The sequence below is a fragment of the Ochotona curzoniae genome, unplaced genomic scaffold (assembly GCF_017591425.1).
Source record: "Ochotona curzoniae isolate NIBS_2020 unplaced genomic scaffold, NIBS_Ocur_1.0 contig_883, whole genome shotgun sequence".
Lineage (NCBI taxonomy): Eukaryota > Metazoa > Chordata > Mammalia > Lagomorpha > Ochotonidae > Ochotona > Ochotona curzoniae.
Window position 1 is genome coordinate 21,392,855 of NW_024466599.1, and position 288,358 is coordinate 21,681,212.

Here is a 288,358-nt window from a genome sequence, read left to right on the forward strand (position 1 = left end):
GAACATGTGGATTGGAAGAGAGCCTGGTGTCTGTGAAGAAGGATCCAGAACATTGCAGCCTGTGTATCCAGATGTCTTTTAGTCCTTCTCCAAACTGATTTAGGATTATTTCTTTGGCTGGCTAGAAACTGGCCAAAGAGGAACATACTGATGTTTTGAGGGATGCTGAATACAATTTTAGGTCAGTGGGGATATCCAGGTGTCCTAAGGACCTTGTTGCTTTCCTTTCCGCCTTATGGTAGGAGCATGGAATAAGTGGGGTGCTTGCTTAGGTCTGTCTCAGTGGATCCTGACCTGCCTCTCTGAGTGACAGAACCTTCACAAGAATCCTTAACCTATGGAGTCACAGCCATTGTATCAGAAAAGGTCAAGTAGAGGTCCCTGGATCTACCTTCCCCTGTCTCCCGGCCAGCCAAATGGAAAACAGAAGCAGTATCCCATCCAGAGGAAAGTGGAGTCTGCATGGCACAGACAGCACTCTGCATCTCTAGTCTCGTTCCAGGGCTACATTCACGTCATAACAGATTCCAACGGGACCTGCACCATCTGGCATTGTGTTGGCCTGCTGTATTGAAATCTCTTGTTAGTTGGATCTAATGGACAAGCAGTGCAAGTGCTTTGGATGGCCCATGGGACATGCACATCCCAGAGAGCAGAGGGACTTCACAGAAGCTCGGCAGCTTTCCAAGCGGGATAAAACTTAAGTGATCATTTTTAGAGATATGCCGAGGTATTTGTTCATTTAAATAATACTTTTTTTTTGTGCCAAGGTTAGTTAGTTATTTAACTGACACACAATAATTGTTCATTGTGGGATATGTGCTGCTTCAATGCATGCATACATTATCATTCCTTGACCAAATTGGAGTGATTTGGAGCATATCCAGCACTTCAAGCAATCAGTTCTTTGTGGTGAGATCTTTTGAGATTTCCTGTGGCCACTTTGAAATACACATGAAATCATTATTAACTGTAGTCACTCTTTTATGTAACTGAATGTCAGAAGTTATTTCTCCTAGCTAATTGCAATATCATACTTCTTTGACTAAACTCTCTTGTCCCACGCTGCCCTTGCCTTTCCCAGTAGATGATGAATATTATTTAGATCTTTGGGACATCATTTCAGATGCAGGAAAGATACTGCAAAAAAGCATACAGCCTTTTCTGTATACCCTCCACTCACCTTCACTCTATGTGAATCTTGTGTAGGCACGGAGCACACAAGAAAGGAAGATGAATAATACTAGCACAATATTATATTACCTAAAGTATAAACTTTATGTGGGAGGTGGGTAGGTCAATGGTCTAGGCAAGCCAGACATTGTCTCCAGGTGTTTGTGGCATCCTGTAACATCAAGAAAGAAGCAGAACTTTGTAAGTGAGGTTTTCTGCAAGCGGACTTATGCTCTCGATTGGTACCAGAACCAGTACCTTGGGGAAAAAGTGCAATTTCTTCAGCAGTGCTTGGAATGGACCAGGATAATGGACTTTGTGGGCTTCTGTCCCTTGAGGTTGGGGGAGCCTCTAGCTTGCGTCTGGGCATTGTGCTGTTTCTAACTGAACCTGATGGTTTTTGCAAAAGACCATTTTGGCTTCAAGAGAGGTCTCAATTAAGTACAAAGGTTTTCTCCTGCTACTTAGTCCCTAAAACTATTAGATATTATGGAAATTTCAACTTTCCACTAGAATTTTGCGATCCATGTAACAGAGAGGAAGTGCTGACCATCCATGACCAGAAAATAACGTTTCACGTGAGAGAGAGAGAGAAGCAGAACGCATAGGTAATGTCATTTGGTTCAGAAATCAGCAGGCTCTTGCATGGGAGTGTTGTTCCTGAGCCCACTTAGGAGCAGGGGTGGACAGTGCTGATGTAGGATTGGGGCTTGCGCAGACTGTGGTACAAGCAGCCCTGCCTGTGGGGCCGCTGCACCTGACAGCACGCATCGCCTGACGGTAAGGGTGTGTGTGCAGCGGAGCGGGTAGGGGAGCCTCTGGCAAGTTCTGAAAGAAGAGTCATGGTGCAGCCCTTAAGGCTTTCTGGAACGTGGCCATGCTAACTGTGTTAGTAAAAGAAAAAAAAAAAAAAAAAAGAGAGACACTGTTTTATTTCATCACAGAGAAAAATGAAGACTATAGGGTGAATATGCAGACTGGGCTGAATGTAAGGATAACGCGTCTTAAATTATCGAACAGTGTTTGCATACCAGGAAAGCTGCGAAGCTGCTAGGCGGACAGGAATCCTGGCCTGGCAGGGAACCTGCAGCTCTGCCTTCTTTGCTTTGTGGAAGCCACTCGGCTGGAATCTGCAGGATTAGGACACCTGGCATCACTTTCACAGTCACACCTCTCTTGCACCCCCTTGGATGAAGGCATCCAAGAGGTGAGCACACACAAAGCACGGATGAGGGGCTCCTTGCGTGGTGTGTGGCTTTATGAAGATTCCTATTTAAGGAGCAGGGAAAAGACAAAGGTCTTAGCAAGCGATGGAGATCTCTGAAAGGCAATGAGCTGGAAACGCGCGGCACGTGCGGGGGTGGGTTGGAGGAAACTCGCGCGCTGAGAACTGCTTAGATTTAGCCCCCAGAGCTCGCGCACGCACTCTAGGTCTGTTTTCCCAGCTGCAGTGTGAAGGGCGGGCTGCCTATTTCTTGCCACCTCACTCCACTGCTCTCCCCGGCCTCCTCTCCAGCGCGGCCCCTTTAAAGGAGCCCTTCACGCTCGGGGTCTCCCCGGGCTGCGCCACAGGGGCGGGGCGCAGGGGACCCGGGCTTCCCACGCAGCCGGGGACGCCGCTGCGTCACAGCGTCCGCAGCCAATCCGGTTCGCGCCTGCTGGGACGCATTACTAGGGCGACGGGCCGGACGCCTTCTGGCTTCGGGATGAATTAGCGGCGGGTTCTTCCCGGAGGAAGTGACCCCTTTGGAGTCCCCCAGCTCGCCCCCGCGCCCCCCTCGACGTCCCGCCGCATCCCCTATCAGTCACAGGTGGGAGGCTGGAACTGTCAGGTGGGGCTTACGGCGTGGGGAAAATGGCGCCGGCGGCCGGGGGATTCTCCAGGTTGGCGGAGGGGGTGGTTGCAACCCCGGCTCGTTTCCCCCGACCCGCTAACGGTCACTTGGCCTGGGACTTGGGGTCCTGGCGCAGGTGGCCAGGTCGCCTGCTCAGCGGAGGAGTGGGCCGCCGAGGGCCGCGCAAGCAGGGTCTGCGAGGGCCAGGGTCGTGGTCTCGGGCCGCGGAGGGCCGGCTGCCCCGGTCCAGGTTTACCTGAGGGGCGTTGGCATGGAGACCTCTTTTCCTACCTGGGCGAGTCGGGGAACCCTGCAGTCCCTCACACTGCCCGAACCCTGCCCCTGTTCCAGTCCCATGTGCAAAACCGTCCCAAGTGGCCGACACGTGCCAGGCGTGGATGCGAGGTGTTGCGGGCAGGAGCGGACGCAGCTTTGTGTGTGTGTGTGTGTCCTCCAGGTGCCAGCGTGGCTGGGGTTTGAGGTCCAACTCTTAGGCTGTGGCATAGCTTCGAAACGTGAGGCGCTTAGCTGTGGGTTTAGGAACTGCTTTCCTCCAGGTCCTCACCTGCCTCAGGTGGGTGCTTCCCCTGAAACATTCCACCTGCCCTTGAAATTCTGCTTACTGGGTCTTGATTGGAGCTCAAGAAGAATGCTGACAATAAAGCTAGTGAAGGTATTACCCGGACGAACTGTCTGCCCTTTCCCTTCAGTGCCAAAACTTGGGTAGAGAAACATCAGGTTATGAACTGTGAGGGCACTTCACGAAGTTCGTGGAACACGGAATCCAGGGTTTACCTATCTTGCAGAACGTTTAGCATTGTGTGTTTTTCGTAATACACATTTCTCATGAATTTTAAGAGTCCTTGGATGCCTGGATGGCACATTTCGTTTGTACTAGAGTGGACTTTCAAGTCCATTTCCATGAAGTTTTTGAAGTTCCCTTGTATAATTAGTTGAGTTTTTCTTTTTCTATACTGCCTTGATGAAAGTTTTTTTCCCCGCACCCCAAAACTTGTATTTCTGGAGAGTCAGTAAAAGCCAGTTCTTTGCTGTGTAAGACTTTCTTTTTAGCTCCTGCAGTCCTTGTACGTTGGTGTGAGAGCCAAGCATGCTGTTGGTGATTTTTAGTGGTGTGTCATTCCGTACCTGAGGAAGCCCCACAGCGCTTTCTGTTGTGGTGGTGAAGCCAGTGTCTGTGGAGTGCCCACCGTGCCACTCTCCTGCTTTTAAGCCTACTAAATGCTGTGGTTCCACCTGGTCTTTAGGCTGCTGTTGCCTGCATCTGGAGCCAATCTGAGGACAACCCAAAGCGGTCTGTTGCAGACTAGATCTGTGGAAGTTTGGTTGGTTTAACCTGGCTTTGAGCTTTTGTGTGGTTTGTAAGAGGCAGCAGTCTTGTCCAGACAACCTCACTGCCCTGTTGTGAGGGGCACATGGACAGGATATGGAAAGAGGTTTTAACAAGTTGAAGGTGCTGTGACAGTGGTTAGTGTTTATCACTGCAGATTGTGCAGTGCGCGGGTACCAATGGCTGACCTCTGTGTGATAACTCAGTCACCCGGCAGCACTGTCAGGTGCATGCTTTTCATCCTCCTGTTGTAGATGATGAAATTGATGCAGCATTGGTGTTTGTCCGAAGTCACACTGCTTGCATTGTAACTCTAGCCTGTGGTCGTTAGCATCCTGTGTGCCAACTTCCTGTACTGCACAGATGTGTTTGTGTTAGATTTTTTAAGGGAGTAGTTTGGTTTGTGATTTTGAAGTTGTACGCACAGTGACTGTGACTCACGTGTTGTGCCTGATTAGTGATTGGTGTGATGGCTGGAATCACCCTGAGTGGGGGGCTCACCCTCCTTTGGTGTTGGTTACTTACAGATGTGACAGTTGTGTGACTCACTTCTGCCAGGAAGCTTAAGTCTCGAATTAGGATTTTAGTTCTTATTAAATCCTTTAAAACGGCGGTCTACTTTTAAAAGAAAACTTGTTTTAGCTAGGTTCTTTGCTTTAGTGTGCTTGCACTGCTTTTTTTTTTTTTTTTCCCAGTCTTTAGAGAAACATAGCACAAGTTAGGTGGCTGGGACATTCACTGGACCTTTCTGGAATAACACTGCCAAGTCCTTGGGATATAAAAATTAATGTCTGATTTTGTCCTGGAGTAAGTCAAGGAGAAGCCCAAGTTCAGAAGTTTGTAGATGAGTGAATGAGACAAATAAATGATTACTACTATGGGATAAAGATTCAAATCCAGCTCTGGGCACAGAGGGCTGTGCTTCTGCTCAGGGGGCCTGGCGGGGAGCGGGGGAAGCGGTGGAAAGCCTGCGGGAGTCGGGTCACAGGTGTCCGGGAGCCAGGCCAGCCTGTGGGAGGAGCGGCTGGGAGAGAAGCCAGCCAAGCAGGGCCCACGCTGTGGGCTTCATCCTGAGAGTACTGGACGTTCAACAGGTGTCAGTGAGCTGAATAACGTGATCGACTCCTGTTCAGGAGAGGTGGCTTTGGTGACGGGGTAAAAGGCAAGAAGTGTAAGGAGGAGACCGGTTAAGGAGAGTTTTCGTATTCCACATCAGAGATGGCATAAGACCTGGATCAGATTTCTGGAGCAGAGCGGAGTTCAGATTTCCCAACACATTGTGAAAGCAGAGTGTGAGGGCAGTTGGGTGTGAAGAATGGCAGGGCTGGGGAGGGAAGCATGGGCCCAGTGGAGAAGAGGTTTGCTTGTTAACTGTATGGTTGGAAGTTGGGAAGATACTGTGAAATAACTTGGGCAGGCAGTTAATTTGTGACGTTTTAAATAAGGTGAGAAGAATTATCTAAGTTACGTTGGGGGAAAATGCCAGGATAATAGAGATTAGACGTTTTAATGCTAGATTTTTAATGTTTAGAAGTTATTGTAGTGCATAAAAATAGCCACTGATAAATTCTCTAGCTGTAAAACTGATCACTAGGATATGCATAACTTCTGCTTGCCCAGCACCTGCCACTGTAACATGAAAGAGTGTGAAATGACTGCAAGGTCAAGGTGCAAGTCTTGCACAAAAGTTGCAAGATTTTTGAATCAGAATGCGGTGGAGAATCAGTCAAGCCAAAAACAGAGATGAAAGAACTCATGTGTGGAGTAGCAGACATTTGTTATAAAGACTTGGAAAGCACTGACCATAAAAATCGTAGTTTTTTTTCGGACTTCATTAAAATTGAGAGCTTTTCTCCATATAGAGTTGCCATTATGATAATGAAATGCCAAGCACAGACTGGAAGAAGATATTTTCAATTCGTATGTCTGATCAAGAAACCAGAATGTGTGTATAAAATCAGTAAAAAAAAAAATAATTCAATTAGAAAATACATGAAGTCTTGAACAGGCGCTTTCTCATGGAGGATCTTAGATGGGTCAGTATGCTTCTCAGTAGTCAACAGGGAGATAGGAACTAAGATGATAGATACTACTGTTACTACTGTATCTTTTTTTAAAGATTTATGTATTTTATTATTGGAAAGTCAGATTTACAGAGAGAAGGAGATACAGAGAGAAAGACTTCCTATCTGCTGGTTCACTCCCCAAGTGGCCACAATGGCCGGAGATGAGCTGATCCAAAGCCAGGAGTCAGGAGCCTCTCCCACGTGGGTGCAGGGTCCCAAGGCTTTGAGCAGTCCTCTGCTGCTTTCCCAAGCCACAGGCAGGGAGCTGGATGGGAAGTGGAGCTGCCGGGATTAGAACCGGCACCGATAAGGGATTCCAGTGCATGCATGGCGAGGACTGTAGCCACTAGGCTACCGCACCATTTCCAGTTTCTATCTTTTTAACTGTGATGGCTTCATGCCTGTTTTAATCTAGTTTATACTGTTCTTAACATGGCTTTAGTATAAGGGGATGAGTATTTAAAGTATGCTTTGCATTACAGTGATGTCCAGAGTGTATTAACATCAGTGTTGAATATTAACTTCTGGAAACTGTTTAGGGTGAGTCTGTCAGTGATGTGGGAGTTTGAAATGGGATGTCTGACATTTTCCCCTTTTATGTGTTACCATGATTGGATTGTTACTCTTAATTTTTTTCCTTCTGGAATTCACTAAAAATGTGTAACAGGTTTATTGCTTATATGTTCAGCACACTGAAACTGGTATCTTGTGATGTGGTGTTCCAACTGGAGTTTGAGGATTCCTGGGATAAGGTCCTTATTAATGTGAATGACTGCAGATTTGAACTGAGGTGAATTTCAACATGGCTTTTCATTAATAATGACTGATTAAAGGTAGAATTGCCCTTTGATCTCTAAGGATGGGAGCAGTCATCTAGAGTAGTCCAGGTATTTGCAAACAGACCTTATTTGCCAGCTTTATTTGTGGTAGTCATAAAGCCAGTAAAATTCAGTTTCTCTCACTTACTAGGAAGAAATAAATTAGGAGTCAGAGTTAGTCAAGATAGATGGAGCCTTGCCTTTCTGGAGCTGGTGTGACAGACTTCTTGCTTTTGGGTGAGCTGATCTTAAGCAACCAGAGTTATGCTGAATGTATATGAACACAGCTACGTTCATTTCCCTTTTGATTTTTGGCGTCAAGAAAATTGAAGGGTTCTACTATTTTCAGTTGTGAACTCTAAGAGCTTATGTATTTTTGTCTTAGGCAGCTGTGCTTCAAACTTCTCAAGGACCTTTTCCATATGTATTTTCATTAGCTTTTTTACAACATTTCTGGAAGATGGATAGGTAGTGATGTTAGCTTCCAGGGCTCCCATAAGAAATCACCACAAGTGGGGCAGGAGTGTGCGAGGCCATAGCCTAGGTATAGTCCCACGGCGCGTCCCTGCGTCTGCAGGACTCTTCCCTAGCCTGGGTGTGTCTTTGGGCATTGTAATGAGCTGGAAGGCACCTGTCCGCTTGATTTGGGCTGTGCACGTGCCAGTCCTAATGTTGGATGTAGCTGGTTCTAATAGGACCCTCTTAAAAATGCAGTTTAGCGGGTTTTAGTAAAGACAGATATTATGGAATAGCAGGTTATTGTACAATTGACTAATAAATGGCTGTTTTGGAGTGGTGTTTGTTAGCTAAGGGAAGCTGACAGTTGACAGGGATCCATAACTGTCCAACATTTCAATAAGTTTTCTGGGATTTGTCACATAGCAGTATAAAGCGATTTCTTAGACTTTTTGTTTTGAGATAATTGTGGAATCACAAGAATTTATAAGGAATAATACACATTTTTCTCAATGATGACATCCTACAAAACTAGTAGGATGCCACAATCTGGATTAATCTTGATGTAACCAAGTTACAGAACAATTTTGTCGCTAGGATTCCTTTTTTTGGCCTTCAACTCCACATAACTGATTTCTACTCTACACAGTTTGTTGCCCACTTCTTGGGTAGCAGGCCCCAAGTCCTTGGATCATTTCCTTCTGAATGTTTGCATACAAGGTTTTATGTGGATACTCAGGCATGTGGCTTTTGGGCTGTGTGACAGTTGCAGAAAAGCCTGTATTTGTGAAATCTCTATCCATTGATCTACATATCTGTCCTCATGTTAGCACCATGCTGTCTCGATTACTATTGCTCTAATAAATTCTGAAAACAGGACGTATAAGTCTTACTTTGTTCTTTTCCAGCTTTGGTTTGTCTGTTGTGAGTTTCTTGAAAGTCCATATGGATTTTTAAATCAGTTTCTACAAAAAATGTGTCAGCTGGAGGGCTGATAGACAGTATTTTTTTTTAAATATAGTCATTGAGTTTTTCAACCTTCTCTGCAGTTAGTTTTAGGACATATTCACCACATCTAAAAAAACCCCAACATCCATTACCAGTGTCACTTAATTCTCTCCAGCTCATTCTTTTACCAGACTACCACTAATCCACTTTTCCCTGTAGATTTGTCTACTCTTACTCTCAACATTATGTATCAACAGTCAACCAATATGTGGTTTTTGTGACTGGATTCTTTCATGTAGCATCTTTTCAAGGTTTATTCAGTGTTGTCATAGTCAAGTAATACTCTGTTTGACAGAAATGCCAGATTTTATGTATTCATCAGTTGGTGAGCATGCAAGTTCCTTCTATTTCTTGGCTGTTAGCAATGCTATGAACATTCTTGTTTCTTTTTTAGATTTACTTATTTTTATTACAAAGTCAGATATATAGAGAGGAGGAGAGATGGAGAGGAAGATTTTCTGTCTGATGATTCACTCCCCAAGTGAGCACAACGGCCGGTGCTGTGCCAGTCTGGAGCCAGGAGCCAGGAACTTGCTCCAGATCTCCCACATGGGTGCAGGATCCCAGGGCTTTGGGCTATCCTCGACTGCTTTCCCAGGCCACAGGCAGGGAACTGGATGGGAAGTGGAGTTGCCGGGATTAGAACCGGCACCCATATGGGATTCCGGCACGTTTAAGGTGAGGACCTTAGCCGCTAGGCCACGCTGCCGGGTCCTGCTATGAACATTCTAATAGAAGTTTTATGTAGATGTTTCTGTTTGTTTTTCTGGAATGTCAGGAGTGGAATCGCTGGACCAGAGAGTAACCATGTTTAAGAATTTCAGGAATTGCCAGAGTTCTGTGACGTAGCTGTTTTACATTTCCACTAGCAGTGTGTACAGGTTTCCATTTCTCCTTACAAATCCTTGTTATTCCCTGTCTTTAAAAAATTCAGGTACTTGGGCATGGTGCTGTAGCGTAGCGGATGAAGTTAGCACCTGTGATGCCAGCATTCTGTGTGAGTGCTGGTTAGTTTTCTGGCTGGTCACTTCCTATCCGGCTCTACTTCCATCCAGCGCTCTGCTAATAGCTTGGGAAAAACAGTAGAATGTGGTCTTTGTGTTTGGTCCCTACAGTTCACGTAGGAGACTTGGAGGAAGCTCCTGACTCCTGACCTCGGCCTGGCCCTCTGAGGAGTGAACCAGTAGATCGTTCTTTCTGTCTCTTACCCTCTCTGAAACTCTTTCAAATGAATGAAGAAACATTTTTAGCTATTTATTTGCTTATTTCTCTCTCTCTTTCTCTCTCTCTCTCTCTCACACACACACACACACACACACACACACAACGTGACATGGGTGGGAAGACCTCCCATCCAGTGGTTCACAGTCCAAATGTCTGGGGGCTGAGAACCCAGTTCAGGTCTCCTCCTTGAGTGGCAGGGACCCAGTGACTGAGCCATCACCTGTCTTTGGCTTCCCAGGCTATGTCAGCTGGAAGCTGGAACTGGGAGTAAAGCCGGGACTCAAACATAGACACCCTGGCCTGACTTTGTGTCCTAACAGGAGACTTGGCCACTGCTCTGAATGCCCACTCCTGTTATCTTTTTAGTTATATTGGAAAAATTCTGCCTTCCTACTAAGTGAGAAGTATTTTTTATAATGATTTTGATTTTCCCTGGCAAATGCTGATTCTTTCTTGTACTTGTTGGGCATTTGTATGTTTTCTTTATTTTAGAAAGATGCTTATTCATCTCCCTTTCCTGATTTTAAATTGGGTTATCTTTTGATTATTGGGTTATAGGAATTACCTATACACAATATTCTAAGTAAAGGTTCTTCATGATAGATACAACTTAGAAAACTTTTCTCCCATTCGGTTGGTTCTTTTGAGATAGTTTATTTTTACATGTTTGTCTTGTGTCTGCAGCCTTGCTGGGCTCAGTGGTTCTGTGAGGTTCAGAGGCTCAACCTGAGCACTCTGAGCACTCTGTAAACCTCAGCTCATCTGCAAACAGGACCGTTTTTATTTGCTCTCTTCTTTGGTTTCCTTTTCTTGTTTGCTTACATTGGCTAGGATTTGAAATCCCAGGTTGAATGCAAGTGTGGACATCCTTGCTTTCTCCTTAGTAAAAGGGAGAAAGTGTTCTGCATTTGGCCTTTTTTTGGCGTGTAATATGTTTGCTGTGTGTTGTTTTTGTAGATGCTCGTTATCTTGTTGAAGAAGTTCCATTTTCTCTCTTTTTTTTTCTGATAGGCTCACGGAATAAGCCATTTTCACAAACCATTTTTCTCTCTTTACATATTCCTGGGATTGTTTTTCTTTAGACTGTAAATAATGTGGATTATATTGACAGATTCTCAAATATTAGACCAGAGTTGCCTTCCTGAATTAAATTCAATTAGTAAAATATATTGTTGAATTCATTTTTCTGGCACTTTAAGAATTGTGTGTTTATATTCTGACATTAGCCTACAACTTTCTTTTATTATACTGTCATTTTCTTTAAAGATTTATTTATTTGAAAAGCAGAGAAAGAGGCACAGAGAGATCTTCTGTCTGCTGGTTCACTTCCCAAGTGGGTGCAACAATCAGAGCTGGGCTGATCTGTAGTCAGGAGCCAGGAGCTTCTTCTGGTTCTCCCATACATGGGTGCAGGTCTTAAGGGCCTGGGCTGCCATCCTCTGCCTTCCCAGGCACATTATCAGGCAGCTGGGGCGGAAATGAAGCAACTGGGAATTGAACTGGCACCCGAATGAGATGTGGGTATGGCAAGCAGAGGCTTAACATACATGCCTTGGTGGTGGCCTCCTGTACTATCATATTGTGTGGTGGTTTTTTTTTTTTTTTTTGCTTGAAGGTAATGTGAGCTTCATGAATTGGGAAGTGCTCACTTCTGTTTACTGAGATTGTGTGGAATTGGTGTTAATTCTCTGTAAACATTTGGTAACATTGCCAATGAAATAGCCCAGATCAGGAGATATCTTTACTGGAAGGTTTTCAATTGTGAGTTTTCTTAAAATATCCCTACCAAACTAGTCTGACATGTGTTTTAATTATACTTTGAAGGAAAGTGACCATGGACATGCAAAGCCAAGCTCCCACGTTGCTGGCCTCGGGTGGCAATTTCTAGTCCTCTCTAGGCTTCACTGGCACTGGCCTACCCCTTTAGTGTTACCTGCTAGCTTTTGCTGACTCTACAGGGAGTTCCTCCTGCTCCCACTCCATGGAAGCAAGAAGAGGTGTCTCATGGCCAGGTGGGACAGAAGCCTTTGCTTTCCCTGTGGTCTGCAGACATTGCTAATGGGGAGAGCCGGGGCGGGATAGGCACTCTCAGATACCCCCTGCGGGAGGAGGAAGGGTTTGGGACTGCTGGAAGCAGCTGGGGGTCCTCTGGCTCCTCACACGCCTGCGCTCCGGGGGAGGGCTGGGCCACAGTTTCTTCTGTAGTTTTTGGCTGTTGTGTAGGTGAAGGGCTCTCTGTCCCCTTGTGCTGCTGTTATCAGTTCTTTGTCTTGAGAGAACTTTTGTCAGCAATATCGTCTGCTTGATCTTGTTGGAAGTGCAAGTTGGGTTGGGCTACATTTTTGTGAAAATGTTGTGCCGGATTTTTGAAATTCCCAGATAATCATCAAGTCTGAAGTCAGTGCTAAGGCATAAAGGTGGTTTATTCAGGTTAGCTTAGGTATCCCAGCCACCTGCCCCAGCCCAGCATGGCTGGGCAGGGGAGGGGCAGCCGCAGCCAAGGCTGCTAGGATCTGCAGGGAGGACAAAAAGAAGCACGAGCCAGAAAAAAGTGAGAGCCCAAGCCCCCCAGTTCTTATACATTTTAGGCTATTAATTATACAGTCATGATTTAGCAGGCTTCTATTGGTGGGTTTAAAACAAGCAACTTTCAAAAAGTACAAATTGATGAGCTATTGGGCTGTGAATCTTATCAAATACCAGGTACCTCCTTCCTGAGGAGTGGTCTGCCTACGTGACCTGCCAGGTGTCACGTAGACTGCCTGGAGTTCACACAGCCCCCAGCCAAGCCATTAAGGCAGAATCACAAAAGGCAGAAAATGCCTAGGTTCTTCAAAAGAAATCATAGGCTAGAAATTCAGATGCCTAAGTTGACCCGTAAGACACTAGATAAGTTAACCTTTGGGTCCCTTACTTGCAAGTAACTTTGTAACTATTACTTAATATCTCCATAGAGGACTTAAATCATTTAGTAGAACCACTCGCTCTTTAGTTTTAGCTCTCTTAAGAGGTCTGACAATCCAGTGAATTAACTTATGTTTTTTTTTAAATGAAGTCATAATCTAAATATCTAAATTCAGTTCTCTTTTGTGGCAGAGAAAATTTATCTTAATGATTACTTAATTTTGGGATCAGCACGATGGCTCAACTGGCTTATCTTTTGCCTGCAAGCATAGGGATCCCATATGGGCACTGGTTCCTGGCTGCTCCCCTCCTCATCCAGCTCCCTGTTTGTGGCCTGAGAAAGCAGTGGAGGATAATCCAAAGCCTTAGGGCCCTGCATCGGTGTGCAAGACCTGTAAGAAGCTCCTGGCTTCTGAGCAGCGCAGCTTTGGCCGTTGCAGCCATTTGGAGAATGAACCAGCATAAGGAAGATCTTTCTTTCTCATCATCTTCTGTAAATCTAGCTCTCCAATTAGAAAAAAAAAATTTTTTTAAAGCGTAAGAAAAAAAAAAGAATCACTAGATTTGAGGCAAAAAAAAAAAGGTTAATTTTATGGAGAAAGATAGCTCAATTTTTTCCCCTGTTGTTGTTAGAGATCTTAGAGCTGTGGATTCCTATCTGAGAGCAGAAGAAGAAAAAGCATGCACACAGTGGTGAGAATATCTGCAAGGGAAAATTGTGATGTTCTGAAATTTACTGAACGGATCTGGGGGCCTTCGGTAAAAAGTGGTGTTGCGGGAGCCCTTCTGAGCATCTGTGGGGTCTGCAGCAGCCAGTGCTCTGTTCTCCGTAAGGGTGTACATGATTGATGGCAAGGCAGAGTGATTGTGTGCTGAGACATGCAGAGGATTCTTTTGGATGGAGTGCAGCAGATTTCTCTTATTCAGTGGAAGAAGCTAGTTTTCTGTCTGTTCAGCAAATTCATTTCAGTACTCTGCAGTGCCTAATGTGTGTCTGCTCTGGAACATTTTATTTGTTCCCTAATTAATCAATTAATTAAAGTCAGAAACATATTTTGTGTTTGCATGGGAGATAGTTACCTTCTCATTTGTTGGTTGGTATTTCCGCTTCAGCAGCCTGAGCTCCATGGTGGTGGCCTGGCTGGGCTGACGTCCAGCTGTAGCAGTTACTACCACTGTGATTTGGGAACAAGTCTGTTTACTCATTGTAAATAGTGAATGAAGTGCTATTTTTTAATTCCTCATAGTCATCCTGAGGAGTGAAAGAAATGATTCAAGTAACACTTCTCACAGCACCTCATTCTAACAAATCTATTTTGTTGTGTAATTATTATTAGAATATTGTGGGCAATTATTTTCCCTTGCTGAGACTTAATTTCTTAATCTGTAAGAATAATAAGAAAATGAGGTAATTTTTTTCAATTAAATCCTAAGTTTAACTGGCAGTGTTTGGAAAGAATGGAATGAAGTAATTGATAGTAGTTACTCTTGGAGGGAAAGATGTTTTAGTATGCCATAGCCTTGCTGCTCTGAGAAAGGAAATGGAGTTTTTGTTTTGGGAAGCCTTTTGTTAGCACTGCAGCCTGGTAACTCAGCCAGGAAAAGGCGCTCTGCCTGCCTGGCTTTGTGCTGGGAAGAGGCATGGGGCAGCTAGGGAGGGAGGGGGCACTTACCTCTACTGCGAGCACATTTGGAGAGCAGATCTGTGCACGTTGTTTGGCAGGCAGGAACCAGAAAGGGCTGGGTTTTGCTTAATTTATAAAGGATTCTTCTTCTTCTTTTTTTTTTTTTTTATTAATTGCATTGCATTATGTGACACAGTGTTATAGGCACTGGGATTCCCCCCACCCCTCCCTGAACCCTCTCCCCATGGTGGATTTCTCCACCGTGTTGCATTACCACAGTTCAAATTCATTTGAGGTTCTTTCATTGGAAGTATTTACCAAGCATAAAGTCCAGCATCTTATTATCCTAGTGAGTTCAACGATTTCTTGGTGAGACCATCTCTGGTCTGAAGGTAAAGCCAGCAAAGTATCATCCCAATCAATTAAAAGCCCCAACATAACATCAACAACAATTTACAACATTATAGCATTAATTGACATGGTATTGATTAACCAATATGTTAATAGGAAAATGCAGGTTCTTAGCTACATCCTGTGACTTCTTCATAGACATTTCAATTTTGGTTTATATTCAACCAGGTTCTATACACCTCAAAATGGCTATAGATTACTATTCAGCTGTCTCGTGTCTATTTTCATTTTAGTATTTAGCTGTTTATAGTGTTGAAGCATGATATAAAGGATTCTTTTTGAATTTCAGGGGCAGTTTTTGGGTGAGCATAGTAGAGTGAATGAGGAAGGGGAGGAACTGTGTTTAAACTGACCTGTCTTTCTGAACCTTAATGCAGACAGGTGTTTTACTAGGGATTTTTGTGGGGGTAGGCAGTGAGTCATATTTTGACGAATTGGTTTAGATAGAAGAGGCTGAGTTAGACGATCCTCAGAGGCTGAGGGAATTTATGTTTCCCAGAAATCAGCAGTAGAGGCAAGGACAGACCTTGACCTAGTGTGGGTTGTGTCCTTGGAAAGCGTGTGTGGTGGTTCAAGTCAATGTCACAACCTCCCTCCCTCCTGGGAGCCTGCAGAGGTGCACACAGTAGGCTGTCCCCTCAGGCTGACATGCCTGGCCTAAGCACAGTGACAGGCACAGTTCCCTGGTTTCCTGGGTTACTTGGGCATTAATTTAGTCAGTGCTTAAATAAGGTTCATTACATGTGATGAAGTATCTGATGAGCCTTGTACAGTGTCCCAAAGTCGGCTTTCTCTTCTTCTCTTTCTCCTATCCCCAGGCTGGACGACGGAGTTGGTACTCCTTCCTGGGAAGGTGGCAACAAAGGATGAGGTGATATGAGTATTACAGGGAAAAATAAGTTGTGATGCTTCTGAATCAGGTGGCTTCTAGCTACTGAATGAACTTTCTGAAAGCGGGATAATAAACGACTTGGGTAAGTCTGTATCATGGTTCCTGGGTGTGAGGTCCTCATGTATCTGGACACAAAGCCTTTTTAGTCAATCATAGTTGCTCCCAGTAATGTAGTATTGTTGACATGTTCTGTGCTTGTTCTGTAACCCTTAGTTGAAAATTATGCATTTGTTTCTGTTAGAAGTTTTGAGGACACTTCGAAAAGTTCATGGAAAATGGAGTTAAAGGACTAGTTTATTTCAATGCAAAGTATTTTGGAATTCATGCATTTAATAAAAGTCATGGGAAATGTGTGCAATGAAAAATGCTGCATGAATTTTATTTATTTATTTTTTTGGCATCCAAGCATGTTATCTTTTAGTTCTATTTTTCATGATATTTTTGAAGTACCCTTAACTTAATACTTTTTATTTTCTAAAATGTTTTTATTTTATCCAACATTCCTGCTTGCCATTTGATCTAATAATTCTTTCAGAAACCTTGTTATAAATTAGGTACCATTTTGTTCAGAGTCCAGCATACTAAGTGGATTGTTATAGAGCTCAGCTCTCACACCTGCTGCCACATGTAGTAATTTGCTTCCATTTGACTGGCGGGGCACAGAGTGGCACTAGTGGATACCCACCCTTTGAGGCAGCAAGGACGTTTTAGGGAAACTTGATCATTAATTCTAACGATGTTCCCATAAAACTCTAGGCACTTAATCTCCATCTGTCCCCTGCTTATCTGAAATCCTTTCCTATTGCCATTAACTTTAGTTAGGGTAAAACTAAATTAATTCTCATTACACATTCAGTTTCTTACCAGTATGTTTATTTCTGCTTAATTGTTCAGGCTTGAGTCTTCATGGGCTGCTTTGATACCTTCCCTTACCTTTTAAAAGAATTACTTGCATTTTTCTCAAACTTTTGATTTCTCGTTTTAATGTTTCCATTGTTTCAGTAGTATGAATTGGGTTCTAAACTAGTAACTTCCATTTATTGTGTCTTTGACACAATAAGTAAATAATAACAGAAGATTTTTCGAATTCCCTGATAGTAGTGCATTTTGTCATTTATGATAAGCTCTTTTTGACAACTGCTGAGGTTTTGCTCATGAGGTGACTGATGGGTCTTTAGATACCTTCAGGGGAGGAACTGTGCACGTGAGAAGGATCGAGGTCAAAGGGAATGAGAACTCCTGGCCCTCTTCCTGGGTCTCTGGGAGAAGGGAGAGACTGGACATTGTGTCCAGAGATGCCCAGGGATTTGCTGCGGTCCGCCTCACTGGTGAAGCTCCTTAGGCAGAGCCTGCAGCAGTGGTGGTGAACTTGAGGATGTGCCAGCCCCTGGCACCTGGACTTTCTGAGTGACAGTAGGAGGCTGTGTGTCTCCTGCCCTCTCCCCCAGGCCATGGCCGGGTGGCTCTTCTGTTTGCTTGTTCCTGGGTCATCTCCTTTGTGATAATACTTTAACTGTGTAAGTTTAGTGCTTCCACTGAATTTTGTGACTTGCAGAGATTAGTGGCTCTGCAGAGAGATTTGGTGAGTTTCTGAATTTGTATTCAAGTCAGACAGTTGAGGGTAGGTGGGTTGTCCTGAAGTTAAAAGCAATTTGGCTGGGACCTAGCTCTTTAAAACTTGTAGGTTCTGATGCTGATTTCAGGTTGTGAGGATTACAATTGAATTGAATTGAAGCACACGTCATTGCTTGGTGTCAGAACTGGTTTTGTGTGTGTGTGTGAGGCCTGTCTTTGTGTCATATGTTGTGGTATGTGTGCTGTGTGTTATTTCATGTATTATTACTGTGGGATGAGATGTGTTTTTATTATCCCTTATTTACAGATAAGGGAAGTGAATCCTTACTTTTCCAGGGTTACACAGCTAGGAATTATTGGGGAACTCGATGCTTTCTGACCTTTCAAACCCTGTAGGCTGAACTAATAATGTTCCCTGCTCTCAATGTTACTACATTCCCTAATCTGGCAGCCCTACACCTAGGACTGATGTTCTACATTAACCTTTCTCACATAATTTTTGAGCCTAGTGATTTTCAGTTGCTCTCCATATTGCAGTATAAAACTCCTGCTTCTTAGGCAGTCATTCAAGTCTCAGCAGAATTCAACAGGCCCAGGATAGTGATACTGCACAGCAGAGAACGGATCCCTATTTCTTAGCAGCACCACTCAATCTGTATCTCCAAAGAATTTCATTAAGAGATGCAGCACACCTCTTCTGGCTCCTTGTAAAGTACAGTTGTAGCTGGAATGTAAGGAGTATCAGAACTGTAAACATACCTATGCCACCTAGGTGAGCAGTTCAGGTGATTGCATGTTTCTATAGTTCAGAAGGCAAACAGCTTCATGTAGCAGATTAAGATTGAGCTTGACGTTGAAATGGTGGTGATACTTTTGAGAATTTGCTGAGGTGAAGCCCCTTCATCAGGGGAACCCTGAGTGAAAAGGAAAGGAGGGGATTCCTGGGCAAGTGTTGAAAGGGAGCCTTTCCTGACTTCAGGGCCTGTTCCTTTCCTTAAACCTTGGAAAGCTGTGGCTATTCGTTACTAAGCAAACTTGTGCAAAGTCTTTGTTTGTGAAGCTAAAGTTGTTTGGAATGAATCTAAAGCTAGTACAAGGACCACCATGGATGCCAAGATTAAATGAACATATTGTTGAATAGCAATTTAACTTAAAAATAAGGTGCAAATATTATCGAGAATTCTCTTTTCATGTATGTTACCTGTGCTGATCCCAGAAAATTAAACTGTAAAATTTAAAGATGTTCTTAGTGATAGGAACACTGGAATAAATATTGAAAGTAACCCACCTAGAGAAGTAGCATTCTTTAGTATTGGGTAAGTTTTAGTTCAGTTTTATAAATTCGCTGTGTTGGCACTCACGTCATGATTGTAGACCCCCATCTGCTCTTGGGTTTTGGATCTCCAGGACTCGCAAAAGCACATTAATAATTGGTCTTCTGGGCATCATTTTTTTTTTTTTTTAAGATTTGCTTATTTCTAATTGAAATAGAGTTATAGTTGGAGAAGTAGAGACACAGAGAGCTCTCCCATCCACTGGTTCACTCCTCAAATGGCTGCAGTGGCTGGAGTTGGGTCAATATGAAGCCAGGAGCAAGGCATTTCATCAATATATTGGGTAAAAATGTATACACAATTAAAAACTGAACAGCTATGGCAAATTATCTTCTAAAGGGCTGTCTATTTCTATTCTGTTATGGTATGTTGACCAGAACTCATTGCCCTGTACATACAGGTATTATCACAGATGACTATAAAAAAGTAATAGTTGGAAACATGGTCACATTGCCTTAATACAAATTCTTTGTGCATTACTTTTAAGTGACCTTTTTTCATACGTGATTGTTTTGGTTCTTTGTCTGTTTTTCCTATTGTTATGTTTTGTTTCTGTTTCTTTAAAGCTCTTATATTTAGCATGTAATTCTTTAATTCATCTGGAATTTATTGTTTTTATGGAATAAAAACCTCTTGGCTCTGGAGTAGATTCAAGGGCTAGTGGGTCTTAAGATTGTGTGTCTGGAAAAATTCAGAGGATAAAAATAAGTTGGTGTCTTTGGAAAGTACTTTGTCTCAAATTTTTTAAAACAATTAATTATTATCGAACTTCGTAAAGTATGTTGGGGTAGTAGGTAGATCCTGCCCACAAAAATATCTCACTACCAGTTTAGAAGAGAACGAAAAAATTTAGTTTTTACTATGTGTATATATCAAATAAAACATGTAGATAATTCTAAAGAAGCTATAAACATTTGAGCAGATTTGTATTCATTTCACACAGTAAACAAAACTTTTCCTCTAATGTTGAGAGACAAGTGGATGTTGTGCAGTGATGGATTGCTGAGTTCTTTTCAGCAGTATGTGTTCACAGTGCCTAGGGTCGGAAGGCCTGCGGGCTAGGACGATGGGATTCCTCACCAAGTTAATTTTGACTAATGTGGATTTAGGAAGACACTCAGTGATAGGCTTAGCAGTGCTCTCCGCCCCCCCCCCCTTCCTCCCCAAGAAATCCAAGTCTAGTCTGATTTGCTGAGAAAGATTCAGGATCTTGTGGTAGGATGTTTATTTTGGGTCGTGTGATAGCACAATCAAAGGTACCTTAGAAAGGGAAGAAGTGGGAGATTACACACTGGCAGTGGAGTTGAAGGCTATGCGAGCAGGATGCAGGAATTCAGTGTTGGGGCAGCAAGCCAAGGAATTCCAGCAGCCACACAAGGCAGTGGTCAGAGCTGGATTCCCAGTGGGGCCTTTGGAGGGAGTACAGATGGCAGGGATGGGGCGGTATGTTTATCTCATACCCGAAATGTTTCCTTTAATCATATTTACCATTGAATTAATTATTACTGATAATACTTCATTCTTGGCAACTCTGCTAATGACAGTTATTTGATTCGCATTGATAAATAGCAGGTTAAACACTTTCGCAAATTACTTAAAAAATAAACAAGAGAAGTGGTATTTGAAATTGGAAACTATTTTGACTTTTTAAAATATGGAATGTGAATGATTTAGAATCATTTATATTCTTTAGAAATATACTTTGTTTTAAAAATTTTTTTAAGGATTTATTTTATTTTATTGGAAAGTTGGATTTACAGAGAGAAGGAGAGACAGAAAGATCTTCCATCTGCTGATTCACTCCCTGAGTGATCGCAATGGCTAGAGCTGAGCCTATCTGAAGCCTGGGATAGCCTTTTCTCGATCTCTCACATGGGTACAGGGTCCCAGGCTTTGGGCTGTCCTCCACTGCTTTCCCAGGCCACAAGCAGGGAGCTGGCTGGGAGGTGGGGCAGCCAGGACATGAACTGGCTCCTGGCTTCGGATCAGCACAGCTCCGGCTGCTGTGGCCGCTTGAAGGGTGAATCAATGGACAGAAGATCTTCCTCTCTGTCTCTCCTCCTCTCTATATATCTGACTTTGTAATAAAAATAAGTAAATCTTTTAAAAGAGTCTTTTTTTTTTTTGCATTGAGATAGGAAGTGATTGCTTTTCACACTCATTTCAGAATTTTTTTTTTCTCAAAATACTTTCAGGAGAAAAACTCAAGAATTCTGTATAATGATTTTGTCCCAGTGAATCTTTTGTTCCTATACTTTAAGTCTTGTGATAGAATCTCTTTCTTTCATTTTTTTTTTAGGATTCCTTTTATGTATGTATGTATTGGAAAGCTAGATACACAAAGAGAAGGAGATACAGAGGGAAAGACCATCCATCCGCTGGTTCACTCCCCAAATGGCTGTGATGGCCGGGGCTTAGCTGATCTGAAGGCAGGAGCCGGGAGTTTCCTCCAGGTCTCCCACAGGGGAGCAGAGTCCGAAGGCTTTGGGCCATTCTCAGCTGTTTTCCCAGGCCACAGGCAGGGAACTGGATGAGAAGTGGAGCTACTGGGACATGAACTGGAATCCATATGAGATCTGGAGGATGCAAGGTGAGGATTTAGCTGCTAGGGCACTGCTCTTTGATGAGATCTCTTGTGGCATGTTTAGCTAACACACACACAGACCTTCACAGCACAGAGATGAGGAAGAGAAAAGATTGGCCATGGACCAATGGGTTTCTTGAAACTCTCATTGCATTAATTAAATAGTAATTACACCTTTCTCTCTATTCTGTCTGGAATTTAAAAGTAATGAAATGATTTCTTATAATGATACCTGCTGTTTGTATACAGTATATCTATGGCTTCACTGGTTAAAAGGGAGCACAGATTTTTGTCTTGGGAAGATATTTTGGAAAACTAGAGTTTTCCTGAAGTATTTCTGGCTCATTATGCAGTGAGATAAAAATCAGTCAGTCATACTTATACATGAGGGTCTGCCTAAACCCAGAGGAATATGTACAGTGAAAAAAATTAAATATATTTCAAAAAACTTTTTGGACCAAAGTAAATATCTTTGAGCTTCATTTTTCTAGACATTTTTTTGGTTCCCTGTAAATAGTGACACAGCCCTGAGCAAGGAAGACACCAAATGTATTATTTGTGTATTTTTTTAAAGTTCTGTTTTATTTATTTGAAAGAATTAGAGAGATCGAGATCTTCCATCTTCTGATTCATTCCCCAGATGACCAGGGCTATGCTCTTCCTTATCCAGGATGCTGGAGCTGCTTCTGTGTCTCCCATGTGGGTATGAGAACCACACTCTTGGGCCATCATCCACTGCTTTCTTAGGCCATGAGCAGAGAACTGAATTGAGGTGAAGCAGGCAGGACTTGAACCAGTGCTCATATGTGGATGCAGTTCTACAGGCAATGATCTTTCCCTCTATGCCATCCTGTGATTTTCTTCATTAAAAAAAAATTTTGTGTGCATGTCAGATAAAGAGCTGAGACTAGAACAGGTGGCCATATAGGATGCCAGCACCACAGGCAAAGGATTAGTCTGGTATGCTGCCACACTGACTAGTCATTTAATTCTGTGTAACACACAGCTTCTAAGTATCGGTAACATATATCTAGATTTTGGCACAAAGGTACTGCAAACAGCAAATGAAAATCAGAATAGAAAGGTCCATTTTCTAATTTTATAAATTAGCCATTGGCTTTTGAAATTGTCTCCCCTTCCCCCACTCACGCACAAAATAAGGTACATTATGTCACTAAAGAGGAAATCAACTGAAAAGCCTTTTCTGAATTTCATAAATTGTGAGTCATAATTATGGAGAAATATAAAAAGAGGGAGAGAGAAACATGTTGACAATAGAGACAACAAGGGTATTTCCAGAGGAAACAAATTCCATTCTCTCTGTGGGAGACCTGGATTGAATTCCATGCCTACTCAACCCCTGCCATTGCTGAACTTTGATTAGTGAACCAGTGGGTTGAAGATCTCTCCTCCTCCCACTTCCATCCCTTCTCCTGCTCCCTTGGTCTTTCAAATAAATAAGTTAATGAAAACTTTATGGAAAAATGTGTATTACTAGGAGAATTTGTATGTTAGCTGCTTATGGCCTCCAGAGTTATAAAATAGTTTCTGTAGAATGGAATCTGGTGAAGAGGGGCGTGCTGTAAATGGGGCCATGTTTTCTTTGGCATGTTGCTGTGCCTTGGACTGAATCTAGACCATCTTGAAGTGTGATGGGCCCTTCATTTGTCCTGTGACCTTGTTAATGAATGAAGTTTTAGAAGTAATTTGGCTTTAGTTTAATAATTGGTTATATGCAGAGCTAGGATTGGATTTTGCTTTTCTAGTCTTACTGAGAATTTTCTGTTTGGCATTATATCTTGTTTTGGGGGTAGCTGGTGGTGACTTGCAGTCTGGCTTCAAGGAGCAATATTATTTGGCTTTTGTGTTTTTCTTTTATAAACATGTAATTATTAAAATTGCATGGAATTCCTGGGAGGCTATACGGTGGGTTTGGAAAGGATCCAGGCTTTAGGGAAGTCTGGATTATACACCAGAACATAGAAGTCTAGTGTTAGGATTTTATGACCTAACCTGGTAGAATCTTCATTTTGTGTTTCAATGCATATCTAAACAGAGTAAGTTTTAAATTATCGTGCATGTTTATGCAACTGGATGCAGTATTTCTCTATTAGCCACATAAATGTTGAATGATTCTTTCCTTTTAACTGTTTTTTCTTATGCAATTTCTGCTAATATTTTCTGCTAGTATTTACATGTCCTGTAATGACTGCAGCCCTTTAGAAATATTTTTGAGAGATGAAAAAATCCATATACACAGTCTTTAAAATTAACACTCTATGAATTAGAACTATTCCTAAATACTCTGTTGAGGTGGCATGCAGAGGAAAGGTTTTGAGTTCTTTTATGTCTTATAGCCTGATTAAATGAAACTTTCAAGGGACTGATAATTCTTAAGCTTTAATGTTCTAGATTTCATGTAAATGATTAGTTCTCAACCATTTAAATGCTGAGCACTGATTGAGTGAGTAGCAGTCAAGGGGTTGTATAGTGTCAGTTATGAACATGACTTTAAGAAACTTATGCATCAGAATGGAGAAAATAATATAGCTGTAGCTGACCTTTGTTGAACACTTGCTAAGTTCCTGGAGCTGCCGAAAAATAATTTATTTTGGATACCAGTGCAAATGTTCAGCGGCTAAATCCTTGCCTTGAATGCACCAGGATCCCGTATGGTTGCTGGCTCACGTCCTGACTGCTCCACTTCCCATCAGCTCCCTGCTTGTTGCCTGGGAAAGCAGTAGAGGATGGAATCCTGCACCCACATGGGACACTTCGAAGAAGCTCCTGGCTTCGAATGGGCTCATCTCTGGCCATTGTGGCTACTTGGGATGTCAACCAATGGGCATAAAGTCTTTCTCTTTGTATCTTCTTCTCTCTGAACATTTGCCTTTCCTATAAAAATAAATAAATCATTACAAAAATAGCTTGAAGTAGGTTCCATTTCTAGTTTTATGTTATTAGTGTGGGTCTTAAGACCCAGAGAGGCTCAATAATTTGCTCAGAGTCACCCGTGGTGAAATCTTTTGTAAATAGTAGTTGAGTAAAGTAATTTGTAGCTGCTTATAGGTTGATAGCTCTCTGGTAAAAGAGTACTTGGTTGGTATTGAATTACCGTGAATTACCTTTTGTACATTATTGCTGCAGTATTACACTTAAAAGTGTGTGTGGTTTGGTATCTAATAATTTGTGCCTAAATTTTGTAGTTTGTTTGGATTTGGGGTACTTTTTGGAAGACTTAGTGACAGGATGATACAATCCTTTTTTCATACTTTGTTTAAAACACTTTATTCTGTGAGCTAGGGAGAATCTGCTGCTTGTTCCTGTACCTAGGAATTTGCTGATGGTGTTTGTAAATTCACATTTCTGACGGCCTTCAGTTGTTTACCATTCTTTTCATTGGATTTAAAGGCCAGGATAGCACTTGCCCTTTCAACTTTCACGATTGAGACTAAATGAAATTTGATCTCTCCAATTCTAGGCAAGTGGGGATTAATTAATGGAATTACCATTAAATTAGAGCTGGCTGTTTGATAGCTTAGATTTAACACCATTTATGAAATATTCAGGTTAGTGTTTGATGTGTGTACAGAATACAGGCTACATCTTTGGTCTAAGTTGAAAAGATAAGGTGAGCCTTGATAAACAAGGGGATGTTATATTGTATATAAGGTAGATTTTTCTGTTTTCTGGAAACTTGTGTGGTATGTATTTATGAAATTAATTCTTTGCTGTGTATAGTTCATAACTTGTATATAGATCAGTGGTGATTTTGGTAGCCTAACAAACTTTAGTTTCTGTCTCTTAGTTTGAGACTTGATACTATCAATGTGTCACCTTATTTTTTTAATTTATGGTACTGGTGAGAAGGAATGTGAGAAAGACACAAAATAGGAAGCTTTCCTAATGGAAGGAAAGATACTCAGAAGTGCCTGGGTTTGGATTTTAAAAAGTCTTGCAAGGATTGACCAAGGCTCCAGAAGAATGTACCATTGAAAGTAGGAGCTTAGAAAGATCTTATCTGACCCTGTATAGCTTTTGCTGAAAACAGAATAACTTCTTTAAGTTTTTTGGAACTTTATTAATTTTTTTCTCTTTCCTCTTTCCCCAGTTTTTCTAATAGTGAAAAATCTCAGTGTGTTATTTAAGGAATAGAGATGAAGGACTATGTTGTGGTCTGAATTTTGTGGCCTAGCATTTGGAAACATCAAATGAAGTGCTGGTGTGGGATAAAGAACTGCTAGTCAAAAGCCTGTCACAGAGGCATTTGGGAGAAAAGAGAGATAGGAGTGGCATTGGCAGTTGTGTTAATGCCAAGAATTGAAGCTTTAGGAGTATTTTATAACTAATTATTCCAGTTTAGGTTTTTTTTTTTATAGTGGTTGAAAGACTGTTGTTAATTCTATATTTTCAGGTACATGTGGGTGAAGTTGACTTCTGTGGACTGATCAGAAAACCCAATTGATCATCCTGGTCAGAAATAGTTCCTAGGGCCCAGTGCGGTAGCACAGTGGCTAAGGTCACCTTGAATGTGCTGGGATCCCATATGGGGGCTGGTTCTAATCATGGTGGCCCCACTTCCCATCCAGCTCCTTGCTTGTGGCCTGAGAAAACAGTTGAGGACAGCCCAAAACTTTGGGACCCTGCAACTGCGTGGGAGACCTGGAAGAGGCTCCAGGATCCTGGCTTCGGATTGGCTCAACTCCGAATCAGTGGATGGAAGATCTTTATGTCTGTCCTCCTCTCTGTTATCTGACAGATAATAAAAGTAATCTTTAAAAAAGTTCCTAAAAGTTTACTTTTTAAAAGAGTTTAATACCTTTTTATTCCAAATAAAGAGCATCTTGCTACTTGCTGATAGCATTTACTGAGATGGAGAAACATTGGTAGCAGTGGAATAGGGGAGGGTGGATGTTTTATGTCTACTTAGGTGTATTAAGTTTGATGAAACTATTAAGCATGCAAGGATCAGGTGATGGGTCAGTGAGTCTGGAGAGCCTAGGAGAGGATAGCTTGTCAATGTCAACAGATAAATGACCTGGAGGGAGGGAGGAAAGAAAGGGTAGAGAGGCTGGGAGACAACTAGTGTCTGTCTGGGTGGTAGAAGTCCCACCTTCTGGAAGGTCAGTGGAGAAGCCTCCTTCTCCATGCCAGCGGGAGAGGGGGATTCAAGGAGTGGCGTCTCAAAGCCAAGGGAGGTGCGCAAGCGTGTGTGTGTGTGTGTGTGTGTGTGTGTGTGTGTGTGTGTGTGTGTGTCCATGCCCTATGGATGCTGCCAGGAGGAGAATAAAGTGAAGACAGAAATGGCCACTGGATGTGAGAACATTGAAGTGGACTCTGTCGTGAGAATAGTTTCCATAGAATGGTAGGGGCAAACGGCCGACTGTAGCTGATTGAAGAGGGAATGGGAAGTGAGGAAGCTGAGATTGTGTATTCTGATGCATTTCTCTGCCATTTCAGATGTATGCTTCGCTGCCCCTGCCTACGTGTTCAGGGAGTCTTAAAAGCCCATCCAGTTAGCTCAGGGGTTGTATCATCCTTGTGTGTCTGCAGGAAGTTAACATTGGCCTTTCACTCCCATTTATTATTTTTCTTTGACTAATATTTAATTATTAATTTAACATTATGAATTTCAAAGTAGCTTCCATTTTGGAGTGAAATGTTCAGTCTGTATTAACTCTTCATGTTAGTATTATAGTAATCTAAAAGTTAAAGTATTTACCTTTTCAGGAAAGTAATTATAAGCCTAGAAAATTGTGCAAAGACCATTGCATCTTGAAACACTTAAAAATTCATTTTGGTTTTTTGTAATTACAGTGTTTGAGTAAGATAGACATCTAAGTAGGGATTGAATTTGGCAGTTACATACATGTTCTTGTTCTAAACTGAGCACTGTTTCTGTGGTTTAGATTTTTTTTTTCTTTTATAAATAGAAGTTTAATCAGTGTAGGTTAGATTTTTTTCAAGGCATGTTATAATTAGCACTGGCAACAACTTAATCCTAAAATCTGTATAATAAATCTAATAATATTTTATAAACACTCCTACCACTAAATCAAAGCTGGTATGAGTTATTTAAATAGTTTTAAAAATATGTAGTTCATGTTTTTCCATAACAGTGTGCAGAGGGTGTATACCTGTTTAAAAATAAGGCACTGTGTAGCCTGCTTGGTGCTTTTGTTGGGATTGTTGTTACCTGTATTTTGGGTTCACATTGTATTTTGGAGTTACATGGTCTTACACTGTAGAACATGATAGTTCATTCACATATCCTTGTGAATATATTGTGTAATCATGTGGTTATTGGAGAAAGTTACTACTGTATGTGATGTACTTCCCACTGTGATTCGTCTGCCAGTTGAGACCCACTGCATTGGAAGCACATACATCTTTAAGATACAAGCACAGTTCGCAGGATAGACTGTTACTAGGGAATGAGGTGAAAGCCTATGCTGCTTGGAGTCAGATGTGTGGAAGGCCCAGCCTCCGCTTTTCAGCTTTTGAGGCCGTCAAAAACAAGCAAAGTCTGAGACCCTGTCCTAGCTTGGAGGACTCTGGAAGGCTGGGTGACTCCTTGAGTATGGTAGCATAATGATAAGACCCTGGTACAGAGGCAGGATGTCAGGTAAAAGCCGTTGCCCACACTGAAGTGAATAGCATCGCCGTAAGAATGGTTCATGTGTTGTGATAAATGGATCGCACTAATGCAAGATGTTATTGTGACGCCATGCTGTGTGTGGGGTATAGGAAATGAGAAACTGCACTAGATCATGCATTTTTTTTCCTGAAGAACTGTTCCAAGAAGTTTTGAGAGTCTTATTTTAAATTATTTAGCGTTTTAAATTTTTTTTGGGGGGGGGGTCATAGAAAGTGTGGCTTTGCCATTAACCTTTTTCTTCTTCTTCTTCTTTTTTTTTTTTTTTTTTGTAATTTAGGAGAATAGCCCTAAAAGAGTGTTATAGGTGAGAGCTGTGTTGTCCACAAGCAAGTCCTTGATGCAAATCTAGTTTCTCTTTCTTTGCAGGAGCCATACAATTGTAATGACTCAGTGATCAGAGTCATGTTAATATGACTATGATCAGTGTGTGTGAGAGCAGAAGATGTAACATATTTATTGGGCATTCTTTTTAAGAAGTGACATCACCCTTTGTTTAAATCAGACTATTTAACAAGTGTGATTTTATTTTTCCAAAATGTGTGGTAGATTGAATTTCAGTGACTTGAAATTTGTTCTGTTTCTTAATAAGCTTAATAATTAATTTAAAAAAAAAACAGTAACTTTGACTGAAGCAGAAAGTTCTTTAGAACCTGGCTAATTAAATTACCTGAATATTAACAGATTGCTTTGTGGTAGTAGTGACTTTTTTGAAGTAATAATTTCACTTATCTCACTTCAAGTTTTCATTAGAGAATTCTTGAATCTTTTCCATGGAAAGCATTCTGATAAGAGATGTATACTACTATTGGAAATCATTGACTTAGAAATTACCAACAGATGTTTTCCATGAGGGGTTGACTTCTTTTGGTTTGTCCCCCTTAACCGAATAATTCTAAAGTAGCTGGAAAGATGTATAGCTAACATGTACATGTGTGTTTGGAACCCATCGCAGCGGTATACCAGGTTTCCAGTAAATGGGATTTGCACCATTGTGATGTTTCTGACAGCTTTTTTTCCCTTCTACATTTCTAACGAGGCATACGGTACAGTATCTTCTTTTTCGGTCTTTGGCATAAATGGCATGCAGAGGGGAAAATGAAATAAGTAATTTTATGGAACCATGGTTTCATTAGGCTAGGAATTAGCTTTCTGCTTTTAATAAGCTCCTATTTCCATTTGCCAGAAACAGTTTCTAAGTGTTTGCTGTGTCTAGTGTTTAAATTTAAAACTATTCCAAATAAAATCCTTATCTCATAGTTGAATGATTATACTGGAATTTCTCAAAAAAGAACATTTTATTTTCTGGCTATTTTAATGGTAACTGAATATTTTTCCCTTTAGCTTATAATAACTAATTGTAAGAATGATATATTTGGCAGTTGTTTAATGCTTTGGCAGATTTATTTTTAGTTTGCCAGTTAACTGCTTTCTTCATAAATTCCCTTTTGCAGTGTAATACTTGTTGTATATGTTTTGTGTTTATATACGAACTTAGTATTGCGTTCAGATAAGTTGTTTTTTTTTCCCATTTTTGAACATTTATACATATTTTAAATATTTATTTGTTTTATTGGAAAGGCAGGTAGGTATACAGGGAGAAAGAGAAACAGAGAGAAAGATCTTCCATTCACTAGTTCACTTCCCAAGTCGCCGCAACAGCTGAAGCTAAGCTGATCCGAAGCCAGGAGCCAGGAGCTTCTTCCAGATCTCTGACATGGGTGCAGGGTCCCATTTTGGATCATCTTCTATTGGTTTCCCAGGTCATAAACAGGGTGCTGGATGGGAAATGGAGCAGCCAGGACACAAACCAGCATCCATATAGAATCCTGGTGCATGCAAGGCGAGAATTTAGCCGCTAGGGCCATTTGCCAGGCAATTTTTAAATAAACATTGTTTTTTTTATTTGAAAGGCAGAGTTAGAGGAGGAGGAGGTGGAGGGGGAGGGAGGGAAGGAGTAGGATGCGGGGGGAGAGAGAATGAGAATGAATATGAATCTTCCATCCACTCCCCAGATGCCTGCAATATCCAGGACTAATCCAGGAGGGAACCAGGAGCCTGAAGTTTCATCTGGTTCTGTCACATGGGTGCAGGGGCTCAAGCACTTGAGCCATCTTTTGCTGCTTTTCCTGGTGCATTAGTAAGGAGCTGGATTGGAAATGGGACTTGAACTGGCATTGTTATGGGATGTTGGTGCCACAGGTGGAGGCCTAACTCACCAAGCCACAGTGTGCTTCCCCCATCCCCTTGTTTTTAAGATTTCTTTTTAAAAATTTATTTGAAAGGCAGAATTAGGAGAGGCAGAGCTAGACAGACAGAACTGTCTAAATGGAGTAACAGCCAGAAAACAAATCTTCAAAGCAAAGATATTGGAGTATACAGTGGCATTACATTTGATAATCTCATTTATTGTAATATTTGCATTAGGAGAGAATGTTGCAGAAAACCTGCAATTGAGTAAATGAGAGAGAGCATCAGATAGTGAACTCTGTGGAGAAGCTACTCTTTTGCTCTCCCTCCCTTTAACCCTTTTTAAAACATTAAACTTATGCAGCAGGCCATGTTTTAGGCCTTGGGGGAGGAGGCACAATTTAAGTAAAGCATACAACTTCCTTGTCCTCTTGGAGCTTGCAGCAAATAAACTCAACATGTGGGATGTGAAATGTCATCATGCACAAGTAAGATGGGGGTGTGGGATGGAAGGACAGCAGGAATATGGGTGGCTACTTGAGTGTGTTGTATGAGGTTGATGCAACAGTTCTCGATTTTGTGGTCAGGAGAGGTCTCCTAAGAAAGTGAGCCTTGGGCTGATTCGGACTGGGTGAATAGAAACCAGGGGGCTCTATGGAGAAGGAGTGTGAGAAGAGGGGACCAGGGTGTCCTCTGCCGGTGTGCTAATAAAGTGCATGTGATGATTGGCTCCTGCTGGAAATGAACTGAAAACCACAGAGTGGTATGCCTTAATGGAGTGGGTTTTACGGTATGCAGATTATACCGTATCATTTTATGGCATGTGAATAAAGCCGTTACTGAGAAAGCCATCAGGGCTTTATGGGTCTTCAGCATTCAGCCAGGGAAGACCCTGTTCTCTCTAGAAATGCTTGCCTGGGTGGAACAGTTACTCTAAGTCTCATGAATTATGCTGCAGTTAGGGCCAGACACTCTGGAACTTAGTAATGGTTATGATTATTAGTAAATTTGGCTGTAAGTTTTAAAGTTCTAACATTAACATTTGATTGTTTAGGTGAGATCCTCCTAGCTTGCTGCTAAAGTAACAATGCATGATTGTCTGTTCATAACTAAGTGGGAGAAGTCATGTTGGGTGCACACTCTGAAGTGAATAATCTGAGATAGCTTACTTTGTAGCCGCATTCCAACATGACAGTTATCAGACAGGGTTGACCTTGGGATTTCTTTTTGTTTCCCTGTTGTTTTATATTCAAATCAGCTTGGCTACTTGAGCCTAGCTCCTTTCCCTCCATCTTGTTTTTTGTTTTATTTTAGATTCTGACTCCTTGATATTTTTAGTTTTTCCTTCTGGAAATGATTATTAGCACTCAGTCACTGTTTCATTCATCTAGTTCCACCCCAATTAGGCTGCAGGATTTAGATCCTTTTTTCTAAATACTGAGAATTGTGCAGCTGGCAGGAGTTGTAGAGTTCCATTATGTAACAAGTCAGAGCAAGGTGTGCTTTAGTGTCTGAGCGGTTATGAGTTCTCTCAACAAATGCTACTCATTAGAGGCTTTTTATCATCAACCCTAAGGAGGTTCTTTAGAATCTGTTCCAGTGTTTATAGTTACTGACTTCAAACTTACATGAAGGAGAACATTTCCTTTCAGCTTGTAGTCTCTCTTTGCCATCTGACCAGTGCATCACTGTCCACTTATCAGGAGCTCCTCTGGGTCTGGAGTTGAAGACACTTATCTCTAGATCTAGGCCTGGCTCTGCCACTTTATATATAAGAACTTAGTAAATATCTTAATCTGATTAGAGATGAGTTTTGTGTTTCAGAGGTAAATCTGATAACAGGATTTTCTCTCTCCCCATGAGTGGTTTTTCAGCAGAATATAGTTCACAAAAATAAGAGTAAATTTGATGTTATCTTCTTGACCTGCCTACACTCAAAGGGGATCCACTCCAGGAAGCAGTAGATTCTTCACAGTCCCTCTCCATTGAGGCAAGGTGCAGGGTAGAATATCTGTTGTGTCCTCTGGTCCAAAGGGAAAGGGTAGCTGCTAAGAGGAGAGGGCTGTGGAAGGCAGGGCTTGGAAGACTTTGGCCTCAGCCTTACCCAACAGAATAAGTCAGGGCTCTAGTTTGTGTTCTAGCAACTTGTCATTATGCCTAAGACACTGCCAAAAGCCAGTCATACACTTAGATTCCAGATGGAGCATTTGTATTTAAATCCAAACAGATATATCTTAATCTGACTGTATCAGCCTACTTTGAGTAACTAATAATAAGCAATATTTACTGTCTACCAGTTGTTCCTTTAAGCACTTTGCAAGGTGTTAACTCATCTGATTTTCACATCTTCTTCCTGGACTGGTAGGTACTGCTCTTTTCACCCCCCTTCTTAAATCTCATGAAATAATACTCAAAAGTTGCACAGTTTTGAAGTAGGCAAAGTGGGCCTCAAACCTGTGTGACCTGAATATAGGCTTCAGCTAATTTAGGGGCTAGCTTGGCACCGAAGAAGAAGAAGTTTCATTGTAGGAGGGCCTAGGACTCATTGAGGAGGTTTTCACACAATCCTGTACTGATAACATTTAGTTATTTTATTCCACATGTTTCAAGAAACTGTGTTCTTAGGCCACCGTTATGGTTCTGCAGATGAAGTCCCTGCCTGTGACACTGGCATTGGATGTGAGCACTTGCTACCCTGCCAGCTGCTCTACCTCCAGTCCATCTCTCTTCTAATGCAATTGGGGACAGCAGAATATGACTGAAGTCCTTGAACCCCTGCACTTACATGGGAGATCTGGGTGGAGTTCAGGCTCCACTCATTACAGTCACCAGCAAATGGGAGATCTCTGTCTTTCTCTCCTTCCCTCCCTCTCTATAATTAGGCTTTTCAATAAATAGATTTTGGAAGATTGATGAAGAAACTAGACCCTTAAGGTGCTTCCTGCTGGAGAGGTCCAAAGTTTTTTTTAACTCAAAAATTTAAATATTATACCTGTTATGCTTGTTACTTCTTTTCAGCAAGCTGAAAACATCTATTGCTTCAATTAATTTCTCAAACATATATTTCTTTTCCCAGTTTCATTTGAAAGGCAAAGATTCTCTCTCTGAGAAAGATCTCCCACCTGTTTACTCCCCAGTTGCTCACCACAGTTAGGTGAGGGCCAGGCCAAAGGTTGGAGGCAGGAATTCAGAACAAGTCCCCCTCACGGGTGGCAGGAAACCAAGTACTTGAGCCATTGCTGCTGCATCCTAAGGTGCACACTGGTGGGAAGTTTGGTTGGAATTGTAGCTAGAACTCAGACTCAACCTGTATGCAATGAAATGTGTGTGTGCCAAGCCATGTCTTAACTGCTGTGACAGATGCCTGCCCTTCAACGCTTAATAATACAGCGTATGAATTTTATAGGTTCAGTCTAATAGTCCTCAGTATGCAAACTCCTGTATATAGAAGTGCATTGAGCTGTGCTGAAGTAAAATAACAAGAGTCCCCTTGGCTCTGATAGCAATAAGTTATTTTTGCTGTGCTAGTGTGGATCGAAATGTGTGTAAAATATGAAACTCCATCCATATATTGAAATTATAAAATTTCAAATATATAGGCTAAGTCTTTTCTTTTAAAATTATAACAGGAAGATTTAAAATTAACACTTTTGGCTCATATTTGTATTAGTGCTGTTGTTGGGCGTCCTTGAATGAGGAAAAGAACATGTGGCTTCTATGGATAGGAAAGTAGTAAAATAAGTAGAACAAATCTGGTAAGCCTAAGTGTGCCTGTAGATTCAGTGTGTCCAGTTTTGCCATAGGTGAAATGTATGATTGGTAAGTTAATTGAAGCAGCAGATGTGCTTGTGCCATGTGTACTAGGGTATTAAATACTCTCCTAAGCACTTTATGTGTATTAACTAACTTACTACTATCAGTAACACTATGACATAGGTACTTTTATTACTGATGAGTCAGTTAGGTTACTGGTTTTTAAGGCTCCATAGTTAGCATGGTGAGTCATGGAATTGGTTTGTATAGTTTGGTTCCAGAGACAGTGTTGTATTACCTTGCTGAACTAGAAGACTTCATGATTCACTGTACTTTTTGGTTTTTGACTCTTCTAATTGAATATAGTTTTATGTGCTACTGCTTTTTTGGTTTGTTTTTGTTTTTTTAAGCTTAGCATATAGCTTTAGTGCCAGCTTGTAATTACATTTCATTTGTAGATCTTCCAATTTCCTTTGAGTGAAAACTTTTTGATTCTAGTCAATGCATGTAAGATTGGTTATTTCGTATTTTCAGTTTGTAAGTTGAGGCATTTGTAGTGGTGTGCTGAAGTATTGTTATGTTATGAAAGATCTACATGGCCTTTCAGGGAGAAATATATATGACGGAATAGTAACTAATAAACTTCAAATGAAGTATAAAATTTTCTTGGCTTAGAAGTCATCATTTTGGTTTTAATAGAAAAACGATGAATGCATATTTTCAGTGTTGTTAGTTTGGAAAGGAAATTACAATACTGTGTCTAGGTTGAGTATGCATGACTTTTAAAATTTTTTTTGTTTATTTTTATATTTGGCTTCTCCAAGGTGTGAGATGCTGTTCTTGATATACCCTATCTGGTAGAAAAAAAGACACCTAAAAAATCATAAAATAAAATTTAGTTAAATATGGTAACATTGTGTAATTATGATTAGACAGATTTTTTAGGAATTCTGGGGTAAAAAGGAAACTTGAACTAGTAATTTGCAAAGGATCTCTGTAGGAGGAGAGAACTGAGCTGATGAGATAATGAATTTTCTAAGCAGAGCAAAGGTGATAGAGGAGCAAATGCTTAGATAGGAGGAAGTTTAGACTGATTTGGGCAGTGAAGAGACTTTGCTGTGGTTAGAGGGAATATTAGAAAATGAAGTAAGGGAAATTTCAGAAATTGAATCTGGACTGTAGAGGACCTGCAATTCTTGCTGCAGGAATTTGGACTCCTTAAGAAGTTGAGTTGGGTGGGAAAAATGCTTTGAGGATAAGACCCTTTATGTTTGAGTTACTGCTTATATGTTGGATATTACTAGTAAGCCATGTTTTTGACATAAAATATTAGATATTTTAGATATATAAATATAGGATATCTAACTACAAGATATCTAAAATATTAGGTATGTTTGGTTAGATGATAACTAGTGATGTGCTTGCTCTCTGTGTTGCTAATTAAATCCAGTGTATGAATTATTAGGATCATCTCAGAGTGAATCAAGGGATTTTATGTCATAAAGCAGATACTTGACAGTTGTCCATCTTTAGAGATGACAAATTAGTGTTTTGAACTGACTCAGTTTATAACTTTTTATTGTGAATTTATTTTGCTTTGCTTTGTTCCACTCTTATTGGCCCTGTGTGCTACATAATTTAATTTGCTGAACCTTTTATTTCTTTTTGTACAGTTGAAAAGCAGCTTCCCTCTAGGAGAGGGTAAGATTGTCCCATGAAAACAAGGCAATTAAAAGAATGCAGTCATTATCTGGCTACTCAGTAAATTGTTTTTATGTCTTTCCTGAGATGAAATGGTTGCTGGATAGAGATTTAATGTAGACTTTATTACTTAATGTAGACTTTGAATGTAATGAAACTCAAAAAGAAATCTAGAATGTAATAACTTAAATGAAGTATGATTTTGTTATAATGATTTGAATTTTTAACTATTGATACATCAAGAGAACTAACTGATGTTTTCAGAAAGACAGTTTTGTGTTTTGTTTTCATTGGAGTCTATATTTAAACATGAACTGTCAAAGGATTATGGTATTTTTACAAAATCTGTTTCATGGGTTAATTATGCTCTGCCACTGGCATTGGAAAGAATAGAATGCAGGAGACATAATTCTATACCAGTGTTAACATGGGATCCTGATCATGGGTCCTTAACATCGTACTGTTAAGGAAAGGATGTTAATTTTTTTTATTAACTGACTTCTTTTTGTTTGCCTATGTTGATGTTAATATATGCATACATTTCTTTAGCTCCTTCCACAATCTGGATATAGAATAGTTTCATTGCTCCAGAACTCAGCCTTACATGATCTCTTATGGGCACATCCTCTCTCTGACCCTTGACAGACACTGGTCTGTTTTACATTTCTTTCTTTATGGAGTGGTTGAATGGGCACTGTCAGATAACTATCTCAAGTATGCTGTCAAATAAGCTAAAATCTGGGACAATCAGCCAGATAATGTCTGTGAAGGTATTTATAACAGAGATACCAAGTACTTAAAAAGTAATTTTACTCATGTTGTTAAATAAGTAGGTGGGTCTTAGCTGGGCTCTTCTCCATAGTCAGGTGTGTGTAGTGTTTGATAATTTCTGTTCACTCAGAGGCTTCTTTGTTGTGTATGGTTCTCTGTGGTTCTGACTGATGGGGATCCCTGTATTATTTAATGTGTTTTAACTTCATGTTCCTTTTATGTAAAATGATAGCTATTGTGATGGATGATTATGATAATTAAAAGTTAATATAATAATTGGACATACCCATGAATGTTCAGTAGAAATAGACACATACTTATGTATATGTATTTGAGAACACTTTAAGGAAGTCTGTTTTGGTACAAAAATTAAAATCTGTGCATAGGTTTTTTTCATATTTTTTTCTGTGAGCTTTTTGAGGAGTTATTGTGTGTGGAACCTGCCTATGTGGGAATTCAGTCAATTTTTAAAAAGTGTGTCTTGTAAATAATATGGTCTACAGTTATTTTGAAATAGCTTAGTAGTGGAATATCATGTCCTTTTGATGCCTGGATCTCCCCCACAGCCAATGGGAAAGTGATCCTCACAGAATCACTGTTTTCAATTGTTTTTAGATTTTTTGGGGGAGAGGGAAAATATACCACACATTTCTGTTGGGGAGTGGGAAAAGGTGCATGCAATTGTTATGTTAATGATTCCTAAGGTATGATTTCAAAATCAATGATTGTGTCATGCAGGTTAAATCTTTGCTTCCTTTTAAACTCATAAATTTATGTTGTAAAATTGATTTTCTTCTCAAAATTCTTAGTTTCTTCTTAAAAGCAAACTACATAATGTTCTGACATAATACAGCATATAGGATATAGTTGCTTTCCTATGAATTTAACTATTTAAGGAACTGCAGAAGCAGACTTAGAGTGTCTTGTTTCACTCTTTTTTCAGTGTTATCTGTCTCATTATTAATGTTTAAAATAGTTATATAGAATCACTAAATAATAGAATTGGAAAGAATATTTGTGTTTGTCTCATCTATTAATTCTCTCCAGCTTAAAGTTCCCCCTTCACAAAAATATTTCCAGTACTCTTCAATGTCCTGAAATAAGATTCTTGGTTAATTAATTTTTTGTCTCCGTAACCTAAATGAATTGATACACTTTAGCTGTAATAAAATGAATAAATAGTTGACAATAGAATGCAAAATATATTGTGCTAAAGAACTGAAAGGAAAGACAACCTCCAACAGATATCCACGATCCCGCGGTTAGACGTAGTGCATATCCCATGGAGAAACACTAATCTAAAGCAATTTTTATCATTTTGTGGATGAAGAAGGTAGGAGTGGGCATGAGAAGACAGAGCAGGGGGTGCTGGATGCAGTTTGGAATGTTATAATTATATAGGTCTGTTATTATTAGCACTTAGGAACAAAACTGCTTTGTGGTTTTTTCAAAAGCTTACATAAAAGTTTTTAGTTTTTATGAGAGGAGGTTAGCTATGTCTTATTCTCATCTTGTCACTGTGTATTATTCCCACATAGAGGCCACTCTTGCCAGTTTGTTGGCTGAGCAAGCCTGGGTGTATTGCAGCACTTTTTTACTGTTAACCTCTAATTGTGTCCATGTAGAGTTGTCTCTCAGTTCATGGACTTCCTTGGGACCCTTCTTCTGGGTTGAATGTAGGTATTGGATTGTGCACACATGTGTAATAACTCTGGAATACATAGTGGTGGCTAGATATATTTCCAGAACTCCTGTTTTTTTTTTTTTTTCTGGCTTTGTGACTTTGGATAATATTTTTTATCTGTAAAATTCTCAAGTTTCCTTTCTTCCTTGTTATCACAAGGCTGAAATAAATGAGTGTGTAAAGGAAAGTGATTTGTGACCTGTGTGATGTGATGTGCGCATACAGTGATTTAGTGTTGCCTAAGACCTAGCATCCTCCTTTTCTAAGGTGTAAGGAGAATGTGATCATACAAAAACTCTAAATTGAATCATAATTTTACTTCCTTGGACCTAAGAAATTACTACCCACCTTTAGGTACATCGAATATCTTTTTAGCTTCTGTTTGTGTTTACTCAGTCCCCAGTAGTTGCACAAAAAACAAATCCAAATCACAACTTTTCAGTTTTTAGCTCCACTATTATGTAGCAAAGGAAGTGTCCAAGAGAAGCATGCAGCCTTGGCTACACAGTCATAGCCTGTGTTTCTGCATCATGACTTACACATTTAGAATTGTCCCAGGAGCATCCTCTCAAGAACACAAGCAAGTTACCTGTACCTTATTCTCTACCCAAGTTCACCTTTTGCCGTATCCGTGTGTGTGTGTGTGTGTGTGTGTGTGTGTGTGTGTGTGTGTGTGTGTGTGTGAGAGAGAGAGAGAGAGGGAGGGAGGGAGGGAGAGAGAGAGAGAGAAAGAGAGAGGTGAAGTAGAGATTATATGAGAACAAAGAATAATTCTAGATAAGAACTTTCTTTGTAGTAAGAAAAGAGACTATGAAAAGTGAAGCTGGAGCCCTATTGTCTCAGCTGGAATAGAGGCCTTGCCCTGAGTCCCTGGAGTCAAATAATGTATGTCCTTTAATGCCCCGTAGGGCAAGTGGGCCAGCAGAGGTAAGGAGTAGGATGCAGGACCAACTCTGATGTAGGGCTGCTGTTTTTGTTTGCTTTATATATCCAACTTCTTGGTAGGGATCCACAGTAAAGGGTTTCATGAGCAGAAAATGTTTGCAGATCACTGGGCTAAATTTTCTGTAAAACATTATGAACTCTGAATTTCCACAATATATGATTTTTATAGGCAGTGCGGTTTTTAAATTAATTGACTTTTCAGAGATGCCTATCATAATGATTGCATTATGCTGTTCTGAAAACTATTTCCTGTCTGTAAACTAACATGGTTGCATTCGGAGATTTTATGATTTTCAAGAATTCTATAAATGTTGTTACCATTCTTAGGCTTCATGAGCTTTTGTTTCAAATGTTTTTATTGGTGCTTATGCTAACTCCCCTTGCTGTGTTCTTTGTGTTAATTAAAAAAATATATTTATTGGTTGGAAAGTCATTTACAAGGGAAGAAGAGACAGAGATTTTCATTTGCTGATTCACTTCTCAGATGGTTGCAATGGCTGAGGTTGGGCGAGGCATAAGGCTGAAGCCAAGAGCTTTGGCCATCTTTGCTGCTTTTCTCAGGCTATTAGTAAGTAGGGAGCTGGACCAAAAGTGGAACTGCTATGACTTAAACCAATGCTGATACGGGATGCTGGAAGTACAGGTGTCCACTTAACCTGATAATGCTACAGCATCGGCCTATTTGTTAATTTTAAGAATATGCTACATGAAACAGTTTAAAATAGATGGAGAATTTCAGGGTCATCCTCCATCTGTTATTTATTTTGATTTCTGCTAGTCTAGGGAAAAAAGGAGCCATAGAAGTAATGTTTTAATAGCAAAGCAGATGTTCCAGATATTAACCCTGTTATTATTTGCACAAATATACTTTTAAACATGAACCCAAATGTAGTCATTATCTTTCAGAATAAGTCAGAAAAAGTGTTTTGTGACACTTATATTCCTACCAAATCCATGGTTGATGAAATTCAATCTGAAATGCTTGAAAAAAATTGTTTTCACATAGGTTATAAGGTGTTGAACAATAAGACACCTCTTCAATTTTAGAACCTAGTCTATGAATACAGTTAGTAAGATCTATAATTTATGTGTAACTAATATATTTATTTGTGTTTTCTTTACTTTTTTAATTGTGCAATTTATTTTTTAACTTCCCAACTTATTTCTTAGAATAGCAAAATACAGTTTGTCCTGATTTGGCTCCATTGCTTAGATATCTGATTTATTTCATCAGTGAAAATTGCATTGCTGATTTTGCAAACGTTAAGAACGTTCCTCAAGTTTATTTCCAGTGGAAGACAATGTTAGGCTGCAGTTTTATTTTGTTTTTTTGTTTTGTTTTTCTTAAAGCAGTATTGTCTTAACTGCTTGAGAGTTACAAATCCTGGTGCTAAAGATGAGGAGCATCTCTACAGAACAAGTTACATTTAACATACAATTTTAAGGAGCCAAAATTTTGAATTCTTTGCATAACTTACGGGTTAAGCTCTTTGCTAATTGAAGAATAGATTGCAAGAGGGAAGGATATTTAAAGGTTGTCTTCCTTTTCCTTGTATCTGTTAAAAAAAACCCCACAATGATATTTGTTTTAGTTGACAAGATAGTAGTGTTTAGGGGCCTGGCACAGTAGTCTAGTGGCTAAAATTCTTGCCTTGCATTCACTGGGCTCCCATATTGGCACCAGTTCCAATTTTGACTGCTCCACTCCCTTCCAGCTCCTTGCTTGTGCCCTGGGAAAGCAGCGGAGGACAGCCCAAAGCCTTGGGACCCTGCACCCACATGGGAGACCAGGAAGAAGTTTCTGGCTCCTGGCTTCGGATGGGCTCAGGTCTGGCCATTGTGACCACTTAGGGAGTGAATCAGCAGATGGAAGATCGATCTTCTGTGTCTCCTCCTTTCTGTATATTTGACTTTCCAATAAAATTGATAAACAATTAAAAACGAATGTCTTTATTCAGTTTATATTTCTCTGTGGTGTAAGCTTTCTAGAAGATAATGACAGCTGTAGTTTTTTGTATAAATAATGTGATCAGTTTGTGTTTTTTGATTTGTGATTAATTGTGATTTTGTGGTGGAATGCCTTTTGTTGCAGTTTACTTGTTAAATCTTTCCAGATACACTGGGATTTTATGCCTTGCAGTGACTAACAGTATCTTAAGAAAAGATTGCTGTCAGAATATCAACTCTATGTGATAGACCCTAGGCAAGTGTCTTTGCTGTTACATAGTTCAAAGTTTATGCTGCTGCTTCTTATTGGCCAACTGTGCCTTCACTGATAACCTAGTGGTGGATCTTGTCCAGCCTCCTGATACAAGCAGTCTTGGCTTCTGACTTTGGCCTTTGACATAAATGTTAAGACTCTTTTCCTTTTTTGTTAGAATGTAAAAATAAAACTCTTTACACTTGGAAAGTACAGGTTGAAGGAGAGAGACAACAGTCCTGCAGTTTTGTTTTGCAGGAACTACCCGTAAACAAGTGTTCTTCTCACTCGTCGTCATTCCCCATTGCCCTGCCCCCAGCCCCAGGGAATGTTACTCCATACTCTGTCTCTACAGCCCTGCCTATTCTAGACATTTCATGTGAATGAAATCATGTAATGTATGGATTGTTATAGTGTATAGTATGTTCAAAGTCTGTCTTATAGCATGTGTCAGTACTTCCTTTTTTGTTATGTAATGTTGACTAGTATTTTCTTTCGTAAATGAAGACATTCGGTTTGTTTCTACTTCTAAAGTATTTTTAATAATGCATAATACACACACAATACATTTAATGTATATTTTTGTGTGGTCATATATTTTCATTTCACTTTGATATATATGTATCTGTTTCTAAGAATGGAGTTGCTGGGTCATAGAACCTTGTTTAATATGAAGGAGTATATTTACTTGTATCACATCTCATAGGTAGGGGCTAGGAGACATACTACAGTTAGTGTAATTTTTTTTCTGAAATGTTTTCATATAGTGGTGTTCCACTTAATGTGGGTGTATGCGGTTTTAACTTTTGTATCTTATAAGGAAATCTTGTGTAATAACAGGAAATGTTGAAATGTTGTGTACTTGCCATTTTACACAGAAAAAAAACCTGGGTGACATTTCATTAAAAAAATCTCCCTGTTAATAATTCATGATATCTGAAGTGAGTTGAAAGAAACAAAAACCCCACAGAGTTCCTGAAAAATTGGAAAACCTGTTCAGCACTAACAGTCTCTGTACAGTGTGTACCGAAGAATAACTTCAGGGGTCTTTGCTTTCTGTCTTAGCTTGCTTGAACACTCTCGTTCCTGCAGATGCAGGCCTAGCTTGTACTTTAGCCCTTTTCAGTGCCAGAACCTTCTCTGATGCCTTTCTAGTGGAAAGTGCACCCACTGGTCACAGGACAGAACCTAGCTTTGTCCCAACTATCTGTGTCCCTCAGCCTTCCTCATTCTCGCATTCTCCATCTTGGAACCAAACAGTGTCTAAAGCTCCAGTTCTATTTGTAATGCTGTACAACTGTCATGCTTAATGATTTTTCATGAGTTTGACATTTAGTATATGCTTGTTTTCTTGTCTTCCTCTTTGCATCTTTTTCTCCCTGTCCTCCTGGTGTCTGTACGTTCACTCTTCTCTTCCTAACCTTGCTGCCCGCCCTGGGCAGGTGCAGACTTGTTTTTCTCTGTAGTGTCTTGCGTCTGCACGACTGCTGCTTTGTCTTTTCCCCTTTTTGTTACTGCGGCAGTAAGAAATGGACATGTTATCTTAAACAGCAGAGAATGGTTCAGTTCCTTTTGCCAGCCTTCCCCAGTCACAGCCTGTTCCTTCCCAGTCCCATAGAGGTGCCATAGATGTCATTGTCCAGCATCCTTCTCGATAACTTGCTGTTTGTGGATAGAAACCTCATGGCAGCAGAGTTTTGGAGAGGGTATTGTCCCCGCTTGCCAAAATGAGATTTTTCTTTCTTCTTTTTTTGAGATTTTTCTTTTAACAGTATATCTTGGAGTGCTGTTCATTTTAGAAATTGTAGTTTGACCTCATTCTGCCCAGCTGCTTCGTAGTGCTTCATGGTGGTAGATATGCCACCTTTTATTTAGCTCTTCTGTCAGTGGACGTTTATATTGGTTCTTATCCTGTTGCCAACGGTGCTACAATGAAACATCTTTGTACATGTAGTTGAGTGTTTGTCTTTGGTGGGTGCCAGGCGGAAATCTGTGAGAGTAGGCATGTTCAGCTTTGCAGTAGCCACTCTGCCGCTGGCATTTCAGAGTGACCAGACCTCTTTGCTTTATCCTTCCTCCAGCTGTGAAGGCACCACACCTACAGTGACTGTTAGAACATCAAAGGCAAAACAGACATTCTGCTAGTAGGCTGGGGGTCTTGGTGGTGATACTTTGTTGTTTCAGTATGCATTTTTCTTGAAAATAAATTGACTGGAACATTTCTTTTTTGACCATTTATGGTCCCTCCTCCCCTGTAAGTCCCATGTATCCAGTTGGATTCTTTATATACATAACATTTTTATAAATATTATTGAAATGTACATACAGAGAAGTACATACATAAATTCCAAGTGCACAGTTCATGGACTTTAATAACCTGCAGCAGTCCAACCAAGACGCGAGCATTCTAATTCTCAGAAGCCCCCTGGTGTACCTTCTGGTTACTACACCTGCACCTAACATCCTGTAAATCTTCATTCCTACTTCCAGCATTACAAAGCAATTGTAGATAAAGTTTTAGAGAACTGTGGACATTTATAATATTGAGATGTCTATCGATAATTTCTTCTCTCAATGTCATTTGACCTAATCCTGTCTTAATCTTGTAGTGGACTCTTCCCATAGGATTCAGTAGGGCTATGTTACTAAAATTCATTTCTTATTGAAAGTCCTCTTCCTTGCCTCATTTTGAGCAGATGTTACTGTGATTTGGCCCCATTCTGATCCTTAACTTTTTGGTTAGGTGTCTTTTTAAATCGGAATTCATGAACTCTGGTTTTATTTCTTTGAGATCCTTTCTGAAGTGTCTGTTTATTTTGTATCTTCTTTCTGAATCTGGGGAAGTGTTCTCCTGCTGCTTCAGAAAATAGTAGAATGATACCATTTGTCCATTCTTGCTCTTTTCTGTATGTTTTCTCCAAACCTGTAAAGGTGCCAGGATAAACTACATTTTCCTTTCGGCTTCGTTTGCCAGCTTTGTGAGTGTGTGATTAATATGGAAATATGTCATGTTCTTTTGTTTTATCCATTGTCTCTTCTGATTGGTTGCTTGCTAAAGGAACATGTTTTATGTGTTCATAATATTTTTAATATAAGTTGCTTAATGAAAGTTTCTGATGGTTTTCTGATCCCTTTTGTAGAGGCTTGAAGTTTTAAAATGAATAAAATCAGCAAATATGAATAAGATCACCATGATGATTTTCTATTTAATTGACTTTAAATTAATGGTCTGCCTATTAAAAGAATTTAAAATTATTTCTAATAAAAATTACTATGTGATGATGCCATTGAAAATAAAAATAAGAGTGTAGGAGGAGAAAGCAGTAATAAGAACCATAATCATTTTTTCTAGTATTGAATGTTAAATTTAGCTGCAAGCCTTCCATCCCCAGAGATTCCAAAGGAAAACAAATGCAGTTCTTGCTGGGGAAATAAAGCAGCATACCATTTCATCAGGCAGGATGGGATGTTTATGCCACTAGGTTCTGAAAAATATGTCCAGAGGCCCCTGAAGGATCTGCTGAAAGATAGCTGTGACCTCCCTGACAGCAGTTCTGGAGAAAACACAGGCTTGTCATCAGAGGGGCTGTGTAAATGGGCACAGATTCGTGGATTGGAAAGGAATTAACCAGCTCATAAATAATTTACTTATGTTTGTCAAAAAGCTTAAATCTGTGTGATTTTTCCTGGATGTGACGTTTCCAAGAAGAGTAGTGCATACCAGAGTATCTGTCTTCAACTGTTTGAACAGTAGACATTGTTCAGTTCCTTCATGTTGTAGAGAGATCTCACTCAGGTTCTAGCTGTCTGCTGAAACATTTTGTTTTCATTGCTAAGTGGTCATTTTCTATTAATGACTATTCTGTCTGCACATTTATCTGCAGTGATTGATGTTAGTGTTTGTAATTTCATTTTATATGTCATTTAAAGCAAGTTCAACATACTGCTTTTTATTTGGAAGTGTGGAAAAATTATGATTGCTCTGGTTACAATTTGTCTCAAATACATTTGTATTTAATTAGAGATTGTAAAAAGGATGATCCTGTTCCAGATTAGTGTTTATGAAGTTTTGTTACTAAATCATTTTTATGTATAAAATAATACATCTGTATTTTTAAAATAGAGATGTAAAAATTCTTCAAAAAGCAAAAACTTTGTGCCTTCCATTTTCCACCATGGGTGATGACCCCCAAAACATTTTTGTTGTTGCTAATGCCCCTTACAATTACAATACGTGTTTTATATGCTAATGCCCCATACAATTACAATAGGTGTTTTATATGTGCACAGATTGGCTATTGATATTCTGAAAATTATTGGTGGTGAAAATACGTTTGACTACAATACTTGATAGGACACTACTTGAGAAGTGCCTTGTGCGTTCCTCATATATGATAAACTTATGTCAGTCATTTTATTGCTTTTCTTTAAAACATTGCCACCTGAAAGAGTACGTAGTTTTGTTAATTTTCTTTTGAAAATTCAGAAGTAAGCTTTAGATGAAAGTTCTGGAGCCACCAGCCTCTGGAAGGTAGTCTGATCTGTTTCCAGAGTGAATCATATCCTCCTCTGGAGAAGATAGTGGGCGAGTTCATACATGAATGAGCCATGCTCACCATCAGGAAATCTGTTAGTTGTCCAAATTCCCCAGGCCCTCCTACTTCTCATGGGTGGGTCAGAGCCGAGCCCATACAACAGATACAATGAGTTGACCTGAAAGGCTGGTGAGCCAAGGAAAAGCAGAATTGAAATTAACATGTGGTCTAGAAGCCAAATGAAGATTGGAATTTGTGTGCCAAGTTTACTTGAGCGTTCTGTTTTTGGGTCAACAAGGTTTAGTGACACAACTTTAGTCATCCTCACTTAATCTAGTTGGAATGCTTTCTCTGCTTCATGTGTGTGCCCATCATCCTGAAATTTCGCTTCATAAAGTCATCTTTGTGATTCCCCTGGATTCTTTGTTTCCTGTATCACTCTTGTTTGAGTGGAGCCCAGGCTAGCTTTGACACCTGGCAGATATGATAGTGTTGTTATGCTGTCTTAATGACTGATAGGGTGACTGGTTGGAAATGATGTCCTTCAGAATTTTGTAAGCATTCTTGTGCTTCCGGTTTTGCAACAAAGATGGCCAAAGCCAGTCCTTTCTAGAAACTGTATAGACTCTTCAATGTTTTGAAAGTTAATGATGAATATTGGTGGGTTTCAGTTTTTATCCCCTGCCCTGGCTTTCAGTAATTTTCTGCAGTTCTGAAGAATCATGGACTATTCGTTGCTGATTTCCTCACCTTCAGCTTCCCTCTGCTTTGTGGACCTTGTCAGAATATTGTTAATTAATGGGACCTCCTCTTTTGGCCTTTGGCCTCTGGAAACTCTACTTTCCAACTGTTTACCTTGTGCCTGTCTTATGGAGTGATATTAATTCTGCTTTCACCTTGTTGAGTTTTTAGTTTTTGCTAAAGATTATTATTGTTTTAAACTTCCTCAGTAGTTCTTTTATTTGCTGAGTATTTCTATTTTTCATCTTATTTTCCCACAAAAGCAATTTTTTTCTTGTTTCCTGGATATAGTATTTTTTTGTCTTTATGTAAATGCTAAAGATGATTTTCTTCTTTGAAGTTTTTTTCCCTTGAATTGTTTGTTTCCTTCAAGTATGCTTCCCTCCCCTCTCCCTCCCACTTATTTTAGTTTGTAATGTCATATTAGGAGTTTTCTCAGATTTCCCATGATTTACTCATAGTAAAGATACATAATTTAAGAAGTCACTAAGAACCTTCCACGTAGGTGAGGCTTAGGAGCTTTGGGTTTCCCTATGGGGTTAGGTGGACTCTTTATTAGGGAATCCCCCAGTGTTTCTATTTCTATCTTTTCTCATGACCTGGTCAGGTTGCCCAGAGAAGTGTACATCAGTTTTCTGTCTATAGCTGTCCTTACTCAGTACAGTAGCCACTAGCCATATATAACTAAATTTAAATAACATAAATAAAAAAATTGAGTTCATCAGCAGCGATAGCCACATTTCAAGTGCTCAGTGGGTATATGGACAGCACAGCTAATGAACGGTTGGATTATTTCAGATGATTTCATGAGCCAGCATTGATCTAGTACTGCAGATTATGTTGACGGCCTCTGAAAGCCAGATGGGGAGACAGTTTGAGGTTTCTGCATTTATGATTTACTCTGTAAATGGTTATCTTAGTAGCCCACTTTCTGTTGTTGTAACAAAATGTCTCAGACTGGGTACTTGGAAAAAAGGTTGATATACCCTTCAGTTTTGTCAACTGAAAACCTGAACAGCTTAGCACCAGCTCTAGAGAAGTCCTCCTGGCCTATAGTGGCATGTGGCAACATGGTGGGGGTGGGGGTGTGGAAGCAGAGCCACCTGGCAGTGCAGGAAGCCAGAGGATAAGGAAAAATAGGCCAACTCTTCTGTATCAACTCATTCTTTTTTTTTTTTTCCCCCTTAAAGATTTATCTATTTTCATTGGAAAGATTTACAGAGAGAAGGAGAGACAGATCTTCCATCTGCTGTTTCAGTCCCCAGATGGCCACAGTGGGAAGAGTTGAGATGATCTGAAGCTTCTTCCAGGTCTCCTGTGTGGATTTCAGGATCCCAAGGCACCCTTTGCTGCTTTACCAGGCCGTAAGCAGAGAGCTGCATGAAAAGTGGAGCAGCTAGGGCATGAACTGGTGCTCATATGGAATGCTGCTGCTTAAAGAGAAAGGATTAGCCTGTTGAGCCATGGTGCTGGCCCTGAATCGACTCATTCTTGCAGGATCTGTGTTTATCCCTTCTGTGGATAGTGCCCACAGTGAGTTATAAACCTCTCCCCCAGGGCTCAGAACCTGCTGTGAGGCCTAAGCGTCCATCCAGTGACCCCTTGAGGGAACGCAGACCATAGCTGTCAGTATATCCCGCTGTTGGTATAGCAGTAACTAGGCCCTCATTTGTGCCTTCCTCAATCAAGAGATACTGTTTTGTCATCTCTGGAAAAGACTTTCAGGCTTATGCTGAGATAACAGTAAGACAGTTTCAAAGAAATGTGGGAGAAACAGGGATCTGGACTTCACTTGTTTTTCTGTTTTCCCCTAATCCTCACTTGGTACCCTTCATTCCTCACCTCATCCCCACTTGCACCCCATTGTACCAGATGTTGCCTATTCATAGCCCTTTTGAGGATTCTACAGGTTTCTTCCCGTGTTTCCCTCTGCTTGGCTTGGATTTTGCCTTTTCTGGTCTGCCAAGAAGGTCAGCACTTGGCCTCCTGCTTTCCAGCTTTTAAATATAGTCTTTTTATTTTTTAGTTATTCCTACATTAATTGCTTTGTAGGTATAGGATTATAAGGAAATTCTTCCGTTGCACTTTTAGTAGCATTTTTGGAAAGAGCAAAATTAAGTTATTTAATTTTATTGAACTTTTATAAATCTTTTTTTTTCTGTTCTTAGTTTTGGAAGGATTTGTTATTTTTGAAAATTTTTGATAAAAATACATACAAGAAGAAAAATATGAGTATATATAATTAATCCAGATGTATCACTTTTTAATATGCATGTAACTAAGAATGGCAGTGATGTTGCAAATAAGGTTTTGTAACCTCCTTGTGTTCCAGATGTTTCTGTTACCTTCTAGGTCTGCTCTCTGTTGTATGTCCCAGGAGACTGGCCTGTGCTGTTCTCTGACTTCCAATTGGGTTTGGTCAAGGAGAAGCGTTTGAAAGCAGAAAAAGCATGGAAGGAGATTGAGGAGACAGTTTATCTGTGGGGAGCCTCCTTGTAGTCTTTTTTGGGATTACTGTATCTATTGAAATCAGAGCTTTGTTATACACCCAGAAGTCCAAGTATTCACACATACCCACAGAGGTACACTTTTAACATCTGGCTTTGGGAGCAAAACTGAGATCATGCTATGTATGCTTCACAATTGGTTTTATTTATTTAATGAATAACTTAGCACAAGTATCCTTTCATATCAGCTATACCTTTATCCTTTGAGTGGCTGCTTAGTATATTATCATATGAAATGTCCTTTCCATCTATCATTGGTAGGCATTCTCTCATTGCTCCTACTGGAATTGGATACTTAAGTTGATGACCTTATATTTTTACCTTTGTGCACTTCTTTGAGTATATTTACATGACAGAGTTCATGAAATAATTATTAATTAACTGCTCATTTTCTGTTTATTCAAATACTGTTTTAGCATGTATCTAAAATGTACTAATTTATGGTAGAGAACAGATTCAAAGTATTCATTTACAGTTGAAAACAGAGAAGCAGCTAATGTTAAATATTCTAAATATTTTTATTTTCCTTCTGAAATAGAAGGAATTGGTATCATTTTAATTATCTTGCTGATCATTAATAATTATATTTCACAATAAGCATGTCAGGGTTTTTATTGAAAATTTACCTACTTTATTTAAAAAACTTACCAAATTTTTAAAACCTTTTATTTAATGTGATTTATTTATTTAATTTGAAAGGAACTAGCTGATCTTCCATCCAGTGGTTCACATACTCAAATGGCCACAATGGCCAGTGCTGGCCTGGTCAAAAACCAGGGCCAGGAGCTGCTTCTGAGTTTCCCATGTGGGTGCAGGGCCTGAGGACCTTGGCCGTTCTTCACTGCCTTCCCAGGTGCATCAGCTTGTAGTAAGTGGAGCATCCAGGACTCCAAGCAGATGCCTGTGTGGGGTGCGAGCACTATAGACACTTAACCCACTGGAAACTTGACAAATTGAAACTTTGGATGCAGATTAATATTTAAGATATGGTTATAAATATATGAATAAATAATTTAAAGCTGTACTCAGGTTGAAATTTATAGACATAAATATATAAACACACATATAAATCAACTCACATTAATTTTCATTTTCTTGCTTTTTTAAAAAAAAATCGGGAATTTTCTTAGTTTCCTAATTGGTAGAGTGGAATGTAAGAAGTGTAACTTTAGTATAATGTCATTGGTTAGTTTTGTGGGTACTTTATTGACTCATAGTCTTCTGAATACATGAATTCTTAATCGTTTAAACCAATATGCCTAGTTTATTGTATGCCTTTTATTATCCATTTTTTTGCTCTTTGGTTTTTTTAAAATCTTTCGCTTTCCTCAATTCTGAATTCTTTCTACAGCATTTTCTGGGAACATTCTTGATTCTGGATTGTTTATGTCACCTCTTTGTAAGCATGGTGTCAGAGATCTGCTTAAGAAGCCAAATTGTTCATGTCTTCACCTGTGGATGCCACTGGTGCAATCAATACTTGCTTTTGATGCTTTTGTTTAGATTATATGACTGTTTAAAACAATGCCTATTTTAGAACACACTTGACATTATAGAAGAATATAAAAATATAAAAATATCCTTTTTGAACTTCAAACTTACTAATCTTCTGTAGCATATTTCTTTTTCCAAGCAGTGAAACTGGTAGAATGAAAACCCTTATTGATTAGAATACTGAACACATGCCCCAAGTAGTTACTATCTAAGTGGGTTTGTCATTGCTTTTACAGTGTTCACGATTGAACTTTGGATTTCAACAAAAATCGCTGATGGCATTCATGGGTTGTTCATGAATATCAGTAGATATTAAGAATGAAAATACCAGGAGCCTTTTGGAAGTACCTGGCAAATATTAGGTGCTTGGAAGGCTGGCTCATTCAGTCTGTGCAAATAGAGGCCTCAGGGAGAATTTCTCAGCCGTTTCACTCTGCAGCTGAGGTGTATGGGTTGAGAGCTAGGCTTGTGATCATCTGCCAGTTGAGTGGAAGAACTGCTGTTGAGTGTCGTGTGGCCTCTTGGCTTACAAACCACTCTGATACCAGCACCTCTCCGTTCCAGGATTTTTGCCAACAAGTCCCATGTGTTTTCTCACTTAAAGACCAAAGAGGACTTTCAGAAAAAAAAAAAAATCCTTATACTGATTGAATTCTTATTATATATATATATATAATATATATATGCTTATATATATATATATATATATATATATATATATCATACCACTTTCAACATTTATATCAAAGCATGAGCCTGGGGGATTTTTCCCATGTATTTACTTGCTGAAGGTGATATTCTTGGCGAGCTTGGTCTTTGTGTGAACGCTTAGTTCCTAGGGCCTAAGCCCTGTTATTTTCCATTGGCTCGTCTGTGTGTGTGTTCCCCATACTCCATTGAATTTGAGTTGCCTTCACTTATTTTATGGTACTGCCTGAGATATTCTGGATATTCTGCCCACTCCTCCTCAACCACTCGTGCTTCCAAGTCTAATGCTTTCATTAGCCCCTCTTCGCAGAGTTTGTCTTCCCTCTGCCCTACACCTGTCAGATACTTCATTTTACCTCCATTCTGTTCTATGTTACAGTGAGTTGCATTTTTTAAAAAATTTGGTTTGCATACTTTCCCTGGTAGTTATAAAAGCAGCACTAATTATTAACATTTGGTTTATTAGGTGAATAAAGAACTGAAGATTCTGTGAAGTAGAATATATTTTCTACTTGAGCAAGGTATCCCTGGTAGATTCCATTAGTCTTTGTCAGGAAGTTTTCTTCCACATGTTCATTCTCCAGGAACAACATATGAATAAGAAGTCTAGGTGGGCCATGTTTATATGCTGCACTTTACTTTTGGCTTGAGTTTGTAATCATGTGAACTATGGGCCAGCATCAGAAACAGACCTAACATTATGAACTAAAGAGTTAGTAGGGAGTTAGTAGACTCCGTGAATATTCTGTTGTTTGGGAAAAGGTTGTAAGGTTGTATTTGAAGTAGGCACGATTTTTCAAGGTTATCCATGGCTCACTTTTGTTCCTCTGTATTTGAAAGTAAAATGGGTATACAGCTTTTAAAACTATGCTTCTTTTCCAAATGGCTTCTTTTTGAATGAGAAATATCAGTATTATTAAAAAATACCCAAAATGATCATTGTATTGCTATTCAAAGATGTTACATATATATACTTTTTAATTTTAAAAGTTTGACTATTTAGTTTACCAATTATTTAACCAATGTTTTCTTCCTGCAGAAGTTAGACACCCCATTTCTTGTCCTTCCCCACATGTTGGTATGTAGTACAATCTGATAGGTACTAAGGATGATTAAGAAAAACGTTAGGGGCCCGGCGCGGTGGCACAAGTGGTTAAGGGCCTTGCCTTGCACGCCCGGGATCCCATATGAGCGCCGGTTCTAATCCCGGCAGCTCCACTTCCCATCCAGCTCCCTGCCTGTGGCCCGGGAAAGCAGTCAAGGACGGCCCAAAGCTTTGGGACCCTGCACCTGCGTGGGAGACCCGAAAGAGTCTCCTGGCTTCGGATTGGCATAGCACCGGCCGTTGTGCTCACTTGGGGAATGAATCATCGGACGGAAGATCTTCCTCTCTGTCTCTCCTCTCTGTATATCCACCTTTCCAATAAAAAAATAATAAAAATAAATCTCTTTTTTCTAATACTTTCTTTTTTAAAATTTTTATTTATTTATTTTATTATTGTTATTAACATTGTATTATGTGATACAATTTTATAGGCACTGGGGATTCCCCCCACCCCTCCCACGCCCCTCCCCCCATAGTGGATTCCTCCACCTTGCTGCATAACCACAGTTCAAGTTCAGTTGAGATTCCTTCATTGCAAGCATATATATCTGTATATCTGCCTTTCCAATAAAAAAATAATAAAAATAAATCTTAAAAAAAAAACGTTAGGAGGCTGGCATTTTGCTGATCAGGTGAAGCTACTGCTTGACATACCAGCACCTCCTATGGTTGCTGGTTTGTTTCTGGAATGCTCCATTTCTGTTCCAGTTTCCTGCTGATGGCCTAAGAAAGCAGAAGATGACCCAGGTATTTGGGTCCCTCCCCTGTGGGAGACTAGGAGAAAGCTCCTGGCATCAACCTGGCCCAATGCTGGCTCTTGTGCTTCTTTGGCAAGCGAACTATCAAGATCAGTCTCTTGCTCTCCTTCCTTCTCTTTTGTCTTCCCCCTCCCTTACTCCTCTTCTCTCTAATTCTGCCTTTCAGATAAATAACCTTTGGAAAAGAAAATAAAGTGTCATTGTGTGAGTTTCTGACAATTGCATTATTTTGTAATCAACACTGCAATCAGGAAACAAGGATTTCCTCAACTCCTTACACTTCCCTGTGCTTTTTTTGATAGACTGTCTCCCCACTCTTGATCTTTGCCAGCCACTATTCTGTTTTCTGCCCCTGTGCCTTATCCATGTCCAGAATGTCATATACCCGAATCAGCAGTAAAAAAAAAGATCCTGTCTTTTGAAGCTGGCTTCTTTCTCTCGGCACAATGAGTTTTAGGCAGCTTCCAGACCTTTCATAGAGCTGCCACCTTGTCATGCATTCCCAGCACAAGTATAATGTGACTTCTTGTTCTGCATCCTTGTCAGCACTTGTTTTCGTCAATAGTCTGCCCCTATTAGTGAATAGTGTTCCACTGGATGGTTGCTTATTTGTTCACTCCCTGACCAAAATTTGCATTGTTTGTGGCAGTTAGAGGGAATACTATCTTGAAAACTTAATGTGTGGGCTTTTGTATGAGCATGTCTTTGTCCTGGGTAGGATATATTTTAAGCGTAGACTCAACATTTTCTTTGGTTAAATTTGAGAGGCAGCATGCACATAGGTTGCTTTTTTGTGGTTCACTCCCAGAATGATCACAAGGGCTAGAGGCTAGGAGCTAGGAGCTAGGAGCCAGTACTGCCATCCAGGCCTCCCTTGTAGGGAATTGGCTTGCTTGAGCTGTCACCTGCTGCCACCCAGGGTCTGCATGAGCAGGAAGCAGGAGTTAGGAACCAGAGCCAGGAATTGAACCCAGGTACTTGGCTGTGGATTGTGGGCCTTGTAACTACTAGAATGCTCCAAGGTTTAACATTTCACGAGACTGCCAGACTATTCCTGTAATCTGTGTATTTCAGATAGTTGCCATACTGTCTTGCATTTCCTACCACTAATGTTCTGTAAATTCTGGTCACTTAGTATCCTTTCCAGCAGTTGGTGTTGTCAGCTGTTTTTTTCCTCCACCTAACTTGCCCATCAAACCATTGGTACTTGATTCACAAAGGTGAAGAATAGGATGAGATTCAAAGCGAAACCACCAAGACGCTTATAAAGAAGAGTTTGGCAGACCCTTGTGTGTTTGAGAACTTTGCAGTATCTGCTGCATTTGTTGTTGAGTTTCCAGACAGGTGGCGCAGAGCCTGGCACACATTAGGGATGCCTTTATATGAGTATTGAATTGTTGGAAATAGGTGATTGAAAGTTTAACAAAGATGTAAGAAGAGTATAGAAAATAATTTTAGCTTAAATTTCATCTCAGTGATTCTGGTGTGTTCCTGTGACACAACCCTTTGTATCTATCTAAATTTCTGATTTAAAAGTTAAGTAGTGGATAGAAAACATTTAAATTTTTTTAAGAATTTATTTATTTGAAAGGCAGAACGTTGGGGACAGAGACCTTTAGAGAATTTATTTCTGATGATTCACTCCCCAAATGCCTGCAGTAGCCAAAACTAAGCCAGACCAAAGATAGGAGCTTGGAATTTGATCTGGATTTCCTACGTAGGTGACAGAGACCCAGTTCCATGAGCCATCTATACTGCTTCCCAGTGTGCACACTAACAGGGATCTGGCATATGAATCTGAGCCCGAACTCAAACCCTGGTTCTCTGAGGGGGTCTGGGGATCTCGAGTATTGACTCAGTTGTGTTAAATTAACTCTGTCCTGGTAGAAGCGACTTAATGTTACAGCTTATTACGTAGAACGCTGCTGGGCCTAAATTCCATCACCATTAAATGACAAAATTTTATTAGATGATCATTAAGCCCTTTTAACCTTCATTTGTATTTTTAATCACATTAAATAAAAAATTGAGAAAGTAGCATGCCATAACCATTGGTGGGGGCGAGCCACGTAATAATGAGTACAGTGTAAAGTAGAGCTTCACAGGGAGTTTAGGGCTGAGTGTCTAAAGCTAGAGCTAGCTGATGTCTACAGACAGGAAGAGTAAATGGAAAACAGAAAGAAGTAGTTGCAGCATTTTCAAATACAGTATTAGCATTGCAGGATTGGGGGTGGGAGCAGGTATAAAGGGAAGTAGGAGTTGAAAAGTCTTAATTTAAAAGTGTATTTTTTTCTTATCCTGTTAAGAAAAGCTTTAAGTTAAAGACTGCGGAGATGCTGTCAGCATTGTCTGTTATTGCAAAGAAGAGGCCATGTGAGGAAGTGTGGGGCTGCCATGGGTGTGAACTCCTGGCATGATCGGCCTGTTGCTTTTCAGTGTCCTTTGCCTCTATGTTTAGTTCCTCATCCACTTCTCCCACTTCTCACAAGTTCTGATCTAGAGGTTAGCAAAAAAAAAAAAAACAACAAAAAAAAAACAGTTCTTAGCAAATATCTATCCTGTTTTTGTTTTGAAAGATTTCATAGACACACTGTCAAATAAAGGAGAATGTTTAAAAATATACCAGTACACAAATTTGATTCTGTAAGGGTAAGGAATTCAACCTGTTTTATTATTTGTCTGACATTTTAAAAAAGTACCATGACATTTGAAATTTTGTTTCCTGTTGTGAGATTCTTAAAACATTTCAGAGGTCTTGATCTTGGTGTACCCGCTTTATTGTGTGAGAGAGGGAGAGTGAGCGCCACAATTGCTGGCTCATTTCTCAGATGGCTGCAGTAATTGGAATTGAGCTGTGGCTGAGGCTGGGTTAGGATCATAGCCAAGAGCTGGGCACCCAGTCCAGGTTTCTAACCTGTGTAACAAGTCGCCAGTCATTTGAGCCATCACTGCTGTGTCCTGTGATCAGCATTACCAGAAGACTGGAGGGAAGATGCAGAGCGTGACCTCAAACCTACAAACTCTAGCATTGGGTGGCTGCCTCGGAACTCTATGCCGCTTGTTATCTTATGTACGTTCTGAGGCCATTATTGTTTTCATAGTTTACAGGAATTTTCCCATCCTGAAGCAAAATATGTTTTTGCTCTAATAAAGTTTAGGTTATAGAATGAAAGGTTTAATGACTCATTTTCAATTGTATAACTATTTATTTTAGACTATCAGCACTGTCTTTGGATATGAGAACTCTCACTATAATTCTGTGGCAGAAAGCTCAGGAAGTCAGGATTCTGACTTCTCCAAGCCCTTCAGCTGACAAAGTGCCCAGAGTTGTTATGTTTGGGTTCAAATGTAAAGAATTAACAGTTATTATTTTATGTGTTAGATTAGTGCACTGTAGTATAGTGTATTGCTGTTACTTTTACATGTACTCTTAGGAAGCTGTTATATTGTCCTTTGTCCATTGTATTTACTGGGTAGGCAGAATCTGGAATATTTTAAGAATTAGTGTTAGATAACATCCTGGGAAAGAAAATACATGGTTTTATGTTACTAACAACCGAACTCAAAAAAGACTTCTTAAAATAGACTTTTTTTTTCTCTTTCTGGAGGTCAGGCATCTGCTCTGTTCGGCTGTCCATTCCTAATGCATTGTGTTAGGCCTGCTGCTGTGTGTGTGTGTGTGTGTGTGTGTGTGTGTGTGTGTGTGTGTGAGAGAACGAGAGGCCTGTCACCTGTGGATTCCAGTTCTTAAAACCTTTAGCAGAGCCTTTGCTCTAGTTCCTCAATTATGCATCATTCTGCAGTTGAATTTGAAATGTTAAATGTATAATAATAAAATATCTTTTTTTAAAATATCTTTCAGAATCATGGTGTCATGGAAAGGGATATACTTCATACTCACTCTATTTTGGGGAAGCTTTTTTGGAAGCATTTTCATGCTGGGTCCCTTTTTACCTTTGATGTTTGTAAACCCGTCTTGGTATCGCTGGATCAACAACCGCCTCGTGGCAACTTGGCTCACGTTACCTGTGGTAAGTTACACTTTAGAGAAGGGGACAGTCAGCCTGTGCCCAAAGGTCTCCTACCCCATCCTGCTGATTTTATTTTGTTAGTGTCAGATTTGAGTGTGGAAGAACAGAAACATTCTTGTTATTTAAGAGAAACACTAGACTTTAAAGGGAGAAATTTAAAAACTAGGGACTTTGGAAATTAAAAAAAGATTGTGACTTGAAGTAAAGGCTCACTTAGGATCATATTCAAGTTTAAAAGTTTCTCCTATGTGCTTCAAGAATTTTGTGTTTCACCTTCCATCACTGTGAGGAAATTTTACATCATTAATGTTATTTTGAAATTCTTTCCCTTTTCTTTTTAAGATTTCTGCATTTGAAAGAGTTACCAGAGAGAGAGGAAGAAACACACATGCATACACTCTCTCAGAGAATGAGAGAATCTTTCTGCTGGTTAACTCCCCACCTGGCTTAGGAGCTTCATCTTTGTCTCCCAGTCAATGGCCAGGACCCATGTATGGGCCATCTTCTGCTGGTTTTCCTAGTTGTGTTAAATGGGGGCTGGATCTGAAGCGGAGCTTCTGAGACAAAAGGTCACACCTGTATGAGATACTGGAGGCTCAGGCAGTGGCCCAACCAACTGATATAAGACTGGCTCCTGCTTTCCTTTCCTCTGCTTTCATCTCTCTCTCTCTCTCTGCCTTCCTTCCTTCCTTCCTTTCTTAAACAGAACAATGACAAAAACAATTTAATTGTAAGCTTTTGAAATGTGTGATATGATGTTATTGATTCAATTCTTCCCAGTATTAAAAATATTTATAAGTGGGGCCCATTGCGGTGGCCTAGTGGCTAAAGTCCTTGCCTTGAATGTGCCAGGATCCTATATGGGTGTCTGTTCTAATCCTGGCAGCTCCACTTCCCATCCAGCTTCCTGCTTGTGGCCTGGGAAAGCAGTTGAGGGCAACCCAAAGTCTTAGAACTTGCATCTGTATTGGAGACCTGGAGGAAGTTCCTGGCTCCTGGTCTGATTTTGCAATAAAAATAAATAAATCTTTAAGAAAAGTTATAATTGATTTCCTATCTGTTAGACTAGGTTGACAATATCTGTAAGGTCTGACTTAAGGCCTGTTCACTAGAATGTTGTTATCATTAAGGCCATGCACGTTGAGTGCATGCCGCTCTGACCCAGGGCTGGTGACTTCTTAGGGGGCTGTAGTCCTCTCTCCAGAAGCCAAGAGCTTCCTCTGTGTCTCCCACAGGGATGCAGGGCCCGAGCTCTTTAGTTGTCCTCCACTGCTTTCCCTGGGACATTGGCAGGGTGCTGGATCAGAAGTGAGAAGCTGGGACTCGGACCAGCATCCACATTACAGACAGACTCAACTGCTACACAACAGCACATGTCTCAGGGTTACGTTTTTATCCAGTCTGACAATTTGATTGATTATGCTAATACTTTTCTGTAATTATTTTATTATTTCTATGTGTGCTTTCTGTTTTTTATCTTTCTGCTTCTCTTATTTTGTGTTTATTGATGGCTTTTAGTAATTTTTGGGACTAGTTAGCTGTATTATGTATATGTTTGTGCATACATACATATATGATATAATTTATATTCACGTAATGGATCCTTGCAGAATCATAGCCCATTTATAGTTAATACTTACCTCATCCTTCGTGCAGTTTTCATTTGCTTACATAACAAATTAATGTAGTAATAATACTTTTTTTGCCTTAGTTTTTTTAAGAAGTGAAGGCAAAATATATTCTCTTATACATATGTTTATCTACCTATTTTTCCATTTCTGGTGCTCTTCCTATACAGTGGAGTTTTTATTTCCCTTCAGCTTGTAGAACTTCCTTTAGTTTTTCTTGGTGTAGAATCTCTTGTAGATGAATCCTGTTGTTATTAATTGAAATTCTATTTTACCTTTACTTACATTGCTTCCCTTTATATAACATGTAATTTTTTTCTCCAGCTGCTTTTATGATTTCCCTATAACTATTCTTTTCAGCACTATAATTTCTGATAAGCCTACAGATAATTTAAAATTTATTTTCTTTGTTTAATGGGATTCTTAACTCTGAAGTTTGGGTGATTTGTGGTTTCTAAATTGGGAAATTTGGTGCCATTATTTCTTCATTTTGATACCAGTTTTCCCTTAATTATTTTTCTCGCCTTTTTGTAACTGCTTTACTGCTTTTACATATTTTACATATATTTTTACTCATGTCACAAAGTTTGTGTTCCTTTGTTTTTTTTATATTGGATGATTTTTTCTTTTACCTATTCTGGAGTCCAGTGACACTTTATTCTGTCATCTAAATAATTTTGTTGACCCATTGAATATTTAAAATAATGTACTTTTATGATGTGGAATTTGTGTTGTGTTCTTTGTTGGGTCCATCACTTTTTGAAGATCACTCATCTGTTTATTCACATGCAGTATTTTCCTTTGAATCAGTAGTTAAGTCTATGTTACCTTTTACGGTGATTTTTTTTTTCTTAACAGCAAGATTTTCCCTAACTTTTGTGGATTATTTAAAGTACTCAGCAGGATTCCTGGACATCCAGTGTTGTTAAGTGTCTACCATGTGGCAAACATTTTGCTCAGGTGAAATGCGAGTGGGACAGGGAGCGTCTGTGTGAACACAGTAGTCCTCCACCTAAAATGCTTTCCCTGATTACAAACTTGCAAGACTTCGTTAATTTCGTTTCTGGCTTTCACTTGATGGAAAAACTTGTTTTATTAGAGAACAAAAGTTGAATTGCAGACTGTGTAACTTTTAGAACTTTTTTTAAAACTTTTTTTTTTTTAACTTTGTAGAGTTAGTTTAAAATGCGCTTTAAGGATATGAAGTCCAGGGTTTTGCAGCCCTCAAACATAATGTAAAATAATATAATATACTCATTTTATAGCTTTACTATTTTTGTGTTCTTTCTTGCAAGATATTGCTCCATGTGATATTTGTATTGGGTAAAAGAGGTATAATACTCATTTCACATAAGATTCTCTGATGATTAATCTTATCTGACACTTTTTAAAATGATTTATTTGTTTTTATTAGAAAGTCAGATATACAGAGAGGAGGAAAGAGATCTTCCATCCGCTGATTCACTCCCCATGCGGTCTCAACAGCCGAGTTGAGCACATCAGAAGCCAGGATCATCATCTGTGTCTCCATGTGGGTGGGTCGCAAGGCTTTGGGTCATCCTGTGCTGCTTTCCCAGGCCACAAGTAGGGAGCTGGAAGAAAGTGGAGCCGCTAGAACATGAATCAGTGATCATATGGGCTCTCGATGCATGTAGGCAGACGATTAGCCAATTAAACAATCATGCCAGGCCCAGAAAGAAACTTCTAAAAAGTCATTTATGTACTGTCTCTGTTCAGTGACCCCAATTACTAAAAAGTCGAAGGCATTTTGTATTGGAAACATTTAGCTCTTTTCATGTCATTTATGTAACATGGCTTTTGTTTCGTTATCTGCAAAAATACGGAGATTAGTGTTAAGGATCTCAGAGTCATTCAGATTCACTGTATCTAATTTTAAAGCAAACGTTTAGAGATGGGTTTTTTCTTTTGCTAACAATCGTATGTTGTACCACACTTGATTTCTGAATGTCATCGATTTTCTACAATGTATGATCTTTCCCTTTCAAATCATGTCTCATTTCCCTTAAAAGTCACAGCTTGGCTGAACCTTTTGCCAAAGTCATGAGTTTTAAGAAGCTTCTTGCAATTAGCACATTTTAGTAGAAATCATTACAATTGTAATGTATTATGGAGTTTAGTCAATCTGATTTAGTTGAAGAATGAGTGCTTATTTTATAGATGTTAGACCCAAGAATTTGGTTTCGCTGTTGTGCTTGTAATTTTGTAGTGGTTTGAATTTGAGTACGGTACTTAACTTCTCTAAGCTTCTGATGTTTCATCTCTATGAAAAGGAGTAAAATGCTACATACATATCTCAGTGAATTATTGTGATGACTAAATGAGATCCTGAATACATAGCTTTTTCAACAAAATGCTTAGCATTTGGGAGTACACAGTGAATATTTGCAGTATTAGTTTTAAGAGATAGGTTTAACCCACTGTTTTGAAAATTATTCAGAATTTAGAGACTTGAATAAGGTAGGACTGTGTTCACTCCTGGGTCCAGATTGACAAGGTAGTTCTGCAGTCTGAGGCTGTGCAGACTTAGATCTTTTCTATCCACTGGCTCGCCCAGCCTGCCCTCAGCCTGGGTTATGTACTCTCCCATTTGGTCAGACTTAGGTCATGCCATATTGTGCTTCTGCAGGAAGTGGCGGGGAGGGGGAAAGAATCCAACAAGGTGCTTTCTCCTAGACCCTGCCTCCCATATCTAGTCCATAGCAAGTTTTATGTATCATTTTGTGTATTTCATTTACAAGAGGAGATAAAAGCTGTAATAGAACCTGGGAAACAACTTTTTTCAAGCAGTCATGTAGATGATCCAAACATTTTTTACTGGACAAGTTATCAGAAAAATTCCACAATAATTGTCTGATCACCTCTGTTGATGTTATTACTACTAGTGTTAATATTGTAGCACAGTTACACCATACATCAGTTTACACAACTTCAGTTACATGCATGAAGATGGGTGAGGAAGGAGTTGACAGAGAAGCAAAGGAATTTTCCCTGTTTCATGTGAGATGAAATAAGAAATATGAATTGTGCTCTGGTGAGTGTCCTAAAGAGAGATCTCTGCTAGTGTTTAAAGAGAGATCTGCTTTTTAACAGCACACAAACTGCTTTTTAACAGCACACAAACTTTGTCTGATGATTGTTTGCAGAAATAGCATTCTGGGGGGGCCCAACACATAGCCTATTGGCTTACATCCTCACCAGGATCCTACATGGGCACCCGTCTGTATCCCTGCTGCTCCATTTCCTTCCAGCTTTCTATTTGTGGCCTGGGGAAGCATTAGAGGATAGCCCAAGGCCTTGGGACCCTGCACCTGCATGGGAGATCTGGAAGAAACTCCTGGCTTCTGGCTTTGGATTGGCTCCGCTACAACCATTGCTGCCACTTGAGGAGTAAATCAGCAGAGAGAAGGTCTTTCCATCTCTCTTTCTCTCTGTAAATCTGCCTTTCCAATTAAAAAATATCTTAAAAGAAAGGAAGAAAAAAAAGAATATTTGACAGATTAGCTAAAAGTCATGAGAACTGTTATTCTTCAGTTTAAGAAGTAAATCATTATAAAATGTTACATGGTTTACTAGTTTCTTACTGAAACTATTTTCTGTGCTAGAGGTAGAGAATAGTGTCTGTAGTTTTTTCATCTGGAGTTCTTTATTTTTGTTACAACTTCCTTTCTGTGTGGTGTATTTGTTATTCTACCTTTGCAGGAGCTGTAAACAATGTTGACTTGATATGTCTTGTGTGGTGTTTAAGATTATTGTGAGCTAGCGGTCTGGGCTGCCCAAGAAGTTCTGTGTGACTTTCAGACATACTCTGGTGGAGTACTGTATGTCGAGGAAGAGGATACTGCCGAACCAACAGTCTTGGAGTTTTTATTTTGACATTTTCCATAATAAAAAGCAAAAGGTTGTGATTAAAAACAGGACACTAGAAAAAGTACTTCATAAAGGGTTAGAATTAATGATTAGAGTTTTTACTATCTTTAGCTCTTCTCTACTTGTAGTAAAACACAGTTAATAAGGAATCAATTTTCCCCACCAATATGTGAGAGGAATTCTTTATTTCATTTCTTAGAAAAAACTGAAAACACTGTATCATAATAGGAAAGTAGAATAGAGGAAATCCAAATTAGCAATGTGAAGTGATTTCACATGGATCTTTAGGGCCAAGGCTTAGAATATATTTTAGTACTTTGTGGCTTTTTATATTTATAAGTAGAAAAGGGATATTTTTGTTCTAAGCCTGAAACTGGAACACTGTGCAATGTTAATCTCTACTATAAAGTCTTCCATATAGATTCTTGACTTCCCAGCCTTTTGGAGTTGGGATTATAATTATTTGAGCAGTTAAAAGACTGGAAAAATTTGATGAAAAGTACAGGTGTCTGTCTCTTTCAAGGTACCTGTTTCTTTGTACAGTTTCAAGAGGGGGACACACATTGATGTCTTGGAAATTATTTGTTGTGGAAGTGCTGAGTGCACATGCCAGGCTTAGTTAACATCTAGGAAATAACTTACTGGGAACCTGTGGGGTCTTTATTGATACTTTTGCCCAAATGGACTTGTTTTCTTCTGCTAGAATGTTAATACTGTAACTCTGTAACAATTTGAGCATATAATATTTCTAACTTCTGACTTTTCTAATGCTTTAAAAATTGAGATTTAACCTGTCTTGATCTTATTTATTATGTTTCTGAAAACTTATTCTGCATATTGATTTTGTTCCTGACCTACTTATTGTGAAATGTAACAGAGAATGAAAAGTTAATAAAATGCAAATGAGTATTTTAATGAGTAATTTTTGAGTATAGCTATCACACAGGTCAAGAGGAGACAACGTTCCCTGTGCTCAAAGCCAGCTACCATCTTCCTAATCAAAATGTTTTCCTTTTGGTAGAAGTAGCCAATAATCTTTTTTTAAAGATGGTTATGTCTTTGTTTCTCTTTGTAATTTTATTGCTCTTATATTTGCTACATTTTGATCAAGTTTAGTATGATATTTGCCTGAGAAAACTTCAGATTTTCTTACCTTAATAATATATGTTGACGATCTCAAGGACAGCTGATATTTAAAAACAGAAGAATCCAGAAACGTTCAAAAACTTCATTGAATAGGAATGCTGAAATTAAAAATATTGCTTAATAGTCTCATTGTTACAGATTTTCCCCCCTCTTACATATTATGGAAGCAAGAATCAAAAGATACACTATAATTTCATGTGTTGAAAGTCACAGAAATTATTTACAGGCCATGATAAATTTTATCTGGGGAAATCTGAACTTCAAGTTGCTGTATTTCCATATCTCTTTTTTTAGGCATTATTGGAGACCATGTTTGGTGTAAGAGTGATTATAACAGGTGATGCATTTGTTCCTGGGGAAAGAAGTGTTATCATCATGAACCATCGTACAAGAATGGACTGGATGTTCCTGTGGAATTGTCTGATGAGATACAGCTATCTCCGACTGGAGAAAATTTGCCTCAAAGCCAGCCTCAAAAGTGTTCCTGGATTTGGTAGGTTATTATGCATTATTTCAAATGTAGTTCAATCACCTAAAAGTATATGGTAAATATATAAAAGCGCATAAGAACTGCAACGCTCCTTAAATAGTAAGAACAGTTCCCATGTTTTCCTTAGTCTCAGTTTCTGTTTTCCCATAGAGAATCTGCCATAACATGTGACTTTGTTGTAATTTCTTTTTGAAATATATCAACAATGAAAGAGAAAATCTTTTTTTAAAGGAACTAGGTATGATTTCTGATAACCATCACTTTGAAGGATATGAACTAAATAGTTCTCTAAATGTACTGTATGTAGTACTTGTGATTTAGATCAGAAACTAGTCTGCTGGTTGCTTGGGCTTCAAGTTGCTTGAAATTGATTCTTCACATTCATTTAATAAATATTAAATAAGCACTTCTGATTCTAAGCTTTATACTTGATGCTATTATTTTTTGCATTTCTCTAATCCATTTCTTTTTTCTATTTTTTAAACTTTAAAATTATTTATTTATTTTGAAAATCAGAATTAAAAAGAGAGAGAGGTGGAGGGAGGCAAGGAAGGAGGGAGAAAGAGAAAGGTCTTCCATGTGCTGGTCACCCCCCAGATGGTCACAAAGGCCACTGCTGGGCAAAGCCAGGAACTAGGAACTTCATCTGAGTGTTCCATGTGAGCGACAGGAGCCCACACACTTAGGCCTTCTGCTTTTCCCAAGGTATTAGCAGGGAGCTGGATTGGAAGTGGAACAGCTAGGATATGACCAGGCACCTATGTTGAATGCTGGCATCACAGGAAATGGTTTTACTGGCTGTGCCACAGTGCTGCTCATATTCTTAGTCTTTCTGTTGTGCTTGTCTAGTATTTTAAAGTTCCTTAAAATGCTTGGTTTAAATGATTAAGCATACAGTATTGGTTTCATTAGTGTGTTTTGAGAAGTAGGGATGCTTGAACATTGTATGTTAAAAATAATTACCCCCATTGATGTGAAGGTAGTGGTGAGGAATACCCTGTAATTACATTGAGACCAGTTATTCACATAAGGGTGTGTACTCCCTGGTGGACTTACCTATGATATCTGCTTCTGTGGTTGGCCTTTGAATTCTGCCTGTCTCAGCGGACTAAGGTGATTTATGATTTGTGAGGGCAAAGGGCTTGCTTTATTCTCAAAACTGACCAGTAAAGGGATGGTGGTTGACTTATCAAGTGTATTTAAGTTTTATTGCCTTCATGCTCATAGATCTGTTTTTCTTTGCACTGTTTCAATATACTTGTCTTAATGACAACTGGCTTCCCCCAGAGCAAACACCCCAGAGAACCAGTAAGCAACTGCAAGGCATTTTCTGACTGAGCCTTCAAATTCATATGTCATAGCATCATATCTGCCATGTGTTATTGGGGGAAGTCATCAATACCCTCAAAGATTCTAGGGGAAGGAGCTTTTTGAAATACTGAGATCTCTAACACCTCACCTTGAGAAATCTCAGTATTTAAAAAAAACTCTGTAAAAAATGGCTAGGAAGGCAAAAAATTATTTTATTGTTACTGATTTTATGTGAAGTATGGCAGCAGAATGTTAGCAATACTGTTATGCCATGAGTTTGAAAGTATATATGAAACTTTAAAAAATCATGTAGAAAAATGTAACTGTCAAATCTTGACAGCACTGGAGCCTGTGCTTTTGTGCGGTGGTTGAGCCACTGTGATCCAGACATTCAGACTGCTGCCTGGAGGCTCTGTTGTTCGACTTTTGATCCGTCTTCCTGATAGTGTACCTGGGCAAACAGCATATGATGCTCCGGGGTGCTTGTGAGACCCTGTTGGAGTTCCAGGCTCCTGTTTTCAGCTTGCCCAGTCCCCATCATTGTGACCTTCTTAGTAGTGAAGCAGCAGATAGAGGGTGTCTGTCTCTCACTCTTCCTTCTCTTTGTCCCATCTGTCACTCTGCCTTTCATACAAATCTTTAAAAAAGTCTGACATTGACAAATGATGAAAACCTAAATGAAAAAGTCAAAGTTGTGTGTTTGATAAAGAGGTCAAACCCACATTTAAAAGCCCTTTCACTCAGGTTTTTGGAAGACAGTAATACAACATGATTTTCTTCAGCCTTCCAAAAAAAGTTGTCCAATCAACAGAGATAGTTAAGCCATGTGTTATTTATTTCCTCATCAGAAGGCATAGAGTATCATGGAGGCTCATTAGAATGGCGTTTCTGCTGCTCTTTCATCTTTGATACCTATGGGAGAAGGCTTCGAGTAGAAGAGCACACCCCAGATCATCCCCAGAAAGACAAAGACTACCACCAGATGTAAAAAGTCCAGAAATGGTAGTCAGTAGCACAACGTATAGGAAGGTGGTTTGAACGGCAGCATGACCAATCGTGATGGCCTCAGTAAGGCAGTCCTTCTTGGAGAACATCCTGTCTATTACAAGAGAGGCAGCTTCTCTTACCTGTGTGGCAGGGATGGAAATTAAGGACCTGCAGGAAAAAAAGGAGAACCAAGAAACTATAATTTCCCTTCAACATCCCTGCCCCCAAAATCAGTAATCATAAAAGAACTGGATTGTGTATATCCAAAAAAAGAATTCTCTAAGAGAAAAGTAAATGATTGTACAATGCCCCATGCTGAACTAATTATCGTTAAGCAATTAAACAGCTAACACCTAAAATGTAAGTCAGAAAAGATTTTCACACATAGAACAAGAGCACTGAGAAATTTATCTTGGCTAACTCCATTGTCTTGTTCCTCAGTGTGCAAATGGTGAAATTCATAAAATATAAAACACTTAAAACCTCTGGAGGGGCCAGTGTGGTGGCTAGCACGTAAAAGCTGATGCCTGCAATACAGGTAACTCATGGGCACTTGTTCGAGTCCTGGCTGCTCTGCTTTCACTCCAGCTCCCTGCTAATGATCTGATTAAAACAATGGAAAATGACCAAAGTGTTTTGGGCCTCTACATCCATGTGGGAAAAACATTGAATCTTAATGTTACATCTATGATTATATTTCATTTAATTTTCACTGTGAGCCAAGGGTTGAGGTTTACTTTTGCTTGAACAGATACCCAGTTTTTGAGCAGCATTTATTCAAAGGTCTTTCTGTCACCCAATGAGCTACCCAGCTGTCAGTAGCCCATGAGTGTTGCTTCATTGTTGTGTGTTTGTCCTCATACCAAGCAGCTTCATATTCTTATGATACTGTAACTTGCATTGTTAGTTCATCGTTAGTTCTAAATTGTTCTTATTAAATCCTTTTCTTGCCCGTTAAATTTGAAGGTAAACTTGTTAACCTCTTCACTAAAGCCCATAAGTTTGTAAGAAATTATATTGTAATAAATATATAAGTCAGGTTGCCGTCATAACACTGAATCTTCAGATTCATGAACATGGATCTTTCTCTGTCCATATTTTTTTTTTTAATGTCCGTTTGCAGTAATTTTAGCTTTCTACAAAAGGATCATTCATGCATTAGGACAAGCTTAAATAGTTTTGGGATACAGTTTTGGAGGTGTGTGAAAAATTTGTTCTTAATGCATTTCTAGTGTATAGATATGCAGTTGCTTTCTTAGATCTTGCGACCCTATTAAAATTAATGTGTTGGGGTTTCCTTACCCTTTTCCACATATATACTCACATTGCATTTTTTTTTAAGATTTATTTTTATTTATTTTTTTTATTGGAAAGGCGGATATACAGAGAGGAGAGACAGAGAGGAAGATCTTCCGTCCGATGATCCACTCCCCAAGTGAGCACAACGGCCAATGCTATGCCGATCCAAAGCCAGGAGCCTCTTCCGGGTCTCCCACGCGGGTGCAGGGTCCCAAAGCTTTGGGCTGTCCTCGACTGCTTTCCCGGGCCACAGGCAGGGAGCTGGAAGGGAAGCAGGGCTTGCCGGGATAGAACCGGCGCCCATATGGGATCCCAGGCGTGCAAGGCGAGGACCTTAACCACTTGTGCCACCGTGCCGGGCCCATCACGTTGCATTTTATAGCTTTACTTTTAATTTCCCCATGTGTGTTTTCTTTTATGCCCATTACACTGACTGTCCTTCAGTATGGTGCTAACTCCAAGTGTTGAGCAGGTGGCTTTGCCTTGCTTGTTCTTTCATTTAGTTGGAAAGATTGAAACCTTCCACTGCAGAGAATGATGTGAGCTGTCATTTTGTCGTAGAGATCCTGCATTAGGTTGAGGAATTTCCTTTCAGTTTCTATTTTGCTGAGTTTTTATCATGACATGATATTGAATTTTGTCAAGTGTTTTTTTCTATATTTGTGAAATTGACATGGTTTTTGTCATTAACATTAAGATGCATTGATTGGTTTGATGTTAATTAGCTTTTTAATGTAAATTATTGGATGCAATTGCCAGTTGTTTTAAAGGATTTTTGTATCCAAGAAGGATTTTATTCTTTAGTTTCTCTTTTTGACATTCTTGGCTTTTGCTGTGTAAATGAGACCGTCTTTGTCCCCTCTTTGTGTGTTTTCCATAGGAGTTTGTGTAGGATTGGTGTTAGTTTTTTGCTAAATGAAGGAATTCATCAGTGGAGTCATCTGAGCCTAGAGAATATTTGATGGGTGTATTAATTTTGAACTCCATTCTTTTTGTTGATACAGAGCTTTTAAATTTTGTTTCTTGTTTGTAATTTGTCTTACAAGAAATTGCGCAATCCAAGTTGTCAAACTGAAATGTCAAAATTAACCTATAAGTCATTCATCATATTCTTTTTTCATTCTCTTCACTTCCTGCTCTTTGTTGATTGATCTGGCTGGAGTTTTATCAGTTGTATTGATTTCCCCCTCTCCTGAAAGAAACAGCTTTTAGTTTTATTGATTCCACAGCCTTTTCCCAACCCCACTGCTGTCATGGTTTTGTTTTGTTTCCTGTTTCACTGATTTTTGTTCTTATATCCTTCTGTTTCCTTTGGGTTTCAGTTGCCTTTTGTTCTTATTTTTGTTTCTTAAGGTAGAAGCATGTGTCTTTGCTCTGTTAGTTTTTTCTGACACATCAAGGGCTGCCCCTTCATTTCAGCACCCTTTAGTTCTATTGCCCATGCTTTACTATGGCCTGCGCAAAGCCAAGGCCGGACGCCTTGGGAAGGGGAGCACACTCCGACAGCCTGTATCTGCCTTCCTGCAGGTGAGCACAGGTTCCTGCTGGTGTCTGCTCTGCCTGCTTCTGCTCCTGCTTCAGCACCTTCTTGTTGTTACTTTCTCTGATACCCAGATTTTGTTGTTTTCTTCAGGTATGATTTGTCTAGTTAGATCTATCCAGTAAGATTCTGTTTTGTACGTCAAAACCAATTGCCTATATGTCTGTCTGTCTGTTTTTTTTAAGGCTTCATTGTTAAGTGTTAAACAAGTGATTTCCAGAAGCATAGGACTTCAGAATGGCACAGGCTTTAAAGATGCTTGACTTTCTCTCTATGCAATGCAGGAATCACTTTTGTCTTTCTGTTTAAGCTAGTTATTAAATTCTATTTTTCTCAAACTGAGAAGCTATTTTGTTTTCTTCTCAGCCCCTAGTTTTAGACTGAGCTCCTGATTCTTGAATTTGTCAGCCTTTGTCTTCAGTCTCACCTCACCCTGTTGTTCTTTGGAGGGCTAATCCTTCTCCACCTCCATTCTGTGTATTGTTTGTACAAACTTTGAATATTTGATCTGTACTGTGTACTCTAGGGATCATTCTGGTCTGCCCTGCAAGCCCTTGTGAATATTGCTTTGTGGCAGGTGGATACCCTTTGGTGGACCATCTTTGTTGCTGTGACAGCCTGAGGCTTCACCTGACCTCTCCCCTGGCAGGCCTCAGCGACTAACTCTGGCACTTGTTAGATCACATCATTGAATTCAGCTCTCAGTTTCTCTCTCTTTTTCTTAGTCTCTTTTTATTTATTTGAAAAGGCACAGTTACAGATAGAGATCTTCCATCCTCTGTCCCTCTCTTCAGATGGCCTCAACAGCCAAAAGTGAGCGAGGCTGAAACCAGGAGCCAGGTGCTTTCAGATCCTCCACGTGGGTGCAGAGGCCCAAGCACCTGAGCCATCGTCCACTGCTTTCTCAGGTGCATTTTCAATGAGCTGGATGAGAAGTGGCGCCTCTGGGCAACTAACCCCTACCCATATGGGATGCTGCGATGGAGGCAGTTGGCTTTACCCACATGCCAAACACCGGCCCCCTCAGTTTCTTTAAAGTGTAAATAAATATGGTATTGGCTTATCGGTTTGTGTGAGGATTAAACTAAATGCCAGTAGGGCAAGATTCACTGCTGCCTGTTACTTTTGCAATTTACATTTGTATATCCACCCTCCAACCCGGTGCCTTGCAGAGATCCATGTTCAATTTCTGGGTTTCTCTCTCAACTTGCCCAGTCTTTAATCTGCCTTCTGATGATAGCCATTCTAGTACTCTGTGCTGCTGTGATCATTTTTAGCAATGCAAATCTTTTCTGTAACAATAAAAGGGAAAGCTGATCTTAAGTTGGTATATATTTTCAAAACATTTTTAGAAAGGTCAAGGAAAATGTGTATTTTGGAAAACCTATGTGTGGATCGGGCTTTGTTGTTGCAGTTAGTATTTCTTAATTTGATAGATACGTACAAATACACATGGATGGCTAGAATTTAGTTGCTTGCCTCCCTGGGGTCTGCCTTGGCTGGAAGCTGGAGTCGGGAGCTGGAGCTGGGTATCAGCCACATGTGGTCTGCTAGGAGGTGTGGGCATCCTCTCCAAAGTTTAAACCAGGAAGATCAACTCCTGCCTCCTAAATTTGCCTTCTAATTCCTTGTTTCATAAATATTTTGAAGTACCCCTGTGTTGTTTACTTCTCCATTTGTATTCTCTTTGCCCACAGTCAGATACTTTTTACTGGAGTGTTACATGTTACAGACTCGTGACTGTTTTTGGACATGATAGGTTTTATGAACATGCAAATGCTAATAAGAAAGAAAAGTTCAAAGCCTGTTAACAAATGGGAATTAGGAAGGGGGAGTTAAAGTTGAAGTTTGCAGAAGGAAAATGAGAGAATGGGAAAGGAATGGGTGCATCTTAATGGCCAGCTTTATTCTGCTTCACTGAGTCAGATTTAGCTTATTTACAATTTGGTGTGATTTTAGGGAGTGTTTAAGATTGCCATTTGTGGTAGTTCTAAGTAAGTGTTTGTCTTCTTTATATTTGGAATAAAATTAATCTGTTGCATTTTTTAAATCTTCAAATAACTGAAGGAAAATAACCTATCTGTAGCACTAGGCTGGATGATGGACAGTAGTCTGGAATTCAGAAGTCCCTGTTCTAATTTTATAAAAAACAAAACCAATGTTTAAAATTTCATTTTATTTGAAAGACAGATAGCTCATCCATTGGTTCACTTTGCAGATGTCTGCAGCATCTGGGGCTGGGCTGGGCCAGAGCCAGCAATGTAGCACAAACTGAGTCAGCACCTAGGTGGTGCAGTCCAACGTCGTAGAGCCAGCACCTGCTGCCTGAGAGGTGCCCGTTAGTGCAAGTTGAAGCAGAAAGCTAGACCAGGACAGCCTGAAACCGAATGCAGGAGTCCAAATCTTTAGCTGTTGGACCAAATAACTACCTCTGAGTAGTCTGTTTTCTGTTTTTAAAGGATTTATTTATTTATTTATTTTAATTTGAAAGGTAGATTCACAGAGAGAAAGACAGAGGCAGAGAGATCTTATTATTTTTCTAGTGCCTCTTTCTCCACTTCAGAGCCAGCAGGCCATCCTCAAACTCTTTTTACATTGTATCGTTTTGACAAGGAATCTTTCTCTGCATTGTTTTAATTTCAAGGAACCTTGTGATTGTATGGAGCCCACCAAAATAATCTGGGATAATCTTCTGATTATAAATATATGAGCAACTTTAGTTCCCCTTTGCTATATAACCTAACATAGTCACAATCCAGGATTTAAGATGTGGATATCTTGAGGTGGGGATGTGGCTCTTCTGCCTACCACATTTGTTAATGGTGCTGCTATGATGTCTCTGAGTGTTAGTTTAGGAGTTGGATTTGCAAGAACAGTTGGTATCTCAAATGGCCAATTATCTAGAAAATTGATCAAACGCCGAATCACATCTAATATTGAAAGGCAAGTTTTGATCTTTAAATAGCACGGACTCTAAAATTATAATCACAACCTAGAATCCCTTTCTTTTGCCCCTAAAAGCCATTGGGTCTGACACTGTGGCTCAGTGGTTAAAATTCTCACCTTCCACATGCCAGGATCCCATATGGGCACCGATTCATGTCCCGGCTGTTCCACTTCCAATTCAGCTCCCTACTTGTGGCCCAGGAAAGCAATAGAGAATGGCTGAAAGCCTTGAGACTGCACTGTGTGGGAGATCCAGAAGTTCAGGCAGCCACTTGGGGAGTAATTTAGAAGATCGTTCTCTCTGTCTCTCCTTCTCACTGTGCTGTCTTTCCAATTAAAAAAATAGACAAATCTTTAAAGAAAAAATAGAAATCCATCAATAAGCATGTATGTCCTTAATATCAAGTGGAGGCATCTGTGGTGGATGAAATCTATGTTTGTGGAGTACAGCAAAATTTGCAGTAGGGTGGTTTTTTCTATTATTCCATTTTTTGGTAATTTTCAAGTTTAAAATTAGTTTAGGGGTAAGCTTTCTTTAAAATATCATTTAATTGCTTGCTCATACTTTATACTTTGATTTTGTGTGATATTTTAAACACAAACCCATTGAAACTTAATGACATGGAAAATAGTACCACAGGATTATTGCAGGAAAAATAACAGAAAAATAATTGCCCTCCCTATACTCAGTTTATTTTTTAAGTCAGAGCCTTTCTTAAAGTTAATTATCTTAGAATAAGACTGAAGAAACTTGCAATATGAGTTTGAGTGATTTATCTTCTCTTTGTATATTTGAAATTTTCTTCTGATAATTTAATATATTTGAAAGAGTTATAGAGAAAGGGAGTGAAAAACAGATTTTTCTGGTTCACTTCCCAGATAGCCACAACAGCTAGAGCTGGGCCTGGCCCAGGCCAGAAGCCATGGGCCTTCATCTATATATTCCACATGGATGCAGGGGCCCAAAGACTTGTGCTTTCCTCTGCTGCCTTCCGGATGTCTTAGCAGGAAGCTAGATTGGAAGTGGAACACCAGGGACTTGTACTGGATGCCCATACTGGATGCCTGCATTGCCAGCAGTGACTTAACCCATTATGCCACAGCATCAGCTTCAGTCCCTTCAGATTTTGCACCTAAGAGAAATTGAACTTAAAAGAAGTATAACTAATTGTTTATTATCTGATTTCTGAATTTATTTATATAATCACACTGTTTTTCACATTTAAGTATAGTATTTTCTCCAGTTTGCATCTGTTCATATTTTTGCTCATTCTGATTTAAAATAAAACTTTTGGGTAGCATTTCTTTGATTGCATCTACAGTTGCTGTTCAGAATTGAGCACAGTGTTGAAGGAGACCGTTTTCTGTCTCTTCCATGTTGCTTCATGCTTCTAGTGTCACATTCATAGTGCTGCAGTAGATACCATGTTGAATTAGTGACTATGTGGGCAACAGTGATAAATTTTAACCACCTCTGTGGTTCAGATATCAAGCATTACAGAGGTGCACGATGTTTTTATGATTCCCTTATCAATCTGTACTAAATGAAAAATGAGGAATTTGAATAGACTTTTTTATTGAGAAAGGATGCTTAGTGTTAGACATACAGTGAATTAAACAGTGATTTCCAGCCCAACTCATAAAACTTAATAAAAGGAAATGTAAGTCTAAGACAGTGATTCTGAAATAAATTAAGGACTAGATTTGAACAGTCACTTATGCTCAGGGATTACTCACATGTGTGTGGGGAGCGGGGTGCTGAAGCCACTCCTGGATTGATAGGGGCTGTTGCAAGATGGTGGCTGGCCCAGGGCCAGGAGGCAGGGTTGGTCTCGCCAGCAGGTAAACGGGGAGTCACAGGGATAGGCTAATGCCCCCCCCCCGCGATTATGTCATTGCTACTGGCCTATCACATAGGGCCAAGTGAACCCACGGGGAGAAAGTGATTGGTGGAGAACGATATAAAAGTAGCCAGTAAAAGCTAGATGAGAGACGGATGGACGAACAACAGGACGACTGCGACAGACAACGGACAGACAGACAGAGACACGAAGACGGACCAGAAAGATTGGGAGTGTGGGAAGAAGGGTGGTGAAAAGGAGACGGGGAAAGTACGGGAAGAAGAACGGGAGGAAGGGTGGTGGAAAGCTGGCCAAAGAAGTGGGGAGGAAAGCTAAGGCCAGGGGGGACAGGAGCAGCGGAGATAAGGATTTAAATACAGCTGCTTTTGGCAGTGAGGGGTCCGGTTCCAGCTTTTCCCGGACCCTCAAGAGCGTGCCTCGTCGTTTTTAGTGTCACTGCTGCTGGGTGATGGCGGTGGCACATGTGCTTGAAGAAGGCAATGCTGATGGGATAAATGGGATGTTAGGAAAAAGCTTGTGGAAGTAGAGCTATTCTGCACCTTCGAGATTCGATCTAGAAACCTGCCAGAATTCCAGCCCTCGTTTGAGAAATGCAGGTTCAAGACAGAATGTCATGGATAGAAGACTGTGAAAACTCAAGACCTATTTTAGGTGATTTTAGTTGCAGCATCATTAATCAACTCATACAAGCATGAAATGTCATAGAAATGTGTTTTGAGGATCTAAAGAATATTAAGAAAAATCTGAATATTGTTTTAAACATGGGAAATATACTCTGATGCCAGTGAAATTCTATTAAAAATTTGCAAGATTTTCCTGTGTTTTTTTTTTTTTTTAATGAGGCAACAAGAGAGTTAAGGAAAAGTTTTAAAAGTTCAGTAATACTGGTGTTATATGAAAGCAACATGAGAAGGCAAAGGCTTCTAGTTACACAAGGATCTGAGAGACTGAATCACTCAGCTATTTGTCTTCCCTTCTGGAATTTCTGGTAGTGATGCAAGTATTAGGGCCGTTTATGACAAACCTCCCGCTTCTCTTCCCGCAGGAGCAGTAGGTAGTTTGCTTGGAATGAAGACCTTCTGCTTGTCAGTTTTATTCAGTTTAGAACGAAACTTAAAAGGAGAGAGAGAGTGCAGAATTAATAAACATTTGAGAAAATGGGCAGCTTAAAAAAAGAGGCTACTGTTAAAAGATGGAAAGTCTAATCTCCAAGAAATAAGTAATTCTTAGGGACTGTTAGGCTGTATAAATTAATGTCCTGGGAGCTATTCAGGTTCACATGCAGAGAGACTGTTGGATGCAGTGATTGATTTATTTAGTTTTTTTTTTTTAAGTGTTTATTTTATTTATTTGAAAGAACCACAGAGGATCTGGCACAATGGCTCAGTAGCTAAATCCTCACCTTGCCAGCACCAGGATCCCATATAGGTGCCCGTTCGTGTCCAGGCTGCTCCACTTCCCATCCAGCTCCCTGCTTGTGGCCTGGGAAAGCAGTAGGACGGCTCAGAGCCTTGGGGCCCTGCACGTATATAGGAGACCCACAAGAAGCTCCTGACTTCGGTTCAGCTCAGCTGTGGCTTTTGTGGTCATTTGGGGGTTGAACCAGCAGACAGAAGATCTTTCTCTTTGTCGCTGCTTCTCTTTGTAAATCTTCCTTTCCAATTAAAGTAAATAAATCTTTTTTTTTTTTTTAAAGGATGGGGGTGGGGGAGATCACAGAGAGTAGGAAAGACAGAGAAGTTGCTCCCTAGGTGTGTGAAATGGCTATGGCTGGGCCAGGCCAAAGCCAGGAGCTTCTTCTAGGTCTTCCACATGGTTTCACTAAACTGCTTTCTAGGCACATTAACAGGGAGCTGGATCAAAAGTAAAGCAGCTGGGATTGGAAGTAATTCCCATGGAGAATGCCATCACTGCAGTCAGCAGCCTAACGTGCTACATCACAGTGACAGCCCCTAGTGTAGCGATTTAAAACATCAGGTTTGGGAAGGCCAACGTGCTTATGTTTGAAATCTAGTTTTACACGTTATTGGCTGTTCATGTGCCTCAGTTTCCTTATAAGGGTAATATTTTTACCCAATATTTATAGTTGTTTTAGAATGAATCAAATTAATCATGCTTAAAATAGCACCAGGCAATATAGATCTTTAGTAATTTTTCTTATAATTGTACTGTTTATTCATAAAATGGCTGTTATGAAAAGTGGAAGCCTTATAAATTAAAAATAGAATTATTGCAAAAAACTGTAACAGGACAGACACAGCTGAAGTTACACTTAATTGGCGAGTTGGATGGTGAAGCTAAGGAATTTCACTTGAACAGTGTCAAGTGACTGAAGAAAGGAATAGGATGACAGAGTGACAAGTTTTAGCATCTAACACAAGTTCCAGACAGTAAATAAGGGAAGGAAGAGGAGAAAAAAAATATTTTCTTAAATCCCAGAAGAAATGTTCCCAATATTAAAGACTCAAATATTCAAAGTGTTTGCCAACTATGAGCAGAATCGATGAGAAAAGTTCTATAACTTGGATTCATAGTGATGAAATTCTGTGAAGCTGAGGGAAAAAAGAAAAATTATAAAACTTTCAAAGGAAAATAATAGGTTATCTAAGTGAATCACAGTGAGAGTAGGCTTTGCTTACTAATCATGGAATTATGAAAATCTGTGGAAAATAGCTTTGAAATTATGAGGGGAAAATGATTTGAAACCTCAAGTTCTCTATTTAGCCAAAATAACCTTCAAAACTGAGAGCAAAACAAATCATTTCAAAAATGGCAAAAACTGAAAAAATTTTTCAAATGAAACCTTGAGGAAGATTAATGAGCCATAGTCTTTATTTAACAACAAATGAAGAAACCAGCAAACATAGGGTTAAAACTAAGTAATTAAAAATATTTCTGGAAAGTTTAATGAATATGTTAATTATGAGAATGCTTATAGCAAAATTGGAGACTATTAGATGATTTCTATAAATCTTGTGGGCTAAAGAGCATAGTTTTATGTTACTCTAATTTTCAAAATTTAAAGTTCTCCTGTAAGATAGTGGTGTAATTAAGGGCATGCCTTCTTGTTTGGGGAGATTATTATTTATAGCTTAATGTTGATAGAATTATTTGTTTAAATATGTTTGCCAAAAATGAAAAGGCGAGAACATCTTAAGGGTGACTACTCAAAGAATTAAATGGGGCATGTAGTTAGTACTGGAAAAGGGCTGAGCACACTGCTTCTGTATGGGTTAGGTAGATCTCCTGGTTGTGGCCATCACGTCTCCTCTTCTAGTCTGTCTTTGTAACACAAGCAGCTCTGGACAGTGCAGGTAACAAAGCAGAATGGCTGATTGCCAAGGAACCTTGTAATAAACCTTGAAGTTTTAATTTCATATCATTCTCTCATATTGCAAAATACTAATCTTGTGCACTAAACACACAGACAGTGGACTATATTTGATTTACGGATTGTAGTTTAAACAGAGGAATAATTTTAATTTTAAATTAAAATTTCAAATTTTAATTTGAATTATAGACGGAAAAGAGGAGCGTAATGGAGAAGGGGAGTCCACAAACCACCAAAGAGTGCAACAAACAGGAATCAACAGAATGTTAAGAAAATATAGAAATTCTCAGATTGGATATGTCCTCAATAATGAGCTGGTAGCTAACTGAAGGTATATTAATAGGATGGAGCAGGGCTAATAAGAGTTTGATTTGTCAGTCATCAAACTGCTATAGATCTGCAAAGAAAAATGTATGTAAGTGGGTTATTTAGAATTTTTTACATTGATATAACATCCATATGTGACATTTTTCTAATTTATTTCATAAACTCTTCATCTGTAATAGTTTGGAAATTAAAAGCAAATTGTTTTCAGAGCACTGTTAGTGAATACAATACATGTATTCAAAAATAAAATAAAACCATATATGTAGACAGGATAAATAGAAAAAAACAAGTTATAACATTACAGGAAAAAAATTAGTGCCAGCCATGTATATAATTCATTCTTTGGATGAATTTATGACTGACACTGTGGTGTGACAGGCTAGGTTTCCACCTGTGGTGTGGCATCCTGGCTGTCCCACTTCAGATCCAGCCTGGGGAAGCAGAGCAGGATGGCTGAAGTCACTGGACCTCTGAACCTGTGTGGGAAACCCAGAGGAGGCTCCTTGGCTCTTGGCTTCAGATTGGCTCAGCTCCTGCCATTGTGGCCATTTAGTGAGTGAATCAGTGAATGGAGGAGTTTCTGTGTAATTCTGCCTTTCAAATAAAAATAAATCTTTTAAAATGACAAAGTGGAAAAATTCAGATCAAATGTAACCTGTAAGTACCAGAAGGATTTTATTTGTGAGAACAAAAAGAGTGATTTTTTTTAGTCTATAATTTTGAATTGGTTAATATCTTTATTGCAACATAAATTAGTATATTATTATTTAAATGAAACAGCAAAGTATTTAGAGAACATGTATAATAGATATCCCGCTGCCTAATTTGAATATGAAAAGATGCTTAGCTTTATTAATTATAAGAGAAATACAAATCAAAAGAACTTAATGTGAATCATGATTAAAATCAAACAGGCTTATAAGACCAAGTGTTGGTGAGATTGTGACTACAGCAGTAGTAATTCTCATATATTATTGGTGGGTATATGGTGCAATTGTTTTGAAAGACTGGTAGTTACTGAATTGGAACATGCATAATTCCATATGAAACATTTCCATTCAGCTATTTTCTTAACAGAATTGAGTGCTTATGCTCAATAAAAGATAGGTGAAGGGCCTGGTGTGATGGCTAAGTGGCTAAATCTTTGCCTTGCAAGTGCTGGGATCCTATATCCCAGCACTGATTCGTGTCCCACCTGCTCCACTTCCCTACCAGCTCCCTGCTTATAGCCTGGGAAAGCAACAGAAGATGGGAGACCCAAAAGCTCCTGGTTCCTGGGTGTTGCGGCCTCTTGGGAAGTGAACCAGCAGACGGAAGATCTTTGTGTATCTCCTTCTCTTTGTAAATCTGACTTTCCAATAAAAATGAAATTTTAAAAATATAGATAAGACATTGTAATTTATTTTATTCCAAATATCTAAGAAACCTCTGTTGCAACTAGATTTATGTATTTTTAATTGGAAAGTTAGACTGAAAAAGAGGAGGAGATACAGAAAGATAGATCTTCCATCCACTGGTTCCCTCCCCAAGTGACTGCAATGGCTGAAGCTAACTGATTTGAGGCAGGAAGCTTCTTCCAGGTCTCCCAATGCTGAGTCCTAAGGCTTTGGGCTTCAACAGCTTTCCCAGGCCACAGGCAGGGAGCTGCATGGGCTCCCAATGGTTGCAAGGCAGAGATTTAGCCACTAGGGCTCTGCACCAGGCCCCACAGGTTACTTTTGAAGAGAAGATATTTCTTCAGTCCACAATTTCAGATTCCAAGTTGAAAAAATTGCTCCAGGCTCCTTGGTTGCATTACCTCATAGTTCTGATAGCAATGGCAGGAATACTTGGGGAGTATGCCAGGAAGCTGAGAGAGACTTGATTAAGGCCAGGCTTGGACTTTTATAGGGACCCTTTTGAGAGAACTCTTGAGAAGTCCCAGGAGAACAAAGTTACTGTCCCAGTGGCCTAAGGACTTCTCACTTGGCCTTACCCTTAAAGGTCCACACTCTTCCAGCAACACCAACATGGACCAAGCCTCCAGTCACAACCAGTCCTTGGGAGACATTCCAACCACGCCCTAGCCGTAGGCCATGCATTCTGTTCATCTCTTTTTGCAAACATACTATTCTGACTTAATATATTGCCTCATAATACATTTGTGTAATGTTTCATGTCTCCTCTTGCTTATTTTATTACAAGGTTAGTTATTTTTACCTCTTACTTGTTTTAACCTTTAGTTTTGTTTCAATAGCTTTTGGCTTTACCAAGCAACCAAAGTCTTAAAAACCCAGGTATGGGGCCGGCAAAATGGCTCAATTGGTTAATCCTCTACCTGCAAGCACCAGCGTCCCATATGGGCACTGGTTCATGTCCCAGGTCCTCCACTTCCCATGTAGCTGCTTGCTTGTGGCCTGGGAAAGCAGTCAAGGGTGGCCCAAAGCCTTGGGATTCTGTGTGGAAGACCTGGAAGAGGCTCTTGGCTTCAGATTGATTCAGCTCCAGCCATTGCAGCCATCGGAGGGGTGAACCAGCAGACAGAGGCTTTTTCTCTCTCGTTCTTCTCTGTGAATCTACCATTCCAATAAAAATAAATTTAAAATAGCAATTAATAAACAAGGACCTGTATGTGATTGGAATTTTGATTAGAGATTACTGGCATCACTGGTAGATTTCAGAAGCTTTTTATGCATGTCTTCCCATCTCTTTCCCATTACATGATTGTCCTCATGTGGCTTATGCAAGTTAATTTTTGTAGATTTTGTTCTATTGTGAGTGGAAATTTTTATGTAATTTTTATGATCCTTGGTATAACATAATGTTAATATTACAAATTAATAATAATACATTTTTAATATTCTGTGCTAAATCATCTATTTTATATCTCTTACCAACTTCCATGAGATAGTATTGTGAAAACATTCTGTTTATTTTATGTTTGGGGACAATATTTTCTGGAGTATGTTATTTATTTGACACAGATTAGTCCGCATTTATGTTATATCATTGGGTGCCTATTATGTATGGTAAGTAGTTCAAATAGAGCCCCAAATATGTTCAATAATGAGTGTATATTGGCTGTACAGGTGTACATAAATGCTTGTTAACTTGACTCCAGGTTGGGCAATGCAGGCTGCTGCCTATATCTTCATTCATAGGAAGTGGAAGGATGACAAGAGCCATTTTGAAGACATGATTGATTATTTTTGTGATATTCATGAACCACTTCAACTTCTCATATTCCCAGAAGGAACTGATCTAACAGGTAAGGTACCCAGAATTTTAAAACATGGAAGAACTTATAAAACATCAAGCCTAAATGACCCATTCCTCAGATGCGGTTACTGAATACCAAAAGATTAATGGCTGCCTCTAAGATAGTCAAGAGAGCCAGGAGCCCCTCAGGACCCAGAACTCCTGGATGCCAGGAAGCCCCCAAGAAGTCTTGTTATTCATACTTGCTCTCCTACAGCTTTGTGTTTTAAGACTCAGAATCTAGTTTAAAATACCAGCACTTTAAATGTAAGTGTAGTTTCTTTATTTTTAAAGATGTATTTATTTTAAGAGTTATAGAGGAAGAGGGGAAGATGTATCCTGCGTTCTCTGTTTCTCTCCCCAATGGTCACAGTGGCCATCCCTGCACCAAGCCAAAGCCAGGAGCTTCATCTGAGTCTGTGATGGGGGTGATGGTGACTGAACCACTTGGGCCATCTTCTGCTGCTTTTCCCATACCTTTAGCAAGAAGTGGAACAGCTGGGACATGAACCATTGCCCATATAGAATGCCAGCATCACAAGTGGCCATTTTACCTGCTAAGCCAGAACACCAACACCATAAAAGCATAGTTTCAAAATCATATTTTAGGTAAAGTTTGTTTTCTTTACCTGCTTATACAGTCTATTATCATCTTAAAAAGTCATTATTACTCAGTAAGTCCTTTTTCCTCTCGACTTCTTCCTTAAGAATCAGATATTACCAGATTACAGTATTGTTGATTTTATATTACTTTTCTCCTGATAATTAAACTTTATCCCCCTGTAACCAGGAAAGGCTTTATTCCTGCTTCTAGGGGATACAGTTGGACATATTTGTGATTTTTATACTTTCCCAGTATAAAATTATGTAGGCCAAGAGTGCCAGTTCATTAACATTAATACTTAAGTGACTTCAAAAGAGAATTTGAAGTGATTCAGTGTTTGACGGTTTGTTGTATGTGAGAAGACAGAATGAATCAGGGTAGATCGAGAATTAAAAAAGTTACATATGGTATGGGGAGGCGGAACGTGACTTCTAGATCATTGTTGCTCGAGTAGGAAACACAACTCTTAGAGAAAGTGGGTAAAAGAACATCCAGGTTTACATGGTAAACACAGAGTAATTCATGGGATGATTACCAATAAAGAGAGATTATGTTTGAATCTAGCTTTTTTTGTACATTTTTAAATTAGTGCATTTTGATGTAACTTTATGGGGCTAGTGCTGCAGCATAGCTGTTTAAACCTCTGCCTATGCTTCCAGCATCCCACATGGGTGCCACTTCGAGTGCTGGCTGCTCCACCTCCAACCCAGTTCCCTGTTAATGTGCCTGAGAAAGCAGTAGAAGAAGACTCAAGTGCTTTAGCCCATGCACCTATGTGGGAGACCTGGAAGAAACTTCTGGCTCCTAGTTTCATGCCAGCCCAAGTCTAGCCACTGTGACTATTTGGGGAGTGAGCTAGTGGATGGAAGATCTGTCTCTCCCTTTCTCTCTGTAACTTTACCTTTCAATTAAAAGTAAAATCTTAAGCAAAAAATGTAACTTCGCATACATATTCATATTTGGTGATTAATTGTAACTTTTCTGGATTGTGGGAGTAATCTACGTTTGGAAAGCAGAAATGTGCACAAACATTACTGTAGTCCCACAGCCCATAAATAGTGCTCTAGTTTTGGCCTGCTTCTTTTAGGTTATTTGGGTATCTCAAAAAGTTCATGAAAAAAATGGATTAAGTTTATTTTGGTGCAAATTTTTTTTTTTGAAATTCAGGTGTAATTTTTTGATAGTGTTCATTCTGTGGACTTTTTAGGTAAAATATTATGCATTTTATAAATTTAACAGTGTAATAAAGAGCTTTTAACCCCATTTTTTCTGTGAGCTTTTAAACATATTTTCATATTCATAGCTAGAATGATTAAAATTTATTTAAGGAATTGACTCTTGGGATTGTAGGGTTTTGTCAAGTCCACACTCTACAGGGTAGGCTTGCACGGTGGAGATTCAAAGGAGGGGTGCAATTTGAGACTGGAGGCATCTTTTCTTCTTTCTGTTGAGGCCTTCAATGTATTGAATAGTGCCACCCACTTTGTAATCTGCTTTACTCAATCTAGTGATTTAAACAGTCACGTTAAAGAAATACCTTCATAGAGACACTGAGAATGTCTGACCATGTACCTGGGTACTATGACCCCTTCCCATGGACATGTATAATTGGCATACTTTGATGCTGAGCTGCATTTCCTTGATTTGGAAAGAAAAGCTTTTTCTAGGTTTTAACTATACCAGCATTTCGTTTAATATTGGTACCTGCAGCTTTCTATGCTAAACAAAGCTTTAATTTCATGAAGTGTACATTCTATGAAGAAAGGCAGATAAAAACCAGGAAGATAACATTAGATAGTTCTAAGTGCTTTGCAGAGAAATAAGATGAGGTATGGAGCTAGAGGAAAAAAAGTAGGGGTAAGGTGCTATTTTATACAGGGTGGTTAGATGGCCTATGTAGTAAGTTTATTTTTACGTAGGGGCTAATAAAGCACAAGCTGTGAGGCTGTGTGTGTAAAAGGCACAGGTGAGGATGTGCTGTGAGGCGCATTGCAGAGCAGACTGAAGAGTAGGAAGTGACAACGCATCACTGTGGCGTCTCTTGGTTTCCCAACCCGTTGACAGCCCTGTGACACTAATCTGTACACGGTCTTGTGGTCTCAAACCCAGAATATTCCTCTAGGTGTGAGAGAAGTTTTGGAACTGTTCATGTTTAGGAGGCGCCTTTACTTTTCATTTACTGGGGGTCTCTGGGCTTTTTATTCAGTTCTTTATATATTAGAGGGATCGACTCTTCTCAGATTCATTTTCTCTATTACAGAAATGTTGTAACATTGACTAACAGGAATATTCCTTGAATATTTTGTTATGTGGACTGTATCAATGGTTTCTGGAGGATTTGAGGAACCCAGTCATCTTAAATTTACTCCTGGGAAAGTTGCTGTTATTCCAAATGTTTTTTTCAGAAAAGGAAAGTTTTGAGAATAATTTCATTAATTTACAAAGAGGAATTGAATCTTTCTTTAGAGTTGGAGTAATAATCTGTGAGTTTCAGGATGCAGCTGAGGATTGCAGATTCTAACATCTGCTGTCATCAGGAAGAATTTCATGATCTCTCCCAGCAGTGGAGGCCACATTTCTGAGCACTTTGCTTTTGCCAAATGTATTTGCTGAATAATGAGTTTGGTTCTTCTTGGAACTTGTAAAGTTACCTCATGGAATGGAAAAATAAGTTTTTGCCAATAACTGGAACATATACTTGACTCTGTATTCAGCCAAACCATGTTCAGATGTTTGTACATGATGTGCTAATCGTGTGCCCATCTGTTGTGGTGGGGTTTTGGTCAGTAACGTTAGCATGCCCTGTGCTTGAGCAGGACAAAAATTTCACTTTGCATTGGAGGCCTAAATTATTGGGTTAAAAATGTTGCTCTGATATGTTAGATTGCTAGTTATTTCTTCTTGATGTCTGCATTCTTATATTTTGTTAGTTTTTTGTTTTATTAGGATTTTATATTTTAGTATATGAGAAGTATATCATGGAAATTTTCATTGATTATTGTACTTCAGTTTTTATTGCATATTGACTTTTCTGTAAAACCATTTGAACAATTTTAAAGATTTGGATACAAATTCCAGAAAACGGCTATAAAATGTATTAAAAATACCTTATTGTAAAAATTTTTAAATTCCCATAAGTAGGTATAGGATTGTTGTAAGGGCATCTAAAGTATTTGTGTCTTCTCAATTCCGTATTCTTGTTCACAGAACAGTTTAGTGCTATCTTTATAGTTTTTTTTAAAAGAAAATATTCTGGGCTGGCATGATGGCTCAGTTGGCCCATCCTCTGTTTGCAAGCATCAGCATCCCATATGTCATTTTTATTTATAAACATAAGTAAATTTTTTTTTAAAAAAAGATTATTTTATTTATTGGAAAGGCAGTTACAGAGAGAAGGGGTCATACCTTCCCAGGTGACCACAGTGTCTGGGATGACCCAGGCCAGGAGCCAGGGACTTCTTCTGGGTTTTACACGTGGATATAGGGCCCAAGGACAAGGACCTTCCGCTTTCCTTTTTGTAGGGAGCTGGATTGAAAGCAAGGCATCCATGACTTGAACCGGTGCTCTTATGGGATGCCACCACTGCAGGCAATAGATTGACTTGCTAGGCTACAGTGCCAGCCACTTAATTGCCATCTTTATCAAAAACAGCCTGTACTAATTTTCTCCCCTCATGTCTCTATTTTGTGATATCTAAAGAGCTTTTGTTTTGTTCAGAAAATAGCAAGGCTCGAAGTAATGATTTTGCCGAAAAGAATGGACTTCAGAAGTATGAGTATGTCTTACATCCCAGAACTACGGGCTTTACTTTTGTGGTGGACCGTCTGAGAGAAGGTGAGCATTCATTTCAGAATGTGCATATTGATAAAGTAACAGCAATTACTAAACTTTACAGCCCTCTGAAATTCATAGTGAATGTTTTCATGCTTGATTACGATACTGTATTTTAAGTCAACCCACGTACTAAAAGGTGATACATATGCTATCATTGTTAAAGACAATTTATTTTCCCTTTTGAAAACCATAGACTATAACATATAATCAATGTAATTCCATTAAAAAGTATCTCAGTGGCAAAGCTGTCTAAATATCTTATCACTTATAATACCCATGTAGTTGGCTTTTAGAGTTTGAGAATAAATCATTTTATTCATTATTATAATTCTCTGCAGTTTAAAAAAAACTTTGCATTCATTATTTCACTGAAGTAACTCTTGTTGATCAAAAGGCAAGGTAGTGCTAGCTCCACGTTACAGCGGATAGAATAGACATCCAAAGTGCAGGAGAAGAGCTTCATTTGCATACTTTCCAGTTTGTATCTCATACTGCTGCCTCCACTTCTCTTTTGGGCTGTGTCCATTCACGGGTATATGGAGAACAAGGATATTCTGTTGATAATATCTCTCTCACTAAAATGTTTTAATTTTGGCATTTTGGTAATTTAAGAAAAACTGCTTGTACTTTTATTATAACTGCATTATGTACATGTTTCTGTCCATCACTGTCTCCACACCAGTAAAAAAAGGGAATTCTGCAAAAATAATGCCCAAGTGTTAATTTTACTGCACAATTTGAAAGCCAGTCATCTAGCAGAGGAATCTTGTTGATACTGTTTTTGCTCTCCACTGTGATTTCTAACACATGGTGACATCTGGGACAAATTGTCACTTTTTTCTGGTAATTATACCTTTTTCTAAAACTGCCTGTGCCTAGTGCTGAAAGATTTAGAAAAGGTTTTTAGTGGCCGTTCTTTCCCTATATGGGATAATAGTGTTCCTTTAGACTTTTAATGTACTTTCAAATATAACTACCACATTGAAGCATCCTTACTACTAAATATTCATGATTTTAAAGAAATGTACACAGTCCAAAATACCTTGATATGGTAAACTAAAATTAGTGTCTCAGTTAGTTTGTTTTGCTCTTGAAATTGTGTAGTTGTACTTAACATGACAGACTTGGAGGACTACAGAGAGCACCTGTCCACTCCTGTGAGTGTGTAGAGAGCCATTCTGTGTGCTGTGCAGTAGAGGCACCACGACCTTGGGATGGTGATGGTGCTTTTTTTCTCTTTTCTTTTTGTTAATGTTTTACAGTTTACTGTGACGTCTAGTTTGGATTCATCTGTCTTATCAATATTTTCCAATTTTAATAATGTCTTCAAAGGTATTCTTTGATATTATAGAATACATTCATTTAGTGAAATTCTTTGATAACAAAAATATGCCTTTAGAATACATCTTTCATTATGAAAAGTTTTTGAAGTGTAGGCAGGATAACAGATTATTGTGCGGTGGATAAGGATGTATCTTGAGCTCTCTCTTCTGAACTCAAGGAAATATTTTAGTTACGAAGTAAGTTGTAACTTTGAGGACTGTGTATTACTTAGTCTTTATGTTATGAGTCAGCAACAATAATAAGTGATTTTTCTTGCTGGGATGGGCAACTGGTTATCTCCTGCTTATCAGTAGAGACAGAAATACACACATACATACACATGCATGCACATGTGTGCACGCAAAGCAGAGGTGGGGTAGAGAGAGAAGGAGAGAGAGGGGTTCAGTTTTCTTTAGTTAGAAAAATGCAATTACATAATTCCATGTATTTCAGATAGAAACATACAATGTGACTTAAGTACTACAAGAATAAAAACAGGAAACAGAATGATAGCTGCATTAACGACAGCAGTTAACATTGAGTATTTGCTAAATACCTGAATTATGACCAATATTCTTAACAGTTGTTATTTACAGCTCTTCACTGTAGTTATTATTAATATTTAATTCATAATGCAAAACCAAAGCATAAATTGAGGTGAAAAACCTCATCACTTATTGGAGTTACTAAATAACCCATGGTCTTTCATGTGTACCTTGTTGTCTCTTGTATTTTAATAATACGATTTTAGATAATAAAGTCTGCAAATTGTAAGGCACCTTTATAACAATGGTGGACAGGATAATTTTCTCCAAGAAAGAATTTAAAAGAAAAAATTTTTTTCCAAGATGGCCAAATAAAGATATTTGCCTCCATAGAGAAACAACAAAGCCAAAACCCCAAAATGTTGAATTTTGAGGTAAGTGTTCAAGGAAGATACAAACTGAATGGATAAAACAAAGCCATAACACTGTGCTGCCTACAGAAAACTCACTTCACCTGTAAAGGTACACAGACTGCAAATGGAAACCAGAACCAGCAGGAGAGGTTGTACTTTTAGGAGCTGTACAAATGAAATTTTAAGACAAAAACTGTAAAAAAGTGACAATGAAGATGACTATGTAATTATGAAAAGAGCAATAAAGCAATAATATATGATAATTATAAATACAAGAGGCAATAAGTTACAGGATATCAAAGTATTTAGTGTTATAAAGCAAACATTATTAGCTATGAAGGGAGAAATAAACTCCAGAGGGAGCCTTCAGTGCCCCACTTTTGTCCATGGACAGATCACTGAGACCAAAAACTAAAAACAGTTTTGAAAGGAAAATATCAGTTAAGCCATACTATAGACTGAATAAGCCTAGCAGACAATTGCAGGACATTCCAACCAATACCTGTAGAGTATATGTTCTTTTCATCAGCACATGGAGCATTATCTAGGATAGAGCATATAAAAACCCACAAATCAAGTTCAACAAACTCAGAAAAAAACTGAAAGCGCGTATCTTTTTTAACACAACAAGTAAAGCTAGAAACAACAAAGGAATATTTGTAAGTTATCTAAGTTTATGGAGATCAGACAGCTGCTCCTAAATGAGTGAGTCATCGAAGTCAATAGGGAAGACAAAAACTTCCTTGAACTAATGAAAGTGGAAATGCAATGTACTGAAAGTTAGCAGATGCAACAACAGCAGTGCTAAGCAGAATGTTTATGGCATTCATCACAAGCATCCAGAAATTAGAAGATACCAAATAAGTAACCTAACAATGTGTTATAAGGACCTAGGAAATGAGACCAAACCAGACCCAATGTTAGGAGGAGGAAATAATGATTAGGGCAGAAATAACTAATGTGGAAACTTTCAAAAGTCATTTGAAAAGGCAAAACTAAGCATTCAGTGAGACTAAGAGAAGCCTCAAATAAAGTCAGTGGTGAAAAAAGGAGATATTGACATTGAAACTGAAGAAATAAATGGATCATTAGTGATTAGTATACCAACAAATTGGGAAACAAAGAATGTACACATTCCTGGACCCATATAATTAAGGCAAAATTGAATCATGAAGATATTGAACACTTGAATAACACCAGTAATGAGGGTATAGCATGGTAGTGTAATGGCTAAAGTCCTCACCTTGTATGTGCTGGGATCCATATGGGCCCTGGCTTGTATCCCAGCTGCTCCACTTTCCTTCTTGCTTCCTGCTTTTGGCCTGGAAAAGCAGTAGAGGTGAGCCCAAAGTGTTGGGACCCTGTACCCACGTGGGAGACCCAGAAGAAGCTCCCGGCTTCTGTTGGGCTCAACATCAGTCATTGCGGCCACTTGGGAAGTGATCCAGTGGATGGAAGATCTTTCTGTCTCTCCTCTCTGTATATCTGACTTTCCAATAAAAACGAATAAATTTTTCTTTAAAGGAATCAGCATTAGATTAACTCCTAGTGTGAATATTCCATGAAAACCTAGGATTCGATCCAGAAGGCTCCACTGCTGTATTTTGCTTGACTTTAAGGAGGAATAGCACCAGTTCTTTTCACGCTGTTCCAAAAAATTGAAATGGAAAGGATCTTTTCAGGCTTACTGTGCTGGGTTCAGCAGTACCTTGATTTTAAAGCCAGTTGGGCACAGCGGCCACAAAAGAACAGTCTAGACCAGTATCTCTGATGAACACTGATGCAAAATTTCTCATCCAGATTACTAGCAAATTCAGTCCCATAGCACATCCAAAAGATCCTTCGGCTTAACTGTGTGATTTAACATCAATACATCACATCAACATCATTTAATAAAATTTACCATCTATTGATGAAAATTGAACAGAGTTAGATGTAGAAGGAAAATATCAACCTATATGGTCTTCATTAAGACTGCAAATGACAACCCCACAACCAGCATCATTTTGAATGGGGAAGAGCTGAAAGCATTTTCTCTAAGATATGGAACCAGACAAGGATGTTGATTCCTAACATTCTTATTCAGTATAGCACTAGAATGTGCCAGAGCAGTTAGACAAGAGAAGGAAAGGCTTTTGATCACCACATCCTATTGATACTGCCAGGGAGACATCTCCAGACATCCCACTTTCTGTAGTGACCTTGTTCGTTTTCCTTGTCAATCTTTCTGGCTTTCTTACTGTTTCATTAGATAACCATCAATTATAGTAATGTAAACATATATATGTTGGTTTAGAAAATGTTTCTTGAAAACCTATTTCCTTGAGAATTGTAAGGTTTAGAAAACCCAGTTATAAAGCAGTGCTGTAAGAGATGTGAACAATAGGTCCCCTAAAGACATAAGAGGAGATCTTCATCTATAGTTACACGGAAGGGTTGATATGAGAATTCAAGAATAGACATTTTCCCAGAAGAAAAGATGTTTAAGCATTTTTTGTTACTTCCCAATTTCTTGATTAAGACCTTGTAATATGGTTCTCATCTTCTTTTTAAATTTCACTATTTAGAATCCCCTTCATGCAAGGTGAGCTAAAGTATTTGAATTAATTGATCATTTTTAACTATGTCTTAAGCTTTCTTAATTTTGCCCCTGGTTGTGTCTGTGCAGGCTGAAACCAGGAATGTGTTTTTCTCTCTTTCACCTCCAAGTACTATTTATTCTTCCACTAAGAGTCTGCTTCCCAGAGTTTCCAGTGACAGTTGACTGGACTAACTTCTCTAATAGCCCAATAGACCTTTTTAAATAGCTGCCTGAATACATTTTACCTCTTCCTAAAAGGGCAGTAAAAGCTATGTCACGTAGATCATTAGGGACAGAGATTTTATGTCTTAATCCAAGGGCCTCCTTTCTACCTTTATCTTATTTCTGCTTAGAGCAACATTTGACAGTGTTGATTCTTCTTCCTAGACAGTTTCTCTTCAGTTTTTGTTTCTCTTTGTTTCTTTGGCTACGTCTAAGATTCTGATCCAGGTTCTTCTCTGTCCATGGCTTGAGTGTCTGTGTTCCTCATAAGGCTCCCCAGAGGCTGTTGGCTTATTATCCACGTACTGATGCTTTCTAGGTGTCATTCCAGAAGGTCTCCCCCTGCCGCCCCATTCTTTTTATGGGAGGGCATACGATTTGTTTTCATTGGAAAGGCAGATGTATCAAGAGAAGGAGAGACTGAGAGAAAGATCTTTTGCCACTGATTCACTCCACAAATGGCCTCAATGGCTGGAACTGAGCCAGGAGCTTCTTCCAGATCTCCTGCATGGGTATCGGGTCCCAAGGACTTGGGCCATCCTCTGCTGCTTTCTCAGGCCACAGACAGAGAGCTAGTAGGGAGAAGTGTAGCAGCTGGGACATGAACCAGTGTCCTTATGGGATGCCGTGCTTGGAGATGGAAGATTAGATGGTTTAGCCATTGTACCCCTCTCAAGAAGTCTGTTCTGAGTTCAGGGCTTTATGTGTATCCTTTGCCACTTGGCGATCCTACAGGCACTTCTGCTTCAGTGTGTTCATATCCTGAATGGAACTTGTCAGTTCTTCCTCAACTGCTATCCTCCTCTATTCCCACATGTGATACTGATGATAATGCCTAAAGTTCATTGTGTCCTTATGTGCCAGGAGTATTCTAAGCAATTCACGTGAATTAGTTCATGTAATTCTGGTCATTCTATGGATAAGGACACTGAGGAATAGTGAAGTTGAACAACTAGTCCAAGATTACTTAGCTTTTAAATGGCAGATCTGGGAGTCTGGCTGCACAGCTTTTGCCTAAGGATTGTGTATCATTAATTCCATTGCCAAGCTAGAAGCCTGGGAGGCATTCTTGCCTTACCCCCTCTGCCTTTCTTATATACAGTGGAATCCCAAGGAAGCCTTATTATTCTGCTTGGATATCTCTTTCAAACCAATCCTTTCCTTGGTATTCACCCTGCCATCCTGATCTGGGCTTCTTTTTGTGTTTCCACTTAATTATCGAACACCTGTTCAACTGCCTCCATAACACTGATCCTTTCTTCATGCTATAATGGAGCATCAGGCCTTTTCCAAATTGAGGGTGGCAGCATGCCAAGTTAAGTACTCAGGCTCTGTAGTTGAAAGATGTGGTAGGAATCAGGGCTTTGTGAGGTTTAGCAACGTGATTGGAGAGGTCGCTTTTCTTCAGTGAGGCCCAGCTTCATCGCCTGGAAAATAAGAATTGTGATAGTACTTAGTGTACAGGCCCTTACAGAACCCTGATGGAGACTTTGTGAAGTCATGCTCAAAAAAGCTGTTAGCATAGAATCTAGAGTTTAGGAAGTGCAAATATGCCTTGGAAGTTTCTAGCAGAAATCTTTCCTAGGTTTTACAGTGCTCCAAGAACACACACACTCTTTAACATGATTTACTGCATTCCCTCTGGCCTTATCTTCCGTCTTCCCAGGGGTAGGGTTTGTTTGAGCTTCAGTGAAATGCTTGACACAGCTCCCTGAGCTTTCTGCACTGGAATGTAGCTCCTCCTCTGCCTGTAGCTCTTCCTTTAGACAGTCCGTTTAGGAAGCCTTCCCAGCTCTCCTGGGTTTGGTTAGTAGCATTCCCTGTATGAATGCTTTCCTGCTACACTGACTATATATAAAATCCTTTTATCACTTTGTAGGTTGTCTGCTTTACCCATTGACTCTGTTTCCAGACCATGAAAAGCTAACTCATTGTTTCTCCTCTAGGCTTTAGCACAGTTGCCTAGGATGTAAAGAATAACTCTTCAGGAAGGGGAGGGCTGAGGGCTAGGATGGGATGGGGTGGTGGTGTGTTTGTGTTGTTTTCCCTCTAGGCTTCAACAGTTGTCTAGGATGTAAGGAATAACTCTCTGGCAGGGGTGTGTGTGTGCATATGTGTGTGTGTGTGTGTCTGTCTGTCTGTGTCTTAGCCAGTCAGCCAATCAGTGAGATTTTGTATCCTGCTATGTTTAAATTCAAAGTGGCTAACATCAATATGTATGATTAAAATAATGACTCCAAAACAAGAATAAGAAAATAGCACAAGGCAAACTAAAGAAAAATACTAAAAATTATGCGTGAGGATAGTATGCAAACAGTATTATTCAGTTCTGTAGTTCTGCAATATGGATTCAGAAATTGTTTCTGAGCTTTCTTACAGGAAGATGAATGGTATCATTGATGAGATATCTGATTAGAGAAAATGGCATGCTCAGAAGACATATTTCTAAAGGTTTTGCAAGAAGTGTCTTCCTGGTTCTTTACAAAGAGGACAGTATGCATTGTTATGACTGAGGTGCTCAACAACATCTTTATTAGTAAAAATATAACAAAATGTGTAGTCTGCTCCACATAGCCCTATGGGATTCATCCATGCTGACTGATGGCATAATTAGGAAGAGCTGTCTCCTAAAAGGACCAAACACTGGGGCTGTCAGGATTTAGAGCATATGTCCTTCAGAGCATTCTCGGTAAATCAGGTCTCCCTCACTGAGACCTGTGTGTCAGCTCACTTGGAGTTGGATTGTTCTTTGTAAAGCATTTTGCATCATAAGTACATAGTCAGGGCTTCAGTAGTGAAGTGGAGTTGTGAGCAGGATTCTCCTGGGGAGTTAGAAGATGGGTGATATCTAAATTAAAAGGCCTCTCTGCCTCCGAATGGAGACTGGCCAATATGCTTCTTAGGAAATATTGGTACTTCTGGGTGTTTGTTTTTTGTTTTTTGTTTTTTTACAATTATTAGCAGATACTTAGGAAAAAATTGCCCTGTGTTCATAAACTATTTCTGTAGTTCTGTGAACCATCATAAATGTCTACTGCTTGTGAAAGTTCTGCCTGGGTTATGATAGCAGGTCTTATGATACCATTAATGAAAATTCCCAAAAGATAGTTTGTTATTAGCTTGAAGATTCTCATTTTCTTGGAAAAATTAAAAATATTTGTTGTATTTACTCATTGAAAAGTCTTGTCTGCACCTAAAGATTAGTGTCCTGTTATATTATTAAGAGTAACACATTGAAAAATGCTGACTGATGACTGACATTTACAAAATGTGTTTATCTTAAAAATAGGAATTGTGGAAGAAGCTTTTATAAGTAAATTTTGTGGAACCACCTTTGAGTGATAACTTTTTGTAGACTGTTTACTGGCCAGAAAGCATATTGTTACATACATTGGAGTTTTCTCTCAGGGGCAGAAGTGTGAGGGAAGCAGTGAGATCAGAGGAGGCAGGAAACAAGGCCGCCACCTGAGGCAGGTGAACAGTGAATGTTCGTGGCCTCAGAACGTTTTTGAAACAAGATGGGTGAGCATTTCAGGCGTGCATCCAAAATGTATATAACAATACACTTCAGCTTCCTGTTCATATGAAAATCAAAATTTATTTCCAATGAGTTGAAATTTTGACTGGAGTCTGAACACTGTGGACCCATGAATTCAGAAATTCATCTTAACAGGAGCTTATGCCTGCTTTTGGTTTTCATTGTGAAAGTATTGTATTTCTTTTTTGGGTTTGTCCAAAAAAGGTTTCCATTATTTCGCCTTTACTCTGGACGTGTATCCGTTTCATTATTTAACGGCTATACCTTCTCCCTTTTAGCTTTATAGCTTTTTTGTTTGTTTATTTAAAATATTTTTTTGGCATCTTTTCCAGTTAGGACCTTTTCTTACATTGAATAAAGAATGTTTATTTTGACTATTGCAGAATAATATAAAACATTACTAACCTTTCTGGTATACGTATACAAACCAAGTTCATGTGCCTTCATTTTAAAAAAAAGTCCTCATTGAAATAGGTGGGCAAGAGCCTCACAGTTAGGATGCTGGTGTTGAGTGTCAGAGCGCCTGGTTGAATACCTGGCTTTGCTTCTGACTCTGTCTTCCAACCAATGCATAGTCTGGGAGGGAGGCAGTGGGGATGGCTCAGGTAACTGGGTTCTTGAATCTCATGTGGAGACCTGGATTGAACTTCTGGCTGCTTGCAGGGGGGCACTGCAAACATTTGGGAATTGAATCCACAAATGGTGATACATGTGCTCTTTCTCTCAAGTAATTTTTAAATATCAATTAAAAATAAAAATCCTGAAAATTATCAGAGTGGTTCTGTAAATGAATCTAGATAGATTATATGTTATATAAAATTATATATATAAATATATATTGTTATGTTACATGTTGTCACATAGATTCTATGTACTTAGCACCTAACTTTCCATAGCACCCAAATTCACTTTGTCCTACAGTGTCAACTGAGCAAAATTAATTCTAGTACAGTTACCTTAAGCCCATGCTGTAACTAATCTCCTATGTATGTACTGTACATAGCCTCTGTACCCTGTAGTATATGTTGAAGGATGTCAGGAGTTTTTGGATCCATCTGCCTTCTCCTAGCAAGGTTACCAAGCAAATAAAGTGTATATGTCCTCAATGACTCCATTGCTTCCCAACAAGAATACTATAATTGGCCACATAGAATAAATCCCAAGGATTCTTCTACTAGTGAGAAAGATGGTGAATGCCTATTTTAATTTTGTGAATATTGGCCAGTCAATACCGATAATTTCTTCTGTTCTACTCATCTCTTTGTCATACGGCATAGCAATTAAGTGAGAAATTTAACTAATAATTTGTATTGGTTCTTTAATCTTTATTTTGTAAAGGACTTCTTTTATTTATAACCTGTTAAATTATAATGAGCTAACAAGCAGCAGTATATACTGGGGTCTCTTCATTCTGCTGTTTTACTTTTAAAATTTTTTGTTTGTTTGAAAGCGCAGGGCCCAGTGTGACAGCCTAGTGGCTAAGGTCCTCACCTCACATGCACCAGGATCCCATATGGGCATCTTTTCCAATCCTGGTGGCCTCACATCCCATCCAGCTCCATGCTTGTGGCCTGGGAAAACAGTCTAGGATGACTCAAAGCCTTGGGAGACCCGGAAGAAGCTCCAGGCTCCTGGCTTCAGATTGGCTCAATGTTGTCCTTTATGGCCACTTGGGGAGTGAATCAGTGGACGGAAGATCTTTCTGTCTCTCCTCCTCCCTGTATATCTGATATTCCAACAACAACAAAAAATTTTTTTAAAGAAAATCAGTGCTACAGAGAGAGGGAGAGATAAATAGAGAGGTTTCAACTGCTGGTTTTCTGCTATATGGTTATCATAGCAGGGGATGGGCCAGGCTGAAGCCAGGAGTTAGGGGGCCCAGCTACTTAGGCCGTCTTTCACTGCTTTTCCCAGGCCACCAGCAGAAAGCTGGAGTGGAAGAGCATGGGACACAGACCAGCATTCATGTGGGATGCCAGTGTTGCAAATGGCAATTTACCCAATACACCACAATGGCGACACTGATGATTTACTTAAAAAATAACTTAAATCACTTGATAGCAAGCTTCATTTCTGACTACCTGAAGTTCTTGGTGATTTATAGTGGCATTGAACTTTGTTTAGATGGGTGTCTATCCTCTTAGGTTGCAGATCTGAGTCCATTAAACTAGCATTCCTCATGCTAGACTATAAACTGTTGCTATTTTGCGTTCTTCTAAGTGTGATTTAATTGAAGGCCTATCATCTAGGCCATTCTCCTTGCAAATGCTAAGGTCCCATATGGGTGCCAGTTCATGTCCTGGCTGTTCCACTTCCCAGCAAGGGGAGTGCCCTGAGTACTCATGGTCTGTAATCTATAGTGGTCAAAAAGGAATGGAAGATTTTGAGGGATGGTAAATGTTGAATTGTTAAAAAATTGGGAGAGTCCTGTTAGAATTAGCTATCATGTAACAGTGGACACTGGCCTGCTTGGAGTCAGCAGCACATTAGAGATGTGCCCTCATACAGTCTTCACTTCTAACGAAGTAGAAAAGAAATCAGAAGTAGTGGGAGCTGTGAGATAGTATTTATGACTATAAATATTTCAAGATTGATGAATAAATTTGTTCCTTTCTTAGTATTCCTAAAGAGTTTATTACCTTCCTAAGGAGTTTGGTTACTTATTTTCTTCTTTTTTTTTTTTTTTTGAGATTGATTTATTTTTGTTACAAAGTCAGATATACAGAGAGGAAGATCTTCTGTCCAATGATTCACTTCCCAAGTGAGCACAATGGCTGGTGCTGTGCCGATCCGGAGCCAGGAGCCAGGACTTCCTCTGGGTCTCCCTCACGGGTACAGGGTCCTAAAGCATTGGGCCATCCTCGACTGCTTTCCCAGGCCAGAAGCAGGGAGCTGGATGGGAAGTGGAGCTGCCGGGATTAGAACCGGTGCCCATATGGGATGTCAGCATTGCAAATGGCAGCTTTAAAGCCCCTGGAGATGAGTATTTTTTTTTAAAAGAATTATTTTATTTTTATTACAAAAGGCAGATATACAGAGAGGAGGAGAGACAGAGAGGAAGATCTTCCATCCGATGATTTACTCCCCAAATGACTGCAACGGTTGGTGCTGCGCCGTTCCAAAGCTGGGAATCAGGAACCTCTTCCGGGTCCCCCACATGGGTGCAGGGTCCCATGGCTTTGGGCCGTCCTCGACTGCTTTCCCAGGCCAGAAGCAGCGAGCTGGATGGGAAGTGGAGTTGCTGGGATTATAACCGGCGCCCATATAGGATCCCGGTGTGTTCAAGGCGAAGACTTTAGCCACTAGGCCACGCTGCTGGGCCCGAGATGAGTATTTTTAAAGCTTGAGATTAAATAGAGGAAAAGTGGAAGATGAAACGGATTAATGATGGGTCTATTTTTTTCTGAGAAATGAGGAAGGGGTAGGAAGAGAAACAAAGTTAACAGAATTCCTCATTTTCTGAGGCAGGAGGCAAGGTCTGGGGTCTGGGAGGCCAGAAAGGGAGAGATGCTCTGTTGGAAGGCTCCATCTCTGACAGATAAGAGGTTGAATTCGGTAATCCAGTGATGGTAGGGAGTGAGTGAGGGAGGGAGTAGAGATGACTAGTGAGAGTTAGATAGTTGCTGCACAAAAGAAAAGAGCAAAGGCAGCTGACAGAAGCCACGTTGTATTGCTGAGCTGCAGATCCAGTCTGAGCTCAAACTCCACTCTGAGCTCCATGTGAAGGGGTTTGACATTGTGCCACTCTGGCCTGAGCTTTTCCATGTGTGCAGTGCTCTCATTCTGCTTTTGACCAGCCATCTGTTCTTTTGTGCCCCACCTAGGAACATTAGTTCTTCATCTCTTAGGCTAGAAATTCTTTGAGTACCTCCCTCTAACTCTGACCCAGTTTTCAGTAGTTGAACTACTCTTAATAATCATATAACTTGCAATTATGCCTATCATCTTTGCTAAATTGTAAATTCCTGTGATTTTGCAAGTGTTTGTGCTTCTCTCCTTTCCACTTTCCTCTGTCCTTACCTACCTAGCATCTGCCTCGTGCAGCGATGTGCTGTTGTCAGTAATACTGAATGAGTGAGTGAAGCGTATCCTCTGTTATCAAGTTGTTTAAGAGAGAGAGCCAACAGTGGCCTCTATAGGAAAGTAATGTTTGCCAAATTCTTTGCAACACCCACTAACTTGGAAAATATTTTATAGCTTTCTTTTCACAAAGCAAAGGAAGATATTGCTTTTGTAGATAGTCGTACTACCTTGGTGGCTCAAGATTGTATCAGTTGGAGAGCAGTGTTGTGGTGCAATAGGTTAAATTGCTGCCTGTGATGCTAGCATCCCAACCGCTGCTCTATTTCCAATCCAGTTCTCTGATAATACCTCTGGGAAGACAATGGAAGATGGCTCAAGTACTTGAATTCTTGCCTCCCCCATGGGAGATCTGGATGGAATTCCAGCAGCCTGGCTTCATCCTGGTGGCCCAGCCCCAGCTGCTGTGGGCAGTTAAGAGCATGAACCAACAGATATAAGCCTGCCTCCCTCTTTCTTTCTCTCTCTCTCTTTCTCTCTCTCTTTTTCTCTCTCTCTCTCTCTCTCTCTTTCTCTTTCTCGCCTACTCTCTCTGTTCTTTTCCCTCTTCCTCTCCTTCCCCCTCTCCCTCTATCTATAATTCTGCCTTTCAAATAAACACAACTTTGAAAAAACAGTTTTAATAGTTTGGCTTATTTGCATTCTCCTATAGGAGCTCATTCTCAGCACAACCTTTATTCTGTCCAACCTTGCTTATTTATACATCTTTCTCTGGCTGTTCTAATAGGCTGCTAGGACCATTATGTACCATACCTCCAAAGAATCTTCTTAAAATGTCTTCCTGTTAAGGCTTCCTTTTAAAATGTTGGTTCATTTCTCTCAGTGACTCACTGTGCTGTTGAAAGAACTTTGTGTACCAACTTCAGTACCTTATGCTGTTGACCTTACAAGGTTTGGCTAGGAGAGGAAAACTCAGGATAAAAACATCAAAGAGGCAGCAATTACAGGAAGTGTGAATGTTAGATGCCACAAAGTGTGATGGAGCATGCCTGAGAATGTTTAATGTTATGCAGCCGTAAGTCCCATTGGCTGAAGGCTCATAACATTTCCATAAATTGAAGCAGATTGCTATTCTGTTATAAAGGTCATCTTCTTTATGACTTCACAATTTTTAATAATTCAGATCTTTGTATTCTGCTGACTGTTTTTCTTTCCTATGAAGCAGTTCATTTTCTTTTCTATTCTCATTAGCTCTTGGTGGTTTTGTCCTAAGTGTTGGGCTGCACGAATTGAATTAGCCAACTGTTATAGCCAGCTATTTATTGGATATGAATTAAAAGGATTCTGACATTGTTAAAATAAAATTTAGTTTTTATATCTTGATTCACATGTACAGAACTGATTTGGCATTCATTTGATGACCTAAACCACGAGTTTTTCAGGTGCTTTCAGTGCTCCTTTTTGCCATTTTGGATATAGAGATCCAGATTACAGTTACTTCATTTCTATAAACTTCAACACTAAGGACTTGATTGTCTCACTGACATACCGTCCAAAGCTGATCTGCCTCACCACCATGGCAGTGTTGCTTCCTGATTGCCATCATCCCTACCCAAGTCCTAAAGGGCCTGCACTTGATTTTTTGTTTGTTTGTTTCAATGAACTGGTTTATCTGCATATACAAATATGTAGATTGCTGCGTCTCAACTCCTAGTGCAGTCTCTGGCATGATGATGCTAAAATATATACTTTCCCCTATGGGAGGGATGTTCAGAACAGATAGTATCCTCAACTGTCAGATTTGTCTGCTGACATTGTCCAGATCTTTCCAACAGTGTTAATTAGTGAAGGCCAGTGTATTATTAATAAAGTGGGTAGAATATAGAGAAAATAGAAGAAGAAATCTTGACAGGTTAGATGCCATAATTTCTGTGGTGGTCTCTACCAGTACTGTCAGATTTTCATCCACTTTATTTTTCAGACTCCTCAATCATGGTCCATATCTGGTATTTAATATTTTGTATGCTTAGCCACACAGAATCTTAGCTTTTTTTCTCCTCTGCTGAAATTATTATGTAAGAACATTTGAAATGGACAAGAAGCTGTTGTTCCTAGTTGTGCCCATCTCTTCTGTGAAGCCTTCTCCAGCTCTGCAGTTCCTATAGTAGCTTAACCATGGTTCTGTTAAGACACTTCAATTCTTATTGTAGTTTTGTGCATGAACCTCTCTTCTGCACTATTAGCATATTGGCTACCCTGCAGTTGATTTTTTTTTTTCTATCCTAAATGTATGTAGTCAGAAATACCTTTGTTGGTTAATAGTTACTGTTCCTATGAACCAACTCTGACCGGCTGATTGGCTTCAATATTAAGGAATGCTTCTTCGTGATTTTATAAACCCATTCAGACATGTGTCTGATACATAGAGATGCCACCATCTCTTTTAGATTTTGCTTATTTTTATTTGAAAGGTGATGTACAGAAAAGAGACAGACCTTCTGTCTGTTGATTCACTGACAAATGGCCACAGTGGCCAAAGGTGGGCTATCTGAAGCCAGGGGCCTCTTCTGGGTCTCCCATGTGGGTGCAAGGGCCTACAACTTGAGCCATCCTCCACTGCTTTTCCAGTCCATAAGCAGGGAGTTGGCTGGCTCAGATGTAGAGCAGCTGGAACACAAACCATTGACCCTATGGGATACTGGCACTGGATTAGCATGCTATGCCACTGTGCCGGCCCCCTGATCCCAGAGTCGAGTCTTAAGGGAAGGCTAAAAGATGCCACTGTTTTGTATGGTATAGAGTTTGAAGCCATTTGGCAATAGTCTGACAGTATTTTGAAAAGTTCCCTGTATTTCTTGCTATGATTCTTTGCTCTCTGTGTAAATAAATGGTCAGTGTGTTTTGTAAGTAGTAAAATATTCTATGTAGGTGTTGGTTCAGCTTAGGAAAAAGCTTTCCCTTATGGCAGTGAGTTCAGCTTTTAGTTTCTTAATGGCCATTGCCCTCTGTAATAATAGACTCCGTAAGAGCTGCCAGTACTCCAGATCCTGACATAAAGATCTTCAGTGAAACAATGAATATCTCCCCCATATTATTTAACACCTGTGATTTGAAAAATTAGAAGAGTTTGCAAAAGAAAGCCAATTTATGTCCTGATAGAAGCTGGTATTGTTCTGTTCAGAAAATTCTAGGCCACTTTAATGCACATGAATAAGGGTCAACTTTTAGATTCCAGAGTGTTTTCTTTTAAATAGGCAAGTTACTGTCTCCATAAGATACATAAGAAATAGTTGTGATCATCAAGGTGACAGGCTCATTTCTCAAAAACAATACTTCTGTGCACTCTGTTTGCCTCCCACCTCCATTTAAACAGCCCTGTCCTGCTCCGTTCCTCTCCCCCTTTGTTCTTTCCCACCCCTGAGTGGCATAAAACATTATCGTCTGATACTTTAAATCCACCTTTGACCTGCTTATCGCTTATCTTGGAGTTTTCAGGGGTTTGCCTTTTTTTGTTTGTTTTTGTTTTTGTTTTTTTGGCCTTTCGCCATCCATGTACAGCACCCTTTACTTTTCATCAGTCACCCAACCCTTGACTAGATCTTCTGCCTCAGCCTTTGTTTCACTGCAGAGCAGAGAACCAGCACCTGGCTCTGTCTCCCATTCACCCATGGTACTCTTAGGTACCTTCACATCTGCACATTAACCAGTTTCTACAGCTCCCCATTATCCATATTACTTTCTACTTAAGTCTTGGGTTTTTTTAGACTGTTCTACTTGTTGAGCTTTAAATATAAACATCTCTTTCTGCAAATGTAATTTCTTGTATTTTCAACTGTGAACTACTTGCCTTATAGTTGTTCTTGATTCTTTTAAGTTCTCTCTTCCTCTGATGTCCTTACACTCTTTTTCTGTATCATCTTCCTTCACTCTTCTCTCCCATCCAAGTTATATTCTCTGTGATAAACTCAATACCTTACTTGCATTGCCTATGGTACACACCTGACAGAGGTACATTTTTTTTAAGATTTGTTTTATTTATTTGAAAGACAAAGTTAGAAAAATCTTCCATTCCCCAAATGACTGTAATGGACAGGCTAAAGTCAGGAGCCAGGAGCCAGGAGCTTCTCCCGAGTCTCTAGGTATTCCAGCACGTGGGCCATTCTCCGCTGCTTTCCCAGGTAAATCAGCAGGGAGCTGGACTGAAAGCATATTGGAAGCCAAGATGTGAACCTGCACCCATCTGGGACGCCAGCATTTTATATGGCGATCTCACCCACTATGCCTTGGTGATGCAGCACCAGAGGTGTGTTTTTGGATGTTGGCAGCTGCTAAGCTTCCCTACGCTGTCTTTGGACTCTGCTAGACAAAATCCCCCAACCTTGCAGATTACTGTTACAATAAATTCTTGCTTGCTGTTTTATTTTTCTAAAACTACTGTAATGATTGTGAAATCAAGGTTTTCAGTAGAGTCCAGACTCCCTCTAACAGCTCTAGAAGAAGCCCTCCTTGCCTGTTCAGCTTCTGGGGCTTTTCTGCAGCCTCTTGTATTCCTGGGCCATGGTAGCACAGCTCCAGTCTCTTCCTCACATTCACAGGGCTTCTGCCCTATCTCTTGCTACTTCCCTTAAGGAGTCACTAAAGTGGGTTTAAAGCCTACTATAATCCAGTGTAAGCTCATGGTGAATTGAACTGATGATCACTTTTGAGGACATTCTAGTTCCAAATTAGGTCACATCCCACAGGCCAGAGTTTGGGAAACACTTATTTCATCTAGTTCAGTTACTGATCTCAGCAGGGCCCTTGGTGCTGTCTGGCTGTTTTCTGTTCCATTCTGTTTCCATAGCCAGGTTTTACATTCTCAGTGGTACCAGTTGTAAGCCTACTTCTCCCATTCTCACTCTCTAGGCTTTCCCTACCTTCCCTACCTTAAGTGTATCTTTAAGCTTTAGCTGATTTAACATTTAGTCTCACTTAAATGTCTTTAGTATTCAGGAAGAAAAAAAACATTAATAAGAAAATCTACTACACAATCACAAGGGTTCTTTCATTTAACCCATGCACTACCCACCTCTACTCCTACCCCTCTAACTCTCTAAATCTCCTTCAGATCCAAGCTTGTAGTTGTTGGCTCCCTGCCCCTAATCACAGGCTTATCCCCTAATTATTTCACAACCCACCCTAATCAGACCCCCATCTGCTGGATATCAGTGACCGTGAACAGTCTCTGGAATCCCAGACCTTGTCCCTTGCCTGTCACTACTCATGGCCCTGTTATGCATTCTCTTGCTCTGCCAACCCCTTCTGCTTTCAAAGTAGCTTAGGAAGAATGAGTAAAGAGGATAGAAGGAGACCACTTCAGACACTCCTCCTCCCTAAGTGGTGCTGATTTTCTGAGATTTCAGAAGCCTTTGATTCTCTCTGTTGATAAAACTTCTAGTCAATTTGTGGTTATTTAAACATGGTTTTTTTTTTTTTTATCATGTTGAAACTACAGAATGTAGCATCTTTCTCATGCAATTACTGTAACTTGAAAAATATTTTAGAAACTGTTATTGTAAAATTTCTCAAATGGAAAAGTACTCTAGGGTAATTTCAAATAAAATTAGCTGCATTAAATTTAATGATGTATTTTGAAATACAGAACTGAATATATTAAATTCATCTTTTGAAGTTCTGTAGTCAGATTTTCTTGCACTATAGTTTTTATATGTATAAAAATAGGCTCATTTTTGGATTTTGTTTTTAAATAGAATGGAATGGCAGAGTAATAATATGAGAAAATGAAAATAAATGGTGTAGAAGAGTTAAGCATCCCTTCACCAACAATGTCTATAGAATGAAGAGTCTCATTTGTTTATGGCAAACTTTTTTTTTAAAGATGTATTTATTTTTATTGGAAAGTCAGATATACAGAGAGGAGGAGAGACAGTGAGAAAGATCTTCCGTCCGATGGTTCACTCCCCAAGTGAGCACAACGGCCGATGCTATGCCAGTTCGAAGCCAGGATCCCAGAGCCTCTTCTGGATCTCCCACACGGGTGCAGAGTCCAAAGGCTTTGGGCTGTCCTCGACTGCTTTCCCAGGCCAGAAGCAGGGAGCTGGGTGGGAAGTGGAGCTGCCGGGATTAGAACCGGCGCCCATATGGGATCCCGGTCTGTTCAAGGAGAAGACTTTAGCTGCTATGCCATGCCGCCGCGCCCCAGGCAAACTTTCTTAAAACAGCTCTCCACTAAGACAAGTAGTTGAACTCTTAGAAGTGGAACAATTTAATTTTTATCCAAGGTCAATGACTAAAAGGTAACTAACCAATCTTGAAAGGAAAGTAGGTGAAAATCCATATTGCAGTACTGCTAAAAGCTACCAAGAATCAAACATCAGATTCTAAGGCCACAAACTACCCCTTACCATTTAGCCTCTCCATTTCTCAACTAAGTTGAGCTAACTCGAGCAAATTAATAAAATGCCCAATAAAATCTAGCAGTTGTATTTTAAAAGTATTTTGTTAAAAAAAATTCATTCTAAATCGCTACCACCTTAATAGCTGCACAAGAATTTGGTACACAGTTCATTTTGTAAATTCTGCAGGAAGGCATGTTCGACAGACTGATCTTTGAGCAAACTGGCATATTCTCCTCGTTCATCGAATTTGAATTTCTGTTAGGATCACTTTGACCTTCTTACTGCCATGTCTCTTGTGACAGTGAGCTTTAAAATATTATATACTGCCTTCCAGTTGAAATATTTTTACATGTTTAGTTTTACTGAGAATATAATGTTTTCCTCTCTTAGCAGTTTGGGATGTGCAGAACAACCAGGGTGCTTCACCCAGGAGGTATAAGTGTTATTAACAAAGTTTATTTAAGATAAAGATTCTAGTACAAGGCAGCGTTCTGGATCAAAGTTGGTTCTGAATGCCCTGTTCTGTCCTGTTGCACAGGTTGTACTTAAGCCACAGAAAAGTGATTGCATGCACGGAAACTATCTGGCTTCCTGTCCTTAACATTGACCTTATTTGGGGGTCACGTGATGAAGCATTTGTTTTATATGAATGTGGTCTGACCAGTGGACAGCTTGTGATTGGCTGAGACTCAGTTGTAAGAATGTAGTCTTCCATTTATAATTTTTTTACATACTTAGTTTGCGGTTTGTTATATACAGACATTGTTGGGGCTAAATGTATTATCCAAGTACAAAAATGGTCTTGGTCCAGATTTAGACGCTCAGCAGTTCTCTGCAACATAGCTGGATGCTGCTGTTGTTTTTATTGACTTTCAGTTGGCTGAACTGAGAAAAAGCTTATCCTAAGCCAGGGGAGTGACTGAGAGCTGCTATGTTAGAAGTCTCATGTTGTGCCATCATTTAGAATTCTGCTTACTAAATTACACATCAATTAAATAATATTTATTCCTCTAATTCCCAAATTGTAGAAATACCAAACCAGTGCTTTCTTTTGAAGCATTGGGTTTATTTGGATGAATTGAATTTATATAGTACATTGCATATGTCCTCTAAGAATAAATAAAACAAATACAAATAAATGTATGGACATACAAGTTACTTTTATTTTTAACTTTATCTTTGTGTTTCAATGAATATTGAAATCTCTAACTATGGGGAATGAAATTTTGCCTAGGATTTTGTGATCCTCTTTAGCCTGCTGTTGTTCTTACAAATTTTGGTGCCCCATTTGTTGTGTTTGGCAGATATTTAATCATAGGCCAGATGCTTTTTACTGCTCATGTAGTGTTTGGTTTGCTCTTAATTACATATTTTACTTCTTTTCCAATAACCGTTAAGGTCTGTATTTTTTCCTTATTGTTTCGTAAAAAGATAAACATGATCTTTCAAGGGCTTTGCAACCTTCTCATGATTTAATTTTTTAAAAGATTTCTTTATTTTTATTGGAAAGTCATAAATACAGAGAGAAGGAGAGACACAGAGGAAGAACTTGCATTCGGTAATTCACCCCAGAGTGGCCACAGTGGCTGAAGCTGAGCCAAACTGAAGCCAGGAGCCAGGAGCCTCCTCCGGGTCTCCCACGTGGGTGCAGGGTGCCAAGGCTTTGGGCCATCCTTGACTGTGTTCCCATACCACAAGCAGGGAGCAGCTGGAACAAGAATCAGTGCCCATATGGGATCCCGGCACATGGAAGGCCAGACTTTAGCTGCTAGGCTACCATGCTGGGCCCTCCCTCATGATTAAATTCTTGAAGAATTTTTTTAAAACCTAAGATAATTTTATTTATTAATTGTAACCAATTTGAAAAGGGTTTTTTAATAATAAAACCTGGCATCCTACAAATGATTCTCACTAACTTCTTGACTATGGGGTTTATGTTATGGAATTATTTGTGAAAGAGAGGTGATGTTTCTGCTTACTTGAGAGCAGGGGAGTTCAGAAGAGCTGTGTCCGCTGGGGCATTTTATTTCACTTACCTAGTTGTCCCCAACTTCAACTAGAGACAAATTTTAGAACCTATTGTGTTTACAATAATTCTGGTCTTTCTGCATAAGAAGATCATTCATTTGAATAAACTAGTAGTGATTTTGCAACAGTTGCAGATGAAGAAAATGTGGCTTGAAATACCACTTAAAAATATTTTTTGCAAGCTCTTTAAAATTTCATCATTAGCCTTAGAATGCTCTCCCCAGGGCTTTTGGTATGGAGCTGGGGTGGGAATTGCTTGCTTACTTCTTAGCTGAAGCAGGTTTTATAGGCGACAGGGAAGTCATTTGAATTCTAAAAAATTAGAAGAACGAAAAATGTGATTTCCCCTACTAAGAGACTGTTTATTACTCAGGCTTATGTGAATGTAGGGCTCATACATATTCTGGCTTTTCCATGGAGGAGAGAAATGAATAAGCAAATTACAAATTTTAGTTTGCTTTGGAAATTTGATGTTAACACAGGTTATCTGTGTTATCACTATTTGAAGCAGTTAAGTTTCAGGAACTAGTTCCATCACGTAGTGACCTGAAAACATATTAAATATGTATACATACAGAAAACTCAGATACCTGAACATGTAAAAATAAACCAGGGTAAGTTCAAATATGTTAAATATCGCTAAAACAAGAAGAAATAGTAAGCACTAATAAACCAACAAGGAATGCCTTTCCACAATTACTAAGTCGTCCATTACTCGTGTACCCACAAGTAACATGTACTGCACGATTTATAACACCAAAGCCATTGTGGTAATATAGGATTGATGTTCTGAAATTCCCTCCTCTCCCTTTTTTTTTTTTTAAATTCATTAATTCAAAGGGCAGAGTTACTGAAAGCAAGACGCACAGACATCTTTTGTCTGTTGTTTTGCCCCCTAATTGGCCACAACAACCAGGCTAAAGCTGGGAGCTTCTTCCAGCTCTCCTATGAGGGTGCCAGAAGCCCAAGCACTTGGAGCATCTTTGAGAGAGCTGGATTGCAAGTGAGCAGCTGAAATTGTAACTACCACCCATATGGGATGTTGACATCACAGGCCATAACCTCATTTGCTAAGCTACAACACTGGACTCTATTTTTTTGCTTTTTCAGTCCTTAAAAGTAAAATTGCCTGCCTGACATGTAGATAACTTTGCATTTATCAATCAGCTGATAACCAATTGCTACTTTCATGGGCTAAAGCATTGCAGAAATAGTTTGCTTAGAAGAAACTAGAATTCAAATATAACAGATACTGAAAAAAGAATGTTGTGCCCAGCATGATGGCTCAGTGCCTAAATTACCTCGCATGCACCAGGATCCTGAATGGGTAACAGTTCTAATCTCAGCTGCTCCACTTCCCATCCAGCTCCCTGCTTGTGGCCTGGCAAAGCAGTAGAGGATGGTCCAAAAACTTGGGACCCTGCACCCACAGGGGAGACCCAGAAGAAGTCTTTGGCTCCTGGCTTTGGATTACTTGTGCTCAGACTATTACGGCCATTTGGGGAGTGAAGCAGTGGGTGGAAAACCTTTCTGTCTCCTTCTCTCTAGAAATCTGCATTTGCAATAAAAAAAATTTTTTTTAAACCTTAACAAAAATTAAAAAGAATGTTGAGTTATTTTCCAAACTGGAATGTGGTGATGCAATTACTAAGTGATCCTTGTCATATTTCTTGCCCCATAGGATTATTGCCAAGACCAAATCATTTGTGTTTAAAGAGCTTCCCTTCGTTTAGTATCTGAAACACACCTAGTATTCTATAAATACATAATAGTAATTATTACTAATTGTTGAAGTGCAGTTTTTGGTGTTGAACTTTGAGTTCAGCATTAAGTAATTAAACATTTATATTGTACTTTTTGAGAGAACAGTGTTTAAGGGGAACTATTTTTAGAAATGAAACAGTATATAATTTTTATATTTCTTTATTGCTGTTTATTAAACTGTCTTATGTATTATATATAAATCATTGTGATTACTAACAAAGAAAATATTCCTACAGAAAATTTTTCTAAGCCCCCAATATAACTAGGCCCCCCAATATGCAAAAGCTAACAAGACCTAGAGCAGGCTCCCCTAACAACTTGCAGCCCCCAGGCTTATGGGAGACACTGTGAAGCAGTGCAGGCAATACTTCAGCTTTGTCTGCTTTTCCCTCTCCTTTGAATACCCAGTTCAGTACAAAGCTGAATCCTGTCCACCTGGTGAACTGGGCTTGCTTACTGTTTTTAGAAAGGTACTTGCTTCTTTTAAAATATAAAGTCGGGTAAGTATTTCCATAAAATGATTATTTCTTAAAATTGTTCTCAAACCTTGGAAATTATTTTGTGTAAGGTGAAACTTAAAAAATGAACTGGTCTAAGTCTCCTTTAGGGAAGAAGAGTTCCTATCTTCGACCTTCGCTTGAGCATGTTTCCCACTTGGGTACAGGGACCTCTGTCGCTTTCCCAGCCACATTAGCAGGGAGCTGGATGAAAAGTGGAGCAGCCAGGTGTCGAACTGGTACCCATATGGGATGCTTGCATTGCAAGCAACAGCTTATTCTGTTATGATACAACACTGTCTCCTGATTATATTTTCTTTCAAAGGAAAGTCACATTTGGAGAAAAATTGCTCACTTAATATTGGAATGGTTTATTTGGAAGTTGACTTCTCTTTCCCAAGCCATCTGAGAATATGCTTCTACTTAGATTTTACTGTGTCAGCAAATGTCATATGAAACTTTTTCAAAATCTTACTGCTATGATCAGAATTTGTATCCACCACCTTGCCCCACCCATGTCCTGTCAGTGGGACAGTATCAGAAGGTCGATCCTTAGGGAGGTCAAGAGAGAGAGACCTCATGAACGGTATCAGTTATCCTGTGAAGAAGCTCCAACGAGACCCTGCTCTCTTCCACTACATGTGGGCATGGGCAAAAGATTACAACCTCTATTACACCAGGAACCCAATGGAAGATGGGGCTTAAAATATCCATGGGACAGGGCCCAGCACAGTAGCCTAGTGAGTTAAGTCATCTCTTTGCATGCACTGGGATCTCTTATGGGCGCTGGTTGTAATCCCAGCAGCTCCACTTCCCATCCAGCTCCCTGCCTGTGACCTGGGAAAGCAGTGGAGGATGGCCCAAAGCCTTGGAACCCTGTACCCGCGTGGGAGACCCAGAAGAGGTTCTGGGCTCCTGGCTACTGATTGGCTCATCTCCGGCCCATTGCAGCCACTTAGGGAGTGATGGAAGATCTTCCTCTGTGTCTCTCCTCTCTGTGTATCTGACTTTCTAATAAGAATAAATAAATCTTTAAAAAATGTATATCCATGGGACAGTCATGATATCTTTCAGCGCACATTTGAAGCTTACTCAGCGCTGATGGCCTGATTTTGGACTTCAGCTTCTAGAGTTGTGAAAAAACATCTGTATCATTTCTGTAGCACCGCAGGACTAGTTACCATTAGTTAACCATCATCTGGAGTCTTCTCAGATCTTTCTCAGTAAAATTGTCATCTACTCTAAGGAGTTTCATGTTAATTGAAATGAAATGTTGCATAATCAGTATCACTCTAGGGAAACCAGTGGAGCAGATTTTATTGAATATTTTTAAAGGAATCTCACATTTCTAGCATATTGGAATCTTAATGTGTAATCAGATATTTCAATCAACCATAAAATAAGCAGTGATGCAAGTCACAGTGATTGTTTATGGACTCAACTGGCTTTGTGTTCAACCATTTTCCTTCTCTTTGATGTTTCTAAGAGATGAAATTTGGTAAAGCCTTTTTGTGTGTAAGAAATTTGTGATGTATTTTTTTTCTTCAATTAAATGTGAAGGAAATCTATTTGCATTGTGTTGTCTGTTTCACATTTATTTCTCAGCGCTGAAATTCTCTCACCTTGTACTTGTTTTTTTTTTTTTTTTGTCTTCCAAGTACTTTGTACTGTGTGATTACTGGCGTGCACAGTCCATCTCAACACTTGCTTCCTCTTCTGTTTTTCCATTCCTTATATTGTTCTTAGGCCCATGCTCTATTTGTAATTATAGACCCTGAAGTTTTTGTAAGCTTTTGTCATCCATACAAATCCCTGATGTATTAAATGCACTCCTGTGACAAACACTAAATTTCAGAAAGAAGATGCCTTTACCTTCCCTCTGTTCTGCTCATCTTGAATTCTCAGGCCACTTGAACTGCACATTCATAGCTAGAATATTTACCCAAATTTTAAATGCCATCCTCACCCTTTCCTCTTTGTTTCATTCTTATCCAGCAGCTTCAGTGCCCAGCCACTTTGAGCTTTAGCTGAACTTAATAGGTACATTCAGAAATAATACATTAGGTTTCATTATTTTTATCAAGGTGATACTTATACCAAGGTTTTCAAATAATAGGTCTGCATAGTTTTCACAAAAAAGCCTGAACTTTTGGATTCTAAGTTTGAATATATTATATGATCACTTTTCAACTATGTGTGCTATATGCCAAGAGCTGTTACAGTATTTTTCAAACACGGATGCTGTGTGAGTGAACATAACTATTGAAGTGGTAAAAGAACCAAAGCAAAATATTAACTAACTTCTCTGCATTTTTGATGTTGTCGTTGTTGAGTTAAACAGTAAGACCAAGATTGTGGGTTTAATCCCATGTGGGCTAGTTAACTTCCCACTAATTAAAAACCTTCTTCATCCATATGGCTATGACTGGTTTAGCACAGACTCCTTTATCATGGTCAAATCCCAAATTTAGCAGATGTGGAAACTAATGAACACATTTTAATGAAAACATTTGACAAGATTTCTTTTTTAGAAGTAATGCCAGAGACATACCAACAAAGTGATATAAGTGTGTATAAGTTTCAAAAGTAGTATAATTTAGTTGGCATTTGAATATAAAATAATTATTTAAATATATAAAGTTCACAATTCTCCCACAAAACAAGTCAGATTTGGAGCCAGTTCTGTCAGTAGGTTGTTGGGAAATCAGTGGTGAGGGGCAAGGACATTTGAGAAACTGCCTGCTAGGCGACCTGTGTGGTTATTTTCCATCAGGTTCTTGAACAGATTTCAGGTGCCAGGCTCTTGTAGTGGATTTAATCAGACAAGTGGAAGACCTGAATGACTTCTCTCAGCAGCAGGTAATGGACTGTTAAGTGTATTTCAGAAAGATTATGTTTACAGTTGTAACAGAGCAGTAGAGCAAATTGCTGTGTTTTAGTATCCTGCTTTCTGCTGCAGTGGCTTCCCCTGCCTTGCCAGCAGTGTGGAAAATGCATGCTACAGTTACAGTTCTTCCTTTTTCACAAGACTGCGAGGTCCAAGCTATTTCAAGTCCAGACGTTAAGAGGAACTTGGAGAAGTTGTTTGTTGGAACTAGCCTTAGTAAAGTGGCCAGGAGGTGAGCTTTATTTTGGATATGCCACTTCTTATCCTGTATGGTACCTCCTGGCACTGGCTGAGGCCCTGTTGCTGGTAAGCATCATGCACTCCCACCTGAACACACTCACTGGGAATTGTTCTGTACTGTCCTAGTCCAGACTTGTCACCACTAGGCATCATTTCTTGAAGAGGTTTTCACTAACCTTGCATGCATCCTTCGTTTCTCCGTGAGGTCTTTCTGTTTTTCCTCTTCTACAAATTGTTACTGTCAGATTTTATTGTTAAACTGTGAGGTAAAGGAGTGATTCTAGTGGTGAAAAATGTTGGCATTGCGGTCATGTATTTGACAGCATGTTGATCCTCAGATCTTACAAGCTCAATGTAAGGTCAGCCCTGATTTCCCATGCCATGGCTGAGTGCAGACAAATTTAGAGAAAGGTAAAAGCATAATTGGGGATTGTGCAGCTTTCTTTCAGGAATAGTAAAACATAGCAATTTACAGCATCGACTTTGAAATTGAATAGAATAGAATTAGAATCATAATTTCATGTTGTATTAGCTGCGTGACCCTGGGCAGTATTTTAATATCTCACTAGTCAATTTTGATGAGAACTTTACTTAATATGCTTTTTATGCAGTTTCAGTAGAAGGGAAATACATGCAAAACATAGAATATCAGACAAATAGTACCACATAGAGTAAATGCTCAAAAAAGTATTTCTTGACTGCTGCAACCATGCATAGCGCCAGGGAAACAAATTATCATAGAAATTCTTAAAGAAATTGTGGAATTAAAAATAAATAAATAAATCATGGGTTTTTAGAAGAAGGCACAATATAATGAAAGAAAAAGATCTGCCACTCATCAGAGCCAACATGAAATTTCAGAGCACCAGCAGCAAAACTTAAAACTTTTCCACATTGAAAATTAGAATGACATCAAATTGCCCACTGAATAAAAAGTAGAGGAAGGCTTTCAAGTTGTTTGAAGTAGTGTGGTTTCCAGTTAAGAATTTTGAAGATACTCAAGCTCTCACTCAGATGTGAAGACAAAGTAGGCTTTTACAAACGTCAAGATCCTATGCAATCTACCTCCTTTCTGAGAGAGATAATGAAGGATGTAATCTAGCAGAATTAAGTAGTAAGCAAAGGATAGTAAGATACAGGAGTCAGGAAAAAAATCACGGAAGGGAATCTCTAGTGTGAGCACAGCAAAGGAAGCTCTAGGATAACAGGTGTGCAGTAGACCTGGAAGATTGCAAATCCACACTGCAGTCTTGGGTAGAATGGGGGAAAGGGCTTGTTCCAGGAGGAATGTCTTGAAGAGATGAGACAAATAGATTGATGTGTTTGATATGTAGGAAGGAAATGTATAGTAACAGCAGAGTTCAGACAGTTCTGTATAAAATCCAACGAAAAGGAAAGAAATTAGTTAATTATTAAATCCAAGGAAGTCATTGGCGGAACAAGAAAGAAATAGTTACTACTACACTATAACACTGTGCATGTCTACCTAAGTATATGATATTAGTACTGCATTGACTTTACCAAGAATTTTAACTTTATGGGGACCACGAAGGAATATGGCTCTTGTCTTCTTCCAGGTTTGGAAACAGAATTGCACATGTCCAGTAGCCTTCTAAGCACTCAGGGCATGGTATGCTTGATACTCAGAGCAGTATCAGGTTCCAGCTTGATGTTTGGGCTCCAGCTGTGGGATGTTTAACCCCCTCTTCTATGCATCAGTAACTTGGAAAGGACAAGGACAAACTAGAGTACACCCAGTAGTTCAGAAATCTTTCCTGTGTTCTTCAGAACTGTGAAGTCTCAGCTTAGAGAATAGAAGACTAAGAGAAAGTTTGAAAGCTGTCTCTAAATCAGGGCAGGCTTTCCCTCTGGAGGGCCAGAGAGTAAATACTTGAGGCCTTTCACGCCTTAAGGTCACTCTAACCACTGAATTTGGCTGTTCTAGTGCAAATGAATGAGTAGCTCTGTGTTCCAATAAAGCTTTATTTATGGGCAGTGAACTTTGAATTTCATTAAATTTTCATGTGCCACAAAATTGATCTTTTTATGTTTTCCGCAACTATTTAAAAATAAAAAATAAAAACTGTCCTTAGCCCTTCAGTTGTACAGTTGAAATCGGACCATGGGTTTTGCTGACCTCTTTTAATGTTTGAAGGATTTTTATACACAGAAGTTAATGATAGAATCTAGTTTGTTTTTAGAGGAGAGACTAAAACTAAAAGTGGAATACCAAGAATGTAAATTTCAGCCTCAAATTTCCTCAGGTCCTCAGAGCATTTTTACAAACTGAATGAATGAGAAAGGCAGCCTCAAGGGGTCCCTGTTTAACAGTGTTCACATGTGGGAAAGCTTGCATCAGATGACCTTCACTCCCTTTTTAAATTCTTAAATGAACCTGTAACACAATTAAGATAAGTCCTTGTGATTCAGTCCTGATGTTTTCCAAAATACAGTGCCTTCCCTTGCGTTTTAGGACGTTGCTTTAGAAAAAAACATACCAGTCTGAATGAGTGAGTGTGTGAGTGTGTGTGTGTGTTGCCTTAAATAGTTTAATTTAAACATAATGCTAAGGTTTGCCAAGACTACTTTGCTAGCCTAAACATGTTTGCACACAGCAGTATTTTCTCATTTAAATTCAGTCATTATCTCCAAACAGCCCTAGCTTAGAATAGCTGGAGGTATAAATTTCATTTTCATCTCATTAGGCCACCTGGAAGCTGCAATCAGTGAGTAGTCTTGACGTCAATAGTCTGTCTACTTCATTAAAATGTTAATTTCATGGCTTTAATTCCCTTTGTAAAATGTACCACTGCAGGACACTAGATGCAGATTTATTCTAAAGCAGACCAGTTTGCCTGTTGTGATTCTAGTTTCTTTCTCCACATTTTCTCTATTCTCTATTCTTAAGAATTGTTTTAGTATTTCAAAAGTGTTCAAATACTGAAACTATTTAGACATGTAAGGCAATTTCAGCCTTAAAAAATTGACTTAAAGCCACAATTTTAAAGGAAGATGCAGTAGTAGTTTTATTGATCAAAGTGAATCTAGTGCCTGGAAAAAAAATAGATGAACAGAATGTTTTGTATCAAATGAGGAACTCTAGATTACCTTTTATGTTTTCAAAATGCCAACTTAAATACCAGGTTTACATTTTTACTCTCAATACTGCAATTTCTCATAAGAAGGCTTAACCAAGAGGCTGCTGTTAAGGAAATTAGGGTGTTGCAGTCCATGCATCTGAATGACTGCACTGTAGCAAATCCAGATAGAGTTCTGGGGTGCTGAGTATCTGCAGTGTTAGGGATCCTGGATTGTTTCTTATCTTTCTATCAGGCTGATTTTCCTTGTAGCCTTTTTCTCTTCCTATGGTCTACTTTCTTGACTTCTTTTTTTTCTGGTCTCGTGTAAAAATCACCTCCCAAATTTCAGTCCTCTGTCCTTTGCTCTTCACTGTTTGTAGTTGACAGAATGCCTCCATGCTTGTAACAGCCGCTGTTACCAGAAAAACTTGGTGGAGTCTTTCCTCATCTTAACATAGAGATAAAAAGAGAAATTTTATTTGTGAAGAGACCTGGTGAACGTGGAAGGAAGAGGGAATGGGAAAGCACCTCCCAAGAGAGAGCTGGGAGGTGGAGTGCCTCTTGAGAGGAGAGAGGGAGAGTTACCAAAGGTTTTTTGGAAGGCTCTTGGAATTTTAAGCGTTCCCTGACCCCTCTTTGGGCAAGAACCTGCAGGTGAGATGTTTCCCACTGGTTGTCTCTAAACCAGTTAGGAAATGGCTGTGCAGTTCTTGTGCCAGCCACTTGAATGGGGAGACCAAGATTTCAGCAGGCTTGTACAGTCTCACTATTGTCTGTTAATGATGCTAAAATTATGCTTCTAACTAACCTGTGGTTTAACTTACCTGTGTTTCTTGTAAATGGGTTGGAAATTTTTATTTAAATATTGCTGTTACCTCCAATGTAGTATGTTTGATACCAAACTCATTACTTTCTACTCTAGTGTCTCTATTTTTTTCAGTAGTATCATCATTTTTGTATACTCTGAAGCTCAAAATGTTCCAGGAGTTGGTACACAAAGATTTAATGTAAAAAATCAGTAAAACTATCAGTTTTCATAAATGTCAAAAAGGGTCTCATTTGAGGCTGGTTCAGTAGATGCAAGTTTGTGTTGGCCCAAGGCTATCTATGTGTGGATTCCCATGAATAATGACCTGGCAGAATTACTCATGTTCCCTTAGCCTCTGCTGCAGAGACTGTTAGAGGGGCTGTATGGGGCAGGGGAGGTGAAGAGGTTAATTTGATCAATGTTTTATAAACCATTTAAAGTTACTAAAATGTGTGCTCCTTCAGCAGCACACATACTAAAAAGTTACTAAAATGTAACTTTCACAGTAACTTTAATGTAATTTTAACAACATTCACAGAGGGCTCTTATGCTTTTAAGTTCTCAAGGTGACAGGAAGTCCAAGTTAGTACTTTAGGACTATTAGCTGTTTATCAGCTTTAGGCAGACCTGTGTTTGTGACTTTAAGAGTTTATCAGTAGCATCCCATAGTGTGTCCTGATTGAATGGATCATGCAGCTGTTTTTTCAGAAATAACTAGGCTTATATGTTCATCATGAATAATACAAGTTTAAAGTCACTATGTGAAAGCATAGTTTTTTTTTATCTCTCTCATTGATACTTCAGTGAAAATTATGCTTGAGGTAGAGCCATCTTCATTGCAATTCAGGTATTTTTCACTGAGTATCTACTCATTTTGACAGAAATTCATTGAGTGTACTATGTGCTGCTGGCATACAGCAGTATTATAATACTCGGACACTGAAGTTACTTTTTAGATAACTTAAATGTTGCAGTGAAATTTCTGGTTGGGTTATAAGTTTTATAAACCAGTTTTCCTTTTTTTATTACTTTTATTATAGGTAAGAGTACTGCAGACCCACGTAGGTCTCTGGGTGGGAAGGGAAGTAATGGGGTTGGAAGGGAAGATGAAATAAACATTGTTCTTGAGACATTAAATAATGTAACATTTCAGATTGGGTTATAAGTTTTAACAATCTTTTTTTCAAACCTGAGATTAAAGCCTCCTGCTTCCATGTGAGTCAGTGATGAATTCCTAAGGTCTATGACAACTTTTGGCAGTCACAGGTGTGTGTTCTCCTATAAGTGTATGCGCAGAAATTCAGAGCAGATCCTGCGAGTGAATCTGTTTTGAACACTAATAGGATCAGGAGTGACGTCTTTGCAGGGACCCTGCTGGAGTGGGGATGGCTTAGTCGGGACTGGCTTTGACCTTGGTGTTTAGGACAGGATCTCTAACACCTCCCTGCAGCCACTATGAGCCTTTGAGCAGCTGCATGCACTGCAAGATATGAAACAGTTTCAAAACTCCTGAGCGCTTCTCTAGACTGAAAGGTGCCAGGGTGGAACTTGAGCTTTATTGTAAGCGCCCAGGCTAATGTTTCTGAGTGAATCTTATTAAATGTCCTTTTCTCATTGAATTGTCTTTCTCAGCTTTCTTTGTGTAGTCAGTATGTTCACATGATTATATGGTAAAGAGTCATCTAGAAAGTGACATGAGGAGGGCCAAGTCAGAGACTTGCAGTCATCCTGGAACTGCAGCTGAGCCAGCTCTTCTAGAATTCTAGAACTGTCTCTGAGAAGAAAGGAGGTGTCCCCTCAGAGTTGCTGATGGGTTCCACAGTGGCACCAGAGGGAACTGCAAAAGGAGATAGACTAAGAGAATATTACTGTACAGATGATCATCTCACTACTCAGTTACAACCTTTTATTTCTCTGTCAGACTGGATATTTAAGAAATGAAAACTTTACTGAAAGGACATTTATTCATATCAAGTAGCAGATTTGCACAAGGCAATGTAAATTCACTGGCATAAAAAGAATCTCACCTCAGGATGTAATAGACCATATCATTTGTCATTTTATTAGAAGTCAGCAAAGGAATAATTTAAAAACTCACATTCAAGTGGAATTAGGTATTCATAATAATATCTAGACTAGAAACAAAGAACTTATCCAATCCAGAACCTCATGCAAGAAATTCCAACCTGACCCTTTCTCTTTGAGTGCCTTCTCAGAACTGTGTTTCTTCCCATAGGTAAATATTCCTTAATTAATGGGAAGGAGGGGTTACATTATGTTTGAGCATTGCAAAGAATTTCAGTCATATTTGCATTGTAATAAACTTTATATTTTAAAGTTTTACAGAGACTTTTGAAAAACATTTTTGAGAGATTCTAAAAAAATAAAGACCAGTTGCATTCTTTCAGATCTCATTTAAAAAATCGTGTTTGTTGGGAATACAGATGTATAATGTGGAAGATTTCATACCATGTCTTTTTATGCCATGGAAAGGGCTAACTAGAGCTTTGAAGTGAGAAACCTTACTAATTTAGTCCTTCTATTGAGCTTACTCTAACACTCTTTGAAAAATCATTCAATCTCTCACCTCCCAGTTTAACGAAATGAAAATGAGAAATACTGTTTCTGAATAGTATTTCTAAATTATTGATCCTAAACCCAAGCTTGTGGAAGCAAAAGGAATTAGGATTTCCATGTCCCCTACTGGTTTCATAACTGTACACAAACTTTTCAAGCTGAATATTAAGGCCTGAGACCCACTTCAGGGGTTGTTGTGAGTATTGAGTAAAATAGTTAGAGAAAGTGTGTAATATGCAGTTTGGCTTCAGTGTGTTTCCTTTCTGTTTTTTTAATTTCCATAATACAGTGAACTCATTTCTCTAACATGTTTGCTTAGTTTGTTCAAATTCGTGTGGAGAGAATACCAAAATGAGGAAAACACAATCTGGCCTTGAGAATATAGTCTAATCCAAGAAATTCAACAGTGATAGAAGCATTTAATGTGAACTAGAAAAATGTTAGGTTCTTTAAGAGAAGTTCACATTAAGAACTGTGGAATTTGCAGAAGAAAAACGGTTACATCAGACTTCCAGGGTTCAGATTTTTTTTTTTTTTTTTTTTTTTTTTAGCTCCCAGAGTGCAAACAACTTAGGGATAATGTGATAATAAAGTGATATATGAGAATTAAAGACAATTTAGAGGTCACAGCAAAGGTGCTTCTACATTTGAAAATATTTGACAGATATCGGTCGATCTACATCCCAAAGCTAAAATGATATACATAAAAATCAAGAGATTTCAATAACAGTGTTCTCAGAGTCTGTAGTCCTCCAGTTAGAGCAGGTCTTCCTGGCCTAGACAAACTACCCACTCCCTTCTCCCCCATTCTGTGATGGGATGTATGATGTATAGCATTCTGTGGTGGCAGGTGTTGTCCTTCAAACTCTTAAGCTCTTTTTCCTAAGCATACCGTTATTCGAGGGGATAAAGGTTTTTTGGTTTGGGGCTTTTTTGGGCTTGAGTTAGTCTTTTAATTAAAAATACTTCTAATTATTTATTGAAAATATTAGATACAAGCTCTTACAAGGCTATCATTATTGATCTTGGGCAGGCTTGATCTTTTTCACTTGTTCCTTTTTAGCCACATACTTCCTTCTCTCCAGAGATGTCCCATTGATTTGTGATGTCTCCTTAATTGAACATTAAGTTCTTAGATGTTTCTGAATGGTGTTCAACTCTATTCTGTTGCATTCTATTTTTGTCCTTTTGTTTTCTATAAACACCTGATGTTTGTTTTTCCATAACCATCTGATTTTTTATATTTATTTTCTATATTGAAGATCCTGTTTCCTCTGAATTTGTAAGAACTAGTTCATGCGTGTGTTACACCAGAATAGCCTTCCTGCGTGCAGAAGCGTGTATGCGTTTAACCACAGTGATCCTGTTCTCTGAATTCAACACTAGTGCTCATTTCTAGTACAGTTAACTTCACTTGCCCCCGACTTTTGTATCACTTTCTACTCCCTCCCTGTATTACTAATATTCGCATATTAACACTTTTTTACTAGAGTGTAAGATTTTGACATTGGGGGATTGCTGCCATAGATTTGAGTCATGTATGGTAGCTGTAGCTAGCGCAGCACTCATAATCATGATTGTAACCACAATGTAGTGAGCACTTATACTCTTCTTCAGGGCTTTGATGCGGGGGATGCATATCTTCTTAAAATAATTATAAATAAATAAGTAAATAATTGTCAATACATAAGGCAGTGATGGACTTAGCAAGAATGTATAGAATACAGTTTTTATATACAACTAAATAGATCTAACCATTTAGCCTTCTTCAGTAGAACTTATTAACCACTACACCCTTTTTAAGGATTGATTTATTTACTTGAAAGAGTTATCAAGAAAGAGACGGAGCTCTTTCATTTGTTGCTTCACATGCCATATGGCTGCCTGCAGTGGGCAGAGCTGGGCCACACCAAAACCAAGAGACTGGAAATCCATTTGGCTTTCCCACATGGAGGCCAGGGGTCCAGATACTTTCCAGTTGCTTTTAATAGGCACAGGAGCAGGGAGATAAATTGGAAGTATAGCAACCTAGTCTCAAATTGGCGCCCCTGGGAAGGCTGGTGCCTACAATGCTGGACCCTAACCATTACCCTTGTTACATTTAAGTTTCTCCAGATTTTTAAAAAAATAATTTATTAATTCTTCTTTTTCTTTTTAGTAATTGCCTTTTTGGATTTTCTTAATGAACTGTGTGAAAAGCAGTGTGCTAAATAAATTGCAGGCAAAGCAAAGCAATACATTATAATTAGGATCCATTATCATTTAATTAGGCATTCCATTATTAAATTGGTGCCTCTGGCTTTTCTGGTCTCTGACTAATCCTGAAACAAATCCTTTTTTTGTGGACAAATATTAGCTTGTAATAATTAGAGTATTCATCGAAGCTAAGGCTTTTCATTAAATCTCTTTCTGATTAAGATAGCTTCCCAAGTACAGAATGATTTAATTTAACATGATTTATCCACTTGTATACCAAGGTCTGGTAGCAATTGTTTCTAACACCAGAGGGTTAGGAATTTTAAGGTCATCTTTACCTTCATAGTTCCTTAGGTATTTAGGATCTTGTCTGCAAGCCTAGATCCGGTGGCACTCCGCTGGATTCCATGGTTTTACAGTGCTCTGACAGGCTGTCCTTGGAAAAGGTACACTGATTCTGGTCCATGTGAAAGTGCTGGCGCTTAAGAGTTAGCACATTCCTGTGTTAGCTGGGTTTGGTAATCCATTTCCATTCCAGCCTGTTTTTCAATGCGTTTTCTGTTTTACCCTTAGTTCAATGTTATGGAAACACACATACCATAGATAATTAGATATGTCTTCTGAAGTAAGGGCCCCGTGGACATAAATATGACTTGCTGATTTCTTGCCTAACCTTTACTATTCTTCTATCTTCCTTCCATGTTTCAGACCTGGGTATTTAATATGTACTACATGTCAAATGGGGGCTCTTTTTATTTCTCTCTACCTCTTCAGCATTCCTTCCTTTGTTAAAGTCTGATTTCCTCATGTGCTCCTATATGAGCGATCTTCAAAAAATCATAGAAAATTTAGATTATGGGAAAGTATGAATTTCAAAAATGCTTTGCACCAACACACACATATCTTTAAATTACTTGAGAAGTAGAGAAATATGAGCTCCCATGTGCTGGTTCAGTCCCCTAAGTGCCCACAGTAGCTGGCTCTGGACCAGGAGAAGCCAACAGCCTGAAATTCTTCCATGTGGGAAGCAGGGACCCAACCACCTGAACTGTCATCTGCTATCTTCCAGGGTATAGATCAGCAGGAAGTTGGATTGGGAATGCAGCCAGCATTTGAATGTAGACACTCCAAAATGGAATGTAGGGGTCATCATCAATAGCTTTACCATTTGGCCATACATGAGCTCCTAAAGTAATATTTTAATCCTATTTTCCATCATCTTTCTGAAGTTCTTTCCTAGTTTTATCTTTTTTCTTATGGCCTTCTTTCCCATTTTGTGTTTAAAAGGAAATTTATATTACTGTCAGTATGAATGCAAAGTGACATGAATCAATCACATGAAACCAAAGCATGTATTCTAATCTGATGCAGCCAAAAAGTCCCTGGAAAAAAATTTTTTTTCTGATTTATTTGTTATACTTGAAAGAGTTACACAGAGAAAAAGGAAGAGGGAGAAGGAAAATGGTAGGGAGATTTTCCATCTGCTGCTTCACTCCACAAATGGTTGCAGTGGCTGGAGCTGAGCAGATCTGAAGCTGGAAGCCAGCAGCTTCCTCCTGGTCTCATGGGAATGCAGAGGTCCAAGGCCTAGACCATCCTCTCTTGCTTTCTTAGGCCATTAGCAGAGTGCTGGATAGGAAGTGGAGCAGCCAAGACTCGAACCAGGCTATGTGGGATGCTAGCATTGCAGACAGGAAAATTAGCCTTTTGGCCACCATGCTGGCCCAGAAATACTGTCTTTTTAATGTAGCATCAAAAACCCTTAGGAGCCAATGTAAGTGATTTGTCAGGTAGCAGAGTGTGTTGATAAGTCAGTCAGTTTGCTCTTAAAGGACTGTCTGCTCTACTTGGAAAGCTGCCTTTGGGACATACTTTCAAGTGAGTGACTCCTGTGTGTCTTGTGGATAGAAAGAAATAAAGAGCAGAGTAAAGAATGAAAAGGCTTTATGTGACGAGGTGCATGTTTCTATTTAAAGATACTCTTGAGGACTGATTAGTTTCTACAGTACCATTTCAACTAATAATGAGACTGCCTTCCTGCCTGTGTTATAAGAGAGAAGTGATACACAGCACAGGGGAATACATTCCAGAAGTTCAACAAAGAATGTCAGCTTAAAAATAGCATTGTGTTTAACGTAGTCAAAAATAGCATAATTAGGAAATAGTTCATCTCAGGTGGGAGACGCATACCAAACTCAGCTTAAGCCTCCAAAGGCCCTCTGTTTATGGTGAATGTCCCTCGCGTCCTGTCCTTGAGGTACCCTGTAGATATCCTTGCTGTTAGTTCCCTTGACCTGCTATCAACACCACACACACCTTCCTGCCCTTGGCTTCCCACTGCAGCAGGTGAAACTTTGTTATCTCAGGTTGCCTGTCAGCTCTTGAAGTACACCAGTGCTTTAACAATAAGATAGCAACAACTGCACAGAGAGAGTGGCAGCACCATAGTGTCTGAGGCTTAAAAATAAGGAATGCCTGACGCTTGTGGAGAGCAGAAGCATACATTCCATCTGCCTGCTCTCCCGAGGTCTGAAAAGACTACTCAGCACAGTTACCAGGGATGGTCTCTCAGGACGAAGTCCTGCACGTGGAGCCAAATCTCTTCTTGAGCTCTGTCTCTGGTAGAAAGACTCAGCGAGGACAGCGCAGCCCTACCTTCTGTCTTTCAGTGTGGATGTTCAGTTTACTTGGTATACAGAGAAACACTGGAAATTCACTAGTGAATAAAATAGTGAAATCATTACCCTTTGGAACTTAAACCTTAGTAGGGGAAAATAGACAATTAAATGAAAATGATGTCAGATGGCAGCAAGGCCTGAAGAGAAAGTGAAGTCAGTCACAAGGGAATCCTGCCATTTAAAAAAAAAAAAAAGGTTTGCATTTTTCTTTGAAAGCTGAAGTTAGAGATGGAGACATAGAGACAAATTTTCATTCACTGGTTGAGTCCCGAAATGGCCACAACCACTGAGGCTGGGTCAGACGAAGCCAGGAGCCTCTTCTAGGTCTTCATGTGGGTACACAGGTGCAGCACTAGGGCCATCTTCCACTGATTTCCCAGGCACTTAGCAGGGAACTGGATTTGAAGTAGAGCAACTGGGACTTGAACCAGTGTTCAGATGGGATGTTGATGTTGGAGGTGGCAGCCTTGCCCTGCCATGCTGCCATACCAGCCCTGACATCTTTTTTTTTTAAGATTTATTTATTTTTATTGTAGTCAGATATACAAAGAGGAAGAGAGAGAGGAAGATCTTTTGTCCACTGACTCACTCCCCAAGTGGCCACAACGGCTCTAACTGAGCCTATCTGAAGCCAGGAGCCTGGAACTTCTTCCGGGTCTCCCACATGGGTCCCAAGACTTTGGGCTGTCCTCGACTGCTTTCCCAGGCCACAAGCAGGCAGATGGATGGAAAAAGCAGGGCTGCCAGAACACAAACTGACACCCTTGTGGGATTCTGGCACATGCAAGGCTAGGACTTTAGCCACTAGACTGTCATGCTGAGCCAAATCTCTCTCTCTCTTTTTTTTTTTTTCTTTCTTTTTTTTTTTTTTTTTTTTTTTTGGATGGTTGCCTGGTTGACCAGGGTAGGAAAGATTGAGGATTATGGAAAAGTGGGTGAAATCATTGATTCCAAACTCTTTCTGTCTTCTTGTCTGTGAGGGGAGGGAAGAGATAAAGGGGGAAGCCACACTCAGCCTCCCAAATATTAACCCAGGGTCCTGCTGGTTTGGATATTTCTGAAATGCTATCGATTTCATTGATCAAAGGGTGAGGCAACCCTCCCAACTGACAGCTCCATTGTCAAGAGGATTTTCAGTAGAAGGAACAGCAAAGCTGTAGATGTGAGCATGCCTGGGTGTTACTAGTGGACAATGTGACCAGAGCAGAGCAAGTCAGGTGAGCAGCAGCAATGAGGGCAGACAGGCACCAGGTTGTGAGGGTCACCATTGGGATGTTAGCATTTTCTGTGTATGAGACAGGAAAGCACTTGGGAGAGGACACAAGTGGTTATGATGTCGTGACCGACAGAGAGAGACTGTTGAGAAAAATCTCCAAGGGAAAGGGGGAAAACATGGTGTCACAGCAGTCCGTAGTGAGAGGTGGCCAATGTGAGGGGGTGAGAAACCCCTGGATTCTGGATATATTTTAAGATGGAACCATTATGGTCTTCAGGTGGGTTAAATATGGAATAAAACAAAAGAAAATAAAGATGATGGAGTCTTGGCTTGAATTGGAGTAATGATAGAGACCATGGGAGGCACTGGTTTGAGGGGAAAAACCAGGAGGAAGTTCAGTTTACACTTGGAGATTCTTACTAGACTTCCAAAAGGAGAAGTAAAATGAGTAGCCAAATCTGAAATTTTAAATTGGGAGAGCAGCCTGAAGTCACAGATTTGGAAAGTACCTGAACATATTTGATATTTAAAGCTGCAAGGATGGAAGAGACCATTTGGGAAAAGAGAGTAGATAGAAAACAGATTCTAGCCCCTGGGGCAGGGCATTGTTTAGGAACCCAGAGTCAAGCACTCAACACCAGGGCCTTCCAAGTGGCCTGTGAGGTTGGAAAAGAACCAGGAGGAGAATGTAGCCAGAAGCCAGATGAAAAAGCTAGGAGGGGAGGAGTTAATGGGCTTGTTACATGAAGATTACCAGAGAGCTTGATAAGAAGTTTTGGTGAAGTGATGACAAAGATTTAATTGGGACAAGTTAAGAATAATGAGAGATAATTGAAGATAGTGACTCCCAACAGCTCAAATAATCTGACTGCATAAGTGAGCAGAGAAATGAGTGACAGCTGATGGAGGTATGGGTCAAGAGGGGAGGAATTATAACATACTGAGAAGTAAGACAGGAACAAGTGATTATAGGGATTGCTGGGCAGCCTCATTAAGTAGACAAGAGGAGGTGGCTAGAACATGTAGGTGGAGGGGTAGGCCCTTCCTTAGTGTGACTGTGGACAGCTAGATGGTGCATGTTATAAGAAAAAGCTAAGGGTGTGAATTTAGATGACAGGAGTGGGTAGTATGGCCAGTGCTTATGGATAATTCTTTGCAGCTTATTTTCTCAGAGGAAGGATAAAATCAGGAATGGTAAGGAAATGCTGGGAGGGGAAAAAAAAGGATATGAAATCATCAAATCTAGGCATGAGATATGAAATGGACTAAGGAAATGAGTATGATTGCTGAGTGCTACTAGGGGCCTGCTTGTGGCTAGTGGAGAGGACTTCACTAAGAACACACATTAGCCTCCATTTTCAGGATGACTCCCCACTCCTGCTCCAGTACTTGGGCCAAACTGGGTTCCTGGGGCACACAGCAGCCAGAGGACCTGCAGCAGCCAGTGGGATTATGTAAATGTGTGAAATAGAAGAGATTAAACCTCAAGGACTGGGCATTAAAGTTAGCTTAGCTCATTTGCTTTATGGTTCTATGATAATAAATTTATGTTAGAAAGGTAAATTATATTTTGCCAAAAATACATCATCATCACTAAATTAGATTCTACTTGGATGGTTAAGAGTGTCGGAAGTCTGTTTCCTTCTAGCATAACCAGTCAGTTGATCAGTTTATGTAAAGAGCTAAAATGAGACCCTTTGCTACATTAGGAATAACCTCCCATACAGCCTAAGTGGATCTTACCTGCAGCCACTGGACTGCACTAACTCTAGAAGCTAGACAGGAAGTGACTTTGACACATGCCATTATACTTGCTGGGGGAAGAGCTTTTAGAGAACATTGCTTGTTGAACTGCTGTGATATGTATGTGAAGGGACTGTTTTGTGTTGTGGTCAATGATTGGACAGAAGGTTGCGATGCATATTTAAATCAATTCCCAAATGTGTTGAGTTTCTATATTACAGTACTGACTAAATATAAAAATATGTCCTCCAAACCTAACTACTAAGTAGATTAGATGGCACACTGTCATTGGAATATTCACTTTGCATTTTACAGGAGGGGAGTGAAGGCAGTTGAGGGACTGGGGAGACAAGGTTTTGTGTGTGTGTGTGTGTGTGTGTGCACGCTTTGTATGAAAAACATTAAGTCTATGCTTTTCTGAGAATTTTTAATAATTAGAGCTATCTGCTTCTAAAATATCGATTCAGATAGTGTCTCACAATTTTTTTTTTATTTTCTTTGTCACATCCAATTGAATTATCTTCAGAAGAGTGTTGATCGAGCCCTTTTCCTTCCTATACGGTAATAAGAAAACAGCAGAACAGTTATTTGTGACCTTGAAAGAAATTAGAGTGGTAGAAACTTTAAAATGTCAAGCTGTACTTAGAGTAATTCTTTAATTAGGGAATTATATAGTGCATTAGCCAGGAGAATGATGCAAAGCTATAATGCAAAACTTGTGGATATGTTAATGTTTAGTTGAACAAATAGGAAAATATTCTGTTTTCAATAAAATGCCAATACCAAAAAAAGAATCATTAGAAGTGGTTCACTTGAATAAGTTTTGGATTTGTTTCAAACTTTAAATAATTTGGCTTGACAAAAATCCAAGCAGCTTTTTGTAAAGCTGTATTTAGACTATTGCACATAGTGCAAATTTGTGATATTGTAGCATTTATAATGTGTTTAGGGCAAATATTTGAGAAGCTTTTAAAAATGATAGGTTTTAGGAGTAAAATAATGTTCATTTTTAAGTTTACAGTTAGATGTGTTTTGGAAAATGTTTAGTATCACAGATTTACATCACTCAAAAGTTGAATCATGAATCCCTTGCAGTCAAATCCCTCCTCCCAGAAAGCCAGTGCTGTGCCCTCTGGTGTGTGGTTTTGCCCTCTGGATGTCTGTATGATGGTAAAGTATAGGACACATTCCTCGGTACCTGCTTTCTTAGAGGCATTCATGCTGCGTTTTCATCTGCACTGCTGTGTCAGTAGCTTATTCCTTGCTGAATGGTAATCCATTACATGGAATACACCATAGTTTGTTTACCCATTCATAGACTGATGGTGTTTGTTTCTGTGTTAGGATATTGTATGCAGGATTGTTGTGTACATGTGCAGACACGAATTACTTGGGGGCTGCACTGCTGTGAGTGATTCCTGTTGGCAGTGTGTGAGTCCCATCCTCACCAAAACCTGATCTGGTCTCCATGTAGACATTCTAGTTGTGACACTCATAGTAGTTTTATATTTCCCTTAAAATAGCAGTGTTAGACTTCCTTTCTTGGATTTATTTGCCTCTCATATTCCTTCTTTTGTGACATGTTGATTCCAGTCATACCCTTTTTTTTTTTTCAAAAACTGCCTTGTAAGAGTTCTTTATTTAATAGATGGGTTATTTGTAATAAATGGATCACTTATAATGTGATATGTATATATACATAGTTTGAAAATATTGTCTCATCTGTAACTTGCCTATTCATTTCAGTAATCTTGCCTTACAGTGAGTCACCGTGTTGATGAAGTACACTTCTTCACTTTTATTCTCTTGCTAAGCAAAAATTTTAAAGTTTTCTTTTTGAATTTTCGGTTTTAAGTCTGACAAGTTAACATTTGCATGATTTGGTCATGTAAGTGTAGGGGTGTTTCCGATTTTGTTCTGCTTTTCTACATATCTGTCCTCCAACTTTGTTGCTCTTTTTCAAAGTTTTCTGTGTGAAGAGGGTTTGTTTATATGTTAATCTTAATTTCTTCACATACTTCTTATAAACACCAAGAATATTAGAAGCCCTGCTATTCCATGTAGCCTTTGCTGGGTGAAATGGTGGTGATATGAAACCTCTTTAGCTATGTGGGTCTAAGACCAAGACCACAGCTCTGTGTTTAGTATTGAGCTCATCTACCAATGAAGGGTTTCTACAATTAGGAGGATTTACTCAGGCATCTAGGGTTTTCTTTATTTCCTGTTGGATTAGGATTAATTGAAGAGCTGAGCTGATTTAAAGGTCAGGAAGGCCTCTCTTTTCAATCTTGTCTGGGTACATGATTCTGTCGTTAATGAGATGGGCATGGCAGAAGCAGCAAGAAATGGTTTTCACTACTAAATTTAGAAGCCTCGAGGACCTTCAGGCAAAATTGCAATGTCAGCCTTATTCCCTTCCCAATACCACTCATTTTGTACTCTATTGCTGACCCAGTTAGCATTCCTATCTAGCAAGATTATTCTTCCTTGTCCCAAAGTGGGACAAGTGTGTAAGTTACGGTAACTAAATGTTTTAACAGTAATCTAGCCATCCAGGAATGTTCATGGAGTGCCATCTGTCACAGTTAGGTGATTTTGTTCTTTTTGAGTCAAAACTACAATAAAACCTTTCAGGAAATTTCCTTCCTTAGAAGCAGGATTACAAGCAAAGCAAATTCCTAATACTTATTTCTTAACAGTATACTCTGTATTTGTGGCTTGGCAAGTAAAGCTGCCTCCCGCAATGCCAGCATCCCTTATAAGTGCTGGTTTAATTACTGGCTGCTCCACTTCCTATTCTGCTGTTTGCTAATGCATCTGGAAAAGCAGTTGATGCTGGCCCAATTACCAGGTCCTCTGCACTGACGTGGGTGACTCAGAAAAAGCCCTTGGCTTCTATCATGCCCAGCCCTGGCCATTGCAGCCACTCGGGGAGAGCCAGCAGATAGAAATCTCTATGAAATGCTACCACTCAAATAAATAACATAAAATTTAGAAAGTTTTTATTCTCACATCATGGTGCTTGCAGGACAACAGATCTTTCCCAGTGCCACAAGAAGAAGCATTCTTTTGTCTTTTCCAGCTTCTGGTAGCTTGCCTTGTTTAACTCCATTTTGCCTCCATCCTCTATGGCCGTATCTTGTGTGTCTTCTAAGGATGTGACCTTTAGAAATCAGAGTAGCATTAATCTTCTATGATCTCATTTCAGCCCTTAGGCCTTATGATAACAAAAGGGTACCTTCTGAAGTGTGAGTGGGTGTGAATTTAGGGAATATTGCTTAGCCTTGTATATGTGTAGACACTCACCTCACTATTGTTTTTGCAGCTTATAGCATCAGTAGCTTCTAATCCAGATGTTGACTCTGCTTGTTGTAACTGAAATCAAACATAAATTTCAGTCATTACTCAAGTGGATATTTTCTGTTGTCATGTAATAAATGTTTCATTCAATGTGGTCAAAGCATGAGCCCCTGTGGTACTGTTGCAGGAGGTGGCAGGTCTTGGGAAGCGAGTAGCTTATGAAGGTGAAGTAGCCTTGATAGGAGACCTGTGAGACTAGCCCTCTCTGCTCTCTGCCATGTAATGATGGCCTGCACAACAGACACCAGATCTGTTGGCACCTTATTGTTGGACTTCCCAGCCCCCAGAATCATGAGAACAAAGTGTTTCTTGTATTTCACATTCTCTCCAGGTTAGTTAGTATAGTAGGTCTTACTGACATCTGTGTGCCAGCTCATAAGAATTAATCCCTAGTGGGAGCACTTTCTTTCCCTAATGTACATTTGCAAATAAAGAATCTGCCTTACTCCCCAGGTTACTTTAGTGGTCTACCCTCATTCTGCCTTTCTTCTGGTAGGACAGAACAATTACCCAGGAAATTACTAGACAGTATCCTTAATAGAACTCGAAACTCCTACTCCCTCACTCACTGCAGCTGTGAGAATTTTGTCAACACTGAGCGATTTCTAGATGGTAAAATCTGAGGAATACTTAGACAAGAAAGTATATCAACTCTTCTTAGGAATAATACAACTGGTTCTAGAATCTTCAGGCTGCCAAAATCCCCATGAATTTTCTGCTGTGAAAAGCTGAAGGGACACTCTAGCTTTTCAAAACCAGGCACTGTAAGTTGACACATGCTAACTTTTAAAGGGCCTTGGGCTAATGTCTTGTGTTGCATTACCTTGGCAGCCTCTTGACATCAACTAAGGGAGGAAGAAGGTAAAAAAAAAAAAATCAGAAACGGGTCATCTGCTTTGGCCAGAAGTATCCAAGTGCTATATGCTGTTAATTGTCATTCATACTTCTTTGAAACTTATGTGTCAGAGCTACATAAAGCCTTTAAAGCATTTTTTAGTCTTTTACACTTTCAAAATAGCACTTCCTGTTGTTTTGCCATCTTGGAAGGGCCAGTGAGTGAATTACAACTTTTTATATTAAATACAAACACCATGAAATATATTCCCTGGTAGAATATTTAGTTGGTTATTTTAGGGAGGTTATGGCGGAGGGCCCAAGTGAGAAACAGTCTTAGTCTAGACACAGTTTTGTTCAGAAATCTCGCCCTCTGTGTCATGTGTCCCTACAGTTTGAGGGTTAAGCCTCTGCTGTAGAATGCATACAGCTGTGGTGGAATCATGCTAACTGATGAGAAAACTCTGGCTTCAGCCTGAGGATTGTGGATCTTGCTAAAACAATTTTACTAAATGTGAATTTGGGTTTGTAATGGAAAAAAAAAAATTAATTCTTAGGTCATTTAAGGAGAACACTAATCTAGGAAGTATGGCAAAGGACTGAGGCAGTGGCCTTCAGACCAGAATGACTTGTAATACACAACTGTCAGGGCAACGGGAGATGCTCTCCAGGGGGCTTACTTTTGATGGCAACCACTTGCCCCCACTGGCAGTATACCATTGGCAATATACCATCTTCACTCTCTTTTCTTCTTTCAAGGAAAAAAAGATTGAAATTGCATGCAAGATCTCATGTATTCAGTAATAAGGGAGAATAGTAGCATTAGTCTTTGCTTTGGGGCATAGTTTTACAGGTTTAAGCCATATTGTTATTTACTGGGTATGTTCCAGATTTCTAAGATTGTGCTCAAGTAAATGACTGTCACAAGGTGGTTCTGTGGATCAGTCTGTTGTTCCCTGTTGGCAAAGCTTAACTAACAAATTTACCTAAGAATTTACATAATTCCCAATCATTTATGCTTTGTAATTAAATATTAAAAGATAACATGTGTATAGTATACATACAGAATGAAATTTAATGCAGGATTGAAAGGAAACTTGAAATACTGAGCACAGAATTTATGTCTTTATTAAATGTAGTAGACTGTCTTTACAAACAGGTTAACTGGAACCTTCCATTTTCTGGCAGCCTCCAAGGGAAGTATTGTTCCCATCTAGCAGATGGGACTGTGAGGCTCAGGGAGGTTAAGCAACAGCTCACGGTCACTGTGAGGATAGACTTGCCCCCTTAAAAGGTTTTGGAGACAATACTGACTGCTGTGGTTAGGTCAACAACCATACCAGAGGAATAATAAGGATTGTCTTCTGTTACCAGAGGACCACCCTTTCCTCCTGATCCCTTCCCCCCCACACACAAAAAAAGTCTATAGCTTTGGCCCTGTGTGTGCTAGGATAACTTCTTGAATGAATGAGACCCAACCTGTAGCAGGCATTCATTTGTAGTAATGTCCAAGTGCATTGTTCATTGCCCCAAAGCAGTGCTGACATCAGAACACAGAGAGAACAAGTATCTGCTCTTTCCAGTTTCTTTCATTTCAAAAAACCAGTAAATTAGTAGTTTGTGCTGACACTTTATAATAATGAGAATGAAAAAAAAAATTAATTTGGTGGGGAAATGGCCTTAAAAAGTCCATGTTATCAACAATGCAGTTGACAGATGCACAGGTTTAAGTACATGTAAGACAACTTGGGAATTCTAAAGACAACTCAGAATTAATACCCTTTGCCTTACCCTTAATAGCACATTGTTGTTGTTATTGCTGCCCATTTTTTCCTTAGTAATTTACATTCTAAAAATTCTTGGAGTTAAAGAAAGACAAGACACTTAAGTATAGGGACTTGGCCTTCCTGTACAAGGATGTTCAAATAAAAGAATTTGTATTATGAAAAAATATCTTGCATCAAAAGCATTTGCATGAGCCTTTTTAACACCCCTTATGAAATTAATACCCATGCCCTTTTTCCATATGACACAGCCAAAACAGAATAGTCTGCATTTTTACTGAAAATAGACTTAATATGTGACATAACTCTTGACTTCAATACTAATGTTTATGAATCAAATATTTAGCACTTTATGTGGTACTCATGCATAACCATTAGCTTTGTGTGTATATAGAATGCAAAACCCTGTAGTTAAATCACATGTAGAATATGTTCTCATAATCCTTTAAACTCTTATTAGTAACATTTAATAAAAGAAAATTTACATAGTTCTTCAGTAGCAACTTTCAGGAATTTCAGTGTTAGAAAGGAAATGTCTTCAGGTTGGACAGAGTTAGGGAACATTCTGTCATGAGAAAAGCTGCCTCAGTGTTTTCCTCCAACAGCTTTGTTAACATATGTATAAACATTTAAAGTATGGGTAAATGTTTTGGTTTTGACTGTAAAGTATATGATAATATACAGATTTTATTTTTATATGAGAATGTACATATTTTTCAAGGCCAGAAAAATACTGTTTCAAATATGCTTGGAACAATAAAAAAAGAGGTACTTACAAAAGAAATTTTATACTATAATAACAGTTATACTTTTTCAGAAGTTATGATTTAAAATGTTTTTCAGTACTCAACACAAAATAGTAAATTTTCACTTACTATATATAACACAATTTAAATATTTTTTTAGCATGTTCTAGTTGGCTAAATATAAATCTATCAACTGTGTTTATAATAGCTTTCCTTTTAGCAGATTACATCATACAAAATAGTCTGACCCAAGTGCTACAGGTGATATAGCATAAGTGGAAACAACACACAGCAGCAGACTAAATACCTCTGTATGTCATCAACAAGTAGAAGGCCGCACACATTGGTAATAAGGCATTTAGAGGTAATTCCCCAAGAGAATTAATTCATGTAAACAAAGACTGTCTGTATCCTTTAGAAGAAAGTGCACTATCAGACAACTCAGATGGTTGTGACTTTAAGCCATGGACTGTTTCAGTACCACACCAAACCAAAAGAGGCATTGCCTATCATTTTAATAACTGAAAGATGCTACCTGTGAAATAAAAGGCTGATATATTTTTTTAAACCGGTAAGGAAAATATCTTGAAACTAAACATCCATCCCTATTTTTAGAAATAAATATACATATTATCTTAACATATTGCAGACAATTTTTTTGGATGTCTACAAATATACCGTTGCAAAAGATGCCATAATATTTGCATTTCATTATGCAGAAAATAGTCATACAGAAGGAACCTTGCCAATCGATTCTGGGAGAAAAACAACCTGTAGGAAATGCACAAAAGAAAAAAAGCTATGTTCACAGAGCAGCAAATCCAACAAAAGAGTGGTCATCGGCCAAATTAGAATAAAATATTTTTAATAAATGTGCTAAATTAGGTAATGCCTTTACTATATAAAGAGCTCTTATAAAACCGTAAGATAGCAAATGACTGAATTCTCAAAACAGGCCACTTAGCCCCAGCAACACCCCCTCACATCTCATGTGGCAAAGTGAATCGGGAACATGTTCCTGAAGCAGGCCCTGCAGGGATTGCCCTGGGTAGCTCATGTGAATCCCATCAAGGCTGTTGGGGAGCAGGGGACAGCAGATGTGGCGTCTCTCCTAAAGCATCTTCAGGAGCTGAGCTGCATGCTATCGCTACTTATGAGTCAGCCTTGAAATACCAAAAGTTTGTTGGCCTTGTCTAGGTAAAGTCAGTGTTTTCACACTCACTACAAAGCTTAATGTACCATAGCAGAATTTTTTTTTTTTTTGCATTTAGCTTTAATACATTATGTGTGTACTAAAGATACATTTCAGGCCTTTTTCTTCTTAACCTAGACTTTACATGATTTCAAATTTTAGAAATTATCAATGAAGTACATTGACAGCATATAAGTATTTTTAATTACTGGGCACTTACGGATCCAGGACTTCCATTTGATGTGATATTGCTCACTTTTTCTAGCTCCAGCCTCAGCAGCATATATTGTTATTCACATCTTGCCTTTCAGGATCTATTAATACACCAGTGTGGTCAAGCTGTGGGAAATGTTTATTTATTTTCATCCTTTCAAAAACATGAAACTTGTTTTGAAGACCCAAAGAACCAGGACCCATTGAAAGACAGATATACATTGAGAAAAGTTTGCCTGTATTTACAAAACAAAAAGTTCAGCAAATTTAGGAAATAAATATGACTCGGTGTCTGAAAATATCTGTATAGAACAGAATTAGCCTGGATGTGCAAGATTGTTCACAAGGAAACCATTTTTAGTTTTACCTCTTTAACTGAGTTGATTTTTAAACCCAGGATGGTACTTTCTTTGGAAAAGATAAAAGTGTCACCTTCTGCTTATTTAAAACAAACAAAAAAAGATGGGCAGGTAGCTAGTGACTGGACCACAGACCATCAGTCTAACTCCAAATGCCATGGGGGATTTACTGTCCATGCTCGGCTTAAAATGCCGCAGAGATGAAGGAGGAATATGGCCGTGAGATAAATTAAAGCCCATGCTTAAAGCCAAGGTCAGTCCTCTAACAGCTTTGCTTCTGTACTGAGAAAGAAAGAGTGGGTTGCGTATTAGAGAATAAACCATGTTCTGCTTCTAATAGGTTTGGTATTTCTCCTAAATGATGAAGATATCTAGAGAAAGAAGGAAGGTAACAGCTTCATCCTAAACTAACTTCAGATAATTAAATGCCACTGTCCCATCTAGAGGCATGCAACAAAATAACAAGGATCTGAGCACATGCTGTGTTATGTGCCAGGTTCTTATCCAAACTCTTCCAATTGGCCCTCACAAAATCAGGAGACAGTAATATAGCTCATTCGAGTCGTCATGGGGGATGGTCTTGACACCACACTTTGTGTTTAAAGTGTTCAGCTACCACTTGGGCAGAACCCCCAGATTATGTACACATTGAGACTCTGGGTTGATATAAGGTGGTGAAAAGGCAGGAGAGGTTCCCCATTTATCTCTCCCCTTCCCCCAGGAATAAGAAGAAATAACAAATTTGGAAGCAATGAGTTCACTTAATTTCCCCTAAACCTCGATCTAGCCCACTCTGATCAACCATATAATCGTTATTAAAAGTAAAGTGTTCAGCTAAGACAGAAGGCAAAACAAAACTTCTTAGTGGAAAACAAAGATGGTTTCTCTAACAAAGAACATAGTGCTATTTGACTCTTTTTTTTTTTTAAAGATTTATTCATTTATTGGAAAGTCAGATATACAGAAAGGAGAAGAGACAGAGAGGAAGATCTTCCGTCCGATGATTCACTCCCCAAGTGAGCACAACAGCCGATGCTATGCCGATCCAAAGCCAGGATCCAGGAACTTCTTCCGGGTATCCCACACGGGTGCAGGGTTCCAAGGCTTTGGGCTGCCCTCGACTGCTTTCCCAGGCCACAAGCAGGGAGCTGGAAGGGAAGTGGAGCTGCTGGGATTAGAACCGGTGCCTGTATGGGATCCCGGTGTGTTCAAGGCAAGGACTTTAGCCGCTAGGCCACTGCGCCAGGCTCCACTATTTGACTCTTAATATCAGCTAATTTCAAGTGTGCATGTGTGTACCCTTTTATTTTGAAGCTGAAATGTCTTATTTATTGTAATCTTAGTCTAAATTAGAAATGGAGAATGATCAGCTGTTAAAATCATTTCGTCTGGCCTTACCAAGGCAATAGCAAGTAGAACTTGAGATTCAGTCAACGGTGGTGTCAGGCTCATTTTTTTCAACTGATAATTCTACATGGCCTGTAAACGATGTTATAAAAATATTCAAATGGGGCCCAGCACAATAGTGTAGTGGTGAAAGTTCCCGCCTTGAACATGCCAGGATCCTATATGGGCACTGGATCTAATCCCGCAGCCCTGCTTCCCAACCAGCTCCCTGCTTTTGGCTTGGCAAAGCAGTAGAGGTTAGCCCAAGCCTTGAGACCCTACACCCGCATTGGAGACCCGGAAGAGGCCTTGGGCTCCTGGCTTCGGATTGCCTCATCTCCGGCCCGTTGTGGCCACTTGGGGAGTGAACCATCGGATGGAAGATTTTCCTCTGTCTCTCTTCTCTGTATTTCTACCTTTCAAGTAAAAATAGTAAATCTTAAAAAAATTAAAAATATCCTAATGGCCTTTGTCATAAAAAAGGTTCCCTTCCCTGGAATCAATCAGAATCTGCCCCAAGTGCACAGACCAGTGTCCAGGTTTGTTGACATGCATATTCAGTTGTGTCAAAGTGGCACGAGGAATGAATACCTAGTTCCTAAATCAAACTTCTGTCTTCTTGGGTTCTGAAGAATAATGTACAAAATTAGTAGCCTCAGCATTTTATTTGAATGCAAATGCAGCTTTCCTAATACATATACTTAAATTTATAGATGTAGATCCTGCTAACATAAAATAGATTTACGTTTTAATAGTAATAAAATAAAATGTAAATCTAAGTTGCATTTTTATATATTCTATATAAATTTGATTATGGAATGGGGATTTCCAGTTAGCAATTCTGATAGACCCCTAAGGTAAAAATGGAGATATATATGTATGTATTATACATATGTGTGTATATATATATATATATATTCATCTGAGTATTGCACTGTCATCAAACTATTGGATGCTTCTTTAGTATTTAGTCATGGACAAGCCAGGTCCTTTGGCTTCTGTATGTCTTTAGAGACTGCAAAGCTTTGTTCAGCTCTGTGCTTTGAAATACACAAACATTTGAGGATTTTGTTTTCTCCTGTTCCATTGAGCTTGCCCCAGCAGTAGGATCTTATGGTAAATCACGGGTTCTGTGTCATAGGCCTGGAGACACTGCCTTTTGGATAGTACACTTGTGAATTTGGTCATGGGCTTTAACTTGAGACTAAAATGAAATTTTGAAATAATAAGCAAGTTTGTCCTTCTAGGGAAAAAAAAGAAACAGCTCTGGGCCCAAGTAGATATGTTTGTTCTTATAGAATGCTCACATTACAAAAGTAGTGCAAAACTTTCCAGTGGACACTGTATCTAACAAGTCCAGGTCCTAAGACCATTACAGCAGAAGACCAGTGGAGAGTATGCAGGTGTGTACATGGCAATGCAACATTTCTAAGATGACTTTTACTAATAGCAGACATCTTAATGTTCATATTTAAAGTCTCTTTTCATACCAAAAGATTTAAAGGCAGTGTAAGTTGTAAGAACTCTTTTTCTTAATACATGTTTTACCCTATTATAAATTAATAAATGTAAAAATCACATCTGTTGATTTCCTTGTTGTGACTTGATTCTGAAGCAACTCCTGCAAACCTTTGCCATCTTGCTTATCTCTGGAACCTCTGTTGCCTGGAGATGGACTTTCCTTGTTAGAGCCCACAAGGCCAGGGAGTCTTTGTCAGATCCTGTGGGATGATTGTGGCTGTCTCCCACTTACAACAGAGTTGCATGTGGCATTGTGTTATCCAGGGCTTTTAGGTTTACTTAATGTAAAGTTTAAAACTTACCAAGACTTATCAAGTTGACTATCTCCCTCCATATATCAGTGCTTTTTTCTACTTCCTCCTCTCCTGGTTTGAAGTTAGCAGGCTTTAGAGTCTCTGTGATGCTTAAGGAAAGTGTTAAAACTAATCCAATTTCTTTTTACTTCCTTGTCTTCTGCTACTGAATATTTACAGTGTTGCCTTTAAGTAGAAGTGTTTTAATTATTTTGACATAGCATTAGAAAGCCCGAAATTTCAAAGAAGCCATTTTTAGGATACTGTGGTTTTTGCCTTCTACCCCAAGACTACAGTAGTTTTTTTACAACCAAGAACTCACAGAACCCACATTGAAAAATATACCATAGGGATCATTCTCACTAGATGAAGTTGTGCTACATGCTAACCTTTAAGAACTTACTGTGCTTATCTCCCCCGCTCTCCCAGATACAAGAAGACAAAGAAATGTGGAAACAATGGTCTCACCCACTTTCCTCTAACCGTTGACACCTCCCATCCTAATCAACTATGTGAACATGATCAAAAAGAAAAGTACTTACTATGTTCCTAGTGGTGTACAAAGAGCTTGCTTATAGAGAGTGAAGTTGAAACTTCACGTTGGGGTGTTGCAACTTGATCAGTGAAGTAATTGTAGAGGAATAGTTAGGTCGTACAGTTTTACATGGGAAGATACTAGGTAGGCCATAAGAATACTGATCATACATATGTTTTTGCAGCCTTTTTAGTCTGGGGTGTTGTGAGCATCTGGGGATACAAGAGCATCTAGTGTGGCACATGAATACCAGGTGAGCCACTGGGCAAGGCTGCTCAGTGCACTGGTGTTTGCCCGCAGCTCCACTGAAGCTGTATTCCATGAACCTTTCACCTCCACCTCCTCCACCCCAGATTTAGGCAATACAACTGCCTTCCCAATGGGCCAGTCCTTCTGATTTGAATCAAAGCTGTTGCTTTAACCACTTTGATTTTTTGTAACAGAGCTTCTTTTAAAGGCTAATGATTTTGTAAGAGCCTTAGCATAATGTAGATCACCGGGAAATTTAGACTGACAAAGAGTTACAGAAGATTGGAAGAGTCAGTTCTTAAAAAGTGGGAATTACCTAATGAGTCCAGAAGAAGGGAACAGGTGGTGGGACAGGGTTGGCAGCAGGGAGGAGTGGCTTCATCTTCATCTCTATTATTACTCTTAAGTGAAACTTAAGGAGAATGAACACACACACACATCTTAAGTTTTGCAGTTTGTAACCAGTGCAAGCATCATATAAAATCCTTTACTAGAATATTTGTCACCCAATTTCCCCATGTTCACTGCCAGTTACTTCCCACCCCATTGGTGGCTCCTATTCTGATTTGATACCACCTTTTAGTTTTATCTGCATGATCCAATTCTTTCAGGAATCCGATCCCTTAAACAACGGTCACTGACGATAATGATGTGTGTGCAAGGAGCTTTGCATCAGTATGCTGAGTACGCTTGGGTAAAGTGTCGGAGTTCTCTGTGCCTTGCACATGGGATCCGACTGAGTGAGCCTCGTTGACTATCCCGTCCACTCAGTGCCCCAAACCAGCACAGGCCTGGGTTCACCCTGTCACTCCCTTTCTTCTCATCCACTCCCAGTGACCGCCATGTCTGCTCAGTGCTTCCCTGTAAGGGTGTCAGCTGTCTGTCTCACTCTGGCCTCCATTTACTCCCTGTCTTACCATGGTCTCTCTAAACCATTCTTGTTACTACCCCTGGAGTAATCCTGAAATGAAATATTCAGATCCTTTCTCTGTTTAATTCGTCAGGTGACTTGTCACTAAGATGCTCCTGCACCACCTGCAGAGTGAAGTTAGGATCCTATGTAGGACAGCTGGAGAGGCTGTGCTGTGTGCCTGCAGCTTCCTGTAGTCCCAGCTGCCCCCCACTGAGCTCTCTGCCTCACCTCTGAGCCACTCCCCCCAACTCCTTAGGACAGCTCCTTATGCAGTCCCTAAGGGTATGAGTGGCGCCATGCCTGCCTGTCTCCCCAGTTATGTAGTGAACATGCTGGCTGATGGGAGAGACGTGTTTTACTCATGTCTGTCCCTCCAACACCTTACAAAGGGACTGCTGCTAACAGCTAAGGAAGCTGGTGTGCCAGGTTAGGGCCTTACCTAGGCCTCAAGTTAGTAATGTAATGTTTAAACATTACATTTCATGTGGAAGTTCTGAAGTTTTCTCTCCAGGAGCTGTCATGGTAACTCTGGGTGGAAGGTGCGAACGTTTGCATTTTTCATTAGTGTGTTAACAGGAAACAGAAAGTTATATGATAGCCCCTAATTCCTATCTCAACTCTGACAATGTTTGCATCTCTGTAGTTCTCTGATGGCAATCACGATCTCTGGGAATGAGGATAATTTCTTTCTAAATGTCATTGTGGGAATTAGCAAGCAGAAAAGGTGGGTGGGGACTGAAAATGGCTCATAGGGCCCAGGAGTACCAGTTGATGGCTCCTTGTCAGTGGGTGCGCTCTGTCCTGTTGAGTGGTTTGGTTCTGCCCTGCAGTGTCAGCACCATTGCCCACACTGATCATTGCTCACTCCCTGTGTTCATCTTTTCAAACCCCAGGCAAGAACCTTGATGCTGTGCATGACATCACGGTGGCATATCCCCACAACATCCCCCAGACGGAGCGGCATCTCCTACAGGGTGACTTCCCTAAGGAAATCCACTTCCACGTCCACCGGCATCCCATAGACACGCTCCCCACATCCAAGGAGGACCTTCAGCTCTGGTGCCACAAGCGCTGGGAAGAGAAAGAGGAGAGGCTGCGCGCCTTCTATCAGGGGGAGAAGAATTTCTACTTTACAGGACAGAGTCTGGTTCCCCCTTGCAAGTCCGAGCTAAGGGTCCTCATGGTCAAGTTGCTGTCTGTCCTCTACTGGACCCTGTTTAGCCCTGCCATGTGCCTCCTCATCTACCTGTACAGTCTTGTGCGGTGGTATTTTATAATCACCATTGTGGTCTTCGTGCTCCAAGAGAGAATCTTTGGTGGACTAGAGATCATCGAACTTGCTTGTTACCGTTTTTTACACAAACAGGCATATTTAAACTCAAAGAAAAATGAGTGATGTAAGGTTCATAATGTAAAAACTTAGGGGATTATTTTGGAAATGTTCTAAGCCTTTGTAAATTAAGATGCATTTTTGCATGACTGTGTAAGATATTTCTTACTACCATCTTATTTGTTAAAGATATTTTGCACTTGATTTTGTGGGAAAATATTGCTACACACATGATTTTTTTTTAGATCTCTGAATGTAATTTCAATATTGCATATGTAGCAGGAAGTGACTGCTGTGAAATAACTCCAGCCAGAGTATTATTAAACAATCATCAGGCTCTTAACAGACATGGTATGCATAAGTTTTTCTTGAAGGCCCAATCTTACCGCAGACCAGGCATGCATGAGTACTCCTCTCTCCCCCGCTGACCTGGGCATGGCCAGGTGGCACCAAGCTCCGTCCCGACATCGCCCCCTTTCCTCCCTAGCTAATCACACCCATCCCATTCCTCAAGATCAGAAAGCATAAGTCCCTCATCCCAAAGCCCTGCAGTCTGCATAACACCTTGTGCCGACGGACCCAGCAGACCACCTGTGCCCTTTTCTCCTGGATGTGACTCAGGGAGCAACCACAGGCTCTCCACTTCGAAAAGACAGAACTTAGTGCAGCTTAGGATCTTTGCTTGAACTCATTCATGCATGCTCAGCGCTGGTTTCCCTCTAGTTTGTTGGCAGGTGTAGCCCTTTCTGTGTTCACAGTGGTATATATGAAGTAGTCATATACTTTAAAGAAACATGTAGAACATTCTGTTAGAAACTGTCTTTTCAGATATTTCTTTAAAACTTAGCCATAAAGATGATTTTTGTCTTCTCAGTGTGCATGTTACCTAACTTCTGCAGAGAAGACAAAATGCTTGTGGATGAGGCAGTAAGGATGTTTCCCAAATGATTCCACCCCTGCAGCCATGACAAATTATAAAATCAAAACAATAATCCTACAGCAATTCCTTTTCAGTAATAAAGGGATCTTTCTTTTTAGTCTTAGGCTTCCCGTTCCTCTTTCAATGATAATATTTAAACCCACTTTTGACAAATTGTTCCCTTCAATATTCCTAGCATTTGGAGTCCGTGGGAAATCCAGTAGTTCCCATCTCGTCCGAAGCAGACGCAGCCTGTGATCGCATTTCCGCTCTAGGGGAGCCATGCAGACCCTTACCCCGTAAGAGGGATGCTGCTCAGAGCTGCGGGAAGTAGCCAGCAAGCAATTTAAAACTGTCCGCCCTTAGCAAGTCTGTCAGCTGTACTCCTGCCTCAGACGTCCTTGTTGCTTTATGTACTCCCTGCGATGAATGTCTGCTCTTCAGCATACTCCATTTTTGCTGGACGGTGACGTCAGTCCTTACAGTTTCATTGCCACGGGAGGTAGACAGACACCTTGCGAGCAGAGTCTGAGAAAGCCCAGGGAGGCAGGGTGCTGTTGACCCGTGGTTTTTAATGGGGAAGTATTAGTGCTTTCACCAACCCACTTGCATGGGGTCCCTCTAAACTGTTTTTAATCCCTGCTGGGAGCTTGCTAATTAGTTGTTTATTATTCAGGTCTGCTCCCAGCCAGCCTCTAACAATGGTTTTTAAGGTTTAAACATGCAAACTTATTCCTTCGCTTCATAAAAAAGCTAATTATAGCTTCTGTGATTCTTTTACGGGTTATGTTTAAACACAAAAACAGGACGTTTGTCCTGGATAAGCGAGTAAAGCCCGCTTTCTCCTACTGGGTATAAGGAGCGCTGCCCACACACACTCACTGTTCACTGCTCGCACAGCCACCTGCCTCTGTGCCTCTCCAAAGCTTCCAAAGGGAACAACTTTTTGATCCTAAAAAGTGGCTCATCAGGCTGTATTTTACACAACACCGAATTCATCATCACAAAGCACTCGCACTGAGGCATACCTGCTTTAGATACTCAAAATGGTAGCTCCAAAAAGAAGTCTCCCTCCTTTTTGTGGGCTTTATTTTTCAATTACAATCATTTCCCTATGCGTTCAAGCCACTTTCTTCTTCTTAGAAGAGAACTATACAGATCGTGGTTTAACTTTTCACAACTGATCCTCAAATGTCAGGTGTGACTTCCTTTCGCTTTGAGAGCTGGGACTGGGCTCAGGAATCCTCCCCTCCACACCTGCCCCCTGCTCTGAGCAGCAGCTGCTGCGTCTTGAGGCGGCTGCAGTCCTTCCAAGGCTAACTCTGCACGTGGTGCACAGTGCTGTCTAGTGAAGTTTACCACCCTGAAATGTCAACAGTGTGTGTATGTTTTATTTACAATGTACACTTAAAATTGGAACCTACAAGGAAAGATACTGAGGAGCCCTCAGGGACCCACACCCAGCATCTTCGATGCAAACAAACCCAAAGACTGCGAAGATGCAGCCAAAGAACATGGTGAGAGGTTTAAAGAATAAATATTAGCATAAGCCCCTAATATAAGAATCCTGATAAATTACTTGCTTCTTGGTTAATGCTATGAAAACACGGGTTAGAAGGAAATAATTTCCACTTGAGTCACTTGCAGATTACTTGTTTCAACAGCATCGTGTCAAAAGTCGGATACAGGCAGCCCTGACTGAAGTCTGTAGAAAGGGAGGCATTCCTAAAGCTGCCCGACTCCTGCCCCAGCCCTGACAAACTTCCCCTGTGTCCCTTCCCAGTGAAGCCGCCCAGGAGGGAACCTGTGGGTGTCAAATTGTTTACATTTCTTTCTATAAATAATGTACTTTCAGTGCCTTAGTTTGAGTCCCTTGCGTTTCTTCTCCTAGGGGTTCTACAGTGTTTTCTCGAGTGAAGTCTCCTTTTTCCTACTTGCTAGGAAGACCAGACACTGGTCGTGCAGGAGCACAGGCCCACTGGGGCAGGTGACAAGAGACCCTAGTGCAAGTGACAGCCTTGTTACTGACATTGTAGCAAATGAGCATGGTCGTGCCACAGGACAGCCCTAATGTGTTCCTGTATCTCCCCCTTCAATTGTTATTTCACATGGGAATCTTGGCTTGGGTAATTTTGTTTTAAATCATTATGTGCAAAACATCAACTTTTAAAAATGATTCACAGAATGGCCTTAGTTTTCAGTGTCCACTGGTGTGTTTGTGAGTTGTATTATCTGTAACCTCATACTGGAATAAAGTGGAATAAATAGTTTATGCATGTGTTGTTTTGTTTGTTCTGACAGGAATAATATAAAAAACACATTAAGGCACCACTTGGTTTTCCCACCTTGTCATAACCTTACAATATGTAGTATTCAAAAAGAGCTGCTTCTTAGGGCCCCTTCTTGCCCAAGTGTTCAGAATAAATTCTTGAAACAGGCCTGGGCTGCCACAGCAAGTCCTTCCTCCATAACTGAAAATGTCCAGGGCCACAGTAAATTGTGAGCTAGTTGGTGTCATCAGAATTCAGTTCTCCTCCATCTGTCAGCACAGCACAGCTATTCACAATGTGTCTGTTCCCTAGAAGTGGGATCTCTGGGTAAACGGGTCCCTATGCAGCCTCTCTAACTTGTTTAGGGAGTATATATATTTGATTATGAAAGCAAATCTTAGCTCAAAACCTGACAAATGATGGAAAGATTTAGTGGCATACACACAAGAAAATTTCCAAATGTATTTGCCCAAGTCCCACCACGCCCCACCCCATCTCTTGAATTCTTCCATGAGTACTTGGCATGAAATCATCATCCTGAGTGGAATTGACATATCCGGAAGGAGCCATCCGGGAGTGAAAGAGCACAGACCTGGTCCCAGGAGAACCAGTCTGGCACAGGCCTTAGACATGCCCTGTAAGTGAAGAACGGTGCAGAAGCAGGCCTTTCTAGCTGCCGACTATCCTCCGCGTGGTTTGTTTCACTAATCAAGTCTCTAAAGGGCTTCTGCAACATGTACAAGGTAGAGCTCAGAGGAAGGCCGGTAAACCCTAGGATGGGTGAGGTGAATCTGCAACTGCACAAAGCAATCCTGATGCCAAAGTTTTGTCAACTAAAGCCTGCCCATGCTGACTGACCCAACCTGTGGGACCCACGTGACAGCCTGATGCCCCCAACACCTCTGCACTCTGGTCCCAACCTAGGAAGAAAGGAGAAACTGCTTCTCCAGTGGCTCACACCCAATCTAATCCTGGTCTCTGTGCTCTTCCCCAGACCGTCTCTGCCCAGTGTGCTTAGGCACCTAGAGCCAGGGCTGGAGCCGGTTCCCCCAACACCCCACTGGATGGCCAAGTGTCTGCAGATGTCCACCTGGACCAGTGTCCCACTCCCCATCCTTCCCAGTGGAGGCTGGCACCCTGAAGAGGCTCCTCTGCTGGGGAACCCAAGAGGTTCTCTAGCGCTCACCAATGAAGAGTCCTCCTGGATTCTCCAGCCACTGCCTCCACACAGATAATCTAGACTGAGCATAGCATGTGATTGCAGAGATCCTGAAGCTCCAACACTCCCCGTTGGCTGATGCAGGCTCACTTGAAGTGCCACTCTTTCCTCCCTCTCCTGTTTGGATATCCCAGGTGTCACCAGCATTGATAGCTTCCACTGGGGTCACGGCCCTTATCACACGTTCTGTTCAATATCTACTGTCTCACACCCGACACCTCCACTCAGCTGTTCCTGCTCCCACAGCAGAACCCCGGTTTCATCACCACACCACCCTCCCCACAGCCTGAAGGGCTTCCTATCTCCATTTGAACAGTCTAGAGCTGGCACCCAGCCCCATACCTCCCAACCCGGTTTAACCTTATCCCAGTCCATTCATATGAGCAGAGCTGTTGTCCACACCTCCCAGATTCTCCAGATCTACTGACCCCATGCAACTCGGCATTCTCACATGTGAGAAGTTTATGCTTCGCCAACCCAAGTATAGACAAGTTTCAATATTTTCTCTGAGGCTTTTCCTGATAAATCAGATCTGAAATGTCCTCCTCTTGTCATAGGTGGTATTTCTCTGCCCTCTCACTTGCCTCTATGTATTGCATACCATCTTGTGTTACAGTCATTTTTTCAGTTTTATCACCCCAACTGGATAACAGCTTCTGGAAAGCTGAGATAAAGGTGTCTCGTCATTTCTCTCATCCCAAACAGTGCTCAAGTCAGCCATTCTTTTTACACAACAAATTCTTCTAAGGTGATTCCTTGCAATTCGCTCAGAAAGCATCCTGTCCTGAGCACAAAAATGTAGCAATTTTCACTAAACAAAGGGATGGGGCATCTGGCCTATCATTTAAGATGCGTCTTGAGCTGCCCACACCTCAGACGTGCCTGAGCTCTAGGCCTGCCCTCCTGCTGCTCCAGCTTCCTACCCAGGGAAAGTAGCTGGTGATGATTCAATTACTGACAGTTCAGCCACCTGCACTGACTTCTGTGCTCCCAGCCCCAGATGTTGAAGGAATTTGGAGGATAAATATGCAAGTGACCGTTTTCTGTCTTCTATGCCTTGCAAAATAAATAAATTTAAAACAATAATTGAGACAAATTCAACCTCTGGAACATAATTAAGTTTGGAGGATAAGAATAAAATTATTTTTGGTTGAGAATACTCTTTACAAAGATTATACTTGAGCACGTGAATTCATAAAAGCTCAAAAATATGTGCCTTCAAGAAGCCTTATCCAGCTGATCTCACCATTCTCCAGCTGCCCCGGTGGAGGAGAATTCACTCATATACATCATAATTGTCATGATCTCACAATATCTATTCTAGAAACCAATTCCAAAAATACACTAGCATAAACAAAACTGAGACATGCACAACACTCTTCATTGTAGTTCTACTTCTAGCAATAAAATTCTAGAAACAACTGAGCTTGCCCTGTGAGCTCTTTGCAGCCGTGCACAGGCAGGGAGTTCCCTCCAGAATATTACACTAGGTGGATAAGGAAAGGTGGAGAGAAAACATCTTTATCCGGGAAAGGAAGGCCGTCCGTATAGACACACTGGGCCCACAGTTTTGTGCACCAAAAAAACACAACTGGGTTAGACAGACATATAAATATGATAAAGGCCAAGAATGAATGACACACAAAACCAAATAGCACATTGATTCATTTGAATGATGGCAAATACTAAGTCATTATCCCCAAAATAATATTAAATATCTAAATTGGGTATCTAATGGAAAAGAACATTTACCCTTCCTTTCTCATATGACTTACATCTCAAATGAAATAATTCACCAGGGAATCTTTATCTCAGGATAAACACAAAGCCATACCTTTCAAATCATGAATGACAAGAATATTCACTGGGAAAACCACAAATTCACAAGCAAAACAAACATGATCCCCCGTAACCCCCATTTTACACCATGCACAAAATCAAAAGATTAAAGGCTTCAAAGTTAAACCTAAAACCATAGAAGTACTAGATGACAACACAGAACCAAACTTGGACATGAGTCTTAGCAGTGACATCCTGGATCGCAAAACACGACAAGCACAGACAACAATAAATAAGCCATCAGTGGGAAGAAGCAGCAATTCATAGAAGAGAGAATACTTGCTACCTGCATCTCTGATAAGTGATTCATTTCCAAAATATGTAAGGAAATGTTTAGTAACAAAAGCTAAACATAAATTAGGCCAAGAAATGAGTAGATCGTTCTCTAAAGACAGCATTCAAATGGCCAAAAATGTGAAAAGATATGCATTGTCAATTATAAGAGAATTGCAAAAAAAATGCAAGACATCACCACACACATTAGACAGCTAGCATCCAAAAACAAAACAAAACACAAATAGATTGGGAAGGCTGTGGAGAAGCCTGAGATACTTGGAACCCATTCACACTGTTGTCACGACCGTAAAATGGTGCCACCACTGTGGACAACAGAGCAGACATTTCTTGAAAAATTAAAAATAGAACTATGTAATTCAGCAATTCATCCTGTGCATAAACCAGTATATTCCAAACAATTGAAATCAAGCTTGCAAATATTTCTGCACTCCCAGGTTCATGCAGCAACTTTCACAGCAGGTAGAAGCAACCCAAATAGCCATCAACAGACGAATGGATAAACATCCAAACACAGTGGATCATTCAACTTTGAGACAAGATAACACAGATACCAGTTCATCCTGCTACTTGAATGAACCTGCAGGTGAAACTGGTTTCAGACAAACGAGGCACAACCTGCCTCAGGGACATGTCTGGGAGATTCAGGTGTAAGTACCCAAGCACCTCTTCCTAACTGGTAACTACTGTAGTCAAAAAATGATCTCATTACTTACTCGTGGTTGTTTCGAATGCTGGTCTTCCGCAACACGGTGTCCAGAGCTCTCTATCGTTGATACAGGCAGGCAGCCTAACCTGGGTGGTCTTGGCGCTGTGAACAGCCAGTGTCAACCGCCTCTCTTGTTCAGCCTCCTACAACAGGCCACCTCACAGTGGGACCCTGTGAGGGCTCAGGGACCTGGTTAGAGGCCCCCTCACCTGTCCTGGGGGTCTTCCAGTTCTTCCCCAGCAGGGCCAGGAAGAACTCCAGCTGAACCACCAGTACCATCTCCCTAAAGGCCAACCTCCACACGTTTTCCCTGGAAGTCCCTCACGGTGAACTCGCAGACACTTGTGCTTTGGGAGAGCAAGCAAGCAAGTGGAAAAAGAGAGAACACCAGGACATGGCCGCTGTGGTCTCAGGCTCTGACTCCACCTCCCCGAGGGCAGGCACCTGCAGATCTTTAAAACCTGCACCTTGGCCCCGCCCCCAGGCTGCTGACTTCCTTGGTCAGGTGTGGCCTCTAGCCATCCCAAGCTCAGCACGGTACCCAGGTGATGCTGGTGAGTAGCCAACGCTCAGGGCTTCCCTCTAGGCCTCTGGTTGTTTCTCATTTATGAGTTTTGGATCTTAAGCTATTCTGCAAGCCTAGATGATTTATGAGCGGATTTCATTCAGAAAATATTTGAGAACAATGCATTTCAATCTGGGATTCTGGCTTAGGACTGGAGGGGTGGGGACAGCAAGTTTTATTGTTGGACCTTGGCATGCATGCGCACACAGACGCCCACCCACACACACACTCCTTTCGTCTGAATCAAACATTTAGTTATTTATTATTTAAGAGGGTGAAGCCAACAGGATAGAAATGAAGCACAGCTCTGTGTCCGGAGTCAATATGTGGAGGCAGGTAGAGCTGCTGGAGACCACCACGCACAGGTGCCCTCCAGTATTCCCCCGGCCCCATCCCCTTCATCCAGGGATGAGGCAGGCAGTGGCTGAGAGTGCAATTTCCAGAAAATGCTATAAAATGACACATGCCACAGCCTGTTTCCTGTAACCGTTTACATCCCTCCTTCTGACACTGCAGATTTTCCATGCCAAAGGCTGGCCAGAGAAAAGAAATTTCTCTTCTTGGCAATTCTCCATTCCTCTGCATTCCATAGGATGGAAACCACCACTGGAAATCACTCCTAGTGAGTGTCCCCAGCCAGGGAGGCAGGTGGCTCCCGTGTGTGCAGGCAGTGCATGGGGATGGATTGCTGAGTTGGGGTGGTGCCCAGGGACATACACAAGGTTGGGCCTGCTGCCAGATGACCACAGGCACAGGGCTTGGAGGAAACTTGAGATCACTTGGGCAAGGACATTCCCCCTCCCCTCCCCTGAAGATGACTTCACTATACACAGCTGGAGGGTCAGAGGCCTGACCAAGCCAGGCCCTGCCTGCAATCAGGAAAGTCATCAAGAACCAGAGGTCAGTCACCAGGTAGGCCTGCATGAGTGCCCACCTGAGCAGGCGCACTAAGTCGGCCCCCATGAGTCCCACATTCTGTTTACTGCTTCCCCACCTCGAAGTTCTGGAACGTTTCTGAACAAGAACTCCTCTTTTTCTTTTGCACCAGGACCACAACTCATGTGGCCAGATCTAGCTGGAGGATACAGCAGTCATGGTGAAGTCAGATTTAGAATTGTCCTAGGGACCCCTGGCTGTGCATGGAAATTACCCAGGCTGGCCTATCCCAAAAGGGAGTCGGGCGCCCTCTGCAGGTGTTGCTTCCGCACCACCAGGCTGGAGAAGGCTGACTAGGACAAAGAGCCCTCCCCTGCTTGGGGCCTCCTAGAACTCCTACCTGGGCTACTGCACCCAGTGGAAGGAAACCCACACCACCCAGCCACTGGAGCTGCTCACAGCCTGCCCTGCAGGGCTCCCCCTGTTTTGCTCATCTGTGCACTGGACAGTCACCAAAAACCTTCTTGTGAAGCTTTTCCTCCCAAACCATCTGAGCTGAAAACAGCAATGGAGCCCTCCATGTTAGAGCCTGGTTGGGAGTGGATAGGATCCCAGCACCGCCTGATTTGCCCATGCTAACTGCTTTGGTTGGCTGGGCACACTAAAGAAAGGGGCTCGACTCCTGGCTGGGACATGTTTGATCTCTGGGAACTCCAACAGTGCTTGGAGATGACATAAATTGTCATAGCCCCTTTAAAGCCTGTTAATTGTCCTGTCATTTCTTAGAAACTTACATGTGTAAGGGTTCTTTTCTGTGTATTCTGGGATTGACGTTCGATGAAGTCAGCAGAGATCCAGAAATTTCCTTGCTTGCAGTGACAGGAACATGCGTTATACATTCCAGTTAGACACAGGCCCGTGGGGGGCCAAGGGCAGGCAGTGTGGTAAGGATTGGTGTGATGGAAAAACTTCCTCTTTCTCCTCTTCCTCTTCATTACTTTATCCCATTTAGTCAGAACATTCTGGAAAAGCAGAAAAAAATTCTATAGCATTCAAGATAAGTGTTTTGCCCCTAAGACTTCTTTGTGCCCTTAAAAATGACTGAGGATGGGGGGTCTCAGGATGGGGCGTCTCATGCCTGGATCCCAGATGACAGCCACCATGTGCACGTGGTGAGCTGTTCCCGGGTGGCCAGTGTGCCATTTGGTGCCAGGCTCCGCCTGCTGGCCGCCTGGCCGGGGAGCTTTGGGGTTTTGTTTCTTTGAGTCGCTGCTTAGTTAGCTCCAGGTTGAATCCACTGTGCTTTAGGATGTGAAGCATTCATAAATCTTCCCATTGGCAGTAACTCTTCCTTTGTAAAACTTGTAATCACTGAACAATGCTGACTACTAAATACCAGTCCATGCAAAAGCTATGGCTCGGGGCTTGTCCTGCAGAATTATATCATGTTACCTGATATGATGATGGATCAGGAGAAGGGTCACATTAAGCAAGCCATTACATTAACTTGCACTCAAGAACCATAACCGGGGGTGAATTCTGTGAGGGATGTGTAGGCCACATCCTGTGAAAATTCTAGCCCACTGGTTATCTCAAGAGTTGGGGTAGTGATGGACTAAGCTAGGTGTGACCAAGGAGCCTGCCATCAATTACAGGTAAAGGAACCCCCAATAGTCTGGACTGGTTAGGGCAGCAGCACCCGAATGTGCACACTGAATAGGGTGTGGAGTGGGTCGGGCTGCAACGTTCACCAGCTCATATAAGGCCAAATGGAAGGCCAGACTGCACCAGGCACTGGCCTAAACCCAGTGGCATGTATGAGAACTGGGTCGGGCAGTGGATCAAGTGGAGGCACTTGTGAAACTTCCCTGGGTAGTCATAACTCCCACTGGTGAACATGTGGTCCAGACCTGGGGGTTGGACAAGCTGGAAAAAAGTAGCTCCAACAGCTGGCAAATGTGTCAATTGGTAATGGAACAGGGTAGATCAGGCAAGACTGAGCAAACCTTAGCCCACAAACAAAACTAGAGACCAGGACAGAGCACAGGTCATGCCAGGCTAGGCTCTTGCACCTACTGGTCTGCGTGAGCCAGGAACGCTAAGCCACAGTGTCTAAGGCAGAGGTCAGGACAGGTGAGGGGCTGTGCCAGGCTGAGTCAAAGCAACCACTGGCATGCATGTGATCTATGGCTGGGAACAGGCCCGGTTGGGGAGCTAACGGGACAACCCTACCTGGGTTGAGGTTCCCACCAAGGGGCGCGTGACCTGGGTTGGGGCTGCGTTCTGATCTGGAAATGGTTGTAGTCTCCCTTCGCGCAAGTGTGGACTGGGATTAGATGCACCGAACCGGGCCAGACCCCAACACCCTCTGGTGTCCTGGAGGACTGGAATAGATGTGTGATGGACTAGGCAAGGTCTCAAACCCCTACTGAGCCACGTGTGAGCCATATGTGGGTATGGACAAACCATGGCTGGGCTGAAACATCCAACAGCAAGGACCACTTTGGGTTGAAGGCCAGTCAGGAAAAAGCCACTGTTCCTGCTATGACTGGAGGTGAACTGAGTAGGGCTGGCTCATGGACCCACTGGTAAGCGTGAAACCTGGCATTGGGAGAGGTTCTGATGGAGGAGCCTGAGCAACTCCTCTGGCAGGACACAGACCCAGCAGGTAAGCGCAAGAAACATGATAGGAAACAGCCCAGAACAGGCCATGGAAAGTTCCCCACTGGCATACAATTGGCATGGGTCAGGGGCAGACCAGGCTGAATCTGTCCACGTCATCCACTGGCAAATCCAAACACCAGAATGGTGTGGGTCGAGCCAGGTTCAGTCGCAACGAAGACTAGTGCACAACACGGAATGCCAAGGTGAGGTTGCCTGTACCGGAAGGGACCACAGTGCCCAACCAGCAAGTGTGAGAACAAGGAAGGGAGGGGGCAGAGCCGGCAGGGGAATAAGGGAGGGTTCCTTTGCTGGACAGCTACTCCCACTGGAGAGCATGGGCTGGGCTGGTGGCGGACCAGACTAGGCATGGCTATAACACCTGGGCACCTCATGTGGACTAGATCAGTGAAAAGCCAGGCTGGGCTGATTTTTCCTACTGGTGCAAACAAAATTAGAGTGGGTGAGGGTTGTTTGGGCTTAGCCACAGCATCAGCTGGCAGAAGCTGGCATTGGGGGCTAGTTCTGTCAAGTCAAACCACAAAACTATCTGGAGAGTGCATAATCTGGGAGTGGGAGAAGCCTGGGAGGGAAATAGTGGGCTCATCCCTCTTGGGTTACCACTTTCATGGGAGGGCACGAAAAACGAAAAACAGGACAGGGCCAGGGGTGGAATGGGGTGTGGGACAGACTGGATTGCTGCTACACATACTGGCAAACCAGGGTAGGGGGTGGGCCTGGTGGGGGTTATTGCGGGTCGCTCCAACTAGGCTGCAGCTCCTACTGGTTTATGCGAGGGCCGAGTATGTGCTGGGCAGCACCAGGCTGGACTGCAACACCCATTGGTTCCAGTGGAAGTCGGGAGTGAAAACAGAACCAACCCAGCAATTGCAACGACCAGCTGATCAGGGCAATGGACTGTGCCGGGCCCTGTACTTGCTAGCACATGCAAGAATCAGGTCCGAAAACACCTCAGATAGTTTCTTTGGAGATCTCCCCAATCAAAATGCTGGACTCAGAACTCCAACCAATAGAAAAGAGAAGACAGAACAAGTCAACCAACCATCACAGCTATATCTTGGCAGCGAAATATGGGGCAAACAGAGACTCTATGATGGACTATGTCAATCAGTGGAATTCTCAAGGACCTCATCGTGCTTGGAGTGAGTGGCAAGATTGGCAGCGATTCATAATTGTTGAAATATCAAAACCACTTGAGCAAGAACTTCAGAGTATACCCTACAATCGGGACCTGGGGAGGGTGGGAAATTGGGTGGGCCTTCTCCCTTATTACCCCCCTTTAAACATGAAGGAAACAATTTGGAAAAAATAATAGTCTTACCCACTTTCCTGTAGCCCTTGACCCTTTTTACCCTAATTAACTATGTAAAGATTGTCAAAATATATTAAATAAAAAAAAGACTGAGGATGCCTGTGTGTTACTTCTATTAATACCTGCTATGGCAGATATCTTAAATATTTTAACATGTAATAGTTGTATGTATTTTTATATAATTCATATTAATACATGTATTTACTACAGTATCTAAAAATAATAAATCTTCTGTTTTCCAACTTTTTTGAAAAAAAACACTACATTTTGCAAAACAAAACATTAGAAGCATGACAGCCGCACAGTAGTGAGACGTATGCTATAACTCACTAACATCTGCATTGCTGGAAGCTAGCTGAATTCTCAGTTTGTGCTTAATTCTGTGGTCCTTAGGATGATTATCACATGTCATATTGCCACCTACCTGTGCGAGAATGTAACAAGTAATGTTTTCCTAGATCCCACCCAATCAGAGGGACTGCTCATGGTGCCGTAAAATCTCTCGGAGGCCAACAGGGGTCCCCTACATGAGAACCACTGCCTGACATGCCCATTTTCCCTGGCATGTGACTTGGCAGCTAAAGCTATAAGAGAGGAGAGTGGAGGAAACAGGCCTAGCGATCAGGAGACAGGACCTCGGTCCCCTTTCCCACCGCGAGCCCTTCTCTCACAGAGCCTCATCAGCCCTTCTGTGAGTTGATGGCACGAAGATGCGCCCATGGGTCCCAACCGAATCTGCCACCTCTAAGAATGCCCAAAGCCAGACCTCACCCAAGAACAATCATCATACCTTGGGGCCAGTGTCGCTGTCTGAAAGGGTTCGCCAAGAAGGCATGTGGCAAAAACTCAGGAGCGAACCCAAACGCACTCCAAAAGTGGAAGCTGAAATAATTTGAGCAACAAAAAACAAATGTTGATAAAAACGGCTTATAGTCCCCAGAATAAAAGAAACACCCACCAAATTCCTACTGAGGTAAATGCCTGAGTACATCAATGAATGGAGAGGAGTCAGTCTTCCTTTTGAGATCATTCCTATTAACCTCTATGGAAAAAAGGATGGGAATGGCAATCCTCAGCAGACTTCACAGGAACAACTGTTTCAGATAAGAGTCACAGCTGAGGGAGGGCATTCAGTTTAATGGTGAAGGTGTTTGCATTGCGCATCCAAGGGCTTTGGTTTGAATCCCCTCTCTGGTTCCTGACCGCGCATTCATGATGCTTTCTGCCAGCACAGACCACGGCAGGCAATGGTGATGCTCACATAATCTGGTTCTCAACACCATCCCCCCCTTTAAAGAGACCAGAAGAGTATCCTGTGTTCCAGGTTGGGCCCTGGCTTGGTTCCTGCCATTGCAGGAATCTGGGAGTAAACTAGCAACTATGAATATCCCCTTGCTCTAGTTCTCTTCCCCTGCTTCTCAAATCATCCTTGTCACAGCACATTGTAAATTTAGCCAGTGAAGACATGCATGATGGGAAGCAGGACATGTGTGCACAGCCTCGGAGCATCTTCCCAGGAGACAAATTCTTACAGAGAGAAAATGATGAGTTGTTAGTGGTGTAATCTGTCAAGTCCTGCCTTTACCAAGTGACAAAGGTCGATGTCACTGAGCTAAGATGCCATGACATCATGTACACACTGAAAAGGCTACAACCTCATCCTCGCTAAAAATATCCCATCCTAATATAATTATGAAAAATTTCAGGCAATCCCAAGAAGCAATTTACACGTCAGTTGGCCTATACTCTTCCAGTGAACAGTGAAGATCAAGTGAGACCTGATGGCTGCCCAGGGCACTGGAGACTAGGGGCTGGTCTGCCCCGCCCTGGCATATCTCCCAGGCTTCAGCCTGGAACAGGAGGGGCCACAGGAGCCAGCTACATCACCGACCTGGTGGGATTCCAGTTGGCCAATGGCACACCTGAATGGACATTTCTGACATAGTTGGGACACAGACAACCCCTTTGCCCTCCCACATGCCTAGAGGGGTATAAAACTCCTCCACATGTATCTCAGAGGCCCTTTTTGCTTCCCTCTTCCTTCCTCTCTGCGCGAAGGGGACCCAGGAGCGGATTTTCCAATAAAGCTTCCATCACAACTCTGAACAACTTGCCGATATTATTCCACAAGCAGGCAGGTGGTCGGTGGTCATCATCTAACAAGACCAAGGAGTGGGACATTTAAGATGGCGCTTGGGGGAGCCACAGCCACATCACAGTATGTGAGTTCAAGCCCTGTCTCTGCTCCTCACTTCAGCTTCCTGCTAATATACACGCTGGGAGGTCACAGGGGATAGTTTAAGTACTTGGGTCCCTGCCACCCACAGGGGAGACACAGCTGGAATTCTAGGCTGCTAGCGCTGACTATTGGCCAGCCAAGCCCTAGCTATGCCAGGCATGTGGGTAGTGAAGCAGCAGCAGGACACATCACCACTGCCAGCAAATCTGAATATGCTCTTCAAGTCTGTTACCACTGGACCAGTGAAGGTTTCTTGGGCTGCATGACTGGCTGTTGCCTCCATGTGATGCCTGCTGAGGGTTAGGCTACTTCCTGCCCTGTGCTGCCTTGTGCCTGGAGCATTGCTTCCCCAGATACCCACATGCTTCGCTCATCCATTCCCTTCCTGTCTTCACTCAAAGCCGCTGAGGTCTGAATGCCGTCAGTTTTTCCACTGCAGAGAACGTCACTCAGCCAAACCATGTGCTCTCCATTCGCTTTGGGAATTGTTCCCACAATCTTCTTATTGAGACTAGAAGGAAAATATCAAGGGGTGGGGGAGGTGGGCTGGTGCGTCATCCTTCTTGGATGAATGAAAAGAAGGTCAGGGGACATGAGCCATGCATGGGGCTTGCAAACCTCCAAAGGAGGGTGTTGTGAGGCTGGACAAAGGGCAGCTTCTGCCCCGCAATTCCTACCACCCAGGGAAGAATCAGAAGGGACATGTGGCTCCCAGGAGTGAGCTGGGAGAAAAAGTTGTTGACCTCTGTCACTGACCATGCCTGCTTCTGATTCTTCCCTGGGTGGCATCAGAGATCAGGGCATCCAGCTGATGGGGCACCCACAGTTGCCCTGGGCAGAATGCAGATCCTCTGGGTGGACAAGAGGGGACCAGACTCTGTCAAAGAATTTCACAGAAAATGAACAAAAACTCATTCCTCCCTTCCATCCAGTCAGGGAGTTGGACCTCTTGGCATTCTATTACGGAAGGATTCTGGCCCAAGGTCATGACCTCTGCTTCTTAGATGTGGAGCTAAGGAGAGGGCCTGTTTTGCTTGAGGTCACCTTCTTAGGAGGCCACCCCATCAGATTTCCTGGAGAGCTGCTGCATCTCTGTGCTGTTCCTGGGCTTCCCACAGGAGGAAGAATTGGAAGGAAATGACACTCTCTGTGGACTGTGGAGATGTGGCTTTGACCCTGGCTCAGCCACTTGAGGAGGGAGAATCAGGGACATGATCCTGACGCCTTTGGGGGTTTGTATAGCAATATGGATTAAGCATGAGAATTACACATTACAAGATAGCATTCGCATGGGGGCAACAATAGCCCGCAGTAACGACCATGTGCATGTTCCAGTCCAGCCACGTGCTGTGCACTTTGTGTGAGTTACCTTTTCAGTTCCTCATTAAAGCTCCACAAGACAGTGTTTGGATTTACTATTACTTTGCAATGAAAGCTCTAATCACTTAAAAGAACAAGAATCAGCCACTATCTTGTGACTCTGGGGGTGTAGGGGGGGTTGCTAAGACACTCCTGCTTCAGGTACCACTAACAGACCCTTGGGATTCCTGGAAGGTCTGCAGTGGCCTCTGCCACATGGCTAGTAGACAGTGCTGGCCACCAGCTAGGAGCTCAGTGGGACTCTTGGCCAAGACACTCAAGTAAGTCTCCTCCATGTATCTGCCTGGGCTTCCTCACAGTATCATGATCAGATTCTAAAAAGAAATGTGCCCAGGGGACAAGCTCCAGTGTCCAAATGCTCACCAAGCTGCCTCTGGCCTCGCTTTTGGCAACCTCGTCTCAGGGCACCTGCCATGAGTAGGAAGGGGATTCCAAGGGGAGTGGCGTCGTGCATTGGGAGACACCAATGAAGAGCCCACCACTGGTAGGTGCTGGTGCTACTTCCCTGTCACAGGCAGGAAAACAAAGGTTCCAGTGTGACTAATGGGCACAACAAGTTCAGACTGGCAGATTTGCCTCTGGGGCCACTGATGGCATTCCCTCCTGTTCAGGCAAGGCTTCATCGTGTGGCTGGGGTCACTTGCCTCAATCACCCACCTTAGCTTGCCCTCTTCCACCAGTTACGAACTAAAGCAACACTTTCCTCTGCCATCTCACATCTTACTCCTCCATGGCTTCCTCCTTGCTTCCTGGGGTGCTGAGGTGATTCACCTTAAGATGTTCTCAGAGGCCCCCAAGGTGTGGCAGGGGTTCAGGTTCATTCAGTTGATGGCTATAGAGCAAATGGGCACTCAGAGGCCGGACTCCATCCCAGGAAGGGTTGCAGTTGGTCAGGGCTCCGGGTCCTGACAACAGGGGCTTGGTTGATCAGCCATTGATCCCTTAGTGACTGCTGTGAAGCCTCATGTGTCCCTGGATTTTGTAGCCCATGCTTTGTGCAGCCCTGCTGGGAGTCAGTGCCAGGGCTGCCTCGGCCTCTAATTAGCTCTATGGAGTCTTGGGCCAGGTCACTTCCCTTCTGCAGGATTCAAATGCTCATGGCCTCACGATGAGACTGGGCTAGGCAAAAGCCTTTATAAGCCTTTTCCAGGAAAAGGAGAGCACAGGTGATTGGCCAAAACGAGCTGGAGAACTGGGGCGAATTGAGTAGCTCCAATGTGAGGTTCCTCGGCTTAATAGGCCGCTGGAGATCAAGGGAGCTCTGTCAACCAGCACTTGTTGAGTCCACTCTGGGTGGGGCTGGGACTGGCAGTTCTGAGAAAAAGTGAGCTACAGCTTGGTAGAAGGGAGAGAGGCAGGGCCACTTCATGCATAGCCTTACAGGGTTTTACAGAAACATATATGACAAAGAGAATGTACACAGGAGAGCTGCCATGTAATGTATTCTGGCTTATATTTTAAATCAAGAGATTAGGGTCAGTGTGGTGTCACAGTTGATTAAGCCACCACCTGCAATGTTGATATTCCACATGGACATTGGTTTGAGTCCCAGTTGTTCTGCTTCCCATCCAGCTCCTTGCTAATGTGCCTAGGAAAGCAGCAGGAGATAGCCAAAGTGCCTGGACTCCTGAACACACAGGAGGCCCAGACGAAGCACTCTCTTTCTCTCTCTCCAGCTCTTTCTAAAATTCTTACTTTCAAATAAATGAATCTCTTTAAATGAAGAGATCTCCCTGTGTTGCATGAGGATGGGCTATGGGGAGTGAAGCGTGGAACTGCAGGAATAAACCTAAATTTAGGAACATCCCTGGGCTAAGACGAGTATTTGGCACATGCAAAAGAACGCTTGCATTCTCACAGTCTCCCACCCTCTGCCAAACCTGCTACAGATCTGTGATCCGGTGGCCACACCCTCCCCATCCTGCTTTCCTACCTTCCTCCCCTGTTAACAGGTGGAATAGCTCCCAGTCCCTCTAATTCTGACCTGGCCATCAGGGATGGGTTCACACTGCATGATGAGCTCCTCTTTAGTTTTGCTTCTCTGCTCTCCTGTGCACCTGTGACCATTCACTGCTACAACCTGATGTCCAGGGACCAATGGCTCTCTGTCCTGCGTGGGCAGTAAAACTCAGGTCAAGTTTCCATCTTCAACAGAGACTCACTGTCCTGATACTTTATGGACAGACTTGAAACTTTCTGAGGGCAGCCTGGTGTTATGGAGAGAGCCCAGGCCCTGGACACAGACCAATCTGATCTCAACTCCCAGCATTACTATGGGCCTACTGCTTGGGTGAGCTCAAGGCTGCGGGCATAGCTGAGTCTCCCTTTTCTTCTACCGGAAAACAGGGACGATATTACCTAGTTCAGGACTACGGTAAGGATGACAAAGTAATGGGCATAAAACATGTGATACAGCACAAGAGAAGACATTTTAGCCAGAAAAAAAAAAAATTAGGCAACAGGAAAAAACAAAAGACAGATGACTATGCAAGGAGGAAATCAAATGTTCCTATTTACATAACTCTATGTATAGAAAGTCTACAGTCACCACCAAGTGATTATCATTGCTGATCAATGAGTCAGGAAAGTTACAGGATACAAAATCAACATCCACAAATCAATAGCATTTTTACAGTTCAACAATGAACTCAATGAGAAAAAAATTAAGAATAATCCCATTCACAATTGATTAGAAAAAAAGAGAAAATGATAATAAATTCTCTGGTATAAATTCAACAAAGGATATGACAGACGTCCACAGTGAAAATTACAAAGCAATACCAAAAGCAATCCAAGAAGACAAAAACATTAAAAAGAACCCCTGTGTTCATGATTGGGAAAATTAATCTTTAAAACCCATTTAAAAACCTGAATGCAAGCCCCTTCCAAATATAATGGTATTCCTTACAGAAGTAGAAAAATAAATACCTCTAAAAGTCAAGGGAGGCACAAAAGACCCAAAATGGTCCAAGTAATCTTGAACAAAAAAGAACAAAACTGGAGACATAGCATCACTTGATTTCAAGGCAAGTGGTGGAATAATTGTGACCCACACAACATGAAACTGGCATGAAAGCAGACACGTTGACCAGCAGGATGGATAATCCAAAATAACTCAGAAAACTCAACAACAAAACAATTGAGTTTAAAAAAAAAAGCAAAGAATTTACACAGACATTTCTCACAAAAGAAACACAAATGGGCAAAAAATAAAGAAGAAATGCTCAATATTATCAGTCATTTAGATATGCAAATCAAAATCAGAAATACTTAATTTCATTTCAGTTGGACTATTATCAAAAAATAAAATTAATACAAGCTGGCAAGGATGTGGGGGAAAACTTATATACTGCTAATGAGAATACAAATTATTACAGCCATGGTGGAGTTCCTCAAATAACTAAAGGTATATCTACTATATGACCCAGATATTGTACTTCTTGGTGTAGGAAATAAAATCAAAATACAAGGGAGATAACTACACTCTCCTATTCACTGTAGTACTAGTCACAGTAGCTAAGATAGGAAGTCAACTTGTTATCCATCAACAGATGAATGAATAAGGGAAATGAAACACACACAAATACGTACATACATACATACATACACACACACAATTCAACATGACAACCCAGTGACTAAATCCTCGTCTTGCATCTGCCAGGATTCCATATGGGCATCAGTTCATATCCCGCCTGCGCCACTTCCCATCAAGTTCCCTGCACCTGTGTGGGAGCCCAGGAAGAAGCTACTATCTCCTGGTTTCGGATTGGCTCAGCTCTGGCTGTTGTGGCCACTTGGGAAGTAAGCCAGCGAATGGAAGATCTTTCTCTCTTTATCTCCTTCTCATTATATAACTGTCTTTCCAATTAAAAAAAAGACATAAATAAATATTTTTTTAAAATATTATCCAACCATAAAAGAATGAAATCCTGGAATTTTCAGCAAAGTGGGTGGAACTGGAAATTATTATATCAGGAGAATTAAGTCAGGCATGGAAATGCAATTATTGCATGTTCTCTATCATATGTGGAAGTTTAAAAAACTCAATCCAAACTTAGTGATTAGAGTTTGGGGAGAGAGGAAGGAGGAGGGAGAGAGGGAGGTTGGATAATGACTATCAAAACACAGACAGGAGTAACAAGTTCTAGTGTTCCTAGCACTGTAAGGTGACCAGAGTTCACAGTAATGTATTATATACCATATGAAGCTCTGCAAGAAAGGAGCTAGTAGGGTCCAAACATAAAGGATAACTGGGCCAGTGCTGTGGCATAAGGAGTTAAGCCAGCGCCTGCAATGCTGGCTTCCCATATGAGCAATGATCCAAGTCCCAGCTGCTCCTGGGAAAGCAGAAGATGGTTCAAGTGCTTGGCCCCTGAATGTATGTTGAGAACCCAGAAGAAGCTCCCAACTCATGGTTTCCACTCAGGCCAGGCTGGCTATTGCAGCCATTTGGGGAATGAATCAGCAGGTCAAAGATCTCTTTCTGCCTCAACTTCTCTCTGTAACTTTGTCTTTCCATTAAATAAACAAATCTTTTAAAAAATGATAAGGAAATAGAAATTGCTAGTTATCTAATTTGATCAGTAAACACCATATGCAAGTGCTAAAATATGCACTATGTCCATAAAAATATGCAAAGCACATGTTAATCAAAAAGTAAACATACAAACACATGCAAGAAATATCGCTGCTTTTTGGTAACTAGCATGTGCTCTGCCTTCACCTTCTTATATTTCAGGTCCGATTTTTACTATAGTGCTGAGTTTGACATAAACACATACCACGGTCTCATTTTGACCACAAAGAGAAATAAGTGTTCCTTTCTGAGTGGCCTGAAATCAGTTTTACACACCAGCTAGGTTTTGAGTATGATTGGGTCCCCACATTCATGAGGGGTTTAAGCCCTGGTGTCCTACGAAATGGTGAAAAGGGTGGAAACTCAGCCTGGTTATGGTATTTAGCTAATGGGACCTAACAGATTCTTCCTTAAGGTGGGTGGCTTGTCAAAACAGAGGCCTGTGCCATACTTTTTGGACTTTGAACCGCCAAAGTTATGAACTAACCAAATCTCTCCCTCTAACACGTGTTGTCTCAGGGACTTCCTGACAGGGATGAAAAGCTGACTACACCAGCTGTCTCCATCGCTACATTCAGATATCCCAGTGGAGGGATGGCAAGGGAGAGTTCTGGATCGTCAGCTGCATTATGGCACTGATGGGACGAGAGTGCATTATGGCACTGTGGCAGATGAGACTCACCTGGGTCTGCACAGAGAAAGGCAGCAGAGCCATGACTAGCACTTGGTTTTACTGCTATTAGATACCCCGTCCTCTTGAACAGCCTTTACCTGGGCATGGAAGAGCAGCATGAATGGAGGCAAGTCAAGTGGGTCCAAACTCCCAAGACCAACCTTTGGTTCTCAGTGTTGTTCGGATCAGATGATGTACAACAGGCAGTTTCTAGAATTATTCTGGTCTTAAACTTCTTGACCCTGACCTTCTGATTCATGACTTGTCCCCTATGCCATTACAGCTCTCTAAAGAGTTCAAATCCAATTTATCCAAAAAAGCATGCCTGAGTTCCCTCTACTGCATTAAAATAGTATAACTGAAAATTTAGAATATGGCAGACTGTGCATGTATTCCTCGTTTATTCTTCCTGATGATCTGAACAAGATAAATATGACTTTCTCTGATTTGTTAATGAGGAACAAAGACTCACAGGAGGTTGTTTGCTAAAGAACACTTTTCTGGGTAGTGCAGTGCTGACTGGGTTAAGGGAGAACTACACTTCTGGAATTCTCTTATCCATAGGGCTTTGGGTTAGATGAGACAGAGCCATCCAAAAACAACAATGTGGCATTTGAAAGAAGTGAAGCAGTAGCCACTGCACTCTGAGGATTGTCATGGTTACATATGGGGTCAGATGGGTACAGAGGTATCTGGCCAGCCTCAGCTTCTCCTCTCTTTGAATCACAGAGAGCCAATCATCTGCCTAGCCAGGAAAGGTCCCAGATCCTCAAGCAGAAGATGGCCAAGAGCCCGCAGGAAAGGGAACTGGAGATGGCAACAATTCTTAGCAGCCTCTCCATGAATCTCCCTTGGTTGTCCTACTCAGTAGCTGTATAAACACAGATGCACAAATGACCACTATTACACCCTCACACAGCCTCACACTTAGTCACCTCTGGAGGAATTTTGGCTTCCTAATGACCTGCATACAGAGACCCTGGGATCTTGAACCTGCACTATGCACACCTGTGGGGTCCTCACACCTGAGGATGAAACTGACACCCAGAACCATTAATGCCAAAGGACCCTTAGCAGCAAGGAAATGAATTTTCCCAGGTCAGGGTGAAATAGTCTAGAAAACACAAATTGGGCACACAGAGTACTGACTAACCTTATGTGGAACCCCTGAAGTCATGGCCTGGAACACTACTTACTTTCCCAAGGTCAGGCAGTCTCATGCAGGTGCTTCCATAGCCCCCTACCCTCTGATAGCACCACTTGGACAAAAGGACAAAGTAGAGCAGCCCTGGAGTTGGAGGACCACCAAGAACCGAGGATAGACTCACTGAGGCATCAAATACACCATGTCTAATCCATGAGACCTAATTTTAGCCACTTCAGCTCCACATGCCCTGGTCTCTGTAGAGTTGGTCATGGAGAAGCAGCTCAACTCTCCAGTATGGAGAAAGGATGGGCAGAATTTGAGCATCAGTTAATCTAGCTGAGCTCAAATGACCTCACTGCAAAATGGGATGATGACATGTGCTTGCTGGGCAAACCTCTGCAAATGGCACCTGCCAGCATGCCTCAAAGCTTTCTAGGCTCAGCCTGATTCCTTCACTAATGTGAGGTACCTGGGGATATGCTGAGGAACTTCCTCAGGAATCTGGGCATGCATGGAGCCCACTCTGGGTTCTGTCTCTTGTCATGAGCTTGACCTTGTGAGTGCATTTTGCTCTTCCAAGCCTATGTTTCCACACCCTGACTCTCACACATTCCTCATCCAAAAACAGAGGAGAGTCACGAGACATGATCTGCTATGTTTCCGGGTACAGTAGTTGATTTCATTGTGGGAACTGACTAAAGACAATTCTGGGACATTTCCATCCTGTTTAGCAAATCCTTGGCACTTAGTGAGTTCAGTGGTATGGGAGTGCCTTGGGAGACTCCATTTCCCCTGTATTTCAAGTTGGAACCATTTCTTTGTCCCACAGCTTGCTAACATTACTTCTTTCTGTGCACTTCTTCTGTTCTCACCTTCTTTGTCTCCTCTCATCATCACTATTAACAAATCAAGACTGACCTCTGGACAGATGGCTTTCCAAAGGCTACACATCGTGTTGGTTTAGTTCTGTGAACCAGTCACCCTGTCCTTGGGAACTGATATGCCATTATGGCTGGGCAAGTGCTTATTTTGTCCCCAGACATTCTATACACAGAACTACTGAAGCAGAATAAAGGGAGACTCCCAAAGGCCACCAGGGATGCTGAGAGCGTATGTTCAGAGAGAATTCCCCATCACTATCTTCTAGTCTCTTTCAATCTAAAGATGAGACCTCAGTCATAAGGGGCAAGGGACAAGATAGTCAAAGTGAGAAAAACTTACGAAAGAAATGGTTAGATAGATTGAATATGAAGTTAGTCACCTGAAAAGGAAAGAGGGAAGCAAAAGAAAGCCATTGCCTGGTTGTGGAATCTGTTAATGCTGTGTGATCATTGATGCTCCAACTCTAAATGCTTCTGGAAAGCACACACTGGCCTTCCATCAAGAGAAATGAACAATGGCTCCTTTAATTGAGGTCTCCTTTAGTTGAGTTGTTTGACAGTCGCCCCTTGACATCATTCCAGAGATATGTCGTTCCCAGAGTTGCAGATCTTTTCATACATCCACTCCATTCAATTGAATTTCAGTTCTCCAAACTGACAAGCACCTGGTAGAGAATGTGCCGGCAGCAGGAAGATGTCGGGATTGGGGGTGTCTGTGCCTCCTTCAGCTGTTGCAATGACTGTGGGCAGCGTGCTGGCCCTCCCTGAATCACAGTCTTATGCAGCTGTGTGTGGTTAGCTGCCCCCATGTCACCTTGCTTTTCTGAGGAAGTGTTGAGCTACTGAAAAGTCCTTGGTTTCCCACACACGTGAACGGTCCAAAGGGTTAATCATGATAACCGAGCAGTTGTGTGTAGAAGTACGTAAATAATCACAAAAGCAGCCAGTCCAGGTCTGCAGCGTTCTTCGCTTGAAATAAGAAAACTCCACAGTCCAAGCCTTGCTTGCCCCAACAAGTGTTGTGCCGAGTGAGTTACTTCAGGACACATGAGGCCCCTCTTCGGGCAGAGCTTTTATTAGCAGTGCTGGGAAGCTTATTAAATACAAGAACATGGAGGCTGCTTGAACCATGAAGCTGCTTCTCATTAGATGTGTGGGCCTTCGGTCAAATAGCGCCTGGTCTGTGGACCTGCCCCAAGAACTCTGGCATGAAGCAAATGATAGGAAGCTGGAAGGAGAATGGAATTTACATAACCCTCACAGGCCTTATGGGAACTCTTAGTATGGGGTCTTTAAGGCAGTCATTAAGCTTCTAAAGCCAGGACTGAAAATCCCCTTCTCCCACACTCCATCAGCAGTCAGCCCGTTAAGTCCTACAGGAGTCCTTCAGAGAAGACAAAGACTGGAACTTACAACAAACAGGAGAGGGAATATGGAAAGATGGAGTAGTCAGAGACTGGCTTCACCCTGATCAAGAAAACCATCTCAAGATATCAAAGAGAAATTGGGCAAATTCTTGCTGTGCAGCAAAAGCTCTGACCTTGGGTAGGAGGCATATTGGAATAATCCATATAGATGCCCAGCTGACATATGGAAACCACACAACTGTTTATGAGGCTATGGAAGCCCTAGTCTTACAGATCAGATGGGTATCTCTTGAGAGGAAGTAACTCCTTTTTCTTCTAGCGGAAAGAGCTGGGCCAGCCTTAACCTTCTGGGGCCTTTCTTGTAGGCTGCTGTGCTCCTCAGCCTTCCACCATATCCGTGCCCTGCTCCCGCACTCTGCTTGCTAACCCCTATCCTCGCTTTCCCGACACGCGGCTCCAGACTCCTTGTGTATCATGCACATGACGGAGCTTCCTTTCTGAGCTACTTTCTTACCCCAGTGGCACTTGATGCAATTTGCATTTTATCTCCTCCTCCACAAGCTTGCCAAGGCCTCACAAGAGGCCCCTTGACTTCACCTTCGACTCCTGCAGGGCCCAGTACCATTGTTCTATAGACAGTAGGAACTTAGAAACAGCTGGGTAAATGAAAACTGACCAAAGACTTGGAACGAGAGATTTACCTGCCAGGTGCTGGTCCCTCAGCATGTCCAGCCCCTTTCTGTTTCTGATAACTCCTTAGCCTGTCAGTGCTACTACCAACAATCACCATTGTAATACTTGCTTACAATTTGCTTAGTGCCTTTCCCCGGGCCAGGGGAAGGAAGTATCTCATCAAGACTTTTTAATTATTGCTCACAATAACCCTTTCCATCTAAATATTTAACAAACATAGCCATGGAAGGGGGACCTTCAGGGAAACTGACTGGATGTGATAATTTTGTGTCTTCCTAATAACCCGTGTCCACAGTCAAGGCCATGTGAAAGTGCAGGAACTAGGGTCCAGCGGTTGGACCCAGCAACAGCATCCATGAAACCAGGCCTGTGTACAAGGAAACCAGCAAAGCTGCCCCATCTTGAGGGCTTCCTGGGTTTCCTCCAGGGAGACATTTGGAAACTCACTTCAGGCTCCAGGAACCTTCCCAGGCCCGCATCTGGAGGCCATTTCACATCCAGCTCACACCTCTGGGAACAGCAGGCCACATTTTATTGTGCTCCATGTCCTCTCTGTGTTGTTCTGGCCTGCATCCCCAGCTCCTTGGGGTCAGAATGAGAAGCAGGCACGTTGACGCGCGTGAACTCATTTGCTTTCCCAGTTCCTCTGCACCTGCTCCCTACTGGGCCATGAATCCAGCCGTTTCCACAGCAAACAGTCCATAAACAGCCGGAAAGGGACCAGGACTTCAGGTGCAGAATGAGAGGCTGGGAGTAGCTGCAAGCACTTTGGCAAGGCCCCTTTCCATACAGATGTTTTTAGCTATAAACCGAGGGAAGCACAAAGCTAGGAGTAGGCCAGGTTAGTAATGACACAGCCTGGGAAGTGCATTAGGCTGCAGCTCAAGCAGTGACTCAGAACTCCCCCAAGAGCTGATCTCTACCCCATCATGAGCTTGCTCCGGCTGACAGTGAGGGCCCCAGTGACACTGAGTGGGCACTCAGGCAGCTGGGGTTCAAGACATAGGCCCTGGATACACAAGGACCCACACCTAAATTCCCACATGCCTGCCTGGTTGGGAGATCAGTTCACGTTCCTTCACTCTTGCTTTTTCAGAGAAAAGTTTTCACATACTTATGCCTGAACTGACCTTCTAGTGCAGAGCATAATCCTGATATATCCGTCCCAGCTCTGCCACCCTTGGAGTTGTTTTCAGATGGGAAGGTGGCAGCGACCTGGAGCTGGCATCATCATGCACACCCTGTCATGTTACAGACTCTGCCTGACTCGTCTCCAAGCCTCCTCTGGGAACTGGACCCAATTTTGTCACCAGTTTTCAACTGAATTCACTGAGGCATGGGCTGAGTTTGTTTATGGTTCAGAAAATTGCTTGATTATGGAAGTCATTATGAGGAGACACGACAAAAAGTGGCCACCATGAGAGGACAGATGCTTGATGCCAATTGGCATACTTCCTGGAATGCCTCTGGGCACCTGCCAGATACAGGCTTTGGGACTAGGACACACGGTGTGCACAACAGGCATGTGCACAGATGACAATAAGCAGACAAATGGTGCATTGCATTAGGACAGGGGTATGCTGTGCAGGGAGAGCACAGAAGTGGACAGGGCACAGAGGACTCTGCTTTGGAAATGAAAGCCTATCAGAAGAGGTGCCAGTGAGGTCACCACTCATAGGTGGGTAGCATTTGGGTCCATTTGGAAGAGAAAACCCAGTGTAGCTCAGGGAACAGCATTGGCTAGGAAGAGCATGGGGTGCAACCAGCAAGGGCTGCCCTAGAGATGACAATCAGCCTGGTGTCCTGGAGTGTGTCTGGAGCATCAGAGGGTGGATGGGAGAGACGGTAGTAGAATTATTGATGAGACTCAGGCCAGGAAAGGCTCTGAGGGACAGGAGTAAGGAAATGGCTCACAGAGTATTTAAAATGTGAATTAATTACTTAAAAAAGATAAACAAAGCTGGGTCCTCACAGTTGACAGAAATCTAAAAGATCTGGCACTTTGAGGTATGAAATTTGGTTTTCTGTTCTTCTAATGTCTTAAGGCTCTTCCCTTGTAAAACAAGAGAGTCGGGGATGTGGCTAGGATTTTGTGTGGGACTTCCAATAAGAGCAGATAATCCAAATTTGGAGCCTATTTGTAGTGATGTAACATCCACCTACTCTCAGTCTTTCTTGAAAACATCCAATAAAAAGTCATGGTAAAGAGTTTGAGATGCATATTTAAGATTTAGCTGCAAAATGGTCCAAAAATAGAGAAAAAGACCTGTACTTCTTGATGGTGCTGGAGCAACCAGGTATGTATAAATATCAATCCAGGGCCTGATGTGGTAATATAGTGACTAAAGTCCTTGACTTGCATCCTCCATGATCCCATATGGATGCCAGTTCATATCCTGGCTAAACCACTTCCCTTCCAGCTCCTGGCTTGTGGCTTGGGAAAGCAGTAGAGGATGGCCCAAAGCCTTGGAACTCTGCACCCCTGTGAGAGACCCGGAAGTAGCTCCTGGCTCCCAGCTTCAGATCGGGTCAGCTCAGCCGTTGTGGCCACTTGGGGAGTGAACCAGCAGATGGTAGATCTTTCCCTCTGTCTCTCCTTCTCTCTGTAAATCTACCTTTCCAATAAAAATAAATAAATCTTAAAAAAATATATCAATCCATATCAAAAATTAGCTCAAAATAGATTATACACCTAAACATAATATATAAAACTTTATAATCATATACAGAATTGTATGAAAGAGCTAAACATAGTATCTAAAACTGTATAATTCCTAGAAGAAAACATGTACATTCTGGTCAGTTTGAATTAGGCAGACTTTTCTTAAAAAAAGATCTAATATAAAAGATCTAACGTAAGATCTAACATAAAAAGAACATAATACAGAAAAGGAATGAATAAGTCTGATTTAACAGAATTAAGAACTTTTGCTTTTCAAAGTACATTGCTAAGAAAATTGAAAAGATAGTCATTGATTGGAATAAGGTACTTGAAAAAAAAATTAGAACTGATCAAGGGCTTGTGTGCAGAAAGACTCCGAAGGACAAAAAGATGGGAAAATATACACCGGTGACAGATGAACAAAGAGAAGCCCTATGTAGCCCTAGCAACCAGAAAATACAGACATAATCTAACAGCTTTTGAAAATATAAGCCACCAGTGAGTTTGGATTTAGCACATTCCACACATCTCATAATTCTTAAATCATAAACAGCCTGTAAGGATACGGGGAATTTCAACACCACCAGCAACAAGCTTGATTTAAACAGATTCATGAGAAATTTTCCACTCATTAATTAGAGTGTATTTTCTTCTCAAATACATTTTGAACAAATGATTATCTATCTGTCTGTCTGTCTATCTATCTAAGCTACCTATTCATCTATCATTCAGTCACCCATTTCCCTGTATGAACAGTTACAAAAACTAACCATGAATGAGCAAAAAAATGATCAACTTTCAAAAGATCAGCATCATCTTAGGTGCATTCTCTGATCAAACATAGCTAAATCAGAAATGAGCAAAGAAAAATAACCTGATTTTCATATTTCTGGAAATTAAGATGAATACATACACCTCTGAATAAGTTATGGATAAAAGAATTCCAATGGAAATTAAAAAAATTCTTGCAACTGAGCTATAATAAACATTGTGTTGGAAGCTGTGGAATGCAGATGCAAAAGGGAAATTATGTATTTATATCAGAAAATCATAGAGACTTAAAATTAATGAACTAATATAGAATGAAAAAATAAGAAAACAATAGAGCAAATCCAGAGACAGAGAAAAAGAAGCAATGACATTAAGAGCAGAAATTAATACAGCAGAACACAAAAGCAAATTAGAGAAAACCAATTAAGCCCACATCTGGTTTTTCAAAAAGATGAATAAAATTAAAAGGCCTTGACTAAGATTTATTGAGGAAAAAAGAGGAGGCATGAATACATAATTATAAAAACACAAATACAGATTTTTAAAGAAGACGTGAGAATTATAGACAATTTTATGTGAAAACATGTTAAACTTTAGAAAACATGGGTAATATCTAGAGAAAAACATTAATCAAGGAGAGATACAAAAATTTGATATGTATTTAAATAATCACATAATAAAAATAAGACAAAACTCAACAATTGTGTAATAGGTAGGTCGCTCTCCTTTCTCCTCCATGAAAATATCCAGGACTAGGTAGACTCCTTCTTAATCAAGATTTATGTATTTTTTATAAAGTAGAGTTAGATGAAGGAAGGGAGGGAGAAAGAGAGAGAGATGGGAAGAAACTCTTCAAAGAGCTGTAATGGCGGGCTGGCCTAGGACAATGCCAGCAACCAGGAACTTTATCCAGGCCTCTCATTTCAGTGGCAGGAGCTCAAGTACTTGGACCATCTCTTGCTGCTTTCCAGGTACAGTAGCAGAGAGAGAGATCAGAAGTGGAGCAGCTGGGTCTAGAATAGGTGCTGATATAAGGACACCAACATCACAGGCAACACCACCAAAGAGGATGGGAAGTCATAAACATCACTTACAAAGCAAGCACAAACATCTGGATTAAAATATCAGAGAAATTAATTAGGTACAAGTGCTTGCTGTAATGGTTTACATACTGCCTAAGATGCTCAAGTGTTAGTCTTACTGCCAGCAACACTGGGGTAGCGGCTAATACCCCCGATGCTCCACTTTTGATCCAGCTCCCTGCTAATGCACCAGTGGGGATGGCTCAAGTACTGGCTTTCTGCCACCAACCTCAGAGACTTAGCTTGAGTTTCTGACAAGTAGTTCTTGCCAGTCCCAGCTGTTGCAGCTATCTGAGGGAATGACCCAGCGAAGGAGAGCTTGCTCTCTCAAATCACCAAAAATTTAAAAAGTCAATCATACATAAAAGAACTATACCATGACTAAGTTTAACTCAATGATACAAAGATGATTTAATATGAGTTAATCTACATGGATAGGTGAAATGGTAAATTATGTCAATACATGCAGAAACAGCACCTACTAGCACCCAATAACCATTCTTAACAAAATAATCAGTTACTGAGGACTAGAAGAAAATATACTTTACTCAACAAATACTGTCAGTTCCTAACACTAGGGAACTTCATGCTTGATGAAACACAAAGATTCCTGCTTTCATTAAAGATGAGGAAGAATGCTAGGTCTAAGCTAGGGCACCGAGATAAGAAAGCAAGGTAAAAGTATCAGCAACAGACAGAAACATTTTTACAGATAACACTCATAATGGTAGAGTTTCAGAAACTGGCCACGGATGGTACACATAACATTTCAGGTGTTTAATGACACGGTCAAGGCTAAAGAGAAAAGGGGCTCCATCATGGGAAGAGTGCAGACTGCAGGTGCATGGACTGGCCATGGCTGCAACTTGCACACAGTGACCTCACAATCAGCCCAGAAAGCTTTCTGATCTGGCTGAAAAGCCCACAGAAGGGTTTCAGGTGTGGAAATCTGAGATCCTGGAGCAAGAAGCATCCTTCCACGAAGGACCCGTATGGTCCAGGCTCTAGTGAAAGAAAGGCAGTCAGGAAAGAGGGCATGACCCCTCGAAAGGTAGAGAGCTACCTGGTCTGAACCGATGGGCCCTGAGGATACAGGGAATATCCACAGCTTGGACATTCCATATCAAGACTTCCAGGTGCCTGCCACCTACAAGGGATTAAGTGTGATACCTTCCCAGGCAGAACCCCTATTTCCAAGACATTTTATGACTACAGAAGTAGATGGTAAACCTTGCTTTCAAAGACATGCTTCACCTTTAGCATGCCAAACAGCAGATGTTCATACCTCTCACCCTTGATGGTGTTTAAGTGTTGTTGGACTCCTTTGCTTCTGGAAAGCATTTGCTCTCATCCCTGAATACTCCCCTCAAGTTAACTGCACTTAAGTGGAAGCCATTTGCTAAGATGTTAACAAGCAGCAGGACAGACACTAGTGTGAACGATTGTTCTATCAAAAGAATAGACCCATGATTGTGACATCGGGGATACTGTTCTATCAAAATAAAACATTTCTTCATCTTCATCAACAACAGAGGTATTCTAGTAGGTCTGACCTGTGAGGAATCCCTAGAAAACCCAGGTGTTAATTGGATTGCTAATAATAGCAGCAGCATTATGAAGGAAGAAGAGCAGATAATATGCCACAGTAAATAAGCCATAGAAGTTAGGCATCGCCATCTAACACACTTGATCTTAACCAAAAGGCTGAGCAAGAATTTATTGCCATCTAATACAAATACTGAAAGGGACTCAACATACTGCTTTAATTGGAGCCTTACAACTAGGAAAATGCCTCAGAGTGCATCCACACAGACTCCAAATATGCTTTTCTTGTGTCGCATACACATGCATAATTTGGGCAGGAGGAGGCCTACAGACTGCAAGGAACTCTCCCATTAAATATGAAAAAGAGCCACGAGGGGTCCTGCAGGCAGTGCTGGGACACCTGGAAGGGACGCCCATACACTGCTGGGGATATCAGAAGAAAGTCGAGTTAACAGAGGAAGTACACTGGCTGGTAAGTCAGCACAAACAGCTGCTGTGTGAGAGATTTTACAAGTTAGTTTTAATACCTCATCCTATAGAGACAACTAAAAACCCTCAGATGACAAACAGAACCCACTAACAAGTCATGAGCAAATAACCGTATGTACCTACTAGTCTTCATTGATACTCTCACAGGGTGGATAGAAGCATCTCCAACTTGTACAGAAAAGGCACAAGTGTCCAAAGCCCTGCTCAAAGAAAGAATTCCTCGGTTTGGCTTCATAAAGTGATTCAAAAGTGACAATGGGAACTTCCTTGTGCCTAAAGTAGCTGTAGAAAGTCATTGCACCATGAATCTCCTCATATCCATGCTTCTTGGAGACTCTGGTCAACAGGAAAAGTTGCAAAAGCTGATCATGGTCTTACGAACATCCTAGCTAAGCTTTGCCAAAAGGCGCCTGTGGCTCTTAGGAGGAGAATGCCATTTTTTAAGCCTGTTTGAAAAACTATTCCACTTGAAATGCTATCTGGGAAACACTTCCTCATCTCTGACATTGTCTTTGTTTCAGAAAGTCAATAATAATAAGGTATATCATCAATCTAGGTCAGGCACAAATCCCTCTGATGAAATATGATAACAACATTCACCCAGTGACACAGGAACAGCCTCTTTCCCCAGGAGACCTAATTTCATTAAGGACTTGGGAAATAAGCTCCCTCTGACCAATTGCAGCCTCAATGGAAGGTTCAGTTGGCTAATCCTCCCCCTATAAGCACCAGGATCCCACATGAGCACTGGTCCCAGTGGTCATGTCCCAGCTGCTCAGCTTCCCATCCAGCTCCCTGCTTGAGGTCTGGGAGCGCATCAGAGGGTCCCAAAGCCTTGAGGTCCTACACTCACATGGAAGACCCAGAGGAAGCTCCTAGTTTCTGCCTTTGGATCAGCTATGCTCTGCCTGTTGTTGCCATTGGGGAGCAAACCAGTGGATGGAAGCTCTTTCTGTTTCTCCTCTCTGTAAACTTACCTTTTCAATAAAAATAACTAAATCTTTTAAAAAATTAAACTTTCAACTCTTGAATCACAGGTAAACACAGAAGATAAATCTGCCAATCTTTGTGACCCAAGTAAAAACCCCCAATCCTTCTTCCAAAGGGAGGAAAGCTAAATCAAGTCTTTGCTTTAGCCATCATGGCTGTTGAGCTTTATCAAAGATATGTTTTACCCACCCTCTTTTTTTGTTTTCTCTCAGGAAGCTGTTCCTAGCAGGAAACCTCTCTAGTGAGTTTTCCCATCACAATAGTAGGAGATCCTGCCTTGCTTCATGAAGCCATTTAAAAAGTCTATTTTCTGGGACAACTTAACCCATGCTTCAGTCCAGCTTTTACACCAAGTACTCAAGTCTCTGGGTGATGGCCTAGCTAAGGGAGTCCTGGACAACCAACTAGCCTTAGGAACTATACAGACAGAACAAGGAAGAGTATGTACAGCGATGAATGGAACCTGTCACATTTACTCTACAGCAATGTGTTCACCAAAAAAGAAATTACAAATCTGAATACCCAGACTGAAGGCTTTTGTAATCTGCACAGAAATGGTGTGATTTGAGAAATCACTATTTGAGAAATAATAGAATGCATTTTTTCTTTCCTCTAAGAAATCCTCCCATAATTAATCTTTTCTCAATTATGTTCATCTTGATTGACAAACTCATCTGTTTCAGGATTTGAAAGCTTCTCTTAGAGATGAATGCCATGTTGGGGCCACAGCCATTGGCCATAACTGTTGAAAACCCTGACACTCATGAGACAAATCTACTGGATGAGACAGGGAAAGGTTTTTTATCTGAAATAGGCAGGGGGCCATGAGTCTGATAAGCAGGAAGTAGTTACAGAAAATGAAAACTTTGTCACTTACCACTCCCTTAAGTTAAGGTTCCCACAGGAGGATGATATGTGATAGGCAGGCAGCTAGCTAGGTCTGCTGAGCTGGAAATCACAAACACCCATGTAATTCTGTCCAACTTGTCACTAAAAATGCCATCTTCCCAAGATGCATCTGCTTCATCAAAGACCTGAAGAGGACACCAGGAAAATAGGTTATTGATCTCACAAGGAACTCGAGGAGATGCCCAATAATTCCTAGGAAACCTCATGACTAAAGGTAGGACCTTCAGCCATGTCAAAGCAACCAATAACTTGGAGAGTTTTCAGTCTTCTACCAAGACCATGCCTAGAGGAGCTGCTCAGGTATCGCCTTCCCCTCCTCCTTATGCTTTCAGGGCATCTACTGGCCCTCTGCCCACTCATGCTGAGTATTGCGTAGGGCAGCCCTTGCTCATGTGTGTGTGAGGTCTTCACCTTTTATTTAGATGTTAGCCCATTGTGCACCTTACTTGTGTCAGCACTTAGAACAGCTTGGAGTAAAAATGAATACTCCTTCAGCCTTTCTCACATTAGCTCATGCTGCAGGTGCTGGGGTGGTTTCTATATGCATGCACAAGAGGTTTTCTGGAGCTCTTGGTCAGCTCTGAACAGTGTCCTCCAAGGCTGAGTCTCCAAGTCCTTTGGAAGGGGCAGCTATGTGTACCCATAGCCCCATCACCAGTGGATGTTAGCATACCCCATTTGGGGGCCAGGTGGTACAGTAATACCAGTCCTAGTTGCCACCATAGCTCGCACTTCCTGTTAACCTGAGATCCCCTTCACATGGAGCCTAGAAACATTCTGGATATTCATTAGGAGGTGATGGCAGTGGGCAGAGGGGAGGAGAGGGACAGTCATTTCCTGTCTAGGAATTCACCATCCAACTCTGGCTCTGAGTCCTGCTGGTAAAGGCCATGTTGTCAGGCCCTGCCACCATTGTGATGATACCTCCTACAGATGTGTGCTTCCAGAACTCTCCTGGGGCTTTTAGCACTATGCAATCCCAGCAGCCCACTGCTTACTTCCAGTCTATGCTTGGTAGGTACCAGCCCAGCCTAGGAACAGGTCTCTGGCCTCTGGCCTCCAAATACAACGTGGGAATCATCCCACCCCAACCCTGGTTCCTCCTAAGAAGTTGGGTCTCCCCAGCCTTCCACTGGCCTCCTCTGACACTGCCAGTGGGAAGGCAGGCAGAACATTGGGCATCTGACTGGAGGTGATTCTTTCCTTCAGTCTGCAGGTAGAAGCTAGTACCATAGCAGATATATTTCTGAACTTAGAAGGGACATTCCTCTGTATCTCTTACCCTCAGCTCTAGTTGCCAAACATCTCACTGGGCATCACATGTCAATCATCAGCTCTACTTGTGTGCTTCACCTTGAGATTTTAGTCTCACAGATGTTAGTGTAGATAGTTGAGCCATAGGAGTAACCTGGGGTCCAGGTAGTAGCCTAGTGGCTAATGTCCTTGACTTGAAGGCACCAGGATTCCTTATGGGTGCTGGTTTGTATCCTGGCTGCTCCACTTCCCATTCAGTTTCCTGCTTGTGGCTTGGGAAAGCAGTTGAGGATGGCCCAAAGCCTTGGGACCCAGCATCTTTGTGAGAGACCTGGAAGTTCCTGGTTCCTGGCTTCAGCTAGGTTCAACTTCAGCTATTGCAGTCACTTGTGGATTGAACCAGTGGATGAAAGATCTTTCTGTTTCTCTGTAAATCTTCCTTTCCAATAAATAAATCAATAAATCTTTCTTTTTAAAGTGAGTACCCTGGGCTTCAAATCCTGACCTCGTACTTATCTACTAAGAGATAGCAATAACCCCTTTAGAAATTCAGTGTGAGGATCAAATGAGACAATATTGGAAAGGCTGTAAAACAAAGCCTGGCACACAGTAGGTGATTTCTACGTGTCCGTTGTTCTCGCCATCACACGAGGAAGTCGCCTTACTTCTCACACACTCGGTTTTCTTCCATTTCCCTGGAAAGAATTGTGCTTAGCATGCCAGGGCCAGAAGGGGAGCAAGAGCCATCTGAACTTGCCTGGAACCAATAGACACAAAGGGGTTATTGCTATCTCTGCTCTTTTGTGCCTTCCGTGTAAGCCTGGCTGGGAGGCACAGGGCTTAGGCTGTGCAAAACCGAGCAGGTGTCAGAGATTTTCCTGGCTTCTCTTGTGTCACAAGAGAACTGGGACAGATGATGTTCACCTTGGGCCTACTTCTGGGAACCAATCCCTATGAATCCTACCCAGGGCCCATTTGTCTTCTCTTCCTTGCTGTGTCTCTCTCATCCACTTGTCCTTCCCCACAGAGCATTGTTTTGCTCATGGCCATCAGATTTTGCTATTCTTTGGTCCAGCCTAGCTTATTCATTTTTCTTGATGTATTTCTCTGTTCTGATGAATGGTGATGATGTGACATCTCCATGGAAACAGATGTTGATCCCACAGTTGCTTAGCAATATGCTGCAGAATGATGTAAGTCACACTTTGGCTTCCTGAGGGGCCTGGCATCCTTTGAGGTGTCTGTACTTCTGGGCTAGAGTGAGTAGGATGCTTCTTCCTTTGCTTTGACCCTTTTTATGGAAATGTACAAAGCAAAAGGAAGTGGAATTTTACCATTTGGGGGAGAAATGTCACCATAAGGAGAGCAATGTGTTGGCAATCAGAGAGCTGAGTTGGAAGCAGGGATTATACAAGGAAGGAGGCACGCTCCTCTGGAGGCCCATGAGCTGGGGGTTCCTTGGAAATTGTGTCCAGGGGAACACAATTGTGTCCTTGTAAACTGCTGGCAAAGATGAGACTCCAAGGCTTTGTTGCTGCACGTCCCTATGGGACAAATACCACTCCCTTGAATAGCACTCCTAACATGGGTAGATCTGAGGCAAGAGGAATACATACAAGTATCAACTGAGTCAACAGCTTGTCAGATAAAGTCGATTCTGCCCTCTACCCTTGGCCCAAGTCGGAGTGAGAATAGTGTCTCTTCCCACATGGTATCCTAGTCCCCAAAACCCATAAATTAATAGATCAAGATTGTGGATGAAGTTCGGGTTACTAATCTACTGATCCAAGGAAATGAAATACTGAAATAGTTGTGTGGGGCTCCTGACATCACAAGGGTTTTTAAGAGTGGAAGATGGAGGAGTAGTCAGAGGGGCATGATCTGAGCAACTGACCAGCCACCACTGGCTTTGCACATGGAAAGAGCTGTAAAAGCAGGAGTGCAGGTAGCCTCTAGAAGCTGGGAGAGGCAAGAACATGGATTCTTCTCAGAGCCTCCAGGAAGAAAGGGGGAGTGGTGCTGGGGCCACCTTGAACTCGCAAATGAACTCATTTTTCCAACCCTACCTCCAGTGAGCCCTGCGCCACGGGTCCTCGCCTGTGAGATGGTATTCAGCAATGACTCAGGGCAAGGAAGGGCCTCTCCCTTCCCCTGACTGTCCTGCCCATCAGGAAATTGTCTTAGAACTGAGGAGTGCATTCTGAGCAGTTGGAAGTTACAAAGGGATCAATGAAAAGTTCTTTCTACCATGCATTCAGCCCTTATACTCCTGTAAGTAGGTAGGTCCAGAGCCCTTCCGTGCCCGGGGTCACCCTTGTTTGGCCCTCTCTGACTGTAGTGCTTTCATATCCTTACCTTCTCAGTGCACGTTGATTTGTTATACCTAGTTAACACAAGCATATTTTGTTCAGTGTTTGCTCCACGCTTCAGTCTTTGGACCCTGGCAGGGGGCTAGAGGCCTTTGACCTTATTAGGTGCCAGGTGTCAGCTGGCTCTGAGCTGCAAGGCTCTCTCTTAAGCTCCATGTCCTGACATCTGCACACGGCAGCAGCTTGGCTCTGTTGGAGCTTTGCTGGGGGATGATGGAGGCTACCTGGCTATGGAGGCTCCAAAAGCTCCCAGCACTGCTATGGCTCCAGGGCTTTGGTACAAACAAAGGGTGCAGTGGGCCTGGCACTGAGGTACAGTTCACTCTCTGCTTAGAGGTGATACTAGTGTCCAGGAATTCTGGTTGGGCAATCTTGTACTCCAGCCAACATCATTGGTGGCTTCCAGTAATCTAGTATTTGGCATTCTTGGACACTGGAAAGGAATTTCACCTACTCTAGGCCTAGGAATAGATTTATGGGAGAACTCTATCCTATGTTTCCAGATTACACTGAGCAGCATATCTATTGTTAGATTGGGATTCATTTAAATTTGGGAAGCACTGTTAGTTTGCATCATTAACACATGCTGATCACATATCTGGAGGAAACCATGACCTCAGGATGTGATCTAGTGATGAAGTGGCATAGATATCCATAGGCTCTGAGAAAGTAAAAAGATTGCTCAGAATTTCTAGAAGGACAGTCACAAACAAGCTTGCTGTAACTAATTATTTAATGTACAGATGGCACTATATAGCAAGAAGCATCAAGAACTTCCAGGAACCCCTGGGCTCACCTGAAGAGAGCAAAAGGAGATACTAGAGACCAATCATCTAGGAATCAAAATAGCCATATGTTTGGATAAAGATTTCAAAATAGCTGCTTTAGGGAGATTCAATGAAATTAAGGGAAATACAGAAATGATTTAAAATTCCAGCAGAAATAGCTGATACACAGAAGGAATTAAATAAAACCAAGCAGAAATCTTTCTGCTGGAAATACACTAAGTGAAATTTAAAATGATAGAAGGAATCAATAGAACAATCAAACAAGAGTCACTGAGCTAAAAGGTAAGCATATTTTAAAATATGTAGTTGGAACCAAAAAAAAAAAAAGGAATCAAGAGAAATTAAGGAATCTTACAGAAAATGTGAGAAAGCATGAAAACAGCAATTATTTGACTTAAGGAGGTATCAAAGAGAGAATGCTAAAGCAGCATAAAAATATTCAAAGAGATAATGACAGAAAAATTCCCAAACCTAGTACTAGCCAAATACAGGAAGGTCAAAGGTCCCAGTCACATTCAACCCAACTAAGTCTAGTCCAAGACTGATTGCAGTCAAAATCTCCAAGTTTGGGGCTGGGGTTGTAGCCTGGTGGCTAAAAACGTCCTTGTTTTGCATTTGCCAGGATGCCTTGTGGATGCTGGTTTGTATCCTGGTTGCTCCACTTCCCTTCCATCTCCCTGCGAAGGCCCAGCAAAGTAGCAGAGGATGGCCATTATGGCCACTTGGGGAGTGAACCAGCAGACAAAAGACCTTTCTATCTCTTCTTCTCTCTGTAAATTTGACTTTTCAATAAAAATAAATAAATCTTAAAAAAACTCCAATGTTACACACAAGGAAAGTATTCTCAAAGATTCAAGAGAGAATCAACAAATACACATAAAGGGACCCCAATTTGTCTGAAAGCATTCATCTAAAAAAACTTGCTAACAGATCAGAAGTACGTGGGTGAAAGGAGAGTCTCGGAGTCCTGGAGGAAAAGTAAATGGGTAGCCAGGAATAATGTAGGTAGTAAGACTATCATTCTGATGTGAGGGAAACATTCAGACAAGCCAAAGCTGACAGCATTTGTCACCATGAGACTTTCTGTTACAAGAGATGCTACAGTGGTCAAACGGAAACAAAGAGATGCTAACAAGAAGACTCACAAAGTATGACTGTTACAAGAGAGCATGCAGACCAATTCAACATGCTTTAATACTGTGGGGAAAAAAAGGTATACAAACCATCTATGTCTTCATTGTAAAGGCTAAAATGTTATAATCAGCATATTAGGACAATGCTGCAGGCATTATATAAAAAGAGATAAAATGTACCGGATATTTCACTTTTCAGTATATAGAGACTAAGGTTGAAAGAAAAGATTGTCCCTGCATATGGAACCCCCACGAAAGCAGTAGCCATTCTGTCATCAGACAAAATAGATTTAAAATCAATTGAAGTATAAAGAGATCAAGAAAGACATTATATGATGTTAAAGAGTTCAATCCAGCAAGAGAAAATTATAGCTATGGTTATATATAAATATATATAACTTATAAATAGTATATATATATGACTTGTAGTTATAAATAGTATATATATAACTATACATTCAATATTGGAGTATCCACATATACAAAGCAAATATGAATAAGCGTAAAGAGAGAAAGACTTCAATATAATATTACTAGGGAACTTTACAGGCCAACTGACAGAAACAGACAGATCTAGACAGAAAACTAACAAATAACAGAGTTAAACTGTACCCTCAATCAATCAGACCTAGCAAACATCTACACAGTTTTCCACACAAGGTTGCAAAATATGCACTCTTGTCAACAGTGCATGGAACAATTTGCATGTTAGAGTAGATGGTAGGACATGAAATAAATCTGAACAAATTGAAAAGAGTAGAAATCACATTGAGTATTGTTCTGGCCACAATTATACATATCAATAATAAGAGAAGCTTTGGGAATTATGAAAATACATGTAAATAGAACAACTTCTAAATAATCAATGGATCAATTCTTGAAACAAATGAAAGTGATAACATGGTAGACTTATGAAATATTAAAAGAATGAGTATAAGAAGAAGGTCAAGAGCAATCATTGCATCAAAAAAGAGAAAAATGTCAAACATAAAACTTATCACTACACCTCAAGGATTTAGAAAAATGAGAACCCAATCAAACCCAAAATTGACAGAAAAAATCCAAAACATAAGTAAATGATAAAGAGACTTAAAAATCAAAGAGCTGGTTTTTTGGAAAGACAAACAAAATCGATGACTACTTAGTCAAAAAAAGAAGGAAGGATCCAAACAGAGTCAGAGATAAAATTGGAGACATTATGACTGACACCACAGGAATACAAAAGGTTGCTAGAGATTGCTATAATGAACACTTAGATGGAACAAATTCAATAGCCTAGAGGAAATGAACACATTCAGGAACACACATATCTCATCAAGATTGAATCATGAAGAAATAAAATGCTGAAACAGAGCAAGATTGAATCACGCAGGGCAAGCACTTCAGTTTAGCAAGCTAATCCTCTGCCTGCAGGATTTGCATGCCATATGGGTGCTAGGTAATGTCCCAGCTGCTCCACTATCCATTTAGCTCCCTGCTTATGACCTGGAAAAACAGTGGGAAGGCTAAGTCAGTACATATTATATTTCATGGGCAAAAGCTTAAAAAACTTTTCTCTAAGATCTGGAACAAGACAAGGATTCTACATTCACCACTTTTATTTAACATAACACTAGATATTCTAGACAGAGCAATTGGGCAAGAGAAAGAACTAAAAGACTGGAAAGGAGAAAGTAATACTGGCATTGTTTGTAGATGACATGGTCTTAAACGTACAAAATGCAAATGATGCCAACAGAACTAATAAACTCAACAAAGCTGTAGGATACAAAGGCAGTGGCCAAAATTCAGTGGCATTGTTGTAAACCCTTAGCGAATCATCAAAGAAATCTAGAAAACAATCACATTTCCAATCTCTACGAAACCAATAGGAATAAATGTAACTAATGAATCTCTACAATGGATAAAAGAAATTGAAAAGGACACATACACACACTAAAGGAAAAGATACACCATGCTTATGGGCTGAAAGAATCAGTACCATTAAAATGTGCATAACACCCAAAGCAATTTACAGACTCGTTATAATCCATATATCAAAATCTCATATTATTCATAGGAAAAGGGGAATAACAACTAAAATGTGTGTAGAACTATAAAAGATGCTGACACGGCAACCTTGAGCAAAAGGAGCAAAGCAGAAGGTCATATGTTACCTAATTTTAAAGTAAGTTACAAAGCTATAGCACTGAAAGCACTGTGGTATTGTCATGAAGACAGACTGAAAACCAATGGAACTGAGCAGAGATCCTAGAAGTAAACCCATGCTTCTATAGCAACTGACCTTTCACAAATGTGCTAAGGGTCATTGCCAAAAGGTCAGCACTTTTAACAAATTAAGTTGGGAAAGCTGGATAGCCACACGCAGAAGACTGAAGTTAGATCTCTCTCTTCCTCCATGTACAAAATTCAATTCAAAATGGACAAAAAATCAGTTGTGATACTGAGCCTTTAAAAAAAGATTTACTTATTTTTATTGGAAAGGCAGATTTACAGAGAGAAGGAGAGAGAAAGAGCTTCTATCTGCTAGTTCACTCTCCAAGTGGCTGCAATGACTGGAGCTGAGCCAAACTGAAGCCAGGAGCCAGGAATGTCTTCCAGATCTCCCACACATGTCCCAAGGATTTGGGCTATCCTCTGCTGCTTTCCCAGGTGGCCACAGCAGGGAAATAGAGCAGCCGGAATACGAACTAGGTATAGAAGGGACACATATGGGATCCCATATGGGATCCTGATGCTTGCAAGGCAAGCATTTTTCCCAATACTGGAAACTTTGAAAATACTGGAGGAAACATAGGGAAACAATTCTTGGCATTGGAATGGGCCAAGATTTTCTAGATACGACCTCAAAAGCACAATAAATGAAATCAAAGAATTTTTGCACTGCAAAGAATTTTATTGACAGAGCGAAGAAATACCAACACAATGGGAGAAAACATTTGTATGCTATACATCTGACAAGAGGGAATATCCAGACTTTATAAGGAACCTAAACAATGGAAAAAAAAAACAATCCAAATAATCCTATTTAAAAATGTACAGATCTAAACAAACATTTCTCAGCAGAATATATTCAGTCATGAACAAGTACCTGAAGAAACACTCAATATCACTAGCCATAAGAAACAGTCACATCAAAGCCACAATGAGGTATCACTTCACTCCAGTAAGATTTGCTATTAGAAAAGACCCAAATTAGAGAGGATATGGAGAAAAGTGAACTCACACACTATTGGTGGGAATGTAAATTAGCACAAACATTGTGGGAAACAGTGTGGAGCTGCCTCGAAAAACTAAAAATGGATCTACCAATCTCTTTACTTGGTAAATATCCAAGGGAAATGAAATCCATCTGTTGAGACATGAAGATTGCAGCCACCAGTCATGACAGCCAAGAAATGGAAATGACTTAAGAGTTCATTCACTGATGAATGGATAAAGAAAATGTGGTACACTTACTCAGTGGATTATTACTCAGCCATAACTAGGATGTTGTCATTGGTAATAACATGAATAGACCTGCGGGTCATTATCCAAGAAAGGCAAATATCACTTGGTCTGTCTCATACTGGAGTATGAGTAATAGGAGACATCAAGTTAAAAATGTAATGGTGGTTACTAGAGGCTGGGTAGGGAAGTGGGAGGAGGAAGGGGGTAACAACTGATTGACAGGTACCCAGTTATAGTTAAGTAGGAGTTAAGATTCTAAACAGTTCTACTGAGCAATGGGAGACTTTAGATAATACATTAGACTTTTCTCTATTAAAAACAACTTGTGAGACAGGGTTTGGTATGCCTTTACTGCAAAGCAGTATCAAATACATGAAAGGTTGAATACTCTGCTTGGGTACTATAGAATATAAACATGCAACAAAGCATCACATAGCACCCCACAAGCAATCACGATACAACAAAATTTGGTCAGATTCCAAAGGGTGTCTATGATGGCAACGTTTGGCTTCATCTCCAGTCATTTTCACACCCATTCACCTGTATTTAACAAAAGATGTATACTCAGTGCGCCTCTAAAAGGACCCCATTGGAAAGTTTCCATTTCTTTTCTCTACAGATATTTTAGCCCAGCCTAATATGCAGCCTCATATGAAAGCTTGAAAACATGTTTCTTCTCCAACTGCTTCCTCATGCTGATTCTCTGCCTCTTCTTAAATCCTGGCTGGTTCCTCATACTGATGTCAGGGGTGAAGCCCCACATCTCCTCTGGCAACTGTGCTAGTGAGCAATGCCCTCTGTGATCCAGTCCCAGCAGGGGCTGGTAAACATACTGCCCCATCCAGAACCATCTCCCTGGCTTTGGTGGCCTTCCAAATTCCCCCAGGGGATGAGGAAGGACCACAGCTCTTTTGGTCCCTGCAGTCACTGTTGAGTATATTTCAAATCACAGTCTGGAAAAGTCCAGGCTTGTTCCTGAGTTCTCTACTTCTGTGTCCACACAGTTCTAAAACTATGATGAAATGGTTCATGGTGGTGGTATGTGTGTATGTGGTGGTGGTAAGGGTTTGCCACAAAGACACCAGTGCCAGCCACTCACCAGGATGGCCAATATTTGCCAGGGGAAAGATCTGAATAACCACATCAGTTATGGTGAACAAGGGGCACGGATTCCACATGCTTCATGCCCCTTGTCTGACACATTCACAGCATTCTTATGATCCTGACTTCAGTCTGAAAAGGTCACAACAGGCAGTAGAACCATCAATCGACGAAGTAGGTCCTTGGGATGGCTGAAGTTATCATTGAAGCATCAGTATAATGCCATTGAGGAAGCTCCCTGGGAGCCCTCCTAAGGAAATTTGTGTTTTTATCCCCTGACCACTCAGTCTGCATGTCTGATGTCACCAGTAGGATGCCTGCCTTGCTACAGTTTACAGAACAGTTTGCAACATAGACCTGATTGGCTGTCTTGTTTATAGGTGACACATGATTTCTTCCATAATTCCTCAAGTTGATCCTGTATCTTTAGGATTACTCTTTCCATTTTTCATGCAGTTTTCTTTTCTGGAAGAACAGTCTCAGGGCTGAGTTACCTATTTTGGTTCCTCCAAGTGACCTTGACTGGCCACATGATTTTTCTTTCACTTCCCATATTCTAAATCCCCTGATCCACAGAGTGTTTTCCCACGTGATACAGTGAATTTGCAGTTTCCGGTGGAAGCAGCTTTTTTACTGCAGACTCCTGGTGAAAGCCGCAGTTAGCTGAGGTCATCAGAGCACCATTTCCCCTGCATCCACAACCTGTCTCCTTTCAGAAAACGCAGACGACTGGGTCTGTGGCAAACTCACTGGTGGGAAGTCATGTTAGGATCCTGGGACTGGGGAGAGGAAGCCCAGGAGTCTTTCTTACAAGCATAGCAGCTGATGGTTCAGTAGTCACAAGCCTAGGAGAAGGAGCGAGGAGAGCATCCTTCCACCTTCCCCTGGTGACATTCAAAGCTGATTTCTGCACACTTCTCAATGCCCAGCCCAGGCTGTGACAACTCCAGCACTGGGCTGGGCATCTGGCTTGTAGCCATATGGTGCAGAATCCTGACTTCTCTTCATAGGCAATGCACCACCAGGGTTAGGCTCCTTGCAAATGACTCTAACCAGGGCTTAGGATGGCGGGATGGATACTTCCCAAATTTCCCAGACTGAAGCAATGGAAAATGAGGACACCTGAAGTGCACCCTAGGAATATCAGATGAGGCTTTCTGGAGCTGAAAAATGCTGGTACAGACCCCACCTCTCCCCAAGCTGGGTTGTCCTTCCCCTCTCCTTGGCAGAGTGTGCTGAAGTCATGGATCTCCATGGTTCCTGAGTTGGGAAGCCCAGGGTGAAGGGTCCTTTGTGATGCAAATCAGAAAGTCTGGAATGGGTACCAAGGGAGACAGGGGATGAAGCCACAGATACTGGTGGTGAGAATTTGAGGATCTAGCAACTGATTGTGTGGGGCAGGTGAAGGAGAGGGGAAGGCTTTAGGGAGCTTGGGGTTCTGAGTCCAGCTGCAATGGGGGCCCTGAAAGAAGCAATGGCAGAGCCCACCTGGCTGCTCTGGGGCTGTGCACATCCTTTCCTTCTTCCCCTTCATGTCCCAGCCCAAACCCCATCCCTCCCTCCAGTCACCTGTCCCAGAAATTCCCCCTTAAAAACCCTCAGGCTTGAGGCTAATCAGCTGAGGAACTGAGGCCCTCCAAGGGTCCAGTCAGGTGACCCTATTGGCCTCTCTGCCATCTATGCCCCTTCTTAGGCTGGGAAGGCTGTCTGGCACTACCCAGTTTTATTTTTCCATTGAAGGATGAACACACAAACTGAGGGGCTGAGGTTGGAAGTTCATCTCTAGCCTTTTTTTTTTTATCTAGAATGTGGTACTTTATGTATTTCCGCAGTTGCCCCCCAACACTGACATCTCAGCACCCCCTGCCTGCCCAGGTACATCCAGCAGCCTTGACTTCCACCTAGGGCTGTGGGCAGATAGCTTGGCCAACCATGCCCCCCTGAAGCTGACTGTGCTGTTCCCCACCAGTCTCTGAATCACTAGGTGGCACATCAGGTGTCTTGCTTGCTGCTGGTCTCAATTCTAGGCTCTTCTCTGATCCGAGAGTCACTACACTAATCCTGCTGTGAAATCCCAACACATGACTTCCACCCCAACCTGTTTGCAGCCCTTGATGGCAAGCTTAGCAAGGGGAGCCTTCCAGGCAGGGCTGACCCAGGAGACAGCACATGTTTAAACCAAGGTGGGGATGAGGTTGTAGTGGAGCCCAGAGACAGTAGATTTGAGGGCCTGTTTAGCACTATGTGTGCCAACAGCAGTGCCTTTTTCTACAGAGCTTGTTGGAAGCATAGGGCAGGGCAGTCAAAGGACTGGAGCTCATGCTGCCTTCACATTCCAGTAAATCTACCTTTGTCTAAACACAATGAGGGCCTTGAGCACCTGCCAAACCCTGGACTCCTATTTGCTGTTGCTGGCACCTTGCCTGACATAGGTGTAAACATCATAGCACCCTTGCATCTGACAGGAGCAGTCATCCCAAAGCCCTTGTGTCCCTTTGTAAATGTCACGTTGATGATCAGATGCTTTGGTCATAGGCTCTGAGTGTGTGTCTGCATGAACCACTGTGTAGCCACTGCTGCTGCTACCCAATCAGGCTGAGAATGCCAGGTGTTGTGTTTGGAAAGGATGGGGTGCTGGCAGGGAGTTCCACATTTTGGGACTGGAGAGTGAAAGCATGAGGTGGTTTCTATCTGGGAGGGAAAGGACAGAGAGGAAGGAGGAGGGAGGAAGAGGCTGTAACAGGTGCAAACGTTACCCAGGACAGGAGCTCACCTGCAGCAGCTCTGCCAGGTTCCACTAAGTGCTTGGTAAGCATTCTGTCCCTGAATCCTCAAACCCACCCTTTGAGATGGGATTATTATGATCCCTAATTAATCGTTGCTGAGATCCCCAAAATTGGGAAGTGGCGGGGTGAGTGTTTGAATTAAGGGCACTAGCTCATGCCTTTAACCTATGGGTGAGAGGTACTTGGGGTGTGTAACCCCTGTCTCCCCCAATCTCTTCAACAACGCACGGGCAGCTTCACCCTAGGTGACACATGATGTCCCTCCCAGGCCCCAGCCCAGTTCCACTTGTAGTCAGGACTGGGGCCTTGTGGGTATAGGCTTGGCCATCCCACACTTGCCATGCACGGAGCAGTATAGGAGGTGGTATTTCCAACCAAGTGGTCCTTCAGAGGGATTTTATTCAGTCCATGACTAACAGATGGTGATTGTGGGATCCTGGGAGTCTGCAGAACTTTCTGGAAGCAGATAAGAGAAGGAAGGGCATATAAGGGGGAGGCCTGGGTGTAGGGATGTGGCAATGCAGAAGAAGTCCCTATCCAATTCATACACAACCAGAGTAGCTCCGTTGATATTTGAAGGCATGTTAGAATTCCTGGTACACTTCTGGCTTAAGAGGAACTGGTACCCAAAGTGTGGGACTGGCTTTGCCCCTTCACTGTGGCTGTTGGGAGGTTTTTTAAGGCTGTGAAGGCCCTGGTTTCTTTGTGATGATAGCATGGCAAAGTGAATGGTCCTCCCTGAAGAGCAATATTTGACAATGCACAGCTTCGAATACATAGGGTGCTGCAAGTCCACTGGGATGCAGACATCAAAAGATCTTTTGAGCCTCAAATGTGTGATGTCTCTGGTTACCTGTTAAGAAATACCTAGTCGGGCCCAGCGCGGTGGCGCAAGTGGTTAAGGTCCTCGCCTAGCACGCCCAGGATCCCATATGGGCGCCGGTTCTAATTCCGGCAGCTCCACTTCCCTTCCAGCTCCCTGCCTGTAGCCCCGGGAAAGCAGTCGAGGACGGCCCAAGGCTTTGGGACCCTGCACCCATGTGGGAGACCCGGAAGAGGCTCCTGGCTTCGGATTGGCATAGCATCCATCGGCTGTTGCGCTCACTTGGGGAGTGAATTATCGGATGGAAGATCTTCCTCTCTGTCTCTCCTCTCTGTATATCCGCCTTTCCAATCAAAAAATAATAAAAATAAATCTTTAAAAAAAAAAAAGAAATACCTAGTCACAAACCCAACAGCCAGCATAATCCTGAGGTGGTAACGAGCCTGGACAGTAAGGCACTAGGAACAGGTGCCTTGGGGCAGGATGTGTGTCTGGGTCTTGCCAGTCACAGAGGCAATGCTGGTCTTGGCCACCGGCAAGCTTGGGTTTCAGCCTGAAGTTAGTGAAACAAGGATATAAACCATTTTCCCATCCTAGGTCACAGACCCTTCAGATCCCCTCCCCAGGTACCGGGAGGCCCTCGTGTCATAGAACATCACACTTCAGCTTCTGTAGTTATTTCTGTTCTGGCACAGCTGCCCTACAGCCCAGCTGAGGGTTTTCCTCCTGGTTCTTTCCTCCAACACTCCCTGCTACCTGAGCAGCAGGACCAACTGTGACTCCACCTCTTTCCTCACTAGATTTTGGACAGAAAACCTCTGGCCTGGGGCCTGTTCATCTCCATATCCCTCCCTCTGGGGAAGCTGCAATTGGACATCTGCAGCTTCCATCTTGGGTTGTGGGAGAATTAACCTGCTGTGACTAGGGAATTCCCTTCCACCTGATCTGCCCTGCTGGGCGCAATAACATATTCCTGACAGCTCCTGCAGAATTCTTCCAGTACTGGCTCTGTGAAAAACGACAGGAAGCTCCTCCCCCTTCCCCCGCCCCCAGGTAAGGGCCTGGGAGGAGGTTGCCAGCAGAGTTTCAGAGAGCAACTTCCCAAGGAGTAGATTATGCCATTCCCTGCGACGATTCGGTTTCAGACTCATTCCCAGGCTGCCATGAAGGCATGAGTCAGACAGGGTGGCACTCTCTTCTCAGAACCATGGTGGTGTGAGGATGGAAGAACAAGGCCTAGACTAAACGTTCCCTGACTCACCTCCTCCTTAGAGAGGAAGCCACACTTGCCCGTGACTTCTCATGGAGTCCACAGTCATGCTGCATCACCTCCAGACAACCCACTGTTGGGCAGGTCACTGGCTCAGGTGGACAGGGTCAAGGTGAGCTCAGAAGGAACCCAGGATGACTGAGCTTAAGGGACATGCAGATAGGAGCTGGAGCCAGGTGCCAGGGGTCAGAGGTAACCCTAGTTCCCAGCTGGGTCCTCAGACAGAATCCTTGCTCCTCCCAGCATGGCCCTGAGAATTCAGTGAGCCCCCTGAGCAGTGTAGTGGATCCTGCCACCAAGTCCCTGGATAGGCAGACCACAGACTCCTGCTGTTGTGGTTGCCTGCCTGGGCACAATGAGGAATTTCCTCACCCTGGTACAGGAGGCATCTCTGTTCCTGGTGGGGCTCTCACCTTGGCAATGTCAGCTGTGCTCCAGCATCACCCAGAGCAGTTGCACTGAATGGCCCACTTCCAAGAGTGACTTTGCCGTTGAGTGTTTTGTTTTGCTTTGTTGTGTTTTGCTTTAGAGAGCGGACATCTAAAAGCACACCAGCCAGCCAGCAGTGCCTGCCCTGCTATCCTGTACTTCTCAAGCTGGTCTAGATTATTTTAAATCTGACTTCAAGATGCCCCTTATGAGCCACAGGATGTCTACTCTGAGTTTCACGGAAGACATAGGCCACCTGCTCATCCTGACCCAGCCCTACACATCCTCCCAGGCTCTGTCCTGCCTCTCCCTTTCACCTTCAGGCAGGACATTCTCATCAGCTCTGGGAGGCAGCAACACATGACCTTCAACTCCCCCAGCCTCAGAGTAAAGCTAACTCTGAATTTCAAGTCCCTCACACTCAAGGAGGCTCTGCATCCAGGCAGATGGTCAAGCAGGTAAATTCTTTAGACTCAAAGGCAAATTGAACATCAGGAAGATTGGGACAGACCATGCCTTCTTCATCGTGGACCTCTCCTTAGTGGGCAGCCTTCATCTCTATTTCGGGGTCTCTCTGCTTTGAAGAGTTACTTGCATGAAAGCACTTAAGCAAGAACAGGAGCCCCAGCTCAGCTTAGAGCTGTCCCAGGTTCTAGGAACTACCCTGGCATCTCAGTCTAAAGTTGAAGACTACAGCCTCCACCTTAGGGAACAGACAGGGGTTGAGAGCCATGGCCTGCTGCAGGACCCCCATGTGGAGCTGTCAAGGGCATCCTGGAGGAGGTTCACAGACAGAGCCAGGAACATCCCTGCATGATTGCCCAAGGCAGAGGAACAGGTGCCCGAAGGGGTACTGGCTTGTCTCTGAATGAAGCTTCTTGTTCAGAGGACCCTAGTGGACCTTGTCATGGCGCGGGCTCACTGCTAGCTTCAACATACAGAGAAGGGCTGGGGAGTCTCTTTTGTCCTACACAGATGGAGTTGCCTCTTCAACAGTCTCCCAGTCCCTGCCCTCCCTGTGGGAGCAGTGCCAAGTACACATGGACTCCCGTGGGTAGGGGAGCCACAGAAGCAAAATTGGTCATGCACTTCTTCCACCTGGGACCATCACAGCCATCTCACACCCAGCTTCTTAACCCCCTCTCTCTTGAGTCCCTGCCCTTCTGATTGAGTTCCAGCCACAGCTACCCAGTGACCATGCCCAAGCACACCAGGCTCCTTTGTGCCTCTGGGTCTTTGCACATGTTTCCATTCCCTTTTTTGTTCCTCTGCTTCCAACAAGTCCAATTCAGGCATCTGCCTGTCTTTGGAGTTTCCTCTTCCCCTCCCTCCTAGACCAGTTAGTGCTCCTTCCTCAAGGTCTCCAACACACTCCTGCCCTGACAAGCAGGGGACTGGGCAGAAATGTGTCACATATGTGCTTGCCCCTACTGCAGACCATGATGACCAAGTCTTATGTTTTGAGCCTCCGAGAGTGCTTCCAACAAAACTGAATTCAGAGTGAACATTTAGCTGATGTTTACTGCCTTCTGGCACCAGCTGTGCACCGTGCCCTGTGCACTATCAAAGACATAAATGTTCCTGGCTGTGAAATCTTTTAAGCAGTTGAAGAAATAAGAAGCCCAACCCGCCTGGTGGGGAGATCTCCTGTTTATTCATTGAACGGATATAGATAGGCCAGATTCAAGGAAGCAGACGTAAGGGCAGTTCTTCCCAGTGATGCTCAAAGGGGTGTGTGTCCATCAATTCACTTGCTGTCATGCAGGATCAAAATGTTAGCCTTCTATCCATATTTATTTTATGTTCTTTTAAATTTCTTCTGCTTATCATTCTGGAAGGTGCTGATATGCACAATACATTTGAAAAGTAATGTCATTAGCTATTTTGCTAATAAGAGTATTAGTTTGAAACAGGCTGAGTGAGGACCCAGTGGTGGAGCAAGTATCAGGAATATTACCTAGGCTATCCAGGCCTCTGCTGGCCCTGTTGTCCCTCATGAGACCCAGGAGCCCCTTAGGGATTTGGACTCTTTCCCAGAGGGCGGGGATTCTGATCTTTGCTCTGACAATGAACCCGCTGCTCAGCCCTGGCAACCCTATGCCATCAGTTTCCTGATGCAGAGACAGTGTTTGCAGCAACACAGAGCTGGGGCTGTGCTGCCTCCTTTCCAGGACAACCTCACATCTCTCCCCAGGGAGACGTGGTGGCTGGCATGAGTTAAGCTGGGGGAACTGTCCCACCACAGGTGAAGGCGGATGTAATAGTTCTCTGTTCTTTTTACCCAGCAAAACAGCCATGCCCTCTTGTCCCTCGTCTCACTCCTTCCTGACCTGGGAGCTCCAGGAGAGGCAGCAGCCCTGGACAGGAGGAGAGGCAATACCAGCAGCTCTTCAAGTGACTCCTCCCGGATCTGTTTTGAAAGCATGATTCGGTGACACATCCACTCACAACACTATATTTATCTGGAAGGGAGGGAAGCAGGCTATTTTTGAACGGATGTGATTTCGAGCTCTTTCCCTCCAAGAAAAGTCTCATTCCTAATCACTGCTCCCACCTCTGTCTCTCATATGCTTTTGTACAAGCCTACCCCCACACACATGCACATAGACACACGTACACAGAGACGGGCGTTCAAGTACTACTACTCCGTGACAGCTCCCGGCTGACTAAACCCTAGCCAGCACATTGGATAGACAGACAGAAGAGTGGCTAGACAGAAAGAATAGAGAGGAAATTGCTTGGCCATTTATTTTTTCATCTCCAATCCAGTGTGAGGAGGTTGGATGAGGGTGATGGCAAAGACCCCCAGGGCCATGATGGACAGAGTTATGGAGGGCAGGTAGAGTGGACAGGTTGCTTCCCAGCTTTGATGAAGTGGCCAAGAGTCGCAGGGCCACATTCACAGGGAACTCAAAGCTAAAATCTGGGATAAGAAGCATTTGAAGTAAAATTCAGAAGGGTCAGGGCACGCTTGAGAACATAGTTTCTTACGTGGGTTCTGCAACATGAATTCTACAACAACAGCCAATGACTCTAGTGGGTATTGGGGGTAGAGCTTCCCTGCCATGGTGGGGAGCAGGCACCTGCACTGTGATGTGGGTACCAGAACTGCCCAACTTAGGAAGGACTCGGGCAGTAAAGCAGGGAGGGTGTGCCTCTATTCTGGATGTCTTCAGCTGAATCACAGAACTTCAGGGTTCACATGTCAAAGAAATAAAGCAGCAGAGGAATACAGATAGTGTATTCCCAGAGAAAGACCCCAACCTGAGTTACAGAGGACGAGCAGAGCGAATTCTGCAGCTCCTGCAGGGGACAAGGTGGGACGAGACAGCAGCAGCTAGAGAAAAGGCAAAGAGGACCTAAAGAACTCAACCGTCATGCCATCACAAGGATGGGGCAGACCAAGCGGCTGCTGTGGGCACCTGGTTGCCCCTGCCAAGGGAACACTTCAGGGACCCTGAGAGAACAGGCAACATAAGTCAGTGTGCAAACAGTTACCTGCTAACCTGAGTTTGGGGACACCTGCCTGGCCGTGCAGCCAGCTCACCCAGATGCCCCGCAGCTACTAACAAGTGTATGGGTCCCAAAGAGAATGCCCTTGAAACCAAGGCTGACACATAAGGGGTGCAGGAGAGTGTCAGAGGCTTTGGGCCTGTCCCTGTCTACCTGGGGGACCCTTCCCTTAACCCCCCTGAGTTGTGGTCCTTGTAACTGCTGCGTAGAGACGACTTGCTATCTTAGTACTAACTCTTTCAGTCCTCTTCTTGCATTTATCTTTCCTCGGTGTTTTGTCATTTTCAACCAACTGTTCTTACATGAATTACAGAACTTGTAATTATGGATTTAAAGTGCTTGAGGTTTTGGTCTTTCCATGTGGCTTAGGTGCTTATCAATTTTATTTACTTTTTTCAAGGATAAAAGTTCTATTTCATTGAGTATTTTGGGTTATTTTTCATTGCTTTTTGTTCCTTTCTTTAATATCTGCTTCGGACTGTGCACCTCGAGCTCAACTTGCTTTTCTCCTCCAGTTCTTAAGGCAGTAGGTTTGTCATTGATTTCATACTTTTGTTTGTTTCTGATACCAGTGTTTAGTGGCATACGTGCTTCCTCTAGGCACTGGCTTCAACTGTGTCACACCGAGTTTGATATGTCATGCTTCGTATCTTCGTTCAATTCAAATTATTTTCTCATTTCCTGCTCTTTCTTTCTGATCCATGGGTTATTTCGAAGTATGTTTTTATATTTCCAAATATTTGGAAAATTTTCCGGATATCTTTCTGGTTTAAATTTCTGATCTCATTCTGTTGTGGTCAGAGAACATACTTTGTATTTATTTAACTTCCTTTAGAGGGTTTTTTTTTTCCACTTTCAAAAGGATCTGTTTTGGTACATATTCCATGTGTTCTTGAAAATCACGAGTATTTTGCTGGGTAGAATATTTGAAAACATCAATCGAATCAGGCTCTTGCTTTGTCCTCTAATTCTCAGACTTTCATTATTTGCTCTGTTGGGTATCTGCAGGTGACCAAGTTCCCAAGCATCCTGTGGGTCCGTCTAGTTCTCTTTTCCCATTACAACAGGCTTTGTTCTCTTATTTTATGTGGATATAGAGTTAGGACTACGGTGCCTTCTGACTCACTCGGTAATCACCACACACTGCCCGCCTCTGCCACTAGCAATGTCCCGGACCCTGACATCAGCTTTGCTTGTCATGAATGTGAGCCAGTCTGTTTACTTTTGAAGAGAGAATGCATGATATTTTTACCTCGTAACAATAATTTTCTATTGAAAGTCAAAATGCCATTTTGTCTTTTTAAAACAGCAGCCTAAATATGGTATATTTTAATTGGCATGTGCTACTTCAGGTGGGAGGGTTAGACGACACACTTGTTTTTCCTTACAGTTCTGGAGTTTCAAGTCCAAGACCAAAGGGTCAGCAGGGTTGATCTCTCCTGAGGCCTCTGGCCTTGGCTTACAAAGGGACACCTGCTCAGCCTGTCCTCCAGCGGACTCCTCTCTGCCTCTGCCCCCCCCGAGGTGCCCTCCTTGGACTCCTGTCTGCCTCTGCCCCCCCCCCGAGGTGCCCTCCTTGGACTCCTGTCTGCCTCTGCCCCCCACTCCCCCCAAAGTCACCTCCTCCTCTGATAAGGTCACTGATCCTCCTGGACTAGGTCCCTCTCCTCGTCATCTCATTTAATGCTAAACACATTGACAAGCTGTAGCAGCAAATACAGTCATATCCCAATGTGACTAACAACAATTTAATGTTTTAGGGACACAATTCAGTCCATGAAAGCAATTTACATTTTTTATAGGGCAATTTATATTCAATATAATTATTGATATTAAAGACTAATATCTTGCTAACTTTTTGGTATTCTATTTCTCTTTTCTCAGATTATATGTTATCTTCTATTGGGTTATTATTCTTAATTTCATTTTAAATGCACTTGATTTCCTGAACTTTGTATAACTTTGTATATCTAAGGAATCACAGGTACAGCCATCATTCCAGGCCACTGGCACTGCCCGAGTTTTACCCCCAACCAGTGCACTTCTGTCTGTTCCTCTCATCTTTGTACCCAGATTCATTGATGTTTTCCCTTAACTGTGTTATGGGTACCCAAGACATCGCTGTTGCTTTTGGTTAATTATCTATCAGAACAATAGAAAATTTACCAGAACTATCACCATTTCCATTAGTCTTTACTTCTTTTTAAAAATTCTTGGGGCTGGGACTATAGCCCTAGTGGTTAATCTTTTTTTTTTTAAAGATCTATTTTATTTTTATTGGAAAGTCAGATATACAGAGAAGAGGAGAGACAGAGAGGAAGATCCTCCGTCCGATGATTCACTCCCCATGTGTGCACAACAGCCAGTGTTATGCCGATCCAAAGCCAGGATCCAGGAACTTCTTCCAGGTCTCCCACACGGGTGCAGGGTCCCAAGACTTTGGGCTGTCCTTGACTGCTTTCCCAGGCCACAAGCAGGGAGCTGGATGGGAAGTGGAGCTGCTGGGATTAGAACCGGTGCCTGTATGGGATCCCAGGTGTTCAACGCGAGGACTTTAGCTGCTAGGCCACTGTGCCGGGCCCCTAGTGGCTAATCTTTAGTCTGCAAGTGCTGGCATCCTAGATGGGCACCAGTTTCACTTCCTATCCAGCTCCCTGCCTGTAGCCTGGGAAGACACTGGAAGATGTCCCAAAGACTTGGGATCCTGCTCCTGCATGGGAGACCTGAAGAAGCTCCTAGTACCTGATCCTGGCTTTGGATCGGCTCTGCTCTGGCTGTTGCAGCCATTTGGAGAGTGAACCAACAGACAGAAGATCTTTCTCTCTGTCTCTCCTTTTCCCTGTAAAATCTTTTCACTCAAATCTCGATCAGCCACAATCTGTTCAAAGCCTGTGTCTGACGACCTCAGCAAGCGTGTCATGTTTAACTGTTGATGGCCTTGTCTCGCGACACTCTTTTTCCTTGTTTCTTTGGGTGCTTTATCCCTGGCTCTCATTGGAAGCCTATTTCTTGTACCTCAGGACAACTGAGGTGTGTAGTGCTTGGTTGCTCGGTGGTGGTTTTGTGTTGAAGCTTGAAACGCAGTGGCTTGTTTTTCCTGGGATTTTTGGAGAGGTTGAGAAATCTAATGAGGAGTTGAGCTGTGTTTGGGTTGTGCTGTTGCCATGGTGATCCTCGGCCCTCACAGCCTTTACATTTCTCTTGTATTACCTCACGGGGAGGGCGGCAGTTGGTTTTCCAGAGGATTTTTCTTCATGTCTGCTCCAGTCTCGACCCCAGGCTTCCCTGGGTGCCTACACCTTCAGGAAAACTTCCCTTCATGCTGCTGGCGGGTCATCTCCCAGCAACAGCTCAGTGTTGCTTGGCGCTCCAGCCTGAAAGCGGGGGGCAGGGACCAGGGAAGTCAGCCCCGCTGCTCCAGCCCCGGTGTCAGGCAGGGAGAAAGAGCTTTCCAGAACTCTGAGCTTTCCCTGCAGCACTGAGTCAGAGAGGGAGACTGAGTCAGGGGCGCGCAGTGCTCAGGTCTCCTGCCACTGTCCTCTGCCTGCTGTGAGCACCCAGCGTGGCCACGGAGGAGACAGCCAGTGGGTTTCTCCTCAGTCTGCAGTTCCCAAACGACCCATTAGGTCATGTGGGCCCCAGATGTGATCCTGAGTGATTTGTTTAAAAATCAGGCACAATTCTGGGCCTGACACGGTAGCCTAGTAGCTAAAGTTCTCCCCTTGAATGTGCCAGGATCCCATATGGGCATTGATTCTAATCCTGGAGGCCTGGCTTCCTATCCAGTTTCCTGCTTGTGGTCTGGGAAAAGAAGTCAAGGATGGTCCAAAGCCTTTGGACCCTGCACCCATTTGAGAGACCCAAAAGAGGTTCCTGGCTCCTGGCTTCAGATTGGCGCGGTTCCGGCCATTGTGGCCACTTGGGGAGTGAATCAGCAGATAGAAGATCTTCCTCTCTCTATATTTGACTTTCTAATCAAAAGAAAGTAAATCTTAAAAAAAAAATCAGGCCTGATTCTTTCCAACTTGTATGGACTCAGACATACAAGAAGTACTTGTGTCTCATCACTCTTCGGAAATACCTGTTGTCTATCGCTTGTAACCCCAGTCCTCTGGTGAGTTCACGAAAAGATGTCCTCTTGCAGGTTGTGGCTCTTTCAGCCAAGGATGATGCTCTTTGGGGCTTTCTATACCTTAGGCTGGACTCAAAAGTCTAAGGATTTGATATGTAGACGCTGGCACAAAGGCTCAATTGATTCCTCCTCTGCTTCAAAGCGCCAGAACCCCATTTAAACGCCGGTTCGTATCTGAGCTGCTCCACCTTCCGTGCAGCTCCCTGCTTGTGGCCTGGGAAAGCAGCAGATGACGGCCCAAAGCCTTGGGGACCCTGCACCTGTGTGGGAGACTGGGAAAAAGCTCCTGGCTTTAGATCGGCTCAGATCCAGCCACTGTAGTCATTTGAGAAGTGAATCAGTAGACAGATCTTTCTGTCTCCCGTTCTCTCTGTTAAGTCTGCCTTTCCAATAAAAATAAATACATCTTTTTAAAAAGACTAAGTTTGTAATTCTAGTAACTTCCTTTTTTAAGCAATCTGTAAAAATGAATGATTTAAGCGATGTTTGGATTGTTGAGAACATAAATCATCTTGTGAACAGATGAAGTCTTAAATTTCATTTCATGCAAAAGGTTTTTTTTTCTTTGTACATTTCAAAGTTAAGTTTTGAATAGGATGTGATGGCATGTGGTTCAAAATTTAAAAAGGTAGACAACGGAATGTCTGCCTCTGCTCTCTGCTCCCCCACCGTCTCATTCTCCACACGGAAGGCCAGCTCTTCTGATTCCTTGTCATCCTTTCAGAATATTTTGTACAATTACAGGAAAATACCTGCGTGTTTCTTTTTTAAATTTAAATATTTCTTTACCAATGTTTGTCACACAGGTGAGGGAGGGGATGAAAGACTCTGATCACCAGAACACTGGCACTTAGGCCCTTGCTGGTGATCAGCAAGGAGCATTCCCCTCATGATGTCTGTGGAGGAGCCCACTGCGTGGGCCTAACATCAATTCTACCATCTTCTACCAATGGGCACTCGGGTCGTGGGCTGCTTGCACGGTGCTTGCAGCCAGCACTCTGCAGGGACAACCTGCAGCATAAATGCCACACTGCCTTCCCCGGGGCTGACTGACTGCAGACTCTCCCCTACAATGCACAACAGTACCTGCTTCCTTTGTTCACATAGAACGTGCTAGAACTGTGGGTCCTTGTTGGGGCAGGCCTGGATCCCTTTCTCCCTGTCCCTGTATTCCATCTCTCAAGAGGATGGGTCACAAACACAGTGGTGACTGCAAAGGAATTCTTTCTTCTACTTCCTTCCTGTTGAATTCTTTCTTCTACTTTCTTCCTTCCTTCCTTCATGGCCAGAACTGTGGGCCATGGGGGTGGGGAAGTCCTTGGAACCTGCTCTGCCCTAGAAGGGAGCACAACCTACTGAGGAGTTACCCTCCTCCACGTGTGTCTCAAGGCTCTGCCATCCCTTCAGTGGTGGGATCCACTGCCGATGGCAGGTGGAAGTAGTCACCGAGGCTGGGGGGGGGGGGGCGGGGGTAGCAGGTGAATGCTGCCAGTTACCCACAGTGAGTTAACCCTAACGGCCTGTGATATGTACCTGGCCTGCTGCAAGCCCATTGCACTTTCCACCTTGGCAAATCCTCAGCCTTCACACCAGGAACAACACTGTTGCCCCCATTTAGGCAAAGCGCATACTGAGGTCTTTACACGGGAACGGGGAGGGATGGTGGTTCCACCCAGAGAGCACTGGGCACAGACCTCAGGCTTCTCCCCAGCCTGCCTTCAAGATAGACTCACCCAAGGGAGAGCCTACACGACAGAAGGGAGGGTGTCAGCTCGGGTCTCAGACGGCCTCTGGTCTGAGCGGCCCCAGCAGGGTCACATGTCTCCCACGCAGCAGCCCCCCCGGGCTCCCAAGGAACGCTGAGGGGTGAGGGATTACACGGCACTGAGCAGCTGATGCAGGGAGCCCGGCAAGAGGGGGATTAGCACGGATTTGGAGGAAGATTCCACACATCACTGCAGCTGCCTGGGACAGAGATCACGCGGGGATGAGAGGCGGGTCCTGCTGGGTAAGGCGGAGGAAGATACGCAGCGACAGGCTGTGACTGCCGCGCCACACTCCGGCAGCCTGGGCTCTGTGGGAAAGAGCTTGTGGCGGGGCACCTGCCCGCACCCTCCATGGGCCTTCCCCAGCTCAGCTGTGTGCTGATGTCCTGCCCACCTGCAGCAGGCTAGGTCTGGTCTTGACCGTGTCTCAGTTCTACTGGGTCTCTCTCCCTTTCTCAGCCCACCTTTCTTCCCTCCACAGCTGCCTCGGAAGGTCCACAAGACTGAAATAAAGTGGCTGTGATAAAAGCCGCTCATCATTATGGTAATGGTCCCTGAAACAGCTTCCCCGGGTTCTAGTTGCATGACCCCTTGCTGCCCTCTGGTGGCCACAGCAGAGGGAAGCAGGCGTTTCGGTAACACCTGCTGGAATGAGGATTCTGGCCTAGGTGCTGACCTGTTATTTCCTGTGACTTTTCTCACTATAGATGCGTGTATTATTCTGGATAGTCCTCACCGCACTCCTGTGAGGTGGAGATTGATTCTTGTTTACTAAACGGAACCAGGAGGAAGTTCAAAACCTTGTTACACAACTTTTCAGGGTCACCCAGCAAGTGCAGAGCAGAGCCAGAGGCCACACTTGCTCTGCCACAGGGGAGGATCATGGTGGGATTGAGCAAGGAGGACAGCGGCTGCTGAGGGGAGCAGTGGTCCGGGAGACCCCCGCGTGGCTCCTGGCTTCACACTGACCTTGATTTGCTTGGAGACTGGAGACAGATGCTAGGGCAGGATCACAGCCCTGCAGTCTAAAGATATCCAATCCCTTGGCCAACGAGGACTCGCATTCCCAGGGGTCTACAGGCATGTCCCCAAGGCAAGGCCTGGGCAGTGAGGTGCCCTTGCTGGGAGCGGGGAGCAAGAAACCTTCAATGCCTGTCTCTACATTTGTGTTTCCACCAGCGCACCTCAACTCCCTTGTCTTGAGATAACATCACCCAGGGAGGATCTTGGAGACCCCCTTGCTGAAAGCTGGCTCCTGATGAGGTATTCCATGATAGGAGGAAAAGGGAATCAGGTCTGGGGACACTGAGGCACAGAGAAGGTGCATGTTCCTAAAGTCACAGACCACAGGGGTGGGCTTAGAGCGTGGGTCTCCACCCTAGCCTCTGCTCCCCGTACCCAGCCAAGTGGACAGCCAGGGTCGCTGTAAGGAAGGTTGCAGGTAAGGCCGTGGCTGCCAGGTCAGTCACTAGGGAGCAAGTGAGGATTTTTGAGTGCAGGAGTGGCCCAACCAGATCTGTGCTTTTGCTTACATGGTCGAATCCTGTCCCACTCCTCCCATGAGAACGTTTGTGTGCTCAAGGAAAGAGAGACTGAACCAACAAACCCTAGCCTAGGACGCAACATTCTAGCAGTAGGGGCTGTGTCTGCCTGGGGTCAGTGGTAACCTCTCCATGTGGAGCCGGACTGGAAGGAGTTTCTTTCCTGCACCTGTCAAAGGCAAGGCAGCTGGCACCTTGCACAGCCAGCCCCGTGGGAAGAGATGCTCCTCTCATGGTGTATATGAACTAAAAGCAGATTCCAGGTTGCTCAGTGCCTAAAGGTACTACACTGGAATCTCCAGAGGTAGGCCAGGGACAACAGTGTTCCCCAAGCCTCACCAGTGGCTTTGCTTCAAGACTCGTTACCTTTGAAGACCCACAGGGCATCTGCCTCCTTGTCTGTCTCTCCAGGCAAGAGAGTTCAAGATCAAGGTTTGGAAGGGTTATGTGGCTGCAGAGAGGGGGAAGAATCCACACAGGAGATCCAAGAGAGCGGAATAGGGTGAAGACACACTGATTATAGTCATGGGAAGGTACCAGAAAAACAAAGGCAGGGCCACCTTCCTGGGCACAGCTAGGGAGGCATTTTCAGGGCAGAGCCTACAAAACAGAAACTTGCATGAGATGTGGCAAGCAGCAACATGCTACCAGTGACTTCTGCTGCTGGCTGGGAAACCCACCTGCCCAGGGCAAGTTGAGAGGGGATGGCCCAGCTCACGTATGCCCATTCATGTTGTCTGCAGAATGCTGCCATTCCCACTGACTTCAGTGCAGGCTAGGGGACGGGGCATCCATTTAACTCTACACGGGAGGCTACATTGCTGCCCTTTTTTTACCAGCAAAATGCTAGACCCAGTGCGCTAAAGCAGAGCGCCAACTGACCCCTGTCAGGGGGCTTGCTCCAGGGATGAGGAAGGCCACAGGACAGAGCCCGGATCCCCGGAACCCGTGACGGCAGGAGTTCTGTGTAGCCATGGATCATGGACTCAGGGTGTGGCCTCATTCTGCACACTGGCATAGTCAGACTGCAGCAGCTCAGCACCCCTGAGTGCCATGGAGGGAGCGTACAGGGGCTCCATGCTAAGCCTATGGGGCTCAGGGGGCTCTGTGTGGTTCCTGCACCTGAGAGCGCAGTGTGGGTCGGTCCTGGAAGCTTCCTGTAGGCAGCAAATCAGCTTGTTCGCCTTGGAACACAGGCTGGGGCTGTACACGTCAGCCAACACGACGTGTCTTCTTCCCACTACAAAGGATGGAAAAGATCTGCCATATCCAACATGGATGTCACTCCAGCAAATACTGGCCAGAGCTTCCTGATGCCACAGCATGCCCCCTGGACATCTGCTGCAAGCTGTCGGGCATTTCCCAAGCCACAGAGGCACAAGTCCAAGAACAGAGCCGTCAGGGGTGACGCCAACAGGGGAACCACTAGACGGGTAACAACTAATACAGAAATAGGAACAAGGGAGGGAATGCGACTCCCCCAAAGATCAAGAAAATGCCTGGAAAGGAATTCAAAAGAATGATTCTAAGATTATTCAAAAACACAGAGAAGGAAATCTCTACCTGACATGGATGGGGAGTTCTGTAAGAAGACAGAAATATTGAAGATAAATGAAGTCAAAATATTACAAAGGAATTAAATATGTCACATAAAATAGCAAACCGTAATAACAGATCTGGTGAGACAAAAAGAATATTCTATCTAGAAGACAAGTCTTTTAAGATGTCTTAGACGGGAGAAGAAGAAATTGGATAAACTGAACAGAGTGTTTAAAATCCATAAATAACATCAAATGACCAAATATATGATCTTAGCAGTTCCTGAAGGCATGGGAAAACAGAATGGGTTAGAAAATAGCAGAGAATTTTCCCCAATTTATAGAATTATGAACATTCAAACACAGGAAGAACAGTGAGTTCCAATTAGGCATGATTAGAAAAATCTCAGCATGACACATTATAATAAAACTTGAAAAAGTAAAACATTGAAGAAAATATTCTGAAATGTTAAACAGAGAAGAGTCAGGCACCTTTTAAGGATCTCCCACTAGACTGACAGAATTGCTCAATAAAACCTATAGTCTAGCAATGAATGGAGAAATATAGACCAAATATTAAAAGAAGCTATCAACTCAAAATACTTTACCCAGCAAAGCTCTTGTATAAATGAACATGAAATAAAGACTTTCCATAGCAAGAAAAAAAAAAGCACAAAATTTTGTACTGCCGGTTTTACAAATGGTCCTTAGGATGAACTATACACAGAAACAGAAAAAGATAAATTAGTATGATAAAATAACAAGAGTGAAGACAGCCTACTGACGGAAGAAAAAAAGAATATCCAAAATAAACAATATATATGGAGAAATGGCAAAAACCAACTTCTGACTTATCAATAATAACCATAAATGCAAATGGACTAAATTCTTGAATTAAAAGATACGGAGTGGGGCCAGCAGTTGGCTAATCCTCTGCCTGCTGTGCCAGCATCCCGTGTGGTCGCCAGTTGGAGTTCTAGCTGCCCCACTTCCAAATCCATCTCCCTGTTTATGACTTCAGAAAGCAGAAGAGGATGGCTCAAGTCTTTGTGCCCCTAAACCTATCTGGGAGACCCATAAGTATCTGGCTCCTGGCTTCAGATAGGCTCAGCTCTGGCTATCGTGGCTACTTGGGGGATTGAACCAGCAGATGGAAGATTGTTCTCTGTCTCTCCCTTCCCCGGGCTTCTCTCTAAAACACCAACTTTCAAGTTAAAGAAATAAATCTTTAAAAAGAAAATACACAGTAGCTGAATGCCTAGAATAGAAACCTATATGCTTCAACAAAGCATATCCAACAGACTGAAAGTGAAAAGAGAGAAAAAGTCCTCGCCTTGCATGGTTGAGAGCCCATATAGGTGCCAGTTTGTATTCTAGCTGTTCCATTTCCCACCCAGCTCCCCACCCATGGCTTGGGAAAGCAATAGAGGACGGCCCAAATCTTTGGGACCCTGTACCCACATGGGAGACCCGCAAGAAACTCCTGGCTCCTGGCTTTGAATCTGCTCAGCTCCAGCCATGGCAGCCACTTGAGGGAGTGAACCAGCAGATGGAAGATCTTTCTCTCTGTTTCTCCTTCTCTCTGCAAATCTGCCTTTCCAATAAAAATAACTCTTTTTAAAAAAAATAAAAATGAAAAATGAAAGCAAAATGGAATCAAAGTAGAAAATGAAAATAAAAATAAACAGGAGAATCCATTTTCATATCAGACAAAACCGATTTTTAAGACAAAATTGCCCAAAAAGTCAAATAAGGTCATTATAAATTTGAAATAAAGAGATCAGATTATTATATCTGAAATTTGAAATAAAGGGATCAGTTAATAGGAAGAGGTAACTATGATAAACAAATGTTAGTGTATGCACAAGGAAACATACACTTAAATACCAAAAAAATATGTTGCATACCAACTTTCATCAGTGGAAATATCAACTAGGCAAAAAAAAATCGATGGAAAACAGCAGAAATAATCTACACTATTGACACACAGAGAACATTTCCTGTCACAGCTGTAGAATATATTTTTTCTCATCAGCACATAAGCATTCTCTATCATAGAGCACATACTAGACAATGAAAAAAGTCTCTCAAATTCAAAAAATTGAAACGACACCATGTCACTTTTCTGACTTCAGTGGGATTGAGCTGGAAATTAGCAAAATAAGAATCTCTAGAAACTATGCAGACACGTGGAGAGCAATAAGTTGCTCAAGGAACTGTGGGTCATACATGAAATCATAAACAAAAACAAAAATTCCTTGAAAACAATGGCAAAACAACGTATCGAAGTTTGTGGAATACAGCAACGCTGTGCTAAAAAGACAAGTTACAGCAATCGGTATTCACATTAAGAAATTGGAAAGGCAACAAAAGATCTAATAATGCATCTCAAGTTCCTAGAAAAAGAACAATAACACAAATTAGTAGGAGGAAATAGTAAAAATAAATAAACAAAACTGAAATAATGAAACAGTCGGTGAAACAAAAGCTAATATTTCAAAAAAAAAAATAAACAAAATTGACAAATCATTGGCCCAACTAATAAAACATGATAGATAAAATCAGATGTGGAAAAGAGATGTTATAATGGATATCACAGAAATAAAACAGTTATCATGAATGACTACAAACAGCTCTGTGCCAACAAAGTAGAACATCCAGAAGAAATGGGTAGATTTCTGGACACGCACAATTTACCAGCCTTGAGTCATGAAGACACAGAAAACCTCAACAGACCAACAGCCAAAGCCAAAATGGAACCAGCAATAAAGAGCTTTCCAACAATGAGAAATCCAGGGCCAAAAAGCTTTGCTGCTGGATTCTACCAAAGTTTTAGTGAAGAATTCAGCTCACTTATTCTCAAACTATTTTAAAAATTGAAAAGGAACAATTCCTCCCAAACTCTTTCTATAAAACCAGCATTGCCTTAGTTCCAAGCCAAAAAAAAAAAAAAAGTCTCCACTAAGATACTACCGGAACTTATATAAGGGAAACCCCACTACAGTTGAAAAAGAACTTACAAGATCCATCTATTCACAATAGCTACAAAAACACCAAATACCTTGGGATAAAGATAACTAAGGGTCTGAAACATCTCTACAATGAAAACTGCAAAACATTAAGGAAAGAAATAGAAGACACACAAAAATGGGAAAAAAAGTCATTCATGTTCATGGGTAGGAAAAATTAATATTATGAAAATGCCCATGTTACCCAATCAAAATAGCAAGAAAATTCTTCTCAGAGCTAGAAATGATCCTGAATTCTCATGGATATACAACAAACTCCAGAAAGCCAAGGTGATCCTAAATGGTAAAAACAAAGCAGGAGGGCCCAGGTCGACAGTCCAGCAGCTAAGTCCTCACCTTGAACGTACCAGGGTCACATAGGGGCACTGGTTCTAATCCCAGTGGCCCCACTTCCCATCCAGCTCCCTGCTTGTGGCCTGGGAATGCAGTCAAGGACAGCCCAAAGCCTTAGGACCCTGCACCTGCATGGGAGACCTGGAAGAAGCTCTGGGCTCCTGACTTCAGATTTGCTCAGGTCCAGCCATTGCAGCCACTTGGGGAGTAAACCATGGGATGAAAGATCTTCCTCTGTCTCTCCTCCTCTCTATATATCTGACTTTCCAATAAAAATAAATAAATCTTAAAAAAAAAAAGGAGGAGACACTGCAATACTAGATTTCAAGTCATACTATAGGACAGTTACTAGCACAAGAACCCAGTACTGACACAAAAACACACATGCGGGACAATGGGACAGGACAGAAATTCCACGTATTAATACACATGTCTACAATCAACCAATATTTGACAAACAAGTTAAAAATCCTCCCCCAGAGACAATGCGGTCTCTTTAACACACGGTGCTGTGAAAGCTGGATCTGCATATGCAGAAGTATGAAGCAAGACCCCAACCTTAATCCCTATGCAAAAACAAACAAGCCAAAGTTGAGACCTGAAACCTCCAAGGAGCTCATGCTATAAAGCATTGGCACAGGCAAGGGCTTCTTAGATAAGACCCTACAGGCAATAAAAGCAAAAACAAATGGGATTACAGGGATTACATAAAGCTAAGCAGTTTATGCGCAGCAAAAGAAGCAACAAACAGAACTGCAGAACGTATTTGCCAAGTAAGCTTCTGATACAGGATTAATATCCAAAAGATACGAGGAACTCGAGAAATTCATTAAAAAAAAATCATAAACAATCCAGTCAAGAAATGGACAAAGGATATGTACAGGCATTTTCCAAAGGATGAAGTACATATGGCCAATAAACACAGGAAAAAAGGATCAGAATCGCTAGGCATCAGGGAAATGCAGATTAAAAGTACAACGAGGTGTCACCTGACCCCACCTAGAATGGTTACCTTCTGAAAGTCAAAAAGTAACAAATGCTGGTGAGCACGTGGGGGGGTGGAGTATCCTAACACACTATTGTTAGGAGTGTAAACTGGCACAAAAAGCTATCCTAAGATCCGGCCATGGAAATATACTCAAAGGAAGTCGGATTAGTAAAGGAGTTACTGAACCTCATGTTTATAGCAGCTCAGTTCAGATACTTGAGATATAATCTACCTAGGTATCTATTTTAAAATTTTTATTTATTTATTCTATTATTTTATGATACAGGTCTGAGATTTCCCTTACTCCCTCCCCAAAACTCTTCTCCCCGCCCCCCAATTTCCCCTGAATGATTAGAATAGTACAATCTTTCATAAGCAGTCATAAGTCCATCATTCTGCTATTTAAATGTATCCTCATATTGCAGGCATGGACAATGGCACAGAGTCCAGCATCCTGTTGTCAAGATACAGTTAACAGTTTCATTGGGAGTTCATCTTTGATCTGGAAGTAGAAATTCAAACTGCAGTGTACCCTCACATGTGGATATGACAGTCTCTATTACACAGCTACTGTACATCCCCTTAATTGAGAAGCCACAAAACCAAACCAACAACAGGAAGAAAATAGGAATTTACAATGCCATGAAATTGAATAACATGCTGCTGAGTGACCAATGTGTCACTGAAGAAATGAAAAAAAATCAAGAACCTTCTTGAACAAAATGATGCTACTGAGAATCAAAATGGTGACATAGGGTGAGGTCGCATTTAAACAGATGGAGAATCATTGGCCTGGGTGAAGCAGGGAGGACATTCCAGGAAATAGGAGAGGACAGTCTGACAGAAGGGCAACTGGAGACCAACAGACATAGGAAAGCAGCGGAGACAACAGCGTAGTGTTGCAGTGACTGATACCCTAGTGGCAGTCAGCAAAGAGTGATCTGAGCTCCACCAGTGGCAGGAACTCCACCAGCCACCAGGTGGAACGGGGGGTGGTTCACTGAGAGCTCAGGAAGAGAACCCAGAGGAAAAACTGCCTGTCCTGCTACTCTGTATGATTTGACCAGGAACAGAGACAGCAGCAGATCCCAAACAGGCAGTGCAGGACCAGGGTGGATTTCACAGCCCAGTCCCCCACCACAATTGCATCAGGTCCCATTCTGTGTAGGGAGACAAAGGTGCATGCGCTAAGCTGGGAGTGAGTTCATTTCTGGCTGAGTGCGTTCCACCAATGTGGCAATCTATGTTTTACCCAAAATAGGTGTGGGCATCCCCCAGACCTAATAACCAGCAGATCAAAAACTTACCAGTGGCACATCAGTGCCATTTTGTACAGGGTGGCAAAGGCTGTGAGACTGCAGGGACAAGAGTGAGCAGTGCATGTGCTGAGCTGGGAGCAAACTCACTTCCAGCTTAGTGCATTGCACTTATGTTACATCAAAAAGAATACCTACTTTGGCATCCTACGGGTCAAAATAGGTCCATGTGGCCCTCATACATAACGACCAGCAGGTTCTGGCAAGGTCAGTAGCACCAACAATCTAGTTATTTAGGGAATCTAAATCCTAGGAACTGCTCAGGTCGGAAGTGGGAGAAAAGTACAAACAATGATGCAGGCTCAGCTTGGGATCACAGGAGGTAGAGAGTGGCGAGCCAGGAGCTGGGGCTAAAAAGACCATGGTAGAAATCTAACATAAGAACCCAGACCTGGAACTCGGTGGAGGGAGTGTCACAATTGGCTGCAAGCAAACAGTTGTGTACCAACCACAATAAGTGAAATCAAACTGTAGACCTGTGGGTGACACAGCTTAGAAACCTGCCACAAGCAGAAGAATCTGCTAACCAGAAGTACAATGACCAAGAGCAAAATAAGAGACAGAGGCACACTGAATATTACTGAAGACTTCCCTGCAAAGGAGCAAAAGCCTTTGCAAACCTCAGAGTTAACTGAGGAAAACATCGAGGAAATGCGGGATACAGAATTCAGAAAACTCATTATAAAACTTCTTATCAACAACAAGAAGCACATGCAGGAGTTCGAGGAATTTAAGAAATATGTAATACAGGAAATAGCAACACTGAAACAATCAAGCCAAATTATTAGAAATGAAGGACACAATGGAGCAAATTAAACATTCAGTGGAAAGCCTCAATAATAGTACAGAAGAGAAGGCAGAAGAAAGAATCTCAGAATTGGAAGACATTTCCTTTAACAATGGTGCTAGGGGGTGGGTGGATAAAAAAGCTTGAAGAGGAACTAAGTCAAGCTAAGAAAAATATTCAAGAATTAAGGGATTAGTAGATTGGATTTAAAAACAAAACCCATCTATCTGCTGCCTACAGGAGCCACATCTCACCAACAAAGATCAGCAGAGACGATGTCTCTTGGATTTAGATGTTTTTGTCTTATTTCTTCAACAGCTTTTTTTTTTTCCATTAAATTATCCACTATCTCACAGATCATAGTGTGGCATCATTTTGTACAAGAAGGTTCTTGATTTTTTTTCATTTCTTCAGTGACACATTGGTCACTCAGCAGCATGTTATTCAATTTCATGGCATTGTAAATTCCTATTTTCTTCCTGTTGTTGGTTTGGTTTTGTGGCTTCTCAATTAAGGGGATGTACAGTAGCTGTGTAATAGAGACTGTCATATCTAGATGTGAGGGTACACTGCAGTTTGAATTTCTACTTCCAGATCAAAGATGAACTCCCAATGAAACTGTTAACTGTATCTTGACAACAGGATGCTGGACTCTGTGCCATTGTCCATGCCTGCAATATGAGGATACATTTAAATAGCAGAATGATGGACTTATGACTGCTTATGAAAGATTGTACTATTCTAATCATTCAGGGGAAGTTGGGGGGCGGGGAGAAGAGTTTTGGGGAGGGAATAAGGGAAATCTCAGACCTATGGAACTGTATCAATAAGTAATAATAAATAGAAAAATATAGAACTGTAAGGAGAAATTAACAATTACACGTGACAATTGACACCCAGTTCTTTTGCAAGAAAATGAATACAAGTGGACTGGAGACCATTATTCCTGCTGAAACAAGCCAGACCCACACAAATAGGCTTTGTCTGATTTGTGGTGGTTAACGCATACAGCACAAGAAATTTAGTATATTTGCGTGAAATTCACATTTTGGGATTTGATTACCTTTTATAGTCCTTGTCGCTGTTCCTGCTGAACAGTAGCTTTTTCACTTTTTGTTTGTAGAATTCTTTATTTAGCAGAGCATTTAACCTCTGACTACAAAGCAAATGAAAGAGTGGGACTGCAGAAAGTAACTCCATGAAACCTGTTCTAGTGATTGATTAAAAATAAACAAGTTACCAAAAAGAAAGGCGAGCTCCATGGAGTGCAGCACCGTCAGCCTCCTGTGGAAGCTCCTGGAGGCCTCGGGAGCCACACCCAGGCCAGCTCACACACCAGCTCAGCCACACAGCAACTGCGCAATCTCTCAGGCTACTTCTAACTTCAAGTGTTTTTCCAACATGGATGTGGGGAGTATTGATATCCAGTTTAAAGAATTAGATGACAGGCATAGCAAGCAAGCCTCTGTTTGCAAAGCCAGCCTGTAGGTGCTGGCTTGAGTCGATTGCTGGATTTCTGGTCCAGCGTCCTGCTCATGTGTCTGGGAAAGCAATAGAGACAGAGGATGACTCAAGTGATTGGGTCGTTGTCCCCATGTGGGAGACCCAGAAGAAGCTCCAGGCTCCTGGTTTCAGCCTAGCCGACCCCTGATCATTGTAGCCGTCTGGGGACTCAACCAGCAGACGGAAGCTCTCTCTCTCCTCTCTCTGTAACTCTACTTTTCAGATAAACTGTAATAAAAAAGAGAGATGATGAGGCTTGTGAGAAACATACATAGCAGACCTCTGGCCGAGTTGGATCAAAGTACTTGTTAATACTCTAGGTCTTTGTATCTTTCAAACACAGGTGCTGGTAAGCATTTCTCCTTTGCCCACGGGTGCAGTTTCAGCACGCGACAGTAGAGGGTGCTAAAGGGATGCCCCGAGCCTGGCCCAACTCCCTTTCTCTTCCCCTGTGACCCAGGTAGCAGGTGGGTGATTCTGGCCAGTGTGGGGGTCTCCTGAGCCCCTGCCCCCTCTACCGACACGTCCATGGGCTTCTCCACCACCCGGTGGTCTGCAGCTCTACTCTCTCCAACAGGAGTCAAATCCTGTAAGTTCTCAGTCCTTCCCTGGAGTGTGATCCTTCAGCCACAGCAGGGCAGCTGCCACCCGAGTTGACGGTTTCTGTATTTACAGCCCTTGCTTGCTCCTTTTGGTAGTATAAACACTTAGTTTATAACTCCCGATGTGACACTTTCATTAAAACATTCGAGGGAGAGGGCAAGAGTGATGGGGGGAGGTGAGGAGACAGAGCGCATGAATGATCCCATCAGCTGGCTGACTCCCCAAACTGCCCACACCAGTGAGGACGTTGAAGCCAGGAGCCAAGAACCCCGTCTCTTGAGCCATCACCCGCAAGGTCTGGATTAGCAGGAAGCTGGAGTCAGGAGCTGGAGCTGGGACTTGAACCCAGGTCCTCCAGGGTGGAACGCAGGTGTCCTGGCCAGCTGTTGTCCAGCCAGGCCAGTGTCCATCCGTCTAGTACACTGTCCGTATTGGAATGGCCAGCATGATGCTGTGTCTCCCCACTGGATTTTAGCGTCTGGGGTTTAAAAGTGGCTGTTCAGCTTTTCACCACCTCTGGAAAAGCACATTTACATATATCCTCCAGTGGCCGAGGACAGCACCACGCATCCCCAGAAACCATGGCAATGCCAGAAGACACATCCTCAACACGAGCCACTTCACTCTGCAAGGGCTCCGGGGTCTGAGCCATACGCATTCTTTGGTGACAGCTTGGGGAGGACCAGGAGGGGAGCATGTGGGTGAGGCCAATGTCATTGCAGGCAGCATCTCCGTACCCTGCATTTGGAAAGCATCTGTGTTTTCTGCTAAAGGACAGCATGTTGAGAAGAATAGACACAGAACAGACACTGGCCACCGGGAGCTGGGGCAGAGGCACGAGCCCAGTCCTCTCACGCTGTGAGGTTGGGAATGTGTCCACAAGCTCCCCACCGCTGTCCTCAGCCAGGCTCCATAAGGTCAGTCCCTGGGTCCCAGGAAAGGCTCTGGAGCTCCAATGATGCCCCTTCCATGCCTTGCATCCTGTGATAGCTTAAATACAGGGAGTAAAGTGTGATTAAAGGAGCCCGTGTGCATGCTGTTCTGATCCACGTGGACACTGTAGATGCCACTCACAGGCAAGATTCTGGCCAAACCAGCTTGCTGCCCTGTCCCCCAAGCGGGCTTGCTTTTGATGCCTTCTGGTTCTCTTCCTCCACTCCTGGGGTGGCGGCAGACCTTGCATGAGATGCAGCAATCCCTGGCCTGACCCTGGGGTCCTGCTTCATGGCTGGATGGACATGAGTGGGCATGACCCTGTGGCAGGACCCACGGTCATGAACTCTGTGCTACCCTCCACGTGGGCCTAGAATCTAACTACAAGCACATTTTCAGGGGACAAGAGAGCTGGTGGGAAGGCTGAAGGCTCTTGCCAGATGACAATTAGAGAAACTGACCAACGTCAGGGAAGCAGCGGCAGGGCTGAAGTGACGCTATTGGCCCTGCACCACTCTCGCTCCGTGTGGCCGTGTTCACAGTGACCCCAGGAGAGCTGGACCTGCAGGGACTCCATGTGCGGTGAGGCTGCGCCGCGATGAGCGCAGATGGCCACTAGGTGGCAGTGTCACACCGCGGTTTATGGCCTGATGGGCTCACCCCAGCAAGGGCTGGCTGTCCACCAATCAGCATTTGCCTCAAACTCCGGGGCTGCGGGAAAGATCCCAGTTTGCTGAAAGTCCTAGGAGTGTGGGTTTCCAGAGGGGCTGGGGTTCTACGTTGGCTGTGATCAAATCTCAGTCTGTTAGGGCCTGGTTTCCCAACTTCGTGACATGGAACGGACCCGAGAGATCACAAAGTCCAGGTTTAAAGCGACCCAGCAACAGAAGGTCGTCTCCCCCAGGACACACCTGGATGTAAGCAGGAACAGGACTTGAGACCCGGGTCATCACTGAGTGCTCCGTCAGCTCCACCACACTCCCACCTTTCCACCGTGCAAACATCTCTACACTGGTCAGGCACCTTGCAGCTGGACAGAATTGGGAACTCTCAAAAGCAGAGGATGACACCGTGTGACCATGGCCACATGGGGGGAGTAGGGACCATGGGCAAGGGGTCTACTGGCTTCCTCTGGGTCCAAGGCTATTCATTCTTTAGCCAAACGATGGTGGAAGTGAGGTGGGAAGCCAGAGGCGAACAGTGCATGAGGCATGCAATCAGAGGGAATCAAGCAGTGCTCAGGGCAGGTTGGGCTGTGGGGAGACCTCCCATCTTCATCCCGCATCCCCAACCCCACCCCGGGATCAGAACCTGTGGGAGGAGGGTGGTCCGGTGCGGCAGCCACGGCGACCACCAGGGGGCACTGTTGGATCACGTTCTCCTTGGTCCATAAGACGCCTCTCCAAGGGCTCAAGAAAGCTCATCATCTTAGGCAGCGGAGGGGCAGTTACAGAAGGAGCCCCAAGTGAGGACGTGAAAGGCACAGAGCCTGGACTTGAAGTCGGTCCTCGAAGGCAGTCGTGGGATCATTCCGTTCCTCTCCTTCTACACCCACAGCTGGACAGGAAATGCAGCTGCAGAATCAGGGGTTGCCCACGTGTCCGACTGCAGGTGCTCTGCCCTTCTCCTGCAGCCAGAGACGCTGAGAGCTTTAGAAAGTCCTCCGGGAGGGGGGGGGCGGCTTGGAGATGTCAAAAAGAATAGTCTAGAATCTTGTTAGAGATGCTGCAGGAAGGCAGACCCAGGACGTGCTGCTCTCTGCAAAGTTGGACCAATTGTGCATTCCGCATCCGTGCGAGCTGGTGTTGAACATTCTTACGGGATATTCAGCACTTCGAGCTTGGACGGGGGAATGGTTCATCCACCTTGTCAGAGTGATGGATTCTTCCATGACCACTACTTAATTAGTTTGTATACAAGGGAAACCCAGCCCATGGGCTCTCTGGGGTGCTGGAAAGGGCCCCTTGGAGGGGGCAGGCCATGCACCTGACTTCACCATGTGTTGCCTAGTGATTCCTGTTGATGCAGCCTAGAGTGACCATCCTCTGCTAGTGGAGGTGCAGGGGCAGTCACTCCAGAAACTTCACCAAGACCCACACCTGTCTTCAGGGGAGCTTTAAAGAATACAGATGTCCAAGCCTACTTTTTGAGCCAGAATTTTTGAGGGTTTTTTTTTTTTTAAAGATTTATTTCATTTGAAAGTCAGAGTTCTATAAAGACAGCTTTGGCATCCCTCCCACATCTTTCCACAGTTCCCCGGTGTGGCAGGGCCTGGAGGCCCAAGCACCTCCTCGGGCAGGGGCATCTCAGTTACATTGGAAGTTCCGGTACCTAGACGCATTGCTGGGACATCTGGAAGCCAGGTCAAAGGCACAAGCCCGAGGGACCTGCCACTAGCAGTATGGAAAGACGTGCCGGCTCTGGGAGATGTGATTTTTGTCCTGTAGACCCTCCATCCAGGCTGCAGCCTGGCCACAACCAGTAGCCCCCATTGCCCCCACCTTATTCCACCCCAAGTGTCTGACTTGGGTAGCAATAGCAGCATTTTGGCCCTACGGAAGCAGGTGGTGAATTTGGGTCTTGGTGGTGACCTTCATGGCTTCCATTTCTCCCACCAATCCAGTGCTTCACCAGCACTGGATTAAATCTGCTTGTCTTCAATCCCCACTTCCCGAGTGCTGGCTGTGTCCCAGCAGACTCAGCCTGACTCAGCCGCCCTCACCTGCTGTCAGCTCCTCCCCAGCATTCCTGCTTCCTTCAGCCCCTACTCTCCCCCTCTTTTCTCACACTAACCTTCTCTTCACAATTCCACACAAGTGCAGATTTTACATATTTGATTTCTAACAAATTGTCACAATCCTTCGTTGAAAATACGTGTGAATTGCATACTCATTCTAGCTAGAAAACCACTCAATAACTTCAAGTTGCCTTTATTTGGCCTTCCTTGGAGCTTTGTGAGTCAAGGTTGAGGTTCAAGCAAAAAGTAGGGGGGACAGTAAGCACAGGTGAGACAAGTCCCCTGCACCTCCCCCAACCCACCTCCATCTCCCTCAGCTTGGAGGTGCCAAGAATCAGATGGGACAAAAGGGCCTATTTTCTGTTCTAAGGAGAAGACGACCCGAAGCCCAAATCCCCGCACCTCCTGCCAACCACTGGGAGCACATCTGGGGATGCTGTCAGACTTGGGGTCCTGGTGTGTGCAAGCACCCTCACTGGTGGGGTTGGGGGTGCTGTCAGTCCAGGAAGGGGGCCTGTCCTTCCCTCACTTCTAGATCCGGCCAGCTGTTACAGAGGGCACCCTGAGTTAGGCACTTGTATGGCTGTCTTAGATCTGCCACTTCTAAAGGCCCAGTTCTCTTTTCTTAGGGCCTTGCTCATTTTATCAAATATTCAAGGAGGTCCACTCCTGGCTCCCTTGGGTGGTGGGTGGCTACAGCTGCAGGAGCAATGGGTACCAGAGGGGCAGCAGAGACCCATGTCTGAGACCTCGCTGTCTGCTGGCTGGGTACCAGAGTGGCCCTTGCTGACCTGCTAGTCTTATGGGGGCAGGGCAAGCTGTTCCAGGGCCTGTGGGCAAGGAGCTGACAGGGCCAGGGTTGGCCAAGGTCTCCTACCCATCAAAACCTTCCTTGACACAGGCTGACACACATGGAGACCTCCTGGAAGGAACAACTTGTGGTCATGCTGGCTGGTCTGTCCTGCATGGGGCTCAGGATAGCCTGCCTGGGGCATGGTTCTTCTCTAGCAGAAGTGGGGGTACCATCTCCCCAGCTGCATCCAGGAAGCCAGGGTGCCTCTGCCAAGGCTTCTCCTGGCACCCCAGTGTGGCCGGGAGAGTTAATGTGTCGATCCATGGATGGAATAACCTCTCCTCTTATATCCCAGCTTCTCGGTTTTCCATCCAGCTTTCTGCAAATGTGCCTGGGAAAGCAGCAAAGACGGCCCTAGTATTTGGGCCCCTGCCATACACGTTTATGGGCCAGGAAAGCAGAGCAGGATGGCACCAAGTCCTTGGGATCCTGCACTCACATGAGAGACCCGGAAGAAGTCCCTGGCTCCTGGCTTCAGAATGGCTCTGCTCCAGCTGTTATGGCCATTTGGGGAGTGAACTAATGGATGGAAGACCTTCTCTATTTTTTTCTCTCCTTCTTTCTGTAAATCTGCCTTTCAAATAAAAAGAAATCCTTTTTTGGAAAGAGAGGGTGGCAAAAGTGGTGGAATCATAGCATGGCTCCTGAGCAGAGCTCCAGGAGGGAGGGAACGACCCAGCCTCTGTGAACACTGATTCTGCTGGAACTTGGGGGTCTGCCCTGCCCCCGGGGCACTCACCACTGACTCTGGGTTATCCAGACTTGCTGGGATCCCAGGCCCTAGGAGGAGCTTGGGGTGCCATTTGGTGGGGACAGCCCAGTGGGAAAGCAGAGGTCATCTCTGAGGCTCTCTCTCTTCTGGATGTCCCTCCCGCAGTGCCTCTGTGCCCTGTCAGTCCAGGGCTTGGTGTGCCAAAGACCTTAATGAAGAATGTAGTCTGACAGCCCAGCATGCAAGACCTGATGACCCCAGCTTCATGAAACTCCAAAGCTCCTGGAGCCAAAGGGAGCTGGCCCAGGCTTTGATGTGAGTCTGAGCCTCCAACTGTTTCAGAGCCAAAATGGAGGGGCTCAGCTGTTCCAGCAGGGGACCTCCTCCTGGAGACCACCACGTCTGCTTTGCAACAGCCCCGGTGCATGCAGAGCAGACAGCCGTGTGACCCACACCCCAGGTGACTTCCTTCAGAATGGGGAGTGTGGGTGTGTGCGACATACCAGCTCATGCCATCCACCTCCTGACGCAGTGTGCACACAGTCACACAGGAAGAGCCTTACCTTCCTGTCATTTAGGCACACACAGTTGCAAGCACCCCCCCCCCACACACACACATATGCACTTGGCAGATGCTTCTAGAAATGAGCTCCCAAACTGCCCAATCTCCCACGTGGGGTCTGTTCTGGTTGTGCGTGGGACTCTCTGCTACCCTCTAAAGCCACGATCTTCAGATGCCTGGCAGCCCTTCTAACAGCTGAGGGGGAGAGAGAGGGCCGCCTCCCTCAGGCTGGACTGCCCCTTCCCTGGCTCTGTGTCTTTCCTGTCACAGAGAGAGAGGTCTTTAGGGAAAACATGTCTTATTTTTGCCACTTGGCTGTGAAACAGTCAGGAATCAGACATTGTGGAATGTGATTTTTTTTAATATAAAAAGTTAATCGACATAATAATTATATATATTTGTCAGATATGACATGGTGTCTCAATACATACAAACATTGTAGATTGCTGAAACCAGGCCAAGCCCATCTACCTTCTCCAATATTTATCATTTCCTTGTTGTAAAAACATGCAATATTTTTTCTAGTTTCTTCTGCATAATGCTTTTTTTGTTATTTCTAATCCCCTCCTGTGTAACAGAACAACAGCATTTATTTTCCTAGCTCATGGTAACTTGGCACTCACTAACCCATCTTAACCCGCTCCTTCCTCCCCACCTCCATTCTGTCCCCAGCCTCTGGGAACCGGCCCTCCACTCTCAGCTTCCATGAAATCGGTTTTAGCTGCCATAGATGATAAGATTAGGCCATGCTTGTCTTTTAGTGCCTGGTTCAGTCCACTCAGCATAATGTCCCTATGATCCAGCCACATGGTTGCAAGTGGCATTTCCTATTTTATGGCTGAATAGTATTCCATCACATGGATGTCCAGACACTAAGTTTGTGCTCCTTGGCTGATGAGAGAGAGCATGGTTATTCTGCTAATGACACCCTAGAGACCACACTGCCATTACCCAAACTCCCTGGAAAGGAAGACCAGCTCATTCCAGCTCTCTCATTGGTGGGAGCGAACTGACAGGTAGCACCTCCCACTCTCTCTCTCACAGGGAGGTACTTCCTGCTTCACTCCATGGACCTGCCAGGTGGCCTTGGACTTGCTGAATGCTGACCTGGCTAAAGATCAGGTCCTCACCCCTGGAAGGTCCCTGGTGGCCTTGACACGGTTTTATCCAGGTCAGGCATGGTGGCATGGTATTACAGGGGACCATGGAGCCTTGCAGAGTGAAAGCCAGGTTCTAGAATGTTCACTGGGAGCCCTATAGAAGGATGTGGATGTTCATTGGCAGGAGGCACAGGGAGAACAAGGACACAAGGACATCCCTCCTTGCTGTGAGTGGCCGTGGCGGCTGGGCCCTCCTGCCCAGGTCGCTCTGGACAATCCAGCAGCACAGGGAGCAAAGGCTTCGGCACTCCCACTTTAGGACTGACCAACAGCATCATTTCAACGATGCCCGCAGGGAGCAGACGTGTCCCCATCCCTTCTGCAGAACCCCCTGGTGGACAGACAGCTCCCCTTCGCATTCTGCTCTGCTGCCAGTCCAAGTCCAAACTACAGCTAATCTGTCCCTCTCCTGAGTGCCCGCAGCAGAGTGGAGGGCAAGTTGGGAGTGAGCATTCCTGTCCCAACCCCCAGGCAAGAGGCCAAGGTTGGCAGGGGGCAAGTACGGCCAGAGCAGCTCCAAGATGCTGTGTCCTTCCATCCCAAAGCAACTTTCCTGAAGCACATGGGACTTGAGCTAGAGGGACATTTCCTGAACAGATGTATGTTGTATCTGTCACTGTAGTTGCCCACTTCCTTCCCATGGAATACAAAAGCAGCCCCACCTCCTAAGTCATAAAATCTTGTGTTACGCTACTTGACTTTTTCTTTTTTTTGCTTACTAAAATTTTTGTCTAACGTACATAACTGTAGAACTCAAACAGTAGCACAAGGCCTGGGAGGTAACAGAAGAGTGACCTGTCTCGTTCCTTCTCCAAATTATTTTCCCAAGCGTGGTCTTCTGAGGTCCGCCTCCATTTTTCTAAATAAAATGCTTACACGGCTAATATTTGACTTGTCAATTTTCAATGTGTATTGATTTTTACGATGGAAGATGGGACTAGGCTTCTCTTAGCCAGCCTCATATCTGCGTCTTCTTTCACTCTATTCTCCTAACGCACTTATATCACATTTTTGTTCAATCAATATCTAATTTTTATTTTATTACAATTATGTATGTACTGCTCACAGAAGTATTATAGGATCACATTTCCTTCATTCTATAACTCTTCATTCTTCCTCAAGTTAAAAATGATTTCATTTCTTTTCTGTCTGCATGGTCTGTTCTTTTAATTCTTCCAAAGCTCTCCAACAGAATTGCAACACCCTTCTGAGCAGTATTTTCTTAGCTTTATACAATCTGATGAAATACTAGTTCCATTTTCGCCAGAGGTCGCCTTTTCCACACTCCTTGGGACTGCCTGCTGTTAAACTGTGCGACAGCCCTGGTCCTCAGGCTTCCTTGCCTCTGCCTATGGATGGGCCATCTAGTTCATGGTTTTCAACTGCTTGTGTAGGCGTCTTCTTAGTTGGTTACACTGCTGTTCTAAATCTGGCCCTGGAAGGCTAGATGCCCAGGCCTTGCCTCGCCAGGTGTACCTTTGCTGATGGGGTTGGGAGTTTTCATGTTGCCAAAGGAAAAATCCAGGCTTCAGCCCTTAACTCAGCCTGCATGAGAGAGACAGACAGCTTCAGCTAACTGTTTGCTCCATGGTATAAGTCTTCAACCCAAAATCTACTCAGGCATCTTAAAGAATGTTGGTCTGAGTGGTGGGAGAGATGGATTTAATGGGATAGAGGCAGGTGTATTCTAGAAAAACCTTTTGTGGTGATCAGCGAGATAAGGCCATTAGTGCCCATAGTTCACGTCCATTTAGGTTAAGGAAGGTGTCCCTTCCATCCCAATACTTTGTCTGAGCAGTGGGGAATTATAACAAACACTGATTTTGTCAGAGTGAAGGACTCTACTGTCATATTAGCAAACGTGGTTGTAGATGACGTTAGCTAGGCAAACTCAACAGTACGGAATTTGCAGTGTATCAAACCTCTAGACTACAAAATCAGCAAAGACTAACACAGCTTCCCATGTTCAAGGAACACGCACCAATGCACGGAGCATTTCTCAAATTCTGAACTTGACATTTAACATAATACTGCCTTCAATGCAACAAGGGTGCTTTGTTCAGGAGAAAAATCGATTCAGTGGGAGGAGGAGATGGGTTGCTCAACCTAGTTAGACATACTTAGATGTTAAGCTATCAAGTGAGAGAGAAGCAGGATGAGGATGGGACCCTGAGAGGGGAAGTATTCTCACCATGGACTTCCATCACAACTTGCCCAATGAGTCCAAGGGCAGATTGAAGACGTTTTTGTTAAGAGTTTTAGAGCATGACCCAGAAGCAAAACTGACTGGTGATGGGGTTCCAGTAACCCCAATGACATAAGACAAGTTTGCTGCAGTGACACCTTGTTGGACAGAGGACCAACACAAGGAGTGAGTTCCTGGGGCTGAATACAAGCCAGTAGTGGAAGTCTCTTTGCCGTCCTGAGAGTGACGGAAACCTTGGAATAAAGTAACTCAGTGATTTAGCAACACCTAGGGAGTTCTGCGCAGTTTCAGTGTGAATCAAGCACAAGAAAGCAAAGCACAATAAGAGCGATGGCAAGAACATTGGCATTTGTAAGAGAAGCTGGACAATGATAAGGCAGCAACAGTAACAGGATGATTTTAACCATATGATCCTCATGACCTCTAAAGGGAAGGAAAGAGAAAAACAGCAGAGTAAGTAAAATCATTATGTGTGTGTGTATATATATATATAAATGTTTACATTTCTAAAAAATATATTTATATATTATATCTCATATATGACATATAGGTTCATATATTTTGAATATGTAAATTCTTATAACTATATGATTTACATATACATTTACATATACATATACATCCGACTGCAACCGGAAGGGCAGGTCCTCCATGGAGAGTGGTTATCCAGCCCACTCAGTTGACATCATCCATAGCTAATAAGAGCAGAGAAAGAGAGCAAAGACATTGAAATAGGACAAGATGAAATAAAATTAGAGCCTTTTGCAGATGGCATGAGTTTGTATATATAGAATTCTAAGGAATCCAATAAAGAATATTTCAACTAATAAGTAATGTTACAGGCTATAACATCAGTATGAAAAAAAATCAATTTTATTTCTACACACTAGCAATGAGTAAACTGAAAATGAAATTAAGGAAACAATTTATAACAGCATAAAAGCAGCACAATTCTCAGGAATAAATTCAAGAAACGACTTCCACACTGAAAACTAAAATCATCATCAAAACCTAAACAGAAGATTTTTTTCAAAATGGAGGGACATCCAATGTTCATGGATCAAAAAGGCTTTTAAATTGTAAACAGTTTTCACACTAATTCATAGAAAATGTGATCTATCAAAACCTCATCCCCTGACATTTCTGCAGCATTTGACACGTTGATCCTAAAAACGATACATGTATGTGAACACAAGGAACCCAGAGTTGCCAAAATAAGCTTGAAAAATAAAGACTGAATGCCTCACACTCTGACCTTGAAACTTACTAGAAAATCATTGTAAGCAATACAGTGTGGTACTAGAGTAAGTACAGACAACATCCTCACATTGTGATGTATTTATATTTTAAAGGAGTGCCAAGGCAAGAAAAAGGGGAGAAAAGCAGTGCTAGGATAATTGAGTACCTGAATACAAGATGATGAATACACGAAGATACAGTATCTATACAATTTTATACTCTGTGTACATGAACCACCACAAATAACAGAACAACATGCTATTTGTCTTTCTGAGTCTGGCTTATCTCACTGAGCGCAATAATCTCCAGTTCTGTCCATTTTGTTGCAAGTGTCAGGATTTCATCCATTTTCATGGCTGAGTCATATTCCATAGTGTGCATATACCATGATTTCTTTATCCAGTCTTCGGTTCACGAATATGTTGGCTGGCACTGTATCTTTATTTCACATCCTTGCTACTGTGAGTTGAGCTGTATAAACATGTGGGTGCAGGTACCTCATATGCTGACTTCATTCCCTTTGGAAATACTCCCAGGAGTGGGTTAGCTAGCTCATATGATAGATTTATTTTTAATTTTCTGAGGAATGTTCATTCTATTTTTTGTAACTTTTGTGACAATTTTTATCCCCAGCAACAATGTATTAGGGTAAAATTCTTAGACATGATACTAAAAGCACAAGTGAGGGTGTTTTTTTTTTTAAGACTAGTTGGCCTTCACCAAAATCACAAAGTCATGAACTACATATGATCTCACCCAAGGACTGCAAAGACAACATGCAGGATGAGAAAATAAAACTGTAAATGCCCTGGATGATAAGGAACTAGGACCTAGAACTTTAAAAAAACCAGAGCTCACTAGTGAAGAGATGCATAACCCAAATAAAAATACGGACAAGGGATGCGATATCTGTCTTAAGATGATGCAAAAATAGTCGATAAGTATTATGGAAATCCAAATCCAGCCCACAGTGAAGTACCAGTTGGCATTTTCCAGGATGGCTATAACAGAAAGACAAAGAGTAACAAATGTTGGCAACAGCACAAAGAAACTGGAACCTCACCCACTGGCGTTGGAAATGTCAGATGGTATAGCTGTTCTCCAAACAAATTGCTCAAAATATTTCAAGGTACCTTATGATGGAGCAATCCCACTCGCATATATGCCCAGCTAAAAGGAAAGCATACATCTGCCCCCCAAAACTGACACACACTGGGATTATGAAACATAAGCAGCTATGAGGTAGATGGTCACCAGTTAATGGGTAAGTAAAATATTATATATTCCCAATGAAGTGTCATTTGATACTAAAAGGAAATGAAGTATTTACACCATATAATACCATGGATGAACCTAGAAAGACATGTGAAGTGAAAGAAATCATTCACAAAGGACCATATATTACATGATTCTACCTATAGGCAATGCCCAGAAGAGGGTAATTTATAGACTCATAAGGTAGGTTGGTGGTTGTCTAAGACTGGAGAGTAGAGTGAAGATGGGGAAGCAGACAGCTATGAGCATTTTAAATGATCTCATACTATTTGTGGTGATAAAGTTCTAAAATGATGCTGTAGAGCCAGGTGTACAACTCAATGACTAGAATAAACCCCATTAATCTCAACCGTTAAATGGGCAAATGATTCACATTCAATGGAATATGATTACTATTTCAATAAACCTAAACACACACATGGAGAGGGCTGTGTGGAGTATGATGATTGGGCATGGGTTAAACATGCTGAGACGTGGAGCATCAAAGATCTGAAGAGTAAAACCCAGGGCAGAGCAGAGGGTGAGGTCAAAGGCCTGGGGCTAGCAAAGCACGGACATCAGAAGGAAACAGACACGTGCTGGGGGGGTGAGGAAGGAACGGTGCAGGTGCAGCATGAGGGACAGGCAGGTAGGAGAAGCTACTGGACACTGTGGTCCACATTAAAGATCCAGATTTGTAATACATGGTGATTGGGGCAGGGGACGCATAAGGGCTTTAACCTGAGAAATACAATGATTGGACTTGCAGCCTTAAATTTGTACTCTGGGTGCCAGAATTGATTTCAGGGCTATGAAATTCAGACTGGGAGCCTATGCAAAAATCAGAGAAAGAGAGAGAGATGATGGTGGTGGTGATGATATTATCATTTAAGAATTTCAAACTGAAGTAGATCCGAGGGGCAGTGGGAGGTGAGAACAAGACAATGGGCCCCTGCAGTCAAGTTTGTTTATAATGAGAGACAGAAGGTGGAGTTGTAGCCACAGGATAATACGAGTTTGAAGAAATTTGGGAAGTAGACATATTCAAATGGGAATTGGAAGACTCCAGAAGAGAGAGAAATGGGCTTAGTATTAAGAAGACAGAGAGAAGACAGCTGGTCCAATCAGCTCCTTGGGAAAGTGGAAGGGACGATGCAGAACACCTCTCCAGGGATGCGCTAACAGGGAAAGGGGGAAAGTGGCTACAGATGAAGGTGGCCGGCAGAGTTTCCTCACTCTCCTGCTTCCAATCGTGTCAAGTTGTCCATGAGCCAAGGATGAAAGAATGTACAACAGTAGGTAAAGTCAGAGGCTGTGCCTAAAGATGCTGGCCCTCTGAGAGGAGAGGCATGAGCAAACATGCCTGTTACTTCTGAGACAAACTTCAGAAGAGGAAAGGTGGCAAAATTAAGATGGCATTGGGCCCCTTTATTTAAAAAAATAGATTTGACCTGCATGCCAAAATAAAGATAATAATTGAGGAATCATTCTTGATTCTATAAATCATGCAGATTTTAATAGGCACAAAAAAAAATCAGAAGTGGTTAAGTGTCTTGTAAAGAAGGGGTAAAAGAAGAATCTAGGAAAGTAAAGTTCAACTAAGTTAACTGGGATCTCTGACATGTGTATTAACATGTGAGGGACCAGGAAGTGTTTTTGCTAGAGTATCGCTTTGTTGGGGAGAGGGTGAAGTAGATTTCAAAGCACAATTCATGGCCCAGTGGGTTGAGATGCCATTGGCAATGCCAGCATCTCCTATCCAGAGTGCTGGTGTGAGTTCTGGCATCTCTGCTTCCAGATCCAGCCCCCTGAAAATGCACCCCAGGGGAGTCAATGAATCGCAGCCCATGGGCTTGGGTCCCTGCCATCCACGTGGAAGACTGCGGTTCCAGGCTCCTGGCTGCAGCTCAGCCCACCTCGGCTTTTGAGGACATCTGGGCAGAGAACCAACAGAGGGCAGATCTGTTTCTATCTCCCTCCCTCTCTCTACCTCTCTGTCATCTATTTACAAATAGGTAAGTGAATCTTAAAGCACATGATTGGGAGAGTAAACAAATGCTGTTCATGAATACATTGGTATTTCAGAGGGTGTCAATCACAGGGCTGTGGATGGAGATGGTCCACATTCACAGAGACAATGGTCACCGATGGGTCCCAGGTGAGAATCCACAGTTACAACTCAGGAAGCCAGGCTTCCAGGGTTGGTGGTGCCTAAGGTAGCATAGCCTGTAGTTCCACGGGGGCTCCGAGGGTGGCGCTAGAGGCATGGGTACAGAGCTCCTTGGTGGAGGAACATCCACCACTTGGAGAGGTCCAAGAGAGTGTACACACCACTGAGCTCCTAAATCAGGAAGAATTTGGAACAATCCACCAAGGCTGTGCCTCTGCAGGTGCGGGCCTATGTAAACATTGGGCCTATCCAATGAGAACAAACTCTGGAGCACACCCATACTAACCAGACAAACACACACAGATGCCAATAGATACAGTCAGCTCATCCTATAGTGGGGCCACAGAGGAGCTGAGACTGGACCCGACCACTCCCACTGGTGTACACCATTCTACCCACACCAGCTCTCCTGCCCTGCCCAAAGTGAGGGATGCCTCTTGGTCTCTGGAGTTCTGAATTAGTTTCAAAACTCTTCACTCATGACTCTCTGGCCACTTCTTCCCATTAATGTCCCTTCTAGCAACAGCATGAGAGAAAACTCCAGAACTGGTGATGAAGGTCAGGAGCCCTGGGCAGCTGGGCACTGCCTACCCTGGAGGAGAAGGGGACCGGTACCTGGGAGGAAGCGCCGATCTGGATACCCCCATGTCTTACCTGCACTGGCTGTCTTCTCTCCTCAGTTATACATGACCAGGTTCATCCACTGGGAAACAAGTGCCACTGTTAGAATCATGACCTTCGTCTCGTTAGCCCAGCACAGGGCAGAGCATGCAACCCTCCTCCCAGGGCAGACCTCAGCCCAGTGTCATCACCCCTTTCTAGCGAGTTCCAAGCCAAGTAGGAGGGTCTCAGAGCCCTCTGTGGCATGCACCTTTTGCTCCTCCCCGATGAGTCAGGTATTGACAGGTACACTTGAGGTCAACCAGCCGGCCGGTGCGGAGGCTCCACAATTCAATGGGAGTCAGTTTAATGTACAGTGAGCTCCGCGGCTGTTCCCGCATTTCCCCCTTGGATTTATGACTCCCACATAATCCTCTGCTTTATTAAGCTATTGGAAAAAAATAAAATCTGTCTGCCAAGATCCTGCAGCAGCCTGGCAGCCGGCAATATATAAAGGCAGTAATTGGAGGCAGGGGGGCCGGCAAGCCTGGCTGCTTCTGACGGATGGATCAGCATCCTCTGGGAGAAAGCTGCCCCAGGAAACCGACCAGGAGAGAGGTGGCTGGGGATTGCGGCAACATCTCACCTCCATTTCTGTCAGGCAGAGTCTTTTTCCATCCTTGGACAGATTACGGAAAATCTCTAGGACAAAGTAGCAAAGGTGTTAGCAGACTGGGAGACGGAGGGATGGGGGCTAATCAGGGCAGGGCCCAGGGATGGAGGCCACATGGCCTTCCTCCATGGGGTGGGGCTGACTTGCTGTCCACTTCTGCTTTGCGTCCTGCTGTGTATGGAGGGCAGCCCAGGGCTCTCCTCTGCCGCCTGGCCCCCTGGGCTTTCCCAAGCCCACACTCAGCTTGATGGGAGTTAACATTCCTCTCTTAGCATGGCAAGGGGTGCTCCCTCATATCCTGAGGTCTCCTTGAAGTGAGGCTGGGGCGAGTCCTCTCTGGCTCATGCTGGGCTTTGTTCTTGGTCATGATCAAGTGGCTACTCAGAGCTGTGTGTTTGCAGAAGGGCCTCCTGGGGCTTCAGTCAACACAAAAGCTTAGACCGCTACAAGGTGCCACACCCTCCAACTCTGAGTCTGGGGATAGCTCCCACCCAGACATGGTCAGGGGAGGGAAGGGTGTTCCTCAGCAGAGACCAGAGCTGTCACAGCCAGTGCAATTATCAACACACTCTAATAGGGCACAGGGAGGTACAGAGACAGGGAAACGCACTGGGGAGTAAGGGAGGCAGCCTCAAGGCCAGGGCCACTAGTGACACTGTCAGTGGCCTCAGAGCTCAGAGGCTATATCCTCTTGGACCAGGGGTAACGACCCTCCTCCCCCACCCCCCAGAGGGCCTGTCCAAGGCTGGGTCAGAAGTGTACTCTCTGGCCCTATTCCATAGTTTTTGGTCACTGCCAAGGTCTGCAGCCCATACCCTAGGGCCACTACTCACTTGCCATGGTTTCCAGGCGCATCAGGAAGCAGACAAGGCTGGGGAAGCTGACACGGCCTGAGCTGTCGCTGTACCGCAGGCTCATGCGATACAGCAGCTCCTCATCGACGGAGATCCCTACAAGGAAGTCTGGGGCCACATGGGTGAACTGGTGAGTGGGGGGAGCCCCTGAGTGCCCCGCAGCCTCTCCACTCTTCCCTCTTTCCCCACCAATCCCGTTCAGTATCTGTCCAGTGCTGTCTTCCCTCCCTGGTGGCTGGCAGGCCTTGGTGCTGGAGTCTGGCCAGAAAACAGTCAGGGTACTCAGGATGCTGACCCTTGGGGATGCAGCCACCATCAGAGCACTCGGAGCATTTCCACGCAACATGCAAGCTGTCAGGGCACTGGGGCCTGTTCCTAGCCCTGCCTCTGCCTGGCTTCTCCCTGCTGCTTGCCTTGCAGAACAACTTCCCTCCCAATCCATGCCAGTGCCTGGGCTTCCAGGAATGGGAGCTGCTGGGTCAGGTGGCAGTGGTCACCAGAGGAGGGAGATTCAGTTCTGGGTTGCTCATGCCGAGAGAGGCTGGCCCTTGGAGGGGAGACAAGATTCGGCAGATGGCCTCAGGTGGGCAGGAGAGAAACTCCTGGCTTGCTGTGGCCTGGCCGCTTTGCACTTCTTGAAGACTGACCAATTGGTTGGGTCTGCAAGCTCAGGCGAGCAAGGGGGATCGTACAAGGCGACACTATGCTCCAGGAGCTAAAGCTGGTGGAGGCACGCCTGGTCTGTCCAGCAGAGCTAGAAAGATGTGAACTTGAATGCCTCTAGGCACAGAGTACATACTCCCCAGCTCACTACCTTCAGAAATCACCCCCTTAAGTGACCGTGACCTGCCTGGCCACGAAGCTTTTTGACTGGCACTTGAACTTGTACTTTTCTCCCTTTTTATGATTCTGGAGTCAGCAGTGAGGTCTCCATTCCTGATGTCTTCTCTATTTGACTCTTCAGTGGTTTTCCAAGTATGGCTACCTCAGTAGAGGCAGGTGCACCACTGGGGAGCTTGTTAGAGAAGCAAAGGCTCAGTCGCTCCAGCCCCACCCACCCCAGCTCTGCAGGAGGCTCAGCTGCACGCGTTTTAATGAGCCCTGCAGGGAATTCAGCTGCACGCTCAGCTTCAAGCACTGGCGTCCAGGGTTGTGACGAATTGAAGGGAGGCTCTGTGTGCACATAGGGGGACCAGCTTTTCCTACCCTATCTCCAGGCCAGTTCAGAGAATTCAGAGAATTCTAGGGACTTTCTTCTTGGGCTCACCCTGAGGCAGCCAATTTACAGGTGATGGATGGTTCCTGCCCTCCCTCCCACCCCAGGTTTCAGGGTATTGGAGACAATCAGCTGGGAGCTCATGGTGAACTAGGAACTCCTACACCCCACAGTATTGCTCTCATTATCCCAGGACAGGACATGGCTGCCTGCTCAGAGCAGGTGGATGCCATTCATTTTAACTTAGTCCTAAGCCTTCAGTAAAGGAAAAGAAGAAAGATGAGGAGCCTGCTTCTGAGTATTTAACCCCAATGAATGGCCCAGACAGAGAGAGGCGAGCTTCTGCCAAGGTGAGTGCCATTCCTGTTAGGGTAGGCCTTCTTTCTTACAGTCAGAGCTGTAGTAGGGAAATTTGACCAGCAAGGAAGAACACAGGTTTGGGTGGGAGGAGTGTGGAAGCTCACCGAGGCCAGAGTACACTTCACAGGATGAATGAACAAGCTACAGCTCCCTGCTCCCTCCTGACAGCCCCAGTATGTGCACACATTACTCCCTGCTCCCCACAGCCCCCGACCTTGTAACTGAAAGCCCCCCAGCCCCATTAACTGCCACATTACCTGTGCTCTCCATGGCCTTCCATAAGTCCAAGCTCAGGAGCACCCCAGAACCCTTCTGGAGTTTCTGGAAAACATGCTGACATGGAACAAGAAACAAGAAGCTCATCTGAGTGCCCAGAGGGGGGTCAGCATTGTGGCAGACCCCAGAAGAGCAGCACCCCTGAAGAGAAGCTTGGGAGGAGTCAGATTAGAGGCAGGCAGGCAGCAGGGCTGCTGGTAGGGGAAGGCGAGAATGGCCACACCTGGCAAGCAGACCGCCTCCTGGAGCTGTGCAGTCCTGGCTCCCCGGGTGCACTTTCCCACCCCTACACACAGTGCTGGCTTGGAGCAAAGTGGAGCTCTCTATGGATTTTAGTTTAGTGTAGAACTAAGCTGCCCTGGTTTAAGCCCCACCTCAACTTCTCACAGCTGTGAGTCTTGAGCCCAGCAGAGACCTCTCCAGACCCTTGTCCTCTAATCAGAAGCTCGTGGCTAATTACAGTGCCTCCCTCGTGGCTTGTTGTAAGAACTAAGTGAGCGAATCTTCAGTGCTCAGAAGCAGGGCTTGCACGGGAGGGAGTGCCGCGTGGCCCACGCTGCAAGCAGGTGAGAACGCTGTTGTGGTCTCCACATTGGCTTACTCCCCTCAGAGGCTCTTGCCCCTGCCCTGGGGCTTTTGTGCCGTTTCCTAATCCTCCTGCAAGCCTGACCAGCAACAGCCCGAAGGGAGGAGGGCGGAGGAAAAGGCACTCAAGTACACTCAAGCAACTTGCCTGGCACTGAGTATGCAGGACTGAACCTGGGGCTTCCAATTGTGCCCCGAAGCTGCTGTTCCAAGGAGATGCCCCCATGCAGGTTTGAGACTGAGGCAGTGACAGGGAAAACAGCCTCTCAAGCTTTCACTTGGCCTCAGTTAACTTTTGGTGAATGTAAGAAAGATGCAGAGTGCTGTCAGTTAGGTTCTCAGCTCTCAGCCCTTCACTCTGAGTAATTCTGAGTGAGGTCATTATAAGGCAATGTTGAATACCTGCTCACAGAATTGTCTAGAAGGCAGTGGGGGGAGGATGAGCCTGAGACCCCTGCCCTAAAGGACTTTAATGATGGGAGGGGCCATACTTGACACTCATTAGAAATCAAATGGCCCCAGGAGAGAGACCAGATAATCGCTCTTGGCACAGTCTCACAGGAGGACTTCTGCTTTTTAAAAAGTTCAGAACTAATATTTAGAGATGTAGCTAGCAGATTGACATAGTGGGATTCTGACTTTTAAAAACCAGATTATACATTTACACAACACAGGAAACAATTCTGAAGAATATTTGTGAGATGTTAACAGTTTGGCAAGATTATATTTTCTGTTTTGAAGGTAGTTATGCCTGCCCATGTCTTCCAACTTCCTGTGGTGAACAAGCAGGCACTGCTTTTAGAATAACATCAGTTGTTTGTAAGTACAACAAGTAAGATGACCCATGTGGCTTGCCCTGATCATGGCGGGAGTGAGAGCTGGAGGCATTAGCTAGGAAAAGGTACAAGTGTGAGGTTGGACTCTAGAGGTGGGGGTGGGGGCACCTGCCAGGGTCAGAGTAGGGGCAGGGGCATCATAAGGTATGTGCAGGTGGGGTCCTCAGAACAGAGTGGAGTGAATCAAAGGGAGTTTGCCTGGACCGCAAACTTCTCTCTCAGGCGCCGTTGCAGTGAGTTTGGTCTCTGTCCCAAGCAGCGGAGGCCACAGCCCATGTCTCTGCTGCAGACAGCTCTTCCAGCAGCCGGGTTAGGAGAGGCTGGGCTGGGCTAGCGGGCTGGGGGAGGCCGGAAAGAACCATGGGAGACAGAAGGGGGCCCAGGCTGACCAGCGGGCCTAGACAGAGTCCCTTCTCTATCCTGCCTGGTGACTCCTCCCTGCATTGTCCCTGCCTGTACCACCCTGTGTTGTGAACTCTGTGAGCTCTGAGGGCACATGAGAGAGTACCTCTATTTTTGCAAGGATTACCCTGACACAGGAAATATTTGCCAAGTTGGAGGGCCCAGGAGAGTCCATTACAGAGAAGCTGCTCATACCTGGTAGTGGACCAGGCGCATCCACAGTCTCCCAAACTCCTCTTCGTCGAGGCGTCCATTCACTTTCAGCTGCCAGGGTAGTTAAGAATTAACCAGTGCAGCGCGCAAAGAGCAGGAGGGCTGTGACGCTCCATCCATCAGCTGGTAAACCTGTGGATCTGACCTCACCTGGACATGGCCCCATATCAGCAGGTACCCAAAAGCGTCTGAGAGCAAGCCGACATAGATTTGCTTTCCAAAGAAAGATGGACAACTGGAAGAGGGCAGGCTTGAGAAAGGGAGGCTGGCATCACTTTAATCAGCTGGTAAGAAAGGAGGCCAGGACACAACCTCAGCAGGTGGAGTTGAAGGGTTGTAACTCTGGAACCCCAAGACTAGTGTGTGCAGGAAACACTGTATTAAAACCAGTCCTGGTCACCTCACAAGATGAGTTCAAGGACAACTGATGGAGAATTCTGAGAACTAGGAAGGAGAGCTGACATGTGGGTAGAAGGAAGGGCTGAGGGGACCCTTTTGCTTTGCTTCGGTCCAGCCCATATGATGGCTGTCGGCATACCTGCCCCAGGCTGGAGGATTGCTCGGTGTCTGCCTGCTGTCCTCACAGCCAGCAGAGACAGGGCCTGATTTATGATTTCATCACAAAGTTTCTTGTTCGACAATGGCCGGCTCTGTGTTGCCAATCGAGCCTTGTTAAACAGTGTGCTGGTTGGGTGATCTGTCTTTCAGGAGACAGCACACACAGGCCAGTGGGGAGTGGGATGGCAGAGGCCAGGGGGTAGCTACCTGTGGAGCCCGTTTCTCCTGTCTGTGGGGGAGATAAGGAAGGCAGGGGGAGAATAGCTCATTGGAAAGTAAAAGTGGAGGCCAGAGGAGGTGAATGGGAGCTTGATGCTTGGTTCTGTCACTTGTAGCCATGGAAAGGGTGAACCACTTCATCCCACTTCCTGCACCTGCCAAGGCAGTATATTAGCAGAAATGCATGCATGTGGTTGCTGTATTGACTGAGCAGCTTCATAGGGAAGATCCATCCAGGGGTAAAGGAAGTGGTAGAAAGGGAAATACTGTCCACTGGGATATAAGGAGCAGGTGCGGGAGAAGAGTGGAATATAAACTTGGAAACCTGAACCTTTTGACCTCAAATGCAGCACAAGTTCTGCCCAACTGTGTGATTTGGGCAAATCACTCACCCTCTCTCATCTCTGAGCCCTATTTTTCTTATTGTAGGATGAGGTAATGCAGCTGGCATCACAGAGTTTGTAGCAAGAATTGAAAGGAAAACATGCTCAGATGGATCAGTGTGACTCGGCACAGAGCAGATGCTAGATTGATGTTAACTTTGCCACAGTGGCTATGGTTGGTCTGGAAAACTAATGAGCGCAGAGAATCCATGAGACCCCAGCTCTTTGGTGAGCCTTATTTAGGCCCCTGGAGAAGACCCTGGGATGGCTGGGGGAGGAGAAGATAACAAAGGATACATCCATCAGAGCCACGATGCTGCGGCACTCATCCGAGGAGAACACATCCCCAGTAGGTCCTGGAGGGAGAACAGGAAGGACAGAACTTGTGTTTGAAGGGGAGCAGAGAGGCAAGGTGGGGCTGGGATTAGCAGGTGCTTAGCATGACCGTACCTTCCAGCAGTTCCTGGTTGAGGAAGCTCTGCAAGTCGGTAGCATCCATCTCTGATCCCTGGCACAAACAACGGAAGAAGGCAGGCATCAGATCGGGGCTGGGACCCAGGGTGTGTACCTGCCTGACTCCGAAGGAGCACTGTGACTTCTGAACACTCACATTCCCCCATGTACCTGGCTGGCTTTGTCTCCTGAAGCCTTCCCTGATTATCCCAGGCCCCAAATCCCTTCCCCTGAACATCTGGGGTGCTGACCACTTGTGACATTTGGCACATGCCTTGCATGTCTCACTCCATCCATTCTTGGACTGGGACCCTTATGGGCCTGCTGTCTGCTGCTGCTGGTGCAGGGAGTCCTTTGAATAACGACTTTTGGGTGCATCCATTCAGCCTTGCAGGTGGGCTCCCACTCTGCCTGCAGACACATACTAAGACAATACAACTACTGCATGTGTATCTGTGTGCACACTGTGACAACAGGCATTAGAAATACCAGAAATCAAGGCTGCAGGAAGTGGCTGCAATGGCATACATTTCTGAGCATCAGTCTCCCAGTAGCTGTTGAAGCAAAAAGGGAGCTGTCATGGTTTTCCTGGGATTAAACGTAGGAAGCAATTGAGGTTGTGGGAAGAGAAACCTCTCCCGGCCTGGTGTCTGGAGGAGTTAACTGCACTCGCTTTGTTTCTTCCTGGGGCCTTGAACAATTTGATGGACAATGTCTTTGATGATTTTGCAGTGGCAAGGTTGCTCTATGTGTACATGTGGCTGCTTTTCACACCTTGCTAAGAGCTGAGGGGAGGTTGTGACAACTGTCATGTGGAAGAGCCTTTCCTTGGGGAGCTGGCCCTGGCAGGAAGTTTCTCAGCAGATGCTTTGTGCAGTGGCTCTGGGGGAGGGAAAAGTAGGTACCTTCTGGGCATCTTCTAGAACCAGATGACAAGAACCAGAACAAGTGACAGACATGCTGTCCCTTACAATTGCCAGGGTTGCTCTCACCAGTCACAACTGCAGGAGAAACAGCCTCCTGCCCGACCCCCACTGCCACAAGCCTTTCCTTATGGGGCGTTTCAGCTTTAAGCAAAATTCCCAGGAAGACTCCCACACCCAAGGAAAGCATTGCACCAATGTTGGAAATCTGTGCCCAGGACTCACACACACACACACCTGCCCAACATCACCCTGTCGGGTTAGGGAAAGAAGTTGGTGTGGTGTGCTCAACACCCACTGCATTCCTCTTCAAAGGAACTTTGAATCCTGACTGTTCACACTGACAGCAACTGGCTCATCAATGAGGGACTCCAAGTGAAAGCCCACGCTGGATCAAAAGTGGTGTCGGAGCATGGACGATGTCAGCTCCCTTCACCAAATTCCCCACCCAGGATGGCCTCTGCCCAGGACTCTGCACATTGTAGCCAGCCAGAAGTGCTGGAGGAAATAGAGGTGGGGCAGAGATGATAATTGCTTAATTAAATAATTAAATAATTCCTAACAGATTGCAGATTTGCCTCCAGAGCTGGTGCTTAGCATTATGGCAAAGCAGGTTAAGCTGTAGCTTGCAATGCTGGCATGGCATATTGGACCACTGCTGGGAGTCCCAGCTGCTCCTTTTCTGATTCAGGCTTCCTGCTAATGCACAGAATGCTTGGGCCCCTGCCACCTATAAGGGAGACCCAGGTAGTATTCTGGGTTCTAAGTTTTTGATCTGGGCCAGTTCTAGCTCCAGTCATTGCAGCTAATTTGGGGAATGAATCAGCAGATGGAAGGCCTGTCTAATGCTCTTTTCTCTCTGGCTGTCAAACAAATAAATATTTTAACATTTGTTTAGCATGGTACTTTGTCTTTAGTGCTTGGTAGTGTTTGGTGATTAAATGTAGGATACTTGTCCAGGAATTCCAGCTGGTCCTTTTCCAACAGGCAGAACCTAGTTCAAGTGTCAGCACCATTAGTATGATTGTAAGAGAGGTAGGGACATGACATTTCATTAATTAAAAGTTAAACTCATATAAGTGATGAGGAGAAGGGACATGGTGGATGCATGCATCAACATTTTTCTTTAAACTTGCTGTGGAAGCTGCAGCCCCAAAGCCAGTCTGCAGGTTAAGCAGAATGGAACCAAACAGGACTAGGCCAGGAGTGCCTTTCACCCCCCAGGGTTGAGGGGTGAACAGGGGCTGTGTCCCTTCCCCCCTGTGTCTCCACCTCATCACCCCAGGGGCCCCATGGTCACAATATGTGAAGAGGCATTTGGCTACTGAGTAGCAAAGTGGTGATCAGAGACTTTGCACCATGTCATCATCTGACAAATGGTAATTTATTTTAAAGGTGCAGGTGCACAGAACACATGTGCAAATTTGCCACCTGCCCTGAAAGAGGCATGGAATCAGGTGTTCTCATCAGGCCCTGCTGACCACCACATGGGAGCTAACCTTGGCCTGGGCACCTGCTCTGGGGGAGCCCATCTGTCTTAATTCAATTCCACAGATATGATTGAGCACCTTTCCTGATCAAGGACAGTGCTCAGTGCTGGGGACGAGGAATGCATGCGATGTCATCTCTGCCTTCAGGAGCTCAAGGGTTAGAGACAAATATCCTGGCTGGCCTTGGAGTGTATCAGGCAAAGTGCTTCTGAGTCACTGGATTCCATCTTTCAAAGTGCTGGGTGGAGGCGGGGGCTGAATCCTGGGGGTCCAAACTCAGCTGTGCTCTACAGCAAGCACCCTCTGTGCCCATTCCTATTTTCCATTTCTCCATGTGTCTCTTTGCTGGGCCCTGGCTCTCTTCAGGTTACCAGCACCCTGTTACCAGCACATGGAACGAAAAGACAGGACTCACAATCCTTGCCCTTTTCCTCTGCTGGCACCAAGTCAGCAGGTGCCTGTGACTGCATCACTTTCCACTTCCCATGCCAATGTGATTAATAATGGTAAAGGCCCTCGTGTGGAGCCCTTGGCAGCTGCTCTTACCCTGACAAGTCAGGGAGTTCTTTATAACAGTTTATTAAACCATTAGGCAAATCCCGTGTGTCCATAGGTGGCTTGGCAGGCAGTGTGCCGTTGGTACTCTCTGCACCTGGCCAGCCTCAAGAAAGAATGACGCCAGGTCGGAGTGGAGGTGGCCAAGTGGGAGAGGGAAGGATTTCAAAGAATAGTGCCAATTGCTTGTTTAAAGATTCAAAAGGCGACACATTCCCTGAACACTTCCTATAATTATCCCCTCCTTTCGCAAGTTCTATGGGCCAGCTGGATGCCACTCCAAGGAGGACGCCCCTTCTAGTTTGGTAGTTAAAGAAGTTCTGGAGACAATCCAGGGGGAGAGAAAGAGAAGCTAATAGAATGATCCATCACATTGTTTTTCCTCTCTGAATTCTGATATGGCCTGAGGAAAGTCTTTCTTCCTTGGTTCTCTCCAGCCCCAGTCCTACATAAGGCCCCCAATGCAATACTGTACCTGCTGAACATATCTGTGGAAAATGACTCTTGGGGAGATATCTTCTGGGAGACTCTCCTGGACCAAAAGGGAAACAACCAACATTAAGCTTTTGGGGAAGGAGGCCACCAGCAAGGACTCAACCACTCTACCTAGATCTGAGATAAAGATCAGACAGTGGGAAAAATCCTTTAGGGGAATGAGAAATCAAAGGTTGTAGAAGGGAGATATTGTGTCCAGGCTGGCCCTGGGGGCCTGGCCTTCTCTCTCAGCACCTCTGCTCTCAGTCTTACCTCCTCCCCTTGAAGCCCTCTTTGACCCACTGTAATGTTTTCATCAATCACTGGTGGGGCAATGAAGGAGATTGGAACTCCAGGGGAAGGGATATGGCCAGTGACATTCACTAGCCAAACCTTGTTACACACCTACCTTCAGTGACGTGAAGCTGAAATTGCCAGTTAAGTGCCTAGAAGAACAGGGGATCAGATGATACAATGGTCAGCTCACTATGCAAAGGACACCTGTCTGTGAAGGACACCTGGGTGGCACTGGGTGTCCATGCCAACTTGAATGGGGTTTTCAGCACTGTTGGATGTGACATGGAGAGCTATGACAGTTCATAGGCAGTCAAGCTCCGTGGTCTTGTGTCCAGCTTTGGACCTGGACTGGTTTGCCGATCATTGGTAAGTGGTTCCTTTCATAATCAGATACACCTTTAAGTCACCTCCACTGGCTCCATGGCAGAGGTCTGTCATGTTCCTCCACTATCTGACAGTATGCTGGCTGCTTGGCATGCTAGGCTGAGAAGGTCTCACCCACGCTACCATCATGACCAGCATGATTATTGGTGATGTCTTCTTGCCCCAATAAGGTACCCAGCAGAGCAAGCTCTTATTGATGCAAGTTTTGATCCAGAGACTTTGCATTCAAGATCCTACTTGATTGGACATGATCTTTTGAGCCCACCTTTCACTGTCTCCCAGTCCCAAACAACTTGACACATGTACCATAAAGCATCTTCCCATACTCACAGCGGATACCTCTCACTCTTTAAAAAGCCCCTTGTCACCTCCTTCCCTCTCACTTAAGGTTTCTTTCTCTGCCCACATGATCTTCCTCTTTATGCCACTACATTCCACTTCCTAGAACACTACAGTCTGCTCTTTGCAGTGAATGTTGCACCTAGCAATGGCCCACCCTCTTGGCTGTGGAGTCATCAATTCATAGGCCTTGTTATCACCCTTTATGGTGGGCTTCTCAAGGCCCACGGCCACGTCCCCCTCGGCCACAGTGCAGTTTGAACACAGTGCCCAGAACACAGAAGATTTCATACAATTCAACAGAAACAAACATTCGGCATCCCATGGATGCTGTACCTGTCACTGTTGGGTGTTTTCTGGAAGATTCGTAGCAGGAACTCAACTTGTTTGTGGTGTGTAGAGAGGACCACTGCATAGTCCCCAGGGCTCAGCTGGAAGGCCTTTGTGAAGTTGCACTTGGTTTCACAAACAATACCTTGGGCAGCAATTCTGAATGGGGAAAAAAAGGCAGGCGGCAATCGCTCCCGGAACTTCTGGAACTGGAAGACACAGGGTTATCATGAGAATGCTCTGTCCAGCCACTAGGAGAGAAGCCTACCCCAACACACACACCCCAACACCAACACACACGTACATATGCACATATATACAACCCAACACACATACAAACACGTACACACATGTACACACACATGCAAACACCCTCTAGATCCCTCTCTGGTCACCAGAACAGAAAATGGAGGCAGCCTTCACTTGAATTCTCCAACAACAGAGTTTTAGGGTGCTCTGTTGTGTGGACCCTTGACCCTACAATGAATGCCAAGCAGCATGACAAACATTTTGTTTTGTTTTGTTGAGCCTTGGAGTGTCTTGGCTTTTGTTGTTTTTTTTTTTTTCCTCCACTAAACTTCCTGGACTGCAATGGCATAGGCAGAGAATTATTTTCACTTCCTCTGTTTCACCTCCAGCAGAGGCCTGAGATTTCTTCTCATTAGAAAATAATAGTCCCTGATGACTTTTCTTTTATTTCAATATTTTTGTAGAGATAAAACAGTAAATACAATATGGTTCTCATTACCGGGTGTCATAGTCATATTCCATAATAAAAATCCCTTACTAAACAAATTTTCCCTATGACAGCCGAGCATGAAGATTCCATCAAGAATGGTTACACAGCATGAAATGATTATTTATGAGCTCTGCTTGGGGGTGGAGGGAGAAGGAAGAGTTGCTGTGTTGGTGGTGAGGCCAGAACTCTCTCCCAGTTGAGACAAGAGCTAGGTCCTCAGGTACACAGCAGAATCTCAGTAGTCCAAGATGACTCTGATGATGGAACCCGCATACCCTGGTGGGTATGGGACCCTAGCTCACTTGGACCCTTTAGCAAAAGCAGCAATGGCACCAGATTTTCTCCAGAGGACCAAACCTCTCCACGTGTATGTGAGCACGTTGGGAGGCAGTGGGCAGCCTACAACCTAGAAAACAAACATGGCCGTGCTCATCTGCCCTCCTCTAGCCACTGGGCGCCCACAACCCTGTCCAGAGTCCTGATCTTTCAGAATAGATTCAGCAAGGCACAGCAAGGTTGGATCCACTTCCACGGAACACATGAAAGCCAGGGATGTTGGAAGAGGCGGAGCACTTTACCAACAGACAGCGACCAAAGTGTGAGAATCCCCACAAGGGTGTCAGGGAGCCATACCTGAGAGTCAACCTGTGGGCAAGAAGAAGAAAGAGGTTTAGGAACGTGGATCAAAACGTAAAGTCAAGTGTCCCTCTTGTGTGGCCTGTTCCCCCATCTTCCTGGAGTGAATGAGGATAGTTAGTCATTTCCTGTGTGGAGTTGTAAGAAAGGACACCTAGTCAGCTGCAGGCAGCAGTAAGGTGCTCCTATGTCAGCTCAGCAAGGCATGCTTACCATATATAGTAATGTCAAGAGCATTGATGGGGTCTGGAAATAAGACAAAACTTGGACCCCATGTGAATTCCTTGACCTTGGAGGGCTCTAATAAGAAGGCAACTGTCCTCTCATCAAACTCTCATAAATTGGTGGTTTTTGTTCTAGAATGTTCTAACACTCATGGGAATGCAGGCATGTGTATGACTGGGACATACCCATGTTTCAGTCTTTCTTTATCATGAAAGAAGCACTAGGGATACAATCCCACTTCCACTCTGCAATTTCCAAAGCACCTGTATAGGATGCGATAATCACAAGAATCCTCCCAGCAGACACTGGGCTCTTTAGTTTTTGAACACAGAAACTAAAGCTCAATAGAGTTGGGGACAGACTAAGCCATGTTACCTTGTTATTCAGTCCAGCTACCATGAATCTGTCTTTCCCAGCTGGCTTGGGATTTGGTACCCTTCCAATATTGATCCTAGAGCCCACCCATGTGAACAGGCCACTTTGCTTGCCCTGCTTTCTCTGGAGGCCAAGGGTAAGGAGAGAGGGGCTGGAAAGTCCCAGGAGGTTGGAGGGAAGGATTGATTGTATGGCTTCTCTACCCTGTACTTGCTCACCATCTTGCTTGCTCCCTCCCTGGTCTGACTCCACTCATGTTGGGTTTGGCGTAGAGCAGAGCAGAGTTCCCATAATAGTCAGAGCCATGCCAAGGTAGAGGTGCCATTTTGGCTAACTCATCATTGTGCCACAAATAGGCTGAGAGCTTGGCTGGTGTTCCAGAGCTCATTTGAATGCAAGTGTTTCTGGCATTGTCTTCAGTGTATAATGCATCAGGGTTCTGCAAGATCAGATCTTGATGAAAAGATGCAAATCTAGCTGAAAAGTAGAGGCGAGGCTTCGCTAACATTTCAGAAATGGATGTAATTATAGCCTGGCTAGAGCAAATCAAATAACTGTTGGGTAAGAGCTCTGGGCTCATGATGACCATGTAAACAGCAGACCCGGGGCCATGTATCAGAGCAGTCCTGGGAAATCTCCCTGACTTCTGCCACTCATCATGGAAAGGAAGAGTTGGCTGACCTATTTTTAATTAGGTTTTTCTGGAACCCTCACCTATTTTAACCTGAATGGGAAGAACAACTGCCTCAATGTCTTCCCTGCCAATCCCAAATGCTTTCTTTTGTCATCAGACTTTGGAGAGCTGAGGGATACTGGAGAGGAGAAGCCTCTCAGAATGCATCTGAATCATGAGGGATATTTGGCTGAGAACAGTGGAAATCAGCCTCAAATGGTGAGGTCATGCAGCATGTCTTGGAAAGATGTTGGCCCTTGTGTCCAAGGATGTTCTGCTTGAAAGGTGGGCAGGAGCCAAATGAGATGGCTGCACGGGTGGCCCCCACCACAGGGAACACCCTGATTTGCTCCTGCTGCTGCTCAAAGATTTACTACAAACAATTCTTACCTGTTCCTACCTCTTGCATTTAATGTGTTTCCCTTTTTTTTTTTTAAACAAAGATTTATTTACTTATTAGAAAGGCAGAAATACAGAGAGAGAGTGAGAGATCGAGACAGAGCTTCCATCTGCTGGCTTACTCTCCAAATGGAAACAATGGCCAGGCTGAAGCCAGAAGCCAAAAGCTTCATCCAGGTCTCACCTGTGGGTGCAGGAACTCAAGTATTTGGGGGCATCTTTTGCTGTTTCCCCAGGTGCATTAGCAGGAAGCTAAGTTGGAATTGGAGCAGCAGGGACTTGAACTGGTGCCAATATGAGAATCCAACACAGTAGACAGTGGCTTAATCCATTGCAACATAGCACCTGCCTCCCTTTCATTTAGTTCTTCAAAGGGAAAAGCTCTGAGTGGTAGATTATGTATGGTAGGTTAAGGCTTAGAGTAGGTCATGGTCACAAGTTCACACCTTTTGCTCCAAGGTGTGGCTAAAGGGACTGCTTGGCCTCTTTGGCTGCCGCAGCGGGGAGGTGGCTCCTGCCTCCTCCCCATACTAGACTGGATGTTGAGATGCCACTGAGTAATGAAAATGAAAGCTTTTTCAGGGCTGTCCCATGGCATTCCAGGCAAGTCTGTGATGCCATCATCCAATATGGGCACCGGTTTATGTTCCAGCTGTTCTACATCCAATTCAGCTTCCTGCTACCTGCTAATAATCTGGGGAAAGCAGAACAAGACAGAACTAGTCAGGCTCCTGCAACCCATGTAAGAGACCCAGAAGAAGCTCTTGGTCTTCATATTTGACCTGGTCTAGCCCTAGTCATTGTGGCCAGCTGGGGAGTGGAAGAGTAGATGCAAGATCTCAATCCTGATCTCTCTCTCTCTCCTTTATCTTTCCTGTGTATAACTCTGACCTTCAAATAAATAGATAAATAAATCTTTTCATTTCCTTTTTTTTTTAAAGGCCACACTGCATCCTTAAGAAATGTCCTACAATAGCCCAAGCAGGTTTGGAGCACCTGAAAGATACTGTGCTGAACTCCAGCAACTCCTTCTCCATCAAATTCTTAAAGCCCAATCCACTCTTTTCTCTTAAACAGGTTATTAGTTTTCCTTGGAGCCCTGGACATCAAGAGAAAGGCAAGAGGCTGAGTTCTGCTAAGAGCCCTGGATCTGGGACCATAGGTTATGAGGTAAAACCTTGCCCTTACCTCCGAGTTGTAGCACGGATAGATGGTTGTTGCTCTCTGAGCTTTGGCTTCTACATGCACAAAAGCAGGGGTAGCTGGGCTTTTGAGATAGTGACTGTGATCATGCTTGTAAGTGTGATGTGCCTTATTGTGAGACCTTCCAAGCCAATGTGTAAAACTGTTCAGCCAAGAGCAGAGTAGCCAGGGATGCTGCCGACTGTAAATGAGCTAGGGCCAAAGCTGCACATTTTGCCTTAATGTGAATTAGGACTGAAATTATGCCTAGAGATGCTGTCATCAAGCAGGTCACTGACATGTCTGCTGATCACCAAGGTGGCTGGAGTCCTTGACTGAGGTGTGGCAGACATCTGGCTTCCTCTCCCAGCTCTGCTACTAACTCTGTGTCCTCACCTCCCTGGGTCTGCTTCTTCAATGTGCACAGAGGGGAATCCCAGTGTTTGATGGTGCAGCTTTTTAATGACCCTCACTAAGGCAGAGATGCCACTGAATGAGCAGTTTGAGAATCCCTCCATTTTTCTTTGAGGTACTGGATTGTTGAGAGGAGAAGGAGGAAGTTGAAGTATCAGGGTTCCTTTCATAGCTTTCCCTCCTTTTAAAGGCTATTATAAAAAGAACATTCCTGTCTTTCCCACTCACAGGCTATCCATGCTGGCATGCTTGGGGACAGATGACCCTGTTGGAGCTAAGATGTTGGTTGGGGCCACTAAAAAGGGAGGGAGCAAGACTTGTCCTTTGGCAGGTGACTGAGCAGCTTCTCACAGCCCAGCTGTCACTGCACATAAGAGAAAAGGGCACCCCTTGCATTTATGGATTTGCTTTTATTTCTTTTTCTTAAATTCCTCCCAAAGAGTAATCAACGATACACAAAGTGCCCCAGGCACTCTTAACAAGGCAGATTCCCAGGCTCTGTCCTTGGCCATTCTGCTTCAGGAGGCCTCTGGCGGGCTCGGAAATCACTACAGGAACTGGTCTTAGACAAGATCCCCTTTGGAACAACAGGCATTAAATTCTGCCACAAAACAGAAAATGCCATGAGTGATACTGGAAGTTTGTCCCATCATCAACAAAGGAAAATCTAATGTCCTGTAGCATTCCAGGTTGTCTGGCAAACTTAGAGCTGGACCAGAAGAATGTGACAGCCATTTTGGGCTTTATTTTTAAGATGTTGTGCAGTCAAATCTCCCAGCCTGCAAAGAATTTCTCTTCCCACTAAAGAGAATTTCTCTCCCCACTGAGGCAGGCTGCCTTACCTTAAACACTTGGAATTGTAGCGGAAACTGACTGTCTTCTGCCCTCAAACTTTGTGTACTGATGGTGAGGGACACAACAACATTGTTGCCTCCCATGGCCTCTTGCACAGAGAAGAAATAGTGCTTTTGCCTCTGAGGTTCTCCTGTACAGGAAAGAGATATCGTTGAACTCAGCTCCACTCCAGTTGAGAGTACACAGTTGGGGGTCCCAGGTGGGTACATGTTCAATTTCAAACATCCCTGTGTGGTTGGATTATGAGCTCTGGATTTGGGGCCCAGTTTGTTGGAGGGCAAGTTAATTTCCTAAACCTCAAATGAGGGTAGTAGAATATAGTTCCAACTGGGCAACAATGCTTTTAGAACCCCTGGGTATACATGAGCTAAAGCAAGGGTGGCAACTGCCAGAGCCTTGAAATGTCATCAGTTAGTGAAGTACCAATGGAGACTGGGATCTAGATGTTGTGCTGTTGTGTTAATGATTTTCTTCCTCCCAGGCAGGTGCATCACAGCCAGAGCAAGAAGAGAGGACTGGTGAGGACACCACTGGATTTCAATGCATGCAGGAATGAATATTAGACAGAGATGAATGAACACCTATCATAGGTCTGGCCGCACCTGGGAAGCTCTGATAGGGGAATGGGAAGATTTGGAGGACCATCCTGGCCATTCTTCTGGGTGGACTGAATCAGATGACACCTAACATTGATCATGGGGTTCCTTTCATTATGTCCTTGTCAGATACTCCTAAAAATGGCCACAATCTGTAATTTTGGTTAGTTCACCAATAGGCATTACATCTATGAATGAGGGCTTTGGCCCTAGAAGCAGATAGGAACTACTTGGGAAAGGAGAATTAATATTTTTGCCACCCGAAAGTGACCTTCTGGTGATGAGGTTCTAAGCAGCACAGTGATCACCACAGCCTAGAAGTGGAATAAAGGGGCATCCCTGATGACAGAGCCATTCTGACAATAAGGGGAATGACCGTGTGTGTCTGGGTGCCAACATACACATCCATGCACACACACACAGCTGCTTTATTGACAATGCATAGGTATACTTATATTTGTCTCTACAGGGAGTTGTTTCACTCCTCAGTGTCACAGGCAGTGAGCAACTGTGATTCTCCCAGACTTATGGTCAGTAAAATTCATCTCAGGGGAGCCAATAGGCACCTCCCTCTGCAATCTACTCAATTCCAACAGGGGCACAAATACTCGTGCACCCTCTTCCTGGTGTCTGGGTAGTACATGTGGGTCCAAGGGGCAGACAAGCTGTGCTCTGTCCACAGCTCTTCCAACTACCTGGATGTTTACTGATGAGCAGAGAGTCTGTCCCTCTTCCTGCAGGTATGGCAAAGTGATCAGGACAGTGGTACCCCATGATGGCTGGGGGATACTCACTAGAGGCTCACTGCCCACTCCCTACCAGCTGTTGCTTTGGAGATGCAGAGAGGCAGCAGAAGGCCAACATGCTGGCAGAGAAGATATAGGCATGACAACCATGCCTCCTAGTTGCTGTCCCCTAGGCTCCAGGGGCTCTTCAGAATCAAGGACCAGAAGAGGCTGAAGCCACGGCAAGGCTGAGGGCTGAGAGTTCCCATGCTAGCTGCACGATTACCCATATTACGAATACCTGCAGCATTTCCTTGGATCACTTGGTTCTTAAATGTTGTTTGAGACCATGTGTCATGGAACGTATTTCCCTGGTCCAGGGCAATTGGAAATCTGTTGCATATATACAAGCAGGAGAACTTTTCTTTGAAATCTTGACATGACATCCTGTTTAAAAAAACAGATAGCATCAGTATATGGCCCCTGCTTCTGTCCCTGGGATAAACTCTCCACTCTACGGTACCTTTTCCTGTCTCAGTTACTGTATCCTTTGACTTCCCATTGTCCTATCTGAAGCCCTGAGTCTGGCACTGGCTCACACCCTGCCAAGAACCCTTGTGCTCAGTGGCCAGCCAGATAAGGAGAAAGTCAAGTTCTCAGGTCTGCATTCTGCATGCCACCTGGTACCAGCACCTCCTCAACTCACTGACCCAGTTCCCTGCCCTCTATTGATCAGGACAACTGCCAGGTTCTCTCTGCTTAAAGGCCATCTATGCTGCTGAGAAAATTGTCCTACAGCCCCTTGCCAGATACACTGCTGATGTCTTAGTCAGAATCAAATGCACTTCACACTGTGGTTAAACATGGGATATGGGGAGTACTTTTCTTTCTGATTTACATCTGTCCAGATTCTTAATTAGAGTCAGGACACTTCTCACGCCTGCTCAAGTGAAATATCCATCTTATCCTCCAGGGCAGGACACAAGAATGTGGCTTCAAGCCTTCCAGCCCTGCCTGGCTTCTGAGTGGTGACACTGACAGCATCACTGTACTCAGAGCTGAATGGCAAGCCTCCTGCTACTCCTCTGGATACCACACCAGAGAGGCAGCAGAGTGCCAGGGTCCCATCAAGCTGGCACAGAAGACAGAGGCATGACAACCATGCCTCCTAGCTGCGAGATCTTAGGTGCTAATATTTCCATATTCAAATATAATGGAATGTCCGGTACCCATATCTGAGATACTTTCACACACAAGCAAAAGACATGAAAATCTCCTACCAAAAGTAGTGTCTTTGTAGAGAAAATAGATTCTCTCAAAACAGGTTATTTCCATCCTCATAAAGGGAAAGGAAAAGGGATTTTTATAAAGAATGGAAAATACCAGAACTCGCCATCTTGCTTGTTCTCATACAGCTGGCTTTTCCGCGGGTCGAGGGTTTCCTGCCACTCCTGAGACCTGAGCACAGAGACAGGGACCATTAGCATGACCTCTGCCAGGCACTGGATTGCAAACAGTATTACTCAGCAGGGCCATCTTGCCCAGGCTGCCATGAGTTCCTGTGGAGCGGGTGGAAAGCGTCATTCAGCAGCAGATAGGTTTCAGCCATTCTCTATATGCAGATAACTTGTAAACACCTACAGGATTCAGCCATTTTCTATATGCAGATGACTTGTAAACAGCTGTCCCAGCCTGAGTCTCACTGATGGATTCTAGAGGCATCTGTGATCCAACCCACACTCCACTCCCCCCGACCCCCACTGCCCAAGTGAGAACAGGAGGAGCTGTCACTTAGGTCTCCCATGTCCAATCACAACACATTATGCACTGATCGACTCTACATCATCCATGTACCTCCACCCCATCTGTGGTTACCCTAGTTCAGGCTACCCTCCTCAAGCTCCTGGGCTTCCAGCTGCCCTCCCTACACTCCATCCTGCCCACCTTCGTATCCACTCCCCACACCGACATCACAAGGATTGCTCTAAAACATGAAGTTGATCGTGTCATTTCCTGGCTCTCAGGGTGACATTCAGATCCCTTATGAAGAATCATGACTGCTTCCAATTTTCCAGGCTTCCCTGAGCCACCTTTTGCTTCCTCTCCTCTTCTCCGGATTCTATGCCCAGGCTACAAGAGATGCTTCTATTTCCTTATAAATGCCTCTCTTCCCACCATGATGCTTTTACCATGATGTTCTCCCAACCTGCAATGTTCCTTCTCCTCTCAGCTGTGGAACCCCCTACCTCTTCCTCAGCTTCCCCCTTAAAGGATCACTTTCTTGGCACTGTGCCACCCACCTGCTGCACATGCAGTGTCAGTGCCATGTCTTTGAACTCAAATAATCCCCTGCTCTACTCCTATCTCAGCAGTCTGTACCCTGGTGCTGGCTTCTTTGAGGCTGTCCCCCTCTGAGCTCCATGTTGAGATCCAGGGGCTCTAGTGGCTGCCATCATCCCATCACAGCATCACAGGTGTTTAACACTTGCCCTTGACACAGCACACAAGGATTTTTGGCGTGCTTGCTTAACTACCTAGTGCTGAATGAGGTATGAGGGATCATTCATGGATAAAAATGAAAGTAAAAGCACTACATAATGATGTATTTTTTCCATAAACTTTCTGAAGTTTATGAAAATAGACACAGATGAGCATCTATTCCAGTTGCTCATCCTAGGGTCTAAAGAGGAGGAGACCACAGGCAGAAGAGGAGAGCTGCCCCTCTCTCGGCCCACTTTTCAGAGTGCAGCCACACTCATAGGCAAGCAGCCCAGAGGCATAAAAATGTAATGAGTTCTTTTTCCCAGAGGGCTTTGCATGGAGAACTTGGGTCACCTCTCTGCCAGGACAACAAGGCAGGGCCACTGCCCAGGCTTCCGGCTGCAGGCTGAGGCAGTCAGATGTGTTATTGTAAAATGGCAATTTTATAATTAAGCGATAATTACATTTTCTGCAGTGTGTAAGGGAAAATAAATGTAGTGTAAATCAATATGCTATTGATTCATGCAAGTTTGCCTTTAAGTGTGTGTGAGTGAAATTTCAATTACGGCTGGCGTAAGACCAGCCGGCTCTCACCATCCATCTCCATTCCTAAAAAGCAGGAATGAAATCGACCACCTGCATGGAGATAGTGATTTGCGGGGCCCATGGCTGCCTTCCAGCATGGCTTCCGGTGGAAGTAGGTGGCCTGCAGCACTCAGCCAGACAGCGACCTATAGAATGGATTCTGCTGTAGCTCCTACAACCAACTCCCAAACCCCAGCCTGCACACACCTGTCCCCCATTCAGAAGCTTCCACAAATGTCCGCATGTGTGGGGTACCAAACCAAGCCTCCACGTAGGCACTGGGCACTCCAATCGCAGCTGCCCACACTCCTCCACTGATCTTCCTCTATTTCAGGTTGGCTTGTTAGTCCTCTGTCCACATTCGTGGCTCTGTACTTCTTGGGATAGGGCTAGGGGCAGGTGTTATCTGGAGCCTAAATCTACTCTCCGGGCTTCTGTGGTCACAGCCCAGGTTCATTGCACCATCCACTTTGCTGTTACTTCCCTTCACTTTTTTCTTCCTTTCTGTCCTACCTCTCACCCCAATCACACATTCATGTCCCACTTGCAAATTGCCCACATGTGTCAGGCACATACTAGCAGCTGGGGCTCACCTGGAATTGGAGTGGCTATTCTGTAGCTTGTCTCAAAGCATCAGGCCAGCCAGTTTGCACAGTCTGAAACTGGTTGGCTCCGAGTCCCCTTCTAAAATGCACTATGCTCGCTGCATTGATTTTCATTCTCACTGGGTGCTGCCTTTCTATTGTTTTGGATGCATTCATTTCCTTCCAGGCCACGTCCCTCTCCTGGCAATGCTGCCAGTGGTCACTGAGCCACGACTTTTTCCATGGCTCAGCACAGACCTTGCAGAGTCACACAGTGGGCTGGGCTCTGCTGAATGTTAAGAACAGGCAACCTGGGGCTATGCCTCTGTCCTGCTTTTACTCAGCCAACAAAGGGGCGGGGACCAAGCATCAGCACCCCCCTGATAGTGGGTAGAGGCCAGCCTGGCTTCTTGGGGAAAGCCCTGACCACACTGCTGTCCCCTTCTGGGACTGGTCAGAGGCACTGAGAGCCACTTTGCATTGACTCCCACAGTGGGCAAGGTGCTGTTCCAGGCACCAAGCACAGTGGAAGTCTAGGGCAGAACTGATGATTGAGTCCGCTGAGTGATGATCAAGTCTTCCGAGTAGAAGGTCACCCAGATCCTTGCCTCAGTTTCTCCACCTCGCCTTGTGTAGGAAGCCTGCTCTGTCTTGACAATGTGGCCTCCTTAGTACCAGAATCCCATGAGATCATAGCCAATGATGAGGTTCCTGCTCTCTACCTCTTTCTCTTCCTAAAGTGGGCTTGGCTCCTGCCCTGCCTCCCACCCTCTGGGCTAATTCGGGTGTATGGGTTTACAGCTTTAAACCATGGTTGTCTAGAGGTCAGACACACAGCACACAGCTAAAACAGTGTACTTAGTACAGAGAATACAATAGGTGCCTAACAGGAGCCCAGCAAATGGTATCATGGGACCATGAGACAGAGTGACAGCCACATGGGGTATGTGAACCAGACAGGCCTGTGGAAAAGCTCACAGCCAGTGAGGGTGATGCTGCCCTCCTAGGCAGGGTGCCCCCTCAACACTGTGCTCTTTCGGGAGAATTTTCCAGAAGCCATACCCATCTCTCCAGCGCCCTCTCCACTCTGTGTGGCCCCAGGGGTTCCACAGGCGGATGATTTCTTCCCCGGACCTCCTGTACTGAATCTGTGAAGAAGAGAGAAGCAAAGAATTAAGGCTGCCCAGCACCATCAATGCCATGGGAATCGGGGCACAATTTCAGCCCTCATCTGGCTGCAGCCAGAGCTGGGAAAATGAAAGCCAACAAGCCATCATGTCTCTGGTGCCTGCAGAGATCAGCCCTGTCTCTGCTTGGCCCTGGGCAAGGGCAGGTGCCACTGCAACACCCACTGTGACTACACCCAGAAGTCTGGTGAGCCGAGATGCAGGAGCAGATAAACAACATTGATGTTGATTCAGACTGCAGAGGAGAGAGCTTTATGGGTTCACAGCCTCTGCCAAGCCCTGTCACAGGCAGCATCTCTATTCCACAGACATGGCTGTTTCCTGGCCCTTGGCCAGTTAGGAGCCTTGGCACCATCTCTATAACAGTGGATGGTAGAGGAGGCTGACTTCAGTAAGAGCAGGATAGCCTGAGAGCCATGCCACCCAAGGCTTGTCCTCCTCATTCTGTATCCTGGCACTGACCAGACACTTTTGCCAGCTGGTGACCCACCTTGACCTGAACTGTTCTTCTTAGCAACCCTCTTCACTCATTTCAGAGGAAACTCTTCACTCATTTTACTCACTTCATCTTCACTCACTTCAGAGGCTGAAATTACTTTTTTACTCCCACACATTGATCATGCCAGAAGACAGCACCATGGGAAATTGCTCTCAAACCAGAGCAGAACCCTGAGCCTGTGTCCTAGGAGCCAGAAGCCCTCATCCTGGTGAGGGAATTAGGATGCGACTGAGTTGTAGCTATGATCCTGCCTTGTGTTAATGTCTGTGGAGACAAGGTCCCGCAGAGGTGAGGGGAAGCCCTAAGCTCTTGCTCTGATTCCAGGGCAGGGAGATGAAGAAACCCCTAACACAATGAATGTGGAGGCCGGGCTCTGACCAGCTGCCCATGAGTGTGTGTTAACCCTTTGTTCCTTCCTTGCAATGGTGGCAAAGAGCATCAGAGAGGGTAAGCATCTTTACCAAAGACATAAAGTAAGTAGCAGAGGTAGAATTATGATCCCAGGTACTGTCTGCTCTCATGCTCTAGGTTGTTAATGTTGAAAAGTAGATCCATTCTCAGACATGACTGTGATCTTGAATATAATGCTGGAGCCACTAGACTAAGTCAATAGGATGACCAATAGGTCTTTACTATGTAAAAGTAGCACGATCATGTAAGAGCTCAAGAGCTTGTTGGTTGCTATCCTTGCCTGCCTCCCCTCTCTGCCTGGCAGTACATTGGAAGGTTCTGTGGCCATCAGTGGTACAGGCCAAGTACAGTGTGTGATGGAGCCCATGGGACAGGGACATGAGAATTAGCTGCCTGGTGGCCCAAAGAGCTTAGCAGCCACGTGGTAGGGCTGGCATACAGTGAGGGGCTCAGCCAGTGCAGGGGAGAAGAGTAATCAGAGAGTCAAGGGGGCAAGGCCAGAGCTCCATGAGACAGGCAGATCAACTGCCACCTCTTTGCCCAGCGAGTCACTGACTGAATTAGGTACAATAAAAGAAAAAAATGCCAACTTCACTGATCTGCCTGGCTGGGTCCTGCCTGGAGAGAGGACAAGAAGATTCCAAGGCACACTGCGTTCACGGGCTGGTTTAATCTCAGCATGTGTGGGTCAGCACCCAACCTCCTTGCTTTGGGGCCCTTATGTGTCTTTGTGAGCCTTGGCCAGGGGCACAGGGGTCACACTTGAGGCCAAGGTCATGGCTATAGATGAGAATGGGTTGGCTCATTGCTCCTGTCCTTGGCTATTGACCACACTCTTATTCCTGGGTTGCTCGCCCAGAAAAGATGCCACTCATTGGGCAACAAGAGGTGGCCCAACTTCCCTACATCTAAACCAGTGGTTCCTCAGAGATAGTCTCTTTAAATATTGGTTCTTCTGACCCTCAATAGTGATTCCTAGAAATAAATTCCATCAGTACTGAGTGGTTGATGCAGAGCCTTTTAGAAGCTAACATACTGTATGACTTTCCAAGCAGGGGTTATGCATGTCCCAGTAGAGGTGTTCTGTTTGGATTGCTTAGTGTGTCATAGAAACAGCCATGGTGTGTGTGCTGCAAGCTGCACAGGCCATAGGTGAGATCATCAGGAGCCCAAATTGCAGCCACACAGATGCTCTAGCTCCCAAGTTCACCTCCACCAACCCCTAGGCATCTCCATTGCTGCTCCATGATCTGGCTACCACAACCAGACCCTGTCCAGCCTCCATACAAACTCATGCCCCATGATTCCTGGAAATCTGGTTACACAAGCCCTTCTCCCCTGAACTGAGAGGAGACACAAGGATGTATTAATGGTTAAAAAGGGTCTTGGCCAAGGGTGGCAGATCACTAGTGTGGGTGCCAGAACTTCCTCATGCCCTGCTCAGCACAGCTGTCACTCTTGGTCACAGCTCTCTTTCCTTAAATTTGGAGACTGTGCCAAAGCCCGGTCAACCTCATAAGTCAAGCAGTTGTGAGAAACCATCAAAATTGGCACAGTACATAACTCTTTGCTATCTCTAGACCTGTCCATGCGTGGGACAGGGGAGATGCGGGGAGAGGAGTGGCTATAATTGGCCAGGGGTGATGTGGCATTGGCTGCTCCCAAGTAGTGAGATTTCAGGGAGACTCTTTGGAAGAGCAAAGGAAATGTTACACAGCTAAAGGAGGGGGAATTCTGGTTACTCCAGCATCAGGGTCTCTTCCAGCCTGAGGTTAAGGGGAGAGGGAGCTCTTTCTTGCTGGCTGTGGTGAGCACCACCACAGGGGTGTGAATGACACTCAGGTCAGCTATGTGCTGACCTCTGTGCCTGTCTTACCTGCTCAGCCCCAGTCACTGTGTAGGCGTGCTGGCTAACCAACCCGTTCTCCATTTGCTCGGCCTTCCCTGTTGGCTGCAGGAGAGAAAGCAGAACTGACTGTCAGGAGGCCGGTCATCGACACAAACACACAGTTCACACAGTTCAGAGAGGTCCTCCCCTCCCCAGCTCACTGGGGGAAGGCTTGGACAGGCCATTGTGGGGTGGTGGTTTCAGGGAGTTCCAGCCTCAGGAAACCATCCATGACTGAAGGAATCCCATGGAGATCCAAGGCTCTGAGCTGCTTGCCAGGTCTGTCACTTACCACCAAGAAGGCACAGCCTGGAGTGTGCCTGCTGGGCCCTTAATAGGGCCCAGGAATCCATTCCCTTTCTCCCTGCCACTACCCCACAGCACCTCATGCTGTCAGTAATTGGATTCTGAGTACATCCTTGGTTTCTGGTGACATTTGAGATTATGTTTCAGGAATATGGGAAGGGTCCCTGGATACTGGGAGCCAGGTATCTCAGACAGACCCAAATAATGCAGAGGCCCTACTCTGGCTCTGCCTTAGGAATAAGCAGGAATCCAAGAGCCCTTCCATGGAAACTCAAGGCAAAATCCAAAGCAGTCACCCACAGCAGGAGTAGCAATTCAGCCACCTTCTCCAGCAGATGGTAATGCCCCCCACGGTCACGTGGGACTTGATGCTCCTAGTCATGACGAAGGAGGTATTAGGTTTGGAGTCAACAGTATGGGACTCCCCAGTCAGCCACTTATGGGCTATGTGACAGTGAGCACCTGAGTTAGCCTCTATGAGCCATGATTTCTCAGGAAATCATACCCAGAGTGCTTGTCTGCACTCCCCTGGCTTTGGGCCACTGGCTAGACACCCTTGGGTGAGGAACGGCCTGCATGGTGCACAGACCAACTCACCACATTTGGTGTGGCGCAGGTTATCAGGGAGCCTGCCTTGGCTGCCATCTTCACTGCCATCATCAGGTCCGAAGGGGAGGAGTACATGTTGACCGTGGTGACCACCCCTCCTGTTAGATCCACCAGGGCATCAGGGAGGTAGCCGTAGTGCAGGTGGGAATAGGAGCCACGCAGCCTGGGAGGGGGAAGTCAGAGTAACTGCCTCAGCCTCTTTGAGGATCTCCTCCCCAGCGAGGAGCTGCCAGTACCACTCTCACCACTGCTACCCCCTGCCAATCACCCGGCTGGAGACTGGCAATCTGCTGCCCATGCCAGGGCTGGCATTGTCCTCTCCTGTTGCTTTTTTGGCCTTCTGGCACTTGACACTGTCCAGAAAGGTAGTGCTGTGTGGAGGTGGGGAGTGCAGGCGCTGGGGCCACAGGCTAGTGGTGGAATTGCAGTCTCATCACAGTCTTAGCTGCTTGATCTTTGGTGAGTAACCAGCCCTCATGGGGTTTGCTCAGCATTGTGCATACCAAACACTGAATAAATATGGCGGTTATCACACTGAGCACCTGTGACTTCCTGCTCTGAGGTTCTGGAAACTTCTGCTTACTGGGTTAGCCCCTTCGTGGAGATACACAAGGAAACTTGCCTGGGCTCAAACATAGCAGTGCCAGAGATACTCTGGAAAGGTAACCGTGGGCTCTGTCTCTAGACAGTCTCTGGGCCTTGCCTGGCATCCTGCACCCGTACCATCCTGCAGGCACTACAGAGACCCCAGACAATAGGAAGGACCCCCCCCCAGCCTATCCTCAGTGCCCCCCACGCCCATCACAGCAGCAGCTGGGCATGCTGACAAGGTGCACTCCTCTGCTTTCTGGCGTGAACACTCAGTCCTGCTGATGCTGCAGGCGCTGCAGGCCCAGCAGCCCCTGCTTGCCCTTGGCATCCTGGGCATGCACACCACAAGGAGCAGTGCTTGCCACAGCAGTCACTATCCCTTGTCAGCTGCCCAAGAGTAACTTGTCTTCATCCCCTGACTGGCTCTTGTGTGCCCAGCAGTGATGGGAAGGTAAGGGAAAGGGAGGCACAGAGGGGTGGGGCTGAGTACGGGGTAGAGGGGGGTGAATCTTGCTCTGAAGATTTTCCAAGCTGCTTGCTGTCTGCCAGGTCCCATCCTTGCCTTCTTGCATCCCGATTTTACAACCTCAGGGTGCAGAAAATAAAAATTCCCAAACAAGTTTTTCTGTGCCCCCATATCCACCAAAGTAGACCGATTCATTTCTTTACCTCCCGGGTCTGCAGGACGATGGAGCAGGTGGGGTTCAGGTGTTGCTGATTGTATTGCTCTACACGCCTACACTGGCTTCCCGTGTGCCAGACACTGATGCCCAAAGGAGGCAAACAAACTGCCCTTTCTCTAGAACCAATAGAAGGAGGAATGGTGCAAAAGCATGTGACCAGCTCGGCCACAAACACTGGGTGACCTCTGGTGTCTTGTTTCGCTTCTCTAAGCCTCAAAGTCCTAGGCTTTGAGAGGAAGGGAAGGTTCCAGACCATTGGGGAGCCCTCAGGTTCTGGAAGGCTCTCACAGGCTCCACTGGGAACAGCCCCTTCTCCTGGTGGACTGTGGACAAGGAGAGCATTCAGGACGCTTTAAGCATCTATGAGGCTTCGGCCCCCTTGCTAGAAGCCTGGAGGCTGGGGCATGCAGATTCTGGGCCCACCCTCTGGCTTCTTTTCAAGCTCAATGATTGTTTTAGGTCTGTTGTTGACAAAATGCGGTCAAAGTCATCCTTTCCACCATGCTACCCCCTTCCATAAGGAAAACAAACAAACAAAAGCAAAAAATCAGGACCCTGGAGTGATACAGGCTGAATCCACACTGGTAAGATGATGACCCTGTCTGTGTCAGTCACTTTGAAATGAATTAACCTCCCCCAAAAGGTGCAGGAATTTGGGGACCTTGGCTGTTCTCTGGGCCTCATTCTTACAGCCTAATGAACAGCTCTTCCTGACACTGGCAATGACCATGAACTTGAGGGTCTCTTGAGTTGGCTCACTGGGGGGAAAAATAAAACCCCAGGGAAAGCCTTGAGGTCCCTTGCTCTTGATGTTGTGACTTACAGAAGGACAAGGACAGCAATGGAGAGTGGTACCATTGCCCTCCCACAGGGCCCCGGGGCTGTTTCCACCAGGCTGCATGCCTCCTCAGTGATGTCCCGTGCCAGGTGGCCAGAGGCTCTGGTTGTCTCAGGCTCACTGTCCACACCCACTGTCCAGAGATTCAGCATTCCCTTGTACAACAGGGGCTGGAAATGAGATTTCTGGAAACTTCTGTCTTCCCACAGGTATGACTCTAAATATGGCCGTGACTCAGTATGGCCATGAGCCGGGGCTTCTCTACCCTTGTGTGTCCTCCACTGCCCTTCACTTCCTCTCCCACAGGTCACTGCCTCCATAGCCTCTTGACCCTGGCCACAGATCACTGGACCCCAGGAGCTTCTGACCTGGGCTTCCCCAGTCAGCCCCACTGGCTGGTACTGGAATTCCATATTGAGCAGAAGCCAAAGCTGGAGGGGCTGAAGGGAAGGACCATGGGGTAGCTCCATGCTGTTGCCTCATTAGCTCAGTCCTGGGCTTCTGAGGATAATCTGGGTGGCCACACACAGGGTGGACCCGTGACTTCTGAATAGCATTGTCCAGAGTGCCCTGGGACACGTCCCTTTAGACCCCTCTAGGAGTGTCCTTTCTGGGTGTGAGATGTGCTTGTCACTTATCTGGCACCATGTGGGATTTCCTGACCCTGAATTCTGGCCTTATCTAGCTTAGTAACTTCTACAGCCTGATGGGGTGGGTGATGGGGATGTTCGGTTCCGCTTTTCATCTGCCTTTTCTGATTATGGAAAGGTGGAGCACCTCCTTATCACCTGTGTGCTATTTTCCACCCACCCCAACATGCATGTGAATGCACACACAGAAGTGTATGCATGAACACACATTGTCTTGCACCAGCCTGGGAGTGTTTATCCCAGTGCCATGCTTGGTGCCCGCCATGACTAAACACCCAGGAAACAACTGTTGCTACAAGAAACCCATGGAAGTCTAAGCAGTATACAAAAGCTGGGGTGCTTCTAAATCCTGGAGCTAGTCCACACGAGCAGGCGGTGGCTGAAGCACCACTGGGGGCTGATCATTTGGGAATGGTCATTGACGTTATGGCATAAATATAATCTCAGTGCAGCCATAAGCATTCTAAATAACTCAGGGCTGATCAGGGTTTAAGGGAGGAGTTACGGGTTATACTTATACAGGCAACTTAATCCCTGAAGATTCTTTCCATGCCTCTCAAATATCGAGCATGCATGAATTCCATTGGTTTTTCACTGAGAGTCTCACATCAGTCGGGCAGTAACACTGCCTTTGCATTTACATCATCACAGAGCTCCCCTTTTTACTTGGTGCTTCTGACCCTTCCCAGTGGCCCTGACACTGTCCCTTGTACATGGTGGTTGCTTACAGAGGATGCTCAGCCAAGGCAGCAAAGGCTCAGATGCTGCCAAGGGGCACTGCTTACTTACAGTGACCTGCAAGTGAGCACCCATCGGGGCAAGCTGCTGGGCTGGAGGAGCAAGCATGGCAAGTCTGGGCTGAAGATGCCATACTTACTTGGCATAGGCTTTCTCCAGCAGGCAGGGCCAGAACTCTTGGTTGCCTTGGCGAGGTTTCACAAAGATGCAGACATCGTCTACAACAGGCAGGCGGTCATCCACCACCACTTCCACCCAGTAGCCACACTGCCAGAACTGGAGAGAGAGAAAGGCAGATGCTTCAGTGTGCGAGGGGTACGGGAAGCAGGGGTGCAGCCCACAACTCTAGAATCCCCCTCACTCAAGCCAAAGATCACCATGGTTACACTAATTCCATCCAGAAGAAAGTGCCACCCAGCTTGTGGGGCAGAAAACGGGCAGAAGACAGGCCTGCATCATCTTTGGTAGATGGAGACACTGAGTCCCAGGCCGAGGTTTGTCAAAGTACAGACATGTACGAAGAGACTTGGTTTCTACTTTAACTTTGTACATATTGTGGCCTCATGTGGGCGCCAAGACACACTTTTGACTGTGCAGGCCCTCCTGCTGCATCAAGGGCCTGGGGTGGGCAATATGCATACCAATTACAGAGGAGAGGGGATTGCAGGATTGCAATGAGGAATTGAAGGATTGGGGAGGAGGTGGAGTTTAAGCAGGTGGTGAGCAGCTCAGGGAAGACACGCCAGACAGCGGAGACCATGTGGGCACAGGCCTAGAGGCACAAGGATGCGAATAGCTTAGGAGCAATCAGAGCCACAGCCTCCCTCTGGGGCTCCATTCTCATGCTGGCTCTGTTGTCACCACTGAGAAACAAAGTTAGCTGGCATGGCCACCACCAAGAACACAAATGAACCAGATGTTCCTCTCCGAAGCAGGCTGTTTTTCCACTTCAATGTGCAGCTCTGAAGGGAAGGGAATGCATAACAAAATAGCCTTTTGGGTTCTGCTGCTGGGCTGGCATCTTCTGTGCTGGCTTCAGGATGGAAGCTCCTAAAAGGAGCTCTGCCAGATGGGCCCCACAGAGTCCTGGGCAGACGTGGCCTCGCAGCCCCATGGCCTTCACCTCAGCTGCATGTCCCAGAGGACAGGATGTCATGTCTGGCTGCAGACCAAGAGATGGAGACTGAGCCAGGGACGTCAGGAGAGATAGAGCCCAAGGAGGTAGCCTCATGGTCATTGCCTAGCCCAGGCACCAAGTTAACAGCACAGCTGTGGATTCCTGTTCCCATGGCCGTGCGCAGGCAGGTGGGTAGGTGAAGGGAGGCTGAGGTCTTGGGGACTTTATTAGAGGGAGATCATCAAACACATGGGAGCAACCAGAAAGTGTGATCACAACTCCCACTGAGTGGGGGACGAGAAAAACCATCTGGACGTGGTGCTGGATTGTGAAGCCCTTTTACTATAAACTTACTTATTGGATTTCTGTTTAGTAATGAGAAATTATGATGTTTTATGTAGGAAAATGGTATGCCATTCTAGTGGAATATATTCAAGGAACGTTGAGTAAATTCAAAATATACACACAGGGCCCAGTGCACTAGCCTAGCAGCCAAAGTCCTCACCTTCCATGTGCCGGGATCTTATATGGGCACAAGTTTTAATCCTGGATGCCCTGCTTCCTGTACAGCTCCATGCTTGTGGCGTGGGAAAGCAGTGGAGGATGGTCCAGGTCCTTGGGAGCCTGTACCCCCATGGGAGACCTGGAAGAGGCTCTGGGCTCCTGACTTTGGAGCAGCACAGCCCCGGGCATTGTGGTCACTTGGGGAGTGAATCATTGGACAGAGGAACTTTGAGTTTCTCCTCCTCTCTGTATATCTGACTTTCCAATAAGCATACAATAAATCCTAAAATATATATGTAATATATATTATATACACATATAAAACACATATCACATAGAATTTTGTATATATGAAATATATACATTATATATGCACACATACAGAAGTGAGGTGAAGAGGGACAGAACGAGTCATAGGGAGAACGTTGTCACTTGAAAGAACCTCAGGTGGTTTACTTCCAGAGCTTTCCTCACTTCTGATTTTCTCCTTGAAAATGCTGACCAGCTTGCTCTCTCTCTCTTTTATCATTTACTTATTTTTATTGGAAAGTCAGATATACAGAGAGGAGGAGAGACAGAGAGGAAGATCTTCTGTCCAATGATTCACTCCCCAAGTGGTTGCAAAGGCCGGTGCCATGCCTATCCGAAGCCAGGAGCCAAGAGCTCTTCCAGGTCCCCACGCAGGTGCAGGGTCCCAAGGCTTTGGGCTGTTCTCGACTGCTTTCCCAGCAAACAAGCAGGGAGCTGGATGGGAAGCGGGTCTGCTGGGATTAAGACCGGTGCCCATATGGGATCCTGGCACGTTCAAAGGGAGGACTTTAGCTGCTAGGCCAGTGCGCCAGGCCCAGGCTTGTTCTCTTTATACAAAGAGAGCACCAGGTAAAATTGCCATTCCCAGATAGGATGCAGTTGGTTTGCATGGTGGTCAAGAATGAGGCCCCTGAGCTACCGTTCCTTGTTCACGGCTCTGGGAGAGGAGGGTTAGGTCCGGACAGAGTCTGTAGTTAGGAAAGTTATGCTGTAAAGTCAGGAGCGAGCAGAATAACACTAGATTTCTCTTCTGTGCCATTATTTGCTGAAAGACAACAGGACGGTGCTTGTGGATCTCAAGCACAAGGACCGGGATCCCAGAAGGTAAACCTAACAAATACTGTTCTCAGGGGTGAGTTGATAAAAAAAAAATTCTCTGTTGTCTGAGGAATTGATTGAAGGACTTGCTTCCCATGGAGATTATAAGAAAAATGTTATGATAAAGAGAAAAGGGTAGAAACCATGGCAACTGATTAAATTTCAATGTGTTTTAATGTAATAATATATCAGAGACATACTTATCACCCCAGGAAAATGGTGTTAAACAGTAAAGGGACAGGCAAGGATGTTACGGGGAAGTATGGAGACAAATTACCAAAATACACTCAGAAGAGAAATTCATGACCAAAAGCAATGTGAGCGTAACAAATCGGGATGTTATGCAAGTTCTTTCCTACAAGAAGACAATGAGGTCACACCCTTTGGCCCAGCGGAGCAGACCATAGGGACAGTGGTCAGGCGGAAGGGCTGGCGACCTCAGTGACCGCCAAGCAAAAACCACAAGGAGATTTCAGAGCTTGTCAAGTCAAGCAGGCAAATGAAGTGGAGCCAAAACCAACAATGGCAGGTTACACCACCTGCAAGGCAGGTGATTCAATAGAAGCTTGATTCCATAGAAGCTTGATTCAATAGAAAGCTTGATTCAATATAAAAAAATTTACTGAATACCAGGTAATATATATCCTCTTGTGTAACCATGAACTACTTACAGAAACTATTCTGGATGTGGCCATAGATAAAAAAAATAATTTGATAATTTCTGCAAATGTAGACATCTTATAAATTATATTCTCTGACCATAATTTAATAAAATGAAAACTCGGCAGGCAGAATATTACCCTCTGAACAACTTAATCACTTGAAAATGAAATAAACGCTAAAGAAACAACTGCTATGCAAAAGAAAAAAATTGAAACTAAGAACACGATGTCAGCGTTAATAGAAGTAATTCATTTATATTGAAACTTATGGGTACAGATCAATTTCAGAGAAAAATTATAAGCCTTATGTTACTAAAAAAAAAGACAAAGGCATTTAATGTGTAATTTCAGACAAAGCAAGGAAATTAAACAAGAAGTAAAAGATGTAATAAAAATAAAACTAGAATTAAGAAAAAATTCAAAAATTAGAAAAATGAAAACCCAAAGCTAATTTGTTTGAACACATTAGTTCTACAGATTGGATGAATCAAGAAAAACTGGAGAAAAAAATAATGTAACACTGTGATTAAGAATGCAGATATGGGGCCTGGTGCACTGGCCTAGCGGCTAAAGTCCTCCCCTTAAATGTGCCAGGATCCCAATGGGCGCCGGTCTTAATCCCGGCAGACCTGCTTCCCATCCAGCTCCCTGCTTGTTTGCTGGGAAAGCAGTTGAGGACAGCCCAAAGTCTTGGGACCCTGCACCTGTGTGGGAGACCCGGAAGAGCTCTTGGCTCCTGGCTTCGGATAAGCATGGCACCGGCCGTTGCAGCTGCTTGGGGAGTGAATCATTGGACAGAAGATCTTCCTCTCTGTCTCTCCTCCTCTCTGTATATCTGACTTTCCAATAAAAATAAATAAATCTTTTTTTTTTTTTTTTAAAAGAATGCAGGTATAGCCATAGATTACAAGACAAAATGAACTCTCTGAAAATCAGATGTGCAACTCTATGGCAACACATTTAGAAACACAGAAGAAATGGATGATTATCCTGGTAAAGTTGGAATTCCAGGAACTAACCCCAGTAGAAATGAGAGACTCGGGCAGATCCATAGCTAACATGTGCATCTAATGTCAAAGGAGGTAGGCCTTTAACAATGGACAATTTGTTTTTCAAAGAGCAGATAATCATGGATTAGCAAGCATTATTCAAATTTTTTCAAATAAAAAAAGTAATGTACAATCAGTTTATTTCTTAAAATGGGCAAAACTCAAGGATGATAAAAATAGCATTCAGCGAGAAACCAATTTCACGCATGATATGGGTAAAAACTCTAACAGAGCTTTCAGTGCATGGAATGTTCCAGTGTGTGGAGACAACAGACTATCAATAAAGAACGTTACTGAAAGCCAGAAAAGGCAACATGTCGCCCCTGTCACTCAGAGTAGTGAGGTTCCAACCCACATGCTAGGCAAAGGCATAAAATAGGCTCTACATATACTAACATGAGACAGAATTATCATTAATTACAGATATTAACTAAATCCACAAGCAGCTTAATAAAATGAGAATAAAAAAAAGGAATGTGGTTGGATAGAGTGAAATATGTAAGTCGCAATATCTAGCTAGAAACGAGAATAAAGCCTCATTCACATTAGATGCAAAACTGCAAAACATTTGAGAATCTACCAGGAAGGGCAAAGTACCCAGATGAAAACTAACATTTTATAGAAATGTAGAAAACTAGCTTTTTCTTTTTTTTTTAAATACATATGAAGATAGACTATATTTCTGCAAAAGAATAATTAAAATAACAAAACAGTATTTTTTCCAAATTAATACATACATTTAGTGCTGCTCTGTTCTGCATCATTATAATGTCTCTTTTTAATTAGACAGAAGATTTTCTTATTTTAATCTCAAGGAAGAGTAAATGTGCAAGTATTGGGAAGGCCTTTTTGAGAATAATGAATAAGGAAGGGGAACTTTGTCCGCCAGCTGCTGCTGTTTTGTATCCAGCTCCTGTAACCAACATGGCCCACGTTGATACAGAAATAGGTTTGGGACTGGATGCTCGGTGACAGAGAGAGGGCTCCTGGTCAACAACTCTTTTTTGGTACTCATTATTTCTGCTGCTTCTCTTTATTTGCACAAATACCCTGTAACTCTCAGGTTTCCCAGGTGCTGTCAGATCCTGAGCTTCAGGCCTGTTTGGACACAGGACTTCCCATCTCCTGTCTCAGGCTGCCAGGTCCAAAGACTCATGTAGACTCTAGTAACCTCCCTGCACTTGCAGGGAACTTAGTCTGGTAAGGAGTGGCAAAACATACCCGGAAGCAGAAAATCCCTGCGTACTGATGAGAGAAGCTCTGGACCGGCATGATCTTCTGTAGACTTGCCGGGTTCTGGGTCAAGGAGCCCAGTGCTGCCAGGAACCAGCAGTCTCCTGGAAGGGGGTAAAGCCATGAGGAACCACCTGGATACCCCGAGGAACCCCACCCCAAGATTTCACAGGTCATTATCTCCAGGGTCCACATACACTATAGGCTGAATCCTGTATCTGAGATGCCTGAACATTTGCATGTCCCAAATAAAATATTTCAGGGATGGGCCTAAAATCTAAACATGGAATTCCTATGCACCTCAAACACACAACCAGAAAGTGATTTTATGCAGTAAAATCGGTGCATATATATGCAGTACATCGGTATTAGTCAATTCTTTTTTTCTTTGAGAGTAATTTTATTTTGCTTGGAAGAGTTTCAGAGAGAGAGAAAGAGAAAGAGATTGAAAGACTTTCCATTTGCTGGTTCACTCCCTAAATAGCCACAATGCCCAGAGATGGGGTCAGTCCAAAGCTCAGGGCCAGGAGTTTCTTCTGGATCTCCCACATGGGTGTAGGGTCCCTAACTTGGGCCATTCTTGCCGCTTTTCTAAGCCATAAGTAGGGAACTGCATTTGAAGTGGAACAGCCAGTACTAGAACTGGCATACACATGGGAAGGTGGTGAAGCAGGCCAAGGATTAATTTTTATTCCATTGCCCCAGCCCACAAACACCTGTATTTTATTATAATTTCTTACATAAAGTCAGGTGTGGAATTTTCCACTTGGGGGCATCATGCCAGCACTTGAAGCCTTCCAATTTAGGAATAGTTTTAATTTTAAATTCTGGAGTTTTATATTAGGCACATTCAAATTGTTATGAGGATTATCTTTCTGGAAGAAGATAACTGGGCTAAGGATTCACGGGTCCAGTTAAGACAGAGAATGAGGACCTAGTACAATGTCTGGCTGATTCTCTATCTCCAAGCACCAGGATCCCATATGGGTGCTGGTCTGTGTCCCAGCTGTTCCACTTTCATCAAGCTCCCTGCTTGTGGACTGGGAAAGCAGTGGAGGATGGCCCAAAGCCTTGGGATCCTGCACCTGCATAGGAGAGCCCATGGGAGAGCTCCTGGCTCCTGGCTTCAGATCTGCTCAACTCTGGTTATTGTGGTCATCTGGGGAGTGAACCAGAAGATAGAGGAACTTTCTGTATTTCCTTCTCTCTGTAAATCTGCCTTTCCAACTTAAAAAACAAACAAACAGACCTTTATTTTTGTTTGTTTCAAGAGCAAGAATGGTGGTTTTCATGGCTGTGGTGGTAGCTGACAGTGGGAGATGATGTGGCCAGTCAAGATGGTGGAAAAGCTAAGTCACCTGAATCCTGATTCTCTTTTGGCACAGGTGCCTAGAGCTTATGTTATAGTGAATTTGGTTCCCAACACAGGGGCAAAACTGTTTCATACAATTTCAATAAGCATTTTGGGTTTCTGTCTGCTACTGTCGTCGGCTCAGCCCCTGTGCATGATGGGTACCCTGAAACCTCACCAGAGCTCCCACTGCACCCCTGATGGGGTCTGTGTGGTCCTGAGTTCCCCACTGGGTGTCACTGTGACCCTTTGGGGTGTGCTCCTCCCCTCCCCTGAGACCTCCGTCCCTCACTTTCAGTGCAATCGATCCTTCCCTTGATTTTTCATGCCACAGACATGCCCACAGAGAGATGCTTTGTCCAGGTAGGTGATGCCCCAACAGGGAGGATACAGGCTGTTGTATGGCGAGGTATCTATCAACTTGGTCCAAGACACAGTGATGTCCTGGGTGTAATCTCAGGGAAGATGTCAAGTTCTTACCTGCTCCTCCTTGATTGATGTCAAACCTGCTCACACCTTCCAGGATGAAGTGAGGGCGGCCTGCTGGCAAATCCTTAGGAAAGAGGAAGAAATGTTACAACATCTTTCACTCCTTATGTCCAAGTGCGCTTCCTTACCCACCATTCACTCTGCCTTTGCTTATAATAGGCAGGTTCTTACCAAAATTGGAGTTTGGAGCCTTCCGTTAGTCCTCCAGCTTTTATTGTTATCAAGAAGGCAACAGTCAAAGGTGATAATGCTTGACAAATTGCATCAGGGTAACATTAAATGAAGATTCAAGATTCATAAGGTACAAAGTCTTTCTAGCCTCAACAAACCAGTGTTTAATTAACAGGTTATAAATGAACACAAACGATTAGGACACATTTATTATAGGAGAATTTGCTAAAGAATAATAAAGTTCCAGAGCTTTTCATACCAAGGCTTAGGCATTCTGGCTTCCAGGTTCAAGTCCAGATTGATGCCACATGGGACACAGAGTATGCATTACTCAGTTCTTTGCCCACTCCCCTAGTGCCCGAGACTGGAAGGCCCCAGACCCTTTTCTCCCTGAGTGCTCTGCTTCCACTGACCTCCAACACACAAAGCAGCTGCCAGCTACAGAAGGGAGGGTACTAGAGGAGTTCCAAGAGCAGCAGTGTCTGGGAGAATTTGGGGAACTTAGAGAAGAAGGAAGAATTTCTGCAGGGGATCCCCATGCACTTCCAGAGCACATTATGTCATGGCTCAGCTTCGTGTCCCAGCAACAGCCAAGCCTCTAGGTTGGTCTACCACTGGGAGCCCCACAGTACCATTCTCAGTCACCCCTTAGTAAAACTTCCCTGGATTGCTTTGACCCAAGTTGCATAGTTTGGTGCTTGTTCCTGTATCATTTCTTTCCACACAGACAAGTCAGTTCGTGGAGAACAGGACTGTAAAGTGGAATCGGATTCCTTTGCTCAACAGCTACCAGGTATATAGTCTTGTGTTGTCTAGCACCCTCCAGGCCCTCCCACCAGTTCCCTGTTGAAGGTGTAGACTCCGGGACAAACACCTCACCCAGCTGAGGGCATCCTCAACTGGGACTGCTTCCCCTGCCTTCTCAACATGTACCAGAAACACATGCTAGAGCAGCCAGAGCAAGGGCCAGGTGCTTTCTGCCATGGTTATCCCCTGCAGCTGCCAGCAGCAGCTGAGCAGAACCAGGCCTTCCTCTGTGCACGGGAAGGAGGAAGTGCAATGCTCAGCACAGCAGCTGACAGAGTTCACGTTCAATAAATATTGATTCTCTTCTAATACCTGCAAAATGAAAAAGGCTACACCCATAGGCAAAGCCGGAGCCTCTAATGCATTCATTATTAAACATGATAGAATAAAAACACAAATTAGGCAGTCAACTCTTAAATATGAGAAATAAAAAGCAAGAAAAAGAAAAAGAGCAAGAAAGCTTCACAAAACAGGAGGAAGGAAGTGATAAAAACATAACTAGTGAATTATAAACCAAACCAGAAAAATGGCAAGACTGATAAAGTCAACATATTGCTCTACTTGGGATGGGGAGGTGTTTACCTAGACCCAACCCTTCGGCAAATACAGGAGACCCAGATAAAATCTGGAGCTAAGATGAGACAGAAATCAAGGGGGAAGAGGGTGGGTAGAGTGGGAAGTGTCACAACGCTCCTCAATCTGTATTAGACAATACACAAAATGTGTTCACCTTATAGAAATGAAAGAATTCTAATTTTAAAAATCCTAGGGAAAGATGAGACTTTAGGCATTTAGAAACTTGATAGACTCAGTGGTTCAGACATCTGCTTCCCTACATCAGAATCCCTGGGTTTGACACTCCGCTCTGCTCCCAACTCCAGCTTCCTGCTGATGGAGATGCTAGAGGCAGCAGGCGATGGCTGGAGTGGTCAGCATCCTGCACTGAGAGACAGCTCCTGGGACAGATGCTAGACGTCAAGAGGTCCTGTCTCCCTTGGTCTTCCCGTCCCCTCTCTTATCTTAAGGTTTCCTTGCCCAGCTTTTTATGAGCACACATCAATGTTTTACTAAAAACTGGCTCACCTCAGGGAGGGAGTAGTGTAGCTAGCCTTGCTAGTTCCCAGCTTGCTGGCCACGGGAGGTCACAGATCTTCCCTCTAATTGACATCTGGATGCTACAACTAGCCTTGAGGGGCTTCTTTTTTCCCCAGAAATTCCAGGCCCTGAGCAAAAATCACCCCTTGACAGTCTCCAGACTGACTGGAGTCCTCTTTGCAACCAGCAGAGCCCCTCAGAGAGCAAAGTTGTTGCTGGCCAAACAATCAGTGGCAGGCCACAAGCACCACAGACCATCCGAGACCTGGGTGTGAGCTGAAGGCACAGCTCTCAGCCCCAACTTCAGTCTGTATGAACCTTCACCTCTAACCCTTCAGAGGACCCAGGAATTAAGTGAGAGCTGCCAAGTTCCCCACCTTGCAATGAACATCTACATTTTTCTACAATCCAGGACCACAATAACTGGCTTGCTATGTATTGGGCAGGCAGACTCAGTTTTGGGAGTTATATAACAATTCCTTTAAAACTAAAACAAAACACACACAAAAAAAATTCCTCTCACCAGTTTTAGGGATAATTCTGTTTCACTGCCCATGTGAGAGATCCAGATGGAGCCCCCAGCTCCTGGCTTCAGCCTGGCCCAGCCCATCCTGGAGGGCACTCAGTGAGTGAATCAGCATCTAGGAAATCACTTACAAACAAATATTTTTTAAAACATAAAAACATGATATAAAATCTTATGCTAAGCTACTTGAAAAACATTGATGATTTTCTGACAAAAAAAATGACTCAACTTACTAAGTCAAGTGAAAATATCAATCATCTTGGGGTAACATTTTATGCTTCTTAATTTGAAATTATTTATTTCATGTGAAAACCAAAGAGACATAATTCCTTTCCTCTGGTTCACCTTCTGAAAACCCAGATTGGCCAGGCTGAAGTCATGGGGCAGGAACTGATTCAAGACCACCCAGGGCAGTGTTTTGAGTTGCTCAAACCATCACCTGCCGCCTCCCAGGTGCATCATATGTAGAAGCTGGACGGGGGAGCAAGGTCAGGATTGGAACTCTGGCACTGATGTGGGATGGGGCCAACCCAAGCTGCCCCCAGACCTACACGAATTTCCTGTCCCAAGTGTTTTGAAGTTATCAAGAACATCTGCTAATACCTTGCACCAGTTTCTAAAACACTGCAATTGTCCTGCAGATATCAGGGAATTCCAGTGTCATTTGTAGTCTCAGTAGTTGTTTTTTTAAGATTGGATTTGTTTTATTTGAAAGACAGAATTTCAGAGAAATGGAAAGAGAAAAATGTAGAGAGAGGGAGAGAAGAAGAGAAAACAGGAGAGGAGGGGAGAAATCTTCCATCTTCTGGTTCACTTTCCAAATGGGCACAATAGCCAAAGCAGGTCCAGGTCAAAGTCAGGAGCCAAGAACTCCACCCAGGTCTCCCACATGGGTAGCAGCAGCTTACACTTGGGCCATCTTCTGCTGCTTTTCCAGACATATTAGCAGGGAACTAGATTGGATGCAGAGCAGGCAGAACTCAAACTAGCACTCATGTGGGATGCTAGTATCACAGGCACTGGCCAAACTCTCTGTGCAGTAACGCTGATCCCTACAATTATAGTGTTTTAAACAAGATTCTGCTGTCATTAAAGGAGCCAAAATAGCCTTGAAGTCAAACCTGAGAACACACACACACACACACACACACACCAATCACATCACATGCCACAACCCCGCCCCCCCACACTCCTCACAGAGTTTAGCCAATCTACTATAAAATAAAGTTTACTCTAGAAATGCAGAAAGGAAGGACAAATTCACATCCAGGCATTGAACAACAGAAAGCAATATTGACATGAGGCCAAGGAAAGAAATTTATATTTTTCCCTAAGATGCTATGAAGGCATCTGATAAACATGCAACAGCTTAAATAGCTGATAGTCCAACATGATAAAAGTTAAAATAAAAAACCAAAAATTTTAGGGCCTAGAGTTATGCTCCCTATGATGCTGGCATTCTGTAGGGGTACTGGTTAGTGGTTCAGCTGCTCCACTTACAATCAGCTCACTGTTAATAGCCTGCAAAAAGCAATGGAAGATGACCCAATTATTTGGGTCCCTGCCACCCAAGTGAGAAACTTAGATGAAGTTTCTGACTTTGCCAGGGCCAGTGGTCATTATGGTCATCTGGGGAGTGAGCCAGTGATGGAAGCTCTCTCTGTATCTCTCTGTTTATAATTCCTTCAAACAAATAATTAAATATTAAGTAAAATTAAAATATAGCTAAGTAAGAATAGAAAGATGTTCTAATGTGATAACAAGTGCTGGGTATCTCAAACTTCAAAGCAATAGACAACATCAAGTGTTTGGGGTAACACATGAATCCTTTGCATCATGCTGGGCACAAAACAAGCACCTCTGTCTCCCATGTGCTAAGCTGCCTATGCCTTCCCCACCTCAGGCTCCACACTTTCCACAGACCATCGAAAAAGAGTGAATGCAGAGAGGGATGGAAATCATCCTGAAGCCGACTTTCTGAGCAATGGTCCATAAGGAAAACAGGTAATGAAGGCTGAAAGACGGGAATGCTCTGGCTTGGGCAAGTCTCTTGTCGCCAACAGGGCGGGGCACTACAGGGCAGTGAACTCAGCATAGTAAGGGTCTAAACCTGACTGAAGCAGACCTCCCAGCAAACGGCTCAGTCTCCACCCTGAGGGTGACTCAGCAAGTCTCCACCCTGAGGATGACTGAGCATCAGCACACACAGAGACAGCCCAGCCTCAGCTCCCCGAGCCTGTAACTCTAGGACACTATCCTAATCACAGTAGCAACAGTTAATGTTTAGTAAATACTAACAAGGTGTTAGGCAATGTTCTTTGTAGAATACCCAGTTATACCTTAAAATAATCACAAGTTGTACAGATACCATTTTTACACTTACTCTTTTTCACCTAAAAACCAGGAAGACAGAATACAGAGAGATGGACTGTGCAGAATGATGTAACTTCAGGCAGGTTTGATTCTTCTCTAATTTTGCTTCTTCTGTGCAAGATGAGGTTAATAATAGTACCTCATCACCAAGGTATTATGAGGATTCAGCAAATCTGAGTGTCTAAAAGCAGATCTGCCATATAGGAAGCACTATGAGATTTGGCCATCACTATAGGGGCTGGATCAGGCTGGCCTCAGCTCCTGTTTTGGGTTGTTTGTGATCACAGTTGTGAGTTATGGCTGTCAAGGTCATCCAAGTGTTGACAGGCTTAGAAAACTGGTTTATCCCTCTGCCACCCTACCTAGAAAAGGAGGCAATCCAAGGATTCTTTGTTGCACCCCTGAGCTGGAGATTTGCATCTCACAACTAAGTCAATAAGTGAAGTGTTCATTCACTCATTTTTCCATTCACCCAAATCCTAACAGAGTTCCAGACTGGGCACTCAAGTTCATGTAAGGAAGAATATACCAAGTGGAATTAGGAGTCAGATTTCAATCCTGGACCCTTCCCTCTATAACCACACCTCCTTGGCATGCCTCATCACCTGGCTGAATCTCAATTAATTGCCTAAAGGGAGAGAGAACACATGGAAAGCCCTCAAAAGGACTCAAAAATGTGAATGTTGCCAGTTTTGATACTAGATATAAGGAAGTATGACATTTAAAATGAAAGACTCAGACTCATTTGTTCATTCATCCCATCCAAATCCTAGCAGATTTCCTTTTAAGCACTCAAATCACATATGATGAAGACTGCAACATACATTGAGAAACGAGCTTCTAGTAAAATTCAACTTTTGGGCAAGGAGAGTAATAGGAAAAACACATGTGGGCATTGGCTGCCTCTGTTTTGGGTTCCTTGCATGACTCTGCATGAATTATTTTGCTTCTGTTTGCCTCAGTTTCTTCTTGTCCCCCAAAGCTATCACAAGTTATGATGCTAGAATTAGATAGGCAGCAGCTTTCCAAACAGAAATGTTATAAATTCTTCAACACTATTCTTAGTCTCACAACTACATCTCAACACCTTGGGAGAAAAAAAAAATGGGCACACTTTCTGAAAGAATCTCAGCTTCTGAAAATAACAAAGCAGAAAATGACCCTTCAGAATTTCTCTAAACAGTTTCCTGCCCCACATCTCCTTGAGAGGTGAATGTCAGAAGAATGACGTCCTTGTTGGAGATTTATTGTTGATGGTTCATGAGAAGGAACTAGAAGGCTGAAAGCCACACACCTTCCCTGAAGCAGTACCCGAGTCTAACTCATCTCCATAAATCCTTCCCTCCCCCACAGCTACAGATTTGTCAGGACATAGGGCAAGGGATCCTTCCTCTACAGGTTTCCTTCCCATGGGCAGAACTGAACTGGACAGACATAGCCCAGATAGTTCAAAACTGTCACTGGAAGGCTCTCTTTTGGGTTAACCTCACCTGGCTGTTTTGGATGTGCTCAGTGGTGTTCTTGGCAGTTAGTCAGTGTGGAGCTATGGTAACTGATATTAGATTCAGCTTCTATGCTGCTTTCCCTTGTTCTCGGTTCTATCAGCAATTTGTAGAAACACAAACAGCAGCGATGGGCATCAGAACGCACACAGTGGTTCCTAGCTGGATCTTTTGCATCAACAGTAGCCTTGAGGAGATTATGATAATGAAGACTCTGCTGAGAAAATTCCTACAGAGTTTTACATCCTAAAATCAAGATCATTCTAGAAGAATCACCAGGCCTTTTGATGCTGCAAGGCAGAGCTAGTGGACATTTGCTGGAGTGGTGGGAGTGAAGCTGGTTTGAATGTTGCACTGCTATATTGCCTTAATTTTACAGCTGATGTGTGAAAACTGTTTTATAGGTGATCAGGTTTTCACAAGATTAAGCATGTGAATATAAAAGAGAAGCAAGGCAAGTATTTAAATTCATCCTAAAGTAAAAATGACTAGCATGATATATTCCCTTGAAGAAAACTCTAACAGGGATGTAGAAAAAGACAAAGATGTTGACATCTGAAGAGAATAAAGAAGGAGAGACCCCTGAAGAGCAATTACTACATCTATATACCAACTAATATAGCATTCATACCCATGGTTTCCCATTTCTCTAATGAGAACACTGAGGCATTTTAGCCTAGTGATGTGTTCACAAAATGTAAAGATGTAATTCATTAGAAATGGGTTAGAACTCCAGGGCCCCCAGGTCTGGGTTTTATTACAGGGTCTTCCCAGCCCCCTGAGTGCACAGAGCACTAGAGCAGAGGAATCTGGCTGATTTCATCATCAGGCCCTCCTCCTATTGGTGGGGGCACCATGGCAGGTGCTCCAAGGGGCTGAGAAGCACCATGGTTCACTCACCTGTGGCCGCTTCCACTCCAGTCTGTACAGGTTTTTTTCCTGGAGCAATTTCTGGCCTATGGAAGACGCTGTTGCAGGGAATGTGTCATCCTTGAATAGCTGGTGTTTGCGTAAACATTGATCCCGCAAGGAGTTGAAGTCCTGATCATTGAACTTGATGATGGACGACTCCTCTACCGGCTTGAAATTATGAGCCATGACGCTCCTTTATTAGACTTTGGAGATCCTTTCCTTTGGGTGAGAGAAGGGATATTTTCAGGAGTGAGCCTTTGAGTTATTTGGCCATGAACCCTGCCAGGGTACTACGTCCATTTACAAGTGGGAGGGCTAAGACCCAGGTCCATGCTGTTCCTGCTGACCAGGCCAGTGAGTGGACAAGCCTGAGGCAGAACTCAGCATCCTTACCCCAGAGCAGCTTTTACTCTGCTATCCTGTGTGATGTGCTCCCAGGTACCTGGGAGGCTACAGGGACATTCGTGTGTTAACTGGACACTGACTGAGCCCTGTGCCAAGCACCTTCTGGAACACTGGCAATCCAAATGTAAACAAAACGTGATCTTTATCCTCTGGCGGCTCCTTATAAGGTTAGAAAGACGAAAGGCGTTGCAACGACCAGAAAGCATTTAACAGAAACCATTCAAGTAAAAATGTGTACAAAGTCCTGTGAACATACAGAGGAGGAGCTTTGAATTGCATGGCAGTCTGAGTGATTCTCTCATGCACGGCGACCTTTGAATTGCACCTTGAAGGAAGAGGAATTTTCCAGGGAGAGAACTGGGGGTTTCTTTACAACGTGCCTACAGGCAACTCGAATGGCCAGAGCACAGAGACCTGCTGACTGGACTGGAAAGGTCACAGATTCTGGAGAGAAAGTGGAGTGACTAAAATGTCTGGTGGCTGTATGTCGGACACGAAATGGGGAGCCAAGGATTGGGAGCTTCAGAAGAGACAGCCAGAAAGGTGAGTTGGAAAGCCAGATTCTAAAGGGATTTACATCCTGCAAGCCAGCTGGGCCACTGCAGAGACAAGGTCAGATGAGATCTGTGTGCAGATGTGGGGAGCAAACTGGGAGCCAAGGAGAGAGGAAGAGTACAGATGGAAGTGAGCCTGCTAGGAAGCCACTGCCCTTGGCCATGGGAGAGATGATGGCAGAGAATCAGCAGTGAATGACATGGAAAGGAAAGAGATTTCGGCGCTTCCTTACAGACAGAATCAAAAGGTCCAAAGAACTGGATATGGGAGTAGTAGGGAGAAAAAGAAGAAAGAACAGTGAGGAAAGCAGTCACATGGCTTTGAAGTCCGCCTTCCATGTTCATCAAGGGTTCTGATACTGAGCTCAAGCCTACAGGGCTATGCCTCCATTTATAGAGACTGATTATCCCACCCTTCTAGAGTTGGTTATAACCCAACATAGATTTGACCTCACAGAACAAGCAGAGTGGTTGCCATACAGTAGGCACTGAATAAATGCTCATGGTCTAATTTCCCTAATGAGAGGTCTAGGAAGCCTGAGATTTTTCATTCAGGTCACTACAGGGAAGTCACCAAAGCTGTCAGCCAAAATACATACCGCATCCTGCACCTGTGAGCTGGCCGGGGTCTCAAAGCACAATCCATGCTTACCAATTGTGGGGCTTGAAAAACCTCCTCGGCCTTAAGGTGGTGCCTTTCAAGCTCCTTTGCCAGAGTCTGTTTAGGTGGCACAGAAAACCCCATGAGCTGCGTGTGTCACCTTTCTCACATCACAGCAGAAAAGGAGTCAGATAATCAAGAATGTGAGACGTGAGATACGAGACGTGAGATGAGCCCAAGCAAATCATTCATAAGAAAACAATATCAGCTTACAGTGGAGATTTTGGATCCTAGAAAAATGTAAGCAAACTCACAGTAACTTAGCAATTTTCTCAGGTTAAATTATAGTATGGGCAAATTATTTAGATTTCAAAAATTCTTAGAATATCTCTGATGAAATGTCATTTGGAGGGAATTGTGTATACCACTGTCCAGTAAAAGAGAAATGAATAATTTATATTGGAACTCATAGATGGAAATATACAAAATTGCCATTTTTTAGGGCAATTTTGGTTGAATATAGTCAGTTTTATATAGTTTAACCTAAATAAAAAGTGGCTAAATATAGACAACTTAATTTGTTTTTTTTCCTTACGATGACATAAACATTACTTCAATGTAGTTCTTGGAAAATAGCAACCCCACATATTTGATGTCCTTCACCATTCACAATAGAGTTAGACCCATAACAAATTAAATAAATAGTGACAAGGCTGAAAAAACAACCAGATATCATTCAGGAGCAAGTGATAGAAATAGCTCAAGAAAAATGCAGTAACATCTGGTAACAAACAGTTGAGAAACTGTAAGTTTACCAGCTCCATCGTGTGGGTCCAAGAACAGTGGAGTCAGTATAGCCCACCTCTGGAACATATTAGCATGTATGAACAACTCCTGCTGTGAGCTAATTTTAGTTCATGAAAATCAAACAGTACTTACCCTTAATGACACAACATGGGATTCTAAGCAGCAGCCTTTAATTGTAAATAGAAAATGAAAGTCTAAAGGCTTCTGCTTCCTGTCTCCATTGGCAGCAATACAAAGCTGGCCTTGCAAGTGGGAGCCAGCTCACAGTCCTGGAGGGTCCCACTGTTCACTGTCGGGAAGGAACCTGGCCAGCCTTCAGGAATCCTCATGCTAAGATGTGCCTGCCTCACTTGTGGAGTTGCTGATGATTTCTGCATGTTACAGAGTTATTGTAAGAAGCATAGGAAACCACACTTGGAGGATGCCTAGCAGGGTAGCCCGTAAACAGACAGTGTTTTACCTGTTACTCTGTAAATACTGGTCATCCATATGATGCACATGATTATTTTGGGTGGAAAGGGACATGCAGAGGCCTAGCACCTTCCAAAATAAGGATGTGTTCATACCCAAGGACAGGCTAGACTCAGGGAGGCCAGCTCATGGAGAGAAAGTGTGCTCATAACTCAAGCCTCAGTGGCCGAGAGGAAGCGCTGCTGATGGCCATGACCCCTCCTCTTCGCCTGCCTCAGTGTCAGTGGCACAAGAGTTACATAAATATAGCTTACCAAAGTTGATATAATAAACAGAAAATCTGAATCATCCTATACCTAGCAAAGAAAGTGATTTTACTAATCAAAGGTTTTTACAAAAGGAATCCCCTAGGGTTATCTGGTTTCACTACTAAATGCATTATGCTCTCAAGCACAAAATAACTTATCTCATAGGACCTTCTTCAGAAAATAGAGAAATAGTCACTGCTGAAACTGTTTTATCAGTTCAGCATTATAGTAACAGCAAAACCTCATAAAGAAATTCACCTATTGCCAGAGAGAGAGAGAGAGAGAGAGAGAGAGAGAGAGAGTCCGATATCCTCCAATGAATAGGGATGCAAAGATACCTTGACAAAATGTCATTAAATCAAATCTAACAATGTAACAAACAATAGACGTATCATGGCAAAGTTGCTTGTTTCAGAATTGGAAGACTGGCTTACAAAGGCTACGAAGACATATATTTAGGATTTTTGATGAAACCACTTCAGAGCAAGCTGGAAAGAGTAGGTAATGCCTGTCAGCAGATGAAGGAAACCTGTAAAAAAAAAATCTATGGCTACTGACATGCTTAATGATGGAAAAGTGGATTTTGTTCTTTTGGTGATTAGAATGAAGGCAGTTGTTCTCATTGTCTCTACATTAACCACTGAATTAAAGGTTCATGCAATAGAAATGCAAGGCAAAAAGATCAGAAAGAAGTGGCTCCTATTTCAACATTTGATGGTAGAAAGTCTACAAAATAGCTACCACAAATAATAATTAAACTTAATAAAGTTTAAACATAGATACAAGCTTAACATAAAAAGATTGTACTTTATGTAATAGCAATAAACAGTAGGAAACCAACAGGAAAATAGTAGCACCTAGAAAAAAACTTGGGAGCATAAGTAACAGAACTGTGAAACACTGCTTAAAGAAACTGAAGAACATCTAGATAAACAGAGAAGCATCAGGTTCCTAGACTGAAAGGCTCAATATTGGCAAGATAGTAATTCTCTCAAAAGGTGTTTACCCAGAGAATTTCAGCAACACAATACTAACTAAAACTCTAGTGTATTTTTCATTAGTAATCAACAAGTTGATAGCATAATTAATATCTAATTGCAAAGGACCTAAACTAGACAAAAAATTTCAAAATAAAAATATTAGAAGAATCAATGAATTGGGCTTCAATACATGATATAAATCTACAATAAAAGCAATTGGGGAGGGAGTAAGGGAAATCCCAGGACCTTTGGAACTGTGTCATAAAATGATAATAATAAAAGAAGTAACATTAAAAATAAAAGGAAAAAAATCACTACAAAGTATCAGAGAACCTAAAGTTGAAGAGATTGACTATACTCAACATTTGTGAGAAAATAAAATAATCAGAACTTTCCTAATATGATAGATACATAAAATGGTTCAAACACATCAGACAATGGTGTGACAATAAGTTTTCCTAAACTTTTTCTGAAAAAGTTTCTTAAACACTTGCTAAAGCTTAAACACACATTGCCCATATTCCAGCCATTCCCATTCTGTGAATTCAGCAAGAGAAATCAAAGCATTAAGTTCCTGCAAAGATTTGCAGGCAAAAATTCAAAGCAGGCTCATGATTAATAGTGAAAATTGCAAACAATCCAAAGACTATCTAAAAATGGGTGGATGCACAAAAATGTGGCATAACATAACCATAAAATAAAGTCCTACTCAGCAAAAAAAGCAATGCATTATTTATGCAGGCAACACGAATATATCTCAAAAAATAAACTGAGAGAATCCAACCAACATGTGGCATTCATCACAAGGTCCCATTATACAAAATCCTAGAAGTGTAAACTTCCAACACACCATGACAAAAATTCAGTAGTTTTTTACAAATGGAAATGGAGGGAGGAAGAATGAACAAGTTATCAGAAAACTTGGGGTGAATACTTACTATTTGCATAGAAATACTTACTGTTGGAGTTTGAGGATGTTTCACATGTATATATATGTATGTGTATGTGTGTGTGTGTTCCATGTAGATGTCAATACTCATCAAAGTTTACACTTTAACTATGTCTAGTTATTGCATGTCAATTACAATTAAAGTTGTTGAAAACTTAAATACACAACTTAGTGGTCAGGAAGTTTAGTTTTCTTTAAGCCCAGGTAGGAGTTAATAAGTAGCTAGATTTCACTCCCTTCCTCTTCTGTGCAATTAGTCATCTCCTGTCCTCTGGTGTTTAATACATTCTCCTCTGTTTTACTAGGGGAAAATGCTGTTAATGTTCTAGGGCACACCTGCTGATAAACAGATGTACTTTAGGTCATATTTCCAGAAGTAGAATTTCCAGATGTACAGTACATACATACCTTGCCTCCCACCTGCCAAATATAATTTTACAGGCTGTGCCAGTTTACAGTTTCAGCAGAGATGTAAGAACTCCCATTACAGTATATTCTCACTCACTGTTGGTATTGGCAAGTGCCTTATTTGTATCCATCTAAAGAGCAGAAAGGGCAACTCCTTGTGGTCTTAATTTGTTTCCCTGATTACTGTGGAGATTGAGTATCTTTCAACATCTTTCTCCCTCGTTCACTGTTCCGTCTCTGGAGAAATGAGCACGTACATCGTATGCCCATTTGTCCACTGCGTTGTCTTTTATTTATTGATTTTGTAAGAATTCTTCCCCTACTCTAGACTCTTGCCTTTGTGTTGGTTGTTTTATCAATAGCTTCTCCCACACCAGTTTATCTCCTTTATTTTTACTGCGTCTATTGATGAACAGATATGCTCCAATTCACATGGACATAAATATATTGCAGATACCGAACTCGTAAGTTTAACTTGCATAACCTGAGCCAAATGTTCATTTTAAATTTTATTAGATATTTGTTTGTGAGTGTGAGTATTCCAATCTGCTGGCTCACTAGTCCAGTGAAATGTCAACCATGGATGACTACTTTGGCCAAAAGTGGAAGCCAGGACCACAGCCCAGGTTTCCCAGAATGCAGCCAGGAATGCACTGACTTGGCTATTCCCACTATTTCCCAGGGTTTGCATTAGCAGGAAGCTGGAGACCGTATTAAACCCAGGTACACCTGCAAGCATCTTAACTGCTGGGCTAAATGTGCACATGTTTATATATTTACTTATAGGAATCTAATGGAAGAAACTTTATGAGAGGTTCTGTTTTTAAATAAAATACTTGCTTGTGATTCACAGACTTTTTTTTCTAAAACACTAACCTAAAATTCTTTACAGTTCTAAAACAATGTTTTTAAGAACCATGGTATTCATAGCCAAATTCTGTAAGATATTTCCAAACAGACAGTTCAAGTGTTTTCTAGAAATAATGCTGTTATTTCTAAAAATAATTAATAAGCTCATGAAAGCTATGTATTTAATTTTGTCTTCACTTTTCTTCCTCACTTCCATCCCTAAATATAGTCCCTACTTTGGAAAAAGACAAAAATACATAAAACATTTGCTTTTCAAAACTTTTTAAAAATAAAGCTTTGTGAAAAGATGTGTGTAGCCATACAATACACAGACACTTCTTTTTTGTGTGTTTGTTTTTTAAATTTTAGCTCCCATATCCCCAACCTGTAAGGCAGTGAAAAAAAATTGAGTGAATGAGTTGTATAATGAGTAGTGCAACAGTGTACTATAGCATAATTCATGCTAGTACAGTGAATATGACTTTCTATTTTACTTGGAGACTATTGATTAATGATTCTAGAGTGTCCTAGAATCATTATGCTCGAACAGTCCCCTAGTTCCATTCCTTGCCCCATCCTATTTAACACTTTATCTTAATTTTGAAAGATGATGAAGCAGAAATGAAGACCCTTTTCATTACTTTCATCATTCTGAATAACCGGAATAAAGGAAGACCCACTAGCCAACAGACAGCAAAATTAAGATTCTAAAGCCAAGAAGCCAGAATTTCACTAAGGAAACTGCAATCCTGTCTTTACATTTGAATGCTAACCATGCAAGTCTGTAGTGAGTGGGGTCCGCCTTGGCTAAATGACATTTCAAAAATATTCCAGATGCCTTGCTTCACTTCCTATTGAAAAGAAGGCAAAGAAAGATCCGATATGATCCAAGCAGTTTTAATATCAGTAAGACATTGCTGTAGATGGTTAGGTCCAGTCCCACATTCAGCTGTTCTTGAATCACAGCGGAGGGTCTTCTGTGCTTAGTTCTGGGGGCCTCACTCTACGAGGCACATGGACACTCAGTGGTGACCTAAGAAGGGAACTGAAGTATCTGGCCACCGAGGCAAGCATGTTGCTATGAGCAGCGTCTCTTGGTAGGTATTCACATCTGTCTGGAAGAGGTGGCGACTTTCTATAACTGGCCAAATGTGGTGTACAGGTTGGGAGCTGTCCAGCTAAGTAGGCCAGGACTTCCTTTCAGGAAAACAGAATTGGCACTATAGAGATGTTTACCAGGCAGTAGGTGGAAGGGCTGACAGTAACCTTCAAACTCCACCCCTGCTTTTCTTCCAGAATAATCCTGGCCAGAAATGGCTGGGATTTAACCAGGTATGTCTCCAAACCTGGGTCCCCAATGCTTTCTGTCTCTAATTCCTACGGTTACATTACTGTGAAGAAAACCAGACTCTACCCTGTACCTGTACGAAAAGAGAGAAACAACAACAACAAAAGAGGCAGTGTGGGATGGCAATCAAGAGGATGGGGCCCCAGCCAGAAACTTTGGCTTGAATTCAGTTGTCACTTGCTAACTGAAAGAGGTCGGGGAAGATGTAATAAACACCCAGGAGCCTCCTTTCCTGACACAGAAAGTGAGTGATAGTGGAAAGAATCAACCCAGCCTCACAGCACAGGGTGGGCATTTGGAAAGAATACTCTGTCAAGTTTGGAAAAGCTGTTTCCCATCACCCCAGTAGAAACTCCTCCAGTTCTGGCCCACACTTGAGCCCTGTGACTGGTATTGTAGCAGGTGGCAAGCACCCCAAGCGCAGGTTCAACATGCCCTCCATTTCTAAACTCAGGTCTCCCCAAGTTTCCCAGAATTGTGTTCTTGCCACATGCTGAAGCCCTTCCTTGGCCTCCAGGCCCAGTGTGTACTGAGTGCTCAGCCTCCTTGGGTACTGAGCTATACTCTTTCATGGCCTACAGCTGGGCCAGGAGCATGGACTCTCTGCTCCTGCCAGCCCTATCCTGCCCTGTCTTCTTGGTCAGTGAGTTTCTGAACCCAGTCTCATGCTCAGTGAAAAGGACCTGAAAGCAAAGGAAGTGATCTATGTGGTTCAAGGGTAGAAATAGTCCTAATGTGGTCTGGGGGGCCGGGGCATGGGGGGAGATTGAAGGGTGGGTGTAATTTTAGTTAAGGATTTTGTGAAAGAACTTTCTGTGAGTGTAGGAATGTCCTCCTATACCTACACTGTCATAATCAGTAGTCTCTGGCCACAGGTGACTACTGATTCTTGACATACTCCTTGTGACTAAGGACTTTAATTTTAATTTTTATTCCATTTTGATTAATGACGATATCTAATGCAGCCAATGGCTACCTCATTGGACAATGTAGATGACGAAGCTGCTGATGGCATGAACTACCAGGAATAAGAGCATCTTTCAGTGGAAATGGTCATGTAGAAGAGGCTGACTGTCAAAAGTGGCACAAGACAGTCTTCCAGTTGGGCTGACCTGGGCAGCTTTGACTCGCCGCACTCCTGCCGCACGCTGCTTTTCTTTAGCCTCACATTTCATTTCCTGTCTGTGATGTGACCCTGGGGCCTCACACAGATAGGTACAGGGGCTGTCCTGCCTGCCCTGCTTGTAGGATGCACCCAGCCCAACCCTGGCCAATGGGTAATTCCATTTGCATTTTGCTTTCAATCAGCTAAGAGACAGGAAGCAGTGTTCAATTGTTCCCTGCCCAGGCATGACGCACACAACCCTCTCCCGGCTGATGTTTTTCAGAACAATGGACATAAATCCAATGTAATGTAGCAAAACGCGACAAGGGACGGTTTCCCCTTAACAAATACTCACTTGAAATGGTTCCCGCACCCTGCATGAGGGGCGATCCATTTCCCACAACAGTGTTCTAGCAAAACCTATGACTAATTCCACAGCTAAATGGGAACTAACAGAGCTTGAAGATCTAGGGCTGGCACCCACTGTGCTGACAAGGAGTGTGGGGGAGGGGTCTGCACACTTGTGCGCATACATGTTTAATTACACTGGTTAACATGTGGGGAACCGTTTGTCTGCTCGAGTGGAGAAAACAAGGCGATTAACTGCTCTTTTGTGGGAAGAAATTTGAGCAAACCACTTTCACCTCAGTAGACCTCAGGGCTTTTGGGGAAGAAAAGGCAGGAAAGACAAAGAAGGAGAAATGGATGCGGGGGAGAGGAAGGGACCGAGGCAAGGGACAAAGAGCATTTTGTCTGCGGACAAACTGATCACAAGTTGGGAGAAGATAGGTCTGTTTTGCAAAAGACCTGTTTATTTATTTGAAACAGTTACAAAGAGAGGGGAGAAAGAAAGAGCTACAAAGGTAGAGGAGAAAGAGAGAGGAAGATCTTTGATCCACTGATTCACTCCCCAGTGGCCACAACGCCTGGGGCTAGGCAAAGAAAAAGCCAGGAGCGTTTTTCAGGATCTCTCCCATGGGCAATAAGGGCCTGAACACTTGAACTATATTCTTCTGTTTTCCAGGGCCATGAACAAGGAACTGAGCTGAAAGTGGAGCATCCGGGACTCAAAGCGGCACCCATATGGGATACTGAAGCTGCAGGTGGGAGCTCTATCCACTATGCCACTACACCAGCCCCCACAGGCCTAATTTCTAAGGACAGTTTAAGAATAAACATAAGTGGTCCCTGTGCGGTAGCCTAGTGGCTAAAGTCATTGCCTCACAAGTGCTGGGATCCCATATGGGTGCCAGCTCTAATCCCAGCAGCCCCACTTCCCATCCAGCTCCCTGATTGTGGCCTGGGAAAGCAGTTGAGGATGGCCCAAAGCTTTGGGACCCTGCACCCGTGTGGGAGATCCAGAAGAGGCTCTAAGCTCCTAGCTTTGCATTGGTACAGCTCTGACAGCTTGGGGAATGAATCAACAGATGGAAAATCTTCCTCTCTGTATATCTGCCTTTCCAATAAAAACAAAATAAATCTTTTTTAAAAACCCGTGTCACATTTCACAGGTGAAACTTAACTCCATCTACTCTTCAGAATCACTTCAGCACATCCCCATGCCTTTGTGTCCTGAGACCCTACAAATGGGGCTCATGGCCCCTGAGAAAAGCAGCCTTAGCGCAAAACTACACACAGCTCAGTTTGCAGAAGGCTGCAGAATGAACACAAGTTGGGGCCGTGCTTGGAGTAGACTCAAGGCTAGTGATGTGGCCAACAAGCGGAGTATACCACTGCCCCCGCCAAGAGACATCTTCGTCCCTGCTTCACTGGGGCTCAGCAGGTGCTCCTCATCCTTTGAGATATGTAGCGGGAGAGGAGAATGAAGCCTCCATGTGGCCTCCAATGCACAAAGCTGTGACGCTCCCTAGGCTTAGGGCAGGTGCCAAGGAGGCAAGTGCTCAGATTAGAATCCTCCATCACCTGCCTGTGGTTGGGTTCAGCTGGAGACTGTCTGCTCAGGGAGTGGCAGCTTGGCAGGAGATGCGCAAAAGGCAGATGCTACTTATGGGGTTTCTACAGTCAGAACACCGCCTCCTCCACTCCTCGCTCAGAGGATCCACAGCTTCAGGGAACACTTAGGCCACTGTGTACCTTCCTGGAAGCCCTGTGGGTGACAGCAAACACTTGCCTGGCATGAGAGAGCTGTGCTATTACTCTAAAGTCGCTCCCTCCTCTAGCCTCAGTCTCCCCATCTGGGATGATAAGAGGCTGGACTGACTTCTCCTCAGTGTCCTCTCAACTGTAACCTACCGTGTTTCTAGAACTGAGACAATGGGACAGATGATACTGTTGGGCAGACAATGAAACAGGAACCTACTAAGTGTTTTATTCCTCTTAGTGACATTTAGGGTGATTCTCCCTAACCCTCTCCAAGTCTTTAAAATGTGTTGCTCAGTTAGGCCAAAGACCTGAAAAGATCCCCAGTAGACGTTCTGCTATAGTCTGTGGACACGGCACAGTGCTCTTCCTGGATCCCAGAGATCTCACGTGGACTGCCCACCAAAATCCATGGACACAGCCAGTACAGCACTGTTTCTGGGCATTATGGGTCTCTAGTATTCTGTCCCCCATAGTCTATGCATGTGGCAGACCACACTGCAGGTTCTGTGGCTTTCAAGTAGTCTGCCTATTGTGGCCTACAGATACAGTAAAACAACGTCTGGATTCTGCAATTACACATGTCTCAGAAATATTGTAACAGTTGATGTGGCCTTGGGTTTCTGGACATGAAGGGGTATGCTGTCCATTTAGCAGGTTCAGTTGAGGAGTTGGGCTCCACCATGTAGCAAGTTAAAGATTCTGGGACACACAGGTCCCTTAGTTAGACAAACAGACCCCATTCAGGACACAGGTTCCAAGTTGACCTCTTCCCAAAGGCCTGAGCAAGAGAGAACAGGCTTTTTTTTTTAAGTTCTTTAGAAGCTGAGGGCTCGTTTAGATAATCCATTTATTCATAAAAGATTTACACTTGGCCTATTGTCTTGGGTTTCAAATCACATGAGACAAAGGAAATCAGAAAATGGATGGGAGAAAGGCAGAGTGGGAGGGAGAGGCTCAATCAGGAAGGGCTGAGAGACACAAGAAGACAGGAGCAGCCATGGTGGAAATGGAGACTGAGGAAGAGAGTGAGGGAGAAGCCAAGAGGCAGAGGTGGACAAGATCTGCCAAGGAGACCCCTTCTCATGCACTTCCAGCACCCCATGGGGCCACACTGCTGTGCTTGCTTGCTACACAACATGACTGCCCAGTACACAGCTGGGAGACAGAGATGCAATTGCTGTAACTTTTAGATGCAGCCCTCAGAACACTCTCACCCCACATCACTGCCTCTGGCCGCAGCACAGGGGAGAGCACTTGGACCTCTTGGGCCAGTTACCTTGGCATTCTGCTCTGTGCCTGGCTGCCGTGGGCATCACAGGCTGGTGCAGGTCACCGAGGCAATGGATCCAACCCTGATGTGCCAGAGGTGGGGAGATGGACCCAGTAATGCCAGCAGCCTAGTTAAAGAAGCCATTCCCTCTCCTAACCAAAAGCCTGGGGACATGTAACAGTGCATTCCAAATCAACTTCCTTGCACTGAATTTTTCTGAAAGGTTCTAGCTGAAGTGTAGGATCATACATCTGGGGGCAGAAATAGGAAGACTAGGAAGCAGAAACCTTTCAAAAATAAGAGTTGGAGGCAGGTACTTGACCTGGGATTTAAGCTGCCTGTTGGGATGCCTGTATCTTATGCATCCCATATTGGGGTGCCTGGGCTCAAGTTCTGGGTGTGCTCCAGACTGCAGCTTCCTGCAAAGTGCACCCCCAAGACGTTGGGTCCCTACCATCCACATGGGAGACCTGGACTGAATTCCTGGCTCACTGCTTTAGTCTGGTCCACCAGACATTGAGGATTCTCTCCATCTCAAATGGAAGCCAAAAAGTAAGAGTTTTCTTTATAACCTATATGAAAAAGCAGCACCGAAGAGAATGAGTTTGGAGCACACATCTGTGTGACTGTGTCAATGTGAATACCAGGGTGAGAATCCGAAAGTGAGTGGAGCAGAGAGAAGCAGGATCAACAGAGCTGCAGCTGCAGCCCCAGGAATGCTCTGACCTTCCCCCTATGTGGGCTGCATTCCAGGACAGGTGAGGTGGGCAGGGAGTCACGGGCAAGCCCTGAGTCTTGACTGAGGGAGTAGGCAGAGTTCCAGGGAAAGTCAGAGGGAGAGAGCCCCTAGGTTAAAGAGCGGTAAGCAGGGTGGCCTGTCTGCCAGCCATAACAATCAAATCATTCAGAAAGCCTCTGGCCTGAATTCTCCCCCAGGCAATGCCATCTGAAAACTTCCTGACTTCAGTTCTCAATAGGAAGCTAGAGCTCTGGGAGATGAAGCTTAATGATGAAGTTCAGGAGGTTGGCAGCAGCTTCTGGTTAAGGATTACACTACGGAGGAGACAGAGAGGGTGGCTTAAAGAACAGGGGCCCACAGTCACATGACTTAGGAGCCTATCACCCCTGCTCCCTCAGGCCCTTGGGAGCCAGTTGGACCCAGATGTGGCATCTCTTGGAGGCAGATATGTGATCATTAACCATGGAGACACCATCCCTGTGCATCTCTGGTCTACAGGTGTGACTGGGTCAGGACCCTGTTAGGTCCTGAACCATGGGCTTAGGAGCTGAGTTGACCCAGGACCACCCAAGGGCACAGCACTGCCTGAGGGACTGTTCCCTCAAAGGTCCTGGCCATTCTGTTTCTCAGGTCCCTCAGGGCTTATTCAGTGGGTCTCCATATTAACCCCAGAGGTCTGGCCCCCTTTCAGTCTAACAACTTGGATGCAGCCCAATGTCATCTCGCAGACACAACTCTATCAAAGAAGATGGCAAGGGGCAAACTTCCACTCCACATCCCCACACCTGTTTGCTAGCTAAATCAATTGTGCCCAGGCTTTGTAGGAGCTTAATGAGCTAACCTTCAGCTGCCTTTCAACAAGGTCATCACAGATCACAAGAGGCTGGAAAGCCCCCATAGCAATAGCCCTATTCAACTGTTTTCGTTGTTTAGACCAGGAAGCAAGGCTTGTCTGGGCAGTTTGGGTATTTACTTGGCAGATTAGTAAGCTCAACATGCACCCTGGAGCCTCCCATTATGTCCTAGGATACACCTTTTTTTCCAGAAAAGTTTGTGCCATATTTGTCCCCTGAGAACTCAGGGATCAAGACAGAAGAGAGGCTGATCCCAGAACCACCAGGAGCCCAAACCTGTTTCGAAGCAGTGGTTAGTCTGGGAAGTACTGCTACACTCAGGCCACTGGGTCTTTTGTTTTGATCTCTTCTTGTGGCCTTTATGTACAGATCTGAATCATGACTATCCCAGGAAGGAAAAGTAGGAGGCAACATTTGTCCAAATATTTGATCACAGACACTTTATACCAGCAACATTTCCCGGAATTTGTGTTCTAGGCAGCCTGCGTTAGAAAACACTAGCTCAAGAAATAGAGTCATGAAGGTGGTGAGAAATTTGCAAATTACACTTGATCCTGCTCTAGTCTTTTGGGGGTCTTAGGTTTTATTCCCATGCAGTAGGGGTGTCCTCCAGAGAGTGTTAAGTGCCAAGAACCTGACTTCTTCCAATCGAGCAGAGGTAGGATGGACTAATTTCCCAGTGGACCTCTTCCTGGCTTTCCCAGGGGGAAAATAGGTAACCTTGGGAAATAGAGGTGCCTTGCACGGTGTCAAGGTAATATTAATGATGATATTTTGTTCTTTATTGATCCTATCTAGGTGCTGAGTCAGGTTTTCTTAGCCTCACCTGTCTCTAAGGTTCTTAGTTTCGTCAGTCAAGGAAGTGGTCACATGTGGACTTGGGGGAGTGCCCAACCTTAAGGATTAAGATCTGTTGACTGCCAAGGGGGTCAGATGACACAGCCAGAAAAAGGTAGGAGGTCTGACTCCCCATGGAGGCAAACTTGGAACAAGAAGAGAAGAGAAGCTAGAAGCCAGTAGTTAGATTTCTTCTCCAATCTCTTTCTGATAGACAATTTCAAGACACAATGTTTCTGTCCTGTAGTGCTAGTCCAGCGGTGCCCTGACTTTCCCACCTGGAAGAGTGGTTCTCTGGAGTGATTCTCTGACCTTTCCTCTCACTGCTTTGGTACTATATCCTCCCTAATAAGTGTATTAGCACTTATGCTCTGTCCCAAGCTTTGCTTTAGAGAGAACCCAGGCTAAAACAATGTCAGCAGCAGGAACTCACATTTCTTGGGTGCTTACCATGTGCCAGAGGCTAAGTACTTGAAACAGACAATCTCGTTCAATCACTTCAATAATTACATGAGGTATTTAGGTGAAGAGGAATCAGACTAATGGTAAAGTCACACACCTGATTATATCACAGAGTTTGTGACTCATTAATTTGTATATTCATTGATAGCAGCTTTTCTTCTAAACTATTCTTCAAAGCAGATTCCTATATACAAGTAAGTTCCCAGGAAACAATACAGCGTATCAGGCATAATAGATCCCACCTCTGTCATTTACATCTGGTATCAACTTGGCAGTAACGCAGTTTTCCATCTCCAGACTAGGGGTAATGAGCTGATGCCACATATACCTCTTACCTATTACACAATAAGATCACTCTATACTCATCAATCAGTGTAGTAATACAAATAAGTAAGGCTTTCTGAAGCTGCTACTCACCCTTCCTGGTTTCCCCACCCCTACAAAGAAAAAAAAAAATACAACCTAAGCCCTGCTGAGTACAGGGTGGAATAACTTAAGAAAATGTATTGACTAAAGATCCAATGAACACCACTTAAGCGTACACAAAGTACTGTTTGTGATGCAGGACAACCAGGGCAGTTGATAGCTCATGACCCAGGAACAACTGCAAAGTAGAAATGCCTGCACTATTCTAGTCCTGTTTGGGTCCAAGCTGACCAGTGGGAACTGTATCCCCAAGAACAGCATCCTATCTCAAAGATCACTTGGCTTCAGCAGCCATAGAGAGTCAGAGATGTTGTGACACAGCTGTTGAGACACAGGGACCCCTGACCCTCTGAAAGGGAAGTGATCTGTCTTTGGTGATTAACTCTTATTTTTCAACTTCATTCACGGAACTGCCAAGCCAGATAATTAGAACGTTAATGGTGGGACTCATGTCTCCTTTTAGCAAGTATTTGTTTTAAACACCTACTATGCCACACATTGGCGAACACAAAAGACAGAATGCCCACCATTAGGGTATCCCATAGGGTCACCATAGCCCTCAGGGTTGTGACAAAAAGGCAATTTGATAAGTGATAAGTGGCATCCTCTCTCTGCAGCAACTACATAGTTCAGCTTCTCTTAGAAAGCCAACCCATCTCTTGCCTTTCCTTGGACCACCTGTCCCCAGTACTCCTATTTCCCGAGCTACAGAGCACATTCCTCTGCAACTGGGGCCTCAGCAGCTACATAGTAAAGAGGTTCTCTGGGAGAAACTCAGATGCCCCTAGGTTTGCAGGACTGTTCTGATCCCAAGCTCCTGGAGATCGCCCACTCATTCCATACCTGTGTCCTAAACAGGTGTGTCTGATGGGCTGCCTTTGGCAGTATTCCTGCACGGAGCTGTGTTGAGACTGAATAGGCCCACACGCTGAGCAGTGGTGAGTTTGCAGGAGGACCAGCAGATGAGGATGGAAGTCTTGTTTGAAGAATGGTCAGCAGGCTGGCAAGGCTGGCATCTGCTGATGTCTGTCCCTTCAGCTCTTCCTTATATGAGCAAACTTGGTGGTGCTAATGCCCCACCTTAGTTAAACATTGACTGCAGCTATTCTTGGGAAGAGAGAGAGAGAGAAAGAGAAGATATTGATTTTTGATTAGCAAGAGACCTTATCCTTCCTCTCTCCCCCGCTCCCCTTTCACCTCCTGTAACATCGAACTACTGATTTCTTAGCTGCTTTATTTGAGGTTTCAATGTTTCCTGATGTTTCTCTAGCATCCTGATTCAGGGTTTTGCTGTTTTTGCTCAGAATAGAGGAAGTTCCAAGAAAAGACTTAGGAAAGCCACCTTCTGCCATGCCTCATCCTTCCCCAGCAAAGTGTAGTGTCCAGGACTCCCATAAAGCATGCCTCTTCCAGGTGGAATGAGTCATATACTCTTCCTCCTGGGTTAACATCTTCTTCCTAGAAAAGAGCAGTAGAATATTCTTTTCTAGTGA

The 288,358-nt window shown here is 43.1% G+C and overlaps 2 protein-coding genes and 1 long non-coding RNA gene across 3 annotated transcripts; 1 reads left to right on the forward strand and 2 right to left on the reverse strand.

Moving 5' to 3' along the window:
* The first annotated feature begins 2,870 nt into the window (after window positions 1–2,870).
* On the forward strand, window positions 2,871–144,056 carry LCLAT1 (lysocardiolipin acyltransferase 1). The gene is made up of 7 exons (XM_040993021.1): window positions 2,871–2,984; window positions 15,687–15,842; window positions 56,863–57,031; window positions 63,988–64,186; window positions 80,887–81,033; window positions 85,346–85,462; window positions 140,435–144,056. Exons 3-7 carry the CDS (start codon window positions 56,867–56,869, stop codon window positions 140,935–140,937), a joined length of 1,131 nt encoding a protein of 376 aa, XP_040848955.1. The 5' UTR covers window positions 2,871–2,984; window positions 15,687–15,842; window positions 56,863–56,866; the 3' UTR covers window positions 140,938–144,056.
* On the reverse strand, window positions 129,137–134,431 carry LOC121164783. Its single transcript, XR_005885161.1, has 4 exons — window positions 134,329–134,431; window positions 132,142–132,257; window positions 129,463–129,531; window positions 129,137–129,319 (listed from the first exon to the last, which is right to left on the reverse strand). It is a non-coding gene; the product is annotated as an uncharacterized LOC121164783 (long non-coding RNA).
* An 81,861-nt stretch (window positions 144,057–225,917) lies between the features above and the next one.
* On the reverse strand, window positions 225,918–271,635 carry CAPN13 (calpain 13). Its single transcript, XM_040993974.1, has 20 exons — window positions 271,438–271,635; window positions 264,055–264,127; window positions 262,212–262,327; window positions 256,670–256,806; window positions 253,019–253,193; window positions 252,104–252,178; window positions 249,193–249,278; window positions 245,864–245,938; window positions 244,782–244,927; window positions 243,129–243,289; window positions 237,668–237,870; window positions 236,721–236,757; window positions 236,313–236,369; window positions 232,867–232,924; window positions 232,714–232,772; window positions 231,239–231,307; window positions 229,202–229,277; window positions 227,348–227,476; window positions 226,488–226,543; window positions 225,918–225,944 (listed from the first exon to the last, which is right to left on the reverse strand). The coding sequence occupies exons 1-20, from the start codon at window positions 271,633–271,635 to the stop codon at window positions 225,918–225,920; spliced, it is 2,013 nt and encodes a 670-aa protein (XP_040849908.1).
* Window positions 271,636–288,358: the final 16,723 nt, after the last annotated feature.

Coding starts and splice junctions, on each gene's coding strand:
- CAPN13 (XM_040993974.1), bottom strand. CDS start 271,635: ATGGCTCATAATTTCAAGCCGGTAGAGGAGTCGTCCATCATCAAGTTC. Junction 236,758..237,667: donor AAAACACCCAACAGTGACAG/GTACAGCATCCA, acceptor CTGTTCTTCTAG/GCACTTAACTGGCAATTTCA. Junction 232,773..232,866: donor CAACCAGGAACTGCTGGAAG/GTACGGTCATGC, acceptor TTCTCCCTCCAG/GACCTACTGGGGATGTGTTC.
- LCLAT1 (XM_040993021.1), top strand. CDS start 56,867: ATGGTGTCATGGAAAGGGATATACTTCATACTCACTCTATTTTGGGGA. Junction 57,032..63,987: donor CTTGGCTCACGTTACCTGTG/GTAAGTTACACT, acceptor CTCTTTTTTTAG/GCATTATTGGAGACCATGTT. Junction 64,187..80,886: donor CAAAAGTGTTCCTGGATTTG/GTAGGTTATTAT, acceptor ACTTGACTCCAG/GTTGGGCAATGCAGGCTGCT.